At 40.8% G+C, this 288,358-nt stretch overlaps 1 protein-coding gene, 2 long non-coding RNA genes and 1 pseudogene across 4 annotated transcripts; 2 read left to right on the forward strand and 2 right to left on the reverse strand.

The window, feature by feature from the left end:
• Positions 1-37,723: 37,723 nt before the first annotated feature.
• On the forward strand, positions 37,724-71,042 carry LOC109270467 (uncharacterized). The gene is made up of 3 exons (XR_008419596.1): positions 37,724-37,816; positions 68,843-68,981; positions 70,690-71,042. It is a non-coding gene; the product is annotated as an uncharacterized LOC109270467 (long non-coding RNA).
• A 28,457-nt stretch (positions 71,043-99,499) lies between these two features.
• Positions 99,500-237,097, forward strand: LOC109270465 (uncharacterized). The gene is made up of 6 exons (XR_002081541.2): positions 99,500-99,558; positions 103,875-104,092; positions 125,821-126,025; positions 127,353-127,428; positions 203,314-203,362; positions 235,593-237,097. It is a non-coding gene; the product is annotated as an uncharacterized LOC109270465 (long non-coding RNA).
• On the reverse strand, positions 180,681-181,266 carry LOC128775100 (myelin-associated neurite-outgrowth inhibitor-like; annotated as a pseudogene).
• CAND1 (cullin associated and neddylation dissociated 1) lies at positions 198,535-241,069 on the reverse strand. 2 transcript variants are annotated; one of them, XM_019455033.2, is made up of 15 exons: positions 240,612-241,069; positions 229,449-229,592; positions 219,289-219,443; positions 217,378-217,501; positions 215,516-215,772; positions 215,331-215,436; positions 213,821-213,966; positions 210,409-210,701; positions 208,501-208,642; positions 206,674-208,167; positions 205,864-205,959; positions 203,032-203,201; positions 202,787-202,951; positions 201,059-201,166; positions 198,535-200,091 (listed from the first exon to the last, which is right to left on the reverse strand). In XM_019455033.2, exons 1-15 carry the CDS (start codon positions 240,677-240,679, stop codon positions 199,867-199,869), a joined length of 3,693 nt encoding a protein of 1,230 aa, XP_019310578.1. In that variant the 5' UTR covers positions 240,680-241,069; the 3' UTR covers positions 198,535-199,866. The 2 variants fall into 2 exon arrangements, with proteins under 2 accessions (XP_019310578.1, XP_019310579.1); XM_019455034.2 differs by lacking the exons at positions 219,289-219,443; positions 240,612-241,069 and having other exon boundaries at positions 229,449-229,561.
• Positions 241,070-288,358: the final 47,289 nt, after the last annotated feature.

A 288,358-nucleotide genomic window follows, 5' to 3' on the forward strand; every position in this document is an offset into this window, starting at 1 on the left:
AGCACAAGTAGGGCAAGGGCACAGAAAGAGGGAGAGAGAGAATCCCAAGCAGTCTCCACACCCAGCAAAAGGACCCGATGCCGGGCTCTATACCATAACCATGAAATCACAACCCGAGATGATATCAAGAGTCAGACGCTCAACCAACTGAGCCACCTAGGCACCCCTATATCTTTTTAAAGTTTATTTATTTACTATTTTTTTAATTTTTAAAAGTTTTTTAATGTTTATTTTTGGGACAGAGACAGGGTGCAAGCAGTGGGAGATGGGACAGAGAGAGAGGGAGACACAGAATCCCTCTGAGCTGTCAGCACAGAGCCCGACGCGGGGCTCGAACTCATGGAGTGCGAGATCATGCGAGGTGATCAAAAAGAATGAAATATTGCCTTTTGCAACTATGTGGATAGAACTAGAGGGCACTAGGCTAAGTGAAATTAGTCAGAGAATGACAGATATCATATGACGTCACTCATATGTGGAATTTAAGATACAAAACAGACGAACATAAGGGAAGGGAAGCAAAAAGCATAGAAAAACAGGGAGGGGGACAAAACAGAAGAGACTCTTAAATACAGAGAACAAACTGAGGGTTGCTGGAGGGGTTGTGGGGGGACGGGCTAAATGGGTGATGGGCATTAAGGAGGACACTTGCTGGGCTGAGCAGTGGGTGTCACACATAGGGGATGAATCACTGGATTCTTCTCCTGAAATCATTATTGCACTGCATGCTAACTAACTTGGGTGCAAATTTAAAAAGGAAAGAAAAGAAAAGAAAAGAAAAGAAGAAAAAAAAAAAGAAAGTGCTTGATCCTTTTTTTTTTTTTTTTTTAAATGTTTATTTTTGAGACAGAGAGAGACAGAGCATGAATGGGGGAGGGTCAGAGAGAGGGAGACACAGAATCTGAGGCAGGCTCCAGGCTCCGAGCCGTCAGCACAGAGCCCGACGTGGGGCTCGAACTCACAGACCGTGAGATCATGACCCAAGCTGAAGTCGGACGCCCAACCGACTGAGCCACCCAGGCGCCCCAATCCTTTTTTGAACTAAGTGTTGATTATTACTCACACGAGATGGGGGGGAAATAATAATGTACCTGTCTTCAGAGACTAGTTTTGGAGACTAGGACTGCCATAACACAGCGCCACAACGTGAGTGGCTTAAACCACCAAAACTTATGGTCTCACAGTTCTGGAGGCCAGAAGTCCGAGATCAGGCTGTGGGCAGGGGCTGGTTCCTTGCTGCTGAGGGCTGTGAAGGAGAAATCTGTTCAAGCCTCCCTCTTAGCTTCTGGAGGCTTGCTGGCAGTCCTCAGAGTTCCTTGGCTTCCGCTGCACCACCCCGGTCTCTGCCTTCATGTTCGCATAGCGTTCTCCACGTGCGCAGGTCTGTCTCCAAATTTCTCCTTTGTATCAGGACACCAGGCGTATCGTGTGAGGGGCCCACCCTACTCCAGCCTGACTCCATCTCAACTGGCTATATTTGCAATGACCCTTTCTCCAACGTGGTCACATTCTGAGATCCTGGGGGTTGGGACTTCGCCATAAGAATTTTCAGGAGACGCCGAGACCAATTAAAATCGCATCTATGAAACTATTGCTACATTCTCGTAAGGGGTTACAAAGTGTAAGAGTCTGTGCTTGTCACAAATGATCACATCTTAAAGCATCTAGTAACCTATTCGTTGCACCACACGGCAAGAATTTAGCTTGGCACAGATTGGACAGTTTGGGGGAACGATGCTAACAGAGCTTGTGCAGGGACTCTTTAAAGCAAGCGCTCTGTTGGGTTCTAAATCTGTCCTCGGTAATTGATTGCTTTAGCTCAGCTAACAGAGAAAAATCCATTCTGTAAAGAGTTACTAGATACATGGGGTTTGTATATAAAAGGAGCTACAGCAGTATGTCGAGAGATTAAATAATTGCTTGTAGGCAGAGATTCGAAGAAATTTCCCAAATTAGCCGGGCTGTTCCATGGTTAAACTAAAGAGAGAATCCAGCTTTTCTAATGTGCAGGCTTGTGCTATGCCCGCTGACCCCAAATGCGTGTACTTTCTTAATGGGTGACTTTTATAACATCATTTGCCCTGAACGGGAATTCAGAATGACATTAGGCCACCTTTTACTTAGCAGGGCCATTCAGGCCAAAATGACCTTGTCGTTAAGGGGAAGCAGCATATCATGGTGGTCAAAAGCAGGGATCCTGCAGTTCAGCTGCCTGGCTGTATGTTCTGGGTTTCACTGTGAGGTCTTAGACAAGAGATATCCGTGACCTTTAGCAAATAATCATACTCACCTGGTAGGGCTGCTATGAGGATTAAACCCGATAATCCGTGAAACAGAACCCTCTCTGGAACATAGACTGTGTTTAACAATCAATGGTTACAATTACTCTCTGTAACGACAGAACCTCGGAGAAATCGCTTTGAGATAATCTTTCCCTTTTAAATTGTGAAAAGGAAAAATAATGATACCAACCAACACAACCACTTTCATTTTTGTATATCATCGTATGGTTCCTAGGATACTTAGAGTGAGATATCATTTTGTATTGTGCTGCTTAAATGTAAGCAGCTTCCATGTTCCTACACAGGAACTCAGTTCCAAACGGCTGTATAAGATTCCATTGAATTGATACATCAAACTTTACCTAACGTTGTTCTTATGGTTAAATATTTGGATGGGGCGCCTGGGTGGCTCAGTCGGTGAAGCGGCCGACTTCGGCTCAGGCCATGATCTCGCGGTCCGTGAGGTCTAGCCCCGCGTTGGGCTCTGTGCTGACAGCTCAGAGCCTGGAGTCTGTTTCAGATTCTGTGTCTCCCTCTCTCTGACCCTCCCCTGTTCATGCTCTGTCTCTCCCTGTCTCAAAAATAAATAAACGTTAAAAAAAAATTAAATATTTGGAATTTTTTGGTTTTGTGACTCTGGGTACCACTGACTAATATCACTTTGTAGAAACCAATATATTTTTTCTTATTAAGATAAAGCAACCAGGAGGCGTCTGGGTGGCTCATTTGGTTAAGCGTCTGACTTCGGCTCAGATCATGATCTCACGGTTTGTGGGTTCGAGCCCAGAGCCTGGAGCCTGCTTCGGATTCTGTGTCTCCCTCTCTCTTTGCCCTCCCCCACTCATGCTCTGTCTCTCTCTCTGTCTCTTAAAAATGAATAAACATTTAAAAAAAATTTTTTAAGACAAATCAGCCAGGACCATCTCCCTTACCCCTCTGTCTAAGGGCCTTTGCTTCACTTACATCCTCCTCCATATTGTTTTGACCTAAACTGTGTTCCTTATAATCTACTCCCCAATGTTCCCCAAACTCTATTTACAAAAGCCGAATCTCCACTACTGTTTCTTAGTTTCCCTCTGCAGATTCCAGGCTCTCCACACTGTTCCTTGCTGTGTCATGTCCCAGATACACTCGCTGCCCTCCCCCACTTCCTCGAGCTCGCAGTCCACTTCTGGGGGCATCAAGTATGGGGACTACAAGGTTAGGCCCATTTGGCACACTTTATGCTTGCCTTCTTATGCTGGGCGTATTCTCAGAATCCAAAAGGGAAGTGATATGATGCTTTCGAAAGCATCGTTGCTCCCGTTCTGTGTCTGGCAAACTCCCTCATCCTTCAATACTCATCTCAGATGCACCAACCCCCAGGCGTAGCGGCTCACTGCTCCATCCTTGCTGTTCCCAGGGTACTTGCTACATCTTGGTATCCTCAACATCCAACAGTGATTGTCCATCGTAGATGCTCAGAAACGCTCAAAAACCAGTGACTGCGCATTACAGATGAATAAGTCAGTTATGGACAGACCTGTGTACGTGAAGTTAGAAACTCTTTAAATTGCCTGTTTGGATGGGATTGGAGTCTATTGGTTAAGAGAAAAGACTTTGGAAGCAGATAGACCTTGATTTGAGTGTGAGCTCTACAATGTGCTAATTAGGAAACCTTGAGAAATGTAAACCAGGCTTTCCGAGTCTCAGCGTCCTCATCTGCAAAAGGAGATCATTTCTGTCAACTTTCTTGGTGGGGTAAGATGGAGATTAAATGGGGGCGCCTGGGTGGCTCGGTCGGTTAAGACTCCAACTTCCGCTCAGGTCACGATCTCGCAGTTCGTGCGTTTGAGCCCCGCATCGGGCTCTGTGCTGACAGCTCGGAGCCTGGAGCTGCTTCAGATTCGGTGTCTCCCTCTCTCTCTGCCCCTCCCCCACTTGTGCTCACTCTCTCTCTCTCTCTCTCTCAAAAACAAATAAACATTAAAACACAATTTTTAAATAAAAATTAAAGATGTAGATTAACTGGATTAGTAGATGCAAACCACACAACAAACACATGGTTTAAGTGGCAGCTATTAAGACTAGCAAAAAAAGATGCTGGAAAGTCAGGCTGGCCCAAAGTATTGTCCCCCACTGGATTTTTGTCAGCAGATCCTAGGTTTTCACCTCTTAAAATATAAATGAGGGTGTAGCATTAGCTTACCAGGAGGACTGAGCAACCCCTGTTTTCAGTGAGGTTCTGACATTATATTGATGGATGTACTCTATTTTTTGCTCGCTCTTATCACAGATGCTCATTTAACAGAAAGAGCTGCTAAACGCATACTCCACCCTGTCCTGTCCAACGCCAGCCCATCTCCAAGCCTTTTCCACAGCGGATTTGTTGTCTGGGATCCATCTCATTTTTGTCTTTTCTCCGAATGGAGCGTTGTCTCTAGCCAGTCTGACTAAAAGCGTGAATTCAATTTGTGATCTGGAAGGACTGACGTGATCAAGTCACTAACAGCCATGACTCGCTGGTTACGACCAGTAACTATAAGTAATTTAATAAAAGATTGTTGACCCCCCCCCAAAGAAAGTGGAATTGTTATGAACAGATGAGGAGGAAGCATCATGAGAAAACGGAGATTTAAACGGCACTCCCAAAATGTGGCCCCGAGCAGCAAGAGGGTGGTAGACTGTGGGCATCTCTTAGGAAAGAAGAGGAGTGTACACGATGGGGAAGAAGGGAAGACAAGGGAGGAGTGGTAGCCCAGGGATCAGGCTTCCTGTGCCTAACGACACCCAACACTCACCCGCTAGGCTGGTGAATGGGCTGCAGGCTCTGAGGGAAGCCAGTGACACCCAAGTTGGATCAAGCTTGCAGGCCTTGGTACCACTGGACCAGTGCCTGTTAGTGCCAGGCAACCTTATAGGCTGTCAGCCCATCCAGGGGCAAGGAAAGATATGCTCATTGGCCCTAGGAAAGCTCTTTAAAAACTCAAAGCTTTGCGTGTGATTGAGGTGCACAAGCTACAAGGCAGAGTATTGAAATGCAAAAGTCTGCTAAGGAAACAACCAAAGCAATGCCAAAGAATTTAATCTAAACGCAGACACGTAATAAAATCATAATTCTGTTTGCTTGGCCCAGATGCCTGAAGCATCTTGAAAGAAGGCACATTTCTGCACCTGAGTAATGTTAATCTCGGGCTTAGAAAGCGTTGGAGTGAATATGGAGAGTCTTGAGACTGCTAAAAATCACTTCTGATAACTATTAGGTATTCTAGTAATGCAACCAAATATTTATTAGAAAATTGCAATGTAGAAGACATAGTACTGACAAACGATGGTGATGACAACACCTAATCTTTATGATGGTACTTTAGAGTTGACACCAAGCTTTTTACGTGGGGGAGGATGCTCATCGGTGTCCAAATAATATGCACGTGTGCAATCTGTTTTGAGGCATGATTTTCGCCCCTCAAAAGCTTATAGTGCAGCCACAAAAGAAAGACATGAACACAATGTAATATAATACAAGCTGGATGATGCTAAAAGCTATAATAAAGGTAATAAATTATGATTTTCAAGGGCTAGGCTACAGAAAGGAAGCATAATTTAAAATGTACTTTGAACTTCTGATAGGTAGAGGTGTGAGACAGGCATTTCAAGCAAAGAAAACATCACGTACAAGGGCAGGAAATGGAAAATTGCAGCATGTGTTCAAAGAATGATAGGAGACACAAGAAGAGTAGGTTGTGGTGGACATCTGTTACTTTTGGCTACTCAATATCCACTCTCTATTCTCTTCCTAGTGGTAAATGGTTCCTTTGGGGGAACCCATCTACTCTTGATATCTAACAAGTGGAGTTGACCTTACTCCTGGAGTCAAGGCAGGGCCAGAGTGATCATCACTTGACCAATCACTGCCTTCTATCTCCCTGGATATAGCAATTGCTTCAGAGTTGGGTACACAACTCAAGTTATCCAATGTCCCAAGGCGAAATCTCGGGAATTTTGTTGGAAGTTTGGAAAGAAACATTCTCCTTCCATGAGATTAGTAGCTCTAAAGAATAATGAAAATCTGGAATTTTCTGGAAAATCTGGAAACGTGGTCTCTCTGAGGAGAGTGCCTGACATGGAGAAAGGCCGACACGTTTATACACCTGGATCCTGTCATGTCTAAAACAATCTGCCCCTTGACTTTTCAGATACGGGAGATGACACATTCCCCACGTGTTTAGCCAGTTTGAATTTTTTCCTATAATGCAGAGCTGAAGACAGATTAGAAAGGGCCTTCATGGATTCATGAATTCATGGGAATTCATTCTCTAGTCAACAAAAAGCCACAGGATGTTTTAGGAAAGTGATGGAATTTGAATTCCATGCCCAAAACAGTTTGGAGGCACTGTTGGAGATAGGGAAACCAAGGAAGTGACTTCTGCAGAGGCAAAGCCAATGGTGAGAATTGTTGGCTCTTTGTGAGTTCCACGGAATCATCATTGCCTTCATTTCTGAAGTTCAACGTGCACTGGTATTTTTCTAAGCACTTGCACACCCACAAACCCACTTGATGCTCACCCTAACCTTATGAGAAAGGTCCAGTTATTATCATTTAACACACCAACCCCGTGAAGAAGGTCCAGCTTATCCCCATTTTGCAGAAGATGGAACAAACCTCCAAGGTCCCACAACTAACCAAATGGCAGGTTGGACTTTGGGAGTCAGGTCTCAGGGCCTGTCTTCAAAGTAGACAACTGCCAACACCATAATGTCTTGGAGGTGACAAACTATCCTCCCCAGTGGCCCATTCTTTCCTCCCAATAGCCTGGAAGTTCATATTGAGAATCATTTCTTTGACCTAGAAGATGAAGTTGGAGGTGTTGCTTCTAGAACGCTCCAGTTCCATTGTCACCTGAGTAGGAGAATAGGGTGCTGGCCTTCACATTAGAAGAACAGAGCCTTAAGGGGGACAGGTAAGTTTTGAACATAAAAATGTGGATGTTGGGGCACTATTTGAGGAAATGCCAGTTTCCCCTTGTATTGGCAAGAGGAGCATCTGGTGTGCAGGTGAGCAAAGAAGTGGGGGAACAAAGAGAGACTCTGTGTCCTAACAAAAATCCCCTATCCCCTTCAAAATGCAGATTTTTTTGGTCAAAATTCCCAAAAGCACATTCTTGCAATGTTATACTCACTTCCATAAATGGCCCTTGTCTGTGTTGTTTCAGTCAGTCCCTGGATACGAGGAGATGAAGTCAGGCCTCCCAAGTACTTTCGCTGTCAAGTACTTTCTCTCTGCCAGACCTTCCCACGGCCCCAGATGGTCTAGCTTCTCCTTCTTTGTCATTTCCTGAGGGGGTGGGAGAGAGGAAAGAGTTAGAAAAGAGGCAAGAAGCATCGATTTGCCAGTATCAGCCCTGGCTCTCTCACACAATCCACCCAGTGGGCCAGGTTTGAAACAGACCATGGGTTGGTAAGTGGTTGAAGCTTGGCCCTCTGCCCATGTTTCCCTGCCTACCCACATTCCTGGGCAGGAAGTACCACCCACTTCCTGCCCACCTCAGGCTATCTGTTCTCGTAGGGGCTCTTAATACATTCTCACCACATTGATATAAATGATGAAGTATGCACAGAAGTAATGCCCTCCTGTATCACTGGGGTGATCACATTAATGAGAGCATCTGCGGGGAGAATTTAGAGGAGACATCATGCTTCTGGAGTCACTTGTTTATTCACCCATTAAGCAAATCTTTATTGAGAACCTATAATACACCAGGGAATATTCTTGATACTGGAGATAGAGTGTTGAATTTTTGTGGGATTTTATTCTTGTAAACATACAAGCTCATTTCAGGTAGTAAGAAGTGCTATGAAGACAAAGAAATATCACTACGAATAGTTAGAGGGGTGCCTGGGTGGCTCAGTCAGTTAAGTGTCCGACTTTGAGCTCAGGTCAGGGTCTCATGGTTCATGAGTTGGAGCCCCGCATCAGGACCTCTGCCGTAAGCACAGAGCCTACTTCAGATCCTCTGTCCCCCCCGCCTCTCTGCTCCTCCCCTGTTTGTGCTCTCTCTCTCAAAAATAAAGAAACATTAAAAAAAAAAAAAAAAGAATAGTTAGAGAGTATGAGATTTTGATTTAGGAAGAGTTTTAAGAGAAGTCCACACTGAGGAGACAGCACTGAGGCCATGGGCCAAGTGAAAATCAGAAGGAAGATCATGCTAGGCTGAAGGAAAGGAAGGAGGGACAATCATTGTTGAGGATAAGAAGGTCTGTGTGGCTGGAGCACAGAGAGCAAATGGAATAGTCGTTCAGAATGAAGCTTGAGGAACCATGGACCAGATAGTCTTAGGGTAATAGGAAGCCAGTGGAAAAATTTTCCCAGAAGAATGAGATGATGTGCTTTCAGGGGCGCATAAGGCAAAAAAAGAATGTAAGAAGACAAGTAAGGAAGCAGGAAGACCAGTCGGGAGGCTTTATGGAGGTTCAAGTGAGAGACGAAGGTGGCCTGGACAAACCCTATGTATCTAGTAACTCTTTACAGAATGGATTTTTCTCTGTTAGCTGAGCTAAAGCAATCAATTACCGAGGACAGATTTAGAACCCAACAGAGCGCTTGCTTTAAAGAGTCCCTGCACAAGCTCTGTTAGCATCGTTCCCCCAAACTGTCTAATCTGTGCCAAGCTAAGTTCTTGCCGTGTGGTGCAACGAATAGGTTACTAGATGCTTTAAAGATGTGATCATTTGTGACAAACACAGACTCTTACACTTTGTAACCCCTTAGGAGCATGTAGCAATAGTTTCATAGATGCGATTTTAATTTGTCTCGGCGTCTCCTGAAAATTCTTATGGCGAAGTCCCAACCCCCAGGATCTCAGAATGTGACCACGTTGGAGAAAGGGTCATTGCAAATATAGCCAGTTGAGATGGAGTCATGGTGAAGGTGGGGAGAAGGGCTAAAGCTCCAGATATATTTTGAAATCAGACACTTAAATCTCACTTTGTGGGTATGTGGTGGAAAGCTCAGATGCCTGTGTTACTTGCCTTTGACTCACCTCTGATTTCAGTTGTGACTGTGGTGGACGGTTCCCAGAAGCTCACTCGCCTGGGGCTACTTCTCCAGTACCAAAGGAGTCCTCTTGGCCTACAGACAGGCTCACGGGGAGTGCAGGCTGGAGGTATTAGACACCGGGGCAACCCTCAACCGATAGGAGACTGGAGTCATACAAATGCTCCAGCTTCCTTTCAGGTGGAAGGTTCTAGAAGGCATTCTATATACTTCTCAGAGTATACGTCAGTTCAAGGCCTGTGTCAGTGACCTGGGGCACATACCCTTATCTTAACTCGTCCTTCTTCCCCTGCTCTTCCTGCCTTCTCACTCCTGCCTCCTAGGATCACCTCCCAAATAAGCTGCCTTCCCTCAATTCCTTGTTTCGGCCTCTGCTTTGGGGGAACTCAAACTAAGACAGGACATTTGCCTTCTCTACCTATTTCCCATTTACCAGCAAGCTCTGCCCCTACCAAACGCATACAGTTCCCTGTCCTGGCTCAAGGCTCTTGAAGAGAACACCCAGGAGATGCCACCCTCATATTCCAGTTTCTAATTTTTTCCCAAGATCTATGAAGTTTGCAACAGGAAACAGAGCTTTTCCTTAACTCCTTCAAGACATCTATCATCCATCCCTGCTTCAAAGGTTGATATCTAGCCCAACTCATGGAAATTTAACTGAAAACAATTGCACATTATAGGGAAAAATTAAAAATTATCAGGGATCTCTTCCAGTCAAGAGAACATGGGATACTGTAAGGAAGACATAGTCTCGAAATACATAAATGACTTTGTAATGGACCTGAATGGACACATTGCCAAGTTTATAAATGATAAAAGGACAGGGATATGACTGAGTGATAATTCGGCTGAGAGATAATATGTTTAAATGAGACTTGGCAAGAATCACTTAAAGTGCTTTGGCTGGTAGGTTCTGAACATTTTTTATTAGAAATGACTATAGATTAAAGAGAGATGAGACAACTGAGTAATACAAAGCAGAAGAAATCCTTAAATCAAAATAGACATTTTAATAACTATGCTTTAAATAAATCCCCCCTCTGAAGTCTTCTAATGTTTAACAGCTGCAAATAAATATGACACCAGTAGAAGCTAATCAAATAGTTTAAGGAGGCAGGAAACAAAAGAGCAAAGAGGAAATGGAAATAACCCACCTTCAGTCCCCCCATGATTTCAACTTCTCTCTCTCTTCTGTTTTGCCACCCAGCCACCCCAACACCCTACAGGTTGGGCAGCCTCCTGGCTGAGAACCCAGCCAGACTGGGTTTGAATCTCAGCCGCGTCCTGTTTCATTTCTGTGTGCCCCGGCCAGTAACTTAACCTCCCAAGCCTTAGTGTTCATGTCTGGAAAATGGAACGAAACTCACGGCATCGGGTTGTTCCAAGCGTTAACTGGGCTAATTCATGTGAATACAGAGTAAATACTCGACAAAGTATCAGCTATTGCCATTATGATTACTACCTTGCTAAAAGAGCAGAAAAGAACTAGAGAACGAAACACAGGCTGACAGAAAAGAGAACCGATGAGAAGGATACCTTGGAGGTAACTAAGCTGGCCATCCAAGTAGGGCCAATATTCAGGCAGTGTGCCCAGGCAGGCCGACCAGTTGGTTTCAGTTTAGGTCAGTCAGTATCAGTGCTCAACTAGCTGATACATTTTGAATATCATCCCTGCCTCGGCTTGTGCGTTATTCAATCACAAAGAATCCACGGCATGTAAACCTTTACTATCCGTTAAGAAATCAACATGGTAACACACATGAAAGGCCATGAAACTAGTTATGCTTTACCCCACTCCTGGGAATTTATTCAAATACAAAAGAAGAATAAGTTATAGATCCACTGATGCTTACAGAGGTGTTAGCCATGAAGGCAAAACAGCACAAGCAACGCTAAAGTCCGACAAGAGAGGAGTAGTTAAATTCACTGTCATTCCTACCTTCAGTGGAAATTATGTAGCATCAAAATCATAATTATGAAAATCAAAAACCCATAGAAGACGTGAGGTGCTTATGGTATAATGGTCAGCCAAAAAAGGTAGCATAAAAATTGTGACTATATTCGGATATAACATGCAAATTACATATGGATAGAAGCAACAGAGTATGCAAGAATAACTGTGGCAGTTTTTCCAAAACTGTTTAGAATGTTTGTTATATATTTTTTAATTTTTTTTAACGTTTATTTATTATTGAGAGACAGAGAGACACAGAGCGTGAGCAGGGGAGGAGTAGAGACAGGGGGAGACACAGAATCCGAAGCAGGCTCCAGGCTCTGAGCTGTCAGCACAGAGCCCGACACAGGGCTCGAACTCACAATCTGCGAGATCGTGACCTGAGCCAAAGTCGGTTGCCTAACCAACTGAGCCACCCAGGCGCCCCTGTTTGTTATAATATTTTAACGATTAAAAGGGGCTGGGATTTGCAGAGAGAACGGGCTTTCTCTCCCCCAAAACCCATGCTCAGAGACAAGGAATAATATCTCTAAAGCATGGGCCAGAGTTCTCCTTCTCCCAGAGACACTATTATCCCACTGGGGGCTTTTGTGCAAATTAGGAACAACAGCCCCTGTCAAAAAAAACCTTTCCTAGAACGCAGACGTTTCTTTTGTATTGAGCTCTGTTCAGAGCCTTGCCATCCTCCACTGCAAGCCAGTGAAATAGGATTCTTCCAGGAATATGTTGGCAAGATTACCAAAGGGGAAGCTACTGCAGACCCAAAGATTAATTATTTTAGGCGGTATGCAGATGAGAATTAGGACAATGGCAGCTGAATAAACAAATATGAGTGGTATAAAAGCGGAATTATATGCTATAGAAATTAGATCTCTTTCCCCTTGACATCAGCAAGTTGGGTGCTTTCTAAGCATTCCTCTTTTGCCTACTGAAGATTATATTTAAACCAAACGAAGAAAGATACTGCACCCGAGATCCCACAAAAAGCTTGCGATGTGAGTCCCAGATGTAGAAGGAAGTGAATTTGCCAAACCATGCTGTCTGCACCTTCTTCAGAAGGCAGCACCCTTCCAGGCCTCTGATGAAGGGGTGAAGACAAGTCCTCTGTGGTGCAGGGGGGAGGCACCAGAATCTGGAGTCCCGGGTCCATCACAGCTCTCTTTGTTCCACATACACCAAAAGAACACAACGTGGATCCCGGGCACCTCACAGGACGGCTTGTGTCTTTCCGAGGAGCCCGCAAGTGCGTAAAAATGTTCAGGAGCACGTAAAACATTTGCTATAAAAGGGAGCTTTTCTATTCAGCTCCCTGCGGTCCAGGACCCAGTTCTTGGAGGCATGCCCCCCAAATAGTTGAACAGTATAAGCGCTCAGGTGTACTGAAGAGAAGCAAGAAAATGTAGTCTATGTTCTGGGTGAAAAATAAGGGAGAAAGCTCTTGCTCCCTACCGTGGTTTCTGTACATCCGGGTGCCGGTCAGACTTTGCCGGCATGTTTACCTTGAAAACATGGAACCGCTTTTGCTAGAGGTTTGAATGAAGCTGGTTTGGGACTGAGGCAAACAGCTGTGCAGTGTCCTCGGGCTCAGCACACAGATTCCTACAACCCGGGTGTTATTTTCATACCCTCCTGCCGGAGCGTGCAGAGGCAATGACCCCCTCCCGAAGCTGAGGGTGTGATTTCTCTTGGGTGACTTGGAGTTCATGCCTGGCAAAGCCCCGTGAGCCCGAAGCAGGGTGGCATGGTCGCGGGGGGTGGCTGCCTCCATGAGGGAGCAGGGTTCTGAAACCAGCAATTTAGGATCCCGCAGGCTTCCCTTTGGCCCGCTCACCTCCAGCTTGTGGCTCCTGACGCCACAGTACTCACTCACGGGAGAGCCTCCTCTTGGCCTGGACGGTCCCATCACGCCTGCCCAGTGCCCCCAACAACAGGGCAAATGGTTGATGAGACCAGGGGCCCTGTGATAGGTCCCTTTCCAGCAGCCGTAGGACCCATCTTCTAAACCTGGCGCGTTCTTTGCCCTTAGCACACATGTACTTTAAGTTTTCTGGAACAGATTCCACTTTCGTACTACGGGTTGGTAAACAGAAGGCAGTCATCAGGAAGGTATTAAGACAAATGTCACTGTGCACGTCACTCTCCCCCAAAGCAACAGCAGCCTGTTCAAATGCCGAAGGATATCGAGAAATTGGTGGGGAGGAGCTGGAGGCAGAAGCCCAGCTTTTCTTTTCCTGGTCGTGCAGCAGACAGCTTACTGCCTTGGCAGCCCTCCAGCTCTGCTTTCTTTTCGGAAAGTTCTAGGTGCCCAGACTCTGCACTGTGCTGCCTGCTCATCCGGAGCACATTTGCACTCTGCTTTGAAGGGGACAGCCATAAGTAAAGCGACGGGGGGAGTCGTGGGCAGACTTCAGCACACTCTGAAAGAGGGGACCACCTTCTGACATGCGCTTGTGGCTGGCAGGTCACCTTTCAGTCTGCCACAACTGATCGGCCAGAAGGCTTTCACCTCCATAGCCTCCAGCTAGGGTAGATCCACAAAAGTCGGCTTCAGAGTGGAGATGTCTCCCTGATCGACCGATACACGGTTTGGGGAAGGCATGCTAACGATAGTTATAGCCAGCTAGTTGTTTTCTCCCTCTTGCCTTGTATCTCCTCTGCCCCTGAGCACGTCTACGTGGCCCCAAGGCCCAGCTCAACCCTCCCTCCAAGGTTCAGATCATATCCCTTCATTCAACAAATACGGCGTAAGCACCCACTTTTGAGCCATCACTGAGCTATCGGTCTACCAAGAAAGATGACAAGTAAAGAGTGTCATATGCACTTCCGGAGGATGTATCCGTTATGGGAGTGACTTCATTTGGGTGGGGTTGGGGGTCACAGAAGGATGCCGCCTCCTCTCCAAATCCTTCCTGGCTTTCCCGAGGCCACTGTCGCTCTTTCATTCCCATGTCTACTCAAAGGCAAGTATCATCCCATCGGGTTACTGCATGGTATTTCTAGACGATGCCTCCCCCACTCCTGCCATCCCTGCCATTTCGCTGAGGGGGCTTTAAGGTCACGGATCATCTCAATCAGTCCCCTCGGAAATGTTCAGTGAATGAGAGAAAGAAATCTCTACCCAGGTGTGATCAATACGTTTCAAATCTTGCTTAGGGCAATCTCAGAAGTGACAGCGTGTTTTACCATTTTGAACGGAAGCATGTAGATGAGCATGACTGAGCAGGTGAACAAAAGCTGAATTAGGTAGTGAGTGCAGGGGTGAGTAAATGGAGACAATGAGGTGAGGGAAAGAGAGCAGTGAATGCTTAGAGCGGCTGCTGACTCAGAGGGTAAACCAGCTGGCAGCAAGGGCTAAGACAGAGGCCAATGTAATGGCAAGTTTCACACAGGTATTTCTGAATCATTCACATCCTGACTACTAAAAACGTGTGAAAGTTATTTCAACGCCAGAAAGGCACTTGAAATCTTATTAACCTCCTTGCACAGAACGCCAAATGCTACCTCTCGACAGTAATTAGCCAAGCGAATGCTGTAATGAAACAGCAGTAACGAAACAATCAGCTGAGAGTGCCCCAAAACAGTGCTTCTCAAGCATCAGTGCGTATGTTAGCTGAGTATCTTGATGAAATTCAGATTCTGACGTAGCAGTCAGGCAAGGCAGGAGATTCTGTATTTCAAAAAGATCAGGAAGGACAAGTCGCGATTTTGACAAAAGACGCTATTACTCTCCTTTCACGTCTTTACTATTTATTGAAATTTTTCTAATTATGGAGTTAACACACAATCATTGTGGCGAATTTGGAAACTGTAAAATGTACAAGGGGAAAATCAAATCACCTTCAATCTCATCATCCAGAGAGAATCTGTATAAACATTTTGATGTGTTTCCTTTTCATCTTTTTGTTGTTGTTTTTACATCACGCCCTCCATAAATTTTTTAATCTTGATTTTATTTTCCTTTTAAATTGTGGGCGCTTCACATGCTATTATATTATTTGAAAACATATTTCTTACTAAGCCAATCAGCGAACATTTAGAAGAGTACATGGCAGTTTCTAAGGGTACAGCAGTTAAAGAAAGAGTCCCTGCCCTTATTTTGCAGTGAGGGGAAACAATCTGATATTCAATCTGATAATAAATGAGATCAAATGGATCTTAAATGACTGAAGTGTATTTTATTTTACAGCTGATCACAGTATAGTTAACCCATCTTTCCTTCAGATATCTAATTTCCTTTCTTTTGCTGTTATATATTTGTGCTATATATATATATATATATGTACATATACATATATATATATCTTGCTGTCATATATGTATATATCAATTTTTGCATGTACTCCTGATTTCCTTCGGATAACTTTCTTTTAAATGGAATATCTGAGTCATCGAGTGTACACAATTTTTAAGTTTTTAATACATATTGCCAAGCGGATGCCCAGCAATGCCGTGCCATACACACTCCTACCTGCGATCGGGAGGGTGCCCCAAAAGCTTTATCACATGTTTTCCAGCATTAGTTGTCATTTATTTTCATATTTGTCAAGTTATTTTTATTTAAATTCCCTTTATACCCATGAGCTGAAACATTTTGACATGTGCATAAGCCAGTTGATATCTTCTTTTGTCAAGTGTCCATTTCCTTTGCCCATTTTGCCTTTGATGTGTTTGTCTTTTCTCTTTATTAATTTGTAACTGCTCTTTATATATTAAAGATATTAACCCTTTGTTATACATTTTGTAAATATTTTTCTAATTTATTGTTTATCTTTTAATTTTGTTTCTGGGTTTTGTTTTGCTTTTTTTTTTTTTTTTTGGAAAGACATTATTTCGAAGTATGTTGTTTAATCTCCACAGGTTTTAGGATTTTCCAGTTACCTTTCTGTTATTGATTCCTAGTTTAATTCTGTGGTCTGAGAGCAGGCATTGCATGACTTCTATTCTTTTAGATTTGTCAGGGTATATTTTATGGCCCAGAATGTCGTCTATGTTGGTGAGTATTCCATGTCACCTCAGGAAAAACGTGTATTTTGCTGTTGTTGGATGAAGTAGTCTATAAATGTCCATTGTATCCCATTGATTGATGGTGCTGTTGAGTTCAACTAAGTCCTTAACTGATTTTCTGCCTGCTGGATCTGTCCATTTCTGATAGAGGGTTGTTGAAGCTTTAACTGTGCTGGAGGATTCACATATCTCTCCTTGCAGTTCTATCAGGTTTTGCCTCTCATTTGTTAGGCACATACACATTAAGGATTGATGTCTTCTTGGAGAAGTGGCCTCTTAATTATTATGTAATTCCCTTCTTTGTCCCTGATAACTTTCCTTGTTTTCTTCTACGAAATTAATACAGCTACTTTTGTTTTCCTCTTATTAGCATGATATGGTTTTCTCCATCCATGTACTTATATAGATTAAGTGCCTTTATATTTGAAGTGGGTTTCTTGTAAAAAATACACAGTTGACTTGGTTTTTTTTAATGTTTATTTTTGAGAGAGAGAGAGAGAGAGAGAGAGAGACAGAGCATGAGTGTGGGAAGGGCAGAGAGAGAGGGAGACACAGAATCTGAAGCAGCTCCAGGCTCCGAGCTGTCAGCACAGAGCCCGACATGGGGCTCGAACCCACCAACCGTGAGATCATGACCTGAGCTGAAGTCGGACACTTAACCGACTGAGCCACCCAGGCACCCCCCTAGTTGACTTGTTTTTTAATTCACTCTGACAATCTTGTCTTTTAATTGGTGCATTTGGACCATTAATGTTCAAACTGGTTACTGATATAGTTGGATTAATGTCCACCATATTTGTCACTGTTTTCTACTTCGTTCTTTGTTCTTATTTTGTCTTCCGTTCTTTTTTTGCCTTTTGCTGTTTTAACTGAGCATTTCATAAGATTCCATTTTCTCTCTTTTCTTAGGATATCGGTTATATTTTTACCTCTTTCAGTGGTTGCTTTAGAATTTGCAATATGTACTACAACTAATCTAAGTGCACTTTCAGATAACACTATACCACTCCACAGATAGTAGAAATACCTTAAAATAACAAAATAATCCTAATTCCTCCCTCCTGTCCCTTGTATCTTTGTTGTCATTCATTCACTCCGTACATATATGCATGCTTATATATGAACATACATAATAGAACACATTGTTGTTATTATTTCAAATAAACTGTTCACTGTTAGATCAATTAAGAATAAGAAAAATAGGGGCTCTTGGGTGGCTCAGTCAGGTAAGTGTCCAGCTCTTGACTTCGGCTCAGGTCATGATCTCACAGTTTGTGAGTTTGAGCCCCTCATCAGGCTCTGCACTAACAGCACAGAGCCTGCTTGGGATTCTCTCTCTCACCCCCCTCTCTCTGCCCCTTCCCCACTTGTGTGCTCTGTTTCTCTCTCCAAATAAATAAATAAACTTCAAAAATTTAAGAATAAGAAAAATAACCCTTTTTATTCTACATTCACTTATTCCTTCTTAGCTTTTTCTTTCTTTAGGTAGATCTGAGTTTTTGACCTATATTATTTTCCTTCAGTCTAAACTTCTTTTAACATTTATTGAAAGGCAGGTCTACTAGTAACAAATTCCCTCAATTTTTGTCTGAGAAAGCCTTTGTTATTCTCATTTTGAAGGAGGATTTCACGGGGTACAGAATTCTAGGTTTGCGGGGTTTTTTTCTCTTTAACATTTTAAATTTTCACTCCGCTCTCTCCTTGCTTGCATGGCTTCTGAGCAGAAGTCAGCATAACTCTTGTTCCTCTGTAGGTAAGGTGTTGGTTTTCTCCTGATTCTTTCAAGATTTTTTTCTATATTGTCTTTTTCTGTACTTTGAAAACGATATGCCTACGTGTTGGGTTATTTTGTTTTGTGTTGCGTGGGGTTTTTTTTTTTCTTGGCATTTATATTGTTTGGCATTCTCTGAGCTGTGCTTTGGTATCTGACTTCAACTGAGGAGTAATTTTTAAGTCATCATTGTTTCAGAGATTTTTTCTGTTCCTTTCTCTCTTTCTTTGCCTTGTGGTCTTCCTATTGTGCATATGTTATATCATTTGTAGCTGTCCCACAGTCCTTGAATATTCTAGTGTTTTTGGTGGGGGCTGTTCTCTTTACTTTTCAGTTCTGGAGGTTTCTATCGAGATATCCTTGAGCACCGAGATTCTTCCCTCAGCTGTGTCCAATCTACTTATAAGCCCATCAAAGGCATTCTTTATTTCTGTTAAGAGTGTTTTTGATCTCTAGCATTTCTTTCTGGTTCTTCCTTAAAATTTCCATCTCTCTGCTTACGCTGCCTGTCCGTTCCTGCATGCTGTCTACTTTATCCACTAGTGCTCCTGGCATATTGATGATTATTGTTTTAAATTCCCTCTCTGATAATTCCAACATCTCTCGCATGTCTGGTTCTGATGCCTGCTCTGTCCCTTCAAATTGTGTGTTTTGCCTTTTGGTATGCCTTGTCATTTTTTGTTGGTAGCTGGGCATGATGGACTGGGTAAACTGAACTGCTGTATGGAGATGCCACGGATGGGGAGAGAAGCGTTCTATAGTCCTGTGATTAGATCTCACTCTTTTAGGGAGCCCATGCCTCTGGACCGTGAACTTCACAAGTGTTCCTCAGGTTTTTTTTTTTTTTCCTCATCAGGTGGGACAGGATGGCCAATGTGGGCTGAATCTGGGTATTTCCTTCTCCCAGGTGGAAGGCTGGAGCCAGCTAGAATTTGGTATTTCTCTTCCCCTGGGGTTAATTAGGCTCTGATAATATCCCGGCAGGCTAGGTGCCGGTTAACTCGTTTCTGCTGATGGAAGGCCTTATTAAGGAGAACAGAGGGCGCTGGCAGATTTCAAGATGGATCCTCTTCGTCTCAGCCTCCTGGGGGCACATGAACTTTTTCTCCACTATTTACCGTGAGAACCTGCTGGAGCTCCTGGAGGTAAATCCCACAAAACTGTGGGGTCCCTTCTATGACTGGACCTCCCTGGGGTTTTTGGCTCTCAGAGTCATCCACTTGGGGCATCCAACATTCATCAGGTGTTCACAGCCTGGCTTTTCCACCTGTGATTCTCTGCCCTGGTAAGCAGCGACTCCCTGCTTCTCTCATCCTGGGGGCAGTAGTCTGACCTGTGTCCTCCCCTCTCTTACGAATCCAAGAAGAGTTGTTGGTTTTTCAGTTCAGATTTGTGCTGGCTTAGATGGAGTGGCAACCTCTAAGCTATTTACATGTGGGACGAGAAACTGGACATTTGTTTGCTTTTTAAAAGCCTATATAAATTGCGGGGTGCCTGGGTGACTCAGTTAAGCGTCGGACTCTTGGTTTTGGCACAGGTCACGATCCCACGGTTTGTGAGTTTGAGCCCCGTGTTGGGGGTCTCTGCTGACAGCATGGAGTCTGCTTAAGATTCTCTCTGACCCTCCCCTGCTCACACACACGTGTGCACTCTCTCTCCAAATAAGTAAACTCTAAAAGCCTGTATAGGTTATTAAGTTTTAAGTAAGTCCTAGCTATTAATCTTGTCCACTGTGAATTCGGTCTTTGTTTTTATGTTTGGAATAGCCTTGCCCTCAATAAAGTGAGAAAGTAACGGGTCCATGTTTCTATATAATTTGGTGGGGTTTTTCTTAATTGTTTAAAGTGTATTTATTTTGAGAGAGAGACAGAAAGAGCGAGAGAATCCCAAGCAGGCTCTGCACTGACAGTGCAGACACGGGGCTCAATCGCACGAACCACGAGATCACGACCCGAGCAGAAACCAAGAGTCAGACGCTCAACTGCCTGAGCCACCGAGGCACCCCTCCTTCTAGTTTTGTAAAAGTTTCTTATGTTATGTGTGTATGGGAAGGTTAGAAAGCAGTGTTGCAAAGATACTCCCCTCTCCTGTGGTATGGTTTGTCCAAATCTTGGTTGTGCAACAGGCTTCTCACTAAAGAACCAGGAACAGGGAAACACTGAAAGTCGACATGTTTCATGATTGTAATAGGAGTTGAGAAGCCAGCTTCTCTTTGTTCCATTAGCATGTGTACTTCTCCATAGGAAGGATATGATGGGATCTTTCATCTAACGTATGGTAGATGGAATCATATCCTCCAAAAATGTACATATCCTAGTCCTTGAAACTTGTGAATACGTTCCCTTCTGTGGCAAAGGATTTTGCAGATATGATTAGGTTAATGATCTTGAGATAATGAGATTATCCCAGAGGGCCCAAAGTAATCACAAAGGCCCTTGGAAGAGGGAGAACAAGGGTCAGAATCAGAGAAGGCAATGACAATGTAAGCAGAGGTCAGAGAGAAAGAAAGAAATTTGAAAATGCTGTGCTGCTGACTTTAAAGATAGAGGAAAGGGCCATGAGCCAAGAATTGCAGGTGGCTTATAGGGGCCTGGAAAAGTCCAGGAAATAGATTCTCCCTTAGAGCTTCCAGAAGGAATGCAGCCGTGCTGACACCTTGGTTTTAGGACTTCTGACCTTCAGAGCTGTAAAACAACAAATCTGTGTTGTTTAAGCCACTGTGTTTGTTTAATTTGTCACAGCAGCAATAGGAAACTAATATGGGATTGTCAGAGTACAAGTCAAGTGCAGGCCAAGTCCCCGCGGTGGTTCCTGAACACCACTGTTTCCTAGCCTGGGTCCAATTTAGTTGGCTGTTGCCAGGACAGTGGGGTTGATTTCACCACCATTGCATGGTCTCGGAACCCTGCTATCTTACCCGGAAAGGGCCAGCTGGAGTCCTTTGCCTAAAAGTAAAAGGGCAGGAACTTGAGGCTTTTGGTTCTTCTCCTTGAATTAGCCCAGAAACATTCATAGGAGTCATCAGAATATGTCATTCTGATTAGTTTCTAACAGGGACAAACATCGGCCTCCTTTTCGGGTTACTATGAGGATTAAGAGTTAATACAGCCAGGTGTGGCCCTTAAAACATTGCCGGGCACTTTTTAACGTCTTTGGTAGGTGTTAGCGGTTATTTGTATTAGTCATAGTTCTCCAGAGAAACAGAACCAATAAGGGTGTGTGTGTGTGTGTGTGTGTGTGTGTGTGTGTGTGTGTGTTATACACATAGAGAAATTTACTTTAAGGGTTTGACTGACACAATTGTGAGGTCTGGCAAATCTGAAATCTGCAGGGCAAGCCAACTGACTGGAGACCTAGGGAAGAATTAATGAGGTCTTGAATTCAAAGGCAGTCTAAAAGCAGAATCTGTCCTTCCCTGGGGACTTGAGTCTTTCTCTGAAGGCCTTCCACTGATTGGATAAGGCCCACCCACATTATGGATAGTTATCTGCTTTATTCGAAGTCTATGGATTTAAAAAATTTTTTTTTTCAATGTTGATTTATTTTTGAGAGACAGAGTGTGAATGGGGGAGGGGCAGAGAGAGAGGGAGACACAGAATCCAAAGCAGGTTCCAGGCTCTGAGCTTTCAGCACAGAGCCCAAAGTGGGGCTTGAACTCACCAACTGTGAGATCATGACTGAGTTGAAGTCGGACGCTTAACTGACTGAGCCACCCAGGTGCCCCTCAAAGTCTGTAGATTTAAAAATTAATTCCACTTCAGGGGCGCCTGGGTGGCTCAGTCGGTTGAGCGTCTGACCTCGGCTCAGGGCATGATCTCACGGTCTGTGGGTTCAAGCCCCGCATCAGGCTCTGTGCTCAGAGCCTGGAGCCTGCTTCCGATCCTGTGTCTCCCTCTCTCTCTGCCCTCCCCACTCTCATTTTGTCTCACCCTGTCTCTCAAAATTAAATTTAAAAAAAAAATTTTTTTTAATTAATTACACTTCAAAAAATCATCATAGCAACATCTAAACGGATATTTGACCAAACGTCTCAGTACCATAGCCTCACCATGTTGATGTGTAAAATTAACTATCACATGGTTAATTGTTCCCTATCTTCTATCAGTGGCTAAAGCTTCCAGAAAAATATAAAATCCTAAAAGTAATCCTGGAGATCCGTATCCTGTTTCTAGTTCTGACAAGAATGCTGCCCAGGTCTTCAGTTGGTATCTCTATTAACTACAGTTAAGAAACTATTCTCTAACTCCACTTTAGTATATTTTTAATCCTAAATGGGTACCATCTGCTAAGATGATTATATAATTTTTCTCTTTTGACTTATTGAAGTGTTTTATTTATAGGTTTCCTATTAATAAACTATTCCTTGCATTCCCATGGTAAATCTTACTTGGTCAGATTGTAGTCTTTTCAAAGATGCTGCTGCATGTAATTTCTTAGTATTCCAGTTTGTTTTTAATTTGGATTCCTAAGTCGGTGTCAGTTGTCTGAGGGTTTGATTTTTCATGGTTTGGGCAGGAGGGTCTGTTTGTGGGACCTTTGTTAAAACGTGGTATTTCTGGGGGCGCCTGGGTGGCTCAGTCGGTTGAGCGGCCGACTTCGGCTCAGGTCATGATCTCGCGGTCCGTGAGTTCGAGCCCCGCGTCGGGCTCTGTGCTGACAGCTCAGAGCCTGGAGCCTGTTTCAGATTCTGTGTCTCCCTCTCTCTAACCGTTCATGCTTTGTCTCTCTCTGTCTCAAAAATAAACGTTAAAAAAAGAAAAAAAAATTAAAAAAAAAAAACAAAAAAAAAGTGGTATTTCTGTTTTGCTCCCGTCACAAAGTGGGTTGGTCAGCATGCCGTGTTTCTGTGCCATGTGACGATTCATGAAGCATGGGACCAAACGTGTTCTTGTGGCAAGATACATAGACTGTGTCATTACGAAAGTAATCTGGTGTTTCCTTCCCTTGCAAATTCCCTTCCATTGGCTCTGTATTAACATTATATCAAGTTAATATTACGTTAAACACCAATATTTTTTAAAAATGTACCTTATCCTTACAACAACATGACCTTTCTTCTTCTGCCTTTTGGATCTCCTACATGCGTTCTGTAACTCTCTGTAAACCTCCCCGCTAAAAAAAAAATCCTGTAGGAATAGCCAGCCAGCTGTTTTTCAAGAGGGATAGCCATCCAAACCCCCGGTCTCTTTATGAGTCATCTTGTTTTAGGAATCCATCCTATGTTCTTTGACAAATGTAACTTTCCTCTTCAAAAGCACCACTGTGTGGAGCTTCTTCTACACTGAGACCAGCCTGGGCTGACTTGTTTGACACTTCATGTGGTTTCCTACAAAACGAACCCAAACAAAAGTCGAAAATATGTGTGGCCATTCCTGGCTTAAAAAAGAGAGTCAGTGTTTGGCCTGGGTGGTCCAATGAGGCTAGTGTAGAACTCAGGGCTTTTCTTCAGGGGACGGAGGTGCCACTTAGAGGTCTGGGTGGCTTCTGTTTCAATTTTTTTTTTAATGTTTACTTATTTTTGAGACAGAGACAGAGCATGAAGGGGGGAGGGTCAGAGAGGGAGACACAGAATCTGAAGCAGGCTCCAGGCTCCGAGCTGTCGGCACAGAGCCCGACACGGGGCTTGAACTCACGGACAGTGAGATCATGACCTGAGCCAAAGTCGGATGGTTAACCAGACTGAGCCACCCAGGCGCCCCTGGGTAGCTTCTGTTTCAGAGTGAAGCCAGCAGTTAAAACAGTAGATTCTGATTAACTAGTCACACAACTAAGAATTATTTTCACAAATGAGCATCATTGAAACAGTGCTCTGGGGCACGCTAGTGAGGTTAGTAGTTCTAAGAGGAAAATAGATTCCGTCTTCAAATAAACTTGGGACAAGGTGGGTTACACAAAACTCTACTGACCGCTTTACTGCACAACCCCACAGAGCTGTGAGTACGTTGATATTCTCTGTGACCTCTGAAACTTTTCCCCCACATTATGGTTGTTAACATACCCAAGTGCACTATTCCTGGGTGGAATATATTTTGAGGAACATTAAGTAATCGTCATCATCATCATCACCTACACTGAGTGCTTACTAGATATTGAGTACTGTTGGGGATTTTACACGCTGTGTCTCACTTAATCCTTTCAACATCTCTGGGCGATGGGCGTTATTCATTGTCCAGTGGTGCAGAGCACAATGACAGCACTAGTGAATCACAAATCCTAATATGCATCCAGGTCTGTCTGATTCCAAAGGCTGCATGCTTAGCCAGTAAGCTACATTTGTTATGGCACTACTGAACTTTGAAATAGTCACCTCGTGGAGTAATACAGTGCATGGCATTGATATATACTTTCCTGATACTCTGAGAACTATCCTATCTTCTCACGCCCTGAGATCCAGCCTGGCAGATCCGTCTATCAGTGAGCACCTTCCCACCATGCTGCAGCCACTCAACCAATGAGAGCTGTATCAAGCATACTGGAAATGTGCGTTGCTTTCTTCCTGAGGGCCTCTCTGTGTGACCTCTATGTGCGTGTCAAGAGATGTCTAAATGATGGCACGCGACCTCCTACAGAAAAAAAAGCAAAAGACACCAAGCTGGATGTTAAAGTTTGATAGCATGTCCGAGGACACAGTGGAGGAAACAGAGGGTAAAGATTAGTGGGCAACTAGGGGTTGGTGGCAATCCTTTGGCAAATGAAGGGCACCACTGTGGCCTGGGAGCAGTCACCAGCCATTGTGTGAAGCTCTGGCTGGAGGCTTGCCCATAACCTCGGGATCTGAAGAAGACAGAAAAGCTAACGCCAAAGAACTTGCTGGAAATCCCTCTCCACGGGGGCCATTCCGTGTACTGCCATGATTGCTCCCATTTAAAGACCCTACCTCCTGTGCTAATGGGACAGCCTTGTGTGGCTTCTTCTAATAGACTCCACACGTCTCAAAGCAGTGACCAGACTTCTTCCATGCTGCACTACAGTCTTCCACACCTAGGGATGAGAAGTTGACAATGATATAATTCTGCCTATCAGAGAACTACTCCCCGAGGGCCACGGCAATATGTTCTGTGGGAAGAACGCCCAGTCTGAAAATTTCCCATCTCAGGAAATCTGGGAATAAAAATGGCCAGACTTGGAAGACCTGGTTTAGGGGAACCCTATTCCTATTCCCCCCTCTCTTAAAGTGTCCCCTCATCTTCCCCATTCAAAAAGTTAGGACTTCTCCATGCATACGAATTAGGCTTTGTTACATAAGAAGCAGCCTCTAATGCTAGTGGCTTAAAATTGCTTGCACTTGTCTTTTATTATGAATCTGATTGGCTGGGGGAGTTCTGCTGATTCGAGCTTGACTTAGCTGATTTTAGCTGGGCATACACATGCATCTGTGGTTGACTGGTTAATCGTCAGGAAGCGGGCTGCCCTAGTATGGCCTGAGCTAGGAGAACTCCCCTCTATCTCTACCAGGCTAGCCTGGGTTCATTCTCATGGTGATGATGCGGGTTGAAGAGAGGAAAAAAGTAAACCCCCACATGTAAGAAGTTTTGAAGCCACTGGCTGTGGTACGTTTGCTAACCGTCCACCGGCTAACGCAAGTCTCATGATGAGCTCAAGGTCAGAATGGAAGGAAACAACTGTAGGGGGAAGGCCAAGGTAGGCCCTCTTAGACCTCAAACGAGTCTCTCGACTTGAATTTAAATCGTATGGTGAACAGAATGGTAAAAGTGGCTGGGTTACAGCTAAGAATCCTACCAACCGAGGCCCTTCGGTGACTTGTAATTCTAGAATTAGCCTAAAACCTCATTCAGAATACTGGATTGACCGCTTTGTGTAACTCTGACCAACTGAAAGAATGCAGTAATGCCAGAGACCAAGATATGCCACCCCCAAATATGCCATTTTGATATCAGAATTGTTTTAAACTGAAGACATTTGAATATAGCATCACAAATCACAAATCACCATATAGCATCACAAATCACAAATCTCTCTTGTTCTCCTAAAACTTCGTCATCCTAAAAAAAAAAACCTCTTTTTTTTCCATAGAAACATTTTCTCCCTCTTTTTCCCCTATTAAGGTGTATGAGCCCCAATTCTAACCCCTTTAACTCCTCATCAAGCATGCCTCTGTGTATCCACGTTGTGTGTGTAAATCATTTTTTTTTCTCCTGTTAATCTTTTTGTCAACTTAATTTGCAGGACTCAGTCACTCCACCTAAGTGAGTGCAGGAAGGGCTTTCCCCTCTCATACAGCACCATCTCTATGACCCACCAGGTCGGGAACCATACTCTAAGAATGCCCTTGCTATTTAAACCATTTAAGTTGGAGTCTTCTGTTGCTCACAGCTACTAACATCCTATCTAATCGAATATTATGTTTGAGTTCCTTCTTGAACAACTAAAGGGAGATATCAAGGAAACAAATGGACATGTGAATCTATATTTGGAAACAGAGATAAGGGCAGGAGTTAGATATTTGAAGGTCCTAGGCATATAGATGTTACTTAGAGTCATGTGACTAGACGAAACCACATCGGAAGGATTGTAAAAAGAGCAGAGAGCTCAAAATGGTGCCATGGGGCACTCAGATATTTAGAAGTTGAGCAGGGGAAAAGCTCTCAAAGAGACTCAGAGTGACCAATGAAGTAGGAGGGAAACCAGAACAGGGTGCTACCAAAGAACAAAGGGGAAAAAAGGAATCTCAAGAGAAAAGAGGAGTTGGATTGCATTGAACATTTGTGAGAAATCCTGCTCTAAGCGCTTCGGGACCTACAGAGCTTCCTCTGTTCCAGAACCTCCACCCTTGCCCCCTATGCTCCAGGTTGCTGAACTTCCTCTTCCTCTGTGTCACATCTCAGGCTGTACTCTCCTTACCTCTGGCTTCACCTATGTTGCAACCTCCACATGAAACATTCGTCTCCCCTCTCCAACTCCTGCTGCTGTTCCAGGTCTCAACTCAGACACTGCTGCTTCAGATGTGGTTGTGGGGTCCCTACCCTATGCCCCCCAAGAACCCCACACTTCTCCTGTTGAATTTGTCTGGGCTGCCATAACAGAATCCTATAGACTGGGAAAATGGAGGCTTATTTTCTCATAGTTTTGGAGGCTAGACGTCCAACATCAAGGTGCCATCACTGTTGGTTTCTGGTGAGGACTCTCTCCTTGGCTTCCAGACGGCTGCCTTCTTGCTGTGCCCTCACGTGGCCTTTCCTCTGTGCGTGAATGCAGAGAATGCGGTGGTGTCTCTCTTTCTCATAAGGACATCAGCCCTGTAGGATGAGGGCCCCACTCTTAGGCCCTCACTTAGCTTTCCTCACCTCCTTAAAGGCCCGATCTCAAAAACAGTCCACTGGGGGTTCAGGCTTCAGCACGAAAATTGGTGGGACACCGTTCAGTTGATAACACCCATCGGACACGTATTGGAAGAGAACTTGTCTCTGTTGGACTGTAAGTGCTGTGGAGCCAAGTCCAGGCAAAGTGTATATTCTATTTTCTATTATCTTCACATACCACGGTGCCTGGAGGTGCTAAAAATATTTACGGCCCAAATGAATGAGATCATGAATGCAGGGTCCACCTCTGCTATACCATCTGGCTAACCCACATAGCTAGCCAAGGCTTTACCCTAATTGGGAATTCTCCCAGGAGTGTCCCATTTTCAGTGCTCAGTAAAATCTCACCCATTTGGAATAAATGGAGGGAAGCCTAGTGTGAATTAGGGAGAAATTATAGGATTTTAAAAGTTTTGGTATTTTCGAGGAAGCTCAAAAAAAAAAAAAAATACTGCTTTGTAATCTGTTCGCTGTTTGCCTTCAAACAAATGATATTACAATTGTTTCAAATGTGATGAAAACACCCTTTCTTTAGTAAATGAAGCAATCATCCCAAAATGAGTTTTTACTATCCTCTTACTTCGTAAATTCTACTTGCTACATACAGATGAGGCAAAGGTAAACTTAACCAGGCTTCCAAAAAAAAGAAAAAAAAAGTGAGTCCCAAATTCAGGATTCCAAAGGTCTCTACACTTTAGGAAAGCTAAAAATGATGAGAAGAGGGGATTGCAGATGGGCTCAGAACTGCAGTATTTCAAAGCTCTGTCTTTTGCTATATAAAGTCAAAGTAGTGAGTTTGATTTATAGATATTAGGATACTATCTTTAGAAATAGGAAGTCAGCAGTGGTATATATATTCTCCTTCCCTTGAAGATTGCACACACTTTTTTTTTTTAAGATACAAAGATGATTTGGGAGCATAGAGAGAAACTTGGTTTTGGTTTTTTTTTTAGGGTATCTCATTTCTAGGTTTTCCTAAACTCTAAAATACGTTAGGGGGGAAAATCTCTTAAGTTCCTAACCATTCACTGGTGGTAACCCTTCAAGGATGCCTTTCTTCCTTTTTCTAAAAATAGAATGTGTTTAGGTAAAGGCTGACTTGGGATGTAAATGCCTAGTTGCAGTTAGACAGAGAGAGAAAAGGCACTCAGCTCCCGGAGGGTTCCAGCTTTCTCTGTGGGGCTGGATTAGGGCTATTATCCCAGTGGTTGCCCGGTGAGGCTCAGTGACATGTGACAAACAAGCTGACACGCAGCCCGTGCTGACCCAGACGGTACTAACAATAACACCCGGGCTGCCACACTCAGGCCTGCCCCTCCCTCCAACCAAGACCGTGTCAAGTGGAAACATGGCTCTGAGACGCGGCACAGACAATACCTCTGGCTTTAAGGACCGTCACACGGAGCCGATTCCTTAAACAACTGTACAGCATCACAGGAAAGGGACAGAGGCCGGGAAAGAACTACTACACTTGTGTAATTATTTCAGCGCAGCCCCAATGCAACGTTACCTTGACTACTTTGACCCTTGGCGTAAACGCAGATTTGTGGATATCTCCTATTCCATGGGCGAGTTCTTGTGATATCATAAAGAGGAACACTATGGCCCAGGGATTTGAAGAGATTGCCCGGAATCAATAACACCCAAAAGGAAAGAGTACAGTGACCACGTGCGCCATGGGCAGATTCAGGGGTGGCCTCTTTGTACAGATTTATTGATAATTGTTCTCAGAGAAAAAGCCTCTGGCAAAAGCCACCTTATAACAAGTATTTTTCTCTTTGGCCCACAGGCAGTTCCCTAACGTAGCTGTAGCCCGCAGGCCCTGAATTATGAAAAGAGCCTTCAATTTCGTCACAATGCAGTTTGAAGGTAAGCATGACGCCATGTTTGAATTGAGAGAGTGTGAAGGTTTGGGGGGAGACCATTGGATCTGGTGGATATCTGTAGGTGAACGCGGTATCTTAAATGTCTGGATGCTCTTGGCAAGGTCCAATTTGGCCCCGGAAGAAGATGATGAGTCCCTCTCAATCACAGAGTCTGAGACGATAAGAAGCACACTCTGGTCCTGGCAATAACCCACCGATAAGATTGCCTTTCCTTGTCCTGATGGGATAAGAAAGACCTTGGCACTCTTCAGGCACTCAGGCTGCCAGGATAACACTGATGTGCACACGCGCGCGCACACACACTCCAGCCTTACGTGTGCACCGGCCCAGCTTGCTGAAAACAGCAATCCTTGCTCTCCTTTGGCCTGGGACTCTCTCCTTCCTTCTCACTGAATTTATAGGCTGTGGAGACTGTTAAACTTATTTTTATTTTGCTCCTATCTGATAAATCAGAATCCCCTCTGGAGAGGAGCCTGTTCAATCAGCTTCCCCTTAGGAAATAGAGCATCAGTGCTTAGCCAGAGTATACTCACAAACGCCCCTAGGATTGATTTGCTTTCACAGTTTCCTGAATTTGGGCCTTAGTTTTTTCATTGTGCGGTGGGATTACAATCACTTCCTCACAGAATTGTTATGAGGCTTGAATAAGAGGAAACGATGTATATGACAGCTTTGTAAGCTGGGAGGGAGGGGCAGGCTGGGGGCAATAACCGTCATTAAGAAGATCCATTGATCAATAGCCAAGTTTATTCATGTAGATATAAGAAGAGGATTCTGGGAGCATGCATTCTCAGCCATTTTCTAGCGGTATGAACTTTAACAAGCTAATTAAATTCTTAAAGGCTTGATATTCTTACCTGTATTATTAAGAAAACAATGTCCACTCTTACCAAGCTATGGCAAGAGTTAAAAGGATACCTTCTTGGGGCACCTGGGTGGCTCAGTCGGTTAAGCGGCCGACTTCGGCTCAGGTCACGATCTCACGGTCCATGAGTTCAAGCCCCGCATCGGGCCCCTGTGCTGACAGCTCAGAGCCCGGAGCCTGTTTCAATTCTGTGTCTCCCTCTCTCTGACCCTCCCCCATTCATGCTCTGTCTCTCTCTGTCTCAAAAACAAATAAACGTTAAAAAAAAAAAAATTTAAAAAAAAAAGGATACCTTCTTGCACTGCAATGCCTAACACATAGTGGAGGCTTTCTAAATGGTCGTTACGGCTGTTGTATTCACCCGGAAGAAGTTATGGCTGTTGTGTTCACTGTACAAATAGAATATTTCTTTCTTCCCTAACTTGCTAGCATCCTTCTCTGCTCAAGAATTGAATCCTGACCTCAGTTATTGCTATGAGTGTGTAAGACTGTGGCCAATGAGACTGATGTTTGGGGCATGAAAAGAAATAATTCACGGACTGCGCTCTGAACACTTTGTTTGCGTTTATGTGAGGCTTAGTATTTCAACTTCCTAGATTGAAAACAGAAAAGGTACCAAGAAACTTAAAATAAAAGATGGGGGGAGGGGGCGCAAACCAAAACAACTAACGAACCTTCCTAGTACACAGTTTGCTAAATTTTCTGTCAATTTTGCGAGAGGTTGGGTTCTTTCCTGACTCCAAGGTGAATGGGAAGAGTTATATATTAGGCCTACCAAATGATAAACTGTAACTTTCAACTTCTAAGTTTAGTAAAGGAAAAAAGCCCTGAATTCTTTCAATAAATAAGGTAGCTCTCAGAGCCATATTATGGTCTGTTGAGAGAGAAAGAAGAAAAGAGCAACATCAGGAAGCAGTGGGTGAGCTACAGGGAAACAGTCTTCCCTAAGGTAAAGATCCCATCGTAGGACCCTGGGATATGGCCGCGTCCCATATTTGCACCCACGTGCTTATGTGAGGCTACCTTGTCCCTCTTCTCACCAAAGTTACGTGAGACAGAACTAAACAAGTTCCTAGATGAACTTTTGTACATTTCTGCTATTATCCAGCACCCAAAAGAAGCTGGTGGGCCTGGGGACCAGAGTCCCCCATGGCTGGGCTGACACTGGATTCCATTATATCCTCCAAAGAAAACAGGAGCTACTGTTGAGGTGAAATAGCAGAAACCAAGGAGGCAGGAGTTAGAATTGCAGTGGGCTGAAAAAAAAAAACAAAACCAAAAAACTGTAGCGCCTCCATTCCCCAGGCTCAGAGCTCCTCTCTGTCTCTTTCTCTCTCACACGCACTGAAAGGTGATATCCGCTCACTCTTGCCAGGATAGTTCCATCTTGGTGCCATTTTTGTGAACGCAGATAACACGGCAGTGCAGCGTTGGGTGCTGCGAAACTTTGTCCAGGAACGTAGTAACCTGATGCCCAGTTTAGGAGTTTCTCTTTTAACAACCCTGAATAGCGCTTTCTTATTTGTCGCTTTGCAAACAAACATATGGAAAAGACCGAAAACACTGTAGAGACTGCAAATAGATCTCCCCTCCCACGCCAACCCGCATCACCGAATCCTGCGTAGAGAATGGCTCTGAGGCCATTTTCATGTCTGGTGGTGGTGTGGTCTATCAGAGAGGTTCACGGAGGGCTCTGAACGGGGGAGGGGGGAGACACAAAGAATGCATTTGCCATCTTCGAGCTACAGCTGTATTAAATAGACGCCCAAAATAATCACATGTGCATAACAGTAGTGTTAGTGTCACCTAAAAATTAGCTCCTCTGCAGCATGTTCGTCTTTGGGTTATCGGTTGTTCTTCAAACAGACTTGCCCCACCTCCAGAAAGGTATCACCCCTAGGATTTTCTCACACTAAGCTTGCATTACTTGGAGTTTCTGCCCTATCTGGTTTGGGTGTTGTTGCTGCTATAATTCTCTCTCTCTCTCTCTCTCTCTCTCTCTCTCTGTATCTGCAAAATCTCACCTGAATTCCACTTCTGGGTTGGAGAAATACCTCTGGCTAGTTATGAAAGTTGATAACTCTTTATTTGAATCTCACACACTTTGTCCGTGATATCTTTCATTTAGGTTCACTTGGCTCAATTTATCCTGCGCAACCCTAACCAGATAACGAATCTGTGCCTCTAACTGTGCTTTTGCATCATTTCTCGAGGTAGTGATTTGTCTTTGGCACCTGCTCCCTTAAAGTAAGTCTAAGGTCTTTGGGTCCTTTAACACCACAAGCTTGCCCAAGCAACTGCCAAGGTAATGACTTCACTGACTACGGAATATTTTACCCCAGCCTCCAATAACCACAGCATCCATACTGGCCATCAATAATTCTCTGTGTGTTATTGTTCAGATCCCGATTCCCAGGAGGGGCCACCCTATGACGCGGTGCAGGAAAGACCAGCTTCTAGGCAGACTGCCAACAAAAGTTCTTAAGAAACTGACCCATTTCAAACACGTCCCCTTACCTAATTAAAATGACTGCTACCTCTGAGGAAGAAGTCCTTTGAACCTTCAAGACCTTTTCAGACTCTTGCCTAACTTTGGGCAGGTAGCAGACAACAGCTTCAGTCCCATCTTAGGGCGGCCACAAGTGTAAAGAGGCAAAGAGGAAACAGAAGAGGGATTTGACAGGTGACAAAGATACCTTCCCTTGTGCCAAAACTCTCCTTGCTTTCCATCAGCTATGCCTCTGTTTGTCTCAAGTGCCAACCAACCCCGCACTGCTTTATGCATAGAGGCAGCCCAGAGGGGGCAGAAACCCTTCTTCACAACGGGGAGAGAGTATATGGAGCTTGTTAGCTTGAAGGGGGAGAAATGAAAACAAAATAGTTTTGCGACTGTCACCTGCCCCTTTATATACATCTGGCTACATGAGTACACTCCTTCAGACTCTTTCTGGATGTCTTATTTTTTTTTAATGTTTATTTATTTTTGAGACAGAGACAGAGCATGAACGGGGGAGGGTCAGAGAGAGAGGGAGACACAGAATGGGAAGCAGGCTCCAGGCTCTGAGCTGTCAGCACAGAGCCCGACATGGGGCTCAAACTCATGGACTGTGAGATTATGACCTGAGCCGAAGTCGGATGCTCAACTGACTGAGCCACCCAGGCGCCCCGATGTCTTCTTATTTAAAAATGACAGTAACCATCTGATGGTGCCATTATGGCCACCAAAAAAAAAAAAAAAAAAGCATAAATTCATGGAAATGAATGAAAAATAGATTATCAAGCAAAAATTAAGCGTGCACTTGGCAGATATCAGGGTGAGTAGCTCCCGGGTTGTCCAATATTATTAAATTGATAAACAACTGTCAGAATGGAGAGTGAAATGGGTGACTAATTGGATCCTGAGAAAAATTAAGGTATATTTATTTCTCAGATAGATTTACCTTCCAGTCTTCCACGTGGGAAAAACATTTTGCTTTCTTTTCATTTTTTCAGCCACTTACGACAAGTACACAGTCTCGAATTCCCATGATAGGATTACACCACTATAAATAGACCTTGGAAACTCCACTCTGACTTTTAGACCCTGCCATTTACATTCAGGAATTTCCCCTCTCCCTTCCTGATATTTAAAAAGAGAAAAAATCTTTGCTATGCTTTTTTGGTCTGTGAGTTTCTCTTCTACATGGTTTTCCATGCTACATGATGAAAAGTCTGCGGAGGATCAAGAATGCAGAATTGTGTATCGTTTCTTAAAGTGAACAGAATCCTTGGAATAAATGCCTATGTGTGATCCTCAGAGCCAGTCAATAATTCCAGGCACCTGCAGGCGGCAAACATAAATTTGATAATCTGAGAAAATCCTATTCTAACAACTGGCCTATTTAAATTAATTTACAGTGTGCTTAAATCATATATCCTATTCAAATTACAAACAAATAAATATGTAATGATAACCATATCTCTGAGAGATGGGTTCATGTAGCTCCTACCCACTCAGAGGAGGTAGCTGTGGGCTTACCGAAAAGCTAACTTACCTTAAATTATGCAGATGTCGGGGCCCCTGGGTGGCTCAGTCAGTTGAGCGTCCGACTTCGGCTCAGGTCGTGATCTCGCGGTCCGTGGGTTCGAGCCCCGCATCGGGCTCTGTGCTGACAGCTCAGAGCCTGGAGCCTGTTTCAGATTCTGTGTCTCCCTCTCTCTGACCCTCCCCCATTCATGCTCTGTCTCTCTCTGTCTCAAAAATAAATAAAGGTTAAAAAAAATTTAAAAAAAATTATGCAGATGTCTGCTTGGACACATTGATCTCACAGGATGGAATAAAATAAAAAATATCAGTTCATTGTAACCTGGTTTTAACGGGGCTCAATCGAACTGAAAGGGAAGAACGTGAATCACAAGAGACACAACTATTATACGAGAATCTATACCCTGAAACTTGAGTGTTAATAAAAAGGGGCTTTGCCATTGCTCTAAATTGGTGATGAATATTATTTTTAGAGACTAAATTTTTACTGTTCTTACTAGGTGATCTTAGTTTAAGAAACTCTTCAGTTGACATGCACATGTATGAACTGTGTGTAGAGATAGAATTCCACCCTACTATTCCTACACCCAGTGCCCCAGTGAGAATGTTTAATCCTGAGTATTTGGCACTAACTTGGTAGGCTAAATACATTGTTGTCAATACAGTAGTTGTATGTTAGATTGTAAACTCCCTCCAGACAAAATATAATGTGCAGTCTAGAGGTGTATATTGTTTTGGTGACAGTGATGGTTGGGTGTCTTCAATATTTTACCAGCTACTCCTATCAAACGCATTAAAGGAGGGGCGCCCGGGTGGCTCCGTCGGCTGAGCGCCTGACTTCATCTCAGGTCATGATCTCACAGCTTGTGAGTTCGAGCCCTGCGTCAGGCTCTGTGCTGACAGCTCGGAGCCTGGAGCCTGCTTCGGATTCTGTGTCTTCCTCTCTCTCTGCCCCTAACCCACTCGCATTCGGTCTCTGTCTCTCTCAAAAATAAACATTAAAAAAATTTTTTTTAAAACGCATTAAAAGAGTTGTCATAATATGGCTTTAAATTTCTAGGGGACATAACTTTTAAAAAATTTTTTGACAATGTTAGTAGAAAAATCATCAAAGCCAGAAAATAGAATGAGCCCTGGAGTCAGCAATAAAGACAGGAAAATATTTCGTGGGGATGATACAAAGCGATTCCTATAGGCCCATTAATGCAAAAGGCCCAAGATTGGGATGAAGAAAGCATGAGTGGAGTCTTGTGAGGAAGCGATAGGATGGGAAATAAAAATCCTCTCGGTGTCTGAAATGAGGCAAGTCTAGGTTAAGAATGAGCATAAGGTTGTGTTTTTCTTCAGGGTGCTCTGGAACAAGGGGAGAAATATTGGTGTGCAGGTGCAGACCCCTGCACCTCACATCCAAAACTGGACCAGTAGGTCCCCGTCAACAGCACGGGACCTATGAGCATAGATGTTACTGCTACCGTCTACTGATGTCACAGCTCGTGATGCCTGTGACCATGTGCCTTCTAAATACGTAGGGGCTGCCCTCTGGTATATTCAGATCTGGCCACTCAAGGCACACTGGTCGTATGGCAGACAGAAGAGGTCAATAAACCTCTGCACGTGGAGATCTAGGTTTTCATCCCCAGTGTTTTGACTCTGAGTGACATGAAGAAAGTGAGGAGTAGGTCCTCCTGGCGGGTTTTGCTGAATAGGAAGAACAAGTCAAACCAAATAAATAATGACCTCCCTTTCAGCAAGTTGAGGTATTCACTTCAAAGACACCAAAGGATCCTTCCCTGAATCCCTCCCATTCCTGCTCCAACCACAGTGGTTGCCTGTTTACAGAAATAACCCTGAAGGGAGGGGCTGGGAAATGAACATGACGGCTGCCGCTGTGGGCCGTGCTCGCTCGTTCCCCACAGTTGGGAAAGTCTTGGTTTCTCAAGAGTTCCGACAAATCTTGTGGCCTATGTTCCCGCTCCCGGGGTTCTCTTCAAGATCTGCTACTCCGTCCCTCAGTAATGGAGAGTCCTTCATATCCTTCCTGGGTTCTGACCTTCAAGTCTCACTTAGTATTGTGTCCCAGTGACCACATTTTAGGGATTAAGCATTCTGAAATGTAATTGTAAATCCTATTGCCAGGCACTCAAGAAGCCAGTCAGGTTAGTCTAAACTTTAAGAAATACACTCACCACTATCTAGAAAACAAGCAAGATATAAATACTCCAACGGCTAAATTTTGTCAGCTGGCTTTTTTTTTTTAATGTTTATTTTTGAAAGAGAGCAAAAGGGAGCAAGTGGGGGAGGTGCGGGGGGGGGGGAGACAGAACCCAAAAAAGCAAGCTTCTTGCTGTCACTGCAGACCCCGACATGGGGCTCGAACTCCTGAGCCATGAGATCATGATCTGAGTCAAAGACAGATGCTCAACCAACTGAGCCACCCAGGCACTCCTGGAGCTTTTTTTTTTTTTAATGGAAAAATTTTGTCTAGAACACCCCATATATGTATTTGATACTTTAGAATATTTCTAAAAAAAGAATAGTATTAATGCTAGGATGGCTATAAAAAAATTTTACAACCCTTTATTTCCTAGATTAAAAAAAAAAAACACAGACACAGAGATTAAGTGACTCGCTCAGGGTAATTATACTCCAAAATTCCTTTTAGGTTCTTATTTAATCAAATAAATTTAATAAAAATTGAAAACTCCAAGCCTGATATACATTTTATCAATAAGCCTATGGCTCTGACTTTTGTCACAGTGTGAAAACCACACTGTGCCTGGCGGATCCTTTCTGCTCAGGACGGTGTTTCCTCTCTTTCGTTCAGGAAACGGTCCTCGGAGTGAGCAGACCCTGCCCGCAGATGGTCACGGGGTAGGATTTTCCTGCTGCACAAAGAGAACTTGTAGACCCAAGAGAAGGATTCCTTCTAGATCAAGCCTTCCTGGAAAATTCCACTTTAATCCGTGAATCAGAGAAACACTGGAGACAGGCCCAGTCTTAAAGTATAGCAGTTCTTAACCACTGCTCAGTATGCCCACCTCGCATCTAGCAGGAGATGGCAGGGGAGTCCGCTAACAGACTCAGTCTTGCTTAAAACAGCTGCTGTCCCAGCCACTGTTTTCCTGGCTCTCCCAGGACTTGGAAAGGGCTTCAGGGAGGAAAAGGAAGGCCCCAGTGCCAAGCGTGGCATTTTCGAGGGACACTGAGCACATGGAGAAAGCAAGAGAGCCACAGTGGCCGCTCCTGTCCCCCTCCAACCTCACCCTCACCCCTACCTCTCCCACCCCCTCAAAGCTTCGCAGGAATTCTTTGGCTTCCTAATTTAACATCCTCCAGGGCGTCTGGCTGGCTCAGTCGGTGGAGCCTGTGACTCTTGATTTCAGGGGTTTAAGTTAGAGCCCCGTGTTGGGTACAGAGATGCCTTAAAAATAAAAAGACAAACCTTTAAGGTAAAGAGATAAGATAACATCCAGAGAAATTCCCAGGGAGGCCACACCCCCAGTTATCTCTATTTTCCTTGCTTTCCCAACAATTACACGGAAGTTAAGAAAACCTTGAAATATTAATCACTGTTGTTTTCTTTCTTTCCAGCACTTCCTGACCTTTCCCCTAGTGGGCAGAAGTATCTACTTTGCAGAAGAACTAGCGTTGTTGTGACTGGAAGGCTGGAAGGAAAGGTTAGTTTTCAGAAGTTTTATTTCCACTCAACACAGATCACAGATCTACCTATAACAATGGATATTTTGCTACTACACATACTGCTGCAATGAACTTGGACATACATTCCTTGCTCACTAGTCTATTCCTTGTGACAATTCCTATAAACAAACTTTGCTAGATCAGATCATATACATTCTTTTCAAGGCCTCTGATACATATGCCAAAATCGCGTCACCCCTCCCCCGCCCCCCAGAAAACTTGGCCTCGTTTTCAACCTCACGACTTCATTAGAGTGCATTTAAAAAAATTTTTTTTTCAACGTTTATATCCACAAAGATTAGTGGTGGTCTCTCCAGGCAGGCTTCCTGCTCCCCCCGCCCCCACCCCCACCACTGGTTCCCTTCCTGGCTGCGTGGGGGCCTCCCGCCCTCCCAGGACATGTCCCCATCATCCCACGTGATCTTGCCCTGACCTGGGCAGTTGCCGAGCCTTCCCGAACTGCCCCCCACGTGGCCGGCCCTCTGTCCACAGTCCAACAGCACTCGCAAACTGGACCCGTTGACCCCTTGGCAGGCGTTCGTGAAGGGGAAAGACCCAGCCTCGTAGGTCAGTGGACATGGGGTTGGAGTGGAGGAATTTACCCCGTAACACAACAAGCTGTAGGAATTCTGGATGGGCAGAGTATTTTTAAACAGCTCACCACCACAACAAAAGTTGCCAATGCCGGCCTTTCTAAATCCCAAAGAATTCTGGGAAGGTGCTTGCTAAGGTGGATTGTGACCCTGCAGCGGTGGTGGTATTTACTACTGGCCACCATTAATTGGTCTGTGCCAAGCCGGCAGTGTGTACTTCCAAAACATTGTTTTATTTCGTTTTCACGACAACCCAACTATCTTATGGATGGAGGAACAAAGACTCCAGTGCTTCTGACCTTGACCACGGGACAATGCTCCCTCCTAACGAGAATAAAGATACTACTTTCCCCAAATACTCTACTCCCTAAAATATATTTTTATGAAAGATTCTACTTTAAATAAATACAGGAAGCTGTACTTTTCATTAGAACTTGAAAGGTTCCCCCCCCCCCCCCCCCCCGAGTAAAATAAAATCTGGCCTACCAGGTGGTTTAAGACTCAGCTTCTAAGTGGGCGAATACGTTCATTTAATACAAATGTGTACGAGGAAGGGTCTCCTTGGTCACCCAAGTGAAGGCATAAGAATCAAAACTGATTCTTTAAGGGACTAGTGAAAGCAGCCATGAACCTTGACCTCCCCTTCAGGGCATGGAGGTCCTAGTAGCTTGTCCCGTACAGCAAACTGGTCCTGTCACCTCTCCCTGGACCCCCACTTGAGAAGTCCTGAGAGGCAGTAAGCTTTTGGAGAGTTTGGCTAATGGCAAGAAAGTGGCAAAGCAGACATGTTCCTCCTCAGTGTTCATGCCCCGTCCTTTCCAGGGAAATTTGCTGGGGAAGTCCCCTTCCATATCAGAAGTAAAGAGGATAGTTCTCCATGTGACCCCTCCCCTCTCAACACAGATTAGTGCAACAGAATGAGTGGGTAAACACTGACCAGGTCTTAAGGCTAATTTTAGGAGGTTTTAGGTTATTTGCCAATTAGGTCCTTTGATTCATTTCCCCCCGTGTGCGTAAAGCAACATATTTCTGCATCATTTAAGAGAAAAGAGAATTAGTGTGAGTTGCCGACAGCTGGCTGACAACCTCGAGCCCTGGGTGTGTTGGCACTGATCCAGATTTCACATGAGGAGTTCGTTTTTGGTTAGTCAAAAAAGGGAAGGGGTTGGCCCAGATCCTGTTTCACACATTCAGGAGCAAGGATTCGCCATTCCCTTCAGAAATTGCTGGAGGGTGGCTCTGCAGGTGCACTTGTCTCTCCACCTGATACAAAAAGGACCGTTCAGCTGTCTGGGTTCTTCCTCTGACAAGTCTGTGCTTCAGTGCAGCAATTACACCAAGCAAAGGTTAATTCCCCTTTTTCTCCAAATCCCCTTTTATAAAGATCTATTATGTCTGCAGATTCCAGATTTTTTCTTAAGCTTCTTTTTCTTCCTCATGAATCCTACTCACCCTCACTTCGAGGTTAGTTTTTAGACTGAGGCCGAGTTTACTAGCACAATCAAGACCTTCATATTTGTTGGAGAATGAAATCCTCTTAGTTTCCCAATCTGTGAGTCACCATTTCGGAATAATAAAAATTTCATGTTTCAAAATGGTCCTAGCCTTTCTTATTTTCAATGTAACAAGTAATCAATGCAAAAAAAAAATTAATTGGGATAAAAAAAAATCCTCCCAAATCCCACCACTAGAGAAGACTAACCACCATTAACATTTTAATGTCTATGATTTTCATTATTTTTTCCCCACAAATTACAAGCTATTAATAATTTGATTTTTTTTTTTTTACATTTTGGATGTTAGATGAAAACAGAATAGATAAATGTCACTGTTTTTAAGAGGGGCAGAATACTGCAAAATATTAACATGCTTTAATCTACCTATAACAATGGATATTTTGCTACTACACATACTGCTGCAATGAACTTGGACATACATTCCTTGCTCACTAGTCTATTCCTTGTGACAATTCCTATAAACAAACTTTGCTAGGTCAGATCATATACATTTTTTTCAAGGCCTCTGATACATATGCCAAATCACGTCTCCCCCCCAGAAAACTTGGCCTCATTTTCAACCTCACTGACTTCATTAGAGTGCATTTAAAAAAAAATTTTTTTTCAATGTTTATTTTTGAGACAGAGACAGAACATGAACGGGGGAGGGTCAGAGAGAGAAGGAGACACAGAATCTGAAACAGGCTCCAGGCTTTGAGTTGTCCGCACAGAGCCCGATGCGGGGCTCGAACTCACAGACCACGAGATCATGACCTGAGCCGAAGTCAGACTCTTAACCGACTGAGCCACCCAGGTGCCCCTAGGGTGCATTTTAAAATCCAACTCTCACAAATACTAAGTAAAATAGGTCTTTTTAAAATTTTTGCTCATTTGAGAGAGAAAAAAAATGGTACCTCCATGCTTTTTTTAAAAAAAATTTTAATTCTAGTATAATTAATATACAGTGTTATGTTAGTTTCAGGTGAACAATACAGCAATTGAACACTTGTATACGTTACTCAATACTCATCATGCCAACTGTGCTTTTAATCCCCTCCACCTCTTTTACCCATTCGCCCACCTGCCTCCCCTCTGGTGGCCATCAGTTTCTTCTCCATAGTTAAAGAGTGTTTTTTGGTTTGTGTCTTTTTTGTTTGTTTTGTTTCTTAAATTCCATGAGTGAAATCATGCGTTATTTGTCTTTCTCTGACTTATTTCACTTGGCGTTATACCCTCTAGATCCACCTATGTTGTTGCATATGGCAAGATTTCATTTTTTATGGCTGGGTAACATTCTATTATATATATACCACATCTTATTTGTCAGTTCTATGGATGAATAGACACTCAGGCTCCTTCCATAATTGGCTGTTGTAAACAATGCTGCAATAAACATAAGAGTGCATGTATCTGCTCGAACTGGTGTTTTTGTATTCTTTGGGTAAAGAGTAGTGGCATTACTGGATCATATGGTCATTCTATTTTTAATTTTGGGGGGAAGCTTCATACGGTTTTCCAATGTGGCTGCACCACTTTGCATTCCTGCCAGCAACGCAAGAGGGTTCCTCTTTCTATATATCCATACCAATATCTGTTGTTTCTTGTGTTGTTGATTTTAACCACTCTGACTGCTGTGAGGTGATATCTCAATGTGGTTTTGATCCGCATCTCCCTGATTAGTGATACCGTGCATCTTTTCATGTGTCTGTTGGCCATCTGTATGTCTTCTTTGGAGAAATGTCTGTTCACGTCTTCTGCCCATTTTTAAATTGTGTGTGTGTGTGTGTGTGTGAAGTTGTATAAATTCTTTATATATTTTTGATACTAACCCTTTATCTGATATGTCATTTACAGATACCTTCTTCCATTCAGCAGGGTGTCTTTTAGTTTTGTTTATTAGTTCCTTTTCGGTGCAGAAACTTTTTATCTTGATGCAGTCCCAATAATTTATTTTTGCTTTTGTTTGCATTGCCTCAGGAGACATATGCAGGAAAATGTTGCTATGGCCAGGGTCAAAGAGGTTACTGTCTGTGCTCTCTTCTAGGGTTTTTGTCAGGATTTTTCATGTCTCACAATTAGGTGTTTAATCCATTTCAAGTTTATTTTTGTGTATGGTGTAAGTGGTCCAGTTTCATTTTTTGCATGTAGCTATCCAGTTTTCCCAGCTCCATTTGGGAAAGAGATGGTCTTTTTCCCACTTCTCATTCATGTCTCCTTTATCAAAGATAATTGACCATAACATCATGGTTTTATTTCCAGATTCTCTATTCTGCTCCATTGATCTATGGGTCTATTTTTAGCTAGTATCATAGTATTTTTGATTACTATAGTTTTGTAGTATATCTTGAGATCGGGGATTGTGATACCTCCAGTTTTGTTCTTTTTTTCCAAGATTGCTTTGGCTATTTGGGGTCTTTTGTGGTTCCACACGAATTTTAGGATTATTTGTTCTAATTTTGTGAAAAATGCTGTTGGTGTTTTGACAGGGATTGTATTAAGTCTGTACATTGCTTTGGGTTGTGTGGACATTTTAACAATATTTGTTCTCCCAGCCCACGAGCATGGACTATCTTTCCACTTGTTTTTGTCATCTTCAGTTTCTTTCATCAATGTTTTTATAGTTCTCAGAGTACAGGTCTTTCCCTTCCTTGGTTAAGTTTATTCCTAGATATTGTTTTTGGTGCCATCGTAAATGGGACTTTTTTCTTAAATTCTCTTCCTGCTATTTCATCATTAATGTATATAAATGCAATGGATTTCTATATATTGATTTTGTATCTTGCAACTTTATTGAATTCATTTATCAGTTTTGGAAGGTTTTTTTTTTGGTGGAGTCATTAGGGTTTTCTATGTCTAGTACCATATCATCTGCAAATAGTAAAGGCTTTACTTCTTCCTTACCAACTTGGATGCCTTTTTTGCTTTTTCTTGTCTGAGTGCTATGCCTAGGACTTCCAGTACTGTATTGAATAAAAGTGGTCAGAGTAGACACCCTTATCTTGTTCCTGATCAGTTTTTTGCCATTGAGTATGTTAGCTATGAGTTTTTTATATATGGCCTTTATCAGGTTGAGGTGTATTATTCCCTCTCAACCTAAGTCACTGTGTCCTTGTTGATTTTCTGTTTGAATGAGCCATCCATTGATGTAAGTAGAGTGTTAAAGTCCCCTATTATTTTATTACTATTGATAATATTCTGTTTGTTTGTTATTAACTGCTTTATTTATTTGGGTTCCTCCATCTTGTGTGCATAAATGTTGATAATCGTCTATATCTTCCTATTGGATCGTTCCATTTATTATTATGTACTGTCTTTCTAAAGAAAGACTAAAGACTCTTGTTACAGTCTGTTTTAAAGTCTATTTTATCTGATGTAAGTATTGCTACTCTGGCTTTTGCACTTCCATTCGCATGGTAAATGCTTTTCTGTCTGTTCCCTTTTCATCTGCATGTGTCTTTAGGTCTGAAATGAGCCTCTTGTAGGCAGCATGTAGATGGGTCTTGCTTTTTTATACATCCTATCACCCTATGTCTTTCCATTGAAGCACTTGGTCCCTTTACATTCACAGTAATTATTGATAGCTACATACTTATTGCCATTTTGTTACTCGTATGGTTGTTTTTGTAGTTCTTCTCTGTTTCTTTCTTCTCTCACTCTCTTCTCTCATGGTTTCTTGGCTTTCTTTAGTGATATACTTGGATTTCTAAATGATAGCCTCGACAGATAGAGTATTCTTGGTTGCAGATCTTTTTTTTCTCTCAGCACTTTGAATATATCATGCCACTCCCTTCTGATCTGCAAAGTTTCTACTGAAAAATCAGATGATCGCCTTGGAGAATTCCCTTTCCACGTAACTGTTTTCTTTCGCTGCTTTTAAAATTCTCTTTTTATCGCTACCCTTTGTCATATATTTTTTTAACATTTATTTATTTTTGAGACAGAGAGAGACAGAGCATGAACGGGGGAGGGGCAGAGAGAGAGGGAGACACAGAATCCGAAGCAGGCTTCAGGCTCTGAGCCGTCAGCCCAGAGCACAACGTGGGGCTCGAACTCACGGACCGCCAGATCGTGACCTGAGCTGAAGTCGGACGCTTAACCGACTGAGCCACCCAGGCGCCCCACAATTATTATGTGCCTTGGTGTGGACCTCCTTGAATTGATTTTGTCGGGGGCTCTCTGTGCTTCCTGGATCTGGATTTCTATTTCCTTCCCCAGATTTAGAAGATTTCAACTACTATTCCTTCAAATAAAGTTTCTGCCCCTTTTCTCACTCTTCTCCTTCTGGGATCCCTATCATTACACTTCATGGTGTTGCTGAGTTCCTTTAGTCTATTTTCATTTATTATTACTATTTTTTTCCTCTCACCTGTTCAGCTTGATTGCTTTCCACCCGGTCGCTGATCCATTCTGCTTTCTCTGGTCTACTATTTATTCCCTCTAGTGTATTTTACATTTCAGTTATTGAGTTCTTCACCTCTGATTGGTTCCTTTTTATGTTTTCTCTCTCCTTGTCGATGTCTCACTGAGGCTCTCCACTATTTTCTCAGTCCATTGAGTATCTTTATGACCATTACTTTAAATTCTCTGTCAGGCATATTAGTTATCTCCATTTCATTTAGCTCTCTTGGGATGTTGTCCTGTTATTTCATCTGGGACATAGTCCTCAGTCTCCTCATTTTGTCTCACTCTCTGTGTCTGTTTCTACGTCGCTTGCCTTTGAAAGTAGTGGCCTTATGAAAAGAAGAAGTTCCTGTAGTGCCCTGCAGTACAGTGTCCCCTGTTCACCAGAGCCTGGCACTTCAGGAGCATTTCCTGTGTGTGTTATGTGCACCCTACTAGTGTGGCTGAGCCACGTTTTCCTTCAGCCCAGTCATCTACAAAGGCTCTCTTTGCCTATTGGCAGGGTTTGGTCCCTGTGCTGTCAGTAGGCCAGTCCGAGGCCTCCCCCTTGGGCTTGAGTTGAGTCAGAAAAGGCATTTGCCAGAGCTAGATGCTTTCCCTGGGTTATCCCCCCGAGAAGCTTTTATTGGTGGCCATGACCTGGAGTCAGACCACATGTCTTCCCCCAGTCCAATGCTGGAGCTACAGTTGGATTGGTGTGTGTGGTTATCTTCCCCTCTCCATTTTGGAGTGGCGCTGACCCTTGTCGAGGTTGCTTGCACACTGCCAGGCTTATGGCACCCCTTCGGATAGACTCCTTTCAGTGGCAGGTCCATAGAAAAAAGGCAGGGTCAGAGCTGTGATGCCAGCAAGGTTCATGCTGGTCTGCTATGGAGGGGGTTCTGCAGTCACCCAGGAAGACTCCTGCTGAGGCCAGGAGGGAGGAGGCCAGTCTGCAGGAGAACACAGGGGCAGAACACATCATTAGCAAACTAGGTGGAGAGTTTTTGTGCTAAGCTGGTTCCCATGGGTGTCTGTGTATCTAGGCTTGGGGGTAAGGGAGGGAAATGGCACTTGCCAGCTCCTCTGTTCTTAGGTCTCCCAAGGATCCCTGCCTCTCTAACACAAACTCTTAGATCGGTAAGTAAATCTCCCTCCCGTATACTCCAGGTATTTTTCAAATTGCTTCTTCTAAGCTATATCTTTCTTGGACCGCTTGTTTTGCTCCTTAAGGACAGGGACTCAGTTTCCTCTCACCATCCCTGGTCTCACAGAGATAAGCCCGCTGATTTTTAAGCTTCCAGGTGGTAAGCCCCACTGATTATAAGAACTCAAGAAGTTAAGCCTCTCTGTTTTCAAAACCAAATGTTAGTGGTTCATCGTCCCTATGCAGGTTCCCCATGCCTGGGGTGCCTGGGGTGGGGTATGCTCCTCCCCCTTCTCTTGGCCCGTGACATCCCTCCCTCCAGCAGACAGTCCCATGGGTCCCTTTAGTTCCCAACTGTATCTCAATTCTTTGTGGCCTCTTCTCTACATTTTGCTCTGGAGAGTCTGTTCTGCCAGTGTTTGGGTTGTTTTCTGGGTTATTTACACTGATGTAGGTGTTATGTAGGTGTAACCATGGGACAAGGTGAGCTTAGGGTCCTCCTACACTGTCATCATCCCTGAGAAGTTTGTGGGGTTTATTATTATTATTAACAAGGTTTTCATATGCTAATAACTGTTTGTACTTTGTTTTTTCTTTTTTGCATTGTCTATTCTCTTGTGCTCATTTTTCTTTTGGGATATTCATATTTTCCTTCCTGATTGTAGGAACTCATTACACACAAAGATGACATTTTCTAGACTGTATTTCAGGGAATTTATTGCACTTTGAGATGTTAATAGGTGTGTTGAGGGGAGGAAAAGACTTCCATGGTCAGATTTAACACATCATTTCCTAAGCTTAGTTGACCATCAAACATTTTCTTCTCCTCCTCCTCCTCTTCCTTCTTCTTCTCTCCCCGCCCCCCCCCCCCCCCCCCCAGAATACCCTCTGGCATCATTCAGGACATGAGTGTTCTGGGCAATAACATTTGAGAAAATGTTCTATGTAAGATATTAATGCTTTATGTGTTAGGTATGTGGCATGATTTTTCCCTATTACCGTTTGTCTTTTACTCTGCATGTTTTTTTCCATACACTGTTTAATTCATGTATTGAAATCTCTCCGTATTTTCCTTTGCCGTTAAGTAATTTAGAATATGGAGCCTGAAGTCACAATTATTTGCTTTGAATCCTGGCACCATTACTTGTGGGGATCTTGGGAGAATTACTTAACCTCTCTATGGCTCAACAGTATCATTGAGAAAATGGGAAAAGTACATATAAGTACCTATAAGCTTTTGTGAGGATTAAATCACTTAATACAGATAAAGCTTTAGAATTGTTTTTGACACAGAGTGTCATATAATGATGATGAGTTATTTTTTGGATGATGGAGAAAGTCTTTCCCCATTATACATGTTGTAAAAAAAAAAAACTATTCAGGGGCGCCTGGGTGGCTCAGTTGGTTGAGCGTCCGACTTCGGCTCAGATCACCATCTCGCGGTCCGTGAGTTTGAGCCCTGCGTCGGGCTCTGTGCTGACAGCTCGGAGCCTGGAGCCTGTTTCGGATTCTGTGTCTCCCTCTCTCTCTGACCCTCCCCCGTTCATGCTCTGTCTCTCTCTGTCTCAAAAATAAATAAACGTTAAAAAAAAAAAACACAAAAACTATTCATGGTATTGTTTTGGAAGTTAGTATTTTTATGGAAATTAATATGGGTATTAGCTATAAAGCAAAGAGTTTACTTTTTCCCCCAGTGGTTAAGTTTTTCCAACACCATACGTTGATAACGTTTCCCTTTATCATTTACTGTTACTTTTTCTAGATTTTTCTCACCTGATCAGTCTGTTCTGATGCCAAGACCCCTGCTTTCCTATTTCCTTTCAGAAAAGTCACAGCTACGTTGGCCGGAATCGAGAGCACATGTTGGATTCCCTCTTAGAGTTGCCCCAGGAGACACTTGGGCAGGGTGTGAGGGACCTTGAAAGTAGGATTTGGTTTTCTAGGATGCAGATGGGAAAGATAGGCCCCACGGGCCTTTGATTTTAACTGTTACCGTGCCTGCCAATACTCATGTTCTGCTGAGGCCTAGTTGGGATTATAGCCTGTTGGATTCCCTCAGGAATGTTTGAACCCTGTGTTCATTCTATCACAGAAAAATTAGTGTCTTCAAATTCCATCTGGTCTTTCTCCTTCCTGTGGCCTCAGCCACGTAGCCTCTAAATTACTAGGAAAGATGTGAGAGGAAGGAGATACTAACCTGATCCATCCCAGGTGGTGGGAGGAGAACCAAGTGGGCCCAGTTGGAAGGAAGATCTGATACTGGGAGGCTTCACAGAGGTGGGACCAGAACAGCTTTTGAGGACATTTCAGTCACAGCTGAGGGAAAACCAGAGCGTTCAGAATTATCCACAAGGCCCAACGCAGGCGCCTTCTTCTCTGCACCCCATTATCTCTTGTTCACCCTGTTCCCAACAGCCTCTTTACTGTTCCTCAAACATATTCGTACCTCAGGGCATTTGCGCGTGTGCGGATCCCCCTGGAAGTTTCTTCCCCCAATACCCACACTGCTTGTTTCCAAGTCAGTGTGAGTGCTGTGCTCAAACGTCAGCGTGGTGAGGCCGTCCCTCACCATCCCATTTAAACCCGTGCCGGCCCTTCCTGCTCGCTGATTTACTTGTCTCAATAGCCCTGGTCACTGCTCAACACGCTATTTTACTTTTTGTTTATTGTCTGTCTGTCCACCCAAGAACGTGAACTTCCTAAGAGGGTTCACTGGGTGTTGTTCCCCGATTTCTTTCAACACCTGGAACACTGCCTGTCACGTACAGGGCTTCGCCACTGACTGTGGATGAGTGAACAAATGAGCGTGCCGGCCGGACGGCATCACTTGCACAATACTTTGGAACGTGTCTAGGTCTGCTACCAACAACGTGTTTCCTCAGAATGCAGCTGCCTGAAGGACTCTGGATTTTCAAGCTAGCCTCTGCTCTGCAAACAAGTCATTTCTAAAGCGGGGATGAAAGGCTGCGGTCTCTTGAAAGTTACAACAGGCACGCGCCTATGGTGACTTCTTTCATTAGATACCTGAACTTCATACCTGAGGCTTCCACAGAAGCCAAGCAAGACGAAATGTAAGCTGAAACCACCGTGCGATATCACCACACACCCACCACGCTGGCTAACATGAAAATACAGAAAATGCCAACCGTGGCAAGGGTGGGGAGGGGAGAATTCTGACACGTGTTGAAAAACCGGTAGCACAGAGCTGAAAGGTCGACGAGTGCCCCTGCGAAAGACAGGCGACACGATGTTCACAGCAGTACTGTTTGCAGTGGCCGAAATCTGGAGCAAAACAGGAAAATCGATTTTTGAAAATGTGCTATGTTCCCGTAGTAGAATACCGCACCAGACATGAAATGCATGATCTATAACCCCGTGCAATCATGTGGATGAAGTGCGCAGACGGAACGCCGAACGAAAAAGACACAAAACAGCGTCTCGTGTGTGTTTCCATCTGTGTAAGATTACAAGCAAGTAAAACTAATCCGTTCTGCTAGGAAGTCTGGAGAGACTAGGAAGGCATGTGAGTGGCACTCTGGGCTTCTGATGGCACTGTGCTTTTTGATCTGAGCGCTGGTTGCACAGGGATATCCATCTTTTGAAGATTCGTCGAGCTGTATACTTATATGTCGACTCTTGTGCACGTAAAATTTGCTGAAAAGCCTCAGAGGTGCGGGCCGCTCATTTGTTAAAGTGACTTGTCACTTTCTACAAACTGAAACTATTCGGGGAAGCCCTGCTCCAGCCCTGTGGAGGTGGAATAGGGTGGGGTGGAGGGCACCTTCCAACTGTGGCAGAAACACACTGCTGAGATGCTGCCAGAATGCAAAATGGTGGGAGCCTGATGGGGGGGAGGGGGGAAGAAAGCCGGTCGAGAGCCTTGAGTACCTGCTGTCTTAGGTCACTTATGGCCCCAGGGCAAACGCTGCCTCCCGTCAGGGGCAGAATTCTGAAGACTCTCCAGCCAGCCTTTGGGAGAGCAGCCACAGGCTGTGCAGGGCGCTTTTCTAACCAGATATTGAAGGAGAATAGCCTCTGCTTAGAAGCTGAATGTGGAAACTTTGTTTTAGAAGGCGGCAGAAAAACAGCAGAGAGAAAAAACATAGCTAGAGGGCAGGTCCTGAGTAATTTCCGAAGAGACCGCTGCAGCAGAAACTGTGGCTGACAGGCCAGAGATAGCCCCATGTTTCTTCCCATTAGCAAAAATAAACAGGAAAAGGAGGGCCAGAACATATAGGAACTACAAGGCCCCACTAGGGTGTTGATGGCTCACCCCACCGCCGACCTACACGCTTTGGAGCACGTAGTGCAGCGTCCCCGGCAAAGCTTCGAGGATCCCACTGCTAACACTGGAGAGCATAGGCCTGGGAGCAAGGCAGGACCTGAAGGAAGAAAAAGACGATCCCGTGACATTCAATCGCTGTGGAAAGGAAGGGGACAAAGACCTGTAGCCGAAAGAGAACCTTTCTTCAGTATTGCAGGGTTATAGGCCACTTGGAGAAGGTTGGGAAACAATGAATTAGCCAAGGATGTGCATCGTTGCCAGCCTTCCAGGAGCAGGCTCTTGCTGGAGAAAACCTCCAGCACTCAGTCCCCCGGATCTGGAAAGGCCCAGCAGAAAAGGCTGCCAAGAGAGGAGAGATTTGGATCTCAGCGTTGCTAGTTAGGGAGTCTTTAATGACACTCAAGAGCCAGCACCTGCACCATCATCCTGGCCTCGGATTCTGCAGCCGCAGGGCAGAAGCCTCCCAGCACTCATATACGTGAGAGACGGGGAAGGAGTGGGAGTGGGTGGTGGTCAGAGAAGAACACGGCAAATGCAGGATGTTTGCAAGAGGTAGATGGGTGCACAGGGCCGGCTCTAGCATGCTTACTGTACGTGTCCGGACCTATAGGCAGCATATTTGGGCAGTTAGCATGGCTATCCTTAAGCACGCCCCATGTGCAGAAAGCTACACAAATATTCAAGCGCTGGCTTGTCCCATTTCCTCTTGCGAGAGTGTCCCAAACCGATCCCTCAGAGGATGGAAAGCTTCGGTTGTTTTACCTGAGGAAATGCAGATGAGGCTAATAAGGAGGTTTCAAGCCGAGGTCAAGTCAGTTGACCTTCTGCGAGCGCAGGGTTCACTGTTCCTAGGCTGAGAGCAATGCAAAACTCCTGACCATTTAGGGAATTGCACTTCCTGAGGAGAATAAGAGATCGCAGCTACTAGCTCTGAGCCTCACCGCATGTGCGTTGGGAAGAATAAAAATTCAGATAAAAGTGACATTTGGGTAGACTATTGCTTCCTAAAGAGACACCAAAAGAGACCCGAACCCGAAACCTAGGTGGAGAATGCCCAACACTGCTTACCGGAGACAGTTTTTAAAGCCAATTTTCGGGAGCAAACAGAATCAGACCCAGATGCTACCAAGAACAAGGAAAAGACAATTTTGCTGCCTGGCGGGTTCTCTCAGTTTTAAGTGATATTCACAAGATATCCTGGGGCTCCTGATACTTTCAAGGGGTTGATAGAAAGGATGATGCTGATATGAAATATACGGAAGTACTGATTTCTTTAGATAATAACATATTTTACAAGGCCTCAGGAGCACAGGAATTCTGATCCCCCAGATTCAGAGCTGCCTGGAAGAATCAGGGTTGACCTTGTCCATTTTCAAATACAGGCTCCACCGGATGCATAGCATCATAACAAGGTATGGGCATATCCTGAGTGGATCTTTCCTAACACTCATTGGCCATTTCCCACAAATCTTGGAGAATCAAAGAACTCAGAGGCTTAGTGGATGTTATAGGAGATTTGAGGGTAGCCATGCCATTAGGACAAACCCTTTCTCTGACCTGACCCAGGAATATCAGGCCCAAGCTAAAAAGAAAAGGGGCCAGAAGAGGCATCCGTGGACAAAGAGATGCCAGAGCGGAAGTCTTTGAACTCTGGTAAGGGAAGACCTACAGGCAGACGCTCAAAGCCTTAGTGGCCCTTTTTCAACCAGGTTCTTGGCTAGTATCGGCTGATAGCACCTGGTTTTAAATCCCTTAGTTTAAACACACTGACACCTCTATGGGGAGCTTCAGAGTTGGACTATCTCAGGAAGATGCTGAAACATGGCTAAATTTTGCTGCAGAAGCTTGAACTCTGTGGGATCCAATATCCCGTTTGCAAATCAGAGATTCTGGCCCTAAGTTAGGCAGTGAGATACAAGTTTTAGGAAGTGTGCGTGTGAGGTACAAGGATAATCAACAAAAACCCTCTCACCTCTGGGCCCACCATGCCAAGCAGGATATGACACCGTAGCAGGTGGTAGTGTTGGGTGACTATTTTCAGGACTGCTGTCCTCTTGTAGCTTCATCCACAAGATGCCACATCTCTTGAAGGAGTCAGAGCCCTGTGAGATCCCCAGGGTCCAGGGAGATACAGTTTTCTTTACGCGACAGAACTTGGGGGCTTTCCAGGATGGAGCCAGTGGTGGTTCTTACTTCTGGGGCTCTGGTAAATCTAACGGCTCCAGCAGGGAAGGGCCAAAGGGAAACTCAGAATAGCTAACGGTCAAGGAAAGAGACCCAGTCCTGTTGGACTGACCAGAGTTTTCTATAGGTGAATTTGAATGTGACGTTGAGATGAGCACAAATTCCAACTATGTGATGGTGTGTTATTAAAATGGGTACTGGAATGTCCTCTATGAAGACACTGTCTCTATGAAGACAATGTCCTCTATGAAGACTTTCCCAAGAGTCCTATAGTATGGTTCTGAAAGACTTACAGAGCTTTGAGTGGAATATATGAATGTTGGAAAGCTTTACACCTGTGGAAATCTTTAGTGGGCAGAACTCTGGTGCAGTGTCCTCCTTATACATCCCACCCTAACAGTTTTGATGGTACTGAAAATAATAACTTTTAAAATTATATTCAGTTCTCTAAACTAAAATCTGAGTTTTGTTCCTATGACTATTATCCCAGAACTCTTCCTTGTTTTCTCCTAGGCGTCACTGAGAGGTCTCCAATTTCTTTTTTTTTTTTTTTTCGGATAAAGTTCTAGCCATTTGTTTCTTGATACCTATCTAGCTCTGCCTCCCACCCTGCCGGCACTTTCATTCCCATCAAATTTCACTTTATAGATCCCTGTATCTGATCAGTGAGTTTCTTGCTTAACATCTTTCAAGACCTCCTGGAAGTATCTTGCCGGAAACCCACTGTCCCATCGTTTAAAAAGATAGGGGCGCCTGCCTGGGTGGCTCAGTTGGTTAAGCGTCCAACTTTGGCTCCTGTCATGATCTCATGGCTCATGGGTTCGAGCCACAAGTGGCGCCCTGTGCTGACAGCTCGGCACCTGGAGCCAGCTTCAGAGTCTGTGTCTCCCTCTGGCTCTCTGCCCCTCCCCCACTTGTGTTCGCTCTCTCTCAAAAATAAATAAACTTCAAAAAATTCAGCTAACTCTTCATTTTCCATATTTTTTTGATTCCGAGGGTAATAATACCAACCAAAGTGTACGTAACCTGTGTTTCCTAAGGCCTCTTCAGCCTGGGATTTTTAAAGGATCATATTAAACCCTTAATTATTCCTCTTTGCTTCTCCTTTCCAAGCCAGTGTGCCTGCAGAGAGATCACAGAGGGGAATGACTGTCAATCAAGGAGCCACTCCCTAGCTGGCTTGAGGCACTCCTAATCTACTTCAACCAGTTAATCTCAACCCTAGTTTTTGAATACAATTACCTGGGAATTTAAAGAAAAATACACTAATGTCAGGTCCTATCCCACACCTTAGCATAAAGCTCTAGCATCAGAATAATTTTTTTTAGGGGTGCCTGGGTGGCTCAGTCGGTTGGGCGACCGACTTCGGCTCAGGTACTTCAGCTCAGGTCATGATCTCGCACTCCGGGAGTTCGAGCCCCACATCGGGCTCTGTGCTGACAGCTCAGAGCCTGGAGCCTGTTTCAGATTCTGTGTCTCCCTCTCTCTCTGACCCTCCCCTGCTCATGCTCTCTCTCTGTCTCAAAAATAAATAAACCTAAAAAAAAATTTTTTAAAAATGATTTTTTTAAATACATTATTTAAAATATATATATATTTATCTTTAAGAAAGAGAGACAGCATACACAGGGGAGGGCCAGAAAGAGAAGACACAGAATCCCAAGCAGGGTCTAAGCCCTCTGTGCAGAGCCCGATATGGGGCTCAAATTCACAAACAGATCATGACCTGAGCCAAAATCAAGAGGCCACTTAACCGACTGAGCCCCCCAGGTGCCCCCCTGCAAATGATTCTGATGTGCACCTGCAGTTGTGAGGAACCACTATGAGCCATGGTAGCCGTGAGTCCTTGCTGAGAGCATCTATGTGTATCCAGATGTCAGTGCATATGCGATCACGGCACGGAGAAATAGCACAAGGAATCTCCAAGTCATCCAAATTCCCCCACTCACTGCTTTCTGCCTTTTTTTTTTTTTTTTTTTTTTTTGCCTTTCCTACTCTTCAAAGTAGCGCTCCTGTCATTTAAGTGACTTCTGAGAACACAAGGGTGCTATCTGTTCTTTCATGAACTCCTCTGCAAATTTCTTAGCAATTAGCACTTCAATCACTATCATCCATTCAGAAAACGTAAATCACCTTTTTTGCTTTGAGTTAATCATTTTCCATTTTCCCAAGGTGATTCAGAAATTCAGAGCTCCCTGAAAGTGAGTGAGCAGGTGTGGGGGGCTGTGGACACACTTCACTGTTCCATTAATGGCAGAATACACCTTGAGAGGTAACTGGCAATGCCAACAACAACGAAAATGAGTATTTGTCCAGCTATGATAAAATAGAGAGCCTAAGTCTGAAAACAAATTTTCATTTCTCTAGATTTCGGGCAGCGTTAAAACACACAATCAGTTCTAACCTTGTTTGCGTTAATCTGGACAGAAATTGCCCATTTGTTTTCAAAGCATCGGGTTGGAACGTTTTGCTGCTACGTGGAAACCATGTCAACGATCATACTCAGGACATGAAATCCACTTGCACAGGGAGTCCGTGCAATTTTAATAATGTCTGCTAACCCGTTGATAAGCATACAGGAAGGAACATAGAAGAACTAGAATAGAGAACCATTAAGCCAGCAAATGTGTACTTTCTAAGAGTCCTCACTTTCTGTGATTAATTAGTACCCTCACCAGCCCTCTTACCAGAGGTTAAGTCATTTATTTACTCATTCATTCATTCAACAAACATTTTCTAAGAGATGTGTTTGGGTGCCATGTTCTGTGCTTTGAGTTAGGGCTGGACCAATGAACAAAATATAGTCTCAGCCTCCAAAATCTATGGTCTATAATCATATAAGCAGAAAATGACCTTTGCAAATTCTTTTTTTCTCCCTGGTATGCTCTTCTCCCATATCTTTGGCTAATTCTATTCAACTCTTTAGGACTTGACTAGGATGTTACTTCATCTGGAAAGCTTTCCTTAACACTTCAAGTCAGGGGGCACCTCAGTGGCTCAGTCTGTTAAGCATCCAACTCTTGATATCGTCTCAGGTCATAATCTCATGGTTCATGGAATTGAGCCCTCTGTCAGGCTCTGTGTTGACATTGTGGAGCCTGCTTGAGATTTTCTTTCTCCCTCTCTCTCTCCCTCCCCAACTTGTACTCTCTCTCTCTCTCTCTCTCTCTCTCTCTCAAAATAAATAAATAAACTTAAAAAAAACACTTCAAGTCAGGGTTAGGTGCCTTTTCTATATATTTCCATAGCAATCATATCTTAGGACTTTGTACTTTCTAGTATAGTTACTTGTTTACATATCTTGTTTACATATTCCCTTACTAAATAATGAGGAACTTGAGGACAAGTGTCATGTCCATCTTTGTGTCTTTGATGTCTAGCACATAACAGTAACTCAATAGATAATTAAATGAGTGATGGATATGTTCACAGGGTATTATGAGAAATGCAGAGAAGATACACCAAAAGAGACCTCCTGTAAAAAGTGGCTGCTACGTGAAGTCGTAAATGCAGCATCAGAGTTACCCAGACTTGGGAATGCTTGGGAGGTAGAAGCAGGAGGGCAACACGGTCTATGTTAGAAAACCCCAGCAAAATGGTGTTGATAGAGGGCAAAGTGTGAGGTAGAGTAGAGTAGAGGACAAGTTGGGGCAGCTAGAATAAGGTCATGGAGCATGGAGGGCTGTGACCAAACCAGACTCAAACTCTATTTTCCCTTTTGTTGCCATTGAAACAAATGAACACACAGCTTCAAATAGTCTCAGAAGCTGATCTCCAGGGGTTACCCATTTGTTCCTGGCATAGACAAGAGTCCCTGAGACACAAAACACACTAAAAACTCTTCTCTAAGAACCATTCTATACCCTGCCCCATGAGATTCAGTACATGGGTGGAGGGGAGCTCCACGGGGGAGTTGCCATGTCACCTGCTTGACACTCGTGGAAGGTTTCTGTCCTTAACTACAAATTATGGGTAAAACACCTTATCAAATGTGATGGGCCCATCTTTGCTCGGTGTCCTCCTCAAACCCAGCTCTTTTTGTTCAACCTGGGCAGGCCTGGAAAGAGTATGTTGCCTAATTTCTCCTTATTCCATTGTGTTTTTAATATAAATCTTAGTAATTTAATGATTTACAATCAGTGCAACCCATTGAAGGCAGTCCCAGGCCTTTAGAAAACCTGCTTCTGTGTTAAGATCAACTGGTAGGATTCAGTCATTAATTAACTCAACAAGCATTTAATGACTACTTTTTTTTTTAATTTTTTTTTTAACGTTTATTTATTTTTGAGACAGAGAGATACAGATCATGAACAGGGGAGGGGCAGAGAGAGAGGGAGACACAGAACCCAAAACAGGCTCCAGGCTCTGAGCTGTCAGCACAGAGCCCGACGCGGGGCTCGAACTCACGGACCGCAAGATCATGACCTGAGCCAAAGTCGGACGCTTAACCGACCGAGCCACCCAGGCGCCCCTAATGACTACTTTCTAGGGGCACCTGGGTAGCTTAGTCGGTTAAGTGTCCGACTCTTGGTGTCAGCTCATGTCATGATCTCATAGTTTGTGAGTTCGAGCTGCGCATCGGCTCTGTCCTGACAGTGCAGAGCCTGCTTGGGATTCTCTCTCCCTCCCTCTTTCTCTGCCCCTCCCCCAATCTCTCTCTCTCAAAAAGAAATAAGCTTTAAAAAAATTTAATGAGCACTCTCTCTGTGTCAGACACTATGCTGGAATCTGGAGACCTGATAGTGAATGAGGTCTGGGAACTGCTTAGAAATTCACAGCCTGTGGTGTCCATCCCAATTGAATGGGGACCCCCAATTGTGGGGTGACAGTTGGATGGAAGTCGATGGTGGGTCCTGAAAGAATTCACCCAAATCAGAACAAAGGAGATAGAAGTTTCTTGAGTCCACCACAAGCGGAGCAGCGGGCAGGACAGTGAGGGAGAGGCTGTCTGCAATGTGCTAGTGGGTGGGGGCTGTATCTAAAGGAGGAAAGTGAGGGGGTATGGCAACGTATGGGATTTCCCCTTTTTTGATAACTGTGTCTGGTTGTAAGTAGCCCCTTGGTCAGTTAGGGTCTATGGGTATTTTGAGGTGGGTCACCTGATGGGCCTGTCTGTGTTCAGCCAGGGGTTCTCTATGGGCCCCTGCCTACATTCCATCCCTCAAGTCTGTTTGCCTAAAAGCAGCCTGTACACGACCTTGGGCCCTTCTTCCGGATCTACTGAATCAGAACTTGGGACGTGGGGCCCAGCAATCTGGGTGTTAGCAGGCCCTGCAGGAGACAACAGAGCTCATTTCTGTTTGGGATTCTCTGGCCTAAGCTCGGCATTGAATCATTAGCCATTCCCAGACTTCCTGTCCACAATTCCCCTTCTCAAGGAACTCCTGACAGAAATGGAAAACACCAACCCAGAGTGACACTACCCAAAATAAAGTAGAATGCTGTTTTATCATGTAATGGCAACCCCAGACCCTTCCCGCTAGAATCACAGAGGTGGATAGCTTCACAAAGATTGTTGTGGTATGGACTAGACGGGTCAGAACCATTTCCGTGTCATCATAGAAGGAATCAACAAGGGTAATGTCATTCTCGTCTCCATTCTGCTCCCTGCCACTTAGCGGTGGAGAAGAATTTTTTTTTTTTTAATTTAAATTTCATTAAAAAGATATTTTTAAAGACCAACCATATCAGCTCGGCTGCACAAACCAACCAACCAACCAACCAGGAGCTTCAGAGTTATTTCAGCGCATGGGAATAGAAACAGGATAAACTGAAACCGTAAAACAAGCAACTTAAATGCTTCGGAAAATAAAGGAAGGGGGAGTGAGATCACAATCTGAGCATGTGTGTTTTGCAATCCTGTGGTTGTTCTAAACAAATTCAGGCAGACTGCTTTCTTTCTGGAGTTCCAGCAAAATGGATCTTGCCACCAGTGGACGGTTCAGAGATCCTGGCTGAGGCTTTTTGGCTTATTGCCATGTGTCATTAGTGACCTAGTTTCAATGCGGTGAGACCAGCCATGTCTGCAGGCCCCTGAATCAGCAGTTTCTCCTCCACTCACTAGCTCCAAGCTGGCAAAGCTGACACTACTTTTCACAGAATGTGCCCTCCCCTTGCCCCTGCACTCCCCCTACGAGCAGGGAAAGCACCATTTTTTCATAAAGATGTCGGCTTTGACCGGAGGCTGCCCTGAGAGCCCAGCTGTCATGACTCCTTCAAGTAAGCTGCTAAACTCGGAATTATCTTGGCCTAATAATTAATCAGGACTAAAAATAGCCCCAAACTGCCCGAGCTTTGCTTAAATCCCACCCAGGTGGGAGAGGTGGTTTTAAAAAAGGGCTCATCAAAGCATAAGAGACTGTTAAAAACTGAGAACAAACTGAGGGTTGATGGGGGGTGGGAGGGAGGGGAGGGTGGGTGATGGGTATTGAGGAGGGCACCTTTTGGGATGAGCACTGGGTGTTGTATGGAAACAAATTTGACAATTTCATATATTAAAAAAAATTTTTTTTTAATTAAAAAAAAAATAAAACTGTTGGGCTCTGAAATTTAAAAAAACAAAAAATAAAAATAAATAAAAAAGGGCTCACTGCAAAACCATACTTTGTGAGGCTTTGCACAAAAATATGAAAATAATTAACCAACATGCCAGCGTGGGAGACAATTCACATTTAATCTGACCCTTTAAAAAAAAAAATAATGCAACCTTTTCCATTGCACACTGACTTGAGATTATCAGCTCGTGGTGGATATTAAAAGCAGCTAGGAATTGTACTCAGAATATTCTAAGAATACCCTCAAACACAAATTCAGGGAAAGAAAATAACTATTGGTTTAGAGCTACAAAATATAGCCTGTTGTCAGGCAGATTAGAGGATGAGTAGAGTTCCACCAGAGGGCGCCCTTGCCACCCTTCCGTCAAACCCAGTGCTCGGCATTTCCCAGATGGTTGGCAGGTCTTTGCCCTCTACAGTGTGTGCTCACAAAAGCAAAGGCTCTGTGTCCTGAAGAATGCTGCTTCTGTGACAGCTTTCTGGCTGCGACCGGCAGGCAAATGCTATCTCTGTGACATCACAGAAGCAGTTTCAAATGAGGGGAAAGCAAGCAAAACTTTAAAAGGGAAAAAAACGAATACATCTAGGTTGACTTCTCTCCATCGTGATCTATGTGTGTTCACTTTCTTGACACTCTAATGGTAAGAGCATGATAAAACGGAAGTACATTTATCACAGTTATCTGTGTCCAGCCCAAAGTCAGGAACCGCCATGGCACCAATCAAGCAGTGACAATTGGCAGGGCCAGGTGTATTTCAGCACACCCTTCACCCTCATCATCATTTCCCTCCTCCCCCTAGACACACCTCTGCCTCACACTAAGCTGTGCCCCTAGGGCCGTTTCTTCCTGATCTAAATCCCATGTCCTCTATCCTACTCCCTCATCCCCAGTTCTAAACTCACCTCCTCAAAGACAGGCAGGGAGGACTAACTGATGAATGAAATAATAGATGTGCCCCATCTAGCCACAAGTGAAGACCATCTAGCTTTGGTCTCTCCTGACCAAGGGAGTGACGTAACATACTAGGCAGGCAGCAGAGCTTTGCGAAAAGACCTTTACTCCCACCCCACCTAAACCCCCCACTCCCCCACATATCTGAATTCAGAAACCAAGATTCTACCGTGTACCAGCAGCAGAAATTAGAGGGGTCACTCATCCCCTCTGAGTTCAGCCTTCTTATTTGAAAAAAAAATGATAATAAAAATATCTGTTCTACTGTATAGGTTATTCTGGGGCTAGCGTAAGATACTGTACGTGAAATTTTTTGTGAGTTATAAGGAGCTATGTAAACATACTGAGTACCTAACCCTGGAGCTGTTCAAACATTAATTGAGTCGCAGGAGTAAATATGAGAGGAGGGAAAAGTTAAATTAGGTTGTATTATTATTTTCACATTTCAGCAAAGAAAGGATCACTGAGTTTCTTCTTGAGAATCTATACTATGAATCTCTCTTGTCATAGATGAATCAGTGTTATAGACTGAACGTTTGAGTCCCCCTAGAATTCCCATGGTGAAACCATAACCCACAATGTGGTGATATTAGGAGGTGAGGGTCTTTGGGAAGTAATCAGATGAGGTCATAAGAACAGAACCCTCATGAATGGGATTAGTGCCCTTATAAGAGTCATGAGAGTTATTGCCCTCTGCTTTCCACCATGTGAGCATACAATGAGAAGTTGGTAGCCTGCAACCCCCCGCCCCCCAAAAATGGTTGTCACCAGAACTCAACCATGCTGTTACTCTGATCTTGAACTATGAGAAATAAATGTGTTTATAAGCCACCAGAGTGTGGTATTTGTTATAGGCAGCCAAAATGGGCTAAAACATCCAAGTTGCCTTGACTCAGAGAAACGTTCCTAAAGATAAGTATCTAGAGACACTTTGCAAAGATTTTTCTGTGAGAAATGTTTATTATAGACTTGTGTAAAATTGGAAACTCTATCCCACAATGGAGTGGTTTCATTAAATCTCTCTACATAATGAATTATTATGCATCCATTAAAATGACATAGAGCAACATGTAATAATATTAAAGAGTCCATAATAAGGAATTAACAGAGAAAAAATAATCAAACAACATGTATATAGTAGACATGTAAAATGTGTGCACATACTCAGGTAGAATGCATACTGAAGAGTCCAGAAGAATACATGTCAACAAGCATGTTTGTTATAATCTAAGAAGGTTGGAATTAAGAATTTTCTTTAATTTTTATACTTTTGGCCTTTATTTTTTGCTGTTCTATAAAGAACATATATTATTGGGGTATTACAGGAAAAAAACCTATTAATAGTTATATTAATATAACTATATTAATTAGTTATAATTATATATAAACATTATAATTGTATTATTAATTATATGTTAATTATATTAATATAACTATTGTATATAATATATAACTATATTAATAATAAATATAATAACCCCTATTAAGAGTTATATATAAAATAAATAATTCTGGCCTCTGGAGAAGACCAATGGGAGACTTTTGAGGCCAGGGGTTCTTTGAGGACACCCAGCACTTCTATGGAAGAAGAGGCACCCCGGCCAGAGCTCTACCCCACTGGAGCCCTTATCTAGGATGACTCAGGCCGTCATCTGAGATTTCTGTTCAATCAGCACTATTGTGCTCACTTATCAGAGGAGGCCTAAATTAGAGATAAAGAGAGAGTTGCCCCTAGAGTGTGGGTGGAGGAAGAAATAACATCAAAACCTAATAAAAATATTTAGTCTCAAGCCGATGAGTGACCAATGGGTGACTGAGCAACGTAATGATTCTGTAAAAGGAAGAAGGTCTCTAGAATACAGCAAAAGTGTAAACTCTTCATTCATTGCCTTTGACATGGGCTGGGTAAGAATCACAAAGAATAAGAGAAGAACTGTGATAGTTGTCACAGAAATACTATTCATCTTGAAAAAACTCTCGCTCTCTTCTCAGAAGTATCTAATAGACTTTATTAATGCATTTTCCCTACTTAGTATCGTCAGTCAATGTGTAATCAGAGTCCTGAAGGTCACAGCTTATATTATTAAAATTCTAGTAAGTATACCAGGTCCTGGGCTTGGAAATGCATGCAAATCTCCTCATTTTAATAGTTGATTTATTATTGTTAGTTCTACCCTATATCATCTGGTTAGAGCTCAGATCTAATGAAGCCTCAGGAGCTTATTTTATTCCCATACAGGCTTGTTAGCTTCAGAGAGAGAATTTTCCCCATAGCCATAAAACCTAAGCCCTTAACCTAGATATGTCAGAAGGAGCATGAGGCATCATAACTCCTGGGAAAACAACCCTAAATCCTTGTCCCACTGAGACAGTATCCCTGTGTTCCCATAAACAGGAAGTCATTGGTCATTTGTTGTGGGGTGGCCAGAGGAGGCTAGGAGGGAAGCTTGGTTTGGCAAAAATGAGGCAGACAGAACAGGAAAGGTGAAAAGATGATGTCTTCAAACTACCTAGAGAGTCAACCAAATGAGCAGTAATGATTTGTGGCCTGTGGGTCTGCAGAGGCAGGGAAAAAGAAGAAAAGGCAATGGAAGCACCTAGAAGAGGAGACTGGCAGAAGTACAGAGAGGCTTTTCTGCCCCTCTTCAAAATAGTAGCATCCCTCCTTTCCCTCCTCCGTGTTCCCCACACATCCTGTTTTACTTCTATTAAAGCACTTGTCACCCCATGTAACTCCTGCCTATTGGTCTGTGCCTCTTAGTAAATTTCAAGCTTCCTCTGAGTAAGAGCCATATTTACTCATCCGTAATGGTGGGTAGGTTGGTATCGTCTGAGCCTTGCACACTGCAGGTTCATAGTAAATGCTTGATAAATATGAATCAGTGAATGATGTATGCAGAAATTAGTCCTAAAGTAGGAATGAACAACACATCCTAACAAAGATGTACACAGCACAGAACTTGGAGATCAAAGTCAGCCCCTTGGGTGGACTTTAGGGACAGGTTTTAACAAGGAGGCAGAGAGAACTCTGGCATTACTTGTTGATGAGATGAATGAGCCTCTGGAATTGAATTGGCCTAGAAATCTCGTGCACTTGCAGCACCCACTTTGTGTGATATGAGTTGTAGAATATTTTCTTTGGTTCCTTATGCCTTTTTTAAAAAAATGTTTATATATTTATTTTGAGGGAGAGAGAGAGAGAGAGAGAGAGAGAGAGCAGAGGAGGGGCAGAGGGAGAAGGAGACAGAGAATCCCAAGCAAGCTCCATGCTATGCTGTCAGCACAGAGCCCAACACAGGGCTTGATTCCACGAACCATGAGATCATGACCTGAGCTGAAATCAAGAGTTGGATGCTCAACTGACTGAGCCACCTGGGCGTCCTGGTTCCTTACATCGTTTAATTTAACTCTGTGGGAAAAAGTGGTTGCTATGTATTTTAAATACTCCCAGGACTGATGGGCACATAAACAGAAAAAGGATGGAGAGAGAGAGGCCATGTCACCAGGCAATTTCTTTTAGGCATCTTGGGGCAAGTGTATAAGAACGCTCTCATGGGGCATTACATTGCAAGTAAGATAGTTCTTAACGTCTAGCAAATAATTTTCCTATCTGAAGGCTGCTTCTCTTTCTCCTACATCGCTGACTTATAAAGGGAGTTTTTTCATTCCCAATTCTTCTTGATAAAGCCCATCAATACAAACCAGGAGGCTGGTGTCTGTTCACAGGTATCCTTTCTTAAATGGGCATTCTTAAATCCCATTAAAAGTTCCCAGACTGAGGTCTATGTCTGAAGATTAAAGGTCACAATGTCTAGTAGAGGAGGAGGTGGGGGAAGAGTTAGGAAAAATTGTATACCAACTTTGGCTTCAGTAAGCACTGTAGACAGAGATCTCTGCAAAGGTTTAGGGAGCTTAGCTAGAAATAGGGGTAATTGAGGAAAGGCAGTAACTTGAAGCCCATTATACCATCTGTGTTACTCTCTTTGTTAGAAAAAGCCTGGCAAAAGGGGAGAAAATCAGCAGTGAAGTAGATAGCCCATTTTCTTAAACATACGGGTTTAAGTGACATGGTTTAGGGAGCAGAAAACATCTGGGAGTCTGTACGCCCAGCTGTTTTTAATGTCAGTGAAACAGCACTAGTTTCTCAGCACGTGAGCTGGGCCTTTTCCGCCCTCACGCTTGAGTTCCCCTAACAGAGACTGCTCTGTCCCAGATCCCCTTGTCCTCAGGTCTCAGCTCAAATGCACTTCTTCAGAGAGGCCTTCCTAGGCATGCCCCTCCTTGGTCATTCTCTAGCGCGTCACTCTTTCTCCTTCATTCACTGTCTGAAGCTGTTTTGTACACAGGCTTGTTTGTTTTATTGACTGTGTCCTCCCACTTCATAAAAGAAGGGACCCTGTCTCTTTTATTCACTACTTTATTACAAGCACTTAGAACAGCATCTGGCACATAGTAGGCCCTCAATTTACAAGTAAACGAGTGAGTGAATGAAGGGATGACTGAATGAATGGAATAGCCTGAATATGAGGTTCAAAATAGCAATGAGAAAGTACTTTCCATTACCAGTAGGGTAGGTCTCTTCCCTTGAAGAGGAAATAGGCATTTCCTAACGGTAAGGAACCAAGTGGATATTTACATCAAAGGGAAAGCCCTTTATTTCCACATTGAAGCGCTAATATTTCCTCCCCAGAGGAAATATTTCCACACCAGAAGGCAGCTGTGAAGCTGGGATGGGAAGGGAGCGGGCTGGGGGCCAGGCAGTACGGAGTTACAAACTCGCTGAGTTATCACTGTGATGTAGAACAGAGTGTTTACATACAGCCCCAAGACAGAGGCTGGCTTTGTCTTACCATTTGAGCGCAGTGAGAAAATATAACTAATCAAAACTCTCTGGGAGCTTGTGTCATTCCTTTGAACAACTGCTGTCCACGGGAAGGTGCTCAGGAAAGGGACACGAGCAAGCCTAGACAGCCCTCGTTCGGTTGTTTTCCATCTATCCGTGCAGCTCAGAAGACGAAGGAGAAATGGGTCTTTCCACGGTGGCCCTCACTCATGGTGCACACCCTCGGGCCAGTTCTTCCTGGAGCAGTGGTGGCCTGCCCCCTCTGTCCAGAGGTGTCCCTGCTCTAGCCTCCTTCTCTCTGAGTACCTTTATTTGGTGGAATGAGGGAAGATATTCACCATGACTACTTAACAGTATGGAGTTAACGCCTTATTTGTCAATCACTTCACTTATAGAAGATGCAGTGTTCTAACGAGAGGGGTGGGGGAAAGGCATGCTGGGAACAGTAACCCTCCCAGGAGGTTGTTCGGTGCCTGATGCAGTTGATAGCTCGCTCATACAGATCGTCTTGTTTTCATTGGAATCCTCATCACTGCCCTTCATGTAAAAAGGAGCAGGTATTTTTCCACCATCATTTTATAGAGGAAAAAAATCTGAGGTCAAAAGAGGTGAATGAGTTGCTCTAGGTCCCCGAGGTGGGAGGACCCAGGTGTCCTCATCTCCAGATGCAGCATCAAAAGGCAAATTTCTAGGGAACAAACAAAGACTGACATTCTCTTTTGTCACAACCAAATTATCTCTACATAAAGTGTATTTTTGTTTAAGTTTATTTGTTTATTTTGAGGAGGAGCGTGAGTGAGCCAGGGAAGGGCAGAGAGAGAGAGGGAGAGAGAATCCCAAGCAGGCTCCTTGCTGTCAGCACCCAGGCCAATGTGGGGCTCAAAATCACGAACCATGAGACCATGACCTGAGCCGAAATCAAGAGACGGTCACTTAACTGCCTGAGCCGCCCAGGCGCCCCATTATCTCTACATAAAGTTGTATGCAGATACAAGAAGAACCTGTCTTATAATTTTGTTGTGTCTAATCAGGATCAATGGCTAGACAGGCTTAGTGTGGTGCCTGGCACATGAAGCAATTATTGAATGGTGAAAAGAAAGAAGGAGGGAAAGGGAAGAAGAAAGTTCTTCTGTTGCAGGGAATGACATTGGCCACACAGTACACCCAAACCCTCCTTATGAGAATGATGTTATGGCAGAAACCCACTGCAGTTGACTCACACTCAGTAAATAGGAACTGACTAAGCAGAATTCTGGAACTGACAGAGACCTTAGAGGTCATACTAAGCCATGCAGTTTTGTTTGCTAAGTTACTTACGCCCCTCTGCGGGCACTTGTTTGCCCCTGACTATCAGCTGATCTCAACTCACATTCCACATACCAATATTTAAAGCAAATACTTCCTGGACTAAAAATAAAGTACACATAAAAGTCTGTTTAAATGAATCATTCTTCTTTTGGAAGCTAAAAAGGAGAGGGAGAAGAGCAGCTGATATGCTCTGGGACTACTGGCAATGTGAACAGTCTCTCTTTGATCCTCTGAGAATTTCCAAGTTGAAAACACCATGTGGAGATGACTCCTTCCCTCGGGATATGGGCTGCGTCTGACCTTCCCCTATGAGTGTTAGTTTTGACTCTCTCTCCCTCTCTCTCTCCTCCCCTTCCCTCCCCCACCACTCCTTCTCCTTCCCCTTCCTCTCTCCCTTGCCTGCCTGTAAATGACTTACTCAGTAAATTGTGGCTGAGGAGATGAGAGAGGCTGGAATGTGTCCTAGCCTGGAGCCAAACAAGGAACCTTATTTAAAATAATGTTAGGGGCGCCTGAGTGGCTCAGTGAGTTAAACATCCAACTTCAGCTCAGGTCATGATCTCACAATTCATGGGTTCAAGCCCCGCGTCAGGCTCTGTGCTGGCAGCTCAGAGCCAGGAGCCTGCCTCGGATTCTGTGTCTCCCTCTCTCTCTGCCCCTCCCCTGCTTGAGCTCTCTCTCTAAAAAAAATAAACATTTTAAAAAATAAAAAATAAATAAAATAATGTTAGAAGTTGGCCATTAAGCCTGTGGAATGGCCTTCCTTTTCCTCTCACTTCCCATCACATGTTCGTTCATTCATTTGTCCTACAAGCATTCATTCATTGTCCACATACAGGTACAGATACGAATAAGAAATCATCTCTACTGCCAAGGAGCTCTAGTCAAGTAAGGGGGAGCAGGTATGGGGGGAAGGTGCAGGAACGAGGCTGAAGAGTGGTAGAGAGAACACACAAAGGGCCTTGTGTGCTATTCTAAGGAATTTGCACTTGATCCCACAGGTCAGTATTTCCTGAACATGGTGTGGAAAATTGTGTTGATCAATATTCTAAAAAAGAGGGGCGCCTGGGTGGCTCAGTCGGTTAAGCGGCTGACTCTTGGTTTCAGTTCAGGTCGCGATCTCATGGTCCATGGGTTCGAGCCCCACATCCGGCTCTGGGCTGACAGTGCAGAGCCTGCTCGGGATTCTCTCTATCCCTCTCTCCCTGCCCTTCCCCCTCTCACCCTCTCTGTCTCTCTCTCAAAATAAATAAACTTAAAAAAATATTGTAAAAGAGAACGTATCACCTATTCTTATGTATCCACAACTTATTTTTATTACAACATCATCCAGATGTATACAAACACAAACCAGGTATAATTTCCCAATGTTTATAACCATGATACAATAATAAAACCAAAACAAATTTATAAAATAAAACCCAATCTAATTCAAATTAACAAAACCCACTCGAGGCAACGGATGTTATTATTTAACTGAAAGCAAATGACTACTGGCATGTGAACATGGCACTCACTACAAGCATGTGCGTTATTTTTAATTCAGCATGCCTACATGACCACGCACTAACTCTTCCAATCCTTCTTTCTAGTCAAACTAGCATGAAACTGTCATCAAAAGAGACTGTGGTGATGTCACGTGGCCACCACATCCCTTGCCTGTGCGTCAACTGCACTTCCTTTCTCGGTAGCCTGGGACAATAAAAATAGGGCAACTTGGCTCCTTGATTACAAGTGGTCATTAAATGTCCTAGAAGATGCCTCTATTTACATTTTAAACTGTCCTTAAAATTAAAAAAAAAAAAAAAAAGATTTTTAAAAATGTCTGAGAGAACCCATCAGCCCCAAGAGCACTTTACTAAAGACCATAGCCTGAAGTTTGAGGAAATATTACATAAGTGCTTGGGGCCCATCGCTGACAGACTTTGAACAAGAAAGTGATGTGATCAGATTTCCATCGTAGGGCAATTATGCCAGGGGCACCAATGATGGCACATTAGAGGAGAGAGATACCAGGAGAGAGGAGGTCACTTGGGAGACAACTATGATCATGTAGGCAAATGATGATGAGTGACCTTGCAAGCATAAGATGAGTGATGAGGTATAAGAGAATAGACTGGAAATGTCTGCAAAAGGCAGAATTCATAGAACTCAAAGACTCATTACTTGTGACGGGTGGAAAAAAACCAGGCGTTTCTAGCTTAGGCAACACTGTTAAACCTGGGGGAGGATGTAAAGGTGAGTTTAGTTTCAGACAGGGCTCCTTTGGAGAGGCTGTGGACACAGGCAAATACAGCAGGATCGAACTGAAGAGAAAAAGCTTCTGGGTGAAGCTGGCATGCCAGGATAGCCAAGTGGTCACCAGCCTACCAACTGTAACTTCTACATCCAAGATTATCTCAGTGCCCACTCCCCCAATTCCCAAACACAATGTTTGTCCTGCCTCCTAGTTGCCACCCAAAGTTCCAACCCCATGTGATCATGGCTGCAATAATCTAATACTCTGATACTATTTAAAGTACAAAATCTGAAAAGACTGACACTTAGTCTGACACTTAATCTGACATTTAGTGTGTGATTGATGGTCTGAATCCTGAAGTGCTATGGTGGACAGAACATGAAATTTGCAATCATTCAGACCATGGTTCCAATTCCTACTCCACCACGTAACTAGTTGTGAAAGCTCAGCAAGTCACTTACTTCTTGTCTTCCTTTTTTGCAAATTGGGGTTATAAAATTTTATATCAAAAGCTCATTAGGAGCATTAAGTAAAATAATGCTTATGGTATCTCGCACAGTGCCTTCAACATCTTGGTCAATGAATCTTTCCCATTCTCCTTATATAATAACTAAGATCGTGGACAAAACCAGGCTCTGTGGGTCCAAACCATGCTCTACAACATTCTACTGACATGACCTTGGGTAAGTAAACTAACTTCTCTGTAACACAGAGGGATAATTATATTCTCTAGTGCAGAGAGTTATTAGAGTAACTCATTAACTCAACATTCACAAAACTCTGGGCACCATGTGTCTTGCACATAGTATGCACTAAGCCTAAGCTATTATCAACATAATCACTCCTTCCTCTCTTCTAATCATTAAGTTTGAGATTCTTTCTTGGTCATCATTTTGATGGAAGAGGATGAACATTCAACGTGGCGCTGGGTACCTAAGCCACTCGGTGTGAGGCCCCACACAGAGAGGAAGAAGAGGAAGGTTGATAGCCCTAAAGACAGTCTTTGCCTATTTCTCGATACAGGCTGGGCTCTGCAGTGCAGCAGGGAGGGAGACATAGAGTGACTGAAGTCCAAGGTCCAGTGGTGAAATGAAAAGACCGTCAGCAGATATTTGACCCAAGAAGGAGGCATCCGGATGGAAGTACTGTAAGTTCTTATGAGGTATGACAACACTCATTGTTTTCAGCGAACTTTATTTTTCACTTAATGGTAGTTAAATGCCACAATTATGCAGGATTTTGTCCCAAACTAGGAAAAGAAGCAAAACACATGCACACACACACACACACCCTTCAAAACCAACTTGCATATACCAAGGGCTAAATCCAGAAAAGTTAGAGCTGGAGAAGACTAGTCAGGAACATGGGCCAGTGAGCAAACATAGATTTTTCTGATATATTCAGCCTTATCATGTCAAGTTTCTGACCCTAATCAACCAAGGTAATGAACAAACTAGTCCCTTTAAAATGTTTATGAAAGAAACCGCTGTGCATTTTTCTCTCTGGACTCTCACTTGGAATTCAAATGCAGCCTGGCTTTTGCAACAATTTAGGCCTGAGAACTGAGCTGAGTTCTCGGTGATTTGCTGCCTCCATCAGGATCAGAGAAGAATATTCTTTACTGCATTTCAATCTGTTTAATCCATAGAGGAGGGAATGACTTCTGTGTCAAAAGGGAGCAGAGGGGTCTATTGGAGATGGACATTGTTTATTCGGGTATAAATTTTAATTAGACTTTTTCCCAAATAAAAAAAAAACATGCAGAGGAATAATGTAAAGGTAGTTCTGTCTTTGGGTGAGGCAGATATTATATCCAATCCCAGTTCTGCCACCCACTGTGTGATTTGGGGCATGTCACTTAACCCACTGAGCTCATTGGCCTTAAGTGTAAAATTACAGTGCTACTTGCCTTATAGGCTGGTTATAAAATCCATCATGCTCTGTCCCTAACTCCTGCCTCTGTTTTCTAGCCACTTCCCATGGGCACAGTGTTCTTTAGTCATAACAGGCTACTCAGGGCTCCCTCTGGTCTCTGGTTCTCATTCAAGTCAAGATTCATCTGCCTGAAACAATCTCCCACCCCACACCCATTTTCCAGGCTGATAGCCACTCATCCAACAAGCCTCTTTATAGATGTCACTTCCTCCAGGAAGTCTTCTTTAACACCACCTCCCCCAGTTAAAGTTTAAGTTGTGTGCCCTCCCATGAGTCCAGGGCATCTATGCATATTCCATCGAAGCACTTGTTACACTACCGTATTGATTTTCCATCATGTCCCTGGACTGTGGACTCTGTGTGAGCAGAAACCGTGTCCTTCTAATGGCATAGTATCTCTAGGGCTTAGTGCAAGACAAGACATATATGATGCATCCAATATATGTTTGTAAAATTAATTGAAATTTTTAAAAAATTTAAAAAAAAAAGTAAATGCTGTTCCGTTGCTATTTATATGGTTCTGAGATGAAAGTTAGTGTATTAGAAGTTAGACATATTAGAGCATGCTCCAGGATATTTTTCCACGTTGCTGTGGCTAACACTTGCAGTTGTCCTCATGGCCAGACCCTCCTCCCCCCTCCCCCCCACTTTAGCCCAGACTCCACCTTCCCTTGAAGCTGAGACTTCTGGCTTTCCTTTTGAACACATTCTGCCACCTACCTATGACACTCCAGCCAAGACCCCAACCAAAGCTCAATGCCTGATCTTCTCCTACCTTTGTTGATATAGCACAGTCCCACTCAAAGGACTCTAGCATAAGATTCACTCTAACTTGCTGTCTTTGAAACCATGTGACTAAATAACAGTTCTATTGGTCTTTAGTGAAGAAAGATCTAACTCAAGTATCCTCCTTTCTTCCTCTTCCCCTCCTACAGGTCAGATTTTCTAAGAACATATTGGAAGGGGAGATATACTTCACATCACTTCTCTACTTGGAACTTGCTTCTTAGCACCCTGTTCTCCTTCCCATTCTGCCATGGGCCTCTGCCCCTCCTCACTGATCACCACTGGGAACTCACAGTCAGCTCCCTTTAATGGGTTCCTCTCCCTTCTCATAGGATCAGACAAGAGGTTGATATGGGTCTGACCACACCTCAGTCAAGTGTGTGGACCTTCCATTCTACATTGTGTCAACACAAAGGAGTAGAGGTATTTTGGTCTTGTCTGAAAACCAGGGTAATTCAAGAAACAAACAACATATTTTCCTATTACAAAACTCAAGTCTGTACACTGCTCATGATTCTTTCTATGGCCTAAGGGAGAAATATCAAATAAGTAGATGTTTCTCATGGGGTTTCCATCATGGGCACATGCCTATTCCCGAAGAGGCTCTCACTTCTTCAAATGCCTTATTCTTCCCACTCTGCAGAGCAATGACTCCAAACTGAAAAATCTTACTCACTACCCAAAACTGATCCAGAATCCATCACCTTCCCAGTGATACATTTCTCTAAGTCTGGTAAGGAAACTCAGAGGCACTTCATCAGCAATGGGGGAACACCCTGATTCCAGTGAAGTCTGGACCCCAGAGTAGGAGAGTGCTGTGGCTCCAAGCAGGATTTCTGCACCCAGGTGACCAGGGCTTGAATATGGCTCTGATTTTCCCAGCTGTGTGACTTTTGTCACGATTCTTTTTTTTTAATGTTTATTTATTTTTGAAAGAGAAATAGAGCACGCGAGAGCTGGGGGTGGGGTGGACAGAGAGGGGGAGGACAGAGGATCCAAAGCAGGCTCTAATGTGGGGCTCAAATCCACAAACCATGAGATCATCACTTGAGCTGAAACCAAGAGTCAGACGTTTAATTGACTTGGCCACCTAGGTACCCCTGGTCATGTTTCTTAACCTGTCTACACCTCAGCCTCCTTATTTGTGATATGATTATAATAATAGTGATACTTTGCAAGTAGTGAGGCTTTAAAGAGTTAAGACATAAATAGAACAGACCTTAGCAAAGAAAAAGTGCTCAATGAATTTTAGCTACCGCTATATATACATTTCCCCATTAATGTAGACATGTCTATCACTTTTTCTGTTTAGCAAGTAATTGTTGAAGCAGACATAAACACATTCACAGGCATCTTCTGAGAACAAATACTAATTCCCAGAGATAGCACAATCTGGAAACATTTTTCTGAAGGACTCATGAGGAAATCTCAAAGTGGAGTCAGTACATAGAGTTCACTCCTTATGAACCTTCAACTTACAGGGGTCTATTAGGTGCAAATAGAACTTTTCCTGCTCTCTGCATTTTGGCTGGAGCCCCTAAGGTGACAACAATAAATAGCAAGCACCTCCTTCCTCAGTTCTATAGGGACCTACTGGATACCAAAACTCACTAAAAGGTAGCCCACCTGGTCTTTCACACCCAGACTATATAAAAGGAGACTAAGCCACACTTGCTAAAAGCCTGGAGAGACTAGAAAGGGACATGAGGGGTGCTTTGTGTACTGATAATATTCAGCTTCTTGATCTGGTGCTTGAATCTTGAAATTCTCAAAGGGAGCTCATCGAAGGGAATTCCTAGGAATAGAGATCACTTGGTTATTTTTATTTTGCTTTGAAGGTTTGAGGACATAGTAGTTGAACAGAGGCCACAGCCCGCCTCATGTGCAGACCATTTCTGAAGGCAGGAGTCTGCCTGAAGCTGCCCAAGAGAGCAGGCAAAGGCAGCAGCAGCAGGGGAGCATGTTCTCATGATGGTGGAGCATGACTGTATGAGTCCTCATGAGCCTTGTGGGCACCATGGAATATGTATTGAGACATCTTAAAAGGACCCCACCCTACAAGGTGGCCTGCTAGAGCAAGGAGACTCCCATATGGGAGGAGACTCCTCCCATAAGAGGCGGGAGATAAGACCACTGGGACAGGAGTTGAGATGGAAGGAAGAAAGTGGGTCACAAGAGGTCAGCTGAAGAATGTATCACCCATTTCAGGAACCAGTACAGCACAAAAGTCTCAAAGTGGAGGATCCACAGATGCACATCGTGAAAAAAGGTATCAAAGGGCCCAGCACCTTAGCAGTGCCAGCCAAGAGAAAATCAAAAAGAGCCCCAATTATATAAAAGGCTATTTGCCCTTCTTTCCCTTTTGCCTGACTCCTTAACCTGGAGAAACCAAAGACAGCAAAGAAAGTGGAGGAGGGGGAGTGAGTCAGAAAGAATATTGTGTAAGTAGACTCTAAGATCAGACCCTCCTTCCCCATTTCAGGACCCCCAGTCAATGGTCAGGCCTATGCTATGGAAACAAGAGAAGTTTTGAATTGGATCTGAGATCCAAGATTTGATTTAGACTCTACTGAGTCTTTTAATACTTGAGGAGTCACAATTATCAAATTAAGATTTGTTTGTTTTTTTAATGTGAAAATGACCAGACTTTAGAAGGGGACAGGGGAAGAAAACTGAGCAGCATACATTTTCAAGGCGGTCGTGGTGGCAATAATTTGGCAGGTTCCTGTGCGTAGCTGTTGGGCAATGCATTCACAATACATTAGTCAAAACAAAACAAAACATATGCCAAGCAAAATTTCATCAGTCCTGCCCTCCACCAACAGAGAGTTCTGAGTTGTTGCTTGCACAGGCTTGTCATAAATTGACCTGATCCTTGGCAAAAAGGTCTTTGTCTGTAAGACTGTTATGAAGGACCTAGTTCATTCCTTTCTTTTACTCCCTTTTCCTCCAGCCTGCTGGGCAGAGGAAAGTATACCCTTCAATCACTCCTTGAACCCACAAAGACCTACCCATAGGTCTCAATTTCTCTCTAGGGAGAGAGAAGTGGCATTTTTATTTTTCTGGCCACAAAGACTTTGGGTATTTAATGCTGGGTGGAGAAGGAGAGGTACAATTTAGTTTGGAGAAAAGTAATTTAAGGACCTTTCCCAAGAAATAAAAACTTTCTCAGAAAGAAGCAAATTTAGAAATCCAAATGACTTCAAAGAGGGCTCAAGAATGGACTGGAATGATCCTTCCTTTCTCAAAACAATAAAACAAATCACAACAAATCACAACAAAAAAACCCATACCATGCCAGTAAAGATCAAGAACTCAGGGATGTATGTGGACATCCCCTTTTCTCCTTCTTTCCTCTTTTCTATTCACTTCACTCTCATCCAGGATGAACTCAAATTGTTTCTCCGTCATTTATCCCACCTTGTTATTGGTTCCACCATTCTTTGAAAGCAAGCCACTTGGTCAGCCATATCTTCCTTTCACAGAGACTCAGGGAAGCAAATAAAAATTCCATGTGGAAACCAAAAGAGCCCAGAGGAAAGTGCTGTTCATTTTCTTCTGATAATCTACTCTCCTGAAAGCTTACAGTTTGGTAGAAATTCTGAATTTTCTTTAAGTAACTAGAGGTAGCACAGCTGGAATAGCAATATCTAAATAAAAATGCTGCCGACCTGCTGATATTAACTAGTCTAAAAATACCATGAAGCATGTGGTTTTCGTTATAGCAACAAAGCAACTATAGTATGACAAGCAGCCTGCCTTCCAAGATTACCCTCATTTACATGATATTATGTTACACGTGGAGCTGGACTCTTGGGCTTAAAGAAAAACAAGAGTTCCACCGCAAGAGGTGAAATGAAGAGTCAGGCACTCCGCCAGAGGTTTGAGATTACCCAGAAATGACTGAGCTCACAGTCACATGGCCTCCCTCTGCTCAGCACTCTAGCCTCACGTCATTTATTCCATTCATTTGGAACTTCTCACACGTGGCTCTTATCACAGGCCATTGTATGTAAGATCGGGGCAGAGACTACCTCTTGATCAAAACCACATAGAACCTTCCACATAGTCTTCAGCACCCATGGAGCTCACGGGCAGTGATGCCGTGTAGTTAGATGCAAGATGGGTGGAAGGAACACAGACTCTGGTGCCCCAGAGCTGAGTCTCAAACCTAGATGGCCTCTTTAAAGCTGTTTAACCTTGGGCAAGTTTTCCACTTCCCCAAGTCTCAGTTTGCTCATAGAAAGAATATTAGTATAAAAGTGGATTAATGCTATTATATTCAGACGTAAGATTCATCGCATGCTTATAACACACCATGGGTTCCACTTCACGTTGTCACGTGCACTATTTTATTGACCATCCACAGTCCTCTCATGAGGAAAGTAGTAGTATTAACCCCATTTAGAGATAAAGATACTGTGGGCCAAGGAAATTACAAAACTTGCCAAGATGACACGATAAGTAAGTAGCTGGTTCAGACCCAAGTCTGACTCATGTCAAAGCTTGTGTTCTCATCCACAGAGTTTAAAGTCAACACCTAACATGACTACACCAGGCAAGGAGCAAAGTGGTTAAAGCAGAGACTCTGGTCTCTACCAGTTCCTTGATGGTACTTGTCTGAACTTCAGTTTTCTCACCTGTGAAATGGGGACAACAGGACCTACATCTGAGTATGGCTATAAGGATAAAATGACTTAATATGCATATGGCTATGGGATAATTCCCAGTACATAGAGGTGACTCTGCTATGTTTACTGTTTTTATTTTGATAAACCACTGACATATCAGTGATGATGGGGGCTGAAATAAGAGAATAAGAAAGAATAAGCATGGGAGGCCACCAGATGACTGCTCTGTGGCACTTGTAAAACCCCCATGGGAAACTTGCAGAGATGACTAGGAACAATTTCAAGGGTGCTGAGTTCATACTTACGCAGAAGGAGGGATCTCGGAGATATTAACATTTTACCATATTTATAGGATTCTAGCTGGTACAACCAAGAGACATCTAGAAAGAAATGTAATGCTAAGCAGACGTATACTTCACGTATGGCCTCACAGTTGAAGTCTGGAGAGTCAGGCTAGAGCAGTGCCCTGATGGCTTTGTCCCGGCTGCACCCCTGGAGGTACCGCTCCAGCCATGATGTCACTATGTGAAGTCATGTGGTGGTCATGAAGCTCACATGCCAGTTGATGCACCATGAGGGAGCTGACTTGCCCTGTTCGTCAACCCCATAAAATCATGTTCAGATCACGCCCATTTTGGAATGCTAGAAGGATACCTAGTGGGAGGTTTCCATGATGATAAGATGTTGTACCAAAACTGACCTGGGAATTTCGTAACAAACCATGCAAACAAGAAAAACAAATTCTCTCTAACATGTGAGGTGAGGTGGGATTCAATGATCAAGGAGAAAATGCAAACCACTTCCAAATAATTATGGAATTGCTGTCAACATTAAAGCTGTGGAAACTGATCAACTCTCATGTCCCAAATAAGATCTGAAGGAAGAGCTTTTTAGTCTCAAGATGTAACTGAGGGACCAAGAAAAAAACCCTTACGGCGCAAAGCCAGAAACAACTTCATCTTGGAGTGTGTACCTGGATTTTGGTTCCATGTGTGAACTTCTGGCTGTAACAAAAATGATAAGCAAGTAAGTAAGCATTTTACCTTTTTCCAACTCTTTATTGCACAATTAGATTTAACCTCAGGTCTATTATTTTAGTTTTAATATCCATCACCAGCTAACTCACAGCGTCCTGGATATAAAGCCTTACATTACCAAAAAAAAAAAAAAGAAAAAATCTAAATAAGAGGATGGCAAGGCCGCTTATGGGAAAGGCCCTCAGCCTTAGGAGGCAATATGTAGAAATGACCAAAGACAATGGAAAAAAAAAAAAAAAAACAGGAAATAAAATCTGGCCATACTGCGTTTTATGTCTCCTGACTCAGTGATTTTAAATTATCGCTTTATTTTGGCAATACTATAAAAGTAATGCTGATAAGCTAGTTACTAAAATCTGGACATGACTTTAATAGAGCAAGGAAATAACAAAATTTTATTTTTAAAGCTGTTGATGAAATTTCTCTTAAGGAGAAAGCACCTTTGGCTTAGCAAAATGCCTTGAAGAGCCATTTGGTTGTGGAAAAGTAGGCTTTTGAAATACTGTTCAGAAGGAAGACCATTAAGCCCAAGAAAAGTATACTTTTGTACCCAATAATATAAGAAAAAATAAGTTTCCAAGGGCAGACTGAGATGGTAGGGACAGAATAAGTTGATAGAAGAAATAGGTAGGTAAAGACACAAGGCAGGAAGGAGAGGGTCCAGGAGAGGAGAGCTCAAGAGAAATTCTCACACTGGTGGAAAGAGCTGGGAATATCTCAATCTAGAAATCAATGGAGATATCTATCTCATATGTAGTTTTAAAGAATTTGCTGTGTTCTGAGGCAATGCAATCCCCGCTGTCTCAAACTCTTTGTAAAAATGGGCTATACACAAACGGCATCAAAGAAAAAAATAACTGTGTTTGAGATTGAGGAAAGAAAAAACCACAGGAGGCAAGTTAGAAGTAAGATCAAGAATTTAGTAGAAGCAGAAAAGCTAGAAGAGTTACCCCACCCCACCCCAGCCCCTGAGAATTTCCATAGAGAGTGAGTAGAAATGTATGCTGGATTTCCCTTTACGTGCATGTGATGGGGGTCTCAAGCCATTTTTTTATGTGAGTGCTAATGGGTAGGGTGATCTATAAGCCTGGCAGAATTGGGGAACACCCAGACAGACGGTATCTGGATTACATTCAATAAGTGTCATCTCGCCTGATGCAAAAATCTCCCTTATTAAAGATTAGGTAGCATCACTACTGTCCCTGCAGCTGGGGCCATTACCAAAATATTCTGATAATCATTAGGAAAGCAGCTGGTGAAATTCAAATATAGCCCTGACAGCTAGAAAAATAGTTCTATCTCAAAAGTGATTACTCAGGATACAGCTGCCAGAGCAAGATTTCTTTATGTACAGAGAAAACTTTCCTATGAGCTTTTGGGGTGGCAATGGAAAGAGCAATAAATCTATGGGCCTGGAAATCTGCACGACTGTGACAAAGACATGATTTTAAGGGAAGAGTCAAGTTGTTCTTCTGGAAGAAGGATGAACTTTCTACTCTGGAAGTGATGTCCTCTGAAGTCAGTGTATCTTAAAGATCTGAGAGGCACTATTAGACGTACCTAGCTACAGATCTTACGTTGCTGAAAGAGGGTATTCTCTTAAGATTTCTACACCCACGATGGCAAGTATTATAGAAAGTTCTGACAGTAACTGTGTGTCAAATTGTTCCGCCATGGTCTATTGCAGACCATTGTAAAGAATTGCTTTTCAATACGGACCTCCCCATCGCTTTCCTCTTCAAGTCCTTCTGGGGGTCATTCTACGTGTAATCTGCCCTTACTTCCTGTTCTCTCCTGAACTGTTCTTTCAAAGGCCAATGGTGGCCCCGCTAAGTGAGAATTGAGCAACCTCTCTGCAGGCTGAGGCCTGCCTTACCTCCCTACCTTGCCTTACCACCTAAGGTAAAGTAAGAATGACACAGGGCTGAACTGACCAGTCTTGAGAACTGTGAAGGCTCCGTGGGATCTCTCCTATTCATTTTTATTTACTGCCATTGACAAAGCTCTTTCCTTTGACCAGTTCTGAGGCAGGCTCCTGTAAGTCCGATCTCTGTCCTTGGCTCACTTAGCCCAGTTTTAACAAGAAACCTGCCGTGTCAGTTAAGTAAAAATCCCTCACTCTTAGTATCTGATCACTATCTGATCACCCTTGACGTCTGATCAAATTCCTCACCCCGCACCCTCGATGTCTGATCACACTAGTCTGCCTTCAGTCAGAGGCCCGTCACATCAGTTTGGCCAGACCGCCCTAGCCTTGATGTTTTCTCTCAGTAATTTTCTATCCACTGACCCCTACTCTGCTCCTTGGCTATACATTTCTACTTTTCCTTGTGGTGTTTGGAATTGAACTTGATCTCTCTCTCCTACTGTGAAACTCCCATTGCAACAGTTTCTCTTAATAAAGCCATCCTTTTGGTCTTTAATAAGTATCTGAATAATTTTTCTTTAGCACCAACCATCCGGGCTGCTTCCATGGTACACTTCTGGAAAAGCCGCCTTTGCTCCCTTCTCAGACCTCTCAGGACCCTGAACTCCAGATCCACTCTCCCTGATTTTTGCCTCCAAATCCCTTCTCCATCTCGTTGCTAGTCGCTTAGATCAGGCACTGTTGGCTCTCCTCTGACCATGTGATCACTCTTATCTCTGGCCTTCTAATGGTTTCACTGCTTGTTGCTGGATCATTCCCACCTCCCCTGATACCCCCCCACACACATACACACACCATACTTCCTCCACACTGATGGTCACAGCAACACAAACACAGCTCTGACCTTGCTCCCTGATGTAAGTCCTTCAGTGTCTCTCCACATACACCAAGATACAACTCTGCGTCTAATTCTCCAAACATTTTTTTTGCTGTCCCCCTTGCTCAAAAAGGTCACTGCTGTTTCACGCTCCTGGACCTGATGCTCCCCCTCCTGGAACTATCCATTCTTCTCCCTCTGCCTTTCTAAATGTACTTCTAAAGTCAGTGTAGACATCACCTCCTCCAGGAAGCCTTCCCTAACCCTGCCCAGTGAGAAGTGGGGTCCCTCCTGTGCCTGAAAGAATCCTAAAGAGGACTTGGTAGGCTTGGTGAACTGAGCCCCTCACACATACATCTCACAGAAATGAGAAGTGAGTACGATAATGGCAACGTGTGCATTCTCACCAGGGCCACACTGTTCGAAAATCAGACAGGGAGGGAGTTGGTGGACGTGGATTCCCAACGTCCCCCTTAACTTATGGACACCTACTCACATTGGTGGTGTTATGGCGATGTTCCGTAAGGTTACGGTGAGTCTCGAGTCGTGCCCTACAGTCCTCGTAGAACCCTGACCACATCAACGCAAAAGTCCAACATTATTAATTTATGTGACTTGGAAAAACAGCCTGTACCAAAACGCGCCTCCTGCATCAACACCCTGGTTCGTCCAGCACAGCGCCACCACCCTGCCTCCTGCGCAGGCCCACGGCGCATGCCCGTGGTGCTGCGGCTGCGCAGTGGGGATCACCGCGCGGGCGGGTAGCACCAGTTTTGCCTCCATTATCATGAGAGCTAAAAGGAACTGAAAACAGCAGGTTGGCCAGAGGCTATGGCAGTGTTCTCATGGAATCCTAATTAACGTGTCAGAGACGCATTAATCTATGAGAGCCTTTCGTGGCCTGAGAGTTGTAGTAGTTGCTTTTCTCGTCATATATCCTTCAGCTGTGTATCAAGGAATTCCGCTTGGTAAGCAGTCTATAAACTTTGTGTGGAGGGATGAATAAAACTGAACTAGGAATTCCGTGAGGACAGGGTCCATGCCGCGCATCTTCCTGGCACTTAACGCAGTGCCAACACTTAATACGTCAGATGTTCTCAATTAGGAGGCTCCAAAGGTAAAGATATATGTGTGTGTTTATATCTATGTCTGTATCTATATCATCTATATAAATCTATGTCTATCTCCACATTTTTCATGTGTCATTTTTATAACATATTGACAATATATGTAATATTACAAAAATCTTAAACTATAACATTACACTCAACATTTCTGTTCATAGCAGAAATTGTAGGGGCGCCTGGGTGGCTCAGCCGGTTGAGTGGCCAACTTCGACTCAGGTCATGATCTCACGGTCTGTGAGTTCGAGCCCCGCGTCGGGCTCTGTGCTGACAGCTCAGAGCCTGGAGCCTGTTTCAGATTCTGTGTCTCCCTCTCTCTGACCCTCCCCTGTTCATGCTCTGTCTCTCCCTGTCTCAACAATAAATAAAACGTTAAAAAAAAAAATTAAAAAAAAAGAAATTGTATCAGTTTGATGTAGAAATGCTGGTTTTAGCAAATGACAAGCTGTTCTGATTCATTGCTTTTTATAAATTGATTTATTTCATAGAGCAAAAACAAATCCATAATTGTTTAGTACAGTGTTTTGGTAAGCAAAATCTTGCACACAAAGAAGAAATAAAAGGGGTTCTTGGTGCTGAATAGCTTGAGAGCCAGTGCAGTGCAACTCAATTTTGAAAAATTAGATATCTCTAGTATTTACTTTCGTCAAAAACTGCGGTCACAACAGCTGTGTCCTTAGTTATACAGACATGGCTACGTGAGGTGGATGGAGAAGAATCAGGAGACCGAGTTAAAACTTTCAGGTACTCCATATGGATGACAGAAAAGCAGGAACAAAGCAAAGCCTTCATTCGTTCATAGCTGATACCAGGAGCTAACTTGCTGGCCCTCACGAGGTCCTCCTTGGGATGGTACCAGTATGGGAGGTAAATGAATCCTATTTGTGTGACCAGAAGTTTCTGCGTATGTTGTTGTATTGGTCAAGGCATTGCCAGTTTCAAATGACGAATATCCAACTTTGTTGGACCCAAATGTCAATTTATTCGTTCTCATATTTGAAAAGATGAGGAGGAACGGGTCTGAGTTCAGGTGTGGCTGGATCCAGGACATCAGATTATGTCATTAAGATGCAATTTCTCCAGCTCCCCCTTTAGGCTCTGCTTCACTCCTCCCTAAGCAAGTTTTCTCTACTTGACGGCACAGATTATCTCAGCAGCTACAGACTTCAATGGGTCTTTGCTCTGGCAGTCTTCAGAAGGAGCAAACTTCTCTCTGTGAGCCCCTAATATGACTCTGAATGAATGGCTCTGCTTGAGTTGGATGTCCACCACGGGACATATTGCTGTATTAGAGAGATGGGGTACGACTGTCCAGTCTGGTTCAGATGCCCAACCCTCGGGGGAAATCTCCTTGTGAGGGACAGACCACCAAATATGGGAGGAGAATTTCGCAACTGAAAGATACTGGGCAGACAGAGTCAGAGCCAAGATCTATGTGTCGTGTCTCCTCAAGCACTGTGTCTACAACCTCCCTCTATGTGGCCTAATCGTATATTTTTCCTGAAAGGCCTGAAAAATTTACTCCTAGGTGTAGTTCAAAGTAAAGCAAAGCAAAACAAAACAAGACAAAAACCACTTGTGGTTGGAGAAGCCATGAGGTTCCAGACGCTGTAACAAGATATAAGACTTTGAATGCTCAACTTCTGACGAAACTCGCTCAACTGTGATGCGTCAGTTTCAGCGAAAAAGTGTGTGTTCTTTAAAACAGATTTACCTCTTCAGCTAAGATGGAGATTCTGAGGCAGGATAATTTAAGAGCCGGAAAAAGCCAAATAACCGTTTTCATCAGGGGAATAAGATAGCATCCGTTCTCTGGACTGGACGCCACCCAAGAAAAGCCATTACCCAGCAGTGACACGTGAAAGATCTGCTTTGATTTCATGCGGGAGAGTATTTAGCAGTGTCAAGACAAAACATGCCAATTCCCATGGGTTGTCAAAAAAAAAAATGCCATTATAAGCACAACCCTGAAAAAAACAAATCCCCTCCCATTGCAAGTGTCGCCAAGCTTTTGATGGAAAATGGATACATTTGCCAGCCTAGAAGAATAAAGAGAACGCTGGAAGGAGTGAGAGAAGGGAGGGTAGGAGGGAGAAAGCGAGAGAAGGATGGAGGAAAGAATAAATGAAGGAGAAGAAGAGAGTGTGAGAGAGAGGTGACCCTTTAGCCTGCTCCAGATTTGTGTGAAAAGTGTAATAATTAAGAATACAGGCTTTGACCAGAAACAGACAAATACTGTGGTGTGAAATATGTGAAATAATAAAATAGTCAGACTCCTAGAAGCAGAGAGTACCATGGTGGTTGCCAGGGGTTGGGGGGAGAGGGAAATGAGAGGTGATGGTCAAAGGGTACAAATATTTAGTTTTGCACGATGAATAAATTCTGGATATCTGCTATACAGCTGGGGCCTGGAGCCAACAATACCATTTTGTATACTTAAAATTTGCTAAGAGGGTAAATCTTATGTTAAGGGTTTTGACCACAATAATAATGATAATGATAGTGACAATGATGATTATAAAGGGGGCAGGAGGAAAGTTGGGGAGGTAATGGATAATGTCTGTGGCCTTGATGGTTGTGATGTTTTCACGTGTGTCTGCTTATCCTCAAACTCATCAAGTGGTACACATTACACACGTACAGTTTTTTAACGTATCAATCCTACCCCAGTGAAGTAGTTTTTAAAAAAATTGATTGCCTTGGGGCGCCCGGGTGGCTCAGTCGGTTAAGCGTCCAGCTCAGGTCATGATCTCACGGTTTATGGTTCAAGCCCCGCGTCGGGCTGTGTGCTGACAGCACAGAGCCTGCTTGGGACTTCTCTCTCCCTCTCTCTCTCTCTGCCTCTCCCCTGCTTTCTCTCTCTTAATAAATAAGTAAACTTTAAAAAATAAAATAACATTTAAAAAAATTGATTGCCTTAGAGAATGATCGTTAACGGGCTCAGGGTTCCCTTTTGGGGTGATGAAAATGTCCTAAAAGGGACTATAGCGATGGTTCTACACTTCTGTAAATATAAGAAGTCACCGAATTGTATACTTTAAATGGGTGAATTATGTGATGTGTGGATTATATCTCCATAAAGCTGTTCAAGAAAAAATATTTCAATTGAAAGAAGAAGAAGAAGAAGAAGACGACGACCGGCTTTGGACTCAGGATATCAAGGTCGGACCCTGCCACTGAATTGTTACCTAAAGTTGGTCACTTGACCTCCCCAGGTCTCCGATTCTTCACCTGCAAAGCAAGGAGAAAAATAATAGTGTGGTTAACGCTTAAAAGCAGCGATGGCTGACAGTGCTGAGCCAGGTGCCAGGGCAAGGCTTGCAGTAAATGCTCAGGAAATTAGATGTGTTGTCACTATAGGCTGATGGAGACCGCGTATCCTGGCGCTCCGTGGAGAACACTTCCTGTACAGAGAAGGTATTTAAATTCACCCACTTCAAAATGCCTGGATGGGAATCCTGAATAGGCTTTGCCTCTGTATTTCATAGGTAGAATGGCAGGCTGTAAATAGAAGTACACTCTTGTTTGACAGCTGGAAACTAGGAAATGACATCTAAAGAATCTTCTGCCTTATGGAGCTCGACTTTTTGCAGAACACTAGAGGTCCCTCTTGGCACTGAATCTTCCAGCCCTCGTGATGTAGAATTCAGAGTGACAATTTTCTACCTCAGCCCCACTAGATGTCTCTTCAATAAAGTTATAAGACAGTGCTCTGACATCAGTCCGGTGCCCACAAATCATCGCACAGAGAGGACACAGTTTAAAAGCCAAGCAGTTGGCCTGAGCATGCATACATCCTAGAAGCCACCTTCTGCTGCCACACATACGATCCCGATGGAAGAAGTCGTTCTCCGGAAGCATTTTCTGGTAGTAAGATATGGGGGGTGGAGGGGCAGAGGCAACGTTAATTAGGAACCATAGAGGGTACTTTGAAGTCATAGAGGAAGTGCTCTGTAAGAAATTAAAAACAAGGTTGCTCTCCCAGAGTCAAATTATCAAATCAGCAATGGAGGTGTTAGAGATGTGCAGTTACCTTAAAACAGATAAAGCAGTCCACAGGCCAGAGCAAGACTTAGCTGTGTGTTGTTGGAAGGGACTGATGCATCCAAAGCAAAACAGTGTTCCTTTGGCAGCTGGTCATCCCAGGAAAGCTGGAGAGAGCGAGAGAGGCATGTTTGGGTAAATGTAGCAGAGAAAGAGGTTCCCTGGCCCTGGTTCTGTGGCAGCATCGTAATCCCCAGTGAGCGATTGGACCATCTCACTATTGAAACCTGAAGTGCCTTAGCAGTCACATCATCAGATTCCACCCTGACCGGCATGGCTTCTGTCATTTGAGCCCCTGTGGTCATCTGCCGACGGGGAGCGAAGATGCCACTTAAGCCACGTGGGTGAGAGTTCTAGTCCGCATGGGTGAGTAACAGGTCCATTTCTCATTCTGAACTTTATATCTCACATTCTGGCATGTTCTTCAATCCCTTCTGAATTTGGTAGCATGAGTTAGCCTCCCCCAGACTCATGAACTCTAGGACATTAACAAGATTGAAGTTCCCACCCTGTGAGGCATGTCCTGGGTTGGGGTGTTTTCACCAAAGCAATTCTACCTGTTAAGCTGGTAATTCTACCAGCTAGCTCCTGGAAATACCTCCTGTAGATACATGGCTTCCATACTTGGATTTCCAATTTACATAGTCCTGAATCTTGTTTTGCTGCGAAGCTACTTGCTTTTCAGTGTCAGTAAATTGTGCGAGACAGTGCTCTCCATGACGGTGTTGACTGAGGGGCTTTCCTGAAGGAAAACACTAAAGGGTAATCTAATGCTTGCATTCTTTGGGCTTCTTTCTTATTAACAGAGGATGACAACTCTAATGACCTCTTGGCTGACACCAGGTTAAGTAGCCATGGCCAGGGTGACCATAGAAACGTATTCAATCATTCAGCGAATATTGAATGAGCACTTGCTGCCTCCAGGTGCTGTCCCAAAACCAGGATGTGGCAGTGAATTAGACCAAACCCTTGCCCTTGGGGGGCTATTAGTTATCGTTGCATAAACGTAACTAGTAAACAAACACATAAGTGAAGTATAGAATGTACTCTCATCGTGACGAGGGCAGTGAAAAAACTAACACAAGGAAGGAGCACCAGAATCGCCGGTGATGCAAGTGATCAGGATAAGCTGCACTGAGGTCGAACTCGAAGGAGGCGAGGGAGCCAGCCATGTGCTTCCCTGGGAGAGGACTATTCCAACAAAATACAGCAAGTACAAAAGCCCCAGGGTGAAAGCCTGTCTGCGGCATCCACGTGGCTGGTGTGGAGTGGGCGAGAGAGAGAAGGTAATGCCACAGACATAAGGTTGGGAGAGGGGATTTGATTAAGCCAGGCATTTCGGAAATGTAAGCATAACCCTAAATTGAAAACATGCTAGGGACGCCTGGGTGGCTCAGTCGGTTAAGCATCTGACTTTGGCTCGGGTCATGATCTCACGGTTCGTGAGTTCCAGCCCCGCATCAGGCTCTGTGCTGACAGCTCAGAGCCTTGGAGCCTGCTTCGGATTCTGTGTCTCCCTCTCTCTCTTTGCCCCTTCCCTGCTCACGCTCTCTCTCTGTCTCTCAAAAATAAATAAATGTTTTAAAAAATTTGTTTTAAAACATGCTAATAATTTTCCTCATTTCACAGTCAAGGCTGGGTTTGCCCCCCCCCCCCCCACACACACACACAGACAAAGAAAGTGTGTTCTTACTACTTTTTAGTGGAACCATTAAAACTATGAGCAGTCCACCGAGGGAATGGCCGTGTGCTGGTGTATGTCCTGCCTATATGATGACAATCTCTCCTCTATGGCTCTTCTCCTCTAAGCTCCTTGCTTCACATCCCTGGGATGGCTCTTTCCACGTAGTCATATAGTTACTTATCTACTTGTCTGTCTTCCCCCTGATTATGAATGACTTGCGGGCAAGAGCTTCACTCGTTTTTGTAACTCCAGCACAAGCTAACTGCAAGGCACAAAACGGGAGCTGAATAATGGCCTTCTCATTTAAACTGAACTCAGTGGCTACTTTGTATGTGGGCAATAGCTGCTAACTTCTTGAGGAGCCCTCAGTATATCAGTTTAAAAAAAAAAATTAAATCCACACCTACTCTTGAGAAAAGAAGTGTAACACAGTGAATCACCTCCAGAAACTCAGGATACATTATTCTGATAGGGTAAGAATGTATAATGGGGAGAGCAGGCTTTGGGTCAATGCATGGACCGAAATGCTGAAAATTGAAGTAGGAGCACAGAGGTATTCTGATTATATTTCAGGATGGCTAATTACATTCCCACGAGACACGCAAGCACAGTAAGCAAAAAGCACTGCCCTCCAACTTGGCCTGGGTACAATGGCATCGTGACCACAGACTCAAGCCCATTCGAGTCAGACTGCCCTGGTTTCTACTCTCAGCTCTATTCTTTATTAGCCAGCTGGCCCTGGGCAAGTTACTTAACCACTCTGATCCTCAGTTTTCTCGTCTATTAAAAAAAAGGGGGGGGTCATAAAATAGTACATTCCTCAGAAAGATCTGAAGTGTAATAAATGATATTATCAATGGTGAGCACCCAACACGATTCCTGACATCCTGACAAAGCATTCCACCTGATGGGATTTATTATAACGGACAGAAGAAGCCAGTATTCCACCTTTTATCATCCTGTCTAACTTTCATTTGGTTTTCCTAATTTTCATAGTTGCCACTTATTTTCTCATCTGTGTTATGGAGCACTACAGATCAAAATCTACGGTAACAGATCCCCGAGCCAGTCCGTAGTGCCTTATCTGCAACCAAAATACAGAAAGACGTAAACATTTGCAAGTTTTTTCCCATGTCCTTTGGAAGTAAAATCTGAGCTGACCTAGATCACATGGTTGTACACCCTTGCTGGAACTCCTGAGGAAATCTATTTAGTCTTTATTTACTGTACTTGATCGTGAACAGTCATAGTTTTGCTGCCGACATATTAGTGTATTTGGGTATGAGGTACGGCCCCAGATTCTGCTGGTATGTTGCATAATACACGCATGTGCTCTGCATTGCTTTTCTAAAATCCAAAAGCATCTGGATTCGGAAACACATCTGGCCAGCAGGGGTTCAGGTAAGAGCTTGTGGGCCTGGCAGCACTGAGGGGCGGGATCTGTGCATTGCTCTGCGTGCTGGGATTGACCAAGGTCTTCATTTATGCTTACGGTGGCCTTGATGGCCCAGATTCCACTTAGCAGAAAAGTCAGACATCTGACTTCCGACTTCCTCAAAACACAAAGGGAGAGAGCGTGCCTTTCTGAAGGAAGGCAGTGTCTCTTCGTCACCTCTGAGGAAAGCTGTATTGAGTTGACCTTGGCTGTTGTTTTCTTTCCTAGGGAACCCTGAATACCAGGATGGTACTTGATTATCACCGGCTACAGATTCTCAACAGCCCTAGTTTTCCGGGTGTGATCTTTGATGCGAACCAGCATCATCAACCAGGTAGTTCAGACAAGATTTTATCTCCCACTTCACAAGCTTCACAGCTCACAGGGTCACCTGGCCTTCTCAACCAGCATTTAAACATCCATCTCAATGGATGATGGATCACCTCTTGGGCCTAATAACCGGTTGTGGTTGTGTTTTGTGGCAAAGCACGGTGGTTGTGTTAGGCGAAGGGAGGGAGCTGCAGACAGGAAACGTCACGTTCGGGAGGTCTAACACCTCAAGGACTCTGTAGTTGGAGCAGAGGAGGCTGAGAGGAGCTGGGGGCAGGGGTGAAAGGGTGTGTGAGGGACTGCAAGGAACTTGGGCTACGCTGTGGTTTGAAGACCCTCTAATTAAAAGGCCTCAGGCATGGCACCCACCGTGGGGAGCCACAATTCACACCATATCCTATTATCTTAGGCCTGAGATAATTTGATAGTATTAAACACCTGCCCTCTTTGGCCTGGGCCAGAACTTACATCTATTTATTTGTTTGTTTGTTTATTTATTTATTTAGGTTTGGGGGGGTGGGGGAAGAGGTAACGGATAATCTTATTTTTAAGAAATGCACACTGAAGTGTATGAGGGTACAGGGACAAGATAAAAATCCAGATCTACAAAATGAGACTCTCTAGAAGTGAAGCCCAGACACCAAGCAGCTTGTAGAAAATGGGCCAAGGGATTCTCAGGCACACTCAAGTTTGAGAACGCATGAAATATATATCGTCGCTGCTGCAAGTGGGTGGTGCTCACGGCAGCTCTGGCCTCATTTGGGAGCTCGTTAGAAACGTGGAATCTCTGGGGCGTCTGGGTGGCTCAGTCGGTTAAGTGTCCGACTTCGGCTCAGGTCATGATCTCACGGTCCATGGGTTCGAGCCCTGCGTCAGGCTCTGTGCTGACAGCTCGGAGCCTGGAGCCTGGTTCGGATTCTGGGTCTCCCTCTCTCTCTGACCCTCCCCCGTTCTTGCTCTGTCTCTCTCTCAAAAATAAACATTAAAAAAAAAGAAAGAAACGTGGAATCTCTGACCCCACAAAGACTGACTGCATCTGACCCTGCATCTTTAATATGATCCCCCAGGTGATTCCTTACACCTGAAGTTTGAGAGGTCCTGATCCAGATCACCTGCTTACAAATGCAGGTGGTACAGGTGCCCAAAACTCATTTGCCAAGGTTTTTTGAAAGGCTTTTCTTTGCTGTTCTCCCTGGTTGCCTTCAGCCGCCAGGAAGAAGGAAGGGTAGGGAGAAGGGCAGCCTCAGCAGACATAGCTATCATTTATGACGACCGTCACTCTGCATTCGGCTCGGGTGGAAAATTTACTGCTGTTTCACAGATGTCACTGGAGTCCGTCAGGGCATCACTCTTATGTTCTCCCTACCAGACTCACTGCCTGGGTGGGACATATCACCCCCGACAGACACATCAGTTGCTGCCCCTGATCGACCCTTAGAGCGGGCATAGCAAGTGTCACCATGGAGCTGGAACTACAAGCTTAGTCAGATACCGGGCAGGAGTTATTCCTGATGCCAAAGACTCACTTAGAATTGCAGTAAAAACACCTTTTGAAATGGACCTAGGTTGTTTAATGATACGAACAAAACAAAACAAAAAACTCTTCTCGCCTCATAATATGTGAAACAGAACTGATCTTCCAGTGCTGAGGATAAGGCTTCTCTAGTCACCAGGAAGCATTCTTTCCTGAAAAATGTTCCAAAGAACACTAGCCTAATAGATGCTCCTGGCAAAAAAAGACTCCATAACTGAAGAAGGAAACACTATATTTAGGACTATAGTTTAAAACACTATATTTTCAATTTCTCCTCTTGGAAATTGAAAATGTACATTAGCATGTTATATGCTCTGAGAAGTCCTGCATTAAAAAAAAAAAAAAGTCTGGTTCTGCCTAGCAGCGTTTCCCAAATGTATTCTTTGATGGGATTCCGATTTTCTCCAGTACTTACATTTTCTAGAACTCGTGTCTTAAGGGAAACACTGAGGGAACATATTGCGGAGAATTTATACATAAAGGAAGAGCTCGATTAGTCCCATAAATGGACAGTCAAAAGGAGAAAGAAAGGCAGTTGTGAAGAATATCTAAAAATACTGACCGGGCCTCTGGACATGGGAACTGGGCTTCCATTCCCTGTCAGGAAACTGCCAGAGGGGTAAAGAGGCTCCTCGGATCCTGAACAGAAAAGAAACAATATTCCTCGTCTGCTTTAGAGTGAAGAATCGGGATGATTAGTGAGCTTCCAGAAGATCCACCTTCCTCCCCCCCCATTCTTCAACGCCCTACCCACTCCACCACCAAATCCTACCTCCCTTCTCAGTATCCCACTTCTCACACACCCACTGCCCCCACCCTGGGTCCAGCTGCCTGGGCCACTGAAGGGCCAGCGATGGCCAATGCATGGCCATCCATTACTGGATCTCCCGACCTCCACTTTTGTCCCCCTAATGTGCCACCCACACTGCAGTCCACTGGTTAAAACCTTCCCAGAGCTGCCCTTTGCGGGGAAGAAAGCAGAACAGGCCTCGCATTTTCCAGCTGACTCATCTCGATTGATTCCCCCACTCCTTCTCACGTTCCAGCGGTATGCACTTTCTCCTGCCATCTCAAACCTGGACTCTCCTTCCCATCTCAGTTTTGCCTATGCCTTCGTCCGATCACTAAGCAGAAGTCGTTTCCTCTAGGAAGACTTCCCTGATTTGGTAGTCTAGGTCCACAGTTCAGTGCCGGTCCACAAGCTGTCCATAATGAGATCATTGCAGAAATCGAGAGATGAGCATTTAGAAACGTTGACAGTATTTTAATTATGACATCCAAACACGCGATCAGTAGACAAATCTTGTTGAAAAGGGAAAGGACCAGGCCAAATGTTATCTAACTCATGTGGTGAGTCTCTCATGGCGCCAAGTGATACGAGTATCGTCCATGACAGATTAGAGAGGAAAACTGATCCTCTGTCACACAGGGTCCGAGAAGCATGGGTCAAGGTCACGTTGCCATGTGATACCCACTCATAGTACCAGATACCTTCCATTCAAAGCATTTATCACGAATGGTAGTTTCCCATAGATTTTTTTGTTTTTTACACCGTCTCCTACACACACGCCTAGCTTCATGACAGCGGGCACCAGGCATGCTGCTGTCAGTGTCCTAGCCTAGCACAGTACCTGGCACAGACCTGATACTCAATAAATGTGTCTGATCAATAAGGGGAAAGAGTGAGCCTTGTTGATTTTAACTGTGTCCCCTCAATAGCAATCTTTGTACTTCCTGAGTCACCTGTGGCTTATATATGAGGTTGGGAGCATGGCGGGGGGGTATTGAGAGGGAGCTAAGAGAATTCTTCTATTTCGTGAACTCAGCCACACCCTTCCAGATCATGTTTCAATGGCGGAATGAACGTAAAATGCAAAGCAGACAGCGTTGTTGACATGAGTACAGAAGAACATTCTGTCGTGGGTAACTCAGATCTGGAGCTTTCTACTGTCACCCATCACAGGTGTTTTGTTTGATATTTCTATTTCACTCTAATTAAGTAACATCAGAAAATATTATTGCCCTTACAGGAACAGAGCTGGACACAGGCCAGCTTTCTGCGGTATTTCCTCATACAGCTCTCCCCTCCGTGCCTTTGTTCCTAGCTGTTTTGCTGATCGAATGGAGAGAAAGAGACCTCGTGAGCTGGTATGACTCTGACAGCTTGACTTCTGGCAGCTGCTGGACCTCAGAGCATAATTTCCTCCCTCGTGGGTTATCAGAATCAAACACCCCTGGCTAATCAGGATTTCAAAGGATGCAGATATCCAGTTTAATTTAAGAGGATTATTCCAAAACAGCTCCGAGTAGGGCATTTGGACTTTGAGCCCCCTAACCGTTCGCTCAAACAGGCATCAGAGGCGGCTGGAATCTTGAACTTTTTCCAGGAAAGGGAAGAGATTTCAATATAAAAGAGCAGTGGATGTCTTCAGACAGTCTTAGCCCCAGCACTGGGAAAGGTACCTAATCCCCCTGGGCTTTTACTTCCTCATATGTTTAAAAAAGAGGATTTGACCAGATGACCTCTCCAATCTCTTCTAGCCCTGAAATTCTCTGACTGTAATCTCTAAGGCCTCTTCTAGCTGTAAAATTTGGGAACTGAATAATTCAAACTCCTCTCGGCCACAAGCATCAAGAACGCTGAAGAGCTCCGTATCTATTCCCTCGCTGCCTCAGTTTGGTACTGAAAGAGGTGGCAAAGGTTATATTTATACAAAGGACTTCCCATGTGCTACTCACTGAGTTTCAACTCTATTCTGGAAAGTCTGCGGCATACAGCCTCACCCCCCCATACTGTGAAGACAAAATTGTTTACAAAATCCCACGACTCGGAGATCTAACGCTAGTTCCACAGACGGAAGCATATATACTAATATTCCTAAGAACAGTGTGCCTGGGAAAAAGGCTCTAGGGTCACATAAAGTTCCAAAACACCGTCCTTGGTCCCCTCTCATTGATGGATCACCTTACAGAAGAGCATATTGGAGCATAAGACGCCCTGCACTGGAGAAAACTTCTTGAACTTTGCTTGCCTTACCATTTCCCAACATTTGACCACCGAAGTCTATTTATTTTCCCTCTGAAACATTTATTATCATTTTCTAAACTAGACCTCCACAAAACCTACGTAGGAAATGCTGCTCTAAGCATCACCTCCCACTTGGTAGATGCAGGGCGTTCCTTCAACCGGCAAATTCTTCAGCCCCACCCCCTGACTTACTGAATCAGCATCTTTGGAGATGGAGTCCAGATATCTCAGCCTTCCCAAGCTCCCCAGTGGGAGCTGGAATTGTCCCCAGTGGGACAATGCTGTAGTGCCGCTGGTAAGTACCAACTTTGAATAGCAGAATTAAATAGTTAAAATTTCAGGAACAGTAGGAATTTGTGAGCTAATTGATGCCATGTTGGTAGACTGACATTTGCCATGGTGAGAATATTTACACCATGAAAATCGGCAAATGCTACAGTGCAGGGCTTTTCTCTCTCCCGGGCTGTGGCTTGTTAGACATTTATTTGCAGATCACTGCCTCCGGGGGATCCTTATGTACAGCACAGTTTGAGAACCAGCAATAATGCAAATATGTGCTATTATTGCTAGGTGTTATGTGTCCAAATTCTGTTAAAATTGTAATCACTAGTTTTCCCATGCTTTTTGATATTTCCAAAAAGAACAAAAAAAAAAAACAAAAACAAATATGGTATGCAAAAGAAAGTCTTGCGTTTTGTCTTTAAAGTAGTTAGGAATTATCCAGGAATAGAGATAATCAAGTAAGCAGAATCTCATTATGAAGTTTATGTTTTTACAGACTGTGTAAATTGAGACGTAAAATGGGCCCTGCTGACAGATACAGCTTTGTTATGGTCTAGTCTTTTAGTAATCTGGGGAAAAGAAAAATCTAGAGGTATAAAAATATTCCCAGACTAGTGTTGGTCACTTTTTCCTCTTAACTTTGTAAACTTCTCTTCACCACCACATTTCAGACTCAAAGGCAGTATACCGCACACTTGTTGAGATTGTCTCTGGACTCCTTTGTCCCTGGAGTGTTGGTGGTGGGGGAGAGGTAGAGTACATTTTTCTTCCTTCCTTCCTCCCTCCCTCCCTCCCTCTCTTTCTCTCTCTCTCTCATTCATTCATTCATTCATTCTTAATTTGAGAGAGAGAAACAGAGCACAAGCTAGGGAGGGGCAGGGAGAGAGGGAGACACAATCTGAAGCAGTCTCCAGGCTCCCAGCTGTCAGCACAGAGCCCGACGCGAGGCTCGAACTCACAAACCGTGAGATCGTGACCCGAGCCGAAGTCAGACCCTCAACCGACTGAGCCACCCAGGCGCCCCTATATTATTTCTTTCGTAAAATGGACTCCTTTGACAGATCCAATTACAGTCTCATTTCATGTTCGATAGTAAACATAGAGCCCAGGGTGATCTTTTCATCATTTCTCTGGTTCAAGCAAAGTGCAAAATCCAATGACAGAACCAGAAAGTACCTTGTGAGACTGAGCAGTTTGAGTTTCCACTTAACATTTGTCCTTCTATTCCCTCTGAAGGTGGACAGCCTCAAGGTGACTGCGGGACTAAATACAGTTTTGCTTGAACAGCTTATCTGGCATAAACACACTCCAGTGGATGTCATATCCCCAGTCATTAGAACCCTGACCCGCCATCAACAAGTATTTAATCATTGTGAATCTAACAGCTCATTCTGACAGCCAAACACAATGACATTGCCTATCTCTCCTGTAAAATGCCAAGTGGTATATGCTTAAAGGCAGAAATCTCTCTTCTCCCCCATGCAAGCCTATGACTTCCCGACAGCCCCAAAATATACCTGAGGCAAAATGGTGACTAGGAAGGAAACGGGGGGGTGGATCCTGTGTTCACTGAACACTTAACATTTGCCAAGCTCTGTCCAGGCATGTTGTATATTATTTTAAGCAATCTTTACAGAAAACCTAAGAGATGATTTGCCCTGTCCATTCTTGTTCTGTCCTTTTAAACCAAAGGTTGGGCGCCTGGGTGGCTCAGTTGATTGAGCGTCTGACTCTTGACTTCAGCTCAGGTCATGATCTCACAGTTCATGAGTTTGAGCCCCGCATTGGGCTCAGTGCTGACGGTGTGGAACCTGCTTGGGATTCTCTCTCTCTGTCCCCTCCCCTGCGTGCGCGCGCTCTCTCTCTGTCTCTCTCTCTGTGTCAAAGTAAATAAATAAACTTTAAAAATATATAACAAATAAATAAACTAAGGGTCAAATTAAATACCTTTGAGGCCAGACAGGTTAATAAGGTAAATAAAGGAAATGAACAAGGTGAAATAGTAGAAACACGACTAAAACTGCCAACTTCTCAGTAGTGAGGAGACACAGGGAATGGCAGAGACTATGGCAAAATCTGATTTTCATGGCAATACTTTAAATTTTTTTTTTTAATATAGCCAAGTGGTTCAGTTAAAAACAAAACAAACAAGGGGTGCCTGGGTGGTGCAGTCGGTTAAGCGTCTGACTTCAGCTCAGGTCACGATCTCGCGGACCGTGGGTTCGAGCCCCGCGTCGGGCTCTGGGCTGATGGCTCGGAGCCTGGAGCCTGCTTCCGATTCTGTGTCTCCCTCTCTCTCTGCCCCTCCCCCGTTCATGCTCTGTCTCTCTCTGTCTCAAAAATAAATACAGGTTAAAAACAAGCAAACAAACAAACAAACAAACTCTGTGGGCTGAACAAAACATATATGTGGGCTGGATCTGGCCGCCATTTTACATCATCTGCTTCAGACACAGTCCATCCAATCACCTACTGCTTCCCAGAGACCTAGCACAACAGCTGCAGGATGAGCTGGTTCTAGGCAGTGGTGCCCAACCCTTCAAAAACGCGCAAGCTTCACGTTTTTATGTATTTCTGGTCCTAAGCCTTCAGAACAGTGCTCTGGCTCTGGATGCCTCCATTTCCCTCCCCCCTCTTACACTCTTGAACCAGGTTTCCTCACTCACGTTTCAGCCCAGCTCTCTCTCTCTCTCTCTCTGGTGCTGTCGTCACCCCATAGTGAAGGCGAAAACTTCCTAGCCCATCCCTGGCCTTATAGACTCTACCCTTTAAACCTAAAACTGGGTTGGAGTGGAGTGGGAAGCATTTCCTAGAGAAAAATTAGGTCATCCCCATTCACAAGTGAAGAATCTGAGATCTACTTAGATCAGGTAATTTGGCTGGGAAGTAAAGTAGGGGCAGTTTGGACCCAGATTAATTCCTCCTCCAAAATCCCTTCCTCAGAGAGTCTCTCCTTTTCCACTAAAAGAGCTCTGAACTGAGCAGGAACCTCTAGAAGACCTGGGATGATACGTTTTACCTTGAAATTCTATAGAAATGTAGCTTTCTATTCCGCAATATGTTTGTATTTGTTCTAATAAAGAATTTGATATTTTTTTCCTGCAGGTAAAAATAATGTCTCAAATACTTGCTATGCTGTTATGTTAAATCTTCTTATTCTCTAGACTCTGAACCACATCTCCAGGGGCACATGGTGACATGCACATGTCACATTGATGCCATCAATACTGCCATCCTCTTCCTCTACCAGCCTCTCCCAGGCTCCCCCAACCCAGACCGCCAACAGTCACCCCATTGTCAGAAGGCAAAACTTGCCACCTGGGTCTCATGAAACTTGTAAAAAAATCAATAAATAAAGTAATTCATTGATTTTTTTTTTTACCTTGAAAATAACAGTTGAAAACCCCCAGTTGTGAGTTTATTTGTCTGTTTTTTCAGATCAGATAAAGTGAACTCAAGGCTCAGTCACTCAAACCATTTTGTCAGCAGAAAGGTGAATAGCCCTAGCCACCATGGTGGATTTGACTGCTGTACAGTTTTATAGTGTTTATTTTTTGTCATTTGTCTTTTACCCATAATGGACCATTGTAAAGAAAAAAAGCATTGAAATTTAAGTCGATGTGGAGCCCCAACTTAGAATCATACTATATTAATTCAGCAAGTGCATCACATGGTTCTGTTCACCAGATACATACGTTACATGCATCTGATCAAAATGTTATATACTGCATCAAGATGTTTCTAGTGCTTTTTTTAAAAAAAAAATCAATGTTAGGGGCGCCTGGGTGGCTCAGTCGGTTGAACGTCCGACTTTGGCTCAGGTCACAATCTCGCGGTCCGTGAGTTCCAGCCCCGCGTCAGGCTCTGGGCTGATGGCTCAGAGCCTGGAGCCTGCTTCCGATTCTGTGTCTCCCTCTCTCTCTGCCCCTCCCCCATTCATGCTCTGTCTCTGTCTCAAAAATAAATAAATGTTAAAAAAAATTAAAAAAAAATCAATGTTAAAAAAATGCAGCAACTTTTGCACCCAATTTGGCTTTAAACTTAATGGAAATGGAGACCTTGCATATTGGAATATGCCATTTGCAGAGATGTGCTTAAAAATAACAGCCTAACACTTTCTGTCCTATCATAATTATGGCAGGAAAAACAAATTTATTTAAAAATTTCCCAGTTAATTTTTATGGCTCAAATGTTAAGAATGTGAGCATCAGATTTTGAAAAACAAAATTCATCTCTTTTCATGTTGTATTTTTAAATTTCAGTCTACATTTTTAAAAATATGTCTACTCAAAGCATGTCACTTTAAAAATATTTTAACATTTTATACTTTTATTTAAAGAAAGTGAAATACCTCATATCACTTATTGTGTTTTTGAATTAGAAAAGTAAAACTTATCTTTACATAGTTGAGCATTATGACATTTAAAATCAACTTCAAAAATATAATATTTAAGGTGATTTTTTTTCAGAAAATTACTTTTTTCTCATATGCTACATGGAGAACTTTTTAAAGGAAGTGTTTAAGATTTTGAATTAATTTGAAAATGGTTTGGAACTTGGAAACATTTTGCTAATTCTGCTTTCATGTAAATTCATGTCACATGAAGCATATGTTCTTTAAAAGCTTGCTATATTGGAATAACAACCCAAAGAAATGACTCCCAAATGGTAGAGTGTCCAACCCATAACAGGGAAATATTTGGGTGAAACCCTTTTATCAAATTCTTTTAATCTAACTACAGAGGTGAATATCTACTTCCCAAGCGGTATAGATTATTATACATTTTTAGCATATTAACCAAAGTTTCAACTGAAGTACCCATACTATAGATATGGGATTCCATATTGTAAGTATAGGATGTTGACACACTGTAAGTGTACAGAATTTATAAAGGAAATATTTAAAACCAACTTAAAGAAAATATAAAAACCATATATAAAAAGTGATATTGAGATGCTCAGCCCGAATAAAGATAGGCAAAGGAAGGATTTATGAAGAAATTTTCCTCTGTAGAGCTATTAACATACTATGAGTCCCTACACCACGCCCTCTACCCACAAGACTCTACCTTAAGCCTGTAGAAATGTAGGAATAGGTCGCCTGTTGTTCTGCAGTTTAAGGCAAGGGATGCATGAATGTTTCCCTTAGACAGATGCGGGCCATGGGAGAAAGCCAAAGTAGGGTCAGCAATAGGACCTCCCGCAGTGCTGGAAGAAAACTATCAGCAAGAAGTTGGAGGGGAAAGTTGGATGTTTACCGGTTCCAGAAGAAGTTAAAAATGCTCAAACTCTAGACAAAGCAGTTAGCAAACTTGTTTTGGAAAGAGCCCGATAATAAATAATTTAGGCTTTTAGGGCTATATGATCTGTGTCACAACTACTCAACTCTCTGTTTGTAGCATGAAAGCAACCATAAACAATCCATAAATAAATACATATGTCTCTGTTGCGCTAAAACTTTATTAACAAATACAGGTAGCATGCTGGATGTGGCCCACAGCCATACTTCACCAGCTGTGCTCTAGACTCATCAGCCTGTCCCAAAGGAAGAGGAAGAAAGCAGGGCAGACCCCGGCTGTGGAAAAGCCCATGAAGACCCAGTCTACCCTAGCATCCTGCCATCCTGCTACCCTCGAGGAGTTACAAACTGGCAAGCTGGAGAGGGAGAGAAGGAAAAGCCAGACGAAGAGATATAAAGAGAGAGCAGCAACCACCCTCTCGTCCCAGGAAGCATCCAGCCTGAGGAAGACAGAGCTGAGAAAGAAGAGAATATTTGAATTAAATCCATTTCAGAGGTCTTGGGCCAAATACACTTAATTTCTGAACTCAGAATGCATTTCCAATTTAAAATGACAATAGACCTGTTTACCTAAGAGTCAAAAAAGTCATGACTGAGGTTGAGAAAAAAGAAAATAAGTTATATGTTGATTTAACCACACTTGCTTTTCCAAAATACTAGGGCGTATACAATCGCAGAGTCCAGCATTTTCTTTTCTTTTCTTTTCTTTTCTTTTCTTAGCTGAAGACCCCAGCTATTATGGAGAAACAGGTGGTGACATCACCCACTTCAGTCGCCTTTTGCAAACTCTTGACACAAGGAGCTCACCAAAAAGGCCACTCAGCAGTGTGAACGTTATTGATTCATTGTCCTGTCCAGTTTCTCCAACTGTCCAAGACAGATATTTGGTAAGAGAAGATAACTGGGGATTCTTTTGTCCTGCAATAAATATCATGACTAATTTATGCCTTTCTTCAAGTAAAGTGTGCACATCCACTTAGATGCTTTTAATTTGCCAGCAGGGTCACCTTTCTGAGGGCTCTCGTGCCTTCCCAAGGGCTGCTGGAAAGTTTATCTGTGGCCTGCGATTCAGAGCAAATGGCTAATTATAGGGGGTGCTGATCTTACTCTGCACTGAATGGGGCCCCTGGAGCATTTGCAAGGATCGGTGGAAAGCTTTATTCATTCTCAGCTCTTACACTAGCAAAGACAACAGTATGAAAATCCATCTGACTTTTGTTAAGACGTCTGATTTGTTGGAGCTGAAAAGGTTTTTAAAGCAAATGGCGTCATCTTCTATTGATCTTAGTGCCTTTGTGCTATGCATGTTATGTCATCAGATTATCTAACTCATTCATCCACCTTTTCCAAAATGTGTGATTCCTCTTCATTGTCTCCAACTGCTACCACACAGACACGCTTTTCTTGATAATGGTATAATTCTATTATGGTATTTCCCAGTGTTTTGCTTTGTGTTTGATCACAGTGAAGTTCTCTTCTTAACCTATTAGCTGCCACTAGGGAGCAGGGATACGTGTCTATCTCCTGATTTATACAGTTCTCACAGGTGTCATATGCATTGGATAATTTTTCTTCTTTTAAAATTCCATAACATCCACCCAAGAAATGGTGATGAGAAAAAGAGTGAGAGAGGGAGAGAGAGGAGGTTGATGGTTATATGAATCTTGGTTGACTGCCAACTCCAATAATCATTTTATTTTTGAGAATTTTATATATATGCAATAGCAATTATTTATCTAAAGTTAGTAGTGAATTGGGTTTTTACCCCCTCTTTTGCTTTCTTTTTTCAGCATCTCATTGTCATCAAGAATAAAAGACTCTTGGGGTGCCTGGGTGGCTCAGTCAGGTAAGCATCAGACTTTGGCTCAGGTCATGATCTCACATCTTGTGGGTTCGAGCCCCATGTTGGGCTCTGTGCTGACAGCTCTGAACCTAGAGCCTGTTTCAAGTTCTGTATCTCCCTTTTTCTCTCTGTCTCTGTCTCTCTCTCTCCCAAAAATGAATAAACATTTAAAAAATTGATTTTAAAAAAAAGAATAAAAGACTCTTAATCAAAACTGAACTTTTGTCTTCAAAATGTTGGATTATGTGGAAAACTGTCAGAGTGCTATTTTCAGGTTTGAGTTATAAATACCATTCTTAATGAAAGGAAAATTAGGTAAGTTCAGCCTTTCACACTATTCAACATTTCTTTTCTCATTTTCATTCAACAAATACGTAGGGAGAGCCCACCACATTTGAGAAAATGTGGGAAAATACTAGGCCTTGGGATATGACAGAGAAAGAGACAAGGCCAAGAACAGTATTAGAGGGTGATCAATGTTATGCCAGGATGTAAAAGTAGGAGGAGGTAAGAGGGTGACTTTGTAGTAAACTTAGATTGAGTGGTCTAGGAAAGGCCTCTCTTTGAAGGTAAATTAACACTGGGGACGCCTGAGTGGCTCAGTCTGGTTGAGCATCTGCCTCTTGATTTGGCTCAGGTCATGATCCCAGGGTCGTGGGATTGAGCCCCACATGGGGCTCTGCACTGAGCATGGAGCCTGCTTGAGATTCTCTGTCTCCCTCCCTCTGCCCTTCTCCCCAACTCGTGCTCTCTCTCTCTCTCTCTCTCTCTCTCAAATAAAAAGAAGAAAAAATAAAGTTGATCTGTGTGATGAGAAACAGTCATGCAAAGATCAAGGAATAATAAACACATTCCAGAGAAAAATGTTAATGCAAAGCACCTACAGTAGGAACCAATTTCAGGGAGCCAAAAGAAGCTTAGTGTGGCTGGAGAGTTGTTGCTGATGTGAAGATGCTAAAAGTTGAGCACAGGGTCATAAGATGAGGCCTTCCTAAGAAGGGATAAAGACTGGATTTTTTTTCCCCAAGTTTTAGAAGAACTCAGACAAGAAGGGTATTTAAGTTGGAAGAATAACATAACCATAATCTGATCTACAATGTTTTAATATTGTGTTCTGGCTGCAAAGGGAAGAATGGATAATGAGACAAGATAGAGAATTAATATGGAAACTGTTATATTCCTCCAGACAAGAGATGATGATGTCTTGGGTTAGGGGATAGTAAAGATGTAGAAAAGTGGAAGAATGCAGGATAGATTTTGAAGTAGAATTGGTAGATCTTTCTGGGATAAATGTTGGAGTAAAGGAAATAGAGGAAACAAGAACAATGCCTAGATTTTTGTCATGCCCAGCGGGGTGGGGTAATGGTGCCACTTACTGCAATGGGACCTAAGGAATAGGAACAGAGTGAGGAGGTCCACAAAGAATGGTTGTTTTAGTGGTATTAGGTTTAAAATGTCCTCTGGAGGAGTACCTGTGGGGCTCAGCCGGTTGAGCATCTGACTCCTGATGTTGTCTCAGGTCATGATCTCACAGTCATGAGATTGTGGCACGTGTTGGGCTCTGCACCGACGGCTTGGGGTTCTGTCTCTGCTCCTCCCCTACTCACTCACTCTCTAAATAAATAAATAAACATTTAAAAATAAATAAAATATCATCTGGAAACCCAAGTGGAGTCGCCAGGCAAGCAGACAGATTTTGGGGAAGTCTGTGCTGGAAGTAAGTATTTAAGGGTGATGAGTATAGAAATGGTATTTGATGCCAAGAGGATAGTTGAAGTCACCAAAGGAGAGAAGAACAGAAAGAAAAGTAAAGAAGAAATCCAAGGTCCAATTGTTTATGTTAAGAAGAAAGAAGCTCCATCAAAGGAGCCTGCAGAAAGGTAGCCAGCAAAAAGAAAAACCAAGCAAATGTGGTGCCACAAAAGCCAGAAAAAGAAAGTGTCCTCTAAAGAAAGAAGGAACCAACTGTACCTAAAGCTGTGGAGATGCCAAGTAAGGGAAGGGAAGAAGGGTGACCATCATAACCAGTAAGCAGCACAGATGGCACTGGCGAGTAGTTCCAGAACAGCCTTGATGGAGGGGTCAGGTCAGAAGCCCAGTAAAATGGGGATGATGTCCTTAACCACAGAAAAGTCACTTAGGACATTTCACTGAAAAGAGAAACAGAGTAATAAGGAAGTAATGGAGGGCAATTTTGTCCCAACAAATATTTATTGGCCAAGTGCTAAGTGTAAGGTGCTGTGCTAAGTACTGCTAGGGAACAGGAAGGTGAATACCACATAGTGCCTGTTTTAAAGTCTCACAGTGGTTGGTAAAGCATTGGGAGAGTATTAACAGTCACCTGGATTTGTTATCTATTGCTGTAATACTACATAACAAAGTGTCCCCAAACTCAAACGCAGCAAGCATTTATTATTGTTCATAAGCCAGGTGGGGGGTTCTGCTGATCCAAGTCTGGCTCAGTTACTCGGAGATGGGCTTGTTCACATGCCTGTGCTCAGGGCCCTTCCAGTGCCAGGACCTTTGTGAGCGTGAGAGTCACATACCCATGAGACTGGCCCTGACCACTAGTCTGGAAGAAGACCACGTGCCAGAGAAAAGAATGGGGCCAGCATCCAAAGAGGAACAGAGATAATTACTGAAGAGTCTTAACAGTACCATTGAGCCTGAATCCAAACATACCTGGTGGTTTCCATCCTAGACTTCCTAGTCATGGAACCCCAAAACTTCCCCTTTATGTTGAATATAATCTGACTTAGGCTCTGTTACTTGCTTGCAACCCAAAGAGTTCTAATACATCCGAGTTAGAATTTTTGGACCTTTAAGAAAAAATATCCACTGATGATATAATCAAAGAGAGATTTTTTTTTTTTTTAAGGGGGATTTAGGAAAATTCTTTCTCATAGACTGGTTAGGAGAGATAAGCACCTGCTGAAGGGAAGTCCAGCTGGCAAGAATTTCATAATTTAGTTCCTGAGGATAAAAAAGGAGAATCCCATTTCCCTGTCCCCCCAGCTGATAGTGGGTACACACCAGGGCAGCCGGTTGCTTAGTGCCAGCGTCCATTCTGATAAGGAACATCCACATTTTATGATTGTTAAGTATCTTGATGATCACCCTTGCCCATCCCTGCGCTGCAATATATTTTCAATAAAGTGAAATGGCTTCAAAACGCTTGAGAATTCTGTTTTCTGCCTGCCTGTGATGTGTGACCTCAATTTTTTCCACCTTGGATATCAAGATGCAACAGAAATAAATTTGCCTGCAGCCTGGATGAACTGTCTCCCCATGAGAGGGACTGACTTCGCTTGCTCTTCTCCTTTGACCAAGTCGTGCTGAAATAATCAGAACAGACCCGGGCGGAATGCAAATGGCAATAACATCCAGACTGTCAAAGACACAGACAGGAGGCTGACCTCTGGCCACAAAGTGCCAGGAGTAGACAGGCAGGAAGGAAGCCAGGAAGAAACAGGGATATGAGTAACTACAAGAATTATGTTGGCGATGCACGATGTGCCACTGAGTCAACTTGTATTATCAACAAAATCCGGAGGGTCATTGTACTGTAGAATACACCCAAAAAGATGGCTGCTTCCCACCCCCAAACACTGTCTCATCCACTGGCTACTTCTCAAACTTCTGCCCCACACGTGATTCTTTCGTCTAAGGAAATAATCAGGCAAACGGGCAGTGATTGAAACTTCATTTATAACAGAAATAATTCAAAAACAGTCTCCATGTGCAGAGCTTCCGGGGCTCGAACTCACAGACCGTGACATCATGACCTGAGCCGAAGTCGGACGCTCCACCAAATGAGCCACCCAGGCGCCCCGAGAATATTGCTGTTTTGAACAAAATCAGAGTTGTCTTCATCAGAAAGAAGAACGGATATTCATAAGCAACTTGCTACATCTGTCACACAGCTTAAATTTCCTGAAATATGGGATTGTTTAAGTAATGAATGGTACAGCCACGGGATGGAATACTCTGCAGCTGTCTGTAGCTATTAGGAAAGATGCCGTAGGAAATTGTATAGTAAATGTTCTGCACATTTTAAATGAAAAAAGCAAGGTAAAGAAATGTGAATAATAGGATTATGAGTGTGTGTGTGCATGCATGTGTGTATCTCCTTATTCATGCACGTGAAATATTTGAAAGGATGTATAAGAAAGTGTTATCAGTAGTTACTTTTGGAAGATGAGACTGAAAAAGAGTATGACATTCACTTTTCACTTAAATCCATGCTATTTCTTTTGCAATTGGAATCAGAATTTCTTGATATGAAAATACTCCGTTCAAATCTGGTAACTTGCTTCCAGATAGGTCTAAATATAACAACATTCTGGGAAATTTTGCCTCAGCCCTGTCCTCTGAGATCATTAGCAAGAAGTGTGTTCACCATGATTCCAGTTCAGCAAAGAAGGCTCATCAGAAGAAGGAAGCACACCCCCCAGGTGAGACTCCATCTCAGAGAGAAGACACCCAAGATTTGGAGGGCAGCATATCCAGTCCGCTCCACGTTACCCTTTTCTTTAAGGTAAGAAGTATATTCTTGTTTCTAAATTCACTTGACGATCTGATGTGTTTGTATTCACCCTGATGAAAGTCCTCCTTTGTATTGAAGTTAAAAATTTTCTGTATCCCATAATTCTAGTTCTTTTGAGCTGGTAGGAAGTTGGTCACCATCTTCCTCCATGTTGTAATTGAAAACTGGGTGCTTCTAGACGGCTAAAGAAATTAAATGCGTATACCCAGGATTCAAAAAACTAAACCATGGCAACTCAGATGAAAGCTTAACATTTCTTTTGTGTTTTATGTTAACAATTTGTGAGAATTTCGCACTCTCATCATATAGCTATGACGGAGTCACACAAAAATGATCTTCTCCCAGGGCGCCTGGGTGGCTCAGTCAGTTAAGTGAACAACTCTTGGTTTGGGCTCAGGTCATGATCTCGTGGCTTCGTGTGTTTGAGCCCCACATCAGGCTCTGTGCTGGTGGCTCAGAGTCTGCTTGGGATTCTCTCCCTCTCTCTCTCTCTCTCTCTGCTCCTTCCACACTTGTGCTATCTCTGTCTCTCTCAAAATAAATAAACTTAAAAAAATAATCTTCTCCCCCACACTGATATTTACATAAATTGATGCCCTGGGAAGATGTGTCATGTCTTTGCAAAGACCACCTTCAAAACTATATTCCCACAGATTATGCTTCCATATGACCACACCCCACAGACTTCTCAACTTTTCAGTCAACCACCCCGATTCTCTTAACCCATGTACATGGGCCTCAACTCTTCAGTCCTTCACATGTTTCCATCATTTTTCTCCAAAGCCTATTCTTAAAACATGGTGCTCAAAAATTCACTGCAGCACCCCAATGAGATATTGTTTTAAAAGGCCCGTACTCATGGCCCCCTCTTTCTCTCCCCTTATTTGTACACCCCCTACTTATTTGTACCTCTGTACTTCCTGGAAAAAAAAATGAAAGCACTGAAAAATCAAACCAATATTACTGAGCCTCTCCACTAAAGACTCATGTGCCATTGTATGGTGCACCACAGGATTAACATGCCATAATGAAGATACTGGAAGAATAAACTAGAAAAGTCCAAGAGAATTTTTAATAGACTGCATGAGTTACAGAATAAAAAATTGGACAGAAGTCAGTAAGAGATATAGGAAATCAATTAAGTATTGCATAAAGTGACAACCAAATGGTAAGTTTCTAATGCCTGGCATCAGGGCCAATCTGCCCATTGCTTCCCAGCCTGAGTGAGAGGGCACCCCAAGAAGTCTCCTTTGTTCCCTGAGCAATACCAGGCCATCCTGCCTGGCCACACCCCACACTCATATTTTCTAGCCTGTTCTGATGACTCCAGCGTCAAACATCTCTTGTCAGCTGCTGCCTCTGACCTCCTCACTTTGTCCAATGCCAGATATTATAGCTTCTCTCATAGTGAACTTGGTTCCCTGAAACTGCATTCACCCTTCAAATTACATTTGCTCCAGAGAACATCCAGGCATTGTCCAGCATGTCCTCCAGACAAAATCCAGGCTGGAACTAGCCAATAAGATTGAAGTTGCTTCTGGGATGGTATCAGGCCCTGAAGAGAACTGAACAGTGGTCTGGCAAAATTTCCAGCATATTTTAAAGGGAAATGTTTTTGTCCAGATATACATAGTTGGATTTGAATAATGCACATATAATAGAACTGGAAATGTGTAAAGGATTTGGATAGAAGCTAGGAAAGAATAAGCATAGAATAAATATAAGGCAAAACATGCTTTGAACCTTTCATTGTAGGTGGAAATTTTTATTTGGTTGTAAAGAAAAAGTTTCTGATACTCAGGTCAAAAAATAAGAAGAAATGTTTCAGATTATGAGTGTCTTTCCCTGAAAACCCTTTAAATAAGATCTTTGCTATCCAGAAGCCAGAGTATACAGATCAGTGGTCCCCAAATCTACTTAATTAATAGCATCAGTAAAGAAGATTTTAAATGCATATTTCATATTTAATGAATCAGAATCTTAAAGGAGAACCAGGAAACTTATTTCCAAATCTAAACATCTAAATCTAAATCTGTTTCTGGTTATTGTCCAGGTTTGGGAGCCATTGTGAGTATGACATCCTATTGAAACTTCCAGAGCTAAGATCAAATTTTTTTTTAATTTTTTTGATGTCTATTTATTTATTTTGGGAGAGAGATAGATAGAGAGTGTGTGCTAGCAAGGGAGGGGCAGAGGGAGAGAAAGAATCCCAAGCAGGCTCCGCACTGCCAGCACAGAGCCCGATGCAGAACTCAAAGTCGTAAACTATGAGCCCATGACCTGAGCCAAAATCAGGAGTTGGACGCTTAATTGACTGAGCCACCTAGGCACTCCATAGTTTCAAACTTTTTGTTCTCTAGGGCTGCTCAGTAGTTAACAGGTTTTTGTCTTGCTATATTGAACTTTTAAATAATAATCCCTGCTTTTGATCAAGCCTAATGTCATACACTTTGGAGTATGTTTGCCCCACTTACAACAATTCTTCCTTCTCTAAGAACTTCCCAATCTATCGAGAGGACCCAGCAGACCTTTTTATATGATACAACTGAATTCCCTGGTCTCAGTTTAGTGGAATGGCAATGTACCAAGCTGAGCAAGTGAGAAGCCCCAACCTCCTAGAAATCTGAAATTGGGAGCAAGAATGAAAGTTGGTCCCTCTGTGTGGCTAGACCTTGTGAACATGGAAACTGCTGGCTGCCATCTTCCACTGGGCTGAGACACAGGAAAAGCTGTTCCCCAAGAAAGAAGGCAACAGATGCATAGAAAGAAGCAAGAGACCAGAGAGAGTACTCAGGATTTCCCACAGGTTTCCAGGCAACTATTGCAACCTTCCCAAGGCCCAGCTGCATTCTAGCCCTTGGGTTCCATAAGCCACCCCTCTTTCTTATAATTATTTTGGCTATTCTAAAGATAGCAACCTGCAGCAAGGGATCTACCTAATGTGCCTACTTACACTTGATAATGAATGACATATTCTCGAGACCAGAGATGTTCCGTGTCCCTCCCCCTATGGTGACTGAAGTCATTCTTTTTCCAACTATAACAGTTCGGATGACATATGACAGCTTCCTTTACATTTGAAGATCTATATGCACAACATGTGTCTGTGAATACTGATATGATTGAAAAAATCAACTATGTTCTTTCTTAATATGGAAAAAATGCCCAAACGTGGTCTGATTACAAAAATCATTTTATAAGATTATTTACAAATTCTGGGGAAAAATTACCATTCCTGAATAAAAATGCTTAAAGAATTTTCTGATAAACTTTAATTAGCCTCAGATCTCTTCTGGGAACTTGCTACCCACACTTTCAGTTCTCTGTCAGGAATCAAATGGTATTTAACCAGACATTGTTTTTGTTTATTCCTGTCAAACAAAGACTATCCAGCCATTCTCTTTTCCTAGAAAACATTCTTACCGAAAGAATATCTTTGCATTGGTAAGATCTCTTTGCTTGTAGCAGGTATGAAATGAAATTCAAAGCCAGCTCATAGCAAAATTGTCTGAAAATTTAAAAAATCATTTGGTTGGGTCTTTATAAAGTCCTTTTTAGTTTATTGCCAAAGTTTACATTAGCCAATTGGCTGTGACTTTACTTTAGACTGCTTTAGAGAAGTCTTGTATTGCTTTGTTCAAAAACATCCAATTTACTTTTGATACTGGATTAGAATATTTGCTGTCCTTTTAGATCTCTTCAAAATCCTGCTGCTATATCATTTGAAATGCTTCAGAACTATGCCTAAAATTTTTGCCTGTCCCCAGGTCTCTCACCTTTACCCCTTGCTCATTTAGAGTGTGGTTTGGCATCTGGTACAACTAATTTGCTCCTTCCAGAAAAAATCCTTTCTGGCATTACTTAGATCCTGATTGCTGGGCATATTACAAAACAACATCACTCTCCTTTTCTTTTGCCAAATAATGTATGTGTGTGTTCATTCATCACATCTTTATTAGTATCCAAAATGTACAAAGTATCCTTTACATTTCCTGTCCTCAAGAAGCTGATGGGATAGATGATAGAAAAACAAACTCATCCAGGCAACAAACGCAGACCACCTCATGTTTCAGAATGACATTGCACTTAAACACATCAGATGACATCTAAGAAAATTTTTAAATATTGAAAAGAAATATATAAATGTACTGAAGTCTTTCAAATAAGCAACTAACAGACATGACAGTGTACAACCCAAAGCAGCTGTCCTAAGGATCCTTTCCTCAAAACCCTTCAGTGTCTGCTTCCTTTAAATCTATTCTCCTATCCCAATTCCAGCAAGGGGTTACCTTTTTCTTTGTCTCTCTCAATGCCCTTACCTTAGTCTAACATCCCAAACCTGACTTGTTCTTTCAGAAGTAGCTCCAGGACCTTTCTAGCCATTCAAGGTCTTTGTTGTTGTTGTTGTTGTTGTTGTTTGGCTTTTTGTTTTGTTTTGTTTTGAGCATGTGCAGTTTTATTTTCTTAATGAGTAAAGTCCAAGCCTAGAAGCTGTTATACCAATCAAACGTCCTTTGCCTTTGCTAGTAGGTCCAAGGGAGTCAGCAAGACCATTTCTACTCACATAACAATAACTCTGTCTCCAGTAGAGCTTTGATGTGATACAACATAGGATAAGGGCCATATACAAGTTCGAAGGTACCAAGGGCATCTAGAAGAGCACAACCTTGTGAGGATTAGCCAAGTTTCATGGGCCAAGGGATGCAAATCAACTCAAAGTTGAGACATGAGTCATGTAGACCACATCAAGCCTGACTAGCACATGGATATAAGACAAGAACTTGCTACACCAGACCTCCCTTTCTGATACTCTGCAGTCTGGCAAAAGCCATTCTATCTGCATTTCTGTATAGATATGTCCAATTTGCTGATAGAGTGGGCCAAGGTTGTCATGGGCCAGCCACAAGGAAGAGCATGGAAGAGTTTATGCTGGTAGAGCAACCTACCTGTGCAGAAAGGAGTAAACACAGCAGGCCTGAAAATGCCTCTTTCTAGAAAGGCCTGCTACCAAGCTTGCCCTCTGACTGACACATGGGAACTTGGATTTCAGGACAACTCCCACCATTCCAAGAACTGATACTAATGGCTTACTCTGCAAAATTGTGTAAACCATGTGATCTATGCTGAACATCTGCTTTCTTTCTGGGAGTCTAGAATTTTAGTGTATGCTAAGGAAAGTAAGTCTATGTGACCAGTTTCCAGCAAGAATCCTGGGCATTGAGTCTCTAATGAGCTTTGCTGGTCACAGCTCATTGCTGAGGAAATCAGGTACAAGGAAAAGTTAAGGTGGCAGAGAAGTAGGGGGACTCTGGGCTTTCCTTGTCCCTCAAACACAGCTGTGTTCAGATCAGATCGCTTAGAATACCCAGAAAATTGATCTGCGGACTGACAGAAGGATCTCCACAGTTGGAGGGAGACAGCTTGGTAGGTATGAGGTGTGTGGAAGTGAATTGGGAGAGAGAAAAATGGTAGTGCTGTGGAGGAGAGGGAACCTTCTGTGGAAAGACAAAAGGTAGAGAAAGAGAAGGGGTTGAGAAAGTGTAGCATTGAGTTAGCACAAGAGGAAAACCTCTCTAGACCACAGAGAAGTACTGAGTGTCCCAGTTATTTTTTTGCAAATGGCATTTGAAGCTCAAACCCTGATGTTTGGAAGTGTGCAACTTTCTCTGGAGCAGAGCCGTGGTGTGCATTCCTGGGGAGGAGGGTGCTGGCCCTGAAGAGCATAGCAGGGTGTAGCAGTCTCAAGGGTGCACTGAGAGAGAATAGTCCCCTTCCTGGAGGACTTTTGGAAGAGGGTTTATTGCCTTCCAAGGACAAAAGACACTGCAGGCACTAGCCAAAGGCCTTTCATCAGCAGGGTGCAGAGGCACACCCAGAGAGAATATAACCTTTGCTGCTTTCAGCAGTGCTACACCATAGATTTCATGCACTGTGCAGGTGTGGGGCTGTTTCTCGGGGACAGAAGACTTCACATAGCATAGAGTGGCCCTACTCTGGAGAAGGGAGTCCTTTAAAATTCTTTTTCAGTTTATTTATTTATTTGGAGAAAGAGGGAGAGAGAGAGCATGAGCAGGGGAGGGGCAGAGAGAGAGGGAGAGAGAGAGAATCCCAAGCAGGCTCCCCACTGTCAGCACAGAGCCTAACGTGGGGCTCAAAGTCACAAGCTGTGAGATGATGACCTGAGCTCAAATCAAGAGTCGTTTGCTTAACCAACTGAGCCACCCAGGTGCTCCATAAGATTTTGGGTTTTGAATTCTAGCCACCCACCAAGGAAAAAACACAGGAGAGTTGTGGCTCAGGGTGAGCTTACTGCCCTCACTATTTTGTGACATCTGTCTGAACAGAAGGTATGTGAGATCCACAGTCAGAGAGGAGACAAGATTGGGGAGGCACAATTTTCCCCCAATACTGGCACAGTGGGAATTCAGAGAGCAACACAGTGGTTGCCCATGGAGACAGAACCCACTTATGCCAAACCCCAAATCCACTCACCCCCATGCCTGGCAACTGCTTATTTACTGGGGCAAGACTGACTCTAAGCCAAAGCAGCAGACCTCTCTTCTAGAAGACCAGTGCATCCAACACCCCCCATGAACCAAGTGCACTGAAAATCCAAGACTTCAAAGTGACACCTACAGTTCTTTTTGCTTTGTTTCTTTCTTCTTCTCTTTTTTCTTCTTGAATCAGTCTTCTAGTTTCTTATTTTTTTTTTTTTATTTACTTTTCTCCTTTTTTTGGATTAGGCTTTTTTTAATTCTTTTTTTGTTTGTTTGTTTTTCTTTTCTTCTTCTTTATTCTTTCTTCTTCTTTGGAATAATCCTTATAGTTTTTTGATTCTCTGATATTTTTTGTCCCCTTTCCTTTTCTCTTTTTTAAGGATCAGGCTTTCTCCCCAATGTTTTTTCCAGGGGTACTTCAACAAACAAATCAAAGCACACCTAGTTAAAGGTCCAAATGCTCCACCACTGCAAGGAAGGAGGACCTCTGCAGAGGACTGACCATGAGAAAGAGCAGCCAAAATGCAACAGCAGAGTGCACACAGCAAGTGCCAGAAACACCTTCTGAAGTTCCAGACCCTGGACAGTGTATGACCCCTTTTTAATATAGCAGTACTCTCAGGTGCAGGAAACATAACAGGGTTTTAAAACACACAAAAGACAGATGTAGCCAAATGATAAGATGGAGGAACCCCTCCCACCCCCCCTCGCCACACACACACATAAAGTAAGGCCAAGAATAAGTCACAGCCAGGGACTGGGTCAAAAAAGATCTAAGCAATATAGCTGAACAAGAATTTAGAACAGCAGTCATAAGACTCCTAGCTGGGCCTGAAAAAAAGCATAGAAGACACCAGAGAAACACATGCTACAGAGATCAAAGACCTAAGAACTAGTCAGGATAAAATAAAAAATACTGTAAGTGAGATACAAAACAAATGGAATACAGTGACAATGAGGATTAAAGAAGCAGAGGAGAGAAGAGGTGAAATAGAAGATAAAATTATGGAAAATAATGAAGTTGAAAAAAAGAGGGAACAGAAATTAGTAAGTCATGAGGGGAGACTTAGGAAACTAAGTGATTCCATGAAATGAAGCAATATCCACATCATAGGAGTCTCAGAAGAAGAAAAGCAAGGAAAAGGAGTAGAAAGTTTATTTGAACAAATTATAGCTGAGAATTCCCCTAATCTGGGGAAGGAAACAGACATTCAAGTCCAAGAGGCACAGAGAACTCTGCTCAAAATCAACAATAACAGGTCAACACCATGACATAACATAATGAAACTTGCAAAATACAAAGATAAAGAGAGAATTCTGAAAGCATTTAGGGACAAACGGTCCTAAACCTACAAGGGTAGGCACATAAGGTTAGTAGTAGACCTGTCCACAGAAGCTGGGTAGGCCAGAAGAGAGTGGCAGGAAATATTCAATGTGCTGAATGGGAAAAATATGCAGTCAAGAATCCTTGATCCAGCAAGGTTGTCATTCAGAATGGAAAGAGAGATAAAGACTTTATCAGATAAACAATAACTAAAGGAGTTTGTGACCATTAAACCAGCCCTGCAAGAAATTTTAAGGGGAACTCTGAGTGAACAAAAAAAAGAAGAAGAACAAAACAACAAAATCTACAAAGGATCAGACAATAAATATCACCAGAAACACCAACTCATCAGGTAACACAATGGCACTAAATTCATAACTTTCAGTGATCACTCTGAATGTAAATGCACTAAATGCTCCAATCAAAAGACATAGGGTACCAGAATGAATAAAAAAACAAGACCCATCTATATGCTGCCTTTAAGAGGCAGACTAGATTTTAAAACAAAGACTGTAACAAGAGATGAAGAAGGGCATTATATCATAATTAAGGGGTCTATCCATCAACAAGATATAATAATTGTAAATATTTATGCCCCCAACTTGAAAACACCCAAACATATAAATCAATTAATAGCAAACATAAAGAAACTCATTGATAATAACACCATAGGAGACTTTAATACCCCACTTACAACAATGGACAGATCATCTAAGGAGATAATCAATAAGGAAACAATGGCTTTGAATGGCACACTGGACCAGATGAACTTAACAGATATATTCAGGAGGGTGCCTGTGTGGCTCAGTCAGTTGGGCATCTGACTTCAGCTCAGGTCATGATCTCACAGTTGGTGAGGACAAGCCCCGCTTTGGGTAAGGCCAAGCCCCACATCATTTGAACATGAGCCCTGCTTCAGGTGAGCCAGCGCTCTGCTTCTGGTGAGCTCCAGCCCAGCTTCAGATAAAAACACAAGCCCCAGGTGAGCCCTGCTTTATTCTCTCTCCCTCCCTCTCCCTTCCTCTCTCCCCTGCACCCCCCCCCCCGCCATCATGGGATTCTGTCTCTGTCCCTCATTCACTTGCACCCTCTCTCTTTCTCTCTCAAAAAAAAAAAAAAAAATATATATATATATATATATATATATATATATATTCAGAGCATTTCATCCTAAAGCGGCAGAATACACATTCTTTTCAAGTGCACATGGAACATTCTTCAGAATAGACCACATTCTAGGTCACAAATCAGTCCTCGATAGATACAGAAAGATCAAGATCATATCATGCATATTTTCAGACCATTAGTGAAAGTCAACCACAAGAAACAATTTGGAAAGACCACAAATACATGGAGGTTAAAGAACATCCTACTAAAGAATGAATGGGTTAACCAGAATATTAAAGAAGATATAAAAAAATACACAGGTACAAATTAAAATGAAAACACGACACTCCAAAACCTCTGGGATGCAGCAAAGGTGGCCCTAAAAGGGAAGTGTATTGCAATAGAGACTGATCTCAAGAAGCAAGACTCAAATACACAACCTAACCTTACACCTAAAGGAGCTAGAAAGGGAAGACAAATTAAGCCTAAAGTTGGTACAAGAAGAGAAATAATAAGTATTGGAGTAGAAATAAATGATATAGAAACAAACAAAAAATAACAACAACAACAACAACAAAAAAAAACCTAGTAGAACAGATCACTGAAACTAAGAGCTGGTTCTTTGAAAGAATTAATAAACTTGATAAACCCCTAGCCAGACTTAACAAAAAGAAAAGAAAGAGGACCCAAATAAATAAAATCATGAATGAAAGAGGAGAGATCATAACCAACACCACAGAAGTATAAACAATCATAAGAGAATATTATGAAAAATTATATTTCAGCAAACTGGGCAATCTGGAAGAAATGGATTAATTCCTAGAAACATACAAACTACCAAAGCTGAAATAGGAAGAAATAGAAAATTTGATCAGACCCATAACCAGCAAAGAAATTGAATCAGTCAGCAAAAATCTCCCAAGAAACAAAAGTCCAGGGCCAGATGGCTTCCCAAGGGAATGCTACCAGACATTTAAAGCAGAATTAGTACCTATTCTTCTCAAACTGTTCAAGAAAGTAGAGATGGAAGGAAAACTTCCAAACTCATTCTATAAGGCCAGCATTACCTTGATTCCAAAACCAGAAAAAGACCCTGCTAGAATGGAGAATTACAGGCCAATATCCCTGATGAACATGGATGAAAAAATTCTCAACAAGATACTAGTAAATTGAATCCAACAGTACAGTAAAAGAATTATTCACCACAATCAACTGAGATTTATTCCTGGGCTGCAGGGGTGGTTCAATATTCACAAACCAATCAACGTGATACACCATGTTAATAAAGGAAAGGATAAGAACCATATGATCCTCTCGATAGATGCAGAAAAAAGCATTTCACAAAATACGTCATCCATTCTTGATAAAAACCCTCAACAAAAAGCATAGAGATGGAACATACCCCAACATCCTATACGAAAGACCTACAGCTAATATCATTGTCAATGGGGAAAAACTGAGAGCTTTTCTTCTAAGGTCAAAAACAAGACAGGGATGTCTGCTCTCACCATTATTATTTAACACAGTACTGGAAGTTCTAGCCTCAGCAATCAGAAAATAAAAATAAATAAAAGGCATCCAAATCAGCAAGGAGGAAGTCAAACTTTCACTATTTGCAGACAACATGGTACTCTATGTAGAAAACCTAAAAGACTTCACCAAAGAATTGCTAGAACAAATACATGAATTCAGCAAAATTGCAGGATATAAAATCAATGTACAAAAATCTGTTGCATTTCAATATACCAATAATGAAACAGAAGAAAAGGAAATCAAGGAATCGATCCCATTTACAATTGTACCCAAAACAAGATACCAAGGAATAAACCTAACCAAAGAGGTAAAACATCTGTACTCTGAAAACTACTGAACACTTACCCCCAAAAATGGAAAAGCATTCCATGCTCATGAGGTGGAAGAATGAACATTGTTAAAATGTTGACACTACCCAAAGCTATCTACATTTTTAATGCAATCCCTATCAAAATACCACCAGCATTTTTCACAGAGCTAGAACAAACAATCCTAAAATTTGTATGGAACTACAAAAGACTTCAAATAGCTAAAGCAATCCTGAAAAAGCAAAGCAAAGCTGGAGGCATCACAATTCTGGATTTTAAGCTATATTACAAAGCTATAGTCATCAATATAGTGTGGTATTGGCATAAAAACAGACACATAGATCAATGGAACAGAATAGAGAACCCAGAAGTAGACCCACAAATGTATGGTCAACCCATCTTCGACAAAGCAGGAAGAATGAAAGGAGCGTCTGGGTGGTTCAGTCGATTAAGTGTCTGACTTCAGCTCAGGTCATGATCTCATAGTCTGTAGGTTTGAGCCCTGTGTCAGGCTCTTCACTGACAACTCAGAGCCTAGAGCCTGCCTCAGATCCTGTGTCTCCTATTGTCTCTGCTCCTTCCCCCACTTCTTTCTCTCTCTCTCAAAAATAAATAAACATTTTTTAAAAAGAATATCCAATGTTAATAGTCTCTTCAACAAATGGTATTGGGAAAACTAGACAGCAACATTCAGAAGAATAAAACTGGACCATTTACTTACACCATACATAAAAATAAACTCAAAAATGCATGAAAGACCTAAATGTGAGACAGAAAACCATCAAAATCCTAGAGGAGAACACAGGCAGCAACCTTTTTGGCCTTGGCCACAGCAACTTCTTACTAGACACGTCGTCAGAGGCAAGGAAAACCAAAGCAAAAATGAACTATTGGGACTTCATTAAGATGAAAAGTTCCTGCACAGTGAAGTAACCTGTCAATAAAACTAAAACGCAACTGATGGAATGGGAGAAGATTTGTAAATGAAATATCTGATAAGGGGTTAATATCCACAGTCTACAAAGAACTTATCAAACTCAACACCCAAAAAACAAAGAAGCCAGTAAAGAGATGGGCAAAAGACATGAATAGACACTTCTCCAAAGAAGACATCCAGATGGCCAACTGACACATGAAAAAATGCTCCATATCACTCATCATCAGGGAAGTACAAATCAAAACCAAGATGAGATACCACCTCACACCTGTCAGGATGGCCGCAATTAACAACTCAGGAAACAACACATGTTGGTGAGGATGAAGAGAAAGGGGAACCCCTTTGCACTGTTAGTGGGAATGCAAACTGGTGCAGCCTCTCTGGAAAACAGTATGGAGGTTCCTCAGAAAGTTAAAAATAGAACTACTCTATGACCCAGAAATTGCACTACTAGGTATTTACCCAAAGGATATAAACATACAGATTCAGAGGATTACATGCACCCTGATGTTTACAGCAGCGTTATCAACAATACCCCAAATATGGAAAGAACCCAAATATGGATAATGGATAAAGAAGATTTTGTATACACACACACACACACACACACACACACACACACACACACAATGGAACATTACTCAGCCATCGAAAAGAATGGAATCTTGCCATTTGCAATGACATGGATGGAGTTAGAGTGTATTGTGTTAAACAAAATAAGTCAGTCAGAGAAAGAGAAGTAGCATATGATTTCACTTACATGTGGCATTTAAGAAACAAAACAGATAAGCATTTGAGAAGGGAAAACAAAGAAAGAGAGGGAAGCAAACCATAAGAGATTCTTAAGAGAACAAACTGAGGGTTGCAGGAAGGCAGGTGTTGGGGGGGGGGGTTGGGCTAAATGGGTGATGGATATGAAGGAAGGCACTTGTGATGAGCACTGGGTGTTATATGTAAGTGATCACTAGATTCCACTCCTGAAACCAATATCACACTATATGTTAACCATAATTTAGACAAAAATTTGGAAAAAAATTTAAAATGAATATATCCTTGCATTCAGATCAAAATATCCAAGGAAGTAGGATTCTTAGAAATCCATTCCAGCATCTTCCATCCTATTAGAAGTCCATTTTACATACACTGGAATTCCTTTAAAAAAAAAAAAAGGAAAGAAAAGAAAAGACTGCTGTTCTTTGTATGTGTCCTTTCAGAGCTGGTTTTAGCACTTCTCCTAAGACACTGCAAACATTTTAGTCCCTAGTTCAAACAGCTGGCTGTAATGGACCTGAACTCATGTTTCACTGTGAGACTTAGAAATTAGTAATGATCCTGCTTGCTATTAAGTAAGAACTCAGATTCTGGCAAGGTAGTGCTCTGTCAACATATATCAAAATGCTTACTCCCTAGTGACCTTCTCCTCTTTGCATATATTCACAAGAGTTATAAAACAAATGCCAAATGCTGAGCAATAAAAAACCTTCAGTTTATATTTCAAACGTCAGTTGCTCTACAAAAACACAAAATAATATTGCCAAAATATGAAACAAAGAGAAGTACGAATAACTTCCCTAATGACTTCCTTTTTTCCAGGAGCTCTTGGATCACTCAAAGGACTTGACCCTATATTCTAAAAACTGTCATTCTTAACCTCTGCCGAATGAAAAAAGCAGAGGTCAAAGACAAGGGCTCTTCTAAAATGCACTGCTATTTAAGGACTCCTTCATGATCAGAGTTCAAAGCCAGCAGATTTCAATGAAGTACTACAGCTCATCTGGCTATCTAGGATAAGTTATTTTGCAAAGATAGGGGTGTGTCTTAGGTATAGAAAGAGACCTCATCTTGCTTTATATTTGGCTGCCAGAGACATGATGAAATTTGCTAGATGCAACCTCCTTTGTCTTTGCTGTGCATGTCTTTGGCCTTGACCTAAACTGTGCTAACCTTTCAAAGTTAAACCTCCTACTACTTCCCAACATATACCTTAAGCTTCTATCATATTTGAAATTTTCAGTTGTGTAGATATGCCAAGTTCTTTTACATTTCTGGGTCTTTGTACACAACCTTTCTCGATCTGTATGTATTTCTCCTTCCTTTTCTACCTTGAGGAAAACTACTCATTCTCCAAGAAATTGATCATACAATTCCCTTGGTGAAACCTTCCCAAATTTCCCAGTTACTGGCTCCCTCCTCTGTTGCCTTTTGGGGAAACCCTGGATATAGCACTTAGGATATTATATTTTAAAAAAATTTTTTTAACGTTTATTTATTTTTGAGACAGAGAGAGACAGAGCATGAACAGGGGAGGGTCAGAGAGAGAGGGAGACACAGAATCCGAAACAGGCTCCAGGCTCTGAGCTGTCATCACAGAGCCCGACGCGGGGCTCGAACTCACGGACCGCGAGATCATGACCTGAGCCGAAGTCGGATGTTTAACCGACTGAGCCACCCAGGTGCCCCAGGATATTATATTTTAAGTGTGTGTGTGTGTGTGTGTGTGTGTGTGTGTGTGTGCATGTGTTTCTCCCCTGCAGCCAGGCTGTGAGTTCTTTGGGGCAGCCAACTTCATTCATCTTTGTATATTTATCGCTTGGTAGCTTCATAAATGCTGATCAACTGAGTAAAGAATCAGAATTGAGACTTCAGGTGTTTGACTCCAAGTACTAACCTCTGGACTGTTAAGATAAAGAAAACTGAATGTAATACATTGTAATGTGTTGGATATTCCATTTATAGCATTTGAAAAGGTTTGACACAAAAAAAAAAAATTGAAGAATTTTATATACCAAAGGAAGCATCAATTATGTCCTACCTTCTTTTAAATACAAACAGGCTGTATATCAAAATTTTCTTCCCTCTCGGGGTATTAGAGCCTATACTCTATAAATTTTGTTCATGGTTTATAGAGTATAGAACCCTCTGGAGCCCAGCCCCCCACCCCCACCTCATTGAGCTTGTGTGCTCAGGGAGGTCTTTACACACCGAGGGAATGTTAATACCCAAGCTTTATGGAAGATTGACTGTAGAAAAATTAACTGATGAAGCCCAGGACCATAGGAAGAGAATTATGGTATCTGTGGCTATTTATCTCCAAGAAGATTTACTATCTCACCTGAAGACATACGCTGCTGTGTGACAGGAATTTATTTACAGTTCAAGCCTGACCTTTTTCCATGTTGAGGGAGATTGCATTACTGGGTAGCTTGGGGATTTATTGTCCCTGTTTAGCCGCAGTGACATTTCCTGACTATTGGCTGCAGAAGCCCTTCTAAGCTCAAGCACAGAAAATCCTGACCCTGATGTCCCACCTCTACCTAGGGGCACATTTCTCGGGGCAAAGTATTAATAGGTTTAAAGGACAAAGTTTCTTGGAAGAGAGCGAGAGCACAGGGGACAGACAGCATGATGCCTTGCCACCTCCTGTAGAAATCAAGACGAGTAAGTTCAAATAGAGTTGGGTCCCTAGAAGCCCTGCAGGGTGAGAAGACAGGTGGCAGATGTGAGGATGTGAAACCACAGGAAAATGAAATAGGACCCCCCTCTCTCTGTCCTCTTTGGTGTCCCTTTGCACCAGATTGAGTCACAGCACCAGTTTTCCAAACCAGAGAAGCAATTCTCAAACTGGCTTCTGCTTCAATTGCAGGGACTCTTTATCCATATACTGAACAAATGCCAAGCAGCTCCCTGTATCCCAGGTATATTTTAAATTTCCTTTTGCTAAATCCTTATTTCTTTTTCCCTCCACTCTCACCATTTCTATAAACCTTGGGAGTTTTTTAAAAATACTTTTAAAATATTTCCAAGGAAATTCCAAATTAAAAAAAAAAAAAACCTCACAGACTAAGAAAACACAACGTATTGGTAATTGTGATTAATAAAACAATGTTCCCAATTAAATTAGATAGTGAAATTGATTCAATATAGGGACATTTTTAACTGAGAGAACTGTTTATATGAACTGAATTTACTTTATTGTTTTTAATGTTTTTAATGTTTATTTATTTTTGAGAGAGAGAGAAAGAGAGCAGGGGAAGGGCAGAGAGAGGGAGACACAGAATCCAAAGCAGGCTCCAGGCTCAGAGCTGTCAGCACAGAGCCCGACGTGGGGCTCAAACTCACAGACGGGGAGATCATGACCTGAGTCCAAGTATGACGCTTAACCGACCGAGCCACCCAGGCTCATATGAACTGAATTTAAAGAGTCACTTCAAGTAGAGCCTGCCTGACTTCATTAGATTCACAGAGATAAATATCATATGCAGCAATTAGCCAAGAGAATGTCGATTCCAAGACTGCCTTTCCCCTCCTGCAGTGTGTTCCATTTATCACAGTCGTATATAAAATTTCAAGCCACAATTGGACAGGAATTACTGTGTTCTTCCAACGGCATTTCTTTTTAAAATTACATGCATCTTTCATTCATGTTGCAAGTTACATCTACTGCTTCAAAGTATGGAATGAAAAGCTAGAAAGAAATCTAGTTATCATCTTGGACAGAGTTTTTCCAACCCATTTGTTAAGCAGAGAAACTCCTCCCACCCCCGCCCCCAAAGGCACAACAAACTTAAAAAAGCAGAGTTTCTCATCAGGAAGGTCTTAGAGACCCATTTCTTTGGGGCTTCCTCCTTTCCTTGCTATTGGCTGGCCCCAGCCCAAGAGCTCCTGGAATATCAATGTAGGGTATATAAGTTGAAAGCAGATATCTGGGGGAAAAAAACCTCTCATTTTATGGTTAAAACGAATCCACAATAGTTAAACTACTTTCTTAAATTGACACAATCAGCTGGCTGCTAACCTGAAACTAGAATCCAGGTGTCTACGACACCAAACTAAACCAAGCAGTAATTTGCTGCTGCCTTCATTGTCCAAGATAGAAGTCATTTTTTATTACATAATTCGATATAGCAGTTAATGAACATCTGTCAAGCCACAGTCATGGCGTTTCTTCTGTTAAAAATAGAACTGTTGTACTACTCACAAGAGCCAAGGTATGGAAACAACCTAAGTGTCCATCAGCAAATGAATGCATAAAGAAGATATATGTACATATATACACATACACGCAATGGAATATTAGCCACGAGAAGGAAGGAAATCCCACCTTTTGTAACGATATGAATGGAACTTGAGGACATTATGCTCAGGGAAATAAGCCAGAGAAAGGCAAATACTTCATGGATCGCATATATGTATCATCCTTTTTAAAAAATCAAACCCATGAAAACAGAATGGAAAAGTAGCCAGGGGCTGGGGGTTGGGGAAAATAGGGAGAGGTTGGTAAATGGGGACAAACTTTAAGCTATGAGATAAGCACATCTGAGGATCTAACGTAAAACATAGTGACTGTAGTTGATGGCACTGGATTGTATAACTAAAATTTGCGAAGAGAGAACTTAAATATCCTCACCAAAATAAATAAATAAGGAAACAAATAAATAACAAGTGAGGTGATGGATGTTTTAATTAACTAGACAGGGGGAATCTTTTTGCAATGTGTAAGTTTTTTATTGTCACCATGATGTACATTTTAAATATCTTATCATTTTACATGTGAATGATATCTCAATAAAGCTGAAATTTAAAAAAAATTAGGCGTATTCCACATAATCTATAGCCATGTATCTCCACCAGGAACAACCCTCTGATTGTCAAATTTGTCTTATGAACAACTAATAATGATTTAAAAAGCATTGAAAAATATAAAGTGCATAATTGAGACATAAGAATATGAAGTTGTTTCCTAAAACTGAGAACACGTATCCTTAAGTCTTATTGCCTAAACACTGGGTGCCTATCTATGTAACAGTTGCCTCTCGCCAGACATCACTGATATAATGTCACAGACAAAAGAGAGCAGCCAATGACACAAAGAAGCAAATATGGTCCACAATCGAAGTGGTCTCTTCAGACGTTCAGATGTTCAGAGTGGCGGCTGGCTGTATGTTCGTTGTTTGTTTTCTACGGTAAGCTTGTATTTCTCACCATTTACATCAACCCTGAACTTAAGGTAACTATTTCCTGTTACTGTTCATTTTACTTTGTCCTGGAAAAAAAGAGAAAAGGAGATAAGGCATTTCTGGTATAGTATAAAGTGATCCAAGCTAATTAAATGCAGTAAGAGCCAAGTGACGGATTAGCCTTTCATCCCATTAGCCCACATGCGTAAACCAGAGTCATAAACATTTAGCAAGTTCTTTGTCATTTATTTTAATGCTTTTTAAATGTGCTAAGGAGAAAAAATTTATGAGGTGTTTCTACAGCATTCTGGTTATGAAGTTTCTATTTATCAATAGCTAATTTATTTCTATAATGGAATACCAGGTTACCAAGAAAGCTTCCTATAATAAATATGAGGAATTAATGTAACAGTCTCTAATTATTGAATAATATAGGTAAGAATATAAGTAGTTACTGAAAAAAAATTATATGTACTGAATCTGCAAAAAACAATATAAGGAGGTATTAGGTATTTTAGGGGAAAGACCGATTTTTAAAAACCACACAGGTAAGACAAATACCATATGATCTGATTTACGTGTGGAATTTTAAAAACAAAACAAAACAAGAAAACCAAGCTCAGAGATCCAGAGAACAGATTGGCAGTTGCCAGAGGTGGGATGGAGAGTGGGCAAAATGGGTGAAGGAACTCAAAAGGTACAAACCCCAGTTATAAAATAAATAAGTCACGGGAACGTAATGTACAGCATGGAGAATATAGTTAGTCACATTGTATTGCATTATTTGCAAGTTACTAAGAGAACAGATCTTAAAAGTTCTCATTACAAAAAAAAAAAAAAAAAAACTTCTGTAACCATGTATGCTGACAGACATTAACTAGCCTTATTGCGGTGATCATTTCGCAATATATACAAATATCAAATCATTACATTGTACACCTGAAACTAATATCATGTTACATGTTAATGATACCTCAATAAAAAATAATAACAAAATTAAAGTGCTAAAAAGTTACACAGGTTCAAAATTTTCCCATAAATAAAGCTCAGTTTACCATCCACTCATTAAAAGCCTAAATTCCAGTCCAAAGAATTTAGCACCACCCCAGCAAGGTTACTGTAATAGGATTTAAAGGATTACCGCGATATATCTGTTAGGTAAAAATGACTAACTATGTCACATTTGCTGGGAGGTTTACTTTAGTTAACCTATTAAGTCAAACGTAGTCACATAAGTTTAATCCAATAAATCCAAAGCTTCAATATCACCAGCAGTTTGCTAAACTTGATAAATTAACCTGGCATTCCATTATTTAAAAATACCTTAATAGAAACAAAAATCGTAAATAATTTTAAGTAATTCACCTGTTTTCCATGTGCACACTGCTCCAGCATCGTCCCAGCTAAGGTTCGCTGGACCTTATGTTACACAACCAAGTTTTTATCCATAAGGTGGCTGAAATTGATGACCATTCTTCTCAATCACAGGTGGTGATCTTATAACGGACCACACAATTTATTTGCTATAACCACCTAACTCAGCTTGATTTGAGTGTTTATGGGGCCAATGCATCCTGACCAAAGGAGAGACTGTAGCAGTGAAAAATACTTGACATGTATTGAGGAATATTAAAAGTATATGTCAGTGTAATTCTCAACATTCCTTTATGTCACAAGGAAAACCCAGCCCCGGGCAATGGAGGAGACCCTCAGAAGATCCATTAAGGAAGGCACTCCTTTCTCAACCGGTTCTAAGGTGAACCAAGCTGCAAGCAACCCAGCTGCTCACAGAAAGTTACTAAGCAGGTCAAACCACAGACATAATATTCAAAGACCCTATTTGGTCTGCCCTCCTTTAAAACAATTCAGTTCAAGTCTTCGAATATGTCTTTGAAGTGTGCCCGTTGTGCATGCTAAACACCAAAATTCTATTGAGGAGACAGGATATGCACAAAAGTGCTCCAGCGGGCTGTGACATGGTAACTAGAATGCAAAAGGTACATAAGTCATGGTCGACAGTACTAGGTAATCTCAGAGAGATTAGACAGTCTGAGAAGGCCTTCTGAGAAAAGGGGGTTTGGCTCGCCCTTAAAGACAGGAGTGATATTGGGGCGCCTGGGTGGCTCAGTCGGTTAAGCGTCTGACTTCGGCTCAGGTCATGATCTCACGGTCCGTGAGTTCGAGCCCCGCGTCGGGCTCTGTCCTGACAGCTCAGAGCCTGGAGCCTGCTTTGGATTCTGTGTCTCCCTCTCTCTCTCTGACCCTGCCCCTTTCATGCTCTGTCTCCGTCTCAAAAATAAATAAACATTAAAAAAAAAAATTTTTTTTAAAGAAAGGAGTGATATTGTAAAGGTAGAAAAAATAGGATAAGGCATTCCAGGCTAGGGACCCAGAATAGCAAATCTATAAAGGTGATGGTGACCAGGTCTCATTCAGAAGATAACAGGGACATTTTCCTGAAGACAGGGCACCTGTCAGGGTGTTGATGTTGGGGGAGGGGCAAGCGGATAGTAAGGGTCTTCATTGCTGCAATGACGACTTTAAATTTCATTTAATAAGGCCCCCATAAAAATGAAAATATCATGTCAAATATGTCTTCTTCCAGATTTTTATTTAACTGCTAGTTAATTAACCTACAGTGCAATATTGGTTTCAGGAGTAGAATTCAGTGACTCGTCAATTACACACAACACCCAATGCTCATCCCAACAAGTGCCCCCCTTAGGACCCATCACCCATCTAGCCCATCCCCCACCCACCTCCCTCCATCAACCCTCAGTTTGTTCTCTAAGAGTCTCTCATGGTTTGTTTCCCTCTTTTTCCTCCCTCCTGTATGTTCATCTGCTTTGCTTCTTAAATTTCACATATGAATGAAATTATGTGGTATTTGTCTTTCTCTGACTGACTTATTTCACTTAGCATAATACATTCTAGCTCCATTCACATCATTGCAAATGACAAGATTCCATTCTTTCTGGTGGCTGAGTAATATTCCATTGTATGTATATTCCACGTCTTCTTTATCCATTCATCAGTTGATGAACATTTGGACTCCTTCCATAGTTTGGCTATTGTTAGTAGTGCCGCTTAAATTATGTTAAATATTATCCCATCTATGATTGAAGAATAGGCAGAGGTGCATATTTATCCCCATATAAAAATACTCAGGAAACAATCTGTATGATACACACAAAGAAACTATTATCAGTGGCTGCCTCTGGACTGGGGAGGAGTTAGAGTTGAAATGGATTAAAGAGAAATATTAGCTTTTTATTTTATACATTTCTGTGTTTCATGGTTTTCTGTTTTGAGGGTTTTTTAACAACAGGTTGTATTATATTTCACTTATATACATACCACTTACATACATTTAAAACACAAATTTGGGGGGGAGGGGTGCCCGGTGGCTCAGTTGGTTAGGTGTCCAACTCTTGATTTGGGCTCAGGTCCTGATCTTGCAGTTCGTGAGATCGAGCCCTGCCTTGGTCTCTGTGCTGCAGTGTGGAGCCTGCTTGGGATTCTCTCTCTCCCCCTCTCTCTTTGCCCCTCTTCTGCTTGCATGCTCCCATGCTTGCTGTCTCTCTCTCTCTCTCTCTCTCTCTCTAATAAACTTTAAAAAAAACACACATTTTTAAGAGTAAATTTATGGTGGTTTGTTCAATTTTTAAAACACAAATGTAACCAAAACCCAAAACTTAACCAATTTTTAGGTAAAAGAAGAAAATAAAATCCAGCGTCAACTTGTGCGGCATAGTCTTTGCTGACTGGAGCCTCGTGCCATTACTCTTGACATTCTAAATGGAAGCGCTTCCTCAGATGTAAGTGTGTATTAAAACGGAAAGATGCTTAAGTTTGGCGAGCAGAATGGCAACCTACAGGAGTCAAGGAGCTGGAATTTCAAACAGAATCTGTGGTTTGCTCTCTCAACACAGACTCTTGGCTTCAGGGGCTGGTGCATGGTGTGTGGCTCGAGGACATAACCTTCAGGATGTCGGTTAGTTGACATGAATTGAGTCAACCAGGGAGGTCTTATTTTCACCCTTTTTTTTTTTACAGATGACAAAACAGATGAATGGACGGGTTATATGACGTGGTCCAAATTACACAAGCAAAAGTGGTGGACCCAATTCATTGGATCCCTGAGCCTGGGTTCTTAGATCTTATACCATCAGGCCATCAGCGGATGGCCATCAGCTTCGCATCACAGCCACCAGCTTCATGACCCAGCTCCTCTCCAAACTCCAGATTTCTCATCTGTTAGGTAAGAGTGAAGTGAGATCTTGGATTAAAGAACCTGGCCTACTGCCTGACCCATGTTAAGTGCTCTACCAATTGTAGCTGCTATTATTATTATTATTATGATTATCTTATTACATAATGTTGGGGATATAACAATAATGCCAGTCCAAAGGCTTCCTTTTTCTGACTTGACCACAAGTTTCTAAAGGCTTCCTTGAGCGTGCCTCCCATTTGCAATGGTTTTTGTGCCACACGGACAAGCTTAGAGCACATCGTTCTGGAAAATCTGTGATTAAAGCAGAGCTGCAAGAAGGGCTAACGTTGAAATGCAGGAGACTTGGGGCGCCTGGTGGCTCAGTCGGTTAAGCACCTGACTTTGGCTCAGGTCATGATCTCACAGTTCGAGCCCCGTGTCGGGCTCTGTGCTGACAGCTCAGAGCCTGGAGCCTGCTTCGGATTCTGTGTCTCCCTCTCTGCCCTCCCCCACTCGTGCTCTTTTTCTCTCTCTCAAAAATAAATAAAACATTAAAAAAAAAAAAAAAAGAGGGGCACCTCAGTGGCTCAGTCGGTTGAGTGTCCGGCTTCAGCTCAGGTCATGATCTTGCGGTTCCTGAGTTCGAGCCCGGCGTTGGGCTCTGTGCTGACAGCTCAGAGCCCGGGGCCTGCTTCAGATTCTGTGTCCCCCTCTCTCTCTCTGCCCCACCCTGCTTGTGCTCTGTCTCTCTCTGTCGTCCAGACATGAATAAACATTTTTTTAAGCATTTAAAAAGAAAAAGAAAGAAATGCAGGAGACATCTCTTCCCTATTCATGGGACGGAGGGCCTGCCAACTTACAAGCAAGGAGAAGGCCTACAAATTGCCACTCTCCAGAATATCTACATTCATGCACATGTGCAGTTTTCTGCTGACTCCACCCCAGATCTCAAAAGGGAGCCATACGTCAAAGGCTGTTCACTGATCAATCATCATTTTTGGAGGGTTTGGGGGTTTTTTGAATCAATTTAAACCTTGCTCATTGATACATTTTCTGTAATGAAAGTTTAAATTAAGCATTAATGTAGCCCATTTTGTGAGGGTTTTTAAAAAGCAATTTAAAAATGGAAAAAAAGTTTAAATGCTGTCGATCTGTGTGGATTGAGCTACCCGGGGGGAATAGGTGTGGGACGTGAGCTGCGTGGTGTTGGTGAGCAGCTTTTGCGTTCTGTCCTCTTCAACCTCACTTTGTTTTTTTATCATTTCCTCTGTCAACTGGCAAACTTGAAAAAGCTTTAAGGCTTTCAAATATCTGTGGTGACAAGTTGCAAACGAACCTAAAACAGTCACGGTTTTTTTTTTCTTTTTCTCTCCAGGTGATTCTCGCTCATGCCTTTCTGAGAAAATGTCATGAATATTTCATCAAACGTGAGAGAGAAGAATGCCATCACTGTGAGCATATTTTTTTATTATATTATTTTGTTACACAGCTGCTATTGAATTCTTTCTGATAGAGCACCTACTATTATTCAGGTCCTTTGTGACTTTGGTTTTCTCAAGCCATCTGTTCCCCCTCTAACCACAAGAAGAACTTTAGTTTCCCAAAGTACCCACGGCTGAATTCACAAGGTTTGGAGGGACAGAAGTGACCCATTTGCCAGCAACTGCTGGCTTTCTAGATAGCTCTTTGATGATCCCTTGATTCCCACTGTCTTATATGAACACTGCAGAGATACTGACCATTTCTCATTCCTACAGCTCACTTTGTGCCTTGGGCAAGTTACTTCTCCTCCCTGAGTCTTTCTACTCATCTGTAGTAAGGGAATAATGATGATACGTACTTTGTGGGTCATTATGGAGATTACATGTATGTAAAGTTCTGTTTGTTCTACCTAGTACAGAGTAAGCCAATATTTGATGCCTATTATTATAATCATTTGCCTTAAACTTATCTGACTACTTAAGTAAATGAAGGAGGTGCCATTATAATGAAACGGTTACAAATGAATAACCCCGTTCTATGGGCCTCCAGGCGAACTTGTCCTTTGGGTCAGAATGGCCAGGCTGTCCCTGTGGGAAGTCTCTTCCCAGCTTCCTTAGTACCTGCAGGAGTGACCCCCGGGCGTGTGTCAGAGGTGATACCATATTCACCGTGTGGAAGAAGACTGGGATTTCAATGTCAGCCCCACCATTTATTAGCTTGGGACTGTGACAGTGAACACTATTCAATCTCAGTTTCTTCATCTGTAAATTGGAGATCGATTATAATAGTATCCCCAGTAGCTCTTGCAAGGATTGAATGAGACAGTGTCATCAAACACGCAGTGGGATTCAGTAAACTCTCACTGGTCAGCTTGCTATCCCAGTCCAGGTGGTGGTCAGAAGGATCAAAGGCATGTGGATTTGCTCTCCTTTCCGTCCTGACAGTCGTATCCCAGCCCGTGGGGTCAAGACAACCTCACCATAGCTTTTTACTGTTTTTAATATTAAGACGTTCTTATATTGAATCTGCTTAAATTAGAATTCTCCTCGGGTGCCTGGGTGGCTCAGTTGGTTAAGTGTCTGACTTTGGCTCAGGTCATGATCTCGCGGTTCGTGGGTTCATGCCCCGTATCGGGCTCTGAGCTGACAGTTCAGAGCCTGGAGCCTGCTTCGGATTCTGTGTCTCCCGCTCTCTCTGCCCCTCCCCACTCTCACTGTCTCTCGCTCTCTCAAAAATAAGTAAACATGAAAAAAAATTAAAAACAAAAAAGAATTCTCCTCTACTTAGTCATCCAAAGACAGTCATCCTTACTGGTGTTTACTCACAAGCCTTTATAATACAAGCATTGAGTAGATGGATTTGCACATCAATAATCAAAGCTAAGACCTACCGAGGGCTTCTGTGTCAATCACTTGTGTCATTTAATTTTTACATCAATGTTTTGAAGTGCTAGTCTCACTCTACAAATGAAAAAACTGAAGCTCAGAGAGGTAACCTTACCCAGATTTACAGAGCTAATAAGTTATTACATTATTACATTACATTAGCTATTACATTAGCTAATAAGCTAATAGACCCTGTATTTGAATATAGAGAATTTAAATCCACAACTACTTGTAGTATGATATACATCCCTCAAAATGCTTTACAACGTTAAATACCATATATATATAATTTCAACCCATGTGCTGACAGACCTCTCACTGACATGCGCCCTGGGGACACCGCTCCGGCAGGACCAAGCCCTCCACTTCACCATTGGATTGTCCTGAATCTCTGAACCTGGGCCAAGCTATGGCCATTGTTCATGAAAATCTTTCCATGGGATCGTGCAAAGAAAACAGAGAGGAAATGCTAAAAACCCAATAGCAATCTAGAGCTGACACACTATATAGAGAATGGGCAGTCTGTCAATCAAACATTCTAGTTAAATCAGAGGTTTTAGCATTTGTATGGAACATTAAATGTCAGTTCCCAAAGAATATGCATATAATTTCTAAAACCCAAGCTGAGCATGTTTTCATCTTTCTTTGGCAATTCAGAAGTCATGGGTTGTGTCTCCAGGTCATTATCAGACACATTAGTCACCTCAGTATAAACTACCAGCCAAAAAGGAAAGTGCAGTTTAAATGGGATATACCTGGGGCACCTGGGTGGCCCAGTCGGTTAAGCATCAGACTTCGGATTAGGTTACGATCTCACGGTTTGTGAGTTTGAGCCCCACGTCAGGCTCTGTCCTGACAGTTCAAAGCCTGGGGCCTGCTTCGGATTCTGTGTCTCCCTCTCTCTCTGCCCCCCACCCCTGCTCACACTCTGTCTCTCTCTCCTTCAAAATAAATAAACATTAAAAAAAATCAATGGAATATACTGGATTACAGAGAGTATATTGTATTTGACTATTGGCTGAAAGTGTCCTAAGTTTTCATTTCCATATTTCATCATACTTAATCCATAATTCATGAGAGCCCTCAGCTAAGCGAAAACCATGTGAATGTTTATTTGCCTAGAATAGTTTACATCATGTTCATTTGTAAATGTGCTTTTTCTGTTGCCTTAGCCCTTGCAACCTTCCTAGTGTGGATTGAAGGATGAGAACTGTGAACACAGAGATGGGCAAATGGAAAAGTCACTGGGATCTGTCCAAAACATTGGCTTAGGAATTTAGGGAACATCAGAAAAATGCCCCACTTCTCAGGGTCTCCCTTTCCTTTATCCTCTACTAACCACAGAGAAACCGCCTCCCTCCCAGCCCTGGGAGTCTTTCTCCACTACCTTATTCTTTCAGCTTCCTTGAGGTTCAGCTTCAACGTGCCAGGAGACCTTAGTTCTAAGTCATCACCTTCTCAATCCCACTGCCCCACGTGAGGTCATTAGTAAAGCCATCTCCAGCTCTAACCTGATCCCTAGTGGGCTATGTCAGATGAGGGAGTCAGCACTTTGAGAGCTAAGGCAATGCTGATCCTCTACAGATACCTTTGGAGTCTTGGTACGTCTGGGCTAAACAGAGAAAGATTATCTATGGACTCTACTTTATGTATATATATTGTTGGTTCGAAACCTCAGAAGCTTCCCGGGTAAAATCTGAAACTGGCCCAACACACAGAAGGTAAGGAGAGACCTGAGAAAGAGGCAGGCCACTCCAGATTGGTAGGTGGCAGTTTTAATAAGCAGGGAACTTACCAGTCTCCTTGTGGGTGGCCACAAGACAAATAGATCTCCACACCACCTGCCACATCTCAAAAGTTTATACAGAGACCTTAACTGGGTCTAGTCACATACACTGTCCAGATGGTCTTAACAACACATTGCTCTCTCAAGGCTGCATCCTTGAAAACAGCTCTGGCTGTAAGAACCATGGGCAGAAGGTACATTCCAAGGACAGGGGAGGGTTGAGTAGCCTCCAACTGCCTGGGTCTAGTTCCCTGGTCCTGTCCTCTCCATGACCTCCTGCAACGTATTTCCAGTGACTTTATAAACACACAAGTGATTTCTCATTTCAGTATATATGTAAATTCCCTTTGGTTACATTAAAATCTATTTCTGTGTACTGACTACATAATTTATTGATCATCTGATGGTCTTCTTCTTACAAACTAAAAATATTAGAGGCAGCAGTGATGTGGAATTCTAAATCAAACCTTGCCACCCATCCACATCTGGCCAAGGAGACACTAATGGGTGACCTCTGCTATATTCACTGCTATGGTAGACAGAACTCTAAAGATGGCCCTCCAAGATTATTCAACCAAACACAAATCTAGATATTGTTGTGAAGAAAAAAAAAAAAAAAACTTTGCAGATGTAATTACATTTACAGATCTTAAAATAGGGAGATTATCCTGGATTATCTGGATGAGCCAAATATAATCAGTGGAGCCCTTAAAGAAGAGCTGTGTCTCTGGCTGCAGTCAGTGGGATGTAGCAGCAGAAAGCAGCAAAGAGAAGATGAGGCAGGATGGAACGAAGGTCTGAGAGATATGAAGTGTCATGAGATCTGAGCCACCTTTGTTGGCTTTGAAGATGGAGGAAGGGAACCATGAGCCAGGGAATGCGGGTGGCTCTAGGAGCTGAGTAAAACCTCCTGTGGGCAGCTAGCAAGAAAACGAAGACCTCAGTTCTTCAACAGCAAAGAACCAGATTGAGCAAACAACCTGAATGAGACTAGAGGGAGAGATTCCGGCCGAAGAGCCTCCAGGAAGGAGCACAGCCCTACTGACACCTTGATGTTAGCCCGTGGGACCATAAGATGAGCCTACCAGACATCTAACCCACAAAACTGAAAGAAAAGAAATGGATGTTGTTTGAAGCTACTAGGATAGTGGTAATTTGCTACAGCAGCAGTAGGAAACTAATGAACTAATCTCCAGTGAGGAGTTCCTGTTTTCCAAATCCTATTCCCTATTTGGTTTTCTTACCAAAATCATCTTTGATTCAATTGCTCACCTTTTCACTCCCATTTACTGGGATATAGAGATGGATCCATAAAGTCTATGTTCACTCTAAAAATGAAATCCATATCCATTATAAAGTGAGGGTCATACTGAACATCTAATTGTGTGACATTTTTCTGCCATTTACACAGTGTTAGAGTGCAGGAAAGTCATTGTATCATAGAAATGCGTGGGGTTTTTTAAACACAAAGCCAGTCAGTTTGGAGAGACAAAAGAAAGGCTTAAAAATTCAGTCAAATGCATTTGACCTCAGCTTACACTGAGCTTTTATAGGAAAGAGACCCACTTTTGGAAGTAACCTTTAGGTACCTAAATTGAATGTTGGAAAGTCTCAAACGCTTTCTCAAAGTCCAAGGAATGGATACAGTATTATTTTTCACAAAACCTTGCAGTGGAAATTGAGTGAATTCAGTCAGAAATGCCAACAGTTATGGTAGACCTTAAGGAAGCCATGGTTTATGGCCTTCGACCATTTTGTTCACAGCTTGGATCCCACTTATAACAAGCATGATGACAAATAATATGTATTTGTAAAGTCTCTCAGTCATAGTTCCTAAGTGAAATTTGAAAGAGCTAACCCAAGAACAGCACAATTTAACAGGATTTGGTTTATTGGAATTCGTGATAATGTCTCTGCCTTTGGAACCAACAGCAAGCATGAAATCCTACGGCAGCAACGAGTAGGTAGCCTTACCTACTGCTAAGGAAAAGATTAGAAAGATGGGTGGGCTCTGAAACCCAGTATGCCTGCTTTCCCACTGAGACTTCTCCTTGTGATAAAATCACTAACCACCAATAAGGAGACTTCCAGGGCTCTGAGCTGCCCTCTCTGTGTTGACGTGGTGTTGGCATGAAGACAAAGAGAGTTCTGAGGTGGACCTAGCCTGGCCTGGGTTTGGGCATTCTGCATTTCTGCTCACCAGAGTGGACTATAGAGTAACCAAATGCACAAGCATGCATTTTGTGCGCAGTTTAAAAAAAATAATTCCTATTGGTATATGTTTTACTCCGGATCTATTTCCTGAAACAGTGAAAAAGGAAACGCTTTCCAAAGAAGCAAAAGCAGCCAATTAGTTTTCAATGGACCAAGACTCAAAAATCTGGATTCCATTTCTGGTTCTGCCAGTGACCCAGAAGGAGAAAATTAACAACTTGCAGCTTGGGGGCCTTTGGCTTACTACACTCTTTCTACCATAAAATGACAGAAAGAAACAGTGTGGTGCCTAAAGGCACAGACTCCCGAGTCAGACAAACCTTGCTTCCTGTCCCAGCTCTGTCGCCTAGTGCCCATGTGCCTCCGCATTACTTAAGCTCTCTAAATGTCAGTTTCTTTACCTTTAAGTGAATACCACAGTATCTACCTCAAAAAAGATGATCTTATAACCATATAACCTGGTAAGTTTAGCACAATTTCTTGCCCGCAGTGAGCACGCACAAATTTGAACTGTTAGTATTATGACAGCTATTAAGTAGGACTCCCACCGCCCCTCGTGTAACACAGACAACTTACGTTCATCGGGCATTCCTAACTTTGCACTCATCTATAGCTTTCCATCCTCAGAACCAAGTGGCGACCAAATAAATTGCTTTACATAATCGATTTCATAAAAGTAAAAGTAAATCTCACTGGACTCACGCCTTCCACCTCCACAACTTTGTATTCCTGACATGCCCTAACCTGTAAAACTGCCTTTCACGGTGTGAATGCAAATGACACTGCTTGGAAAGGAAAAGAGTGAGAGAGAGCACTCGAGTGACAGTGACAGTGTGAGAAGGAAGCTGTTAGGACAGGGCAAAGCGGACACCCAGAGGGCAGACAAAGCACATCTGTCTCTGTCGTTGCCACCTGGCCCCGTTTCCAGCGCTTAGAGACCGTTTTTGTGTGTCCGGTGTATTAATTGGGTTTCTGTCACCCACAGAGTGCACCTCTGTCAGTCTCAAGGCAGCATTGAGGCCTGGAGTCTCGACGCTCACCTTAGGAGGAAGCTTCCTAAAAGCCACAACTAGGAAGGCTGGGAGGTGTCACAGCAAGGTGACAGTCCCTGCCAGTGCCTAGGGAAAGGAGGAACGGTGCTTACTCTCCGAGGACCGATGCATTTCTCTTTGAATCGATCAAGAAACGTTTCAGATAAATAAACTTGTGAAGCAAATGGAAATGTCAAAAGAGTGAGGTTACCATATCTGGGTCTGCTGCTCACATGTACGCTGGCAAAGAGCGAGGCGCTAAGAGGCAATGTTTGCTTCCTTGCCACCATTTGATGACTGTGAGAAGCTAGACATGGATGTGGGCAGCAGTTACATGAGCCTCTGAGTCAGAAAATAAGGGTTTTGACTCTGGATCTCTGTGGCCTTATCTAGTAAGTTAAACTGCTCTGAGTCTCAGTTTCTTCATCTCCAAAATAATATAGATAGATAGATAGATAGATAATAGATAGATAGATAGATAGATAGATAGATATAGATACAGACAGATATAGACACTGATACAGATATTGATAGATACAGATATAGATACAGATATAGATAGATCCTGTTCTATAGAGAGATCCTATATGTACAGAGTGGTAAAGAGTTAAATGAGACACCACATGGAAAGCCCCTGGCTTTAGGATGTTCTTAATAAATCTTCATGTCCTGCTTTAAGTCCTTGACCTCTACCAACTCTGGATTATTCATCAGTTGATTGCATTGGTCAGGGATTACACAGATCTTTTCTCACACTCTTTCCTTCTCTTTGTGTTTTGTCATTTTCATAGTTTCTAGTCTCTTCATTTAAGGCTATCCCTACCAGAAGGGGAAAGCAAAGAGGGGACTTAGCAAGCATTCTCATAAGATATTATAAAAGAAAGTTATTGGTACTAGGCTTAAATAAAACTGGTGAATTTTATTTCTCTAGATTTTCCTTAGAATCTATCAAAAACTCAAATGTGTAGTAGCATTATAGGTATAAGGGCCAATATTATTTCTTTGAGCCTCGCTTGGCTTAAAAATAGCAGAAACCTGGGATAGTATTTCAATAGCAAAATCATTTTGCATCAATCAACACCATTTCAGAATGGTTATTATTGTTAAGAAGCATTTTCATAAAATCTTAATTTCTTATTTTACCTTTCTTACTTAAACATCATAATAAAATTTTCCTCTGACTTCCCTGGCCTTGATAGTTACCCAAATAATATTTGAGCTCACAGGAGAGAATTAAATGGCTTCTGTCCAAATGAGATATTATTCTAGTTAATTATTAGCCATTAAAATTCCAATTTAGTGTTCAACACACCAGTAGACAGATGCTGCCACTGCCGTGGGTCAGTGCTTTTGTAAAAAACAATCCCATACTAGTCAGGTATGAAATTACGCTGAAAGGTTGAATGAGCTAACGGCACCGTGTATTGCGAGTGTGTGCTCAGAGCTCTCTGCACAGAATAAAGCCCACAGAGGTTCCCTGGGGTACGTCTAGGACTTTGGAAAGTGAAGTTCATTTACATTCTGCAAATTGCTTCTATTAATAGCATTGAAAGAAGAAAATATAGTAAAGAGCACTCTGGGGGATTTCAAGAGAAACAGCCCCTCTGGCTCCTGGAGGGCCGTGAGGGTGGAGAAAAACGAATCACATGGAGAACAGCTTTACAAAGTAACATACCGACATGCCTCCCTTAAAACAGTTCCGAGGCCTCGTCTCGTAAGCATTTAGAGAGCTCCAACAAAAAGAAGGGAACAGAGATCAGAGGACTCAGTCAGGAAAGTCTTTGAGGGGTGAGTAGAAGAAGCAGTAAGTGATGATCTGTGTAGATGCTTGAGTCAGAAACGAGCAATTTATGTGAGAAAGGAAGGAAATGTCCTTGCTGGAGTAGAAGGTCTGTAGCAGACTAATAAAAGGTGGGAACATCTGAGAATTGTTCTGTATTTTGACAGTGAGGATGGTTGCCCAGGTGCATACATTTGTCAAAGTTCACTGAAATATGAATGTTAAATGGGTGCAGTTTTGTAACTGTAAGTTATACCCCCGTAACGAATAGTTTGAAAAGATGAAAAAAAAAAATTAATTAAAGAAGGTCAATCAGCAGGGAATGAACTTCTTCAAAAGATCATTTCTCGACCTTTTTTTCTTTCCCTGTTTTAAAAATTGAATTTCAAATCTAATAGAGAGGGACTAGAGAGCATGCTTCCCAAACTTAACGTTTTTGAAAAAAGGCACTCATAAAAATCACACTTTTGGAATTGGATACAATTTGATTTAACTGTGTGTACACTTTTATGACCAATGGCAAACTGAATTTGGAATATTTTTCATTCTCAGCAGCTGATTAAACTAAGATTTTGTCTTCTTGTACATTCTCTGGTAATGTATTTAGACCTTAAATCCTCAGTTGTAGATTAATACACAATTTACATGGGCTAAGCAAGTATATTGCCTTGTCTCGTGTAAACTACGTTGGTATTTGAAAGTGTAGGTCTCCAATCACCAGCATCAGCACCATTAAATGTAAAATAGAATGTCACAGGTTACAGAGGGCCAACATTCCCACTGCAATAAACAAAAGACAAACAAACTGCAAAAAAAAAAAAAATCATTTTTTTTTTTAACGTTTATTTATTTTTGAGACAGAGAGAGACAGAGCATGAACAGGGGAGGGGCAGAGAGAGAGGGAGACACAGAATCTGAAACAGGCTCCAGGCTCTGAGCGGTCAGCACAGAGCCCGACGCGGGGCTTGAACTCACAGACCGTGAGATCATGACCTGAGCCGAAGTCGGACGCTTAACCGACCAAGCCACCCAGGCGCCCCAAAAATCATTATTTTAAGATACTAGAGTTTTCTGGAGGCAATGAGGTTTAGATTAACTCAAAAATCCCATCCAGAGTAGGGAAAACTCTTCCTAGGTGAGTTGACCATAACCACCTGTTTTCTTCCTTTGGGGCACTCGCCAAGAGATAAATGCCATTGGTGAGAGACCAGTGATTGAGCTTGGCCCAGGTAGAGTGAAACCAGCAGAGCTTTTTGTGTTCACACACATCCAGCAGACTGAAAACTACAGGAGACCCAAATGCAGGGCTAGGTTTTTCCAGGGATCATTTGCTGCCCTCAGTCTTTTGTTGCATAGAAGGCAAAATCCTACTGGAAAGAAGGAGCCTGCAAAAATACAACTGGTCTCCTCCCGAAGATAGTTCTCAGATTTTGAATTTGCATGGGTCTGAAAGTTAGAGAGTTTAACACTGCAGAATCATCAAAGAGCAAAACTTTCAGACTAAAGAGACAGACTCCCACCAACGCCTGGGTACAAAACGGGCTGTGCACAACTCATCCACCAGAGGGTTTCCCTTCCATGCAGCAGCTGGAGTGAGCAACTTTTCTGAACCCAGCCATTCTATTCCTAGGTATTAACTCAAGAGAAAGGAAAGCATATGTCCATACAAAGACATAAATGTCCATAAATTGCCCCAAAAATGTTCATAGGTTTTATTTGTAATGGCCGAAAACTGAAGACAACCCAAATGCCCATTAATAGAGGGATAACCAAATGGGGGCATACTTGGCACAATATGGATAAATCCCAAACTAATGACACTGAGTAACAGAGGCCAAACAAGAAAGGGCACATGCTATATGATTCCACTTCTGTAAAATTGTCAATGCAAACTTATCTACGGTGACAGAAAGCAGATCGCTGGTTGCTCAGGGATATGTGTGAGAGAGAAGGGAGGGACAGGGAGGGACAGGTGGTAGGAATTACAAAAAAGACAGCAGAAAATGTGGGGTAGTGATGGAAATTAACTTTTAGTTCCGTATTCTCAAATGCTTTTGGGGTGCCTGGGTGGCTCAGTCAATTAAGCGTCTGACTTCAGCTCAGGTCATGATCTCACGGTTTGTGAATTCCCAGCCCCACGTGGGGCTCTGTGCTCACAGCTCAGAGCCTGGAGCCTGCTTCAGATTCTGTTTCCCTCTCTCTCTCTGTCCCTCCCCTGCTTGTGCACTTTCTCTCTCTCTCTCTCTCTCTCTCTCTCTCTCTCTCTCTCTCTCTCTCAAAAGTAAATAAATAAACATTAAACATTTTTACATAATAAATAAATAAAGTTACAAGCACGAGGTTCAAGATCAAGATCTAGGACTTTAGAAAAGTTATTCAATCCAAACCGCACCTTCTTCGTCTGCACCATAGAGATAAATGGTCCCTGACCCATTTTAAGTCACTGGGTTATTGTAATTTTCAAGTGAGATCATGTTTATAAGGGCATTTTGAAATAAAATCCTTAAAGGTCTATGTCACTGCAATAATAATTAATTTAGGCGGAGCCACTGCCTGCTATGTGGGGCTCTTGTACAGAACAGAACAAGAAACTCCCTCTGGGTGCCTGAATTACATACAGGTCCCCATGGGCTGCCTCAGTCCCCACAGGGTACACAGTGGGAAAAATGGCGCCACTTGGCCAAGAAAAGGGCAGAGCATGGTGGGTGATGCACAGTTAGACCTCTGCCCGGGCTTGGTATTTTGGGTCACTGCAAAAACCCTGACCCTTCCTCTGTGGTTCTGGGCGTAGTCCAATCCTTCCTTTCAAACTAGGTAGGAGCAGCATACCTGTGTTAGAGTTTAAGTTGAGTGGATGAGAGCCGGAGGAGGAAGAGGAGGAGGAGGGTGTACCCCGAATGGCAGTGACTGGCAGACTCACGGATTCCCTGAAGGCCCGGGATACTTACGAAGCAGGTGCGAGGGAGCATCCAGTGGTGGAATCACAGCTCAGAGAAGGGAGGACTCAGCAACAGGACCACTACCTCTTTCCTGCAAGGTCTTGCCTTGGCCTGGCCCAGGCTCTGCAGAGCTGAGCTTCACTTGGAAGGCGAATAAACCATGTGCACCAACAGACCTGAACCGGAAGCAAGCCAGGGTCAAGCTTCTGTTTCCATTCTAAATTACCTTGCTCCAAATTACTAAACCAAAGGCCATTATCTCAACATCATAAACCTTATTTCTAATTAAGATGATCTATGCCTCTTTCAGAATTACACATTCCAATTAGCCAGGGAATAAAGTTATTCCTATTGTGTACTGACACGTTAAAATTATCATGGAAAAAGTAAAAAATTACTTCAATTAAAGGAAAGTATTACTCTTCTGCCAGGCTTGTTCTGAAATATGGATTCTTCACACGGCATTACAACTTCATTAAATATATTTTTGCTTGTAACAATATATATATTCTTCACTATTTTAACAGAATGTCCTCGATGCTTCTAAGTGGCAGCACGTATGTCCATCAGCTGTGAGAGCTCATGTCCCATGCTCAGGTTATTTGCATCTAAATCTTCTAACATTATGACAGGAGATAATTTTGCCCTAGGGAGACATACGAGACCTGGTATCAGATTTCCTTTGGTATTTCCCCCTCATGTAATTACTCGGTGTTTTTTTAGAAAAGCTCTGCGGGGGCACCTGGGTGGCTCAGTCGGTTGAGCGTCCGACTTCGGCTCAGGTCATGATCTCGCAGTCCGTGAGTTCGAGCCCCGCGTAGGGCTCTGGGCTGATGGCTCAGAGCCTGGAGCCTGCTTCCGATTCTGTGTCTCCCTCTCTCTCTGCCCCTCCCCCCGTTCATGCTCTGTCTCTCTCTGTCTCAAAAATAAATAAAAAAACGTTAAAAAAAAATTTTTTTTAAATAAAAAAAAAAAAAAAAAGAAAAGCTCTACACATTCTATAAAAAGAAGATTCCAGGAAAATAACCATAACTACGTGTGGTGATGGGTGTGAACCAGACTTACTGTGGTAATCATTTTGCAATCAATCATGTTGTACACCTGAAACAAATATAGGATAAAAAAAGTCAATTATATCCGAATTTCAAAATAAAAACTGACAATCCCATGTATTTGCAAGGATGTGGAGCAACTGGAACTCTCATACCCTGTTAGTGGGAGTGAAAATTGGCTTAAACACTATGGAAAGCTTTTGATAGTATATTTAATAAAAATAGATATACACGTGTCCTATGACCAAGCCCAAAAAAAAAAAAAAAAATCCCGTTAGCTCTCTTCTAGACACACAGACCAAATAAAAATTCAGAAATTTGATACCTAAGAGTTCAGGCTCCTGGAGGACATTGAGGAACTAGATTCGAATTCCAGCTCTGCCACTCCCCACCCCATGGCTGAACATTCTCTGGGTTTAGGTTTTATCACCTGCCAAATGGGTTCTGAGGAGATGAAGTAAAATAATATATGCAAATCTCATGTCACATAATAGGTGCTCATGAAATGCCAATATCGCCTCACTCAATATCTTAGCCCTTCATGGTGGCTTCAACAATATTTATTCAATCAACTGAAAATGGGAGTCCCAAAGAAGTTTTTATTTGTTCTGCAAATCAGGGATATTCTTTCTGGAAGTAAAGTTTGAAGAGGCAACAGGCTAAGTTCTGGGCAAAATTTCCCATAAGTCAACTGCCTTCCTTGCTCTTTCATGCTGCCTAAATGTATCTTGGCAATCTTCCCCTTCCCCCACTCCACCCACAGAAACTCCAAAATCCTGTCCTTCCCTGATGTGCATTATAATCTCCAAGAAGGCTTAGGTTGCTGGAAAGCAATCCAGTTAAATCAATTCTTATTTGGCAGTAACTGCCTAACCCATCTAGAGATATTTGCATTTTAAAAGGAAGCCCAGAGTGTTCATTCAAAAGAACACATTGGCAGAATTTCAGGCAGCAAATCAAACAGAAGAAATCCTGTTGTATAGGAGAGGCATCTAGGGTGAGGACAGGCTTAGCACCCATACCCTTTAAATTATTGTATTAACGGGACCCCTTATTGGCACAATGGCCAAGGTGGTCATTCCTAAGTGTCGCTTCTTTACGGGGAGATGACTCTTACACTGTGGGCGCTTTTTCTCCTGGAGACCCTTTGGCTATACTTTTTCCTCCCTTAGCACCATCACTCTGACTCCAAGAAATATCAGTGCGAAATACCAAAACCAAAGTTTTATTTCACAAAACTGTAATAACTGTAATAGTTCAATAACTTTAACGTTTTTTCCCCCTAAAGTCGGAATTTGTGACAAAGGAATATTCTTCTTCATATAAGAAAAAACCCATTGAGTTACAAATTGCAAAAGTAATTTGACTTGCAGAAACTGGGAATTGTTTGCATTAGGATCATAGATCATCTATGAACCTAGATGTTACTTTCTGTCATCTTTCTCAACCTGTCTTACCGCAAATATTTTATCAAAGATATCGATAAACAAGAAAGCCAACCAGTTTTACAGATACTAGAACATAATTATGATGACTCCAACACTGGTGGAGATCTTAATGAGAAAAGGAAAAGCACAGACAGGGGAAGAAATGGAAAGACATAGAGAATCTATCAGCTGAATGATTTTTGAATCATTTATCATTTTTCCTTGAAATAAAATCTTTGACCTTGGCTTTGAAAGTGCCAGAGACAGTATTTTCATATCAGTGTGGTGGGAAATATCTATTACCATTTATGAAACTATTTCTTCTTTTTGTTTCTCTTGTGTCTAATGGGGTTTTTTTTCCCCCTTCTAATCCTTATAGCTCAAAGCAGAAAATAAAATCATCAAAAGTTTCCTCCAAAAGTACCAGATGACCTTTGCTCAAAATTGTTTTCCCTTCAGATGAAGTTGGGTGAGGATATCACTGGGAAACCAGAATTTTAGACTCCAGCGTTTCCTCTTAAAATGTCACACCCCAGTGATATTTCCCAGTGATAAGCACAGTCTCCTCTAAAGCACAGTGAGAATTTTTCCTCAAAGCTTCTTCACGCCCTCCCTCAATTAGAGCCTCACTGGTAGCCTCTGGGAACAAGTGTTTTAGAAGAATAAGAATTGCCAACATCCATGGCATCTTCGGAAATGCTGCTGCCAGACCCCCTAGGTAGTTTGACTGGCAAGAATGGCCTCCCAGGTAGTTTGGCTCCTAGAAACGTGAACAAACACAGCTGGCTCTCCATCACACTTGAGATACACTTGAGATAAGCGGAGAGCACTGAGCCCAAGTCCTCAGCTCCCCGGGGTGGAGTGGCACCTCAAGGGCAGGGCCACCCCACGCTTAAGCAAGCCAAGAGCCTGCTCCACGACCACGCCCCCTTGGCTGCTGTTCCGAAAGAGTTTCCACGGCTGCTACTACCCGCCCTGATGTAACAACCAGCTCACACCTTGCATTCACTCTCACTTCTTTTTATCAACCTCTCCTATTCTTCAAACACCTCCGTTCTCCTTCCCTTGCTCCCTGCCAACCAGCCAGAGAAATACTGAGTAGTTGGGTTGATATCCTCCCTACAGGGCGCTAGTGAGGCCCTGGAAGAAATGGCTTCCTGCCTTTGTGAATTGCAGGGTTGCCTCACCCTTTCCCCTTTTAACCTCTCCCAACACCTCTCTAACCAGTGTCCCTAATAAATACCCTCTACCACCTGTGGTGTGTTCTGCCTTCCTGACTAGACCCTGACCAATGCAAACACACCTCAACAATGGTTATCGGCATGTGCTCCAGGTTCTGCGGGTGTTTGAAGAATGGATGATCTTCTGTGGGCCTCCACAACATCCTCTGAGGTCCCTTGTCTCCCTTCAAGCCTTAAGGGGCATTGAGCCGATGTCTCAGTAGGCTACAGTCTATGATCCCAACTGTTTGCCTCCAGTTAAGACAGGTCCTCAAATTCTGCACCTGTTTCTCTGACCCCAAACCTCTGTGGTTCTCTGGCTTCTGAGCACCTCCAAGTCCCTTCATCAGGGCACACAGGTGCTCTGAGGTCTCCCGAAGGCTGTGGTTCCCCATGGCCTCAGGCTGTCTCTCTGTCACTCTCTTTCTCTCCCTGTCCCCCACCCCATTCCACTTTACTGCCTTTTCTCCTTTTTTGGATATGGTGTCCACTTAAATACAGGGTGTCTAGAAGCTTGCATCCTTCCCTAGGCTATTCCCATGGAAGCAGGCCACAACCTTCAATTCCATTATGTCCCCTCATGCTTACATGGGTGTGTGTGTACCTCACCCCTCAGCCCTAAGAGAGGAGGAGAAAGCACAGACACCGATATCTCACTCTACCCCCTTCCTCTCATCCTCTCTGCTGTCTACTTGTCTCCTCCTTAGATCAGAAACATCTGCTTTTACTTCTTTGTCTTATTTGATGGAGACTCGCCCCAGATTATTTCCTTCTCCCCAAAGTGTTATTTATATTCACTGCTTTCTGGGGAATCATACTGACAGAAAGGCTGTAGGAAAACATGATTTCAAGTTGGAGGAAAAAGAAATGAAAAATATATTCATTTAGTATTTTAACATCTTCCTCCACTGCGTGCTCCCTCTGGTATATATATTTTTGTGCCCTCAGAGGACCTTTTTTCTTATCTAGATCTCTTTGTGAGAGCTAGCCCCCTGCATTCACCCCGTGGGTCAGTGCTGTTCAACATGGTAGCCACTAACCACATGTCGCTGTTGAGCACTTGAAATGTGGCTCATCCACGTTAAGATGTGCTCTAAGTGTATTAAATGGCACACCAGATATTGAAGACTAAGTCTTAAAACAGAATGTAATATCTTGCATTCTTAATCTTTATATTGGTTACAGGTTGAAAAGAGAGTTTTGATGTACTGGGATTCATAAAATAGACTAAGATTAACTTCACTGGTTTCTTGCTCCTTTTTAACGTAGCTGTTGGAGAGTTTCACGTTACACACGCGCACATGGCATGTTTCTGTTAGTCAGCTGCCGGCTTCACGGGACTTAGGATAGTTGCTGTGTGTTGACTCGTATACTCATGGCTGGTACCCCATACATTTGCCACTGGGGGCCCATACCAGCCGTTTACTGATGTGGTCAATTTGGGTCGGTGCCTTGCCATCAATTGTGATTAAATACCTTTCTTATCACTTGAGTGGATGGCCATCGGCTGGCACCGTGCTGGCCTATAGCACTGGTTGAATGAATGAATAAGTGAACACTCAGGTGATACTTTCCTTAGTTTCTACAGTTACTGCACAATGCTGACATGACAGAAAATTACATGAATCTGTCACACTGGCCAGATCTCCATTCTCTGCCCTGTGATTAGAAAGACCGAGCTAGAGGGTTACATTAATGGCGAACTACAAATGGTTTAAAAGAAAAGCCTCCTGCCCTATCTCTTGGGTGTGATGAGGTCATATTAGAGTAGGGTGAGTTCCTGATCCGATATGACTAGTGTCCTTATAAAAAGGGGAAATTTGGACACAAATGTGCACCACGTGAAGGGATCAGGGTGATGCTTCCAGAAGCCAAGCGACACAAGGATGGCTAGCCAACCACCAGGAGATAGGAGAGATGCACCAAACAGATTCTCCTCATGACCCTCAAAGGGAACCAATCCTACTGAAACCTTGATCTCACACTGTTAGCCTCCAGAAGCGTGAAATAACAAATTTCTGTTGTTTCAGCCTCTCTGTTCTTAGTGCTTGGTTACAGCAGCCCTAAGAAATTAACACACTCCCACAGTCTGAATGAGAATCCGGGCTCCTTTGTCTCCTATTGCTTTCTTCACGGTAGTGGATTACCTCCAACAATAATCTGTGGATATTTTTTTCGGGTCTGTCGGTGTAATGTCTAGGTCCTGTTTTTCTCTCCAAATTCAGTGAGACACGAGTGTCCGCTTTGTCCCCCATTGTATACCCAGTATCTAGAAATAAAGAGCCACTCCATAAACATGTTATAATGAATACATGGGCTGTCCTACCTACCGCCAGAAACAATTAAAACGGTTCCAGGACCACACACATCCCTCCTCAGGAAAAAAAATGTCACAAAGCCTGAGAACATACACTAACAGTTTGTCTCAGCAGAAACAAACTCCTTTTTTTTTTTTTAAGTTTTTATTTTTCTATTTTGAGAGAGAGAGAGCTAGTGAGGGAGGTGCACAAGAGGGAAGGAGAGAGAGAATGCCAGCAGGCTCCACACTGCCAGCGCAGAGCACTGTGGGGCTCGAACTCACAAACCATGAGATCATGACCTGAGTTGAAGGCAAGAGTTGGGCCCTTAACCGACTGAGCCACCTAGGTGCCCCAGCAGCCCTCCTTAATACAAGCTAAAAGGTGACATTTATCCTAGATCTCCTAGGCACAGGCTAGTTCATCAGATTAGCTGGATGGTATCAGACAGGGACTGGGAGTCTGAGATAAGTTCTAGAAATAGAACCCTATGCCTCTGGAGACAGCAGGCCTACAGGACGCACCACAGTGTGCATGCAACTTTGAAAAGGCCGGGGGGGGGGGGGGGGGGGGCGGGGGGTGTTTCCCTAGGATCACAGCAACAAGCAAGCAGAGGGCACCAAGCCCTCACTAGTGGGAAGGGAGCCAGCCAAAGGGAGACAAGCAGAAATGATCACCGTAGCTACCACTTACTGAATCTGAACCAAGTACCATACCAAACGCTTGACTTACATTATTTCATCCGATTCCCACATCGAGTATTATTATTCCCACTTTCCATGAGGAAACTAAAGTTTAGAGAGTTTCAAGAATTTGCCCAAGATCATACAGTTAGTGAGTGATAAGACAGGGCTTAAAACCGGGGATTTGCTGTTATGATATTTTCCCAGCTTCCCAGTCTAGCATTCAGCTGGCCTAGATGACCCCTGAAAGCTGAAAAATCCATGTATTTTAGAAAGTACTATTTACCGATGTCGGTTCACTTGTTCATCTACTAGACAGCAAACATCTTGAGACAGCAGTACTTTGTCTCCTTTATATGTGCGTACCCAAATTTAATTAGGTTTGCATTCCTACTTCCTAACACAGGACCCAGCTTATAGCAGGAGCTCAAAAATGTCTGTGTCATGAATAAATCGGGTAAACACTTGGTGGTCACTTATATATACGTTAAAAGAAATTAATCAATCTTAGAACCCTTCTTGTCAGTAAAAGAGCAGTTACAAAAATACTGGTCTGGAAAGGAGCATTTATCTTTGCCACTCTTCAATTATGGAGTACTGCAGTATGGTTCTATTTTTTTGTGAATAAAAAAGTATTCAGGGGAAGCCTGGGTGGCTGAGTCAGTTAAGCGACTGACTTTTGCTTTCCGCTTAGGTCATGATCTCACAGTTTGTGAGTTCGAGCCTTGCATAGGACTCTGCCCTGACAGCGCAGAGCCTGCTTGGGACCCTGTCTCTCCTCCTCTCTCTCCCCTATCCTACTCGTGCTCTCTCTCTCTCTTTCTCTCTCAAAATAAATACATTTAGAAAAAAGCATTTGGGGGCGCCTGGGTGGCTCAGTTGGTTAAGCGTCTGGCTTCGGCTCAGGTCATGATCTCACAGTCTGTGAGTTCGAGCCCTGCGTCGGGCTCTGTGCTGACAGCTCAGAGCCTGGAGCCTGTTTCAGATTCTGTGTCTCCCTCTCTCTGACCCTCCCCTGTTCATGCTCTGTCTCTTTCTGTCTCAAAAATAAATAAAACGTTAAAAAAAAAAATTAAAAAAAAAAAAAAAAAAGCATTCGGGGCCACCCTACGGAAAGTCCCTATCCTTAGTTGCCAAGCTGCCCTTGGCAGCTGGCCTCTAGATGCCCAACATCTCTCCCCTTCTAGATTCTTTTTCTTCCCCTTCTAGATTCTTATACTTAATTCTCCATTGGATTCCCTTTTGCTCACCTATTCCAATTTTTCTTGGAGTTGTTTTGCTAAATCAGGAATTTTTATTTTAATAAAATCTCCAAGGTAATCAAACAATTGATACTTTCAAATTAGATCACTCTGAAAGGTCGCTAATTTTAGATAGGCAGCTACCGATGATAGACCTTGGAATAATTTCTCCCTCCTAATAAGGAAACCAGAAGTCAGCTGGTGGATGGACAAGCAGGATGCAGAATTTCCATTCCCAACCAAGGTCATGTGAAATGGTTTCTTGGCAAATATCCTTTTGTTTCTTTTGCTTGCCTGTATCCTAAGCGGAGAAGGGAGGCCGGCCAAATACCAACTTGAACAGTCTGTAGAGTTGCCAGTCCCCAGAAGGCCTGGGTTCTCATTAGCAAAGAGATATGAGAGCCTATTTTGCAATGAAATAGCTCACACAGGGCTCAAATCCTGAATAATTATCCACACTCGTGTAGGCTCTAGAATGGGAGGCCTTGAGGGGGCCAAACCCTTGCATATTGTAATTTGATATTTATGATGTTCTATCGCCATCTCCTGGAAGGAAAGACCAAGAACACACAAAAAGGATGCCAGGATATCAGGCTTCCGGGAAGAGAATTTTCTTCAGTTCTCCAGAAAGGTGAAGACTCTGCAGTCACTGAAGAGACATACTTACATCACGTTCCGGGTGAATTAGCATAACGTTGGGCAACCAAGAAAGCTAAGAGGCAAATGTTCAGAACGCCAGCGTCTGTTATTTGAGAGCGAGAGATAACATCAAGCCTATGAGTGATGAGTCTTTCCAGTTGCCAGTCCCCAGAGAAGGTCTGCATTCTCATTAGTAAAGAGATACGAGATCCCATTTTGCAAGAGTCAATTGCACTCCAGGAGCACAAAGAGATACCGAGGGAAGGATTTCCACGCTTGGCATCGAAAGTAATCATCCTTATCTTTGCTTTTTAAGTCTCAGAATTTGGCAAAACCGTGCCAAGGATTTTAAAACATTATGAATGTTTTAAGAATTTTTCCAGATTAACTCTTCTTCCCAGGCTAGCTGGTGTTGGAGTTATGCACACATTTGGCACAAATACAGCCGAATGAATTGAAATGCTTGACTCACTCTACACAAGATCCCATCAGTCTTCATATCTCAAGGTTTAGTTTACATATCAACAAAGGCTCATAGTGTAACGCTTTGAAATATTGTTTTAAAACACAATTTTAGGGGCACCTGGGTGGCTCAGTCGGTTAAGCGTCCGACTTCGGCTCAGGTCATGATCTCACGGTCCGTGAGTTCGAGCCCCGCGTCAGGCTCTGTGCTGACAGCTCAGAGCCTGGAGCCTGTTTCGGATTCTGTGTCTCCCTCTCTCTCTGACCCTCCCCCATTCATGCTCTGTCTCTCTCTCTCTCAAAAATAAATAAAACGTTAAAAAAAAAAATTTAAAAAAAAAAAAAAACACAATTTTATTTTGGTCACCATGTCTTCTCCATCAATATCCTCATGCGGTTGGGGGGGGGGGGTGAAAAAAATCATAAAACTGTAGAATAAGAAGTATTTTAGTCCAACCACTTCATAGTCCCAAATCCAAGCTTCAGTCACACAAAGAGGGGAACTCTAAGGTTAATTCTCATGAGTCATCTGTTCTCCCTGAAATTGTTCTCCCATCCTGCCCCACCATCCTGACTTTGGGAGAGTTTTACAGCTTATACAACTCACCAACATCCTGAAGTAGCCAGGAATTGTTGACTTCTTTTCTGAATATATATTATGCTTATTCACAAAGCATAGAATATGAAACAGGTTTCAGATTTTAGAATTGGAAGGGACCTCTCCTTCATAACCGATAAAAGTGATTTGTTGGTGATACCTGATGGCCTATTTTGAAAGATGGCAGGTTTGAACATGGCATTGAAATATGTCAGGACTTTTTTTTTTTTTTTTTAATTCAACTTTTCCTGAGGGCTTGCCCTGTAAAAAGCACTGTGAGGAACCTCTAGAAGATTTATTTCTATTCCCCAAAAGTTGACTATGTTGTCTGAATTGGGCTTCCCAAGCTACCCATAAACTGAAAGGAAAAGTGTGGTGGTCCGTTAGAAAAGTGGATACAAAGAAGCCTCATCCTTTCCTGGGTTCTGTCTCTTTACAGTGTATCTCATGCAACATGATACTCAGGAGGGTTACTTGACAGTCAGTCACCACCTCGGAACTCTTTCCAAAGCTGCTAGCCAGAAAGAGAATTACCCTTTGTTACTGCTAAATTTCTTACGGCAGGAACTCTGCCCACACACCCTCAACAACAGTTCAGCATCCCAGCCTCGCATTCAATCCACACTTGGGGTCAGAAGTGCAATGTTCATAAATATCCAAAAAATCGAAGTGCTTCACTAGCACACAACCGAATTCTTGGAATCTTTACAGTCCGTCCTGTCCTCCTCTTTTTTTCCTTTTCCTCTCTCACGATGAAATCAGGGTTGCCTCAACAATCGAGCAGTTTTGGGTAAACTTCTCGTTCATCTTTCAGCTATTTGCCAGCTGAATATTTGCAGAACATCATTGTGTTTAACGATAAATCCATGGAAGTCAGACATGTGACCAAGACATAAAAGGTTTGGATGCAATCGAGTTGGCGATTATCTTTCAACTTCCTGCATCCTGTCCTCAAAATGAGACAGCCATGTGCTAACCTGACAGTAAGACTACATAAAAGTAAACTGAGAGGCTGGCTGCCTTCATCAAATTCATTTCAAATATATATCTACAAATATATTTCACAAATATATCTAAATTGCCATGGATCCTTTCCCTGTAGATTTCACCAGTCTCTCGTGGGTTGATTTTAGACAATTTCTCATCTTCCAATCTCTCACCACGAGCTCAACTAGTAGCACACAGAACTACTTAGAAGTTTCTCGAAATGTGCCAGGTTCCCTCGGGTCTCTGTGCTTCACCTACGCTATCACTTCTTTCTGCCTCTAATAGCGTCCCCCTTGACCTCTAGATAATGCCTATTTGTTCTTTAAACTGCAGCTCAGAAGTTGCTTTCCCTTTATCTCCTCCAGGGAGTCCTTCACCTCCACGCTCCTACAAGACCCTGTTTATACCTCCATCGTGGTGCCATTGCAAACCAGTAAAGTTGTTTGTTTTCTCCTCCTGCCACCCATGGGTAAGGACTAACCATTGACTACCTTAGCACTCAGGACTGTGTCTAACACACAGCAAGCAAGTTGCAGATGTTTGCATGGACACTATGGACAGCCTGCCAGTTCACACAGGCAGGAAGACAGGACCACTTACTTTCCTCCTTCTCCCTCTTACCATCTATTTGGTGTTCTAGACAGTCCCATTTCCCCATCAGCCAAAGTTTTGGACCCACAGGAATAAACCTTTCGTGGAAGTGGTTATAACTTCTCAGCTTTTCCAGGCTTCCCTGGAGAACCACTAAGTCTCTCTGAAGTCCAACAATGAATGGGCCACCCATGCCCATGTGACTAGTCCCTCTAATATGCAGGCACATAGCACCATGTCCGGCATGCCACTGACACTTGGGTATTATGCAAATCTGATTTTTTTAGTCATGGACTCAAAACAGACGTCAGAACTTTCCCTCTTCTCCCAGCTCAACACCCTCAAAATCTAGGCTTCATTATTTTTTCTCCTAAAGTCAACTTTGTTATAAAGGGAGTTCTGTTTCCAGTGTAGAAATTAACTAATCAGTCCATACTTAAAATTTCTCACTGACTCTATAAAGGCACCATTACTAAATCCAGAGAAGGAGGATATTCGGGCAAATCTCTTAACTTCTGAAGAGCCTGTGACCAAGGGAAACCACAGCTCCCCAAATTAACATGCTTTGCTGTCAATGTCAGAAAATACCAGGCTTGCTAGAATACAGAGTTGACATATAGTTTCCAATATTATTTACGATCTCAATATTCCAGATTATGAACTGTCAGCTTACTCCTTTCACCAATTTTGATGATCTGCGGAGACTTGAGATACATAAAGGTCAGAATGCACATATTTTATAATGTCAGTTCTTCGGTCTACTCATCACTAACACTTTGTTCAAATATCCCCTTTCAGGAAAGCCTTTTTTTTTTTAAGTCTCCAAGTAATTATTTTGCTTTCAATAGTACACTTTTGCCATGCTATAATAATAGAGTAATATTTTAATATTGACCTATAGTATGTGCCCTGCCCCCCACCCCCACCCCCCGCAGCTCTGGGCCCCACACCCACACTGGGGCAGCCGCAGGGTTTCCCCTATAGGTGCTGCCTTCAATTGCAAAAGCCCTGGCTTTCAATTGTAAAAGCCGGGACTTTGAGAAAGAATGGCTTCTTGGTTTTGTTTTTTGGATTCAGCTGATTTTCTGTCTTTTGTTTCTAACTTCTAAAACACTAGGCCTTAAGTATCATACACTCAAGGACCGAGGACACAGACTTTACACAATAGCCCCTACAGTGCGATGACAAGAGTTGCTACCGTACCCCTGAAATAAATAAAACAAGAGTTTGACTAGAGAGCGGAAAAGGGAGAATCAGAAGGGCTGTGACAGCATAAATAAGCCGGAGGGTCCCGCAGAAACGCCCAGCGCTCCAGGCCGTAGACTGAATCCTGGGAGCAAGGAGACGGCAGGACTACAGAAACTACAACAGAAATCCCAGGAAAATATGAGGGGATCCCAGAGCAGAAGCTTCCCAGAGTATTGTCCAGGAGGGTACAAGTCTTAGGAAGAAGGCCACATTTAATCTGGCGGCAATGGACAGAGAAGATAAGTAGGCTGTTGTGTGTGGGGGAGGTCCCAGCAAGTCCCACCCTCCTCATTCCCAAGCTTCCAGAGAAGTGTACAAAGTGGCTGAGAGCTGGCCCACAGCTCCCAAGAGCTGCCTGGGGAAGCAGCGTGAAGGCAGCGGTGGTGACAACCAGATGCCTCAGTGGGATCACAGTCCCCTCAAGGGAAGTAATGGCCGTGAGGCCTGAAGCCTGAGAACCAGACAGAGACCCACATCTCCACGGAGACTGGACTGACTTCCAATGCCAGGATGAGGCCTATCATAATCCGTTCGGGCTGCTAGAACAAAATACCATACACTAGGTGGCTTATCAACAACAGAAATTTCTCACAGTTCTGGAGGCTGGGATGTCCAAGAACAAGACACCTACAGATTCCGTGTCTGGTGAGAACACTCTTCCTGGTATGTGGCTGTCTTCTCACTGGGTCCTCACGTGGCAGGAGGGGTGAGAAAGCTCTCTTGGGCCTCTTGTATAAGATCACTAATTCTGCTTCTGAGGTCTCCACCCTCATGACCTAATCACCTCCCAAAGGCCCACCTCCTAATACCATCATTTTGGGGGTGATTAGGTTTTAACATAAGAGTTTTGTGGAAGTCAGTCTATAGCAGGCCCTGAGGAAGTTAGGCCACCTGAACCTCTTCTGAGGAAAAGGGTAGAGAAATCTGAAAGAGGCGGAGCCTTAAACCAGAACAGACTAGGAAAGACTGAGCTTTCCATTACCCAGTAAAAATGGAGGCTTATGACTTACGCCAATTTTAATTTTAATAAAATGAATTTAAGCTTTTTCAAATATATTTTTAAAACAAGATTATAAGTCTGTTTATACTTTTTTTAAGTCCTTGCTCTATAAAAATGACAGCTTAATACGTTGACATCATTCATTCATTCAACCAAGAATCAAATATTCCAAGCACTATGATGTAAGCTAGAGATATAAGGTAAATAAGATGTCTTTAAGAAATTTATGTTTTAGGGGGGCGCCTGGGTGGCGCAGTCGGTTAAGCGTCCGACTTCAGCCAGGTCATGATCTCGCGGTCTGTGAGTTCGAGCCCCGCGTCAGGCTCTGGGCTGATGGCTCGGAGCCTGGAGCCTGTTTCCGATTCTGTGTCTCCCTCTCTCTGCCCCTCCCCCGTTCATGCTCTGTCTTTCTCTGTCCCAAAAATAAATAAAAAACGTTGAAAAAAAAATTTAAAAAAAAAAAAAAAGAAATTTATGTTTTAGTGCAGCAGACCCTATAGTTACATGTGATAAGTACTATTGTAAAGGCATATGTATTTGTTTTCTGAGGCTGCTGTAACAAATTACCATAAACTTGGTGACTTGAAACAACAGTCATTTTCTCACACTTCTGGAGGCCAGAGTCTAAAACCAAAATTGTGGTAAAATCAATATTTGCTAAATTAAGAAATCCAGGAAGCACTAATATGAAATTCACAAATCATACATAAATCTGTCCAATGATTATGGAAGAATCTGCCAATTAAAATAGAGTGATTTTTACATATTTTATATCACTATACATAGTTAAAATAACTACAAAACTGAGGTGAGGAAGCTGATGTTGAAAAACAGTAATTTAGCATGTTTTCTCCGCTGCCTTTTATCAGTTTGATTTTTGAAGTGCTTGATTCTTTAAACAAATTACTTTTTAAATTGACATAAGCAGCCTACAACGGTATGAGGCATTTTTGTAAGCAAATTCTCTACATTTTGGTTGCATTTTATTTGAAAGTATGGGATCTTTATTAATCAAGGCATTCAACAAATGGAGGACCAAAAAAACTTCAGCTTGCTAAATGTTTTAGGAAATTAAGGCTATTGAAAACAGACATTACAAACAGACCAGCAGGGAATGTAGTCCCCATGAAAGCAAGGAACTGAACGACTGTGACAATAAACGATTAAAATGGTTACAGTGTTTAATTTTGAAATTTCATAATTGCGCTTTAAAATGTCTTGACTTGGAGAAAATCTTTTGATGGAGCACCTATTTTTAATTAGAGAAATTGCATTCGGTTCCAGAATAGAACGGAATATGGTTGAGAAGCTTATACTTTTACAACATTTGCATTTGGTGAACCATTCCAAATAATCATAAAGACAACCTCTTTGATGAATTTTGTCTTATGAAAATACATGTCAGAGAAAAGTATTCCGGATTGAAACAAAAATATCTGGGCTAAAATTTTTACTCGCTTTAATATTTAAAAAAATAGGACTGAGAATATCTTCAACTGAGCAGAATTTGCTCTGAGCTTACTAAGTACCCCAGCGCCCACAGAGAGAATATATTCTCATTAAAAATAGGATCTTCAGAGAAAAGTCAATTAAGAGTGTCAAAAACTTCCAAGTTATATACCATAAATCCAATTTTGAATATTATAGGGAACTTTATGAAAATGTTAGAACTATATTGAAAAAATGAAAGAAAAAGGAGAAATACAGTATCATAGATCCAGCTAAGAAACGAAATAAAATACAGTAATATTTCTAGAATAATTGTTATACTTATGTTATTTTTAAACATTTAGATAATCAGTATGTCTGCTTTAATGCTGTTATAAAGCCTCATTTTTTGGAATTGTTTTATATATCCACCAATAAGATAAAGCCAATTGGTTGACCAAAAAGTAAACATTTCCAAAGTCAGATGATTTTAATTATTTTTAAAATAATTACTTAATCTCAAAAACAGTTTGGTTCATAAATTATATTCTTATCGAAGCTCAGCCCAAGTTCAGACTGGGGGGCAACACCAGAGGGTGGAAACAAGGCCTTTGAGGCCGTGCTGAGGGGCTCTGATTGGATCCTGACAGTTCAGAGGACCAGACCGGATGCAAGAGGAGAGAGGAGGTGAAGCCAGGCAGACAGGTCCCCCCACACCCACTCCGCCTGGAGCAGCTCAGCCTATGTCCAATACCTATTGGACTTCCACAAACACTCTGATTTGAAGAAATGGTCCTCTGGCTAAAAATAAGCCTGAAAACACCACTGTGGAGCAATGGAGTGAGTGTCAAGGATAAATTTTAAGCAAGGGAGTAACATGATCAGGTTTGCCTTTTTAAAAGTCACTCTGGCAACAAGAGGGAGGATGAACAACTTACAAGAAGTAAACAGCGGGATATGTGGGTTTAGCACATGCGTGGAGGACCGCACTGAGGTTTAATGGCTTTTACCAAAACAAAACAAAAACAAAAAAACAATTCTGTTTCTAGAGCCCCTAATGTGAGGATCTACGCGTTAAATTATGATTAGAAGTCCATGAAAAGTTCTGTTTCTTTAGACCACCTAATTTGATTTCAATTACGCAGCAACAAGAACTATCTTACATAATGTGTTTCCTTGTTTTAATCTAGCTGCCTGGGTGCTCAGAACTAAATTAAATGTTTGAGTGTAGCAACTAATTTATTCTAGCTACTTGAGTGCAATTTTTTCCTCTACTCTGTTTCTTTGTTTTGTTGTGCTTTTTTGTTTCCCCCTGAATTGACATTTTCAGTATCTTTTGGGAATACAGAATCTAAGTGACAAGTAATAACTGTAATGATTGCTAACATTTTATAGGACTGACATATGTCAGACAATGTTCTAGACTCTTTATGTACATTAACTCATTTATTCTCACCAAAAATATGGAACTCTCTCTGGCTTTATGATTAGTAAACTTATTTAGAAAACACTGGTGATATCGAATGGCATCTGTTTCTCTTCATCACCAGTCTAGGCTTAACTAGTCATGTCTGTGTTTAAAACCTACCAAAGGATTGGGGTGCCTGGGTGGTTTAGTCAGTTAAGCGTCTGACTGTCGATCTCAGCTTAGGTCTTGATCTCAGGGCTGTGAGTTCAAGCTCCGTGCTGGGGTCCATGCTGGGCGTGGCGTCTACTTAAAGAAAAAAAAAAAAAATCAAAGCATTGAAATAGCCAATTTCAAGAAAATGACTTTTATGAAATAAAACAAGAATCACTAGAAGCCCCCTCTCTGATCCTTAACTCCCTGTGACTTAAATTAAGTATTAAAATGATACACAACAACGGCATAGGGAGTTCCGACGAGAAAATTAGTGCAAAGTCATGTTGAACATTTTACTGGGGTAAACAAATGTCAGTTATTGTTTTTCTGAGAAAGCTACAACGAGGAGTTCTCTGTTACAGTCTTACGCCTCTCATGGGCTCCATGGGCAACTCGTTCTTCACAATGATTCCGGAATTTGATCACTTCTCAACACCTCTGCCCTGGTCCAGGACACCAGCATCACGGCCACAGCCTGCTAATGAGTCTCCTGCTACACAGTCTTTCCCCCTTGCACATGACAGGCAGGGTGATGGCTTTCAAAATACCATGCAGAGGGGCCCCCGGGTGGCTCAGTCGGCTAAGTGTTGGTCTCAGCTCAGGTCATAATCTCGCTGTTCGTGAACTCGAGCCCCACATCAGGCTCTGTGTTGACAGTGCAGAGGCTGCTTGGGATTCTCCCTCTCTCTGCCCCTCCCCGGTATGTGCTCTCTCTCTCTCTCTCTCAAAATAAATAGATAAACTTTAAAATAAGGGAAGCAGAATATTGCCCCCTCAGAAATGTCTGAGTCCTAATCCCCGGCATCTGTGGATATGTTCCCTTTTGTGGCAAAAGGATCTTTGCAGATGTGGTGAAGTTAAGGATCTTGAGGTGGGGGTAGATTATTCTTGATTTTCTAGATGTAATCACAAGTGTCCTTATAAAGAGGGAGGCAAGAGTGTCAGAGTCAGAAAAGGGGATGTGACCACAGAAGGAGAGGTTGGAACCGTGTCATTGCTGGAGGAGGGCAATGAGCCGAGGAATGTGGGCAGCCTCTTGAAGATAGAAAAGTCAGGAAACGGGTTCTCCCGTGAAGTTCCCAGAGGGACAGCAGCCCTGCCATCACTTTGACTTTAGCCCCAGGTTATAGACTGAAGTGGGCCTCCCCCCCCACCCCCCACCCCCGCCGAAATATGTAGGAGTCCTAACTCCTAGTACCTCAGAATGTGACCTTCTTTGAAGATGGAGCCTTTACAGAGGTAATCAAGTTAGAACGAGCTCGTCAGGGTGGGTTCTATTCCAATATGACTGTTGTGTTTATAAAGAGGAAATTTGGAGACAGACAGGCTCGGGGTGATGCTTCTAGAAGCCCAAAGAATGCCAAAGACTGCTAGCAAAATGCCAGAAGTTAGCAGAGAGGCATGACCTCCTTTTGCAATTCCCCTCACTCCCTTTGTCCCAGACCCACTGGCCTCCTTGCTGTTCTTTGAACATCCTCACTCTCTCACCCCAGGGCCTTTGTATTTGCTGCCTCCTCTGACCAAAGGTTCTTCCTCCTCTTATGCTGCCTTACTTCCATCAAGTCCCTGGTCATACGTCACCTTATCAGAGAGGCCTTCCTTCAACCTTCTATATGAAAGAGCACTCTCTGTCTCCTTTCTCTGCTTTAATTTTTCTTAGCATGTATCACCATTTGACATGCTCCGCACTTGTTAATTTGTGATCATCATCTCCCTTCTTCTCCACGAGAACATGAGCACCTGGGAAGCAGGGGGTTGTCGGGCTCACTCCTGTGTCCCCGCTGCCTATAACAGTGCCAACCACAGAGGAAACACTCAGTACATCTTTCTGGTTTGAGTGAATTCAAATCACTGCTATCTTCAGCCTGTAGACTTCTTTCCACTTCACCTATTTTCGGTATCTTTGTCTTTGCGCACGTAAACAACGAAACCATAGGTTCTGGGGTCAGAAATCCAATATTCGCACTCCATGTGACCTTCATCAAAACAAATTGGAAGATGAGCTCATAAGGGAGGCAGCGGCGCAGCTTTTCCAACAAAACTTCAAAACCTTTCAAACCAGATAGTCAAGCGCACAACGAGGCAGGCCGCTCCTGACCAGAGAAACCAGTCAGTTGTAATGACAGCTCTGGACTTATAATTAATCCCAAAAGGCTGGCTAGGCAATTAAGCCTGGGTTTGGAACTAGATGTTAAAATATTAACACACTAAAACATTTTTAATGCAGTAATAAAAGGGGGTAGATGTGGGTTGTTTATAAGGAATTCAAAATTAATTATAGCTTTCAAAAGCTCTCCCATTTCCAACTTTAAATTTTATCTCATAGGATGTGCCTGTGGTGACAACATAGGCAGGCTCGCGATGAAAAGTTATAATGCGGGTAGATAGTCTGGGGAGTGCAGCTCGGAAGGAAACTGCAGCTCAATCCCACGCTCTTGCGATTTTTTTCCCCTTAAACTTAGAAGTCAGATCAAGCTCAACATGTGAGTATAGGGGAAGATATAAGCGCTTTTGTTTTAACCGTAAGATAAATAGCATGCAGTCGACTCATCTCACATCTTGGGAGATCCTTCTAGTCTCCTGTAATTGCCATCATAGGAAGAGGCATGCTTCTGCCCTCCCTAGACAGTCTCCACAGAAGGAGCCAATCTGATTGCTCAGAATAGGACACGTTGATTAATATGTTTCAGGTAGCTGGTTCCCTTGGGTGAATCTCTGCCTCCTGTTCATTCCGTAGGGCAGGAATAGTCCCTGGGTCAGGGCTGCCTCTGGGGCCCAGCAGTCTTGCTCTGTCCCGTCACATGCCCACACATGTTGGTCACTGATGAGAGAGCTCCTCTACTGGGAGGCCAAGCAGAGGTGGTAAGACTCCAAACTTTGGTTGTAGGCTCGAGAGGAACTCAGAAGTCCCATTTAGGCCTCAAACGTAAGCCAAAAGTTCCCTTCATGTGTACCATTGAGAGACCGTATTGGCCTAGTCTCCCCTCCCCGCAACAGTGAAGTGACCCCTTTCCTCTGTTTCCCATGTGCTACTGGTCCTTATATCCATCTCCCCCTTGCTCAATACTATTAGAACTCTGCCTTTTATTCCACTCTACATATAATTTCCCCCTACAGTGTACAGAGAAACGTATCCACTCAGGCATGATCCCTTGGGTTTCTTAATGAGCATGAGAACACAACGGCCATTGGCTGAGAACCACCCCGGCGACTGGTGGGGCTCCCTCACCAGTTAATCTGCTCTCCCTAATTTAGATGACGTGAAATTACATTACAGTGAAACCACATGAACCTGCAGGGCTGCTTGTGAGCAGTCAAATCTGTCAGCGTGAACTGCAAGATTGCTGTGTCCACTGTTTTATTTTCAGCAATGTCGACATTCTGTAGATTCCTGCAGGCAGCCTTACGTAGGTGTTAAATGCACGGGCTGAGGAGTTAGGCAGCCCGAGACGGAATTCTCAGCCTGTCATCACAAAGTATGTGACCTTGAGCATATTCCTCGGGACTTTGTGTCCTCAACTCTCCAGAGGGAATAATAATACTTACTTGATGGGGTTTGGGGAGGATTACACAAAAAGCATTTTTCACGATGTTTGCCACCTGGTGCGAACACTCAATAAATGTTAGGAGAGATTGCTGTTGTTATTCCTATTATTACTTCATTACCAAACGAGTTAGTCTCCATAAATACAGAAATGATGAAGACTCACTCAATTAATGTTCTTTTTGGAAAGGCATCTAAAAGTAAAGCCATCCTACAGTTTTACATGGGGAAATAGCATACATAACTAAATAAAACAACCAACCAGTCATCACAGTGTGCCCCCATAACCCCAATGTCCTGTTCTAAAGCCTCAGAGAGAAAAAAAAATTGACCTCAATGGAAAAAGAATACAAAGTATGGCAAACTGGGGTTTTCCACTGCTATCTAATAAATTACCAAAATTTAGTGGCTTGAAACAATACAAAGTATTACATCACATGGATTAGGTGTCCAGGTACATGTTAGCTGGGTACTCTCCTCGGGGGTCTTATGAGGCTAAAATGTCAATCATGGCCTCAATCTCATCCAAGACCTGGGTCCTCTTCCAAGTTTGCTGGTTGTTGGTAGAATCAGTTCCGTGTGATTATAGGACTGTGTCCTCATCTTTCTAGCTGACTGTTGCCTGGGAATTACTCTGTTACTACATGCCATCTTCTTAGGTCCCTGACACATGGCGCCCACCAGGAGCAGTTCACATGATTGTTTGCTTCTTCAAAGCCAGCAGGAGAGCATCTCTGCTGCTTGGAATTTCCCTGACCTATAGATTTCACCACCCCACCCCACCCCCCACCTGATTAGGTCCAGGCCACCCAGGACAAATTCCATTTCAACTAATTCAAACGACTGGGGACCTTAATTACATCTGCAAAAAAATCCCTCCATCTTTGTCATATAATATAACCTAACCATGGATAACCATGATATCCATCACTCTCACACCTCCTGCCCCTACTCAAGGGGAAGGGATTACATGGGGTATATACACCAGGTGACAGGAATCATGAGGGCTAGTTTAGAATTACACCAACCACCATCGGAAATCAAATACTAAAACCATAAAACAGAATTCACAGATTTACTTATTCTCAGGTCAAGTAACATTTGCATTACTTTTAAATAAAGATAGAAATTGAGAAATCACAGATTCTGGAATAAACATAGTGGGTTGAGCACATTCACTTATCTCCTCTGTCCCCCCCAAATGCACTCAAATTACAGTAAAAGAATAACACGAGGCAAAGCTTCCAGGACAAGGAAAATAAGAGTATGAACAAGAGATGTTGACAAGCATTTGGAAAATGAAAATGGATAGGGACATGGTGAACGGCCCTGACAGAAGAGAGAAAACTGAACCCAAGTGCTCACAGAGGCAGATGCCAACCAACAGAAACCCAGAAAGACACAGGGATCAGAGGGTCCATATGGTAGGGAGCAGGCTAAGGAATGAAGAAGAGCCTCTCCCAAGATCAACATCCCCCACCACGGTGGTACAATCATCACAACTGATGAACCCACATCGACACATCATAATCACCCTAAATCCATAGATTACATTAGAGTCCACTCTTGGTGTTGTACATTCTGTGGGTTTGGACAAATGTATCATATGACACATATTCATCACTATGGCATCCTGAAGGGTATTTTCACTGCCCTGAAAATCCCCATACTTTGCCTATTCATTGCCCCTCACGCCTACAAACCTCGGAAAACACTGATCTTTCTCCTGTCCTAATAATTTTACCTCTTCCAGAATATCATATAGTTGGAATCTTACAATATATAGACTTTTCAGATTGACTTCTTTTACTTAGTGATATACATGTAAGGGTTCTCTATGAATAAAGCTGCTATGCGTAAACATCCGTGTGCAGGTGTTTGAGTGGAAATAAGTTTTTCAATTCCGTTTAGGTAAATACCAAAGAGCATGATTGCTAGATCATAAGGTAAGAATGCTTAGTTTTTTAAGAAACCACAAACTGTCTTCCAAAGTGGCTGTGCCATTTTGCATTCCACCAGCAATAAATGAGAGTTCCTGTTGCTTCACATCCTCACCAGCATTTGGTGTTCGTGTGCGAGATTTTGGCCATCTAATAGATGTATAGTGGTATCGCCTTGTTATTCTAATTTGCATTTCCCTGACGACATTTGATCTGGGGCGTCTTCTCATATGCTCATTTGCCATCTGTATATCCTCTTTGGTGAGATGCCTGTTAAAGTCTGACCAATTTTTAGAATCAGTTTGTTTAATTTTGCAGGCTACAGAATTCTAAATTCTAGGTTGATCCTCTCCATGCATAAAATATTTTACTCCACTCTCTTCTTGTTTACATGGTTTCTGAGCAGAAGTCAGATACAATCTTTATCTTTGTTTCTCGACACTTAAGGTGTTTTTCTTTCCTCCTCCGGTTTCTTTGGGATTTTTTTCTTTATCCTTGATTTACTTTCGTTGGAAAATGATATACCCAAGTGTAGTTTGTGGGGTTTTGTTTGTTTGTTTTGGCATTTGTCCTACTTGGTGTTCTCTGAACTTCCTGTAGCTATGGTTTAGTGTCTGACATTAATTTGGGGAAAATTCTTGGGGCACCTGGGTGGCTCAGTCAGTTAAGCCTCTCACTTTGGCTTAGGTCATGATCTCATGGTCCGTGGGTTCGAGCCCCACATAGGACTCTGTGCTGACAGCTCAGAGCCTGGAGCCTGCTTCAGATTCTGTGTCTCCCTCTCTCTCTCTCTGCCTCTCCTTGTTTGCATTCTGCCTCTCTCTCAAAAATAAATAAACATTAAAAAAAATTTTTTTTTAATTTGGGGGAAATTCTCAATCATCGTTTCAAAGATTTCGTCTGTTCCTTCCTCTCTTTCTTTTCCTTGTGGTATTCCCATTATGAATATGTTACATCATTTGTAGTTGTCCCACACAGTCCTTGGATATTTTACTCTGTCCTTTTCAATCTTTATTTTCTTTGCTTTTCAGTTGTAAAGGTTTTTATTGAAATATCCTCAAGCAGCGACTCTTCCCTCAGCTGTGTCCAATCTGCTAATAAGCCCATCAAAGGCATTCCTCATTCCTTTTACAATGTTTTTGATCTCTAGTATTTCTTTTTGGTTTTTTTCTTAGGATTCCCATTTCTCGGCCCCTGTTGCCCATCCTTGCATGCTGTCTGCTTTATCCACTAGCACTCCTGGCATTGTGATTAGAGTTGTTTTAAATTCTCTGCCAGAGAAAGACAAATACCATGTGATTTCACTTATATGTGGAGTCAAAAACAACAACAAACAAATGAGCAAACAAAAAAATAGAAACAGACTCACAAATACAGAGAACTTGTGGTTGCCAGAGGAGATGGGGTGGGGAATGGGTGAAATAGGTGAAGGGCATTACTAAGAGGTACAAACTTCCAGTTAGGAAATAAATAAGTCAAGGGAATGAAAAGTTTAATGTAGGGAATATAGTCAGTAATATTGGAATCATTTTATATGGTGACTGTACTTATCATGGTGAACATTACATAAGGTATGGAATTGTCAAACCACTCATTATAATTAATATAACACCGTTATAACCATAGTTCAATAAAAAAAAAAAAAAAACCCTGTCTGATAATCCCAACATCCCTGACACGTCTGGTTCTGATGCCTGTTCTGTCTCTTCAGTTGTGTTTTCTGCCTTTTGGTATGCTTCGTGAGTTTTTCTTGATCGCTGGACACGATGGACTGGGTGAATTGAATTGATGTAAGTAGGCTTTTAGTAATGTGGTTGTGAGGTGGAGGGGGGGTGGGAAGAGAAGCATTTTTGTAGTCCTAGGATTAGGCCTCAGTCTTTTAGTAAGCTGTGAACTTCACAGGTGTTTCTCAGTTCCACCCCTCTCAGGTGGGACAGGATGGCTAGATTGGGCTGAAGTTGGCTATTTTCCTCCTCCCATGTGGAAGGCTAGAGCCAGCTGGAGTTGGGTATTTCCATTCTCCCTGGTCAGTTAGATGCTGATAATACTCTAACCCGTTAGGGTGTGGTTAATTAGTTTCCCCTGAAGGCAGGCCTTATTAAGAAGAACAGAGTGCTCTTGCGTATCTCAAAATGGCTCCTCACCCTGCTGGAAGCCCAAGATTTTTCACCAATAGTTACTATGAGAACCTGGTCAAACTCCTAGAGGTAGGGAGTGTGGGGGCCCCCTAAGACTGAGTCTGCGTGGAATTCTTAACAGAGTGGTCTGCACCAAGCTCCCGGCAATTTGCAGTTCCAGTTGGAATTTCCTTCCAGCCATGCTTTCCAATGTGGTTTCCACTGGTCTCTGTTCAGGTAAGCTGTGACTCCATGCATTTGTCTGTCTCTCCAATCTTAGGGACAGTGGTTTGTCCTGTGTCCTCCTCTTTCTTCAGATCCCAAAAGAGTTGATCCTTTAGTCTGGTTAGCACTTGTCAAGCTAGCTCTTGTCAGTTTTCATCTGGTCTAAACATTGAGTCTGTTTTCCTTTTCTCCCATGTTCTCTTTTTCCTATCCATCTTTTCACATCCTGCAATTTAGCTTTCTCATCTATTCTTCTATCCCCCCCTGCATATGCTATTTTCATTTTCCAGTACTTCCATTATTCACCTATCAAAATCTTATTACGTGATTTAAGATTCTAGTGGTTACAAGTGGAAGAAAAAACAACTCAAGCTGGGGTAAGTATAGAAAGGGAATTGGTTGGCTTATGGAGCTGAATTTGTGGGGTAAGCTGGCTTCAGGAATAACTGGATTAAGGGCTCAAAATTTGTCCTGGGGACTCTGTTTTTCTCCATCACTCTGCTTATCCCTGCTTTTTGACATGTGTTGATTTAATTCTCAGTGACCTCACACTAGCAAGTGGCTGTGATAATTCCAGCCTCTATTCTTGAGGCTTAAGTCTAGCTAGGATGAGAGAATATCTCTTTCCAGGCATCTCAGTAGCTCCGATTGACTCGAGTCATGTGACCACCCCAGCCCCAACTGCTAAACCCAGAGAAAATGAAAGCATTTGTTGGCTTAGATCTGGGTCACCCTATTTGTCGTGAGCCTATCCCATTGCTCCACCAGACCACAAGGACTAAAAATAGCAAAGGGATGGATCTTCTGCTAAAAAACGGGGGCTGTTACCCTAAGTAGCATAAATGGCCGCTAGATGACTAAAGCACAATTGTCCACTATTTTTTTTTTTTAAGACTCAGCTTAAGCATCCCCACTAGACTGAGGATGCTCTTTAAGGGCAGGGATTATGTCTTTTTCATCCTTGTATCCCAATTCCTTAAACACACTAAGTCAATAAGCATGTGTTAATGAAGAACGTGCCTACAGGAAAACAATAGGGGCAGTGATTAACTTCCAGGGGAAGTTAGGGGAAGTTTCAAAGAGAAGGTAGCACTTCAAACAAGTCTGACAGATGAGTTTGGATGCACCAGGAGTGGGGGAAATGGCAAGAAGAGCATCCAAAAAAGAGTAACAGCTTGTGAAAATGCATGGACTAGCAGGGAATGTGTAAACCTAAATCATCTAGATTAGGAGAAGTAGGAGATAAAGTGGCAGGTGAGGGGACAGGACAGGGAGATGGGGGAACGCTTAGGAAAGACCAGAAGACAGTGAAAACCTCAAGATTTATACTTATCTCTAGGCAATGGGGAATTACTGAAAGATTTTAACTGAAAGATGAATACCATCAAATATTTCACTTTAAAATGTTCATTTTGGGGCACCTGGGTCGCTCAGTCGGTTGAGCGTCCGACTTCGGCTCAGGTCATGATCTCACTATCTGTGGGTTGGAGCCCTGCATCCAGCTCTGTGCTGACAGCTCGGAGCCTGGAACCTGCTTTGGATTCTATGTCTCCCTTGCTATCTGCCCCTCCCCCCTCTCATGCTCACTCGCTCTCTTGCTGTCTCTCAAAAATAAACGTTAAAAAAATTATTAATTTTTATTTAAATTTAAAATAACTTTAATAAAGTTAAATATTTTAAAACTATTTCTAATGTTTATTTTTGAGAGAGTGAGAAAACACACATGCATGCAAGTGAGAGAGGGGCAGAAGGGGAGGGAGAGAGAACCCAAGCAGGCTCCATGCCCAGTGCGGAGGCTGACATGGGAGCTCAATGCCACAACTGTGAGATCAACCACCCAAGCTGATGCCAAGAATTGGTTGCTCAACCAACTGAGCCACCCAGGCACCCCAAATATTTTACTTTAGAAAGACAACATTGATTTCTTTCTTCTTCCAATCTATCCTCCCCACTGCTGTGAGAGTCAAAAAACCAATTAGGAGACTGGTACCGAATCAGGCCAGAGGATATGAGGGAAATCAAAAGAAGTATTTTTTAGGAGGTAGAATTGAGAACTGATAGTGATCACACCTATTCAGAGACGGATGCATGAGAATGTAGGAGATTATCAGACTGTCTGACCAGGTAGGTGGCAATGCCATGCACAAAGATAAAGAACGCAGAAAAAGAAAGGCATTCTGAAATATGCCTCTTCCTTCTCTTTGCTATTCTGTGCTGTTTTGCTTTGCTTTTCAATCCAAGAAAACCTTCAACCCATACTATGTACATCACAGTTAGGTGAGATCTCCCCCCAAGGTGACTATCTTGCCAAGGCTCTACGGACAAACATGGGGTGATGTTTCTCAAAACTTGTAAAGAGGGGTTCTGGTGTAAAATCATCTGTGTAGATTATCATTTTTCCCAGGAGAGCATAATGGAAAATAGAGCATTTGAGAAATCTGACCATAGGACCAAGTCCTTGCAAAGGAGAAGGGAAGGCAGGGAAAGTGGCACAGATGAGGTCTAATCCTACATTTGCTGACAGTAACTGCCTTCGCTATTGTTAGAGTATTGTATTTCAGGACTCTCTGATAGGTCAGTCTGGGCTTTAAAGCACTTATAGTAGAAAGATTAACTTCCTTTTTGGAGTCCGTGAACACCAGTCCCCTGTACATATGGGAGAATCACACTCCTGCTATAATACTATTAAATGTTCTCCTAACAGCAGGGTCTGCCTTCTTAACCATTTTATATCTAATAGCATCCTGTTGTTGGGGGGTTAACCATGATCATGATACCCAGTATTAGTGGGAGTGGGGGAATTGGACACTTTCAGACTGCAGGTTCAGGTGTAAGTTTTGAGCCTTTCTGGCCAGGACACTATGTTTCAAGAAGGCTTCCTATGTGCATAACGTCTTCTCCAGCAATTCCATTTCCAGGGAGTATTTTTGCACATGTGCAAAAATTTACTACAGGTATGTTTAGGGTGTTCTTTAATCATAAAGATTGGAACTACCCTAAATATCTAAAATTAAGGATGTTTAGGTTTTTTCAAAATAATGGACTTCATTCAGATAATGAATTGCAATAAAGCTATTGAAGTGAATACAGATGTGTATGTATTGATTGTGACAAGAAATTGTTGACATTTTAGAAACTAAGACACCTTACAGAACAGAGGCTATAACCTAGTGCTATTTTCTGAAAGTGAACTAGAATACTACTTGAAAGTATTAATTATTCTTCACCCCCCACCCCCATGATGATCTCCCACTCAGACTTTGAAACGCGGGGCCCCAAAACACTAGGAGGAGTTTTAGAAATAGATTAAGAAAGAAACTAAAAAATACAAAGAAATTCTTGTCTCCCAAGTTCAAGAGCAAAAGGCTGAAGTATGAGAAAGTGAAGATTTGAGAATGGATAGGAGGTGGCCAAGCCAGTTTTTTCCTGCTTCTTCAAAAAAAAAAAAAAAAAAAAAAAAAGGCTCTCAAACAGGAGGGAGAGAGGATTCAAGTAAACTGGAAAAGTAGACTAGAATGTGTGCTGCCCTCCTCCGTGGGCTGAACCTTACAGGTGGACTCCCTCCTGCACTTAGAGACTGGAGAGCAGGGCGACCTTCCTGTCAGAAGTTTGGAAGTCCTTGGTGTCCAGGTGGAGAGGAGTTTGGCCCCACAAAGGGAAGGAGAGGACAGGAGTAGGAGATTGGTAGCTGGCGGGACACCATTTGCCTCCCGAGCTCCCCTCATTCCAGGGATGTCCCAGGGGGCACCCAAGGACTGAGCTGAGCATGGTGGCTCTGCCTGTGGCCTTGCTGCCAGGAGGAAGGGTTACTCAGCAGAGAGGGGGGAGGGGGAAGGAGGTGTCCCTGCTGAGCTTCAGGTGAGGGCTCAGCTGCAGCTACTCAGGTTTCTTATGGGGGGTGGAGAAAACACCAGAGAGAAGGCACACCTGCTTCTTACAAACCAAAGAGGTCCAAAGCGACCTAGGTCACTTCTTCACTTCTCACCACCTAGCTCACTTCTTCACTTCTCACCACCTAGCTCACTTCTCACCGGATTAGTTCCCCATCAGGAACTCCTCCATTTTTAAACTGCTCTTCGTGTAGGTGTGGCCGTGGAGTTCATGGCTGGGCAGCAGCCTCCCATTGTCCATCCCACGCTGTGGAGAGAGGAGCACACGTGTTTGGTTTCTCCTATAGCTTTACCTCTGGTACTTCTGAAAAACGTCCAATATTTACAAAGAATGTATAAAAACTTCTAGAAGCAATGAAAGATTTAGCGGGTAAAATATAGAAAACTTGGATTTCCATGAAAAAAGCGATAATAGCAAGGGAGCACCAGCTTTTGCATTGGGTGGCAGCATAATCTTTATTGTTTGCACTGAAATGAAGACAAATACTAGAAATTGACCTATGGACTGTGAAACTGAAGATTTAGTGTGAGTTGTAGTCTCTATATTCCAAATTTAGCAGTATTCAATCTACAGTTGGTATTATTGGACTGTTGTTCGTAGTATAAACTTCTAAAAGTTACATAAAAATGGTTTAATAACCATTTGATCTAGTAATTTTACTCCTGGAAATTTATTCTAACAGCGGCATCAAAACATGCACATTTTAACCATAACTAGATAGATGATAGATTTTTTAATTGGTGCTAGAAGAAACAGAAACAGTATAACCAAAAATAAAACCAGTAAGTAAACAATGGTACATACGCTCCATGAACTACTAAAACTAAATTAGAAATAAGTTTTAATGACCAGAAAAAATTATTACTATATAATAAGTATAGACGGTATAGTTTAAAATTGTATGTGCTACTTGACAATTGTTGAAGAAAAATCTATGCATAGAAAACTCTGGAAAGTGATTTACCACAATGCTATATTTTAAGGGATGAAATGATTTTTTTCTTCGTGTTTTAAAATTTTTAATGACATTACTAGATTTAGAATAAACGTTATTTTAGACATCCTATGTAAACTTGCCTCTAACCATTAAAAGATAGTACAGATGTTTGTTATAGTAGAATATTTAATTTGATAGTGTTATCAACTGAAAATGAAAGTTATGGCAACTTCCTATCAATAGTTGATAATAGTTTTCAAATTCCACTTAAAATTTTTTTTTTTATTTTTATTTTTTTTTTTATTTTTTTTTATTTTTTTTATTTTTGGGACAGAGAGAGACAGAGCATGAACGGGGGAGGGGCAGAGAGAGAGGGAGACACAGAATCGGAAACAGGCTCCAGGCTCCGAGCCATCAGCCCAGAGCCTGATGCGGGGCTCGAACTCAGGGACCGCGAGATCGTGACCTGGCTGAAGTCGGACGCCCAACCGACTGCGCCACCCAGGCGCCCCTCCACTTAAAATTTTTAATGAAACAATCTAGGATATTACCTTGTACAAAGTTTCATTTCCGTTAGATTTTTTTAACCCTATTTATCTTATGGAATTTTAAATTCATAAATCATTTCTTTTCCTGTAAGTATTTAAAAGCCTAATATTAAATAGGCATTTTTCATGATTGTGTCCTTGAAGGAAAAAATTAACTTCAGTAAGCAAAAACTGTATAGAGATCTATAAGTCTATAAAATAAGGCTATTCTGGGATAGCCTTCAGAATTTCCTAGGCTTTGAAACATTATACCAATATCACATAATTATCATGTCCTACAATTTCTTTATCTAGAAAACACTTTGACCTTTAAATATCACATGTTAAATATTTTCCCATTTTCATTGCTAGTAAAACAAGTCCAAGAGTTTAATATCATAATGTGTGGCTTAAACTATTTTTGATATTTATTTCTAGAGAAAACTCCTTTCTATCCCCATTAATCACTTCAACTCCTTCACAGTTAATTAGAATTGTTTACTTATTTGTACTTAAATTCCCACACCTGAGGCTATTATAGAAGTCACCAAAATAAAATGCTGACAAGTTCATTTTTATAATTCTTTGTCTATGGAAGGGTTCAGAAATTTTATAGCCAATAGTCCATGAACATCAAATACTCGTAATTCTTTTCTATTAAGGCACCAAATCTGCAGAGGCAAAAGGATCAAGCGAAAACCCAAAGAAAAAATAATTTCCACCACAAGATACACATTAACACTCAAGTAAATCTTAAAAAAGTTAATAAATTTGGGGCGCCTGTGTGGCTCAGTCGGTTGAGCGCTGACTTCGGCTCAGGTCACGATCTCACGGTCCGTGAGTTCGAGCCCCGCATCGGGCCTCTGTGCTGACAGCTCAGAGCCTGGAGCCTGTTTGATTCTGTGTCTCCCTCTCTCTGACCCTCCCCCATTCATGCTCTGTCTCTCTCTGTCTCAAAAATAAATAAACGTTAAAAAAAAAAATTTTTTTTTTAAAGTTAATAAATTTAATTTAAAAAATAGATCACTAGTCTTTTATGTATATTTTGACTGTTAACTGTAGAAAAGTTATGTAAAGAGCAAATCCGGGAAAGAAGACACCAGAAGTTGTGGATGGAGGACAGAGGGACAGATGGGCCAGATGGGGTGGACAAAATGGCAAGCCAGGCCATTTGAACACACTTGAATCAAAATCATCCTATCAAAAACCTAAATCTCTGGAGTCTTATGTTTTATGACAAAAATAATATGCAAAATAGACATAACTGACTTTTACTGCATCTGGTAACCCAATCCTGACTACAGGAGACTTATTCAGTTCTATATTTGGATTTTTTCACCTTGTGTGTGTAATTACCATTATAAATTATATATGTTTAAAATACAAAAATATTTTAGGGGCACCTGGCAGCTCAGTTGTTTGAGAGTCTAACTCTTGATCGGCTTAAGTCACGACCCCAGGGTCATGGGATTGAGCCCCCCCCCCCCCCACAACTGGCTCCACACTCAGCATGGATCCTCTCTCTCTTCTCCCCCTCAGCCTCCTCCACTGTCGTGCTGGTGCACACGCTCGCTCGCTCTTAAATAAAAATAAACATATATGTATTTATATTTTATATGTAAATATATATAATTATATATATATTATGTATATATAATTATGTATAATTTTTAAAAGTCTTTTAAAACTGAGTTAGCCTCTAAGGATATCCCAATCCTCTCTCTCAAGACACCATTTTAAAGGAGTTTTTCAGAGCACCTGGGTGGCTCCGTTGGTTGGGCATCAGTTGGTCAGACTTTGGCTCAGGTCATGATCTCCTGGCTTGTTAGTCCCAGCCCGGGTCGGGCTTTGTGCCGACAGCCTGGAGCCTGCTTTGGATTCTGTATCTCCCTCTGTCTCTGCCCCTCCCCTGCTCACACTCTATCTCTCCTTCAAAAATAAACGTTTAAAAAAATTTTTTTTAATGAGTGTTTCAATCTTAAATATAAAACATGTTTATAACTGAGGCAAGGTATCTGTTATAAATCTGAGGATTGCCTGTGCCATCCAGACGTGAGAATAAGGGATCGTATTTTGCTCCCGATTCAGCCTCCAACTTCTCACTCTCAGGGAAGGTTGACAATAGCATAATTGTGACTCGTAGGGTCTAGAATCCATTCTCAGGATTTTCAGATTGAAAACAATGTTTCATTAAGCAATGACTTACTAGTAAAAATGGACACTAATAATGCTCAAAGAAAAATAATTTATAAAATCTAGATTAGAAAATGTGCAGATAATATGCTTTGGAAAATGGATGGCAGTGCAGTAACCTCCTGGTTATACAGCTTGCCTGCAGCATCGTTCAGAAGCAGGATAGACAGAGCACTGGGGGCGATGGAGCATAGTAAGGAAGAAGTTCAGTAACAGGGCAACTGCAGAGACCATCTGACCCATACTGATCCTGCTTCACACCCTAGGAATGGTAGCTGATGATGAAGTAAGGCTAAATATGTTGAACTTTTAATAGGGACATTTTCGTGTGGTCAAAACAAACCAAAAGAGAAGAAAAGAACAATGGGTTTACAAACTACTTCGTTAAAATATGTTTTAAGTCACTTTATTTAAACTAAAATCAAAAACAAAAAATGTATCCATTTTCCCACCTGCCTATTGCAAACAGCAGTATGTTCTCTGTATCTATGTGCGTGCTTTTTCCCTTTTATTTAGAGTCCACCTATAATAGAGCTCTCCCTATCTGACTTATATCACTTAGCATAATTCCTTAGGGTCCCTCCATGATGTTGCAAATAGCAATAGTTTCTTTTTTTTTTTATAGCTGAATAATATTCCTGTATGTATGTGTGTGGTGTGTATCTCATGATTTCTTTATTCATTTATCCATCAATGAACACGTAGACGATTGTAAATAATGATGCAATGTACGTTGGGGGTACATATATCCTTTTCTTCAGATAAATGCCCAGAAGTAGAATTAATGGTTCATAAGGTACTTCTATTTTTCATTTTTTTAGAAACTTCCAAACTGTTTTCCATAGTGATTGTACCAATTTACATTCCCACCAACAAAAGAAGTTCCATTTTTTCCATAGCCTCACCAACACATGTTATTTCTAGCCTTTTTGATTATAGTCATTCTAACAGGAGTGAGGTGATACATTATGGTTTCATTTGCATGTCCCTGTTGATGAGCAATGTAGGGTATCTTTTCACATAGCTGTTGGCTATCTGTATGTCTTCTTTGGAAAATGCCTATTCAAATATTCAGTCCATTTTTTAATTGGATTGTGGGTTTTTTTGCTACGGAGTTGTGCAAGTTTTTTATATATTTTGCGTATTAGCCCCTTACCAGGTACATGATGTGAAAATATTTTCTCTTTCAATACATTGCCTTTTCATTTTGTTGATGCATTCATTTATTTGCTGTGCAGAAAGTTTTAATCTGATGTGGTCCCTTTGGCTTTTGGTGTCAGATTAAAAACATGACTGTCAAGACTGAGGTCAAGGAGATTACTGCCTGTGTTTTCTTCTAGAAGTTTCTTTTTAAAATTTTTTTTAATGTTTATTTTTGAGAGAGAGAGAGAGAGAGACAGAGTGTGAGTAGGGGAGGGGCAGAGAGAGAGGGAGACACAGAATCCAAAGCAGGCTCCAGGCTGCGAGCTGTCAGCACCGAGCCCACCATGGGGCTAGAACTCATGAAATGCGAGATCATTACCTGAGCTGAAGTTGGATGCTTTAACCAACTGAGCCACCCAGGTGCCCCTAGAAGTTTCTTTTTTAATTGAAGTACAGTTGACATATAAAGTTATAGTAGTTTCAGACGCATAGCCTACTAATTCAACAAATACATTATGAAATGTTCACCACTGTCCTCGCACACATTCATTTCAATATTATTGACTATATTTTCTATGCTATACTTTTATTTTATAACTGACAGTTTGTACCTCTCAATCCCCTTAACTTATTTCACCTATCCCTCTACTCCCTCTACTCTGAAAACCACCATTTGTCCACTGTATTTATGAGTCTCTTTCTGGCTGTTCATTTGTTTTGTTTTCTAGATTCAAGATATACCTGAATTCACATAGCATTGGTCTTTCTCTGTCCAACTGATTTCACTTAAGATAATACCGTCTGGGTCCATTCATGTTGTCACAAATGGCAAGATTTCATACTTTTTATTGTAGCTGAGTAACAGTCCATTTTATGGACTTTAAACATTCATCTATTGGGAGACACTTAAGTTGTTACTATATCTTGGCTATTGTAAGTAATGCTGCAGTAAACATAAAAGTGCATGTCTTTTTGAAATAGTGTTTTAATTTTCTTTGGAAAACACCCAGAGGTGGAATTACTCGGTCCTATAGTACTTCTATTTTTAACTTTTTTTACTCCTCTTAATTTTTTGAGTAACCTCCATACTGTTTTCCATGGTGGCTTCACCAATTTGCATGGCCACCAGCAGTGCATAAAAGTTCCATTTTCTGCACATCCTTGCCACCTCTTACTTTTTGAGTTTTTTTATACTAGCTATTCTGATTGGTGTGAGGTGATAGCTCATTATGGTTTTGATTTGGATTTGCATTTCCCTGATGATCAGTGACATTGAGCATCCTTCATGTGCGTGTCGGCCATCTTATGTCTTCTTTGGAAAATGCATATTCAGGCCCTCTGCCCATTTTTGTTTTCAGTTTAAGTATTTGGGTGTTTGGCAACCATTCCCAAATACAACACACCAAACAATTTACAACTATCTTCTCCAAATCAGGTTGCCTTTTCCTTTTGGGAATGGTTGCCTTCACTGTGCAAAAGCTTTTCTATTTGATGTAGCCCCTGTTGTTTATTTTGGCTTTTGTTTCCCTTGCCTGGGCAGACATATCCATAAAAATATTGCTAGGGCCAACGCCCAAGAGATTACTGCCTCTGGTTTTGTTTAGGGTTTTAAGGTTTCAGATCCTTAATCCATTTTGAGTTGAATTTTATATACAGTGTAAAAAAGCTGCCCAGTTCCATTCTTCTACATGTAGCTCTCTGGTTTAACCATCACCGTATGTTAAAGAGACCCTCTTTTCCCCACTGTGTATTCTTGCCTCCCGTGTCATAGATTGACCACTAAGCATGGGTTTATCTGGGCTCTCTATGCTGTTCCACTGAACTATGATCTATTTTTGTACCAATGCCATACTGTTTTGATCACTGTAGATATGTAGTATTGCTTAAGTTCTGGGATTGTGTTTCCTCAAGCTTTGTCCTTCTTCGTCAAGATTGCTCTGGCTATTGGGGCCCCTGGGTGGCTCAATCAGTTAAGCGTCTGATTTCGGCCCAGGTCATGATCCCATGGTTCATGGGTTCAAGCCCTGCGTCTGCCTCTGTGCTGATGGCTTGGAGCCTGGAATCTGCTTCAGATTCTGTTTCCTCCTCTCTCAGCTCCTCCCCCACTTGCACTCTGTCTCTCTCACAAAAAATAAACTGTAAGAACATTTTTAATTAAAAAAAGAGAAAAGACTGCTTTGGCTATTTAGAGCTATTTGTGTCTCCATACACATTTCAGGGTTCTTTGTTCTCTTTCTGTGAAAAACACCATTGGAATATCGGTAGGGATTGCAATGCATCTGGGTATTACTCTGAATAGTATGGGCTTTTTAACAATATTCCTCTAATCCATGAGCATGGAATATCTTCTATTTGTGCCATCCTCGGTGTCTTTCATCCATGTCCTATTTTTCAGAGAACAACTTTTTACTTCCTAGGTTAAATTTATTTGTAGGTATTTTATTATGTTTGGTGCAATTTTCATTGGAATTGCTGTCTTAATTTCTCTTTTGGATAGTTTGTCATTAGTGTATGAAAACACAACAGATTTCTTTTTTTTTTTTTACAACAGATTTCTGTATATTGATTTTTGTATCTTGTGATTTTATTGAATTTATTTATTCTAATAGTTTTTTGGTAGAGTCTTTAGGATTTTCTACATATCTTACAATGTCATGTGTAAATAAGACATTTTTACTTCTTCTTTACCCATTTGAATGTCTCTTATTTCCTTTTCCTTACTGACTGCTGTGGATAGGATTTCCAGTACTATGTTGAATAAAAGTGGCAAGAGTAGGCATCCCTGTCTTGTTCCTGATCTTAAAGGAAAAGTTTTCAGCTTTTCACCATTGACTATGATGTTTGTTGTGGGTTTGTTTACATGGCCTTTATTATATTGAGGTGTGTTCCCTTTAAACTCACTTTGCTGAGAATTGTTATCATGAATGGATGTTGAATTTTGTGAAATGCTTTTTTGCATCTATTGAAGTGATCATAATAATTTTTATCCTTCATTTTGTTAATGTGTATTACTTTGATTTGTGGATAATAAATAAGTCTTGAATCCCTGGAATATTCCCACTTGAATGAGGTGGATTATTTTTTAAATTATTTTTGAATTCAGTTTGCTAAATATTTTTGCTTTTTTTTTTTTTTTGCATTTTTTTATATCTATGTTCACTTATTCATCAGGGCTATTGGTCTGTAATTGTCTGTTATTCTTTTTTGTTGTCTCTTTGTGTGTGTGTGTGTGTGTGTGTGTGTGTGTGTGTGTGTGTGTGTGTCCTTATCTGGTTTTAGAGTCAGACTAATGCTAGCCTTGTAAACTAAACTTGGAAGCCTAAATTTCTCCTCTTTTTTGGAATCGTTTGAGAAGGATAGATATTAACTCTTCTTTAAATGTTTGGTAAAATTTATCTGTGAAGCCATCTGGTTCTGGACTTTTGTTGGGAATTTTTGGTTACTGATTCAATTTCATTAGTAGTAATTGGTCAATTCAGATTTTCTATTTCTTAGTGAATCTTGGGAGATTGTATTTGCAGTCTATCCATTTCTGCAAGGTTGTTTAATTTGTTGACAGATAATTTTTCATAGTAGAACCTTATATTTCTTTGTATTTCTGTGGTGTCTATTGTAATTTCTCTTTTATTTCTGCTTTTGAGTTCTCTCTTTTTTTCTTGGTGAGTCTAACTAATGGTTTATCAATTTAATCTTTTAAAAAAAACAGCACTTAGTTCTATTGATCTTTTTATAATTTTTTAGTCTCTATTTAATTTATTTCTATTCTAATCTTTATTATTTCCTTCATTCTATTAACTTTGGGCTTTGTTTTTTACTAGTTTCTTTAAGTGTAAGGTTATATTGTTTGAGGTTTTTCTTGTTTCTTGAGGTAGGCCTGTATTGCTCTATACTTCCTTTTTAGCATGCCTTTTGTTGCATCCCAAAGATTTTGAACCATTGTGTTTCCATTTCCATTTGTTTCTAGATATTTTTTTATTTCTTCTGATTTCTCCATTGATCCATTGGTTGGTTACTAGCATGCTGGTTAACCTCCAGGTGTTTGTTTTTTCCCAATTTTTTTTTCTTGTTATTGATTTCTACCATTATAGAGTCATAGCATTATGGTCAGAAAAGATGCTGGATATGGTTTCAATCTTCTTAAATTTACTGAGACTTGATTTGTGGCTTAACATGTGATCTATCCTAAAAAAAAATTTCCATATGCACTTGAAAAGAATGTGTATACTGCTCTTTTTGGATAGAATGTTCTGTATACATCTGTGAAGTCCATCTGGTCTAATGTCTTGCAAAGCCACTGTTTCCTTGTTAATTTTCTGTCTGCATGATCTATCCATTGATGTAAGGGAGTGTTAAGTCCCTGCTAGTATTTTATTACTGTCAATCTCTTCCTGTAGGTCTGTTAATATTTGCTTTATATATTTAGGTACCTCTATATGCATAGATATTTACAGTTGTTATATAGTTGTCAGATTGACCTTGTTATCATTATAGAATGGCCTTCTTTGTCTCTTTTTACAGTCTTTGTCTTAAAGTCTATTTTTGTCTGATATAATTTGCTACCCAGCAATTTTTTTCTTCCACTTGCATGGTCTATTTTTTCCATCCCTTCATTTTTAGTGTGTATATGTCTTTTGGTCCGAAGTAAGTCTTTTGGAGGAAGCATATAGATGAATCTTGTTTTTCTATCTAATCAGTTACCCTGTATCCTTTGACTGGAGCATTTAGTCCATTTACATTTGAAGTAATTATTGATAGCTATGTGCTTATGGCCATTTTGTTAATTATTTTCTTAGCTGCTTTTGTAGTTTTTCTCTGTTCTTTTCTCCTCTTGCTCTCCACCCTTGTGATCTGATGACTTTTTTATTTTTTTTAATTTTTTTTTTTCAACGTTTTTTATTTATTTTTGGGACAGAGAGAGACAGAGCATGAACGGGGGAGGGGCAGAGAGAGAGGGAGACACAGAATCGGAAACAGGCTCCAGGCTCCGAGCCATCAGCCCAGAGCCTGACGCGGGGCTCGAACTCAGGGACCGTGAGATCGTGACCTGGCTGAAGTCGGACGCTTAACAGACTGCGCCAACCAGGCGCCCCCTGATGACTTTTTTAAATGTTATGCTTGTATTCCTCTCTCTTAATTTTTATGTATCACAAGTTTTTGGTTGGTGGTCGACATGAAGTTGATACAGAACATCCTGGTTTATAGCAATCTATATTAAGTTAATGTGGCTTAAATTAGAACACATTCTAAATGCATTACATTTTTTACCCCCTCCTCCATGTTTTACATATATGATGTCCTATTTTACATCTTATTTGTGTATCCCATAACTAATTTTTGTAGCTCTCACTGATTTTACTACTTTTGTTTTTTAATCTTCTTGATAGCTTTAAAAATTACTGATTATTACTTTTACTGTACGTTTGCTTCCACCAATTAGTTTTTTCCTTTCATAGTTTTTTTAATGTTTAATTTTGAGAGACAGAGAGAGACAGGGTGTGAGTGGGGAAAGGGCAGACAGGGAGGCACAGAATCTGAAGCAGGCTCCAGGCTGTAAGCTGTCAGCACAGAGCCCGATGTGGGACTGGAACTCACGAACCATGAGATCATGACCTGAGCTGAAGTTGGATGCTTAACCGACTGAGCCACCCAGACTCCCACCTTTCATAATTTTTTTATACTTATGACTTTTTGTCTTCACTGAACAAAATTTCTTTAACATTTCTTGTCAGGGCAGTTTAATGAACTCCTTTAACTTTTGTTTGGGAAACTTTTTATCTGTCCTTCAATTCTGACTGACAACCTTGCTATGTAACATATTTTAGTTTGTAGGTTTTTTCCTTTCAGCACTTAGAATACATCATGCTGGGACACCAGGGTGGCTTGGGCATTTGAGTGTCCAACTTTTGATCGTGGTCCAGGTCAAAATCTCACGGTTCGTGGGCTTGAGCCCCACGTCAGGCTCTGCCTTGATAGTGTGGATCCTGCTTGGGCTTCTCTGTCTCCCTCTCTCTCTGCCTGTCTTTCTCTTTCTCTCTCAAAATAAATAAACTGGGGCGCCTGGGTGGCACAGTCGGTTAAGCGTCCGACTTCAGCCAGGTCACGATCTCGCGGTCCGTGAGTTCGAGCCCCGCGTCAGGCTCTGGGCTGATGGCTCGGAGCCTGGAGCCTGTTTCAGATTCTGTGTCTCCATCTCTCTCTGCCCCTCCCCCGTTCATGCTCTGTCTCTCTCTGTCCCAAAAATAAATAAAAAACGTTGAAAAAAAAAATTTAAAAACAAAAAAAAATAAATAAATAAATAAACTTTAAAAAAAGAATATATTGTGCCACTCACTTCTGGCCTGCAAAGTTCTTTTTTTTTTTTTTTTTTTTTTTTTTTCACATTAACACATAACTTTAAGACTGCGTACATTACAACAGTGCATTGGTGATACAGGTTGTAAAATGTTTTCCACTCCTTTGGGTTTTGCATATGATGATTTTTCACTAGTCACTACAGGTAGATTGATCAAGCTTTATTTCTACGGAGATTTTTTTAGCTTTTTTTTTTCTTTTAAACTTTTTTTTAAATGTTTTTATTTATTTTTGAGACAGAGAGAGACAGAGAATGAGCAGGGGAGGGGAAGAGAGAGGGAGACACAGAATCTGAAGCGGGCTCCAGGCTCTGAGCTGTCAGCACAGAGCCCGACATGGGGCTCAAACTCATGGCGTGTGAGATCATGACCTGAGCTGAAGTCAGACACTCAACCGAGCCATCCAGGTGCCCCACTTTTTTAATTAATCCAAGTTAGTTAATGTATAGTGTAATAATGATCTCAGGAATAGAATTTAGTGATTCATCACTTACATATAACACCCAGTGCTCATCCCAGCAAGTGCCCCCTTAATGCCCATCACCCATTTAGCTCTTCCCCATACCCAACATCCCTCCAGCAACTCTGAGTTTGTTCTCTGTATTGAAGAGTCTTTTATGGTTTGTCTCCCTCTCTGTTTTTATCTTATTTTTGCTTCCCTTCCCGTATGTTCATCTATTTTGTTTCTTATTATTTCACTCATATGTGGAATTTATCATATTTGTCTTTCTTTGACTGACTTCTTTTGCTTAACATAATACACTCTTGTTCCATCTCCATTGTTGCAAATGGCAAGATTTCATTCTTTTTGATTGCCAAGTAATCCGTTTAGTGTGTGTGTGTGTGTGTGTGTGTGTGTGTGTGTGTGTATAGACACACACCACATCTTTATTCATTGTCGATTGACATTTGGTCTCTTTCCATGCTTTGGCTATTGTCAATAGTGCTGCTATAAACACTGGGGTGCATGTGCCCCTTCAAATCCGCATTTTCGTATCCTTTGGATAATTCCTAGTTGTGCAATTACTGGGTTGTAGGGTAGTTCTATTTTTAATTTTTTGAGGAAACTCCATACTGTTTTTCAGAGCGGTTGCACCAGTTTGCATTCCCACCAGCAGTGCAAAAGGGTTCCTCTTTCTCTGCCTCCTCACCAACATCTGTTGTTTCCTGAGTTGTTAATTTTAGCCATTCCGACAGGTGTGAGGTTGTATCTCCTTGTGGTTTTGACTTGTATTTCCCTAATGATGAGTGATATTGAGCATCTTTTCATGTGTGTCTTAACCATCTGGATGTCTTCTTTGTAAAAGTGTCTATTCATGTCTTTTGCCCATTTTTTCACTGGATTATTTGTTTTTTTGATGTTGAGTTTGCGAAGTTATTTATAGATTTTGGATACTAACCCTTTATCTGTCATTTGCAAACATCTTCTCCCATTCCATCAGTTGCCTTTTAGTTTTGTTGATTCCTTTGCTTTTTATCTTGAGGAGGTCCCAATAATTCATTTTTGCTTTTGTTTCCCCTGCCTCTGGAGACCTGTCAGGTAAGAAGTTGCTACAGCTGAAGTCCAAGAGGTTGTTGCCTGTTTTGTCCTCTAGGGTTTTGATTGCTTCCTGTCTTATGTTTAGGCCTTTTATTCATTTTGAGTTTATTTTTGTGTATGGTGTAAGAAAGTGGTCCAAGTTCATTCTTCTGCATGTTGCTGTCCAGTTTTCCCAACACCATTTCTGAAGAGACTGTCTTTATTCCACTGGATATTCTTTTCTGCTTTGTCAAAGATTAGTTGGCCATACATTTGTGGCTCCATTTATGGGTTCTCTATTCTATTTCATTGATCTATGTGTCTTTTTTTTTTTTTTTTTTTTTGTGCCAATACCATACTGTCTTGATGATTACAGCTTTGTAATACAGCTTGGAGTCTGGAAATATGATGCCTCCAGCTTTGGTTTTCTTTTTCAATATTACTTTGCTATTCAGGGTCTTTTCTGTTTCCATACAAATTTTAGGATTGTTTGTTTGAGCTCTGTGAAGAATGCTGGTGTTATTTTGATAGGGATTGCGTTGAACATGTAGATTGCTTTGGGTAGTATCGACATTTTAACAATATTTGTTCTTCCAGTCCATGAGCATGGAATGTTTTTCCATTTTTTTGTGTGTGTCTTCTTCATTTCTTTCATAAGTTTTCTATAGTTTTCAGCATATAGATCTTTTACCTCTTTGGTAAGGTTTATTCCTAGGTATTTCATGGTTTTCAGTGTCAGTGGAAATGGGATCGATTCCTTGATTTCTCTTTCTGCTCTGCTGCCTCATTATTGGTGTAGAGAAATGCAAACAATTTCTGTACGTTGATTTTATATTCTGCGACTTTGTTGAATTCATGGATCAGTTCTAGCAGTTCTTTAGTGGATTTTGGTGGAGTCTTCTGGGTTTTCCATGTGCATTCAACTATATATGAATCAGAATAGATTAATACTCCCTTTTTATCATTACACTTATCTAAAAAATTGCCAGGAGACCACAAGGCAGGATTTGCTTTAAGACCAACACACAGAGTTAGTTGGTGACTAATGGTGCTGGGACTTGCAGGGCCAGGCCATAGTAGCATTTAGCTAAAATGTCAAAACCATGAAGGAGAAAGTCCAGGTTTGAGGCAGTAGGTCTGTAGCACCTGCTGTGAAACCTCCTCGATGTGACTGCATAGCTCCATCCTTGAACATTTGCAGGGTGATCACCACTGAGGGAGAACTTAGCTGTAGGTGGGCATTCTTGGAGCCCAATATGTAAGCACAGTGACTGGGTGGGGGCAATAGGAGTTGGGGAGTGGGCGGTCAGCAGGATACCTGCTGACATGGCCATAGTGGTTCCAGCCACCATGCCTATAGTAACACTGCTGCCCCTAAGTGGAGAGATGGAAACAGGGTATACTGTCACTAACATGTCATTGGGCTGTACCACCATGGTGTGGTGGATGATGTGAAGGGGTCCTGCATACAGTGGCTGTGTGTGGTACATGGCCTTGCTGTACACAGGGACTCTGCTGGGGATAAGCGCTTCCACATGGGGTACACAGTGGTCTGGTAGGGGTTGGGGGAGCAGGAATATGGTGGCACTGTCATGCTGGTGGGCGAACAGGATGCTTTGTAAGGGGTGTTAGGAACGTAACCTGTTTGGAAGGTAGGATTCACTCCAGGGCACATGTTGAGAGTAGGCAGGAGCTGTGGCTCCATAGCCCATGGGGAAATCAGCTGGATAATAATTGCTTTAACATTTGCATAGGGAACCCCAAAAGAACCAGGACTATAAACGGGATTCATGATTTCAAGAACAGACCATATTGGAGGCAGCTTGGGCTTCAATGACCAATGCACACCAGCCCAGGGCAGGCTCAGGGAGGGGCCAGCACACTGGAGGCCCTCTCCAATGGTGGGCTGAGCCAGGAGGCCCCCATCTCTGCCACCGCCTCTCTGGCTAGTGCTTGCAGTCACTCTGGTCTGCCTAGTCTGCCTCTCCTCCTGGCCTGCAAAGTTTCTACTGAAAAATCATCTGACGGCCTTACAGGGTTACCCTTGTATGTAACAGTTTGCTTTTCTCTTGCTGCTTTTAAGTTTCTCTTTATCTTTAATTTTTGCCATTTTAATATTATGAGTATTGGTGTGGACATCCTTGCATTTGTCTTATTTGGGGCTCTCTGTATATGCTGAAGCTGGATGTTTGTTTCCTTCTCAAGTTAAGGAGGTGGTCAGATTGTACTGTTTCATATAAGTTTTTTACCCTTTTACCTCTCTTCTTCTTTAGGAATCCTTATAATGTGGGTGCTTCATGTCATCACAGAGATACCTTAACCTAGCCTAATCTTGTTTTTATATTATTTTTCTTTTTGCAGTTCAGGTTGGTTTTCTTTCCACTGTTTCATAGTGCTGATCCATCTTCCTGCATTCTTTAATATGCTATTGATTCCCTCCAGCTTGTTTTAATTTCAGTTCTTGTGTTCATCAACTATGGCTGGTTCATTTTTATATTTTTGACCTTCTGCTGAAGGTCCTGCTGAAGTCCTCACTAATTTCACTCACTCTTCTCTTATTTCAGTGGATATCTTTAAGTCCATTACTTTGAACTCTTTATCAAGTATGTTGCTTGCCTCCATTTTGTTTAGCTCTTCTACTGGGAATTTGTCGTGTTCCTTCGTTTGGATATTATTCCTCTGTCTCCTCCTTTTGTCTGAATCCTGTTTGTTACTATACATTGTGTAGGACAGCTATGTCCCCTGGCCTCGTAAGTAATGGGCTTATATAAAAGGTCTCTTGTGGTGACTAGAAGCATAATCCCCCCTGGTCACCAGAGCTAAACATTCAAAAAATATCCCCTGTGTGGGTTGCATGAGCCCTCTTGTTGTGGATGAGCCGCAACTACTCTGGGAGCACTGATGGACAGGGCTTGCCCCGGAGCAGCTAAATAAGAAACCCAGATATAGCTACAGCAGGCATGCTGGTGGATGTGGCTTGCTGCCCCCATGTCCCCAGGGTGGGAGTTGACCTAACTGTGTGCCTAACTTGCTGTTGACAGCAAGGACTGCCTGCCAAGTATGGCAGGGCAGTAGTCACTCCGAGGGAACACCAGAGAAGCTACTTGCTGGTGTGGTAGAGAGGGAGCCACATGGGAGGACCACCTGCCAGTGTGAGTGGGTTCAGTCCACAGGGAAATACCTAGGTGGGCCAACCAGTGCTAGCAATGTAGATAGATCGTGTCAGTACTAGTTCCAGTAAGCAGCTATCTGGCTAGGCAAACAAGAAGGAAAGAAAATGGTACATCCATTCCCAGAGACATCCTTGAAAATTCCTGCCTCTCTAGCACATATACTAAATTAGTTAGTGAATCACCTTCACATACACTGCAGCTGTTTTTCAAACTGGTGATTCATGCTAGGTCTCAGGACAAGTGATATAGAGTGCTGGCCCTTTAACAGCAGAGACTTGGTTTAAGCCTGTAGCTCCCCCAGAGTTATGCACTAGTGATTTTTCAAGGGCCGACGCTATAGGGAATTGCCACCACAGTCTACTTCCTCAAGGTCAGGCAGGTCCAGTTTGAGCATTAATCCTATTCCTTCTCAGGGAATGTCTGTGATATCCTTCTCATGTGAGGTTGCTGTTGGACTGCAGAATTTTATTCTATACTGCATTTCATAGCAACTACATTCTAAATGAAAACTTTTTATGCCATTAGTTGTATAAGATCTCTGATTCTGAAGTAATTTTCAGAGTAAGTTGCATTACATGATGGTCTTGCGTAAGTTTGTCCTTGGGTGGAGGTGATGTCAAGATCCTCCTACTCTACCATCATTTTCTCTATCAATATTTCTAGGATTTTTATGGTTCCAAGACTTAACATTAAAGTCTTTAATCCATTTTTAGTTTAATTTTGTTTATGGTATACAAAGGGAGCCCAGTTCCATTCTTTTGCATGTGGCTGTCCAGTTTAGCCAACACCATGTGTTGAAGATACTGTCTTTCCTCCATTGTGTATTCGTGCCTCCTGTGCCATAGATTAATTGGTCATATCATTGTGGGTGTATCTGGGCTTTCTGTTCTATTGAACATTGGTCTATTTTTGTGCCAACACCATACTGTTTTGATCAGCGTAGATGTGTAGTATAGTTTGAGTTCTGGGACTGGGATTCCTTCTTTGTCAGCATCGCTGTGGCTATTCAGAGTCCCCCCACCACCATACACATTTCAGGGCTTTTCTCTTTGTGTGAAAAATGCCATGGATAGGGGTTGCATGGAATCTGTGTATGACTTAGGGTAGTGTGGACATTTTTTTTTTTTTAACGTTTTATTTATTTTTGAGACAGAGAGAGACAGAGCATGAACGGGGGAGGGGCAGAGAGAGAGGGAGACACAGAATCAGAAGCAGGCTCCAGGCTCCGAGCCATCAGCCCAGAGCCCGACGCGGGGCTCGAACTCACGGACCGCGAGATCATGACCTGAGCTGAAGTCGGCCACTCAACCGACTGAGCCACCCAGGCGCCCCAGTGTGGACATTTTAAAAACACTAACTCTTCCAATCCACTAGCAAGGAGTATCTTTCCATTGGCTTATTGTCTTCACTTTCATTCATGTGTTGTGGTTTTCCGTAATCAGGTCTTTCACCTCCTGAAACAGATTCATTCTGAAATGTTTTATTCTTTCTGATGCACTTGTAAGTGGGATTCTTTTCTTTATTTCTCACTCTGTTGGTTAATGGTCGGTGTGTAGAAATGAAACAGAATTTTTGTATATGGAATTTGCATCCTGCAACTTTACTGAATTTGTTTCCTAGTTCTGTGTTTTGGCAGAATCTTTAGGGTACTCTGTGTGTAGTGTAATGCCTCCTGCAAATAGTGACTGTTTACTTCTCCCTTTCTGATTTGGAGGAGTTTTCCTCCTTTTCCCTGCTTAAATGCTGTGGCCAGGACTTCCACCATTATGTTGACTAAACATGACAAGAGTGTGGGCATCCTGGTCATGTTCCTTCTCTTACAGGAAAAACACTCCATTTGCACTTTCTGAGTATGATGTCATCTCTGGCATTGCCATGTACAGCCTATAGTATGTTCCCTCTCAACCCATTTGGTTGAGAGATTTGGCCATCACCAGATATGAAGGTTACTTTCAAATGCTTTTTCTGAATCTCCTGAGAGGGGCCTCTGATTTTTGTCCTTCATTTTATTTGTGTATCACACGTGCAAATTTATGGATGTTGAACCATCAGTGTCTCACAGGAAGAAATCCCCATGGATCATGGTGTATGACTACTGTAATGTATTGTTGAATTTGCTTTGCCAGTATTTTGTTGACAATTTGTTACAGCTCTGTTCATCAAGGATATTGGCCTCTATTTTTCTTTCTGTGGGTGCCCTGGTTTTGCTATCAGGGTGATGTTGGCTTCATTAAGTGAGTTTGGAAGTGTCCTCACCTCTTCTCTGTGTGGGGAAGAGTGTGAGAAGGATTGGTATTTGTTTTCTTTGAATGCTTGGTAGGATCGACTGGTGAAGCTGTGTGGTCCTGGATTCTTATTGGGAGGCTTCTGATTACTGACACAAGCTGGTACTGGTACTTGGTCCAATCAAATTTTCTATTTCTTGAGGGTTTGGTCTTAGGAGGTTGTAGGTTTCCAGGAATTTATCCATTTCCATGGTGTCCCCTGTTTTCTGAAAATAATTGCTCATTGGAGTCTCTTGTGATCCTTTGCATTTCTGTGGTATCAATTGGAACGTCTCCCCTTTCATTTGTGATTTTATTTGAGGCTCCCCCCTTTTTTTTTTCTTGGTGGGTGTGGCTAAAGACTGTCAATTTTGTTTTCAAAGAACCAGTTCTTAGTTTCATTGATTTTTTTTTTTTTTTTTTCCCTAATGCCTTGTTAGACTCCATTTTATTTATTTCCATGGGGATCTTTGTTATTCTGTTCCTTTGCCTGACATTGGGATTCATTTTTGATCTTCTCTCTCAAGTTCTCTGAGATGTAAACTTTGGTTGTTTGAGATTTTCCTGATTTCTTGAGGTAGGCATGTATATCGCTATGAACTTCCCTCCTAGAACTGCTTTATCTGCATCCCATTAGTTTTGGTATGATGCCAATCTGTTCTCACCTGTCTCAGGGTTTGTTTTGCTTTGTTTAGTTTTTCCTCCTAATTTCTTCCTTGACTCACAGGTCGCTCAGGAACATGGGGTTTAATCTCTACATAGTTGTGAATTTCCCAGTTTCCTTCTCATACTTGAGTGTCCTGAGATCACGCTTCATAGCATTTCAGTCTTATTAAATGTATCGAGGCTTGTGTTGTGGGCCAACATAGGATCTATCTTGGAGAATGTTCTTTGTGCTCATGAGCAAATGTATGCTGTGCTGCTTTGGGATGGGTATTGTATATATACCCACAAAGTCCATCTGGCCTAATGTGTCACTGAAGGCTAATAGGTTTCCCTATTGACTTTCTGACGGATGACCTATTCCTTGGTGTAAGTGAGGTACTAGAGCCCCATGCTGTCACTTTGTTTCTCCCTTTAAGCCTTTTAATATTGGTTTGACATATTTAGGTGCCCCTTTGGGTGCACAAATATTTATAAATGTTGTCATGTCTTCCCGTTGGAATGACCCCTTACTATTATATAATGTGCTTTGTTGTCTCTTGTAACAGCCTTCCCATTTAAGTCTGTTTTGTCTGATAGAAGCATAGCTCCTTCAGGTTTCTCTTGGTTTCCATTTGCATGGAACATATTTCTGTATCCATTCATGTTTGATCTGTGTGTGTCCTTACATCTTAGATGAATCTGTTTTAGGCCACAGACAGATGGGTCTGGTTTTGCCAATCATTCAGCCATTCTGTCTTTTAGTTGGAGCATTTAATCCATTTACATTTAATGTAATTATCAAAAGGCATGTGCTTACTGCCATTTTGTTACTATGTTCTGGCTGTTTTCATAATGTCTCTCTATTCCTTTCTTTCTCCCTTGCTCTGTTCCTTTGTGGTTTGATGACTTTCTTTAGTACTGTACTGATACAGTGGATCCTTAACAACAGGTTTGAACTGCGTGGGTCCACTTAGACTTGGATTTTTCTCCTGATGATTTTTTTAAATTGAAGTACAATTAACAGTGTTATATTAGTTTCAGGTTTATAATATGATGGAACAGTCCTACACATTTTTCTGTGCTCAAGATTAGTGTACTCTTAATCCTTTTCATCATTTCACCTGTCCCCCTCCCACCTTCATCTGGCAATGATTAATATTTCTCTGTATTTAAGACTGTGTTTTTTGTGCTTGTCTCTTTTTTCTTTGTGTGTTCCTCTGTTTTGGGTCTTAAGTGCCACATTTGAGTGAAATCATATGGTATTTGTCTTTCTCTACTGACTTATTTCGCTTAGACTTACACCCTCTAGGTTCATCCATGTTGCTGCAAATGGCAAGATTTCATTCCTTTTTGTGGCTGTGTACTATTCTATTAGGCAGACACCACATTTTCTGTATCCATTCACCTGTGGTTGGACATGTGGGTTGCTGCTATTCCTGGGCTATTGTAAATGATGCTGCAAGAAACATATGGGTGCATGTACCTCTCGGTGTTAGTGTTTTTCATCTCCTTTGGGTCAATACCCAGGAGTCAAATTACTGGAGCCTATGGTAATTCTATTTTAAGTTTCTGAGGAAGCTCCATAGCGTTTTCCACAGCGGTTCCACTACATGGCCTTGCCACCCATAATGCATGAGGGTTCCTTTTTCTTCCTATCCTACCCCACACGTGTTATTCCCTGTGCTTTTTAAGCTTAGTGATTCTGACAGTGTAAAGTGCTAGGTCATTGTGGTTTTAACTGGAAGTTCCCTGATGATTAGTGGTGTTGGGCATCTTTTCATGTGTCAGCCCTTTGTATGTCTTCTTTGGAAAAATATCTATTCAGGTCCTCTGCCCATTTTTGTTTTCAGTTGAAGTATTTAGGTGTTTGGTGTTGAGCTGTATGCTTTCTTTATATATTTTGAATTTTAACCTCCCTGCTCTTCAGGATCAAGTGACAAGTGGTGTATTCTAGCCTTGGCCATAAAAATCAGGACATCAGTTTTGTGCATTCGCTCCCTCAGGATATACTGACTGTCGATAGTGGCAGAAGCAGATTGTGAAGATGGCACTTCCTAAGACAAAGGAAAAAAAGAAAAGCTGACTCTTACTATTTCCCTTGTTCCCAGAGAGTATCCCAATGTGTCCCTGCCCCTACTGATTATACATTAAGATTATCCAATGAATCTTGGGGTGCCTGAGTGGCTTAGTCATCTAAATGCCTGACTTTGGCTCAGGTCATGATCTCACGGTTCTTGAGTTCGAGTCCCACATGGGGCTCTCTGCTGATAGTAGAGAGCCTGCTTGAGATTCTCCGTCTCCTTCTCTCTCTGCCCCTCCCCCACATTCTCTCTCAAAAATAAATAAAATAAAACATTTTTTAAAATTAGCCAATGAATCTCTTCCCCATAATAATGCCTGGGGATCCTTCCAATGGCTGCTTTTGTGCTGATCTTTGGGATGAGTAATTAATGTGTTAGCCCTTTGAGAGACTTCTGCTGTCTCCTTTGGGTCTCACCAGCATGTATGCTGTTGGTTTGTTTTTAACATTTATTTAGTTTTGAGAGACAGAGACAGAGCACAAGTGGGGGAGGGGCAGAGAGTGAAGGAGGTACAGAATCTGAAGCAGGTTCCAGGCTCTGAGCTGTCAGCACAGAGCCCGATGGGGGCTGGGACTCACAAACCATGAGATCCCGACCTGAGCCAACGTTGGGTGCTTAACCAACTGAGCCACCCAACTAGCCACTGGTTTTTAAAGCTAGATATTTTGAGGGGTCATCTTGTGCGGGAGATACAAATTTGGGTGCCTGATGTGGGGTACAAATCGTTCACTCTTCGGGGAGATGTTTCTCATTTGTGATTTCCCTCTCAATTGCAGATTGCTGCACCAGGGATGGTCTTTATGGTGAGACCATGTCTCAGCCTCTTCTACCCACCCTGATGTGGTCCCCTTTCTCGTTTGCCAATGTGAATGAGCTGCTCAGCTAGCTTTCAGATCTTTTTCAGAGCAAATTTTTCCACGTGTACTTGTAGATTCAATGTGTCTATGGGAGGAGTTGGGTTTAGGATCTTCCTCCATTGCCATCTGGAACCACCCTCTTCTCTCTCTCTCTCTCTCTCTCTCTTGCTCTCTCTCTTTTTGAAGTTATTTATTTTGAGAGAGAGAGAGAGCAAGAGAGCACAAGTAGGGGAGGGGCAGAGAGAGAGAAGGGGAGAGAATCCAAGCCTGCTCTGCACCACCAACATAGAGCCTGATGCGGGGCTCCATCTCGCAACCATGAGATCATAACCTGAGCCGAAATCGAGAGTCATACTCTTAACTGACTGAGCTACCCAGGTGCCCCTCTCTTTTCTAATTAATAACATTCATTACAATTTCTTTCATTTTTTTTAAGCCTCCAGGAAAACGCTATATTATGCTGATGGCCTAGCACCTTACTTTAAATCAAATTGTTTTAATGTTTCACCATTCAGGATACTATTTATTATCATTTCTGGTAACTACTCCATAATTTTATTATTTTGGTTTTCTAGTATAATGACTTATGTTTTTATGGCTTCAAATGTTAAGCCACACTAGCAGGTTCAAAGTTTGGTGTAAAATGTTCCCCCTCAAAGTATATCCCTTCCTCCCCATTTGGAAAAATCCAACTAGTCAGCAATGGGAGTAATATAAGGAAAATCTGTAGGTGGACTATTAAGCTCCCATAGTCATTCATGTATGAATAAATGTATGTCTCAAAATATATTTGAGTGCTAAATTATGTACCATCCTCTGCGGTGTGGGTATGTGTGTGTTAACCTTCTTAACAATCTTTTGAGGCTGGTACGCCTGATTCTATTTTACTGATGAAGAAACAGACCTGAGGACATTAATAATTTGGCCAAAGTCCCACAATTAAGATAGAATCAGATTTGAACTCAGGATCACAGCCTGAGCTTTCACCAACTATGTCATAAGGTTTCCCATTAATCCATGAGAAAGAGCAAGAAATAACAGAAGCTTCAAGATGGCAGACATATGTCACGTACTATTTATTCAGTTTCAAAATTCTACTGAAATGATAGCAAACATTTGTAAAATATAAATCCAAACAATATAGAGAGCAAAAGGGAACGTCCAAGTATTTCAGCAATTCTGGCAAATTTCTAGAAGACAGAAAGCAGGGTGGGCAATGGAATAAAGGAAGTCACAAACCAGACAAAACAGGAATCCTTTTAGGCCAGCCAAGTCCCAGAGAGGACTCCAAACTGAGACGTTAGGTACAGAGGAGGCCCGGGTTGCTGGTAGTATTAGGTTATACATAAAGGACTGTCTGCGAACAGTTGATTCAGTCAACTCTTCCCTTTGTCCTCCCCTACTCAGCAATCATAGGCAATGGCATGAGGAATAGCAGTGTCAGCACAACGGTAACAGAGGTGCTTTAAAAAAAAAAAAAATTGGACTACATGTGTGGAAATGGGACAGGCTCCAAACATGGGAGTCGGCCCCTAGATTATGCCCTCTTTGTCACTTAGCAGCAAGGAAAACTCCCCGGACTCCTTGTCTCAGCCTACAAGACAGTATCCAGTCATATTAAAGGGAAGAGAAAACAACATATTCTAGTCAAAGGCATCTTTTAAACTTGAGCAAAGATACAAAGGTAAAGAACAGTGCGGTGGCTCAGGAAAACAGTTCTTTCTTGCCAGAGGATAAAGGTCAGTCCTTGGTGTGACAGATGCTAAGGCTAGCGGGACAAACAGTAAGTAACCACATCTGGAGATTGTACTTGCCCTATGGGCAGAAGGGAACCACTGAGGGATGTACTGCAAGGATATGAAATGGTCAAGACCGCTGTTTTGGCAATTGTGTAGAGAAAGGAGTTGGGAATGCATGCTCTCCGGGTATTTTAATACGGTAGTTCCCAAAGTGTGGTCTGGAGAGGCAGAATCCGGGCCAGGCAACTTATGAGAAACGCAAATTATTGGGCCCCACACCGGCCTACTGGACCTGAACCTCTGAAGGTAGGGCCCAGCGATCTGTCTTAACAAGCCCTCCAGGTGATTGTGACGCATACTCACTTGAAACCACTCTTCTAAGGAAGACCTCTTACCTTGAAGCATTTCATCTTTCCTACGAACCTTTTCTGCCTCGCCCAGGTAGAGTGGATCATATTCTCCATTGTCATCCTCTCAGTCCCCTATCCCTCCTTATATAGTAGAATTTTGTGGTGCTTCTGTAGGTCTGTTCTGTCGTGGCAATGAGCCCACTTCTTCGTATCAGGTACTGTCTCTCACCCGCCTTTGCAGGCCAGCAGGACCTAGCAAACCACTTAATAAATTAGCTTGCTGAATGCATGAACACAAAAAATACCTATTAAGAGGCATTTGCAGTAGTCCAATCGAGCTAAGGAGAAAGTGAGGTCTTGAGCCAAGAGGAGTTGGGATGGACCTGAGAAGTGTTCAGGAAATGAAATGGGCAGGATGCTAATAAGAGCTAACAATTACATAGCACTTACTTTGTACCAAGCGGTCTTATGGGCTTTACAAGTATTTCTACTCATCCTCACGATAACCCAATGAGGTAGCTACTATTTTTATCCCCATGCTATAAATGAGGAAACTGAGGCTAAGAAATTTACCCAAGTCGAGCAGCTAATATTCAGCCGACATTCAAACCCAGGCAATGTTTGGCAGCAGAATCCTTGGGCTTGACATTATTCTGCCTCCAAACTTGTGCTAAGATTTTGAGTGGTTGGGTAAACGGAGGGCCTTCCCCAAAGACGTAAAGACAGGAAAAACTCGGGGAAGATGCTGAGGTCAGCCTTAGATATGCTGTGTTTCACATACCTTGGCAGGGGGTCTAGCCAGTGGTTTGATGTAATAGTCTGAAATACAGGGGCATGAACTGGGCTCAGTATACAGATTTTAAAACCAACATGTAAACAATGAGAATGGATGCAGTGACCTAGGAAGTATTTGTTACGGGTATCCCCACTTTTCAAAAGTTAATGTTACGCCGCTGTGCTTTTATGAGAGGCCTACATGAGTACGTGTGTTCACTAACAAAAAGAAACCCCAAGAGGGTTTCTGCTTTATGAAAGAAAGCAAAAACAGCATTCAGCGGTTGTTTTGCAGCAGTTAATAGAGGCAGTGCATGCTCCGAGAGTGGCGCCATCAACTCCTTCCCTGGAACCACTCAGCAGCTCAGCAACAACCTGCCATAGCTTTGAACTCTGTCTGTGGGCAGATGCGCTTTGTCTCCATTCATTTTTTCATTCATTCATTCATCCATTCTGTTGGAAAGACGCGTTCAAAGGTGTCAGAAAAGGTGGCAGGTTATTTTTTGGCTTTGGGAACACTCAGAAATGTTTCCATGTAAGTCAACGATAGTTGCATCTTCACTTTATGCCATTTCGTCTTATGAAAGCTTTGATAGAAGGCTCAACTTTTGGTAGCAGGGGAAACCTGTGTATATAAGACATGTGGACCGAAAGCCCTAGTGAACAATATTTGAGGGAATCTTGAGATGCAGGGGCCTCATAAGGAAACCCCGGGAGACAGCAGAGTCTTAGAAGCCAAGGCAGCAGGTAGTCTCATGAAGGAAGTGATGAACAGTATTAGTATCCATACATTCAACTAAGAAAAAGAACGAAGTCCATCTTTTGGCCAAAAGAACAAAGGCCATTCGTCTTTTGGCATCTAAGACGACACTAATAAAGGGATGAAAGCCAGATTAGACTATGTTCGGTGGAAAGGCGGCAAAAAAATTGGGAAAGCAAACCTCATTCTCTATAGATAACAGGTTATCTTGTGGATATGCAATTAAACAAAATGAAGTTTTTAAGATGAGACTTCAGTGTACTTTTGCGGCCAGCAGCTGGAATCAGTGGAAGTGGTGTTGAGAATAAAGGGAAGAAATGAACCAACTTAACCAAAACCTGGGAAAGGCTGGAGAGTGCAGGGCTCTGGGAGCTAATGGTTGGTCTTGAGCTAATAGGTAACAACTCAATCTCTGAGATGAGGGTATGAGTGAAGATGGGAATGGATGTGAGAATTTTAGATGGAAGGATGACCTTAATTTTACTGATAAAATTAGACTAATGGTAATCCAGTAGGTATGGAGAAGAAAGCTAAGTATAAAACTTAAAGCAAGATTTAGGGAGTGAGTGAGCATCCTTAAATGCAAATAATTTTATGAGTGAGCCATTTAGAAAATCAAACCAGGAGATCAATACTGGGTGGAAAACAGGTTAGGAAGGACTGAGAACAAAAGTGTGGGAAATACAGGCTGCAGGACTCTATGAGGTCAAGATCAGTTTAGAGCCAGTGAGCACAGAATTTGATGGACAGGAAGTTGTAGTTGAAGTAGGATATCTGGGGTTAAGTTCAAATAGCTCTAAATGAAAATAAGCCGTATCCCTCAGAATGGTTGGTTGAAATAGTAAAGATGAAAAGTTGATAAAAGGAGAGATCATAGGGTTGGTTATCTACATACGTATGTTAGAAAATAACCAACATTGCTGGTACTTTTGTTTGAATACACTTGAAATGGGGAGGGATGAAGGGGACTTGACGTAGGTGATCCATTTCCCATGGCCCTGGGTGCCAGTGTTGAAAACGTAAAATTTATTCTGGAAAGGGTGAGGGTAATCATAGAGGATAAAGAGAAAAGATGGAGAGGAGTCAGACACCGGCACTGAGTGAAGTAGTTTCAGAGAAACTCAGCATGTTGATTGAAGAGAACTTGTTATAGGTAGGAACATCTAATTTTGAGTTGTGGTGGAGCATGCAAAGTGACAACTCTTCTACATCCCTTGCCTCTACTTAAAAAACAAAAATCACAACTCAGCTTACTATCACAATTGCCTTGTGAGTGAACGTTCAGCTGTTACATATGGCCATGACTTCTTGCCCATCAAAATGTGATAAGTGATATGTCATGGTTGGGCACAAGCAATAGGAGACAGATGTGATTCACTTTCCCTCCGTCACAGCAATGGACAGATAGCCTGGTCATACTGCATCCTAGTGAGATGGGAAGGCGACCCCCCATGCTACCTACAGTAGACGTGTAGAATAATAAACAGGTTGTCCTGAACTCCCTATTTGGGGGACTGTTCATATTGCAGTATTATTGTATATACTTCTGTCCATTTTATTTCAAACATCCTGACTTCCATTCCAAACTATATTCATTATTCATTCAGTGTTAACATTCCTTCTCACCTGTTTATACCAGCAATGTCCTAATTCATCAACAAATGTCTGACCTTCCTTTTAACCCATTCTCTAAACTAGCTAATTTAAAAAAAAAAAAAAATCTGATCACATGACTGCCTAGTTTGTAAGTCTTTCTATGGTGTGTCTTCATCCCTGAAATTAAATCCAAACTGTTTACAAGGCCCCCATATAATCTGCCCTTTTTAGCCTCTCATTATTATATTGCCAAGTACAGCCATACTCAGCTTCTGAATATGCCATGACCCCTTGTCTCTCTACACTTTTGCCAGTTCTGTTCCCATTGGAGTACACAGCTTCCTCGGCTTAGGCTTGTTCTGAACCCCAGACCAGGAACCACTGTGGTACAAACCATGCACAACCTTGTATTTCCTCTATTACAAAACTATTTAATAGTAATTATGCAGTGTGTTTTCCCTGTAGGTACTGTCTCCACTACCAAGCACATAGTACTAAAAAGTAGGAGGTACCAAGGAAAGGTGGGTGGGGGAGGGGAGGTCATTAGCTTTGCCTCTGATACATTTACAGGAAGGGAAGCATGGTAGTATATTTTATATAAATCTTGACATGTAGAACTCTGTGAGTAGGGGCTATTGCAGAACACTTATCAGTCAGGGCTCTTATCTGGAGAGCAACACATGGTCCTCTGATAATCCTTGACTGCATCTTAGAAGACAACTGATGCTGAAACAAATTTCTGAATCTTTTAAATGGCAATTTTGAAGACTGATCTGTCAAGGTTATTCTGGACCTACGCTGTGAACAAATAACCTCATTAATATTTCAGTATCATGTAAAAGGAGAGAAACTCTTATTTTTGCTTATGCCAATTCTCCCAAGTGGTACTTGAAAGATGACTCACACAGTCTTGTTTCAAAGAATAGGCAACCTTGAGGTCGTTTTTCTGCCACTTGCCTACCACCATCTGTCTTTAAAATCCCATGTGTGGGTATCAAGATTCATACGGAAGCATTTTGTTGTCTCCAAACATCAACTAATGCCAGAAAAATAGCAAAAATCTGCTATAGTCAGCTTTTCAAAGTTCAAATAGATATTGCCTTGGACTTACAAAAAACAGCACTATTCGGCAGGTCTTCACATATTCTAGCTAAATAGGAAATTACCTGTACTGGGAAAGAAATCATTAGTTCAATAAGGTGGATTAATCAACTACTCTCTTGAAGAGAAAATGAGCAAATCTTATTCTTTTTGTAAGAATTAAGGAAAACGTACAAGTTGCTTATGGCTCCTGTTCCTAAACTTTTGTATACAGCAGTGCATTGATCCCAAAGCGTTCAAACTGCTTCACGTCGCCTGTATAGTAGCAGCCCCTTTATGTTCGTATTTCTATTAGGTGTGCAGAAAGCACTTTACAGCCAGAGAAAAAGTGTGTGTTAAGGGATTTAAGACCACCCATTTCAATCAGAGGCGCGAACAGTATACAGAGTAGAAACCTATTTTCACTAAATCATGAGACTTGAACTTAACGATTAGGAAGAAAATAGGTTCATCTGAAGTAGTACTTAGGAAGATGAACTGACACAAGGTCTGAAAGCTTCTACACGTACAGTTCTCGGTTGGGTTTAGCTGCTAGAAAGAAATCTCTGGAACAATGTTTCTTAATCGGGGCAATTTTGCATACATGGGGGAGGGACATTTGGCAATATCTGGGGACAATTTTGGTAGTTCTGGGGCTGGTGATGGTACTACTGGTATCTAAGTGGGTAGAGGCAAGGGGATATCTTACTGCACAGGGCAGCCCTCATGATACAGAATTATCTAGTCCAGAATGTCCATTGTGCCAGGGATAAGAAACCCCGGTCTAAAAAAGAACAGGTCTTTCTCCATTGAAATCTAAACCTTGGAGGAAAGCACGGATTTTAGATCTAGAATAAAGAGCCAGGAGTTTATTTCCAGCCCTTTTAGGAAAGCCTAACTAAACGGAGTTCATAGATGGTAATGATTCCAAACAGAATCACACATTTGTGTGTCTTCTAAAAATACTACACTAGGATTATAGTAAGCTACCATCACACACATTTAGCTGCCCTTACCTAAGAAAGTAGTTGGGCTTCTATTAAAAGTGAAATGTCTGTGAAACAAGTAAAACAGCTTTTCAGAATAACAGGGTTATTAGTCCAGGCTATTAAAACATGAGGTTACTATGATGCCATACATTAACCAGTTCTGGAGTACAATTCTTTATATGTGTGTGTGTGTGTGTGTGTGAGAGAGAGAGCATTCTAGAACAGTATCACTCAATGTCCTTAGTTACTGATAATGGCTAAATACACACTAATTCCAGTACTACCTAATCTGGAAAATTTTCAGTTGATAGAATGTAAGCTTTTTCTAAGACCTAAGTGAAACAATTCAATTTGCCAAAATCATCAAGAATAATTAAGATCAGAATTAAAAGGTAGGAGGAGGTCAGGGTATTAAGATTCCCTCTAAAAATTTTATTCTATTCTGAAACCTGACACACATTGACATCACAGGGTCTAAATAAAGTAAAACCTGCAATATCCCCTCTAGTAGTTTTAATTGAAGTTGGTTTTTTTATGATGCCCAATGAAAAATCCCAATTTCAATTAGAACTTTATAAGCAGAAACGTGTTGCTGATAGATCTCGTCCTAATGTGTAGCATAGGTGTTCACAACATCTTTTCTAGGAATAGGAAAAGAAGTAATTTTACTGTGTATGCTTGAGAAAATGGCCTCCTCTGGTGAGCCCTTTGGGAGCTCGCCACCAAAGACTTCCATAGTGTTCCATATTTACAACCAAAGGTATCAAAGGAAAACTTATCACATTTAAAACCAGAATATCCTTTTCCCAAACAGTAATATGAAGTGTTACTCCATTTTCCATTCTACAGATTAAATAAGATTTTAAAAAGATGGATCTGGGGTGGCATTGCTTTGAAAAACAGGATTCAATTTAAGATAGAGCTAGAATCCAAAACATACTGAGATTTTTAAGCTCTTTAATATCAAAATATTTACGAAGCATAATATATGTAAAGAATGGCAGTTAACTTTAACAATTTAAATTTTTGGTAAAATTTAATGTGGGCAGAAAATGTTACTTCAACATTTTAATTGTGAAGTATTGCTATATACTTTGTCACGTGGCTGAATAAAGCTCACGGCTTATTAACTAGTGAAGTGTTTCAGTGACTAGGGATTTTAAATATCTCATTCTTTTGAACTTCAACCATGACTGTATAATCATATTCGTTTGTTGTCCCCGAGCCTGAACGAGGTATAAACAAAAATCCCTTAGAAATGGGTAAATAACATACGAGCGTATCTATTTTCACCAAAAAAAAAAAACTGATTTGAGTAATTATGGTTACATAAAATTTTTTGTAACTATTCAATCTTTTAAGCATTCTAATTCCCAATGGTCAGAAAGTTTTAGCCATCACTACTGAAGACATGACTACCTTTTCAAAAATTATCATTCAGGGGTGCCTGGGTGGCTCAGTTGGTTAAGCATCCGACTCTTGATTTCAGCTCAGGTAGTGATCCCAGAGTCACGGGATCAAGCCCCATGCCGGGTTCTGCGTGGAGCATGGAGCCTACTTAAGATTCTCTCTCATCTCCTCTCCCCTGCTTACACTCTCCAAAATTAAAAATTATCATTCAGTGCTATTGATTTTATATAAAAATTTTTAGGTTAGGCCTTGCCATACCAAATTTCCTTTCTGCCTTGGTTTCATAAAATAGCCTCAAAATGCAACCCTGTATTGAACTTTTTTTTAAAGTCAGATCTAAACAGTTTATATGTCCTCAAGAAAATCGGCAAACAGCTGTTTTCTATTAACTTGTAGCTCTCCAGAGAAACCTACATATTAAGGAGGTTTTGCTTAATGGTTGTCCATAGTAGGTAAAAGACCAGTAAGTAGTATGAATGGCAGACTACGACCAGACCCCACACCTCGCAACCTCCGTTCCAGAATTAGTACATCGCCACTAGAAGTACCAAGTTAATCAGTATGACTCAACATTTAAAATCGGGAGTATTCTTCTCTGTTAACTAATTTTGTCATGTACGTAAATATATATATGTGAATATATATATTTTAAAAACTACTAAAACCAGATCTACTACTAGAAAAAAGTGTAATCTACTTTCGTATTAAAAGATAGAATTTCAGCTGTTAGAAAAATCAGCCGTCTTCCAAGACAAAAAAACCATGCATCTTGGAAGTTAAAAAAAAAAAAATCCAATACATGAGAAGTATTTGGATTTAACGTTAGACAATTAACTAAGACAGTCACACAACATATGCATGTCAGTCTCCTATATGGTCCTAGAGCCTGCAGTATTGTAATTTATTGTGAAACCATGTAACCAAATACTTAAATATATCCACAACATCTATACCACGGTAATGCATAGTACATAATATACTAACATCTCGAAATAAATTTCTATTACAGTTTTATGCAAATTATGGTAGAAGATTATCACCTGCCACATTTTGAAATGGCACCAACTTCATGTAACGTTCTAGATTAATGTACTAAAATCCTTACTGGTAATGATGTCTTATGCATTATCATCTGAACATTTGAAATCAAGCTGTTAATCGAATAACCACAGTATGTTATCAATTAAAATCACTGCATATTCAGATGTTAAAGCAGGAAGTTATACAGCAGGAAAAATATTTCTAATTCACAGTTTCAAAAATAAAGGGTGCAGTTTTCAAATATCTGATTGCTTAAATTGGTCGATTTAACAACTGCCTCCTTCAATACATGTAAACTATGTTTGCACAGCATTAGGAGATGTCTTTTATTTCAGAAGTTAGTTCTTACTGTTACAGGAGCACCACAAATTTGAAGGAAGAGGCTACAGTGTGAAATGAGCTCACTGAAGGATATGTTAAATAAAAATTTAACTACAATATAAGGTACTGCAAAGCTTTGCTTCCCCCCAGCACAGACCCCTTAATCAGGAAAAGTAGTCAACACTTACCAAATACAATATGTGAATTAGCGCTACAAGAGGGGGGGGAATCTAACTCAACTAAAAGAAAACACTATATTAGCTAACAAACCTGTGACAGCTTCAGAATTTTCCTAAAAATAAAATTCAAAAGCGTACACAGTATTTGTATCCTTCAATAAGGAATGTAGGGATCCAAAGGGAATGAAAGAAACATCTGGCTTTAAAAATAGTTCTAAGTTGGAAACACACGCACACAAATGGGTAACTGAGAAAAACTGAGTACTTAAATATTCAAATTTTAAATGTGTAAGAAAATTTATAATAGAAAAAGTGGCAAACTGTTATTGTGACTTGATTTGCTGAAAACATCTGCAAATTCACACTGGCATTAAGAAAACCAAAGTTTCAAAAATTTACTCCTCTCTCTCTCTTTCTCCAGATATGTTTTCTGTGCAAAAATAAATATCTGAAAATTGCACTAATACAATAATACTATTTTAACTTTTGTTATTATGAATAATCTGCACATGCTGCTTTACAGACAATACATATTTGTAAACTTGCTCATGCAAAATTAGTGTGCACAATAGGGATACTGTTAATCCCCATACTTAAAAAAAAATGATACCTTATCTTTTTTTAAACTGCCAAACCCTCTGAAACGTAACAAATCTTACACAGATATTCTTGTCTGCCAGCTAAAAATCGATTTATGTTGCTGAAACAAAAAGTTATACGAGAAAAACATGGTTTTCGTCTTGTAAAATTTTGATTTTTTTTTAAAGAAAAATTATAAAAGAAAGAAATTCATGGTCACAAAATTTCAACATTTTAATCCTAAACATTACAGGGCAAATAGATACTGGACCCTATCTCCATAAATCCTAAATTTTAATTTCCATTTTTTAAATGTTGCCCTAACCACTAAAACATTAGTGGCTTTACAACCTCTGGAGATTGTGGAAATACATGTTTCTGAAATAAATGCTACAAAAACAACAATGGAAGAAAGCCAAACTGTCTCCATGAGAAGAGGGAAAAAAATGGAACATTTTGAAGCCTTAAATACTTCTCTTTCCATGTCTTATGGTTAACCTGTCAATTCAGTGCATCATATGGTCAAAGTAATGGTCCCCGTGTTGAACAAACATCTAACTAGTGTCCATTGATTCCAAGTTAGTAGACGATGAATCTTTTTGGATACTTTCAAAGATGGCCGCCAGCTCAGGGTTAGAACTGATCTGTGACTGGAATTCACTCATCAGTGGACTCTTCTCTGCTTCTGGAATGGTTAGCAATGCTGCTACTGCTCTCATGGCAGATCGCTTTAGTTCATCTTGCTTTTCAAACTCCTGCTTTACTGAATTTGCTTTCACCTGTAACATTGAGTAAATTTATATTATAGGTTATAAAGACAGCTCCTGAACAAAATTTAAGCATGTAGAAATTTCTGGTAAATAAAGCAAAGCCACTGTCTTATAGGTCCAAAAGATACATTATACCTAAACACAGTTATTTTTAAACTGTTGAGCAGTAGCTCTCTTCCTTGGAGGGAACATTTTATACAAAGCCCCCTTATAAAAACAAAATTCAGAGCCCTCATGGCTGAAAACAGAATGGGACCCAGAGCCTTACCTGCTTAAGCAAGTCCTACTCTGGCCTCTAAGAAACTATTCTTCTAGCTACCCTGTTCACTCATTTTTCTTCAAACATGTCATGTACTGCCATGTACTATGTATTTCTTCTATGAAAAGTCCCGTTTCCCTCTGAATCTAAAAATAATTCTAACTTTTCAAGGTCCATTTTATATGTCATCGTGCTCATATGAAGTTTTCTAGAACTCCCACTCACCACCTCCTCTACCGGAATACACCATTTCCTCCTTTATGGTCTCAGAATTGATACTTCAATGTATGATACATATCTATAACGTTAAAAGCTTTTAAGAATGGCATTTAATGGTGCTACGTTTTCTAAAACATCCACATCTAAAAGGTTAACTTTTTAAATTTTTTTTTAATGTTTGTTTTTGAGAGAAACACAGAGTGTGAGTGGGGAAGGGGCAGAGAGAGAGGAAGACACAGAATCTGAAGTAGGCTCCAGGCTCTGAGCTGTTAGCACAGAGACCAACGCGGGGCTCAAACCCACCAACCTCGAGATCATGACCTGAGCCAAAGTCGGATGCTTAACTAAGCTACCCAGGAGCCCCTAAAAGATTCACTTTTAAAGCCAACTAATACATAGAGTGCTAGCATGGTTAAATCTGGAAAACTACAGTATGGAATCAACTAGGATTCTTGAATATACCAAGTCTGGCCTAGGGTGATGTCTACCAGTGATTACCTTAGTTGTACATGTGGCACGTAATGGCTCAACAAGTCGGTCCAACCTCTGCAGCACTGCACTTGGACAAAGGGTGGAAAGTCTCACCAACATTAAAAATGTGAGCATCTATTAGAAATTAAAACAAAAAATTTAGACTTTGCATTATTTTCTAAAGACAAAATTCCAAATTCTAACAAAGCTTCTAAGAGGAAATGCATAGCATGTACCATCAAGTTTCATTTTAATGTAATCTGCCATTTGGAATCACATAAATTTGTTTCAAACTTTATTCTGAGGAATATTAATTATGAGCATTAGGCAGATCGACCTTATAATGTGGTCCTAGAGTCCAAAACTAGTAAAGTGGTTCTCAATCCTGGCTGCACATTAGCGCTGGAAAGCTTTAGAAATCTGCCAATTCCTCAACCCCTTTCCCAGAGATTTTTACTTAACCTGTCAGGATAGAGTCACAGATACAGTATTTGTTAAAAAGCCTTGTGTGTAACAGAATGGAAACCATTGAACAAGAAAATAACTAGGAGAAAAGCTCTGTAATAAGTTTCCACTGTCTTAGCAGATATTCCTAAAAAAAATCAAAAAGACTGGTTATTCAGTCTTATATTATCCATATATTATCCATATATTATATTATCCTTATATTATCCTTATATATAGATTATATATATAATATATAGATTATATATAATATATGGATTATATGTATAGAATAATATATATATTCTATTATATTATCCTTATGTTATCCATATAAAGCCCAGTAACTCATAATCTTTTTTTTCTCTTACACTATAAACTACAGAATAAAACAGGAGGATCCTATTACTTCTTTTGGGGTTCTCTTCATTGAATTTGGGAGGGTCAGGTTACTACCACATAGGAAACAAGTTGGAATTCTGATAGTATGGCTGAATTACTTTTCAACTACCACTTTTGCCCTGCTTGACTAAAGGGCCTGAAGAAGAGACAATGAACGTTTTTTAAATCACCCTTTTATAGTTCATATTTAAAATGGACATAAGCAAATAAAACAAAGAGCAGCTATGCAAAGTTCCTACTCTAAAACTTTGAAGGGTATTTCTCTCTAATTTCTACAGATTGCCATGTATATGTGGAAACAGTCCTTCTGTATTATCCTTTAACAATATTTTTGATATTAAGCTTATTATACTGGAAAATAAAAATCCCCCATTCATGTAAGTAAAACAGTTATCATATAGAACAGCTCTAAAGACAGACAAAAGAATTAGCCAAGACACTGATGGAAAACTAAAAAGGAAAAAAAAAAAAAACCTCCCTTGAGAAGATTACTGTCCAATATTAAGACAGGCCAAAAAAAAAAAAAAATAGTAGTAGTAGTAGTAGTAGTAGTAGTAGTAGTAGTAATTTCACTCCTTATACTCTGAACACCAAAACCTGCCTGGACTCTTCTTTTAAGTAATGGAAAGATCTCTGGTCTATGCATTAAAGCAAGCTGGCATACAGAATTTGAGAATTTTCCATCCATAACTTAGACTTGACTTCCTCCTCCAATGAGGTTTCTGGATTTTCCCTGTAATGTTACACTGTATTACTATTACTTTTGCATATTCTAGTTTATAGTACACTTATTAAATCATGACAAGCAAATCAATTTTTCTTAATACACAAGAGTAAATTGCAAGGGTGAAAGTCACTATAGCAAAGTCTTCCTCTAAAGCAATTTATAAACAGGCACAAATATCTTACCTTAATATCATAATGGTCCTTCAAACCATCTTCAACATGATTTAGAAATTCAAAGATATCTAGTCTATCAAGACAACTGTCTAAAAGTGTGTACATACACTCAAAAGCTGCCTTTCTAATATCCAGTCCATCATCAACTGTATGCTTAAATGGACCCATTTCTACCTGTTGAAACAAAAAAGAAGGTGTGGATATACTTAAAAGTAAAGGACAAGCTTAGATAAACAGTAATGTAACTAACTTACCTCTCTTATAAGCTCCTTTCTAACTTTTGTTTCATTATAAAGATGTGGCAGAACAGTATCTAGAAGATCCCTTATTAATGACGGTTTATTATGTGCTGCTGAATTGAATGTGACCAAGGCTACTCTTCTTACATTCAAATCTGGGTCTTCCAATGTTTTTAGGAAATCACCTGAAAATTTTAAGAGAAACATCATATAGTCATGGTAGGGTTAAAATACAATATACATTATATGTTTCTTCTAAATGGCTAAGTTTATGTTGATATTATTTCTTCCATGCAGGTGACAGAAGGACATGATAAGTGGAATACAGAACTTCTTTTGGCAACAGGTAATCAATTAAACCCACTCACATTCAGACATGATAACCGATTCTTAGCACCATTATATAATGCAGAGGGTATGGAATGAGTGAGTCCCAAAAGTTCTTCAATTACGTTTACAGATACTTAATTTAAAAAAAAGGTAGGTTGCACAGAGAAGTGACGGAACCAGCAGCTATAAAAATATTGCTAATGGTGCACTCAAGAGTTCAAAATTAGTATTTTCACTAAAAGCAACAAAAATAGAAAAAACTGAGTTCAAATAAAATAATTAGCCTGAGACAGATCCACTGCTTGATAAACTGAACACTATTAACAAGTACACAATTTATCGGATGATAAGGAGACATGCGCCTTCAAAATACTTTTATTTCTATCTTTAATGCCGAATGTATGAATTGGTAAGAGGTTAAGAATACAGAAGGAGGAACCTGAAACTCAACACAGAACAAAAAGTAGAAACTGCAAACGTGGGGAAGAAATTATAGTGCAAAGATGTTTGGAGTCACACAGAGGAGGATCCAAACCACTTCATTTGCCAATTTTATGACTTTTGGCAAGGTACGTTAGGCAAGAGCCTCAGTTTCTCAGCTTATAAAATGAGAATTCCAAACCTTTTAAGACTACATGAGTAGAATAAGCTGCATGTACACTGTTGAATAGTCTGGGACATACCTGGTATTCTTATGGAGCTACCAATCTTCATTATGTAGTCTCAACCCTACAATCAGCAATCTTTTGGAATACATGGGGAAAAAGAGCAGTGCCAACACTTGACTGTATCACAACAGCAATTTGAAAAAATGGAAAGGAAGTAATACTTCAGACACCATACACTGGGGGGCAAACTCAAGGCTGACCCCCCAGGAAACTTCTGATTACAAAAAAGTTCAGGAGATACCTTGGATTCAAAAAGAATTCAAATACACCAGACTAAATCTCCTCATCCCTCTCTTTGCTTAGAATTACTAAGACAGTAAATGAGAATAATACTTTATTCTAATTATCTGCTTTCAGAAAAGCATCTAAAATATTGCTATTATTATGGACAAATGATGACATGGACTAGGATCAAAGATCCCCAAATCTTCAGTTTAAAAATTATAATTTCTAAAAAGCTTCCTAGGTGGTTCTGATGTTCATATTAGTCACAAATAATACTAAACTAGATCATAATTCAAAGAGAATGACAATCATCTGCTCAAATAACTACACAAACGATACACAATAGTTGACTTGTCAACTTGGAAATATGTCTCTAGACATAGAGATGCGGCACAGGATTCTTTGTCCTATCTTGTACAACACAAAAAATGTCAACAAATATATCAAAGCAAAAAACAGGTGAGGAGAACAAAGGCAAGAATCTTCCAATACAGACCTTCTCTAAATTATTTCTAGGTCCCAGCGATAGCATCCATTTATCCCTGCATCCCTCTTATTAACTGGTAATCCATTTCTTAACTGAAAATCCATTTTCATTTTTATTTAATCCAAGTTAGTTAACATGTAGTGTAATCATGGTTTCAGGAGTAGAATTTAGTGATTCATCACTTACATATAACACCCAATGCTCATCCCAACAAGTGCCCTCCATCATGCCCATCACTCAGCCTATCTCCCCACCCAGTACCCCTCCAGCAACCCTCAGTTTGTTCTCTGTATTTAAGAATCTCTTATGATTTGCCTCCCTGTTTTAACCTTATTTTTCCTTCCCTTCCCTATGTTCGTTTTCTTAAATTCCACATGAGTGAAATCATGATATTCATCTTGCTCTATCTCTTAGCGTAATACATTCTAGTTCCATCCATGTTGTTACAAATGACAAGATTTCCTTCTTTTTGATCACCAGGTAATCCACTGTAATTCTTTTAAATTGTGTTTTTTCCCTTTGTTGGCCTACTGCACAATGGCACGAAACTACAAAGCTTCTTTGCCATATCCCTCTATTCTCTCTGCTGTTATTGTCATTGCTCTGTTTCCAAGAAAACACCAAACTAAACTCTAAAGGTTTTTAGTTTTACCAACTCTAAGAAAATTGATGATGAAATCAACACAAGAAATTATAAAATCATTACTAATAATCCTAGAAGCTAATTCTTGACGTCACAGAAAAAGAGACAGCCCTAGTCTTTCTTGGCTATCTTAGTTCTACCCGACTCAGTTTTTTATTCTTCCACTGTTTTCACCTTACATATGAAGTCTTCACAGATCTCCCTAGGAGCTGGAGGGTTTACAAGTAATAACAGAAAACTGGGGCTCCCACAGATAAAGCAAGAACCAAATATGTAGTTGACTCTGAAGGACATCCTAGTGTTATTTACCAATTTCAGTGATTTGCAAAATTATCTGGTAACAACTGCAAACTGAGGGATGATAGATAATCACACATTATCAATTATCTTTTTAATGAAATAATTACCAGACCCTTAAAAGCATTTTAGTTCCTTGGTAATATTTTTGGCTACTGAAATTATTAATCAGTATGTTCATCTTTGTTTCCACTTACCTATGCAGTTCTTTAACAATGGATCAATAGGTTGCGGATGATCAGAAATAGTAAACTTCACAGCTGTAACCACAGAGCTTCGGGCATACGATGAGCCTAATTAAAAATAAATTTTAAGTCTACTGGTATGTAAATTCACTAAAATCCACGGGCATCTGTATCATTTTCAAACCACTTTCAACTAACACCAGTGTCTTCAATTCCTTAAAATTCTCTTTGGTCCAGAGGGGTGACACTTACTGTTCTCAGGGAAGCAAAGTTTTACTCGTAAACTATAATCCCATTAGGTTTCAAAAGAAATAATGTCTTCTGGGAAGGAGAAGGGCTGGAAGAACAGCAGTGGGGGATCTAAGCCCTCACAAAAGGGAAGTGTTTAAACCCACAATTTCTTAAAAAAGCAGTTTCTAAAAAAAGCAATGGCTATTATTATCCCCTATTTGGTCGAAAGGAGTTGACACTGGTAATCTGAAAACAAAACTCTCCTAGGTTCTTTCCTTTGAACTAAATTCATTAATTTTAGTATTATAATTAGTAGTACCAAGCTCCTTAGGAGACATTAATTCAACAAACATCTGTCTTTTCCACAATTTTAAGATTAAAAAGTAGCACTGAAATATAATGAACCTGGAAATTAGAACAGATTCATGTAACCGTTATCTTATTATTCTATCTTTTTAAACAACAAAATGTCACTTGAATATGGCAACAGGTTCTACATATAACACAAGATTGTTTTAGCTTCTGCATTAGGCATCTTTCAAGGTTACCAACTGCTAATAAAATTTTAAGTAAGAAAATCTAGGTACCCACCTGATATCAAATACCCCTTAAGCCGTGGAAGGAGAGTTTCTGGATCAATTAGAGTGAGTTTCCCTAGACATTCAGCAACAACATTTCTGGTTCCTTCTTCTGCACACTCACAGTGCTTTAGCAATAAGGCCCAGATATTTTCAACATATGGTTTAAGGCCCACCACTGATGCAGAGCTAATAATTTCCTTCAAGGAATGAAGCAGAAGATACTGCCTTTTGGGTTGACTGGTTATTTCTTGTAAGACAAATGGCAGATACTCAGGAAGGTTGCCCACGCTAATGCTGCCTAGTGCATAGGAGGCTGCTGATTTAACTTCTTCACTAGGAGATGAAAAGGCTTCTAATATTACAGATTTTAGTTCCAGCTGCCCACTTAAGTCAATATGATGCCCAACTTCTCCAAGAGAAAGCAGAGCTAAGAGACGAATGGAATCTGTAGACCTTGAGTTCTTAACATCTTGAATAAATTGACCTACTACGGCTGGTCCTTCTTTAGGGCATGCTCGAGTAAGGGCAGCTACACATTTGGCGATAGAATAGTAAGACTGCTTGTGAGTAAGAGCTGTGCTCTGAGAATAAACTGGACCAGTCAGCATGCGCAACAAATCCATGTAGCCTAGATTATTTGTTCCAGTGACAACCAGAGCTTGGAAAAAGTCTAGCATGGCGCTAAGAGCTCCCCCCTGCAATAAAGGTGATCTCACAAGTCCAATAAGTTCATTGAGAATGGATCCACTTATTTTTGAAAGGGAGGAGGGATACACTTTCGCCAGTGTGGTAAGAAAACTGATAGCCATCTGTGAAACATGCATATCACTTTCGCTGATAAGAGGTGGGAGCTCATCTAGAACTGCATCTATCATGGCAGCTGTCAAGCTGTCACTATAGTTTTTAATTAGAATATCTAGAGCAGAAAGGGTACCCAGTTTCAAAGCTCTCTGGTTTTTCCTGAGAAATGAAGCAAGGATAGGAACCCCTTCTCCCAGGACAGGCCTCAAATCTATCTTCAAAGGCGACCCAGCAATCAGTGTCAACGCCTTCACTGTGGTTAACCGGGTAATTTCATTCTTTAGTCTCTCCAAGAAAATCTGAAGCGTATTAGGCAAATCAGAACCCAAATTGTCTCCAAGGTTGCAAATAATTTGCCCCATACAAGAAATAGCCCTTTCCTTGACTTCCTGATCAATGTCGGCTGCTTTTAACCTCTTAATGGTGCAGGTAAATAGATCTTTGATATAAGGAGTTGCATCAAACGAGGAAGGCTGATCTAAAGGACGAATTACTTTGACAAGCTGTTGGGTAACAAGAAGTGCTTCAGATGTAATCTTGTAAAATGGGTCTCCGACACAAGCCACCACTGGAGGGACCAAAGCCTGAACGTGAGGATGGAAGACTTGAGGAGAGTGGTTACAGAGGATTACATACAGACACGACAGAGCATCAATCTTCAAATTTGATGAACTTGATTTATCATTCAGTGAGAAAATGATTCCTAAAAAGCCAACAAAAAAAAAGTCCAATAATTCTTAGTTTCATGAAAGAAAAAAATTAAAACCTAATCCCTAAAATATTACTCAAGTTTCCACTTCGTCATACTATCTCTAAAGTAGTAGAGACTCCACAATCTACAATAAATAGGACAGCCCAGAAAGTTAGAGTAAGGTTTTAAACTCTGTACTTGAAAGTTTCTAACTTGAGTTCAAGATAGTTGTACGTGCAAATTAAGTTGTCACAAATTACGCTTTTGAAGCAAACAACGATTTAAGCTTATCGAAGACTTAATAATAGTCTGGGATAAGTCCCCAAAGTGATTTATCTTTCATACCTGGTACAAGTACAGGAATGTGTTGCGTTAGGGCTCCAGGTAGTACATTTACCAGTTCGGTTAACATGTTAAAACAACACTGCCGGGTCTTGACACTTTTTTCTTTCATCTGTTTGTGCAGAGCTTTAACAATGTTGGGAACCTGGAATTATCACACACTCATTAGCTATTGGTATTTCCTCAGTACACTTACCACAAATTATAGGGGACGGGGAGAATGAACAGTTTATCTTTTTTTGTCAAATTCCTAATTCCGCTATCTACTAACAAGATTGTCTGATGCAGCTTTTGTTGTACCCACTACATTTGTTTTCTTTGAACTGTATTTGCTTTATACTGATAACAGAGAAAAGCTAGCATTAGCTCTCTAACAGAGCAACAAGTCTTCCTTAATTAATTTTTGATTCTGAAATACATAAGACTAAGTAGAAATCTAACCAAATAGTAAATTTTCAACCAAAATTTTAGCAACATAATTTATAAATGGCTTTTTGAACAAAAATAGCACAGATACGCATTAAACGAAAAGGGACAAATTATGGAAAATAAACCATTAAACAGGTCTTTATTTTTGCTTTTAGTTTGCTCTCACAATGAAATAAGACCTCACTTCAAAATATAGCTACATGCAGCAAGTTTATGATTCAAAGACATCTGCTTCTAAACTTTCTAACGTTTTGTTAGCTGGTAAAACATACATAGGGTATTTGGGTGGGAGGATACATACAGACACATACCATGTTGAAGAGTGACCTGAGGGCTAGAGACAAAAGACAACAACCTGATTTGTCAAACCATCAGAATGTCCCATGATTTTACCTGACTTCTATACATTTATTTAATGGCTTGTGTCCTCCATACACTTTATCTCGTTTCCTTCTACAGTGCATTCTTCAATGTTCACCTTTAAGTTCACCAGGAATTTTCTGTTAATTTGTACTACTTGAAGCAAGAGACATACGGTATGTACATCTCCCATAGTTTCGTTGTTCAGTCCCTCTCAACATCTGTTTTGTAATTTATAAAAATGCACCAATGTGTACACCATTGGGCTGCTGTAGGGATTAAATACAAGATAGGAAAATGCCTAGCGTGCACCAAACATTCAATAGGAGCTATCTAGCTCTGATCTTTAGAATCTTAGAGATGTCCTAAAGTGAAAAATATCAATGCCAGCTCTTAGTAATAAAAATCCGTAAGTATACTTACTATATACTAGGCACTACACTAAATGTTTACATAGATCATCTCATCTCTTACTTCCCTGGGTAGACAATTCTAAGTAAACCATTACTACGCGTGAGAAAAGTGAGGTTTAAAAAAATAACTACCTTGTCCAGGATCATGCAGCTAAATTAGAGCTGTGGAGTCACACTACTTGTGTTCATACTTTGCTTCACTCCTAAGATTCCTCTGTTAACATCAGAGATAATTTTACTGAATCTTAAAATTATTTTAATATTGCTTATCTAATAAATCAAGAATACCTCCATCAGAATAAACTATAAGTGACATAGCATGAATGAGTATACATAAACTCCTATAGAAGTATATCCCAGAACTCTGCTTCGCTGAAGATGTCCTGAGACTCACATTTCCATATAAAAACCCAATTTTACAAGATCATATTTATGAACATGACTTTCAATCGTACTTTTATTTATTTTTTTAATTTTTTTTTTTTTAACGTTTATTTATTTTTGAGACAGAGAGAGACAGAGGATGAACGGGGGAGGGTCAGAGAGAGGGAGACACAGAATCCGAAACAGGCTCCAGGCTCTGAGCTGTCAGCACAGAGCCTGACGCGGGGCTCAAACTCACGGACCACGAGATCATGACCTGAGCCGAAGTCGGCTGCTTAACCGATTGAGCCACCCAGGCGCCCCTCAATCATAATTTTAAACTGACCTGACTCTGAAGCATTGTCAGAGGTGTTTCTCCCTGCTCCATAGCATCAGGGTCACACAGCCAACTTTGTACAGGACGAGTTTGCTTCAAAAGAGAAAGGTATGCATGAAAAACGTCTGCCTTTACATTCTCTTCACGCTCTTTAAATCTCGATATCAGTGCAGGAGAGACAGTCTTGTAGAATTCTGGAAGCATTTCATGCCTTGTGCTAACTACAGCATCCAAGCACTTAGCAGCCGCACGTCTCACTTTCCAGCTCATGTCGTCATCATCGCTGTATTCGTCGTCACTCCCTAGAGAGAAGTTTTAATGTTAACAGGTAAGAAAAGTTTATCATTGAATACAGAAAGTGAATCGATATTCAAACTAAGACAGTTTTAAAACTTTTCACTTAAGTACAGCAAGTGTTAAAAGTGCAAGTACTTAAACAGATAGAAATTATACCAAGTTACATATAAATTAACCTCTAAAGAAAATAATCGTAATTGTTTTTAACTCGTTAATCATCTTCTCACTTATTATGGGTAATGAGCAGCTTAAATCATTTAAAATCATTTTTAAATTATTAACACATGAAACTTCTTTCCAAAATAAATACTTGTAAAACATAAATCTCTCATCCCAACCTTTTAAACAGTATGTTTACTTACTTGACTCTATAGGAAAAGCAATCAATCAATCACAGAAGACGTTAATAAAATAAACCAGCAAATATGATTTGTGACTATAGATGATATATTAAAAAGCATGGTTACAATCCTAGGACATGCTGTAGACTAATTTTCTGGGGAGAAAAAGAATCCTGACTGACATCAGCTTTCTTTGGGATTACAAGGGTTTTCATTACATTTAATGATGGGCTCTTAGGAAAAAATATGTGTATTTCCAACCTTTCAACGTATTCTCGTGACAGTTTAAAAACACAATACTTCCTCAATTACAAGAAAATCCTTCTAACAACAAAGCACCATCTTCTCCAAATTCCTGTTAAGCCTTAAAACAATAAGCATTCCAAGTATAAGCATTATCAACTCCACCTCACTTATGTATGCTTCATTACATACAAAATCTCTGAAAATTATTTCCTTCCAACACTATCAGACTGAATCAGTTGGGCAACATAAAGTCAGGAGGATGGCAAAAATGCTAGCAGTTCTTAGAACAGTCTAAAATTAACAATAATTTTGTTATTAGATAAGATTATAGCCCTGACACGCTGATTCCTCAGTGGGGGGAAAAGATGTCATCTCTTCACTGGCTTATATTCCAATTAGCTTAGTGACAGCTAAATGTGGCCAGCTATGCCTTACAAAATCCTAGGATTATATTAAAGTTTTGTTTACTTAATTTCATTTTGGCACATTATAGGAAAACCTAACCACATACTACTAAACCCAAGGCATATGACTTATTTGCAAATACATATTTGAAAATTAAAAGGTACTATATCAAAATAGATTATTTAAAAGCAAACAAATAAAGTTTTCCCCATGGCAACCCATGTGAATTATTTTGTAGAAATATACTTTATTGGAAAAAAAGGGTTATTAAAACATTAAATATCCTAATCACTGAAATTATGGTGCTTTTATGTTACAATAACACTATGGTGCAAAGACAGTCATTAGGTATAACCCATGAAAACTGATGTAACAGCTAAAGGACTTGGTTAGTTATTCAACATAAGTACCTGGCACACTAAAAACCAACAATCAAAACTTGGAAGATATTGCTACTGCTTTTTTCAAAAGATATTCTATTATAATCCCTTCATTAATACAACACATTTACTGAGTGCCTACTGTGTGTCAAGCACTACCCTAGGCACTGGGATAAAGCAGTCAACAGAGAAACTAAAACTCTGTCTTCATGAAACTTACATCCTAGATGTGGAAAATAATTACAATATGTCAAAAGGGATTAAATGCAATGAAAATAAAAACACTGAGAAGGAATAAATAAAGAGGAAAGCCCGAAGATGAGAGACTGAATGAGGGGGGTATACAAGAAAAAGTAATTATGTATAACCTCAAAGTTTTTGGCCTGAGAGACTAAGATGAGATGGAAAAGGCTAAAGAATAAACTGGTTAGGCAGGAGATAGGGGAAAAGTGGGGAGAAGATATTTTATACCTAAGCAGTGAATCAATTAAGCAGATGTATACATGAACTTAAAAGTCACAGGAAAGATCTGGAATAAAGAAAAATTTGGGTTTTCAGCATAATGATATTAAATGACATTTAAGGATATTAAACCTAGGAGACTAAAATTAACAAGAATATGAGTTCACAGAGAAGTCTAAGCCCTGGAATACTCTGAAGTTTAGTGGTCAGGATTATGAAGAGCAACCAGCACAGAGACTGAAAAGGGATAATCACAAAAACAGGACTATACCCAGGAGAGTGTGGTACCCTGGAAGTTCAAGAAACACTGCCGAACTTAGTAATAGGCAAACATTTGAGATCACTGGCGATCCTGTCCATCACTGAAGACTAGATTTAAGAGAGAAGAAAAAAGGAATTGGAGAGCGTTCTTTTCAGTTCGGTTGTAAGAGACACTGGGCATTAGCTGCCAGTGTAATATTGGGTTAAGGGAGATTTTTTTTTATAGTTGCTTGTTGTTTTAAGACAAATGAAATTATAGACTTAAGAGGACATAAATTCAAAAATCAAAAGTATGAAAACTATCCTGAAATCCACCAACCCATATACCACATAACTTACCTATTTAATTATCTCCACTATGATTCTTTTAATACTAGCAGAAACAACACAAACATCTATGTTCCTAAAAGTGCTATCCCTTTCCAGAGTACAAATCACAGCATGAGGACATCAATCTTAGGAGCCTGAGAAATGTCTAGATTATTTATGAAAGTTAAATGGAGCCTCAAACAATATTTAGGATTTTTCATGAAAGTATGTATACAACCAGCCAAACAACTGAATATGTATATCTACATCACAATTTAAAATAACCTTCATTTCCCTCCGTACAAAATCTTTGTAGAAATTTGAATAAAGAAAAATAAAAACAAAACAAAACACACACACACACACAAAACACAAATATCGTTTATATTGCTAGCTAAGGGAAAAATACTAACATGTTTTTTTCTGTATATTAAAAAAAAAATAAAACTGGGACATAACTTTGTCCCAATTTTTCACAAAGCTTATTAATAAGTGCCTTAATATTTTTCTAGAACAGGACTCTGAAAATGTTGTACAGCAGTTTAATACATAGATGCCCCATAATTTATTTAATCAACTTGCTATTGTTGAATACTGAGGTCATTTCCACTTTCACTATTATAAATAAATGGTACAATTTGGGGTTAAGAATCCTCTCCATCTATAACACTGGCTCTTTGATGAAAATTTAACACATTGCTTCTATATAATTTGAAATACCTTGGTCGTCATCATCACCACCGTCTGCATCCATGGCATTTTCATCTTCATCTTCATCATCATAATTATAATTTGGATCATAGGTAAGATATTTAAGGCAAATATTTATAATGGTAGAAACATGAGGATATACTTCCTTAGGACATCTGAAGAAAAAAATAAAAGCTGCCTTGAATAACTATTTTTCCCCTTCATGTAATATCTGACACAGTTTGCTTTATTACCAGATTTCTTTCTTCCCTTTAACATAGCACAGGAAAAGTGGTTCCTAGCCTTTTCAATAGCAATGACTCGACATATTTTAAAATATTTACTTTTCAAATTACACTTAATTTTAAGATGAACTTTCCCCCTCACATTTTCACATCTCTGAAATCAGGATGATTCTTACAATAAATGATATACTGTGGTTAATTTAGGGTGGAATAGAAATCTGTATATTTATGTCTATCTTCTGAACATATGACTAGAAGACCAAGCCCAAGTGAACATGCTCTTCAGCAACTAGGACTGTTTGTAAAAATGCCAGGGCACACTCTTCTAGGCTAGGTCTTCTAGCTATATGCTATACGTTCTAGCTCTGGCTATATGTTCTGAGATAGAACATAGAAATGCCCCACAATAAAGGAATAATTAAAAGAACAGAAACAAATCCCACAATTTCTGATTTTAAAAATTTGGTATGGGGGCGCCTGGGTGGCCCAGTTGGTTAAGCGTCCGACTTCGGTTCAGGTCATGATCTCACGGTTGATGAGTTCGAGCCCCGCATCGGGCTCTGTGCAGACAGCTCGGAGCCTGGTGCTTGCTTTGAATTCTGTGTCTCCCTCTCTCTCTCTGCCCCTCCCCTACCCATGCTCTGTCTCTCAAAAATAAACATAAAAAAAAATATTTGGTATGACCATGAAGCTGCTTCTCAAAACCATGAGTGGGACAAAGGATTATTGCAGATAACAAGTGAAGTCTCAAGACACTGTGCTACCAAACTTAATTCTCACCAAAGGCACAAAAAAAAAAAAAAAAAAAAAAAAAAATCTGCTACTTAGCCAGTATGGCCTTCTAGCACATAAATGCAGATTTTATTATTAGAACCAAGGTTTCCAAATTGAGATCCACTCTCCTAGCAAAATGGAGGTGATAAACCTCAACAATTGCTGAAAAGATATAAAATTCACTATTGATTTTTGGCCAGATAATTAATTTACCCTAATGCCCTTTAGGATAGTAACCACATTATCAAATTACACTAAAAGACAACGATAAATGACTAAGTTCAAGTCCTAAGAATGAAATGGAAACATTTCAAAATAAAGACTGTATTCTGAAATATAAGATGATATCCACTTCAAATACTATATGATCAGCTTAATAATTTAATCAAGATACATCTGAAATCCAAAACTCAAATCCTGACTGTCAAAACAATCCATTTCTCCACACCCACCTAACCTAGAGCTTAAATATTACTCTAAGGGAACATTTTTATTTGAAAAATAGAGATCTTAAGACTTACCTTCTCACAAATGACTCAAAGGCTTGAATGCAATACTCTCTTAGTTCATCGTCATCTACATTACAAAATTTTACCACCAAAGGAATTATCTTCTCAAGGTATTCACCTAAGAAAAGCATATTGGTTCTTAAAAATATTCATTTTTTTCTTTAAAGAAAATTTTAAAGTATTTAAATATTTCTTACCTATTCTATGACCAGCTTGCCTACTAATTGCAGCAATACATTGTATGTAGGTCCTTGTTGTTGACATGGAATCATTTTTGGACAATTCTGACAAAAGATGTTCAATAAGATCTACAAAAACTATATTTCCACAGCTCATAACCAGATGGCCAAGAGCAATAATGGTTCTTTTCCTCACTGCAAGTCTAGGGCTGGTCAACTGGGGGAGCAGACAGGTCAGAATTGAAGGATGGAAATTAACAAGAAGTCCTCCTTGCCTTAAAATAAAAAAGAAAACAATAAATAAATTCAAGATGTTTGAGCACTACTTAAATATCTGGCCTCTGACCCCAATGTAGTCAAAGAGTAAAAATGTTAGAAGGCATTAATTCATATTCAGAATTAAAGTAAAACTAAATTCTTACTCTCTCTACCAACCCAACTAAAAAGTTAAGTAAATACAGTTTTGAAATTTGTATCCCAAAATTCCCTTCTGGAATCTAGAACTGTATCCCTATCCAACCAACAAGCTTGAGAATACATGAAAAAACCAATGGTCTTGTCCCTTTCTCCCCCTCCCAGATTTCTAATTGTTTTCTCTATTAATAGCTTTTTCTCTATTATAGCTTTTTGGGAGTTCACAACACTCAAAATCTCAGCATCTCTTGACTATCCCTGCTGCCTTCCTCAACACATCTATATACAAAGTTGCATTGATCTTGTTGATTCAACCCTCTCTTCTAAATCATTTCACATGGGCAGTTCAAGGAGTCAATAGCAGTTAAGCATCTATGTGCCAGGACACTGCAACTGATCCAGTCACAGGACAAGAAGTCTAACTGAATAGTTCCTACTTAACCAAATTAAGTATAAATCCCTCACCCTCTTCAACATAACCACAACCTATGAAAATGATTTCCTACTACTCTTCTATTCATTTCATATATGATGGAAAACAAGAATACAATGTTTCCCAACTCCAAGATTACTTAATGCTAATATATTCTAAGCCTGGGCACATACACCAGTGTCCTATCCATTCTTCAAAATTAAATTCAAATGCCAATCTTTCTTGGAATCTTGGAATCGTCCATTTTAAACCCAAAAATACACTTAATAGTTTCAGTATTTAGTCTCATTCAATCTTACATTGTAGTCATTTTTGTCCTTATCTCCTATAGTACCATATAAGCTCTTGTGTGTGCCAGGATGACTGCTCTTACCTTTCACTATAAGTATGTACCAGACGAAGGCATTTGATTATTTTCAAGTTGCAGTGGATCAGGCAAAAACGATATACAATGAAGACATAATGATTTGGAGAATTAGGGACAAAATGAAATTGACAGGTCTTTTAAGGTATATTCCCCCTAACAGTTGCTTAGATCTTCCTATCTTCCCAAGTTTGACCTCCAGATGAAAGCAAACACGGAACAAATGTACAAAGTCAAGCTCCCTCCTCCCAAAACATGCAGTATAATCATGGGTGCTAAAATGTATACCAGCATTATTTTAACTGGAAAATTTGTTACTTCTACCCACACAACTCTTATCTAAATAGATCATTATATTCAAAATATAAGAGTAAAAAACTATAAAAACTGTGATGAAACATTCAAATGACAAATTTAATTACTTTTCAAAACTACAAAAAATGCTTGCTATGCAGTATTACATGATAAATAATTAGCTTATTTCTCCTCTTACCCCTAACCACATATCTATAAAACAGCCACAATTTAAATATGAACAATTAAAAAATAACAATATTAAAAATAAACAAACATGAACAATTTTAGGCCAAATTTTATTTTTATCAAAAGGCGTTTTAATAAATGCACAGTTTTTGTATTACAAGTAATATAAATCACAGGCATGTTTACCTGCTCAACATATCAGCCATAATATCCAAAGCTTCTAGCTGAACAGACACATCTTCCTGCTTTGCTATTGCACTGGTAAGACGTCCAGTAATCTTTTTACATACATTAGCAGCTAATGCAGAGCCTGCATAAATAATAAACCAATTATAATTTCAAGGCAAGTAAGTATGTTGATTCCACCTTGTATTTATGGTGGTTACCAGATATTCAACAACTCAAAACTTGATTATAATCAAGACTGACTCAAGAGATTCATGTCAGAAAAATATGTATTCCAAAACAGATTGTTTTCCAATAAAATAATTTATTAGACATAAACAATAAGAGGTAATAACTGCAGAAGGAGTACACGACAATGGCAAAACAATAGCAATTCAACAGACTCTCCTGGACAACTACTTCTATATACAGAAATGACTCGCCTGTGGAGCCAGTAATGGCTATAGTGTTTGCACCTCTAGACTGGAAAGCAGAAATGATTATTCTTCTACTTGAATACTCTTATTACTAGTAACCTAGATATTTTAAAATTTCTGTGAACTAAAAACCAAATATATTCTAATCTCCAATACCTAACATGGTCTCTTAAAAAAAAGAGAGAGAGAGAGAGCTGTAACCTAAAATAAGATCCTTCGTACTCCAATCCAAAGATCCCAAAACTTCATTATGAAGTAGAAATGCTGTTCCAAAGAACTCATAAATCAAGGTTATTACTATTCTGAAGTAGATTCGTATTGTTACTGGCAAGTGGAAGAAAAAAAGGAACAAGAAATAATCTAAATGGTTAGAATTCTTGTTAGAACCAGAAACCAACTAAAACATGTTTCAATGAGAGAAAAGAACTAAGGATGATTATCAGTGTTAACTAATACAAGAGATATTTTATTGACATAATTAATCAATGTAATAATATAAGAAATATTTTATTGAAGTAATTAATAAGAGTAAGGACAAACTGGTAAGATACAGTAGAAAAAGCATCAGCTTTGGATTAAAAGATAATGGAGGATTTGAATCTTTACCCAAACAGGTAATCGAAACTTTGGGTGAATTAACCTAGTCTTTCTTTCAGTTCCCTCAACAATACACTGGAAATATTAAGACCTCCCATATGGCTGATCTTTAGACTAACTGAAATAATACACGTGAATCATCTAGCATGGTAGCTAGTAGAGCAGATGATTAATAAATACTTGTTAAGTAAAGGAGTAAAACCTACACACTTAGACTACATTACCACCAGTCTCCATCTTTCCATGAAATAGGGAGGTAATAATTTCTCCCCATCTGTGAATCAGACCATCAAAAACCTTAGCCTGCTGATTTTAGCTGATAGCTTAGTAGTCAAAACCAATTCTAAAATCTGCATTACCTAAATATTTGTGCCAGAGACCAAAATCTAATTAATAGACAAATTCATTAATTGTAGTTTTAAATTACCAAGGTAGCTGTAGATTCAGCCTTAAAGATACTAGTAAACTCAACTCTTTCACAGCTGTTTTAATGGTGTTAAGTATTACACATCATAAATCTTGATACAAAGCAAAATTAATACTGAAAATAGAGAACTAATCAGAAATAACTCAAAATTTTGGTTATCTTTTCCCTCATTGCATAGGTTGGCATTAACTCTATTCTGTAGTTATGGTACATACAACAATATAAAATCTTGGTATTCCTACAAGATACTTAAATTCAATCAAAAGATATTCATTTAAAACTGAAAATTGAATTTATTTTTAAGCAAAAATAGGACTCCAGGCTTTTTTTTTCCCTTGATTGTTCAATGGGATCTTTACAAAGACCTTTTGACAGGCACTGCTCTCCCTCCCTGACCAGGAGAAAAAAAAGGTGGAGGGCAAAAACCTCCAAGTAAAAAGGAACTAGGAAGAAAATGGTGCTCTTGCTTACCACTGGAAGCTGGAGGAAGTTCTCCAATTACTGTTTTAAGGCCAATACTTGAAATATCTCGAAGTTGTTCTTTATCAGAAAGCATGTTAGTGCAGAGGGTATCTACAATTGTCTCTACTTGGTATTCTTTCACTTTACTCACTAAGGGGCCAAGACTGTAATATAAAATAGAAAATAAAGTTTTTAATTTACATTAAATACAAAAACAGAAAAATAGACAAGTAAAAGAATTTCTTCTGCCTAGCAACTACCGGCACAAAGCAAATACACTATGCCTGAATCACAGATAGCATATGAATAAGGGTTTAAAACAAATTTGATTGATGGGTTTCCCACATCTCCCCACTGATTTCTACCATGGTATCATGAAACAAGATGCTTACCACCCCCCCAACCCTTCAAATACACAACACATTTTTTTAGTAATAAAAAGGCTAATTAGGAGTCTGCTCCTAACAGGGATTCTACGGTTTAAATGAAATAGCAATGCCATCCAATATTTCACTTTGCCAATTTTAACCCTTCCTTCCTCCTAATCATCACCAACTCTATCTTGTGAACCAAAAAAATTTACATCCCTCTTATTTTGTTTAAATTTTTAAAGCACTAAATAATCTGCTGCAAAAAGTTAGTACTACTCTGTCTTCCCAAAGAACCTTGTATATTCCTTCCATATTAGTATCTTACACTATTATTATAGGTTTGCATGCAGGTCAACTGTTTGAGGATGAAGAAAAGTTCTTCCTTTGCATGCTTCCCACAGAATTTAAGATAGTAGATGTTTGGTGCATGAATTTTCAATTAAGAGCCATTGTATTCAAGACTATACTGAATAAGAAAAGTATGGCTCCTATCTCCATACATTTACCACTGGTTGATAAGGAATTCACACAACTACTTGAGAAATGAAGGCATTCACTACTCTACACAATTTCTTAAAAAAAAAAAAAAACTTTTAAATTCAATGTTATTAGCATTTACAGGACAGGAGACTGAACCTTAGGGACAGATTTTTAGGTACTGGACTTTGATGGAATATTGTTAAAAAAAGAAGAGCATTTCAAATGGAAAGATCAGAGAACAGAATGAGTGGAATGCATACTGAAAGAAATGAGAGGTGAAAAGAACTGTTTGATACAAAATACACATAAAAGAAAACAGGAAAGGTAGGCCCCTGAGACATTATGGAAACCTTTAAAGTCAGGCCAGCAAATTTAAATGTGATGTGGTAAAATTGGGAGCCAGTGCACTTTGTCAAGCATACATGACATGATAAAAATAGTTTAATTTGATAAATGTCAGATCAATGTTTCATATACAGACGCTCAATTAGCTGTCAACTACTTGACTAGAGAAGTCCAAGGCAGTGCAATTTGGAGAATTAGGAGGACAAAAAACAATCAGGAAGATTGGATTTCTCCAACAACAGTCCAATCCAAAATGATGGCAATGACAAAAGAGACATGGCATATATGTAGAGACCCAGGTGAAACAATGAAAACATTAAGAGTGAAAATAAAAGGGATTCCAAAAAGGAATTTAAAGAGTTTAACTTCTGGCAATGGCAAAATAGTTTTGTTGGACTAACCCTTCTGCAATAATGTCTGTCAACTCTCTAAAACTGTATTTTTGAAAACAACAACTTGAATGCCAGATAGTGATGTAACTAAAACCAGAGAAAGATCTACCTAGAACTCCAAATCCAATGAAATTATTCCTTAAAACTGTAAAGATAATTTATTATCACAAGCTGAAAATTTATCACCACCAAACCTGTACTATAAGAATTGCCAAAGAAAAGTTCTTTAGGCTGAAGAAAAATTAAACCAGATAGTTACTCAGATTTACAAAGATTACTAGAAATGTAAATGTGCGTAAACATAAAAGGCTATATTTAGAAGACTATATGGGGCACTTGGCTGGCTCAGTGGTAGGGCATGCCAACTCTTGATCTCAAGCCCTCCCACTGGGTATAGAGTACTAAAAAACAAATAAATAAATTTAAAATTTAAAAAGACTATATAGTTTTTCTTCAAACTATAATATTGTATTATAGACACACATACATATATTTTAAAAAAAAAAGCACAAATACAGGAAGAAAGTAAATGAAAAATGTTTCAAGGTTTTTATATAATTTATATCAACTATACAATATTAACTTTTAATAGATTGCCATAAATTTAAGATGCAATTTATAACCCCTAGAGTGACAATTCTCAACTTTTTGGTTTTAACACTTTGAAAATCAATCAAGATCCCAAAGAGCTTTTATGTGCACTGTATCTGTCGATGTTTATACCATATTAAAAATTACAAGTAATGAAAATAAACTATACTCTCAAAAAAGGTGAGAATAATAGCACTGTTTTATATGTTTGCGCTTAAAAAAATGGATCTCATTATCTGATTTTGCATTCAGTCTGTTGTGATATCACATGTCATGTGGCCTCTGGAAAATTAAACCATGCACTTAAAAGAAAATGGAGAGCCAAGGGGAAAATAACACCTTAGAATTATTCACATAATTTTGACACTTTCAGGGTCATGGGATGTTCCAAGGTCCCCTGAAACAAACTTTAAGAACTGTTGCTATAAAATATTTGATTAATCCAGGGGCGCCTGGGTGGCTCAGTCAGTTGAGTGTCAACCCTTCCTATCAGTTCAGGTCATGATCTCGCAGTCCTGAGATCGCCCAGTCAGGCTTTGAGCTGACAGTGCATAGCCTGCTTGGGATTCTGTCTCCCTCTCTGCTCCCCAACTCCTGTTCTTTCTTTGTCTCTGTCTCTCTCTCAAAAGTAAATAAACATTTTTAAAAAATATATTTGATTAACCCAAAAGAAGGCAGGGGAAAAAAAAAGAACCCAGAACACAACAAAAACAAAATAAGAAGAATGACACACACCTAAATCCAAACAAATCAATTATTTACAATAAATGTCAATGGACTACAAAGGCACTCCTATTAAAGGGCAAAAACCATGAAACAATAAGAAAAAAAAAGCAAGAATTAACTATCTGCTGTCTACAAGACACAGCATTTAAAGATAAAAACACAGATTCAGATTAAACTGAAAAATAAAAAAAAGATACATTATGCAAACACTAATCTTAAAAAAGCTGGGGTGGGGGCTCCTGGGTGGCTCAGTCAGTTGAGTGTCCAACTTCGGCTTAGGTCATGATCTCATGGTTTCTGAGTTTGAGCCCCACATCCGGCTCACTACTCTCAGTGCGGACCCTGCTTCAGATCCTCGGCACCTCCCTCTCTCTGCCCCTCCCCTACCTACCTGTTTTTATTCTCTCTCTAAAGTAAATAAAACATTTTTAAAAAAGCTTTGAAAAAAAGCTAGGGTGGCTTTTCCATATTAACATAAGAGAAAATATATTTCACAATAAGGTATATTTAAAGAGAAACATTCTATGCCCATAAAGGTCAAACATCAAGAAGACATAATTATAAATGTATATGCCCTTAAGTCATATAGCTTTAAAATACATGGGAGCAAAAACTGATTATCAAAGATAAACTATCATAGTTGGAAATCTTAAACACTCCTCGGTATTTAATACCAACAACAACAAAAAAAATCACAAAGGATATAAATCTGAACCTTATCAACTACCCTGACCTTTCTAAAACATTATACCCAACTACTGCAGAATATACTTTCTTCCAAGTATAGATGGGACATTCACCAAGGCGTACCACACGCTGAACCATAAAAGAAACCTCAGTAAGTAAGTAGACAAAACAAACATCCTGAAATTTTAAAGAGTATGGTTCTCTGACCAAAATGGAATTAAATTAGATACCAGTAAAAATAAACATCTAGATAACCTCCAAACATTTGACAATTGCTTCTAATAACCCATGGATCAAAGAAAAATCACGCTGAATTAAAAATGTTTCAGACTAGGGGCACTGGCTGGCTCAGTAGAGCATGCAACGCTTGTTCTCAGGGCTGTGAGTTTAAGCTCCACATTGGATATGGAGATTATTTAAAAATAAAATCTTGGGGTGCCTGGGTGGCTCAGTCGGTTGAGCGTCCGTCCGGCTTCAGCTCAGGTCATGATCTCATGGTTTGTGAGTTCGAGCCCCACGTCAGGCTCTGGGCTGACAGCTTGGAGCCTGTTTCGGATTCTGTGTCTCCCTCTCTCTCTGCCCCTCCCCTGCTCGTGCTCTCTCTTGCTCTCAAAAATAAACATTAAAAAAAATTAAAAATAAAATAAAAATAAAATCTTAAAAGATAGATTTCTACCAGAATTTGTATAATGTAGCTCAAGAAGTAAATAGAGGCACATATATGTCTTTAAATGCTTAAAAATGTGAAAGGAAGATGAAAAGAAAATAGTAAAAGAGAAGCAATCTATGAAATAGGCAACAAACAATAGAGAAAATTAACAAAACTTAATTCTTTAGTAAGTAAAGTTGGTAAATCCCTAATTAGATGAATTGAGGGAAAAAAAAAGGGAAAACACAAATTATCAAAATCAGAACTGAAAGAGGATATTCACCGATGACACTGATGACCCCTGTTTAGGTAGAAAATCCCAAGGAATTAACAAAAACTACTATTAACCAGGTAAGTATGAGATACTATGGTTCCCTGTGAAAACACTCAGTATTGTTAAGATGTTGATTCTCTTCAGAAATCTCTATCGCTTCAACACAATCCCCATCAAAATTTGAGCAAACTTATTTGAAGAAGAGAAATTGACAAACTGATTCTAAAATTTACATGGAAATTCAAAACAACAAAAACAAAAACCAACAACTAAAAATCAAAGTTCTCTTGGGAAAGGAAGAATAAAGCTACAGAACTTACACTACCTTACATCAGGCTTCTACAGATCTATACCAGCATTTTTGCACAAAGGGCAATTTTTACCCTCCAACAGACAGCTACCAATGTCTGGAGACATTTTGGTTGTCACTCCCGGGGGAAGAAGGAATGAATGGTACTAGCAAATAGTAGCTAATGGCCACGATGTTACTAAACATCCTACAGTACACAGGAGGCACAGGATAGCTCTTCACAACAAAGAATTATCTGCCCAAAAAGTCAATAGTGGCAAGGCTGACTAACACACTACACTAATGTAACAGTTTTGTACTGGCAAAAGAATACACAAACAGAAACACAACAGAGCCTCGGAATAAACCCACATTTTAATAGTCAATGATTTTTGACAAAGATATCAATGCAATTCAATAGAGAAAAGAAGGTGTTTTCAAGAAATGTTGCTTCAGCAACTGGAAATTTATGTGAAAAAAATGAACTTGGGGTAGCTCAGTTGCTTAAGCATCCGACTTTGACTCAGGTCATGATACTGCATTTCCTGCGTTCAAGCCCCACATCAGGCTCTGTGCTGACAACTCGGAGCCTGGAGCCTGCTTCAATTCTGCGTATCCCTCTCTCCCTCCCCCACTTGCACACGTGCTCTCTCTCTAAATAAACATTAAAAAAATTAAATTAAAAAAAAAAAAACTCAAGGGGCGCCTGGGTGGCTCAGTCGGTTAAGCGGCCGACTTCAGCTCAGGTCACGATCTCACGGTCCGTGAGTTCGAGCCCCGCGTCGGGCTCTGGCCTGATGGCTCAGAGCCTGGAGCCTGCTTCCGATTCTGTGTCTCCCTCTCTCTCTGCCCCTCCCCCGTTCATGCTCTGTCTCTCTCTGTCTCAAAAATAAATAAAAACGTTAAAAAAAAATTAAAAAAAAAAAACCAAAAAAAACCTCAATTCTTACTTCACAAAAAATTCAAGACAGATCACAGGACTAAAAGTAAAAGCTGAAACTCCTAGGCTTTTAGAAAAAAACAAGAGAAAATTGTTGCAACAAAAGGTAAAACTAAGGTTTCTTATGATAGGGAAAACAATTACCATGAAAGTTAAAATTAATTTATAAATTATCAAACAAAACTGAATTTAAAACTAAAATTAAAAACTTAAGCTTATCAAGTTGGGAGAAAATATAAAATATATGTATATATATGAATTGCATATATTTCCCCGCCTCAATTGGGAAAAGTCCAGCAAAAAAAAAAAAAAAAAGTATAACAAACACAAAACAGCACTGTCATCATGGACATGTAGTTAAAACTACACCTATACAAAAACAAAAACAAAAAAACTACACCTATACACTTATTGGAATGGCTAAAATTAAAAAGTGACAAAACCAAACGCTGAGGAGAATGTGGAGACAACTGGGACATTCGTGTAAAATGATACAATACTTTGGAAAACAACTGGGCAGTTTCTTAAAAATCTAAATGGACAACAGCAATTTCATTCTTAGGTATTTATCCGTAAGGAAAGACCTATATCCTAAAGAGGACTCATACAAGAATGTTCATTTTATCTCTATTCAAAATAGCCAAACCCAAGAAAGAAACCAAATACATAAATAGATATCAATGGACTACTAACCAGTAATAAAAAGTCAAGAAATACTAATACACTCAACATGGATGAATCTCACAGATATGGTGAGTGAGAAGAGCTGACACAAAAGAGGACATACTGTATAACTCCATTTATATGAAGTTCTAAAACAGGCAAAACTACTTTAAGGTAAACAAAACAATGGTGACCTTAAGTAGGAATGTTGTATGTGAGATAAGGATACAATTTTATCTTTTTCAAATGGTTAACCAGTCTTTAAAAAAAAAAAAAAAGTTCAACTTTCCATCACGTAGTTTCTATTCTATTTTACTCCATCTGTCCATTAATGCCTCACTACTGTGCTTAGAGAAACATAATAGTCTCTTCATATCTAGTAGGGCTAAGCAATACCTCTCCAACTTCAGCAACTGATATACTTTTTCAGACTTTTCTTGGCAAACACCTGCCTCCTTCCCTCTCCCATCAAAATATACTTTAGAATGGGGTGCCTAGGTGGCTCAGTTGGTTAAGCGTCCAACTTCGGCTCAGGTCATCATCTCACAGAGTTCATGAGTTCAAGCTCCACATCGGGCTCTATGCTGCCAGCTCAGAGCCTGGACCCTGCTTCAGATTCGTCGTCTCCCTCTCTCTCTGCCCCTCCCCATCTCGTGCTCTCTCAAAAATAAATAAACGTTAAAAGAAAATTTAAAAATATTTATTAAAATGTACTTTAGAATCAACTTGTCTAGCTTGTGGAAATAACTGATTTTTACAAGTAAGTTAGCACTAAGCTTGGAGAGAACCAACAACTTTGTTGAGTTATCCTATCCAAGGTCATGGAATGTCTTTCCATTTATTCCAAGTACATTTTTGTTAGGGGTCAAAAATATTTTAAAGTTTTCCTTAAGTTTTGAAAAAGATAAAACTATAACCTTACATACACCATACAATACCCTTACTCAAGGTCACCACTTCACATTTCTTGTTACATTTCATTCCTAGGCATTTTGTCTTTCTGTTGCTGTAACAAATGAACATTTGATTCCATGAGATATTCCAATTGGTTACTGCTTGCTTATATGAAAGCTACAGATTTTTGTTCATTACTTTCACATCGTATTACTTCACTGAATTCTTCCTATTTGCGTTAAATTTTTTTGACTGCCTTGATTTTTCCCACGTTCCCATGTACCTCTTCCAATTCTTACATGTCCAGTTTTATTACCCACTTGTCCTACAGTGACTAATACCTTCAAAGAGAATCTAGTGGAGATAGAGACCATCTTTGCTTTGTAGCTGATTTTAGTGTAAAGGTATCTGGTAATTTATTGGCTTTTGGGCTGAGGTATGAATGTATATGTTTGTGTACTTGTAATGCTAAAAAAGGTCTTGTCAACTCCATGTTATTAAATGTTTCCCTTGAAACAGGTAGTGAATTTTCCCTAGTCAGATAAAGCATCCCTGACCTGATCTGTTCTTCACTCCAATGACATATTAAGTAGGATATTGGTCTTTGGAAGGTGTTTCACTCCTCTAATTACACTAAGTAACCTAACTAAGTGTTCTGTTTTGTGTTGTTGTTGTTGTTGACCTAAGTGTTGTGTTTTGTGTTGTTGTTTTTTAATTGTCAATGCTGAATCTTACCAGTGCATTGACAACTGTTTTTTCTTCCTCTTATCTGTTAACACGATGAGATATACTGATCAAGCACATAATACTGAATTGTCCTCATATTCCTGGGATTGATCTCACTTGATCGTGGTCTATTACACTTACTATATTGTTGGATTATACTTTTAACATTTAAATGGTTTGTACCTTTCTTTTTTAGTATTATCTTCAGTCAGGATTTGTTATCAGTAGTTGGGTTTAAATAAAAGACAGGGAAGTTTTCTTACTTTATGTTCTGAAATAGTCCTAGAATTCTCTGTACTGGAATTATCTGTTCTTTGAGGTTTCAAAGACTTGTGTGAAAGATTTCTGGGCCTGAGTTTCTTTTGGGTGATAGGTTCTTTAACAATTTTCCCAAATTCTCAATAAGGCTACTTAGTAATTTACCTACTGTGATTTTCCCTCCTCCAAGAATCACTCTTGGGTTTTATCTCCTACTGTATTACTTTTGTTTACATCTTAATTCCTTTCTTTTTTCCTGAACATATGTCATTTCTTCCCCCAACCTGTTAATTTTAAGTATAAAAGGTCTTCAAAACATCAAAAGCTCAGGTTCCTAATGATACATCCAAGTAAGAGCTATGTACCTCTCAACTCTCAACCTGGGACAAACACTACTTTCAAAAGCTGGTAAAAGCTCAGCATATATTTTGAACAGAACTTAATTTTATTAAGCACAGACAAAAACAATAAAAGATAAAAAATCATGATTAAAGTAAATTATACTCATTTACATTATTCTGCATCTTATCTTTTGAAGACACATTTTATTTTAAACTTGCAAATGTCCCAAGTTAAAGAAAATTGTACTGCAGGTCTAGAAATTCTATGATGACCAATGATTTCTCACATTTTTGCCTGTTTTTACAGCAAGTATGTAAAAGCTTAGCCTAAAACAAACTTAAAACCTTTATAAATAAAATGCAATAAAAAAGTAATCATGAGACAATGCTTTATTTAAACTGATGCCTAATTATCATAGGGCATACAAAATGACAAAATTCCCTAATCTGTCATATGAAACTAAAGGTTATACTTTCTAATACCTTACTATGTAAATTGTTAAGGTTTTCTAGTATTTGATATGCATAAATTAAACTATTTGTTAATAGAATTTACTGAGAACTCAAATTCTGTACCTGATTACTAAAAGTAAGAGTCAAACTGTCAATATCATGCCCAATTAGATGCTCCTACTGCACTGTACACAAAGACAATTGGAATTCCCACAATTTTTAGGAACAATTCTTGTAACTGCTGTGTCATCACTGTTAATTTGGACTAACTATGGTTTTAACTGCTGCTATTGTTTACGAAGTCTTCTTATTTTTTATTTCCCTTGATCATTGGTTCTTAAATTTTCATACAGAGATGAATAGAGGCAGGGAGGCCTTGTAACCCAGCTAAAAAAAAATCAAGTCAAACAAGTGAAAGAACCACTCTTTCTGAAGTTTCATATATATATTTCACACAAATTAAAATACCATAGGTGCACTTGGGTGGCTCAGCCGGTTTAGCATCCAACTTCAGCTTAGGTCATGATCTCAGGGTTCATGAGTTTGAGCCCCGCATTGGGCTCCATGCCAACAGTGCAGAGCCTGCATAGAATTCTCTCTCTCTCCCACTCTCTCTCCCCCTCCCCTCCCTCCCTCCCTCTCTCAAAACTTTAAAAATATATAAATAGGGGCATCTAGGTGGCTCGGTCGGTTAAGTGTCCAACTTCATGATCTCTAGGTATAAGGGTCGAGGCTCCACGTTGGGCTCTGTGCTGACAGCTCAGAGCCTGGAACCTGCTTCGGATTCTGTGTCTCCCTCTCTCTCTCTGCCCCTCCTCCACTCACACTGTGTGTGTCTCTCTCTCAAAAATAAATGAACGTTAAAAATTTTTTTAAATAATAAATACCATAAAAAGCCACATCTAGTCAATATAGAAACTTTAAGAAGTGTGTATGTACCACTTACAAACATTAAACACCCACGACTCACCTGCAAACCCTAAAGAAAACTACAGAAAGACACAGCACAAGACTAAGATAATTTACCAACTATTACACTAAATTTTTTAATGGGGTGGTGGAGGTGGGAAGCAAGTAAAAAAACACTTACCATTTGACAGCTAAATTCTGTACCTCTCCATTTTTATCTTCCAGTAACTTCAAAATCATTTTCACTACTTTCCTTTCACTATCATCATCCAACTTGATGGAATCTTTCTGCAGTTCTGTCATCAAATCATTTGTAGCCATAAACCTATCAAAAAATTAAATTGATTGGTAATTAAACATTTTTAAGCATTAATTAAAAAAAAAAGATTCTCCTCCAGGTTAGTCCTGTTTTAAGTTACTGACAGGACCTACAGTGAATGCTCTTTCATTCTAATTAATAGCATCATTGCTTCCAGGAGGAGAAAGGCGCCTTTATTTTTTCTTTGCATGCAGTTTGAATTTTATCTAGGAAGCCTTTAACTACAAACATTAAGAATACCTTCTTGTTTAATATTATGTGTGTTGGGGCACGGGGGTGGGTCACACATTACAAAATTACTGGGAAACCTCCAAAATACAAATTCTCACCTCTACCCCACCTCCCATCACAAGGCATCAGGTGTATTTTCAAAATGATAAAGAGGTGATTCTAGAACATCATTCCATCTGACATCCAGACCCCTCAAAAACCACTGCCACAGACAAGTTTAATACTGAATAGTCTGACAAAAAACCCAGATTGATCAACTGTCTAATCTCAGCTTTAAAGTAAAGGGTTAACAGGAGATAAAAATAAGGTAAACAGATGTTCAGATTTTTTCCTCATATACCTCACCAAACAATGGTCTTAAAAGTAATTTCTCGTAGTAATATATAATCACATTGAAATAAAGCCTCTCAAATCTGTTTAAGGGCCAAATGAATTTTTCCCATAGTTCTTGGTTCTTCTCTACTTATTGAAATAACCTTACTTAAATAACAATTACTTAATGCTTTTCTCCTGTATTTGAACCAGATCCAGTTTGAGGAAAAGTGTAGTTATTTTATGTTACGTACAGAAATGTCAAATCCATGTTTAGGTCAATTAAAAAACACAACTATTGGAGCTGAAATGATAAATAGCTACACAGATAGTCTGGCAATATAGGCAATAAACTATGGGATAAGGACTAGCAAAACAACTTATTTAGGAATTTAAGGAGTTAGTATGTTCATTCACTTAATGCTGATTTGACAAAGTTTTAAACTATAATGCAAGTACAATTCTTACCAAGTTTTATAAAACAGCTTATAAAGAAAAGCCTGTGTTCAAATTGGCATTACACAAGGTAAAGTAAGCATGCACTTTTTTTAAATGAACACAGTTCTAATTGGAAGCTCCTCTCCATTTTATATGATGACAAATGAAATCAAAACCACACGATATTCTAGAAAATAAAAAACAAAAATGAGCAGCATACTAATGCAGGCACTCTACACACCTTAAGCCATTTAACATCTTAGCCATTCAACTTACATAAAATCCATGAAATAAAACGACAGTAGTTAGTAGTTAGGCGCTCTAAAGACCCCTGAAACGCTTATTATCTGGTTGAAGAGAATATGGCAATCTTCAACTTAGGTAAAAAAGCAAATAATCTAAAGGCAAAAAGTTGTTTTATGGTTCTGAAGGGAGTCTACTGGTACACAGGTTCTTTCCTTTATTTACCACTTATTTATTCACTGCCTATTATGCTACAAAGGCTGGACTATGAGCAAAGGACAAAAAGTAAACAAACCTTGGCTCCTGACCTCAGAGGAGTCTACTCATTTTCAAAAATCTATGATTAATCCAAAACCACAAGGTATCACCTCACACCAGTCAGATTGGCCAATATCAAAAATACAAGAAATAACAAGTATTGGCAAGGATGTGGAAAAAAGGGAACCCTCATGCCCTGATGGTTAAGACGCAAACTGGTACAGTCACTAGGAAAAACAGTATGGAGGTTCCTCAAAAAATTAATAGAAATACCATAGGACGCAGCAATTCCACTGATGGGTATCTGCCCCCCAAAAACAAAAGCACTAATTCAAAAAGATATATACACGGAGCACCTGGGAAGCTCAGTTGGCTGAGCGTTTGACTTCAGCTCAGGTCATGATCTCAGACTCTGTGAGTTCCAGCCCTGTGTCGGGCTCTGTGCTGACAGCTCAGAGCCTGGAGCCTGCTTCAGATTCTGTGTCTCCCTCTCTCTCTGTCTCTCTCAAAAATAAATGAACATTAAACAAATTAAAAAAAAAAAAAAGATATATGCACCCCTATCTTCACTGCACCATTATTTATAATAGCCAAGATACGGAAGCAACCTAACTGTCCACTGATTGATAAAGAATGATGGAATATTACTCAGCCATAAAAAAGAATGAAATCTTGTCATTTTCAACAGCATATATGGACCTAGAGGGTATTAAAGGGGATTCAGAGGCACAAACTCTAGTTATGAAATAAATGGCAGGGATGAAAAGTAAAGCACAGGGAATATAGTCAATATTGTAATAATTTAGTACGATGACAGATAGTGACTATACTTATGGTGACAACTGTGTAATGTACAAAATGAAAACTGTCGAATCGTTATGTCATACACCTGAAATATAACACTGTATGTCAACTATACTTCAATAGAAGTATTTTTTAATTAAAACCTATGATTAATGGTTAAACATTTTTTTTAAAGTTGAAATAAGCACCAGTAAAATTACCAACAGGTATTTTTACAAACAGATTGAAATAGTATTAAGTTATACCAAAAGTTACTTTTTATGGTGACCCCAAAACCAGAAGGTTCTAAGAATTGTTCCTGTTAATTTGATATAAAAATTTGCACTATAAATCATCTTATAAGAAAGTTGTTTGACGAGCTTAAAATCTGTCCATGGCAGATTCAAAAGACAATTTGTAAAATGTCTCTTAAGCATTTACTATTTTAGGTATGGTGCTAAGAACGAAGATGATAAAACAGACTCAGTCCCTTCCTCTTAACCTTTTCATCTAATACGGCAGACAGGTAAATGTACAAATCCCAATCTTACAGATTTTGAAAAATACTCAAGGACATTTGACAATCATCACACCAAAGAACGGACTATTGGTTTGGATCTCAAAGGATTAACACCTTTGAGTGTTAATTTGCATGGGGAAAGCTGGTTTGGGATTTAAAATTTTCATTTTTGTCTGTGTTAGTGTGGGGGTGGGGTTGGTAGCACCAACAGCAATGCTGAGGGATGTAACGCTTCAGAGTGAAGGGCCAAGAAGCAGTTAAGAATGGCTGGGACACAGATAGAAACCTAACAGGAAGAAGATGGAAATGTAGGTTGAGGTCAGGATAAGAAAGGTCTTATATACTCATTGACTATGTAGTGAGAACCTATGATGTATCAGGTACTATGCTAGGCTCTGCATAAACAAGAGATGGTAAAAGCACATAGTTCTGCGGTCCTGAAGTTTACAATAGTCAAATAGAGACATTTTAATTAAAAAAAAAACTACATATATGGGTTAATTATATATGTAATTATGAACAGAGATAAATGCTAAGAAGGGAAGGAAAGGAATATGGCACAAAGAGAACTCAATGGTATAACAAAATAACCTGATGTAGACTGCATTGGGGGTTGTGCACCAGGGAAGAGTGAGACCTGAAGCACGAGCAGGAAATTTTTTTTTTGGGCGGGGAGCAGGGAGATGGCCAAGTAAGCAAGGACCAGGAGGTTAAAGAGATTTGGGGGTCTTATGAGGATTTTAGTCTTTATTTGAAAAGCAATGGGAAGCTACTGAAAGGCATCTGAGGTAGAGATGGGGAGACTATGGAAATGATTAAATGTGCATTTCAGAAACATTACTCCAGCTACATACACTATGGTAAGAGTTTGGAGAGAACCAAGCTTCCTTCAGCCAAACTGAATGGAGAACAGTTAGGAGAGTTAGTGCAGCAGTCTAAGTGAGAAATGATGGTAGCCAGAATCAGGGTTATGACAATCAATGGAGGAAGAAAATTGGACATACAATCGATCCTCATTATTAGCAGAGTAAATGCATTCTTGTTTCAGCTCACACACTGTAGAGTATCCTCTTCTCTATGTATTGCCACATCTTTTGCATGTTTGTGCTTTCTGTTAGTAATTTTGCTGTTTAAAATGAACCCCAAGCATAGTGAAGTACTGTCTAGTGTTACCAAACTACAAGGCTGTGATGTATCTTCCAGAAAAAAATACATGTATTAGATAAGCTTCTTTCAAGCATGAAGTTAGTGCTGCTGGTCGTGAGCACGTGTGAATGAATCAACAACATAGTTTAAATAAGGTGTCTTTAAACAGGAATACACAAAACAAGGTTATGAGCTAACCAACTATGAAAATGTTGTGACTAGAGGCTCACAGGAACCTACCACTGTACTTCTAGAAGGCTTAGAATCACTAATTCAACATTCATAGTAACTTTATAGTACTAACTAACGAGAATAGTAAGAACCAATCATTTGAGATTTAAAAGGTTAAAGTAAGTCTTTGAAATGGATTAGATATGGGGATGGTAAGGGATGAGTTAGAAAATGGGCAAAGAAGGAGGAGGAAAACCACAGGACTTGGGCGTTACAGTCAGGTATGTACCCCTTCAGGAGTCTTATTGTGATTTAACAGCCACTGCCACATTGGATGGTTCAACCACTCATCTTACAACAGGAGAAACGATTAAGAAACCTGCCTCAACTACAGACTACACTGAATGTCCATTCCTCAGAATCCTAATCAACAAAATCTCGGCAAGAGTGAAGGTGTGAACACCATAAATCAATGCCCTGCAGCCAAAAGTGAGGACTGAGAAGGAAAAAAACTGTAGCTCTGCACTTCAGGAACTGATCTGAGGCTTATACCTCTATCTCAATGTTATTTCAAACCAATCTGATGCTTACAGCTAAAACATATTGTTTTCCTGTACATAAACAACCTCATAGAACATCCATCTCAGACAAGTTCACTTACCACAAAATACGGAACATCCCCTTTCTAACTCATTAAGTGACTGCTGCTTCTTCACCAATTAGTTTTGCCTCTGCTTTAGCCTTGCCCTCCGTGTATTAGGATGTCAAATGATGGAATTGCCCCACTTTCCAACAATCCAATCTAATGTGAAACTCCACTTCCTCAGACCCTTCCCAAAATTACCCAAATGAATAGGACCCAACATCTTTTTACTGAGACTTCGCATAGTGTGTGTTCTCCCTCACTGTAATGGTAATAAACCCAACCTGTGTCAGGGATGACTCTACAAGAGAATTTCAAGGAGTAACAAGTGGTAAACAGTCCTTGTATATCAAGTAGATAAACAAAGAAAATATCCACTGAATTAGTTACATAGAGCTTGTTAGAAATTTGGGGAAAAGTAGCATCGGTGATCTTAGGTGGGCAACAGCTAAGGAGTTTAGAGTTTGTCTTGCAGTCAATGGGAACTAGTGGGGAAGGCAATGATCAGCTGTGACATTAGGAAAGAAAACTCCAGTGGAAGAGTTACCAACAGACTGGATTAAAAAGAGGCCTGAGACAGGAAGACTAATTTGAGAAATACTCATCAGGGAACTAAATGAGACAGAGAAAGGTAGAAGGGTGACATCAAGGTTTTCCAAATTGGGCCATCTGGTAGATGGTAATCTAACAGGACAAAATAAGAATAAAAATGGCTTAAGACGGGAGACAGGGAAGTTAGAACGTTAACTTCCAGGCTTCTACAGGAGTCCTAGGTGGATGTAACCTACAGGCAGTGCCATTTCATTCATTATTCAATAAGCAGTTGGGGGGTACCATCATTAGGAATCGTGCCAGGCTCTGCAGTTAGGAACACCTGGCTTATTCTACTGAACTGAAAGTTCCTTGAGGTGATTAATTCATCTCTAGTAAATCCAAGGTAGAGATGTAGAAACAGTGGTAGAAACAGTGGTAGAAACAGACACCTCGTATTGCACAATGAGCAGCTCTCACAACCCTCCCCTCATGTACAAACACAATTTTACCCTTGTTACCAAAAGAAAGCTAAATAATACCGGCCAAGTGCATCATGCAGTGAACCAATTATCTTTCAAAGAACTTACCACTATCTCATTTTTTCTTATTTATTCCCTTAGAACACGAATTTAGGACAGTCTTAGTATTGTTCATGTAAATAAGACTAATTTTTAGCACTCTTTCTTCTTCCCAGTTTCCTCAATGAGGTCTTTCTTCTATTTTTCAGTGGTGAGCCTTAATCATTGCTGATAATCAGCGTTAGCAGTACACCTTTATCAAGAAAAATCACATAAGTGAAATCCAGTAGCTTACTGCCATCAACCAGCAAAGTACGTAAAAAGTGCCCAGACATCACCTTCTTAACCTCTACAAATCTATTTCTTCTGATTAAACTTACTTTTCTACAAGTACAAGTTGTCCAGAGAACCTAGCTAGCATTTATTGTTACATTATTGTAAATGCCCATGTAGTACTTTCAGCTGTAAGACCTCTACGGTCCTTTCCAGCTCTGAAAGGCTATGATTCCATACCAGACCTGAGGTTTTTATTAATTAGCATTTTAAAGTTTCCAAGAGAAAATACCTTCTAATGTCCAAAACAACACATAAATAAATAAATTTGGTAACATAAACCATTATCAAGCTAGGAAATTCTGCAATGCACTACAAAATTATTTTAAATTGTATCAAATGATATTAAAAAAAAAAAGATTGGGAGATTTTACAGTGGTTTCTGGAAGACATTTCCCAAAATCCTTACATGCTTTTCTCTCAACTCTGGAATTAAAATCCAATTCAACTAAAACAAGCACCTATTAAGAACCCGCAAGGCCAAAACAGTACAGGATTCAGTTCAGTGAAACAAGGTCCCCACCCTCAATCAGTTCCCTACACAATACTGACCCCCAGCTCCAGTCAAAATTACCTACTCCCTCTCCCCCAATGGAGTTTTGTACAGTGTGCTTCCATACTTATACTCATTTTCTCTACCTACAATTTCAAGGCCTAGCTCAGATCACTCTATGAACATCAACCTCCTGGCTTTCATCTTCTCTGCCACTTAAGCCTAATAACTACATACTGCCCTGGGTTCTTCACCTTTTTATAAAAATGTCTTAACCATTCCACAAGCATGGAGTATTACTGAGGGCAAGCACTAGATCTTAAACATTCTGTAGTCCTTCTCAGGGAATTACTAAAAGCATCTTCTAGCACAAAATATTCCATAAGCCTGAGAAGGAACTGATATTTAAGTTCTTAGTCTTAAATGCACCCTAGTCAAAATTCTGGAGAAGTAACATAACATGGTAGCTAAGAGTTCATGCTCTGGGGGTGTCTGGAAATCCCAGATTTAATGTCTAACCCACCTTGGGCAAGTACTTAATTAATATCACCACATCTAAGATTCCTCAACTGGAAGAGAGATTGTTAGTATTCACTTTACTAGTATCATAATAAAGATAATTAGGATCAAGTGTACGAAGTCGACAGTAAGCATTAATGTTAACTATTATGTAGAAAAAAATAAAATAATGGTAAATTTTCTTTAGCTCTTGATTCCTCGTAATACCATAATTCAGTTAGTGGTGAAGCATATGAAAATAAAAGCAAAACTTTAGTTACCTCAACTCACTGAATTTTCAACATTAATATTCATAAGTGGAGCATTCACATGATTCATGAACACTAAAGTTTTCACTTTGTTATCTACTGTTAACTACTGGCACTAAACCTTAACATACCACCTTCAGGGACACCTCGGTGGCTCAGTTGGTTAAGCGTCCAACTTCGGCTCAGGTCATGATCTCCCAGTTTGTGAGTTCGAGCCTGGCATCGGGCTCTGTGCTGACAGCTCAGAGCCTGGAGCCTGCTTTGGATTCTGTGTCTCCCTCTCTCTCTGGCCCTTCCCCTCTCAAGCTCGTGCGCTCGCTCTCTCTCAAAAATAAACATTAAAAAAAAAAAGATACCACCTTCAAAGAATACAGAATACTAAAACACGAAAGAAAAGGACGTTAGACACCCCCCCCAACTGAACCCATGATTTAAATCTTACAAAATGATTCTTTAAAAATGCTGACATCTGAAAATTTTTGAAGCCTATACCCATTTCTTTACATGAATGGACTATGTAGTTATCCAGAGACCTAAAATTTCAGGCCTATTAGGGACCTTTTGTAATCACTCATGTACAAAGTGAAAATTTAATCCCAAATAAAGTAGCCTGCCCAAGATTTCACAGATGGTTCACAGAAAAGACTCCTTAGAACCCATGACTAGAACCCATATTTTGTGACCAGCAGGTCATATTCTCTATGGATTCCACCATGAGAATAATAATCTTCTTTTTTCCTTTTAGATATAGCATTGTTTTCTTCTGCCCTTAGCACAAGTAGTGCTAAGTGCCCTTGCACATGTTTGATATTCCAGACTTTTAACTTTGTCCTCAAGATCTTTCTGTTGGTAGATATTTTAAAACATGTAGCAACAAAGTATGATATTTATACCAAAATAAATTTCAAGTGAGAAGTTAAAAAGCATAATTTTAAAATAGAACACATACATTCAAATGTCTGTACTGCAATTATACAGAAAAATGTTCAAAATACTTGACTTCAAGTGCTCACTATTTTAATCAATCTGTTAAATATCTGTAATTTAATATACACAGTGCTTTAGTTCCAAAGACTTGTCTGTTAACTAGATGGCTTGAACATAAGACATGTCTTTAGAACAGAGTTAATAAAAATCTTAATGTCAAGGGGCACCTGAGTGGCTCAGTCGGTTAAGCGTCCGACTTCAGCTCAGGTCATGATCTCACACTCCGTGAGTTTGAGCCCCACGTCGGGCTCTGTGATGACAGCTCAGAGCCTGGAGCCTGCCTCAGATTCAGTGTCTCCCTCTCTCTCTGCCCCTCCCCCACTCACATTCTGTGTGTGTGTGTGTGTCTCTCTTTCTCTCTCGAAAATAAACATTAAAAATTTAAAAAAAAAAAATCTTAATGTCAAATTGCTCAAGTCACGGTTTCCACACTTATCTTTCTATAATGTTCACCAACTATTAGAAATATATCAATATTACACTTTTAGAAAAATAATCCACCAAGCAGTGTTTTGATTTACTCTGGCTGAAACTGGTAGATAATTCTTATCAAGTTCAACACTGACTATAACTTAACATCAGAGCAATATTTCTTTCATATAGTTTATTTAAAAAAGAAAACATGAAAGCATGTATGTATTATCTTTATAAGAAATTTAAGTATCTTCAGTCAAAAATCACATATGCAACATTCACATGACTTGATTTGTTTATACCAAACATATTACCCATACACAAGTCTCACTGGCTGACCAAAACAGTGCCATTATAGGAAAGTGCTACCTACCTCTAGTATGAAATTGCATACAATCAGAATGATATTGAGTACTTTTACAGAATGAGCCAAACTGACAGAAATGGGAAGGGGGCAAATCTCACCACACACTCTACACAGCCGTAAGTATGAATACACACACACACACACACACACACACACTTAAATGTGTGTGTGTGTACATATCACCCAAATATGTATTTCAATTTCAGTGTCTTGCACTGGGAGCAAGCAAAGCTCCAAAGGGAAGTAAACAGAATTCTAACTCTAAAAAAAGCAAAGAAAAAAAAAAAACAAAAAACCAAAACTTTTATTTTCTCCAATAATCTTGATTTTGATCTACACTACCCAAAACAAACATGTCTCTTCCAAAAAGTCACAACACTAAAATCTTCGGTATTAGCAAACCGGGTTTAAAAAGTTTCAAATGCAATACTTAACTCCCTAGGTAGCAAAACTTAAAAAAATTCATTTCTGGCTTTGAAGTCACAGAACCAGAACTGTATTTCACTGGCCATTTGAATACACCAGCACATCAATTTAATTAGGAACGTGATCATTACATTTTTCATGGTTCTCTTTTCACAAATGGGGAAATTTCTTCCTGGCAGATAAGGTCTGGATGGGTTTTCAGGTGTTAAAGGGTACTGTTCATATCTACATAAAACTTGTGTAGACTTATAACTTACAGCCTTAAGACTTTGACTTCAGCCACGATTTTAATAGAAGACTACCTATTCTTTTCTTTAAAATGCACACAAAACACAATCAACGAGCCTTAGAGAACAAAACAGGTATCAAAGAAATATAAAGCTTGTTTTTAGACCAGGAGCTTATTTATTCTGTGATAAGTAAGGATAGGAGGTAGGAAGGAAGAAATCCAACAATTACTGTAATGCAAAAAATAAAAATAAAAGAGAGAGAGAGAGAAACCAAGATAACCCGTGAAAATATAATATTTCTTCAATATGCATGCTACAAGGTTTGGAAACGATTGTACAAGTCTTCTGGAACAGAACTGCTAATAAATGAGGCTTCATATTCACCACCCTCGTATTTGAAAACTTCTATCAGTAAGATCCATTTGCTCATTTTACTCTTCTGTTTAAGGTTCAGGAATTCACCTTTCTGGCAGTAATTCTGGATATAAGGAAATGAGACTGGAATCCCCAATTCCTGCTTAGATTTTACCTGACAAGGAAAAATGACAAGAGACGCTGGCGGGAAAACCCTGCGAGTCAAGTTTCCCCAGCCGGGCTCCCCTCCACCCCACCCCCTTCTTCCCACCTTCCCGAAAGGAATGGTCCAAAGAAAAAGTTTATAACCCAATCCAGGAACAGCCGCCCCAAAACAAGCACATCATTGAAGCTGAATGCACCTAGGCCCACTCCCAGCTGCGGGAAAAGAGGCGGCACCTGGGGCCCGGAGTGGGCAGCAGCCAGAGCCCCAGCGAGCAGGGCGGCCTAGTGCCTGAGGCGGGCGGGCCGGTAGGCCCGGCCTCCCGGTCCCCAAGCCTAGAGCAACTCCCTTCCCCACAACGGCGGGTGATTTTGTCCCTTCACGCCACCTGGGACGCGAGAATCATGTCTCGGGATTGGGGGTGGGGGCAGGGAATGCAGTGGCGGCGTCTGGGGACGCAGAAGGGGCCTCAGAGCAGCGGCGGGCAACCGCCTAGAGTAAAGAATGGGGGGAGGGGGCTGGAAGGTGGGAGCGCACAGGAGCCTGCGGGAGCGGGGAGCGGGGTGGTGGGCCGGAGACCTCGGGAAGGCAGAGGGACCCGCCAAGGCCAAAGGGGTGGGGCAAGGCCTGTGTGAGGGCCAGGGCCGCGGATGGGGCACCCCAAGGTGGGCGCAGGGTCGGATTTCGGCCTCACCTGAAGTCCTTGTCGCTGGATGTCATTTTTTCCAGCAAATTGGAAATGTGGTACGAGGCGCTCGCCATGTTGACGGCCTCGATCCCGCCCGCTGGCGTTGCTGGTGCTGCTGCCCGCTGCCGGCGCCGCTGTAGCTGGGGCTCCTCCTCTCGCTTGCGGCGGCTCCCGCTTCCAGGGTCGCAGCGCGACGCCGACGCGGACTAGGGAGGCGCCTCGACAGGCTGCCTCCTCCTCGGCGAGGAGCGGGCCTGTCCCGGGGGAAGCAGAGGCTTCGGGGCCGGCCTAATGACGGCGCTGCTCGCAGGAGAACGAGCTCATGGGCAGCGAGGAATACAGCAGGGCCTCTCCGGGGAGCTAGACGCCTCTACTCGGATCCGTCTCGCTCCCACTCTCTCCGCACTCGCTCCCTAGGGCAAGAGGCCAAAACCCGCCTCCTTCGCTCCAGGGGCGGGGGCGGCGAACGCGGGACGCCACGGAAAGCTGAGGTCAGGGTTCACGAAGGTCTCCCCACGCACGCTGTAGAGACGCTAGTTAAAAGGCAATCCTGTTGGCTGAAGACTCCGTCAGTCTTCGCGTGACCCGCCTTTCAGAAAGCATGACAACGACCAAAAGGGGCTGTTCTCGCGAGACTTGAAAGCGACGGTTAAAGGACGGGGGGGTGAGGGGGAAGAGCATGCTGTAATATGAGAATAACTTGATTTTTTTTTTTTTCTGTACGACAGTACCGGGGAAGGTTTACGATTCTTAAGGAGTATAAGGCGATAGAGTACTGATAATTAAGATGCAGAGTGGCAACCAACATAAGAATTATTAAAAGGAGCTTTCATTTCGAATCGGACGCGTGGCCTACTTCGCCTTCACCACGGGGGAATAGTGTTGCCACGTGAAAACCACAAATCCCAGAATGCAGTCGGGGTTGTTACACTGAGTCAGGATGTGATTGGCTGAAGGAACTTGTAGCTTCCTCATTGGCTTCCGTGAGAGGAGTGGATGCCGGGATTTGTAGTCTAGCGAGGCAGTTGTGTTGGATAAAAGGTTTAGCTCCCCGCGCCCTTGGTTTCTGCCGCGGGTTCGGATTTCCTCTTGCAGCTCTTTTTGCTGTTGTGGGATGTCTGCAGAGCTTGGCTGCTGCGGTTTGGGCAGGCGCATTGCGGATCAGTTAGTGTTCTTGGCAGAGATGTAATAGAGATTTCCTAGCGCTAATCCTTGAGAATGATGGTAGTCTCATCCTCTGAAGGCAGCGGAGTCTCTGCTGGCTCCCTCAGTGCATGAAAGAGCTAGCTCCCTAAAGCAAGGAAGGTCAACGACCAACGATTGTATTCAGGCCTACTCGTTTTATTCAGATTACCTAAAGGACTATCCTCTGTAGTCAACTCTTATGGATTTAATAATCCTGCAGTTGTGTATTTTATTGTTTCCAGACACACACATACACACACACAGCAGTGGGAGATCAGATACCAAATCTTTTGCTTTAGTACCCACGTTTTTATCTGTTTAATTGGAATTGGAGCTAGCTAACAGGCCTTTCTAAAAGAAGAATGGGAAAGCCCAGTCAGGCGACAACGAAAATGGTCTCTCCTACTGCTCTTGTTAAGAAAAAGAAAAAGCTCCTTCCTTCCAACTATAAAATCTGACGCTTCCCTACTGTTCTTTCCTGTAGTTGTGTTTTCTAAAAGTCAGGCACTGTTATAATCAATAACGGTTAAAACCGATGAAATGTGATCTGGCCTCATAATTCATACCTAAATTTTCCCCTCGTTTACCCCCACATGTCCTTTTACTTTAATGCTGTGTTTCTCCCTAGTAGCACCGTGTCTTTTCACTCATTTTACCCAAGTCAACCATCATTCTCTAAGAGTTTCAGCCACAGTTGACTCCCTTGTGAACAACCTTTCCACAATATTTACACAAACTATGCTTTGCACATCACACACAAACAAGCTGGTCATTTACCTCGGGTGGACCCCAAGGCTTAAAATCTCAGTCATCTGGTGACAACATTTTTTTTTAGCCTGAATCTAGTCAGACACCAACTCATGTTTTCTCCATTTGTATATTAAATCCTTTCATTTTTCAGTTTCCAACTGAACTATGATATTTGTTGCCAGACAGCTTGAATATAAATCCTGCTTACTGCCACTTATTAGCTGTTTTAGGCAATTCATTTTAAGGTCTCTGAGCCTCGTTTCTTTATGGCTAAACTACAATCATCAGAGTACAGTATTATCCAATCTGGCTGTTTTAAGAGTCAGGGTGGCTCAGCAGGTTAAGCGACCGTCTTCAGCTCAGGTCATGATCTCACGGTTTGTGGGTTCGAGACCCGGTTGGGGTTCTGTGCCGCGAGCTCAGAGCCTGGAGCCTGCCTCAGATTCTGTGTCTCCCTCTCTCTCTGCCCCTCCCCTGCTCATGCTCTGTCTCTCTCTCTCTCTCTCTCTCTCTCTCTCTCTCTCAAAGATAAAGTAAAAACATTAAACAAACAAACAAAAAAAGAGTCAAAGGAACCATTGTCTGAGCCAGCTAGTGTTGCCATAACTAAATACCATAGATTGGGTGGCTCGAACAACAAGAACTTGATTTCTCATAGTTTTGGAGGCTAGAAATCCAAGTCCAAGGTAACAGCAAGGTCAGTTTATCCTAAGGGCTTAGCTTGCAGATGGTGGCCTTCTCATTGTGTCCTCATGTAGTCTTTCCTGTGTGCACCCACACCCCCAGTATCTCCTCCTCTTCTTTTAAGGACACCAATCCTATTGCATTAGGGTCCCTCCCTTTTAACTTCATTCAGTTGTAATTGTGTCCTCATTTAACCTCAGGGATCTGTTTAGCGGTTCTGTCTTCAAATACAGTCACACTGGAAGTTAGGGCTTCAACATTTGAATTTTGGGGGGCACACAGTTCAGTCTATAACAGATATCCCATATAAACTGTTCAGCACAGTACTTGGAACGTAATAATATTTGTAAATAATATTTCTGGCATTACAAAGGTCGTGGAAAGCATCTAATAAAAGTCAGCTATTATTAGTAGTATATTCTCTCGGTCTTTTACTTGTCCTATCCCAAACCATTCTGCGTAGCCAGTTTAGAGTGTTTTAAAACATTGTTTGTAGAGTGCCACTCAGCAATTTAAAAAGTTCAGTGGCTCTCTACTACTGAATGAAGTCCAAATGTTTTGGCAATCAGTGGCCCCCTTCATCTGTCCCTAACCCTTTTTTTCCTGAACTTTCTCCCACTATTCTAATATAGGGATTGCTCCCATCAATTTTTGGAGTCCCTCAAAGACCCAACTCCAAGTTTTTGTACAATCATCACTATAATAATAAGCCCTTACTTATAGGTCAGGTGCTAAATTCATTTAATCCACAGTTTAAGTATGAGAGGCACAAACAGCTGAAGTAACTTGCTAAAGGTCACCAATAAGGTACAGTTGGGATTAAAATCCAGGCAATGTGGTTTCAGAGCCTATGCTCCAAATCTTGGTACTAAAACACTTGTCCCCACCTGGAATGCTATTCATCTCCCCTGTCTCTTTCTAGGATCTTGAACCACTATAATAGTGTTTACATTCTAGCCTCCAACTAGAGTGTAAGTTTCTTAAGAGCATATACCAACTTTAAACAACTACTGCTTCGTTCAAGTACTTAGCCCATGCCAAATTCATAAGAGACACTCAAAAGTATTTAATTTGGGGGTGCCTCAGTCAGCTAAGCATTAGACTCTTGATTTCAGCTCAGGTCATGATCTCATGATCATAAGATAGATCCCGTGTTGGGTTCCACACCAGGCATGGAGCCTTTTTAAGATTCTCTCTCTCTCTCTCTCTCTCTCTCTCTCTCTCTCTCTCCCCCCTTTCCCCTGCTCACGCTCTCTTTCTTTTTCACACACACAAAAAATACTTAATTCTATTTTGTATTCTTGACCTCTTAGAGATTTGATCTGTGTATTGTTGAATGTAGCTTGTAATTAAACAGTGGGAAAATGCTTTCCTTTAAGGATCTGTAAATGCTAAATTAATTTTAAGTGCAAAAGGAAATAAATAAACCTAGACAAGGCTGTCGTCCAAGAGTTGTCTTTCTAGTCAATGGTCATAATGGAAAACTGAGACAAGAAAAGAAGAAAAATGGTGTCCTTCAGCTCTTCGAAGTTCCTTCAAATATCAACCAGTAGGTTGGCTTAATTCACAAACATTTATTGAGTGACTACACTGTTCTAGGCAGTGTACTAGATACTGGGGATGCAAAGATGAACAAGAAGACATTTTCCTTCCTTTGGGGGAGACATTCATGTTGACCAAATCTTAAATTTCATACAATTTTTTTTTTATTTTGTCTAAAGGAATGGATCCTGAAATTGCCTTTAAGATGTAAATATGATAAAAGGTAAATATGGTAAAATGTAAACAACTATTAAAAGATAAATATCAGTAAAGAGAAGGCAATGGAAACAATACAATTGACTTATGAAGTCATATGAAGTTGTTGGGGTACAAGCATGAAATGCTACTTTGTGTTTTGTTTTTCAAACAAACGCTGTTAATTCTTTTACATGACTCTTGATGACATATTGGGCAGATCCCAGAACTTTACCTTTGAAGTCTTCAAAGTTCAGTCTAGTTTTGTTCAATGTCCATCCTGACACCACCTCCTGCTTCTATACCCCTTACAGTTAAAGGGAATGACAAGGGAGAAGATAAGGGGAAAGAGGAAATTTTTCTTTATTTACCTGCTTATAGTTCTACCTCTCTCTTGACTGTTGATCGCAGATACCCAAAGACCGACTGGCTCGTGAGGGTCAAGGTTGTAAGTTCTTTAACGTGTCTTTCAGAGGTCTTCCTTCTGCACACTTCCATGACTTAACACATCTGAGCATTCCCTAGTCCTCCAGGTGGCAAATAGTACTCACAGATGGAGTCCTTCACGAAGGCTCCTGCCTATCTTATTTTGAAGGGAGTTGCTTACTTCGCCTGCTGAAACTCAGGCATCCTCGCCACTATGGAGGGGGTTCAGGCTGCTGCACCGCAAGACCTCTTCCTGTACTGCCATTTCTCACCATTTTTCTTCTGCTCTCCTCAAAAGGGCACAAATCAGTAGGCAACCACCCAAGAGGGAGTTGGGGGAGTATCAACATGAAAGTTATTTATTGTTTTGGTTTTTTTCATCACTGCTCTCAAATACACTCTGTCAAATACTTTCCTTTACCCTTAAGAACACATCTTGGGCAGACCTCAAAGCTCTCCAGAACTTTCTCTTCCTTCAGAGATTCTCATTTCTTCTGGGTGGTGGGGATATTTTGTTTGTTGGTTGGTTGGTTTTTTAGAACAGGAAGGGGAGCAAAGACCCAGCACTGAGCACTTTCTGTCAACTGATGAATTCCACATTTCTCTCAGAATGTTCTCTTATCCCATGGTAGCCCTCTTCTATGGACTGAGAGGATGTTGCTAGGATGATGGTAACAAAGTCACTTCTAAGAGGGATGGCTTGGTGGGTCTCTTTAAAAATGGGATATTTTATGCCTAACATTTTCAACCTAAGGGCTTCTAAGAAAATAGAAGTGTCTCATTTTATACATATGTGGAGGGAATGTGTGGAAAGAGACATCTGAGAATGTGGAAGGGCAACAAAGACAAGTTTAAAATGACAATGACTCTTGTATAGGGAAATGATAGGTCTGGAGTGATATGACAAAGAATGAAACTTTCTTTTTCTGTTTTATGACTATTGAACCCTTAATAAGTACCGTACAATTTCCCAGTGATTTGAGAGGAATGCTATTCAGTTCAGGTTAATTTTCCAAAAGATGCTTCAGGGCTTTATATCAGTTTCCATTATTACAAGGAGGCTCCCCATTATTACAAGGGGGCTATAACATAGCATTTCCCAAACCATGTACTGGTCCCAAATACTAGTTCCATAAGATGTCAATAGAAGCAGATACTATTGGGGTGTGTGTGTTATGGAGGGTAGCATTTTGGTTTTAAAAAAAGTTTAGGAAACAGTTTTATTAAATCCAGAAAAATCTCAGGACATTCCATATGCTAATGTGATGTGAATACCCAAGAAGGATATATAGAATCCCTATGGACTGACCTGTGTGTTTCATTCACTCCCCACCCTTACAGGGGTGACAGGTTCAGATGCTGAAGGGCCAGCTTCCAGTGGTATGGTATTTGGAGACAGGACCTTTGGGAGGTATTTTGGTTTAGATGAGGTCATAAGGATGGGGCCCTCATGATGAGATTAATGCCCTTAAGAAGAAACACCGAGAGTTCTTTCTCTCTCTGGGTCATGGGTCTTTCTCTCTCTAGGTCTCTCTTCTGTGAGGACACAGAAGGCAGTCAACTACAAGCCAGGGGGAGAGCTCTCACTGGTACTCAACCATGGTGACACCCTAATCTGGGACTTCCAGCCTCCAGAATTGTGGGAAATAAGTTTCTGTTGTTTTAAGCCACCCCAGTCTATGGTATTTTCTTATAGCAGCTTAAGCTGACTAATACAAGTATGTGGGTACTTTACACATTTGCATAGAGGTTTTTTTTAGAGTCCTACCTATTACCATTTCAAGAAATGAGTACCAGGAAACATTGAAAATCTTGTTTCATTGGTGAATTTTATTCTGAATTGAATGCTGCATGGGTGATGGGGAAAAAGACAATCTTGGCAGAAAATAAGTTTATTTGACATTCATTTTAAAACAGCCTTCTGCCAAATAAATGTGGATTGTGCTTAATTCATAGATTTGCTGTAAACTGAGTTAAAGGAAATAAAGAGAACAGAACTATACTTATTCAACCAGTTACTAATTTCTGAAATATAATTCTTTGTAAAATGTCAAAGCTGATGTGTTAATAGTGGAGGAAAAGGGCGGTTGTCATTGTGTGTCAGCATAGACAGCTTTGCACACAAATAAACACAAAATGCACCTGTAACAGATCATTCGTTAATAATGAATTCACCTTAGATGCAAAAGGAAGTAAATGCTGTAGAAGACTGATCTTAAGAAGATTTATTTCCAATTGTTTGGAAACAGTTCCACAGCTAGAGTTTTTTCTATGATCTACTCTCTTCTAAACAACTGCTAGACGCTCTTGGTTAATTTTTAGTGGCACTCTAAATCAAACTGAATTGTTATTCTATGAAGGGATTATTCTTTTAGAGTTAGAAATACATTTGTAGCGTATTAGAGAAAATTACAAAGATTATTTATATCACAGAGGTGTTTCCTTTGGAACATCTACCATTGCATTATTACTTTTGACTCATAAGTCTGGCATTTTAAAATCATAACACCCTCTGATTTAAATTTATAAGAACACTGTCCAGGATTTTCAGACAACTAAAAATATAACTTTACAAATGTAAATCTGGTTATCAGTTTTTACAGAAGGATGCAGAAGAAAGTGCTAGAATTCAGCAAATGCTGCATTTTGCTTTAAATATGGATGTTGTACTGATGAGGTCTGATCCCGTTGTTTAAAATGGTATTCTGCTTACCACCAGATGCAAGTTTTGACTTTTGAGAAAAAGTGTGAAAAAGTAATTAAAGGGAAATAATGAGTCCACAGGATCAGAGATTGAAAAAAAAGGTACAGTAAAATGAGGTTGGGAAAAATGGTAATTTTAATAAAAATAAATTAAATGAAATGGTACTGGGATTATTTCAACAGTGGGTATTTATACAGTGAAATTAGTCCATCATTATTATATATACTAATAGGTGAAGTGATAGACATAACACATTCTAGAAAGAAATTGCTGATTATATAAAATACTTTTTTATTGTATTTATAACACTTTGGAAAATACAAAATTTTCTGTATGATCTAAGCAAAAAAACCTCAAACTCATTTTACATTTCGTGGAGAATGCTACAAAAAAATTGCATCATTTCCTAACAAGTGTGAGAGCTTTATTATAATGGAAGCAGTTGTTAACTCTTAAGATATGTCACAATCTAGAATTGGTTTAAGGAAAATGTTTCTTGTTTGGAGCAAATTATTACTTTTAGTAGTCCAAATAAGGCTTAAAACAGGAGAAAATACTTACAGAAGATACATTTGAGAAAGGACTTGTACTCAGAACTTATAGAACTCAATAAGAAGACAGAAATTCCTATTAAAGAAATGGACAAAAGATTTGACCAAATTCTTCACAAAAGAAGTTACAGGATGACAAACACATGAAAACGTGCCCAATATCATTAGCATCAAAGGACAAATCAAAGCTACAAAGAGATGCTGCTACAAAGTTTTTAGAATATTAAAATCAAAAAGGCTGCTCATACTATGTGTTGGTAAGGATACAGCACAACTGGAACATTAAGACACTGCTCTTGGATATCAATTTGGCAGTTTCTCCAAAAGCTAAACACACATCTACCATATATCCCAGCCACTCCATTCCTGGGTGTCTACCGCAAAGAGAAGAACATGAATGTTAATATCCGATTTATTTGTAGTAGTGCAAACTGGAAACAACCCAAATGTCTGCCGACAGGTGAACAGAAAGACAATCTGTGATATATGTACACAGTGGATTACTTCCTAGCAGCAAAGTGGAACGAACCACTGATAAACCCACCAGCATGGATGAATCTCAAAAGCATCATTTTACATGAGAGAAATCAGAGGAAAAAAAAGAGTACAGACTCTGAGTCTATTGATATGTAATTTTAGAAACTGCAAACTCATCTGTAAAGACACAAAGCAGATCAATGGGTGGCCAAGGCATGAGGGTGGAGGACAGATTAAGACTCCAGGACGGTTTTGGAATTGATGGAAATGTGTGTTACTTTAACTGTAGTGATGATTTTGCAAGTGTATACATATGTCAAAATCCATTAACGTGTGCACTTTATTTTTTTTTTTCAACGTTTTTTATTTATTTTTGGGACAGAGAGAGACAGAACATGAACGGGGGAGGGGCAGAGAGAGAGGGAGACACAGAATCGGAAACAGGCTCCAGGCTCCGAGCCATCAGCCCAGAGCCTGACGCGGGGCTCGAACTCACGGACCGCGAGATCGTGACCTGGCTGAAGTCGGACACTTAACCGACTGCGCCACCCAGGCGCCCCTAATGTGTGCACTTTAAATGTGTGCTGTTTGTTGGATGTCAATTATACCTCAACAAAGATGCCAAAATAATGATTAAAATAGAAGCGAGTTACCTAAAAATAAACAAACTTTTTTAAAATACAAGAGTCAGAATAACTTCAGTTTCTTTCATGGATTTTCCCTCAAAGAGAGCATTTGCTCCAAGACATTAGAAGAATAATTCAGTATTGTCACCCCTGGAGAGCAAGAGATACTTACTACAAAGGAGGAACCAGCAATTGTAGAAAAAAGAATATATATTGACCATATACCTATTTACAGTCTTGGGGTGCCTGGGTGGCTCAGTTGGTTAAGCGTCAACTGTTGATTTCGGCTCAAGTTATGATCCCAGGGTGGTGGGATAGTTCTACATTGGGCGTGGAACCTGCTTAAGATTCTCTCTCTTCCTCTCTGCCCCTCCTACTCTCTCTCTCTCTCTCAAACACAAACAAAACACATTTACAGTCTTGATAAAAAAATTTTAGAAACTAGTGATACTATATTTATGACACTTAAAAATATTTATGTGCGGGACGCCTGGGTGGCTGTCGGTTGAGCGTCTGACTTCAGCTCAGGTCATGATCTCTCAGTTTGTGGGTTCGAGCCCCGCATCGGGCTCTGTGCTAACAAACAGCTCAGAGCCTGGAGCCTGCTTCGGATTCTGTGTCTCCCTCTCAATCTCTCCCCTTCCGCTGCTCGTGCTCTGTCTCTCAAAAATAAGTAAATGTTAAAAAAATTAAAAAAAAATATTTATGTGCTAATGCCTCATTTGAAATAACTTAGTATATACATTTATTTAAAAACTATTCACTACTCAAACATAAACCATTTTGCCTGTGCTCCAGCCCCATAGGTCCAAGTGTTCTGGCATGTTTCTGCTTACAAATTGCACATTCACCTTAAACCCAAGTTGCCATATTGTATAGCCAGGTGATTCAGAGAGCAGACTCGACCTCACAGAGACCTGGATTCAAAGCCTGGCTATACCACTTATCCTGTAATCTTGGGCAAGGTCTCTAAAATGAGAATACTACTGCTAGTACCTAGGATTGTATGAGGCTTAAACTAGATCTATATAAAATGCCTGGCACAGGTACTTAATAAATATTACGTACAGAGAAAGACAGATACCATATGTGTTCACTCTTATGTGGATCCTGAGAAACTTACCAGGAACCCATGGGGGAGGGAAAGGGGGAAAAAAAAAGAGGTTAGAGTGGGAGAGAGCCAAAGCATAAGAGACTCTTAAAAACTGAGAACAGGGGCGCCTGGGTGGCTCAGTCGGTTAAGCGTCCGACTTCAGCTCAGGTCACGATCTCGTGGTCTGTGAGTTTGAGCCCCGCGTCAGGCTCTGGGCTGATGGCTCAGAGCCTCGAGCCTGCTTCTGGTTCTGTGTCTCCCTCTCTCTCTGCCCCTCCCCCGTTCATGCTCTGTCTCTCTCTGTCTCAAAAATAAATAAACTTAAAAAAAAACAAACTGAGAACAAACTGAGGGTTGATGGGGGTGGGAGGAGGGGAGGGTGGGTGATGGGTATTGAGGAGGGCACCTTTTGGGATGAGCACTGGGTGTTGTTTGGAAACCAATTTGACAATAAACTTCATATATTAAAAAAAAACTGAGAAGAAACTGAGGGTTGATGGGGGGTGGCAGGGAGGGGAGGGTGGGTGATGGGCATTGAAGAGGGCATCTTTTGGGATGAGCACTGGGTGTTGTATGGAAACCAATTTGGCAATAAATTTCATATATTTAAAAAAAAGAAAAAAATAAATAAAATTACATTGACAATTTGTTAAAATAAACAAACAAATAAGTAAATAAATATTGCCCATTCTTATTTAAGAACAAAATTAGTTTTCTCTAAAAATTTAACCCTCCTTTCCCATCACCATATTTCTTTTTGTAGCTCCCGCAAATATTCACATCTTTTAGACTGAAAATCTTGGGGAAAATATTTGAATTTTGTGTTCCCTTCATTATCTTCATTCACTGGAACACCAATTTTTCATGAGAACGTTACTTAGATTTTTCTTTTCTAATCAACTCCCAGTACAATTGGTCTCTCCAGACCCTCTTGGACTCTTTGCTATACAGTTGTTCAGCAAACCACAACCACAGTAGACACTAGCTGGGTGATTGAGGCACTAGCTGGGTTACTTACCCTCAGCAAGCTTCAGTGTCTCCACTACAAATGTGGGGTGGGGGGTGGTAATATCGACCTCGTAGAGTTATGCGAGGACTAAAACTCCTTTTTACGGTGCCCGTACAAGAGTGATTATCTGACAAACGGGGGTTACTTTTACCATTTTCTAATTCTCTGTTCAACATTTACAACTTAAGATCATGTTAGCTTTTTCAGTCACCACGTCTCACCGTTGCTTCGCTGATTTTACAGCCCACAAAGCCTCCGAACATTTCCCTACACACACTGGGCTTTGGTTATTCTACATACCATCCTCCTCTCCTTGCATAGTTAGCGATTCTCAGCTGGCTCAACTGAGAATGAACTGGAATGCCCCTAAAAATACTGATGCTCAGGCCACACTGAGACCAATTAAATAAAAATCTCTCTACGTCAATTCTAACATGCAGTGTTGGCATTGAGAACCGCAGCTTTGTTTTGCCGGTTTGGGTTCGGTTGCATCGTTCATGTTTGCTTGGTTTTGTTTGGGACCTACTTGTAGGATTTTGCGTCCATTTCTGAAGATATTTTTGGATCTTGGTTTTACCGTAAGACATGCTACCTACCCCTTGTACTACCTAGTTTCTGCAAATTTAGGCATCGTGTCAGCAACGTCCTTAACCAAATCATTCATACAAATTAGAGAATAAGACCCTACCTAACATACTCCTGGAGAATTCTCCATTACTTGGCATCAACTCATTAGTCAGCACTTTGGGGAATATCATTAATCGATTACTCTAATTATAAATCCAGATAACTATACTGACAATATTTCTTGATGTGCAAACATCATTCCTTCTAAATCTTTTCCTACTAAGGGTACTATAAGAGAGCTTGTCAAGGATTCTCTAAAATCAATATATATATTATGATCCTATCTAAAAATGATACGAAGTTTGTATGGCCTGATTTTTCTAGTAAACCTGCTCTCCTCCTGATCACAAGTTTCCTTTCTCAGTTCGTAAAGACTCAACAGTTCATCCTAGAGTCTCACTGGGAGTTATAGCATGCTCTCAACTCAATAGCTTGCAGATTCTTTTTTTTTTTCTTTTTAATTTGAGACTTTATTTTCCAATATTTTAAGCACCCTTCAGTTCTCTCAAAATTCCTGAAGATGATCAATAGCCACTTAGTAATCATCCGCAGCTCTTTGATGGACAGATATGATGGTATCTTTTTGAGATATGGTTCACCCAGGCCTTGAGATAAACTTGACCAGATGGGTATTTCTTTGCTACTTTACTCTCTTGATCTCCCTTGCTTCTTGTTACTATTTATTTTGTCCTTTCCAAGCGATGATAAATCTTCATAGAAAAAAATGGAAACGCCTTTAAAGTTAGTAAAAGTAAAGTTAGTAAAGAGCGTTCTGTAGCTGAATTTAATTTTGTTCTATTCAGTAGCATTGTGCCATTCACCCCAAGGTGTAGCCGTGTACCCCATTCTTGTTTCCTTAACTTACAAGTCTTTTTTTTTTTTTTTGCTATTCATAATTTTCACAAGCCTCAGTATCTTGTGAACTTTTAGCTTCACTGACATTTCCATATATTCCTTGGTACTCCTCCCAATTATTTCCCCTTCTTCCTCCTCCACAAATTCCCCTCCTCCCCCTCCTCCTTTCACCTCTACCTCTTCCTTCCCCTCCTCCTCCTCCTCTTCTTCTTGTCCTCCTCCTCCTCCTTCTGCCTTTGCGTCGTATTTCTTTTTTCATTTTTTCAAGAGTCCTTTAAATATGAACTTCCTGGAGATTTCTCCATGCATTCATATCCATCACTTTATCTTTCTCCCTTTTTCTCCCCCATCAATGTAGATCAGAGGTACAAGATTTTTTTCTGTAAAGAAGCAGAGTATTACCTGCAGGGTTATCGGCAGTAGTAGAAGCTAAGAGAATGGCATAGAACAGATTCTTCCCCAGAGCCTTCAGAGAGAACATGGTACTACCAACACCTTGATTTTGAACTTCTAGCCAGCCATGGGAGAATAAATTACTGTTGTTTTGAACCACACAGTTAGTTTCACTTTGTTACAACAGCCATAGGAAATTAAAATAGAAACACATACAAATTCACCTTGCAAATGATGGTATCTCAGCCTCAAGGTTTGTAAAGGTCTCTTCTGGATATTTGTTTATTTCCTCAGGGGTTCTCTCTCTTCTCTTCTATGCTGTCTTGCTTTCCAAAATGGCATCAGGCCATACAAGAAACATTTATATGTCATGGCTGCATTTGGGATGGAGGGCCTGGTCTTCTATGATGTATGGTTGATGTCAATTGTGACTTCTTAACCCAACTGAGACTTTTTTTTTCCAACTGAGATTTCTTAACCCAGGGTCTCTATACCCTCGTGTCCAATCTCACTTCCTTCACTATGGTACAGCTTTGTCTTCCTGACTGAGGTATAGTTGGTCCTACCTAGTGTTTTGGGTCATCCACTGGCAGCCATTGATGATGAACATGACCTTTCCCCTGACTCTTATTCCAAAGTGCCTATTCTCTATGGCCTGCCCCAAATGAAGCCTGTTTGGTTATCATTGTCTCTTCTCTATTTATGCTATCTTCTTGTAGGCTCAGGACCTCTCAGTTAGATACTTTCTTTGCATGAAGTCAGACTGTGCTGGACACTGGGAGGCTGCCTTCTGACCCACAAATCTAGGGCCCTCCCTCAGCCTTCTACTCTACCATTTCTATAGCCTAAAGTCTGTGATGCTATATTAACCACGGCTTTCTTTGGGAGGCATTGAAAGTGTTTTCAGTCTTCACCTGAGGAAGCCAGCTACAGACTCCTGACCTGGAATTCTCCTAAACATATCTGGTTGCTTCTACTGTTGTGTTCTCCTCTGAAATTCACCTCTAGGCTAGGGAGGGAGAAAGCCACAGCTCTCCTGGTTCCACCCCTCAGCAGCAGGCAGACTATTTCTTTCCCTTACAGGGTGGCAAGAACTTTTCCACGTTACATTCTCATTGTTTCTTCTGTATATCCAAGTTATGGTCAGTCCTTTTTCTTTAAAGTTTATTTATTTTGAGGGAGAGAGAGCAAGCACAGGGGAGGGGCAGAGAGAGAGGGAAAGGGAGAGTCCCCAGTAGACTCTGAGCCACCAGCTCAAAGCCCAACACAGGGCTCGATCCCATGAATTGTGAGATCATAACCTGAGCTGAAATCAAGAATCAGACACTTAATTAATTGAGCCACCAAGCACCCCTCTGGTCAATCCTTTAAACTTTGGTTCTAGAATAAAATGTAAACTTTGATGATGGTGAGAAAATCCTTTTTTCTCTCTTAAAAACCATCTTTCAAGACTGTCGTCTTCCTATAAATTTTTACAAGTCAAATTTGGAACTAAAGGCTGATCAATGACTTTTTCTTTCAAAACTCTACTTGTTTCCTTTTCCCAGAGATAAGATGCCCACAGGTAAGCCAACTCTACCTGGCAGAAGGACTATGGATGGTAAAGACGAGTTCTTGAAAAAGGAAAATACACCAGAAGATATTTCAAAATAGTTCTACAACAGAGTCATTCATAACTTTATTATCAGAACTTCATTTCTTTTGAGAGCTTTCCTAACGTGTTGAGCTTTGTGTCTTTTAAGTCCAAAGAGTTGTTTTGTTTTGTCTTTACTTCTCTTAGAAGACCTTGAATTGACTTTACATGATGAATACAGCTACTTGGGGCTCTGATGAGTTAGCCATACTCTTTTAGCTTTAGAAGCTTCTCTACGGGACATTTAGAACAATTTCTCAAGAGCTGCCCTGGAGGGCATCCAGAAACCCTCCAGAGTTTATTCTCAAAAAAGCTCTCTTGTATCCAAGCTGAAATTCCCAAGGCCAGACTCATCTTCCATGACATAATTCTCTCCTCTCTCTGGAAGGAATTTCTGTCTCCCTAGGCATCTGCTAGTATCCTGTAATCCCCTACACCGGCATTCCCAAGGGTCTCAACAAAGGTATCTTCATGGTTTCTCCTGGGAAGCTCCAGTCAAAGAGGATTTCTGATGGCCTATTCTGACATCCAGAATTGTTGAGAAGGGTGTGCAAATACTACTATGTGGCAGTGAATTTCCTGTCAAATTCTTCTATATTTTTAATATGTATCATTAACCATATACTGTGAATTGAGAAAAGTCAAAAAAGAACAAAAATTTTCAATGTAGATCACAAAAGTAGCCCATTCTCTCAAGTGATGAATTTATTTTTCAGTATTTTCCCACTTAAATTGTGTTCTTTTATTTTCTAGTACTTTTCTTTATTTCTTTAATGTTTACTTATTTATTTTGAGGGAGAAAGAGAGAGAGAGCATGAGCAGGCTCTGTGCTGTCAGCACAGAGCCCATCACGGGGGCTCCATCTCACAAACTGTGAGATCATGACCTGAGCCGAAATCAAGAATTGGGCACTCAACTAACTAAGCCACCCAGGTGCTCCTAGTACTTTTCTTTAGAACAGTACATTATTGTAGTCCACTGATTCTCTTCCCACATTCCTTTCCACATTCTTTTCCTTCAAAAGATGACCAAAATATATTTAAAGAACAATATGAATTTTAAATGTCATTTTAAGGACTTATTAAATTATATGAATATATATAATTTGAATGTATACATTCAAGGTAGCTGTTTTGCATTTATTGACTCAAATTACCAAACATTTGTGATTCCACATCTTGTACAAGGTGCTGTGTTAGCTGTTGCAATACCATAGCAACCCTTTAACAACCCCAATCCGGTTATTATAATTCACAAGATACAGTATGGCAGAAGGGCATGGACTTGGAGGTCAGATCGATTTCAGCTCTTCTTTGATCTGCCATTTACAAACTGTGATATTGGGCAAAATAGCTATTATTATTATTATTATTATTATTATTATTATTATTATTATTCAGGCTGCTGATGAAAAGTACCACAATGTTCAGCATGTGCCCTGAAGGGAAGTGACTAGTTCTGAGATTAGTAAGGATGAATTTCAAAATATTTGACAAAGAAATGGAATTAGAGGGAAACTTTCAAACATGAGTAGGACTGCAGAGGGTGAAACTAAGGCAGGGCCAGGAGAAAAAGAATACTCCTTGGTTTATAAATAAAACACCCAAAGTTTAAAAGTATTTGTGTCTTCTTATTTGCCCTATCCATTTAATTAATATAAGGGTTCTAAATATTATAATTAATTATATTATATTAATTATATAATATAAATGTAATAATTAACTATACATAATGAACATACACGTTGTTTTACCACTGTACAAAAATGTGCTACTTTGTTGTTTATATTTTATGACACATCCAAGTGAATATGCTTTGAAAATGTTATAATCTGATAAAACCCAAAGCATATACCACTTTTTGACCTACTATCGTATATAGTTAACCAAAAATGATCTTTAAAGTAAATAAGGAATTCTGTACATTTAGTCCCACCTTTATCCAGTGGGGTCTTTATTACTAACCTTGTGTTAAAATCTTGCACAGCCCAAAATCTATTTTCCTGGCTTCTCTCAAACTGGGTGCAACTCTGTTTTAAGCAGAATGCTTCACAACGTGACAAATAGCTTAGACGGTAGGGAAATTGTTTTTTCGCTCTTGCACACAATCTCTCTAGAAATGTTGTTCCTAAATGAATGTGCTGTTTGTTTGTTTTTTTTAAATGTTCCCTAATCTTGTTATTGAAAGTTAAATACATTAAGATAGTTGCTAATCAGGGGACTTGTGGATTCCAAAGAAAGGACAGGCCAGCCTGTACTTGTCTAGTTCAGACTAGCAGTGCCCCAAGTTGGGGGGGGAGGGGGTTGTGCATGCAGGCATCCTCAAAACCACCCACTGAGATACAGCTGGAAAATATGAGGACTTATGTTTACATGCATGTTTTTTACATTCTCCTTGTATACGTTGTTACATCGTGCGCATACTTGGTTATCATCATAACATATGTATCCAATTTGCACAAAACAAAAAAAGCATTTAGATAAGTTGGGAGGATGTGCTCAGTTATTTTTAAATGTTAGGGATGTGCAATTGCAAACACTGATGCACTGCATAAGAGTTAGTGCCCTTTGAATCTTATGCTCCGGGGACTAAGTTGGGGTTGGTCACACAACAGAAATAACCCGAACCTTCAGTGTCATTTAGCATATCTTCTGTCAGAGAATAGATGGGTTTATGAGCTACATTTGGACTTTTATGCTTGCTTCACCATTGTAGGTGTTTTTTATTTTATTTTTTTCTTAAACAACAACAACAAAAACAGAAGCACTCCATATTGCTTGGCCCCCGGCTTCAGTAAGTATCATTGTGCTGTTCTATTTATCAGCTTGAGATTGGTAATAGCAAATAATTAGCAGTAACTTCATAATTGCCACAGTGCTATCATTTATTGAATAATTTTGGACCTCACAGAAAATAATAATGGGTAAAATGGGAACGGGCTTCTCTCACCTGCATTGACTCCAGAAGGGGAGGATTTGAATCTCAAACACAGAAACTATTTGTTAACTTTTCTTATGGGAAGCCCCCTTCACTACCACCCCTTTCCTTCCCTACCACGCGCGCACACACACACACACACACACACAAAGGTTGTTAATCAGAGATACTCTCAATTAGGGGAATGAAGGATTCTCTAGTCAGTTTTTTGTTCCCTGAATAAATTTTGATTAATATAAAAATGATTTTTAACCAATGCTCATGTTGAAAATGACTTCAGAGGAGCACCTGGGAGGCTCACTCAGTTAAATATCTGACTTCAGCTCATGGTTCGTGAGTTCATGCCCCTTATCAGGCTCTGTGCTGACAGCTAAGAGCCTGGAGTCTGTTTCAGAGTCTGGGTCTCCCTCTCTCTCTCTGCCTCTCTCTCTCTCTCTCTCTCTCTCTCTCTGTCTCAAAAATAAACATTAAAAAAATTTTTAATGACTTCCAGATGTTATAGTGTACTTCATTTTAGTAAACTGAACTAAATCTGTCTTTTTTTCTGATAAAGCATTTTGTAAGACCAAGGATTCCCATTCCTTATACCAACTTTCAACCTCTAGAATTATAGCAGTAGGAGAATAAATGTCTATATGGACCTCAAAAAACGTTTGACATTTAGGGATTATTTTCACAAAATATTTAGGTTGACATCCTTTTCTTATCATCTATCTTTTTCTCTGAAAGTGTTACTGCCAGACTATTTTGGTTAAATTGAAGATTCTGGTCAATTGCATGTAGGGGGAGAAGGTGGGTGTCCTATGAAGTTCCGTCTTACTTGAAGTATTCCTTTGAGTGACCAGTGCCTTAAAAAATAAGTCTAGACAGAATCAACCATTAACACTCTTGAGAGTGTTAATGAAACATTTAACACTCTTTCTGATCCTGTTTTCTTCTTTTTTAAAGATCTTACTTTTAAGTAATCTCTACACCCAATGTGGGGCTCAAACTCACAACCCTGAGATCAAGAGTCACATGCTCCACTGACTGAACCAACTAGGCGCCCCTCTGTTTTCTGACTTTTTCTGGGAAAATTTAGCACTGAGGATGTTGAAACTATTTTACATATTCTTTTCGCCAGAAAGTGTAGGAAATCTCTGGTATAAAAAAAAAATAGAGAAAGATCTTATAGCCACAAACATTTGGAAATCCTAGGTGTAAAGGAAACTAATTTTCTTCTGGTTTCCAATTTCTACCAACACATGCTATCAAGTTTGTTTTACATGATGAGCCCACTGCCTGAGTCCACAAAATCTCAGAGATGAGAGGGTCTAGCAACCACTCTACAAGAGATAAGACGCAGGGTACTTGTTTAATTTGGGCTGTCGATAGTGGTGAGCCATGACGCTTGCTTCCAGTCTTTTCAGAAAGAAGCATTCGTGCCTTCAAAGGTAAACACGAGTGTTTGGGTGATGCAGTCAGTGAAGCGTCCAGCTCTTGGTCTCGGCTCAGGTCATGATCTCACGGTTTGTGAGTTCGAGCCCCGAATCAGGCTGTGTGCTCTTAGCACAGAGCCTGCTTGGGATTCTGTCTCTTCTTCTCTCTTCCCCTCCCCTGCTTGTGCTCTCTCTCTCTCTCTCTCTCTCTCTCTCAAAATAAATAAAAATTAAAAAAGGTGAACTCAAAGAATGTAATTTCCATACTGGTTTATGGTATTGTTTGAGTGTTGTCTAAGGCTAGTCTCTCCTAAAATTATTTCCGGAAGAGTAGGCCAAACTTCACCATGAAAAAAATCACCTGATAGTATTTTTTTTTCCAAAGGTGGCACTAGTACAACAAATTGTTAGAATAGAAGGTGCTTGATAACATTTTTGAGTAATAATACAAAATATTGCATCTATTCGCACAGTTTACAATAGCTATTATGTACAAGATGACCTTCAAATATATAATTATGTAGGAGCATTTTATGATTTTTAGAAATGAATATAGATCATCTTACCTTTAAATTACTTGATTGGGGTGCCTAGGTGACTCAGGTGGTTAAGTGTCCCGCTTGAGCTCAGGTCATGGTCTTGCAGCTTGTGGGTTCGAGCCCGGAGTCGGGCTTTTGCTGGCAGCTCAGAGCCTGGAGCCTGCTTCCGATTCTAGGTCTCCCTCTTTCTCTTCTCCTCCCCCACTTGTGCTCTGTCTCAAAAATAAATAAACATTTTAAAAAATTTTTAATTACTTGAAGTTACTCAGTATTTATTTATTTATTTATTTATTTATTTATTTATTTATGGCAAGAACACCTTAAGGGATAAAAGTAAAATGCTGATCTAATTGCAGCTGATGGCAGCGATAAGGCTCCGGAGTTGGACAGAAATGCGTGAGTTAGAAAACAGAATCTGGAGCTTAATCAGCCTTATTTTAAAAATACAAGAATAACAACCTCTAGTCCACAGATGTGTTGTGAAGACGGAATGGAAACATGCAGGTGCAAGACTTCACCCAGCGTCTGGCACATGGGAAGCCCTCTATTGGAGGGGGCTATTAATAGTAATGCCGTGATAGTTTGTAGGAGGTCTTAGAACAGAATTGTACCCTCTCCTGGAGAGTGAGAGAAAGATTTTGAGAAAGTGGCAGTAGTGTTTGTTATCTCGGAACAAGGCAGTTCATCTCCCTCCAAATGTTTACTGTCTTCATCAGCAGTATCCCACCTATCATTCAGAAATAGAGCAAACTTGGGGCGCCTGGGTGGCTCAGTCCGTTAAGCGTCCGACTTCGGCTCAGGTCACGACCTCGCGGTCTGCGAGTTCCAGCCCCGCGTCTGGCTCTGGGCTGATGGCTCAGAGCCTGGAGCCAGCTTCTGATTCTGTGTTTCCCTCTCTCTCTGCCCCTCCCCCGTTCATGCTGTGTCTCTCTCTGTCTCAAAAATAAATAAACGTTAAAAAAAATTAAAAAAAAAAAAAAAGAAATAGAGCAAACTATTCTCAGAAGTTAAAACATTTCATTAACGTCATTCCCATGGAAACTTCTGCAGAAAAGAAGTCATGCTGATCAATGGTAATTGATTATGTTAGAATCAGATACAAAATTCAACTCTCACTGCTTTTTAATCCAAGCCTGCTCCTTTACACCCATTCAGGATCTAGCCAGGCCATTGCTGGCTCTGGCATGACTCAAGAAATTAGGCAGACACCTAGCCCATTTATGTTCGCAGGCAGAAAATCTTTATTCCTCTTTATCTCTACCAAACCATTTTGCAAATTTTCTTTGTAACACGCACACATGCTTTTGCACTTGCAAAAATTTGGGCTGATAGACAAGCAGTTCTTACCACAAATGTAATAGTTGAGTATAATTCGGTCTTTATTTTCAGCAGTCGCAATAAAAGGAAATTCAAAATTTATCAAATAGATAGCTTAGGGAGTGGTTATTCATATCAGAATTTCTTTATCATTAGCTTCTAGAATAAAACAAAGGGTCGTCAGAGAAGCATGAAGCTAAAATGTTAGGAGCTCTTGAGCAATGAAGCAATGAAAAAAATAATAAATTTACCAAACTTTTACTTATATACAGTCTGCTGGGGCAGATTTACCTCTGGATACTCCTGGGTCTATTTGTTTATTTGTTTTAATAATATTAACTTTTTAAAAATAATTCAATATATAAAGAAAATCATTATGCCCCAAAGAGAAATATTCTGAGTTGAGGTACTTTTATGTCTTTTGTGTATGAAATGAAACGGACTCATGTCCTGTTAGGCACAAAGATAAGGATAAAACACTAAAATAAACAGAGCTGTTGTTAGTAAGGAGACATATTGAAAAGCCATGATGAAGTTTCTGCCTCTTCATTAGGCTTTTCAGTAGACACCTATAACGGATGGTCAGTAATCTGAGTGGTTCTAGAGTCTGGTGGTAGTTAATTCTGGTTAGAGGATTAGCCTCCAGTGTGCCTTGGCATAGATCTTGTACTTGGCCATGTCTTCCTTTGCCGTCTTTGGACAAAATTATAATAATAGTGCGGAATCATTGTTTCTTGCTTGAGCTTAATGACATCACAGAATTTTCCAGTTCATGCTGGTCAGCTACCTGTCCATTTGCTCCTGGGCTACCATCAAGTTCTGGATTCAGATGAATTAGGTGCTATGACACACCATTCACCCCAATATTCCTTTTTTTGAAATCTAAATTATCACAAAAGGGAACACATAACTGTTGGCCTTTAACATAAATCTTAGAATTAGGTGCTATGACACACCATTCACCCCAATATTCCTTTTTTTGAAATCTAAATTATCACAAAAGGGAACACATAACTGTTGGCCTTTAACATAAATCTTAGAGAGTATAGAAAAAAATATCATCTAAAGTAGGGGTTTTCAGACATATTTTCAGTATGTCACACATTAAGAAAAACATTTTTATATCACAACTGAATACATGCAAATTTATAGCTATATACACACATAAGCATATGTGATATTGTGATTTATAATAAGTATATATGTGGTCTTTATCCCTTTCCAGCACAGAGCTCCTTAAACTCTTGGAATTTCCTAAGTGACAGGAGAGAGAAAGTTATCTTTTGTTTGGCTGATGAGGTGACTTTTGGACCCTACTTGGGGGCTGGTTGCCAGTGGAACCAACCACGTGATTAGAGGGATGGAAATTTCAGTCCTACTATCCCACCTCCACACCTCACCCCCACATCTCAACCTCTAGGAAGAGGAGAGGCGCTAGAGGTTGAATCAATACCAGTGACCATGAGTTCATCATTCATGCCTTTGTAATAAGGCCTCCATAAAAATCCAAAAGGAGTTCTGGTCCAAGATGGCAATGCATGAGGACCTTGAACTCATCCCTTCCACAAAACATACCAAATTACATGTATAGCTAGAACGATTCCTCTTGAAGAAGAATTGAGAGCCAACTGCAATGCAAAAGACAGAGAGAATGGTGAAAGAGAATACCGAGAGAGCCAGAAACATGGTAACAAAGGGAATGCCTACCTCCCACACTACAAACTGCAGTGGGAAGAGATAGTACTGAGGGACCAAGAACAAATTCCTTGGTCTTTGGGCACAGAAACAAAGCCACAGTTAAAAATACAACTCACATAGAGAAGAGACAGCACCAGAACTTGGCCAAATGGCTGCAGAGGAGCTACAAGAAGTCTCTCTGGGTCAGAAGGACTGGAGAAGGATGCGATTTACGTTCCCAATTCTCCTTAAGATGACCCTGGTGGAGCAGGGTCAGAGCCCATGACTGGTAGGTCTGATCTACAAAGCGAGCTGGCTGCCTCAGCAAGCTCCAGGTCCGCAAGCCCCCACCAGCCCTGGTGGTGCTGGGGCATGGAATTTAAACCACCCGTGTTTTGTTATGTTTTGTTTTGTTGGTTTTGCTCTTGTTGTTTGTTCATTCCTTTTCTTTTTTTCCTTCTGTTTTCTTTATTTCCTTTGTTTATTCTCTCTCTTTTTTCTTTAAAAAGCCACAGTTTAAAGGGCAACTAGCATAAAAAAGAGCCAGTCCTGGAACTCCACCCAAGGTGGCATAGCGGTTGCTGGAATGCTCTCTGGATGGAAGGGGACTACTGACAGACTCTCCACTGGCTCCCTTCACATTGAAAGCAGAGACCAGTGTATTGTGCTGGTGCCATAACAGGCCTGACACTTCAGTGAGCCCTGAGCTCCTAGCCCACAGGCCTACCAAGGTGGCCAAAGGCCATTGCACACCGGGACACCCTTGGTTAGAGCTCACTACACCCCCAGCCTTTGTGTCAAGATGCCACAGGCACAGAACACCCTGGAATACTCTAGGCCTATACGACATTAGCTTCAGATGGCTAGCAAAAGCACCCCTGCTGCAGAGCACTCTGGAACCTCTCCGCTGACATCTACTTCAGACCCAACCACCCTGCCAGGGTAACCCCTGCATCAAGAGCCCTGGAACACTCCTGCCCATGCTGTACTGGGCTCCAGACAACTGGCCAGGGCACCCCCTTGGCTGAACACCTTGCGACGCCTTGGCTTGTACCCAATTCATCTTCAGCTATCCTGCAGATTACCTTCAATTTGGAGAGCCCCCGGATAACCCGGCTTGCAACCACTTCAGTTGTGGCTGTCCTGCCAGGATACATTTTGCATGCAGAGTCCAAGAATCACACCAAGCCCTGTCCATTTTAGCATTAGCTGTCCTGCAAGGAAGCTCCCTGCACAGAGTGCCCCAGGACCTCCCAACCTGTACCCTGCCTTAGCTCCAGTGTCCCCTTTAGGGTACCATTGGTGCAGAGAGTCCTGGAACACCCCCGTTTACATACACTTCAACTTTAGCTGTCCTGCCAAGTTGCCCTCTGTGTGTGGAGCCCTGGGTCCCCCTGGTTTGTGCCCACTTTAGTTTCAGCTATCCTGCCAGGGCACCCTCTGCATAGAGAACTCAGTGACCTCCTGGTCCACACACCACATCAGCTCTGGGTTCCCCACCAAGACACCCTGCACAGAGCATCCCAGGACACCCCAGTTTGCATCCATTTAAGTTTCTGCTTGAAACATATGGAACCTCAGGACACTTCACCTGCATTTTCTTCAGCTTTAACTGACCTAAAAGTGTGCCTACTATGTGGAAAGCCCCAAGACCTCCAGCCAAGCCAGTTACAGCTTCAGCCAGCCAATGAAAGTTACCAACCACACACAGTCTAAATTGGGGATGACCATATACAAAACCATTCCTTCAATTTAAAAAAAAGTAGCTTTTCTGCCTACTCCATAGAAACAAACACAGAAAGTCAAACAAAATGGGTGGGAGGGGGAATATGCTCCAAAAGAAAGAACAGGGGAAAAACAACTCAGAAAAAGAACTAAATAAAAGGGAGATAAGTAATATGCCTGATGAAGAAATTAAAGTAAGATTGTGAAGATATTCACGAGGCTGGAGAGAAGAATGGAAGAACTCAGTGAGACCTTCAACAAAGAGATAGAAAATTTTAAAAAGAACCAATCAGAGTTGAGGAATACAATAACTGAAATAAAAAACACACCAGGGGGAATCAACAGTTGGTTAGAGGATGCAAAAGAACATATCAGCAATCTGGAAGACAGGGTAATGGAAAACATAGAAGCTGAAGAGTGAAAAGAGAAAATAGTTTTTAAAAACAAGAGTAGGTTAAGGGATCTCTGGGACAACAGCAAGTGAGTAAATATCCACATTAGAGGGGTCCCAGAAGAAGAGAGAGAGAGAGGTCAGAAAATTTATTTGAAGAAATAATAGCTGAAAACTCTTCTAACCTGGAGAAGGAAGTAGATATCCAGCTCCAAAAAGCAGAATTCCAAACAAGATGAATTCAAGGAGGTCCACACCATGACACATACTGAGTATAATGCCAAGGGTTTAAGATAAGGAGAGAATTTTAAAAGCAGCAAGAGAGAAGCAAAAAGTTATTTATAAGGGAAAACCTAAAAGCCTATCAGCTGATTTTTTGAGTGGAAACTTTATAGGCCAGGTAGGAGTGACATGGTATATTCAAAGTACTGAAGAAAAGAAAAAACAAACCTATAACCAAGAATACTCTACCCTGTAAGTTATCATTCAGATCTGAAGGAGAGATGAAGAGTTTCACCAACAAACAAAAGATAAAGGAATTTATCACCACTAAACTAGCCTTATAAGAAGTGTTCAAGGGATTTCTTTAAGTGGAAAAGAAATAGTCATAATGAGACTCTGAATATAAAAATGTAAAATATGATAGCATGTGCATAAAATGTAGAATAGTTTAAAAAAAGAAGGAAAAAAAGGAAAAGAAAAAAGTCTTTTTTAAATTTTCCCTTTCTATTTATTTTTATTTTTCCTTCCTTTCTTTTTTTTCTTTTTGTTTTTAGAATGTATTTGAACTTAAATGACCATCAAATTAATATAGACTGTTGTTTAACAGCGACATGCAAAAGAATGAACCTGGACCACTTTCTTACACCATACACAAAAATAAACTCAAAATGGATGAAAGATCTCAATGTAAGACAGGAAACCATCAAAATCCTCAAGGAGAAATCAGGCAAAAACCTCTTTGACCTTGGCCGCAGCAACTTCTTACTCAACATGTCTCCGGAGGCAAGGGAAATAAAAGCAAAAATGAACTACTGGGACCTCATCAAGATAAAATTCTTCTGCACCACAAAGGAAACAATCAGCAAAACTAAAAGGCAACCAGTGGAATGGGAGAAGATACTTTCAAATGACATAACAGATAAAGGGTTAGTATCCAAAATCTATAAAGAACTTATCAAACTCAACACCCAAAAAACAAATAATCCAGTGAAGAAATGGGCAAAAGACATGAATAGACACTTCTCCAAGGAAGACATCCAGATGGCCAACTGACACATGAAAAAACGCTCAACATCACTCATCATCAGGGAAATACAAACCAAAACCATGATGAGGTGTAAGGTGTACCACCTTACACCTGTCAGAATGGCTAACATTAACAACTCAGGCAACAACAGATGTTGGCGAGGTTGTGGAGAAAGAGGATCTCTCTTGCATTGTTGACGGGAATGCAAGCTGGTGCAGCCACTCTGTAAAACAGTATGGAGGTTCCTCAAAAAACTGAAAATAGAACTACCCTACAACCCAGCAATTGCACTATTAGGCATTTATCCACGGGATACAGCTGTGCTGTTTCAAAGGGATACATACACCCCCATATTTATAGCAACACTATCAACAATAGCCAAAGTATGGAAAGAGCCCAAATGTCCATCAGTGGATAAATGGGTAAAGAAGATGTGGCATATATATATAATGGAGTATTACTCGGCAATCAAAAAGAATGAAATCTTGCCATTTGCAACTACATGGATGGAACTGGAGGGTATTATGCTAAGTGAAATTAATCAGAGAAAGACAAAAATCATATGACTTCGCTCATATGAGAATTTTAAGAGACAAAACAGATGAACATAAGGGAAGGGAAACAAAAATAATATAAAAACGGGGAGGGGGACAAAACAGAAGAGACTCATAAATATGGAGAACAAACTGAGGGTTACTGGAGGGGTTGTGGGAGGGAGGATGGGCTAAATGGGTAAGGGGAATCAAGGACCCTACTCCTGAAATCATTGTTGCACTATGTGCTAATTTGGATATACATTTAAAAAATAAAAAAATAAAATAAAAAAAAAATATATATAGACTATTGTTTAGTTAAGGATGTTATATATGAACCTCATGGTACCCACAAACCCAAAACCTATGATAGATACACAAAAAATAAAGAGAAAGAAAACCATACATAACCTATAGAAACTCATCAATCACAAAGAAAGAGAGCAAGAGAAGAAAGGAACAGAGAAGAACTACAAAAACAACCAAAAAAAAAAAAAAAATAACAAAATGACAATAAGTACATACCTACCAGTAATTACTTTAAATCTATGTAGTTTATTTTTTTTTTAATTTTTTTTTAACGTTTATTTATTTTTGAGACAGAGACAGAGCATGAACGGGGGAGGGTCAGAGAGAGAGGGAGACACAGAATCTGAAACAGGCTCCAGGCTCTGAGCTGTCAGCACAGAGCCCGACGCAGGGCTTGAACTCACAGACCACGAGATCATGACCTGAGCCGAAGTCGGACGCTTAACCGACTGAGCCACCCAGGCGCCCCAAATCTATGTAGTTTAAATGCTCCAATCAAAAGACATATGATGGCAGAATGGATGTTTAAAAAAAAATAACCAAGACCCAAGTGCCTATAAGACACTCAGCTCTGACCTCAAAATATATATAGACTGAAAATAAAGAGATGGAAAAGCATTTATCATGCAAGTGGAAGTGCAAAAAAAGCCTGGGGTAGTAATATTTATATCAGAGATAATAGACTTTAAAGACTATAACAAGAAACAAAGAAGAACATTACATAATGATAAAGGAATCAATCCAACAAGAAGATACAGCACATGTAAATATCTCCGCACCCAACACTGGAGGGCCTAAATACAAATATTGATATACAGAGAGAAATTGATGGTAATAGAACGTAGCAGGGGACTTTAACACCCTACTTACATCAATGGATAAATCATACAGGCAGAAAATCAACAAGAGAACAGTGTCTTTGAATGATACGTTGGACCAAATGGACATAACAGATATATACAGAACATTCCACCCAAAAACAACAATATACACCTTTATTTCAAGTGCACATGGAACATTCTCCAGAATAGATCACATATTCGTTTACAAAACAAGACTCAGTAAACTTAACATTTAAATCAGGGGCACCTGGGTGGCTCAGTTAAGCATCTGACTCTTGATTTTAGTTCAGGTCACGATCTTACAGTTTGTGAGATCCACACTGTCAGTGCAGAGCATGCTTGGAATATTCTCTCTCTCTCTCTCTCTCTCTCTCTCTCTCTCTCTCTCTCTCTCTCTCTTCTCTCTTCTGTCTCTGCCCCTCTCCCATTCAGGCCTTAAAAAAAAAAGAATATTGAAATCATGCCATGCATCTTTTCCAATCACAACAGTATGAAACTGGAAATGAATCCCGTGGAAAAAAAATGGAGAAAACACAAACACATAGAGGCTAAATAACATGATACTAAACAACCAGTGGGTCAATGAAGCAATCAAAGGAGAAAATAAAAATACATGGAGACAAATAAAAATGAAAACACATGATCCAAAGTCTTTGAGACACAGTAAAAGCAGTTCTAAGAGGGAAATAAATAGCAATACAGGTCTACTTCAAGAAAGAAAAAAAGCTCAAATAAACAATCTAACCTAATACCTAAAGGAACTAGAAAAAAGAACAAACAAATCCCAAGGTGAATGGAAGGAAGAAAATAATAAATACCAGAGCAGAAATAAAAGACACAGAGACTAAACAAAAATAGGGAAAAAAAATCAATAAAACCAAGAGCTGGCTGTTTGAAAAAGTAAACAAAATTGATAAACTCTTAGCCAGACTCATCAAGAACAAAAGAAAAGAAACCCAAATAAATAATATCAGAAACAAAAGAGAAGTAACAACTGATACCACAGAAATACAATGGGTTATAAGAGAATACTAAAACAAATTATATGCCAACACTTTGGACAAACTAGAAGAAATGCATAAATTCCTAGACATATACAAACTTCCAAATGAAATTGAATTGGTACTCAAAAAACTACCAAAAAAATAAAAGTCCAGGACCAGATGGATCACAGATGACCTCTACTAAACATTTAAAGAATAGTTAATACCTATACTCCTCAAACTATTCTAAAAAATAGAAGAGGAAGAAAAGCTTCCAAATGCATCCTATGAGGCCAGCATTACCCTGATGACAAAACCAGACAAAGACACCACAAAAAAAAAGAAAACTGCAGGCCAATATCCTTGATGAACATAGATGTAAAACTCCACAATAAAATATTAACAAACCACACACAACAGTACATTAAACAGATCATTCACCACAATCAAGTGGGATTTATTCTGGGGATACAAGGATGATATTTTTGTGTATCAATCAGTGTGATACACCACATCAACAAATGAAGGATAGGGGAACCTGGGTGGCTCAATTGGTTAGGCATCTGATGTCAGCTCTGGTTGTGATCTTGTGGTTCATGGGTTTGGGCCCTGTGTTGGGCTCTGTGCTGACAGCTCAGAGCCTGGAGCCTGCTTTGGATTCTGTGTCCCCCTCTCTCCCTGCCCCTCCCCTGCTCACGGTCTGTCTCTCTCTCACTCTCTCTTAAAAATAAATAAACATTAAAAAATAAATAAACAAAATGAAGGATAAAAACCATATGACCATCTCAATAGATGCAGAAAAGGCATTTGACAAAATTCAACATCCATTCACAATTAAAACTCTCAACAAAGTGGTCTTAAAGGAAATGTACCTCAATATAATAAAGGCCATATATAAAAAACCTACAGCTAACACCATACTCAATAGTGAAAAACTGAGAGATTTTCCTCAAGATCAGTAATGAAACAAGGATGTCGAGTCTCACTACTTTTATTCAACATAGTATTAGAAGTCTTAGCCACAGCAATTAGACAAGAGAAAGAAATTAGACGCATCTATATTGGTAAAGAAGAAGCTAAACTGTCTCTATTTGCAGATGACACAATATTATACATGGAAAATCCTAAAGACTACCAAAAAACTACTAGAAGTAGTAAATGAATTCAGCAAAGTTGCAGGATACAAAGTTAATACTCAGAAATTGGTTGCATTCCTATATACTAATAATGAAGTAGCAGAAATAGAAATGAAGAAAACAACAGCATTTACAATTGTACCAAAAAGAATACAATACCTAGGAATAAACTGAACCAAAGAGGTGAAAGACCTATACTACAAAAACTATAAAACATTGATTAAAGTAATCAAAGATGACACAAACAAGTGGGAAAGATATTCCATGCTCATGGATTGGAAGAATTTAGTGTTAAAAAGTCCATTTTACACAAAGCAATCTATAGATTCAATTCCTTATCAAAATACCAATAGCATTTTTCACAAAACTTGACAAATAATCTTAAAATTTGGACACAACCAAAAAAGACCCCAAATAATCAAAGTAATCCTAAAAAAGAATAAAACTGGAGATATTGCAATCTCAGATTACAAGAAATATTTCAAAGTTGTAATAATCAAAATAGTATTGTACTGGCACAAAAATAGACACATAAATCAATAGAACAAAATAGAGAACCCAGAAATAAATGCATGCTTAAACAATCAATTTCTCTAGGACAACTATGCAATGTAGAAGACAGTATCAGAGAAGTATCTTCAATAAATATCAGTATCTTCAATAAATGATTCTGGGAAAACTGGACAGCAATGGTTGAAAGAATGAAAGTGGACCACTTTTTAACACCACACACAAATATAAACTCAAAATGTATTAAAGACCTATATGTGAGACCTGAATCCCTAAAAATTGTAGAAGAAATACAGGCAGTAATTCCTCTGATATAGGCCATAGCACCATTCTTCTAGGTATGTCTCCTAAGGCAAGGGAAACAAAAGCAAAAATAAACTACATCAGAAAAAAAGAAAGAAGAAGAAAGAAAGAACAAAAACAATTTTGCACAGTGAAGGGAACTATCAACAAAATGAAAAGGTAATCTACTGAATGGGAGAAGAGATTTGCAAATGATATATTCAATAAGGGGTTAATATCCAAAATATATAGAGAATGCACACAAACCAACACCCAAATACCAAACAATCCAATTAAAAAATGGGCAGAGGAACTGAACAGACATTTTTCCAAAGAAGACATCCAAATGGCCAAGAGACACGTGAAAAGATGCCGAACATCACTAATCATTAGGCAAATGCAAGTCAAAACCACAATGAAATATCACCTTACACCTTTCAGAATGGGTAAAATCAAAAAGACAATAACAAAGTGCTGGTGAGGATGTGGGAAGAAAAGTTTCATACACTTTTGGTGCAAATGTAAATTAGTATAGCCACTATGGAAAACAGTATGGAGTCTCCTCAAAAAATTAAAAATAGAAATACCATTTGATACCCTTCCAATAATTCCACTATTGGGTATTGTATCTTCTACCTCTTCCTAAAAAACAAACAAACAAAAAACAAAACAAAACAAAAAAAATGCCCACTAATTTGAAAAGATGTATGCTTATTACAGCATTATTTACAGTAACCAAGATATGGAAGTAACCTAAGTGTTCATTGATCATTGATAGATGAATGGTTAAGGAATATGTATGTATATCACACACACACACACACACACACACACACACACACACACACACACAGGAATATTACACAACCATAAAAAGGATGAGATTGTGCCATTTGAGACAACATGGATGGACCTCTAGGGTGTTATGTTAAGTGAAATAAGTCAAAGTGAGAAAGAAAAATACTATATGATTTCACTAATATGTGGAATACCTCCCCCCCCCCAAAAAAACCCCAACAACAAATGAATAAAAAACAAAAAGCAGAACCAGACCTATAAATACAGAGAACAAACTGATGGTTGCCAGAGGGAAGATGGGTCCGGGGATAGGCAAAATGGGTGAAGAGAAGTGGAAGATACAGTCTTTTCAGTTATGGAATGAATATGTCATGGGAATAAAAGGTACAGCCTAGGGAATATAGTCAGTGATATTGAATGGCAATTCACAGGGATAGATGGTAGCTACACTTGTGAACATAGCATAACGTATAAACTTGTCAAATCCCCATGTTGTATGCCTGAAATTAATGTAACATTGTGTGTCAAGTATACTCAAAACATAACAAAATAAAACCCGAGAGGACTTGGTTCAGAGAGCTTCTGAGTTGGTGAACATGCGGGCATTGGGAGAAAGTGGTGCCCTAGAGAAGGAATGGAATTCCTCACCCTTTCCCCATACCTTAAAGTATGCATCTGTTCCATCTGGCTATTCCTGAGTTATATCTTTTTATATTAAACCAGTTATCCAGTAAATAAAATGTTTCTTTGAGTTCTGTGAACTACTCTAGCAAATTAATTGTACCCAAGGAGGGGGGCTTGGGAACCTCTGACCTATAGCCAGTTGGTCAGAGAAGTGCAGGTAACAACCAGGACTTGGGATTGGCACCCTGAGTTAGATGAGGTTGTGGCAATCTCCAAACCTCAGAAGGCTTTGGTTGGAAGCACAGTTGATGACTGGGGCTTATAACTGGCATCTGAAGGAGCTGGGTGGAAATCTTATAGGACTAACCTCCTACCTACGGGATCTGATGCTATCTCTGGGTAGATAGTGTGAAAATTGAGTTAAACTATATATAGGATGCCCAGCTAGTGTTCAGAGAATGGCTTGGTGGTGTGTGGGGAAGTCTACTCCCTACTTCTAGGAACTGGTTCTAGGAACTCAAAAAAAAAAGCATGGACACACACACACACACACACACACACACACACACACACACAATGTGAAACTAAAATTTCATCAAACAGTACTTACTCTTACCATAGGCAACACACTTTAAAATTTTCTAATCTATTTTATTTTATTTTATTTTATTTTATTTTATTTTATTTTATTTTATTTTATTTTTCTAAATGGTTGGGATCCACTAATAGATTGTGACCTGCAGTTTGAAAAACCCCCTTCTCGGGAGAGTCCCTAGAACTTGCTTCTTCTGGTGAAAATCTGCTGAGCTTGTCACTGTTAGTGTACAGGATAAAACCCTTCCCTTCTGCTAAGCATTTGTATAATTTCTGTATGGCAGAAACCAGTAGGAAACAGATTTTTGTCTCCGCAATGGTAAATAAGTCCAAAGACATAGGCTTACAGTCTGCTTAAATATAATCAAATAATTTCTACTTGATTACATTCTAATGAACTTGTTAAACATACTGTGAGCTACAGGGAAGAACACAAAGTACTTTAAAATAAAAATTTAACATTATCTCTGCTGGTTCCAGAATGACACCCGCAAATATTTTGCTTAGGGCAAAAGGACAGTGCCCCTTGCCAAAGGAAAGGATGCTAGCTCCTTGTCTGATGTCAATTTAACATAACAGTAAAAGGTGCACATACCCATTTTGTCCTAAAATGGGCAAGATCTATAGTCAAGGCTTTCCCTGCCCCTCACTTTCTAGATACCTTTACTCCTGCAATCTGTTTGTAGTCCATGGTTGGAAATAGGTTCTTCATATAGCTGTGTGTACAGCTGGTGACCAGAATCAGGGAGACTTCTGTCTGCCACAGTAGAAGCGAGAAGAGGCAGATGTGGTCATTGGATGGAGCTTGGATTCAGAAAACTGGGGTTTGAAGATTCCACTCCTTGGTGAATTACACTGCCTTGGACAAAAGGCATTCACCTTCTCTGAGCCACGGGATAATAAACACGTAGGATGCTATACACCTGCCATTTGCCAAGTATGCTGCTAGATTTTTACGAAGATGACAAAGATGACTAAAATATACTGCATATCCCTAAAATGGAAATGACAATACTGTAACACTGTTCTCATAGTTATTATCAGAATGAGAAGAGAGAACAAACAGGAAATACGCAGCACAATGTTTTACCCATCTTAGGATTATTTGTTCATTTCTTTTTGTATTGGAAGCCATCTTATTATGCAATATAACTCACATTTAGAAAAGTGCAAAGGCATATCTGTTCAGCTAACTGAATTATTAAAAAGCAAACATCATGTAACTGTCACCCAGGTATAGAAATCGAATATTACCATTACTCCAGAAATCTCTACTTGCTCCACCAAATCACAACCCCTTACTCGTGCTAAAAGTAGCCATTTGCTTGACTTTCACTGTTATCACTGTCTTGCTTTTCGTTATGTACACATCCTTTTTTTTTAAACCACATAAGTATGCATCCTAAACATTATAGTTTGATTTAGCCTGATTTTGAACTTTATATGTAATCTGGTCCAGCTGGCTTTTTTCAGTTATCGCATTATTTTTAACATTCACCCACATTGTAAATGTGAGTTGTAGTTAGTTCATTTCTGTTGCTATCTAATATTCAGTTAAATAAATATCCCACATTTTCTTTTTTAATCCACTCTATCATTGATAGATGTTCGATTTGTTTCTACTATTTGACTATTACACAACATCCATGATGAAAATTCTTGTACACGTCTTTTGGCACATCTAAGTTTGCATTTCTGTAGAGTATATATTCAGGAGAAGAATTTCTGGGTCATAGGACATATGTGTCTTCATTCCTTCTAGATAACCTATAATTATTCTCAAAAGTGTTTACACCAATTTACCATCAAACCAGCAATGGGTGATAGTTGCTTTTTACCACTTTCTCACCAACTCTTGGTACTGTCAGATTTTGAATTGTAGCTAGGGTACATAGATTTAATTTTAACTTAAATTTCTCATTCCTGATTGCTAATAAGATCAAACACCTTTATTAGCCGTTTGGATTTCCTCTTATGTAAATTGCCTATTTGAGATTTTGGTGCATTTTTAATTTTTATTTTATTTTATTTTTTTGTTTTCTTTTTTCCTTTTAAAATTTTTTAATGTTTATTTATTTTTGAGAGACAAGAGAGATAGAGCATGAGCAGGGGAGGAGCAGAGGGAGAGGGAGAAACAGAATCCAAAGCAGCTCCAGGCTCTGAGCTATTAGCACAGAGCCCAACACAGAGCTTGAACTCACAAACCATGAGATCATGGCCTGAGCCAAAGATGGACACTTAACCGAGACCCAGGTGCCCAATTTTGGCCCATTTTTTAAAAATTGAGTTGTGTGTCTTTTTCATAATGCTTTGGATATGATTTCTTGGTTATATACGTAATATAAAGGCTATGCAAATGAATTCTCCCACTTTGTACCTTTTCTTTTCATCTCTTACTGATGTCTTTTAATGAACAAATGTTCATGATTTTAATTAGTCTATGGTATCAATCTTTTTCTTTATTTTAAGTGCTTTTTTTTTGGTCCTGACAATATTTTTTTTATGGTTATTTATTTATTTACTTACTTATTTTTTTTAATTTTTTTTTTACATTTATTCATTTTTTTGATAGAGACAGAGCACAAGCAGAGGAGGGGTAGAGAGAGAGAGACACACACACAGAATGTGAAGCAGGCTCCAGGCTCTGAGCTATCAGCACAGAGCCCGACACAGGGCTCGAACTCACAAACTTGCGAGACCATGACCTGAGCCGAAGCCGGATGCTTAACCGACTGAGCCACCCAAGCGCCCCCCTGGTTTATTTTTGAGAGAGAAAGAGAGAGAGAGAGAAAGCATGAGCAGAGGAGGGGCAGAGAGTGAGGGAGACACAGGATCCGAAGCAGGTTCCAGGCTCTGAGCTGTCAGCACAGAGACCATTGCGGGGCTCAAAGTCACAAACCATGAGATCATGACCTGAGCCAAAGTCAGATGCTCAACCGACTGAGCCACCCAGGCACCTCTGACAATGTTTTTTAAAAAGAGCTTTTCCCTCTCCGTACTCCAGTGCTACTTCTGTGATGAATCAAGTGTTCATATATGCATAGGTCTGTGAGTTCTCTTTATGGTCCCATTGATCTATGTGTCTATCATTGCAACAATTCCACAAATATATATCTTTATTAATTTTTATCTATTTATTTACTGAAAAACTGTTACAACTTTCAATATGATTGTGGACTTCACTTTTGTAACTTTGTATTAATTTTTGCTTTCAATATTTGGAGGCTAAGTTATTAGACACATACATTTTAAAGTTTGTTATAAATTTCTTGTGAGTTAAATGTCTTACCATAATGAAATTCTTTTATTTCTAGTAATTGAAATAAAAATTTTTTTATCTTCTACATCTTTATTTCTTAAATGTTTCTTGTAAACATCACCTAGTTGTAATTGTTGGAAAATCTTTGTCTTTTAATTGGATCATTTTGTTTACTTATGTTTAATGTAACTATGGACTCATTAGTTTATACTATTATTGATCTATTGCCTCTGTGGTCCAAATCCACCCTTCATTGCTGTGCCTGTGATATTGAAACGATTCTCTCTTGACAGCTGGTATGATGTTAAGCTTCATCAGCTGAAGCCACTGGAGGCAGAATGAAAGAGAATGCAGAAATAAAAAGCATGTAGCATCTCCCCATAGACAGCTTCCTCTGGCACTTAGAAGGAACTTCCCAGGGAGTTCTATCACTGGGACACCTCACTGGACTCTGTCATATTTTAACTACTTCCTTTTCCATGCTGTTTCTCGTGTTGAACTTTTCACAGTGCTTTATAATTAATCTAGACATCAGATTCTTTTCACTACTAGGATATAACTTCCTTAAGAATAGGGTCTATGGGGGCACCTGGGTGGCTCAGTCGGTTAAGCGGCCGACTTCGGCTCAGGTCACGATCTCGCACTCTGTGAGTTCGAGCCCCGCGTCAGGCTCTGTGCTGACAGCTCAGAGCCTGGAGCCTGTTTCAGATTCTGTGTCTCCCTCTCTCTCTGACCCTCCCCCGTTCATGCTCTGTCTCTCCCTGTCTCAAAAATAAATAAACGTTAAAAGAATAGGGTCTATGTCAACAATAGCCAAAGTATGGAAAGAGACCAAATTGTCCATCAATGGATGAATGGATAAAGAAGATGTGGTATATATATATGTATATGTATATATATATATATATATACACAATGAAGTATTACCCGGCAATCAAAAAGAATGAAATCTTGCCATTTGCAACTACACGGATGGAACTAAAGGGTATTATGTGAAGAGAAATTAGTCAGAGAAAGACGAATATCATATGACTTCACTCATATGCGGACTTTAAGATACAAAACAGATGAACATAGGTAAGGGAAGAAAAAATAATATAAGAACAGAGAGGGGGACAAAACATAAGAGACTCTTAAATATGGAGAACAGAGAGTTGCTGGAGGGCTTGTGGGAGGGGAGATGGGCTAAATGGGTAAGGGGCATTAAGGAATCTACTCCTGAAATCATTGTTTCACTATATGCTAACTAACTTGGATGTAAGCTAAAAAAATAAATTAAGAAAAAAAAGAATAGGGTCTATGTATTTATTATCTCTACTCCACAGTGCTCAAGCAGTGTTCTAAGCAAAAACAGTAACAGCTAACTTATTATATTCTAGACATTATCTCGTGTTTGAATATAGTTGATGTTTGGCCAATGTTTGTTGATGTAACAGCAAATTATTATTCCCATTTTTCAGGTGAAGTAGCTGAGGCTCACAAAAGGAAAATAACTTGCTGAAGTTCACATAATTAGTAAGCGGCATGATAAAAATTTAAGCATAGAATATGTTTCTCTCCTCTGTTCTGCACTTATTAGGATACAAGGATGCTTCATGCCAAGAGGGGTTTTTTTATTTTGTTACGTAGAGTAGAATCCTTTGTTGAATTTGAACTCAATAGTAGAAAATAAGGAAGAGTCATACATAGCAATATGTGCCAAGCACCTTGCATAATACATTCACTGATAAGATGGGTATTACTATCATCATGTTACAGGAAAACACACTGAAGCCCAGTGAGGTTAAGTGCAACTTCTCAGGTCACACAGGCAGAGACAGAACTCAAACCCCGTTGGTCAAGCTCTTGAACTATACTCTTGACCATTAATAAATGTATCGACTGTTGAGGTACCTAAAAAAGGTAAGAAAACCAATGTAACAAATAGCCATGTACCTATTACTCACCATAAGAAAACATTAACCCCATGTACTAATCACATTCTCCTGTATTTGGTGGCTTTGATTTGTATGCATATCTTTATGTTTTTATAATATGTATCTGAAAGTACTGTACAATATACAGTATTAGTGTCCATGTAGGTATACTTATAAAATGAACTTTCTCAGCAAATATTTGAGCATCTACTCTGTGCCAACCACTCTTTTAAGTACAGAGAACACAGTAGTGACAGAACAAAATCTCTGCTGTCATGAAATTTAATTTTGTAGTTGGGAGACAGACAATAAAGCATAAATAGAACAATATACAATATCTCTGGTAGTAATCAGTAAAACAAAATAATGCAGAGTAAGAGGTAAAGAGTGATGAGACTGTGGAACAAGATAAAGCCCTCTTTTAACCAGAGATACTGAGCAGATATCTGAAAGAAATAATAGAGTGATGTCTTACATTAAAAAAAAAAAAAGACAATCTTGTCACTGTGGAGAATAGATGACAGTGGGCCAAGTGTGGAAACAGGGAGACCTGTTGCAGAAAGTTCAGGTGAGAGATAATGATGGCGTGGATGGTTGAGGAGATCGTAAGTGGTCAGATTTTGCTTGTATTTTGAAGGTAGCGTTTATAAGAGAAACGGCCTGTAAAATTTGTTTGTCCTTATGTTTCTAGAGTCAAGATTGTATTAGCCCCATAAAATGATCTGGGCTGCTTTTGTACCATCTTTAGGGAAATTCATTTCAAATAGAAACTAACTTTTCCATAATATATTGGTAGAACTCACTGTAAACCCATTCAGCTGGGAAATGTGAGGGTAGAATGAGATGGGGTAGAGGTCTTTGGCTACCATTTCAAGTTCTTTAATTCCTAGTATTTTCTTCAAATTCTTACACTTAATTTTAGTATCTTTTTGTTTTTGTAGGTGTTGTCTAATGCTTCCCCTGACTCCATGCTCCCACTCTCTTATATCAAATGTTTAGCTAATATATTCTCATGGCTCAAAAACCCAAAAGTACAAAACATTTTATAGCGGAAGCCTGACCTTCCATACTTGTCCCCATATGCTCAGTTCTTACCGTGATACCCATAGATGACTATTGTTCTTTTTTTTTTAAGTTTATTTTTATTTATTTTGATAGAGAGATAGAGAGCAAGTGGGGGAGGGGCAGAGAGAGAGGGAGACAGAATCCCAAGCAAGCTTTGCACTGTCAGCGCAGAGCTCGATGCGGGGCTCAAGGTCATGAACCATGAGATCATGACCTGAGCCGAAATCAAGAACCTGATGCTTAAACAACTGAGCCATCCAGGCGCTCCAGTGAGTACTGTTCTTAATTTCATATGTGTCATTCCAGAGTTTATGCATATTTCAGTGGATTTAAATATAGTCTCATTTTCCCACTTTTTAATTAAAGGTTCTATGTTATAAATGCTCATCTGTACCATTCTTTTAACCTAATATTATATTTTATAGATTTTCCATAACAATACATAAAATATTTTCTAATTATTTTTTAAAGTTACATAATATCATTTGTATTTCATTCAATCATTCTCCTAGTGATATACTTTCAGGTAGTTTCTCATCATTTTTGTTATAAACAATGTTTGTAGCAGATACTACTTGTATCTTTTCAGCCTCACCAGGGTCATTTTTCACTATTTTGTTTTCCTATTTATTCCTGTGTTGACCCATCTAGCATGAGCTATTGCTTACTCCAACAAGACCGCACCTTGTTCCTTGCCCAAGATGTGTGACTTTCACTTCCTGTTTCAGGGAGGCCAGTTGCTACTGAGGCATGAGATACCCTAGGACAGACTCCACTCTCATGCATTTAAAGCAGAATTGCATGAAAATAAATGTTAAAGAGAACCCCTGAGGGTAACTCTTCGAAGAAAGGGAGATGGGAACCAACAGAAAAGTGACCCACCCTCTCTCCCTCCCAAGGATTGCCCTGAAATACAGTAGTTCATAGGCTCTTAGGATCCTGCAATATCAAGCAATGAGTTTTCTCTGAAACCAGGTGGGTAGCCTGCTCAGTATTAGACCTTGAGGTGGTTCTCTCTACTTCCTTGCCTCTTTCACCTTTGCCTTCACTCTGGGGCTTGCGTTCTCTGGTAAAGTAGCAACCTGTAAGGGTTTGCCTCAGGCTCGGCACTTGAGAACTGAGACCTCTAACACCAGGGGTAACCCTTGAAAGCAGCCCTCTCAGGATAGGACTGGGGAGTTGTGTTTCTCGCCAGTTGGATGCCAATAGGGACCCTATTGCTGGTGGTAAGTGGAAGTGGCAATATCTCCCGCTTGTAATAGCATCAGAATCACTAGGGCTTTCATCCAGGACTTCATTGGGATGACGTATGGGGGAAACTGAGGCCCTGGCATGTACTGTGGCTTTAGCACACCTCATGTCTCAGGGGATAAGGCAACAACTACAAACATAAGGATTATGGAGGAGTTTGGATCCTGTTCATGGCATTAGGCATGTAAGGTCACACAGAGTAAGGTCACACAGAGCCGATTGCCACTGTGAGAGTCTGAGGGGTACCTTGCTGATTATTAAGCTATTGTTTGTCTGCTCCAACCCCTCTTGTCTATATTTTGCTTTATGATGCTCTCTGTATTTCTGTTTTAGCAGTGGGCTTCCTGTTCGGTTTTTCCAAAAGGGAACACTAGAGGGAGACTGAAAGCCTGGAGGAGAAGAAACAACTAGCTCCTTGGTTTTTTGTGTTCTGTGCCTGTCGACATCACCTCCTCAGAGATACCAGCTTCCAGACCCCTCCTCAGAAGCCTGAGTTCCTGCTACAGGGAGGTTCTCCAAGCTTCTGGGCTTTAATAAATCCAATCTCTTTGATCCCCAGCCCTTGAAATGGTAGCTTCCTTCTATGCTATTGCTTCTGTGTTCTCTCAGTATTTTCCTTTTGCCTTTTCAATCTTTCAATATCTGTTCAACCAATTCCTTACGATACATTGTCTCTGTTACATAACTGGGTTGAGTCAAATAAATTGAAAGGGGTACCCTTTTCAGAGACTATGGTGTAATGTGTTATTTTACACATCTGGAAGTGGCTCTAATAGTTTACTTGGTTGGTTGACAGAACTTGGGTCCAGTGATGATCTGCATTCACCGAGATGGGGATGCAGAACCTTCCTCCACATAAGGCAGGGGTAGGAACTTAGAGGTTTGGAGGACTGGGATATTGGAGTAGACTTATCATAAGTGGCCTGTACACTAACCCCCCTGATCCACCTTCATTACATCATCTTAGATGCCTCAGAAGACATTTCTTTCACTGGGGCATTAAGCAATATGTAGGTGAGGGGAGCACCAGTATCCTAGAAAAGTTCTGTGGTCTTTGTGGTCAGCAGGCCAGGCAAGATGTTGAGAAATGCTGCCATTGCAATGGGTCCCTGATTTCAACATGGCATAGTGGCACCAAGTGGTAGCACTTACCTACTAGAGACAGTGAGGACACATTTCCAAGAGATGAGCATCCCCAATGAAGGGATAATCAAAATGTTTGGCCACTGGCCACAGAAATGAAGTAGATAGACATACTACTAAAATGTTACTCGATGCTTAGAACAGGAAAATAAAATAATCTGAGTCTCATGACCAGAAAGCTGACTTGAGCCACCAGAATGGAGAGTCAAAGCCTCTCATCTAGCTTACAGACCTAAGCCCGTTCACAAGTTTTGATTGGGTGGATCTGGGATACTTGGCTGGCTCAGTCAGAAGAGCATGTGACTCTTGATTTCAGGGTCATGAGTTTGAGCCCCACGTTGGGGTTAGAGATTAATTTTAAAAAGGGTGGGTCCCTTGAGAAAGTAACCTGCGACGTGGCCCCGAGTATATAGTGTAAATCTTCCTCAAAGATTCCCTTGGTGAGACATACCAGAGATTTACTATCATGACTGTGTACTAAATGAAAGAAAATACTTAGATCTTGGCTGATAAAACTTCTGGAGGAGTTTATAAGAAAATGCTTGACTTCTGCAGTTACAAGGCAGACTGCCCTGAAAATCAGGCTCCAGATCCGATTTTAAGGGTGGCGGTGCAGCAAAGGACACTGGCTGCAAACTTGACAGATTTCTCATGTGAAACACAGGACGTTGCTAGAATATGAATAGGGTCTGAGATCTGGAATTAGGGCTCTTAGATAGGTGAGTCTAAGATTCTGGGATGCCTAAATACTTCTAAACCCTCTAGACTGACAAAGAAACACCCTTCCATTTGTTAGGAAGAGAGGCTTTCTTATATCCAGAGACCCTGCATGAATTCAGCTACAGCTCTAGCATAGCTATAGTATCTCATAAGGTGGTGCCAACTATTAGCACACATACCCCACTCCAGGCTGAAAACCAAGATCAGATTTCAGCACAGGTCGAATATGGAGGTAGTCTGCTCCGGGAAGAAGTAGCTTACATATCAAGGGGATTGAATAATGTGAATCGTACATACAAGCATAAACCAGGGGAACCCGTGAGGCACCAGATTGTTAAGAGCACTGGACCGGGTAGGAATGTGAAATATAAGGCTGGCTAGGGGATGATTATTGATATGAGGACACTATCTATCCCTCGGGATTCAATGTTTTGGGTCAGGCACATGGACCCAGTCTTCCCGGTCTGCTGGGATGGCTCTTTGCAGTTTGGATATCGCAATAGACTGTGTAATACCTGAGGACCTACCACCTCATAGTTCATCAGAGGTCCTGAAGGATGTCCTCTTTTTAAACGCAACAGAATGTGCTTGTAAAGCATCACCCATAACTTTGAGAAGTTTAATGGTTGTTGTCCTGTGTAGGCTGGAGTTGACGGTGTGAGATGCTGCAATTGAAGTTGTGATCCTTGGAATTCAGGAGGATAAAGTGATTAAGAAATGGCAGAAGCCAGGTGGCAGCACTGAATCATCAGAGGCAAGATGGATCTAATTAACATGATGAGTAAGGTCAGCATATGTCACTGTTTGCTCAGGATACTTTTTGCCAGTTGTCCCAGTATAATTATTAATAGTGCCAGCTTTCACTCTCAAAAGTGCCCTCGTTTTGACAATAAATCTTTGGTTACCCTAGCAATGGACAGAAAGAGTAAATGACAATCAGGATGCCTTGATCCACAGGGATCTAGGGTGATGACTATTAGATCATAATACATCTAGTGTCAAAACAGAAGGACAACAGACAGCACCTGATTTGCAGAACGTCAACAAAAGCAATTTTTAAAAATGAGAGCTGATGGTTTGTAGGCTAATGTCAGCTATAGGAAATTGCAATTTCTCATTCACTTTCCAGAGCTAAGCCAGTTCACAGACACAGAGCCAACTGATTGACGCAGAGAATGTATGCCCTTGAAGAAGTACCCCTCACACGTATATATTTTTTCAATCCTTCCCTAAAGAGACCTATGATTTTTTTTCCCCCAGGATAACTGTCCAGTGGAGAAAGGAGAACATTCAGACTTTTTGAGGGCCAGGGATAAGGTAAAATTTATGCATTCTCATTGATAAGTGGAGTCTTGGCCCACGTCCATCATATGGTGGATCCAGTGAGCCCACAGATTCATCTTGTGGTAGTTTTCCTGGTCCTGAACATGTAATTGGAATAAATACTCTCGGCACAAACAGAACTTTTACATCTGACCATAGACGTGTGAAACAAGGACCACAGTGCTATTAAGAACCGAGTGAAGTCCCTGAAACTGCCACCAACCCTAGGCAAAGAGAGTAAATTAGAAGTAATACCATCCTAGAGAATTGCACAGATTGGTGCCACTGTACAAGACAGAAAAGGATGCAGGGATAGTGCTTCCCATAATCTCAAGGTTTGAAACTTGCTCCTGCAAAAAAAGGGCGGGATGTTATTGGAATACCATAAATATAGACAGTCGGTAGCCCCAATGGCAGCCGCCATGCCAAATATAGCAGTTTTAATGGAGCAGATCAACATAGTACTGGCATTCAGTATCCAACTATTGATTTGGTAAATAAATGCGTTTTGCTTAGTCTCAATTAGTAGAAAGGATCCAACGCGGTTTACTTTCATATAGCAAGGACAAACTTATTATCTTGATGCACGCCTATGTTAACTTTCTTACTCTCTGTCATAATGTGTCCGCAGGCTGTTAGTCATTTTGATATTTCATGGAACATCACCAGTCCACTATACTGATGACATCATGCTATTGAATCCTATAGCCAAGAAATGGCAAGTACCCTGGATGATGCCCTAACACTAGAAAGTGGAAGGAAAGTCCCGTGGAGATTCAGGAGCTTGCCATATTAGTAAAGTTTTCTGGAGTCAATGGATTGAATAACACTGGGATCTCTCCTTCTACGATGAAGGATATATTGTTGCCCCTCACACTTCTGTCACAAGAAAAGCAGCACTGTGTTTGCTGGGCCTCCGGATTTTGGAGTAAGTAGGTACTGTAATACAGAATACTGCTTTGACTCATTTGTTGCATGACTTGGAAGGTTTTCCATTTTCTAAGAGACCCAGAGCAACAGAGGGCTCTGCAATAGGTCCAGGATAAAATGCAAGCTTCTTTGCCACTCAGGTCCCATAAACCAGCCATTTAGTTTTGAGTATATAAGTTTTTCACATCTTTTTATAGATTCATCCCTAAGTATTTCATATTCTTGATGTCATTTAAAATGGTGTTTTTATTTCAATTTTTAGCTGTACACTGTTGGTATATAAAAATACAGTTTAGTTTCACATATGACATCATACTCAGCAAACTTGCTAAGCTCACTCATTAGTTGACCGGATGCCAGATATTAAAATGTTACCTTGTTATGTGAATATTTTTGTGTTCCTACAATATTTTTCAGATTTGTTCTGGGATCTAATGAATTTAGATACAAAAATACAAATAATCTGATCTTTTTCTGATTGGGTTCCCAGACCCAGAGTAGTGCTCAATGCAATTATTCCCAACTACTGAGGCAACTTCCTAAGATTATTAATCATTGGCCTGCAAAATTTTTTTCAGTCTTATTGGTGGAAACAGGCACTATTACCAGCCAAGCACTGTTCTCCAATGTTTTCATCTGGGTTTTATCCTAACATTAGAGGGGGATTCTGCAGATGTCAGAGTTCTCTCTCTGTCAAACTCTCTCATCTCTAGGACTCTGGTCTGCAAACTCTAGCTATTTTGGTCTACTCAGACTCTCAGCTTTACCTCCTCAACCGAGAGTGTCCACCAGGAATTCCTGGGTTCCCCTCCTCATGCAATCATAGGGCAGTCTGAGCAACTGGGCAATCATAAGGCTCACCTCATTTTTATTCTCTAAGGATTGCTATTTTTAATTCTTAATATCCTTGAAAAACATTTGGTTCATATATTTGTTTTTGTTTTGGGGGGGTATTTTGGTTGGGAGGGTGAGTCTAGTTCCCATTATTCCCTCTTGGATGGAAATGGAAGTCTCAAAAATGAATTTTAAGAATACATTTACGGGGTTCCTGGGTGGTTCAGTCGGTTACACGTCTGACTCTTGGTTTCGGCTCAGGTCATGATCTTATGGTTGGCGAAATGGAGTCGTGTATGGACGTCACGTTGACAGCAGGAAGCCTGCTTGGGATTCTCTCTCCCTCTCTCTCTGCCCCTTCTCCACTCGCTGTCTCTCAAAATAAATAAATAAACTTAAAAAAGGAATACATTTGTTACATTTTATCTGAAATTTAAATAAATAAACTTGAAAAAGAGAATACATTTATTACATTTTATCTGAAATTTGTAAGTATTCTATAGCTTAAGGATTTTCGTGTTTTTTAAAGTGGTGGCATCTGCTACTTGCCTTCTTCCACATGCAAGTTCCCCTTCCATTTCAGTAACAGAACGCAGATTAAAGACACACCGAACTGAGAGACACAGTTCCCATTCCTCCTTGTGTCTAGGTATGTGTATTTGACTAACTGTTGCTCATAAAGTTGTTAACAGTAATGTTTGAACTTCCAGGATTCTCCTTCATTTGTTTCTTTCCCCCATCCTCTTGATTAGAATGTAACAGAATAACTGGAGCTCTGGTAGCCATCTTGGTCCATAAAGAAAATTTGCATATTGTTAATGACTGATCAGAAAACTCAAATGGCCTGGTGTTTGATGATCCTAAGGAGCCACCATGGCATCTTGAGTCTGAATTAATTTCTTTCTTTCTTTCTTTCTTTCTTTCTTTCTTTCTTTCTTTCTTTCTTTCTTTTTGTATAAAAAAAAGTTACCTTTTTCTTCTTTAAGCCACTGTCCTTGGGAGTTGCTCTGAATCATTCTGTCTCATGTCTAGTTTGCCAAATTGCCAGAAACCTAAACCAACAGCTAGAGACAAAACCTGCCACAAAGAAAAATTTGAGGTAGGGGAAATTCACTTGTGATTATGACTCACAATTTAGTGTCTTTTCTCCACTTTCTACCAACTAATATGCTCAGTGCTTTCACAGTCTCTATCTCCCTGTTATCAAAAATTGCTTTCAAGAAAGGATCCAGGGCACCTGGGTGGCTCAGTCAGTTGAGAGTCCAAATCTTGATCTCACAATTTTTGGGTTCAAGATTTGCATCGGGCTCCACTCTGATGTTGCAGAGCCTGCTTGGGATTCTCTCTCTCCCTCTTTCTCTGTTCCTCCCCAGCTCACATTCTCTTTCTTTCTCAGAATTAATAAGCTTAAATAAAAAAGAAATTAAATTCTAATAGTGAATTTTTCAGTAAGTCCAGATACTTTATTTAAAATTACCAGTTTTTAGTTGGGAAGGGATCCCTCGTGAAATTCTATTTTTCATGGGGTGCCTGGGTGGCTCAGTTGGTTAACTGTTCAACTTCGGCTCCGGTCATGATCTCACAGTTCATGGATTCGAGCCCCACATCAGGCTGTCTGCTGTCAGCACATAGCCCACTTCAGATCCTCTGTCCCCCTGCCTCCCACCTTCCCCTGTTCTGTCTTCCTCAAAAATATACATTAATTTTTTTAAAAAAAAAAGAAATTCTATTTTTCATAGAAGCTCAAGTGGGAAAGGTGGGTTTAGCTAATGAGTAGAATTTCCATGCATGTTTTAGATAGGCAATATGAAATATATGGCTCATCAACCTGCCTCCATCTTGAATTCAGAACCAGAGAGTAATATATTTGAGAGAAACCTCATTATTTATCTTCTCTGAAACTGTACTACAAAACTTAGGCATATCATCGCTATAGTTTCTCTCTGTCTCTGTCTCTCTCTCATCTGCTCTGGGAAGCTCATATGTTACAGTGAATAGACTCAGTTGACCAGACATCCACATGCAATTGAACCATTTACATGTAAACAATCATAGCAGGTAGAGAAACAAGTGTAATATAGTATGTCTCCCATTTACAAACCCCTCAATTCTTTTATTTATTCAACTTCTCAATGTCACCTCTACATTTTGATCTTGAATGTAGTTCTCTAGGCTTCTGAGGGGTGAAAAAGATCTGTGAGGTGAGAATGGTATTTTTATCAATTTTCTTCTTGTCTGCTATTTGTAGCAGTAGCAACAATTGCTTACTATATGCCAGAAAAAAAGCACAGGGATAAGATAAACCCTTCCCGTCCTATGGGATCCATATAAGGCTATAATTTTGTGGCATTGGCAGAGACTCCCTGAGAATTTCTTAGCCCTGGGGATATGTGTAATTCTTGGACCTAGTAAACAAACTCATTCATAACTCATATGTATATAATTTAATAGGACTGCCAAGGCATGTTTGCTTGGTTATGGATTTATGGGTATGAATGACAGATACAGAACAGAATTTCTTTTAAAAAGGAAAATGCACTTTGAATTTTTTATTCTCACTTGCTTGGTAAGTAGAGAAAAGCATGTGAAAGGGAAATATGCAAAAAACTGTAATGTAGATTGCAAAATAAATTGTCAGTGAAATACTGTTAATCAACATATACTATTCATTCATTCATCTATAATACACACATTCATC

Source organism: Panthera pardus, unplaced genomic scaffold (assembly GCF_024362965.1).
Source record: "Panthera pardus isolate Hobbes unplaced genomic scaffold, ASM2436296v1 HiC_scaffold_6, whole genome shotgun sequence".
Classification (NCBI taxonomy): domain Eukaryota; kingdom Metazoa; phylum Chordata; class Mammalia; order Carnivora; family Felidae; genus Panthera; species Panthera pardus.

Coding starts and splice junctions, on each gene's coding strand:
- CAND1 (XM_019455033.2), bottom strand. CDS start 240,679: ATGGCGAGCGCCTCGTACCACATTTCCAATTTGCTGGAAAAAATGACA. Junction 217,502..219,288: donor ACTTCCTCCAGCTTCCAGTG/GTAAGCAAGAGC, acceptor TTATTTATGCAG/GCTCTGCATTAGCTGCTAAT. Junction 202,952..203,031: donor GAAAGGAGCTTATAAGAGAG/GTAAGTTAGTTA, acceptor TTGTTTCAACAG/GTAGAAATGGGTCCATTTAA.